The sequence below is a fragment of the Mesoplodon bidens genome (assembly GCF_964165515.1).
Source record: "Mesoplodon bidens genome assembly, chromosome: 5".
In the NCBI taxonomy this organism is placed as follows: Eukaryota; Metazoa; Chordata; class Mammalia; order Artiodactyla; family Ziphiidae; genus Mesoplodon; species Mesoplodon bidens.
The window spans coordinates 109,921,715-110,165,463 of record NC_138161.1 but is presented as its reverse complement, the minus strand read 5'-3'; the positions used below and the strand labels follow the sequence as shown (position 1 = coordinate 110,165,463).

Sequence of the window (243,749 nt, the reverse complement as noted above, 5' to 3'; positions counted from 1 at the left end):
CCTTTTTTGCTGTAGCTCTAATTTTTTTCTATTATGATTGAGATATCTGTTGAAGTTTCTAATCTAGGCAACACATTTACACTCAATCCTTTTAGTAAACAAACAAAAACATGTTTTTGCATGAAATGAGATTGAAGGAATAGAGGCTTGAAAGAACAGACCTGGAAGTGAATTGCCTGCTTTTGCCTTTCCTTTAAAAGTTAGTTGAAAGCAGACACTTAAAACTTTTCTATGTAATTTGCTTTATTCCACTTCATTTCATTTTCATAATAGTTCTTTGACAAAGAGGATCCAAACTGACAGTAAATGTTTTAAATGAAAACAGCCTACTTTTCGTTATTACAAAACAGTGCTTTTTCATTGTAGAAGAATGTTTAAGTAATGATAAGTAAAAAGAATTCCATCCTAATTCCGTCATCTGCCTGTGATGTTCATGTGTGGCTAGTAGATGGTAGCTACTAGCTACATGTGGCTATTGAAATTTAATTAAAATTAGAAGAGTTCAGTTCATCTGTGGAATTGCCACGTTTAAGAGCTGACTAGCCATGTGCCCAGTGACTACTGTTTTGAACAGGGCAGATTATAGAGCATATTCATCCTAGGAAGTTCTATTTGACAGTTACCGAGTACGGGGCAAGCTGTTACTTCTTTGGTATATACCCTTCTAGACCTTTGGGTGTGTGTATTATATTTATATACATTGGGATCATACTGTTTTGTCAACTGCTTCTTTCACTTAATAAATGAGGAACAAGTTTCTAAGTCCTTAAGTAATCTGCATCACTTTGGGAAGGATTTCTTTAAATGTTTTTATTATGGAAAATTTCAAACATATACAAAAGTAGAGACAATAACTTCAGTAGCTGTTAGCTCATGGCTAACATTGTTTTATCTATACTCCCACCCATTTTTCCTCTTACCCATTTTTTTTAAACCAAATGCCAGACATTTCAACAAATCGTTGAGTATGTCTCTAAATATCGTATGATAGCGCTTATTATGCAGAATCTAAAAAAAAAATGATACAAATGAACATTTACAAAACAGAGAACAAACTTAGGGTTACCAAAGGGGAAGGGTGGTGGGGGGTTGGCGTTAATTAGGGAGTTTGGGACTGACTTGTACACGCGGCTATATTTAAAACAGATCACCAGCAGGGACCTACTGTGTAACTGCAGGGAACACTGCTCAATATTAGGTAACAAGCTAAATGGGAAAAGAATCTGAAAAAGAATAGATACATGTATATGTATAACTGAATCACTTTGCTGTACACCTGAAACTGACACAACATTGTTAATCAACTCTCCAATATAAAATAAAAATTAAAAACATAAAGGGGGAAAAAGGACTGTTTAAAAAAATCATATCACCCTCCTTAAAATATGAAACTATATAGTCAATATTCAAATTTTCCCAATGTCTTAGGTGTGTTCTTTAAAAAAAGATTTTTCAAATCAGAATTCATGTAAGTTCCATTCATTGCAATTGGCTAATATATCTCTTGAATCTCTATAGGTTCTTCTATTTATCACTTTAAAAAATTTCCCTTATAGTTTGTTGAATACATCACTTTTAATGACAGCATCTTTATTTTAGTTTCACTTTACTGATGAACATTTGATTTCAATATCTTGTCATCATAAACCTAGTTCTTCATTACCCTTATGGCTAAATATTTGAGTACATTCTTCCTTATTTCCTTAGGATGAATTCCTAGATGTGAAAATGCTGGTTCACAATGGGTGGATATATTTTTGAGGCTCATTCAAGAGTCAGGCACTGTGTTAGGTACTGGGGATATTACGGTAAAAAAAAAAAAAAGACACACTACCTGTTCTCTTGAAGTCTTGCCTTCTTGCAGGGGAGAAAGTTCATAGGTGGCCCTCATGGGATCCCTGAGGATGGTGCCTCCTCTGGACACTGGACGCGTTGGTGTTTAGAGACCATTCCTTGAGGCAGTGACATCTAAGCCAAGGTCTGAAGCCAGAGAGGTTGGCTCGGTGAAGAGCTAGGGCAGTACTTCTCAAACTGTGGCTCGTAGAAGAGTCACCGTCGAGGCCCAGGCTCATTGAAGGTAATAGGGCCTGAGCCCTTGTGTTTTTACCAAGCTCCCCGTTGTTCCCAATGCCAATCAAAATTTGAGACCCTTGTCTCAGGAAGAAACATTCATCTGGATAGGAGAGAGAACTGAAAGTCCTCTTAGATTTTAGTATTGCCAGAGTGCCCTCCAGGAAAGTTGTGTCAATATACACACCCCCATCTACTGTAGAGGAGTGTCTGTTTCTCTGTATCTTTGACAATATTGGGTAGTGGTCAATAAAGAAAAAAGGCTGCTAAACTATCAGATTTCTACGTTACATTACAGATGTAGAAATCATACAACAGGAAAAACCATCTCCCCTGGCTAGAAGTCAGAGAACTTGACCACAGTTAAAGTTAGAACTGAAGGGTCACTTGCCGATCAAGTTCTTGTCTATTTAGTCATATTGTTATACACCCAGATGTCTATTTTAAGCTGAGAAAATAGCGTGTAACGTCTGACAACACCACATACTTTTTGTTTAAAAAGACTTCATTTTTGATAAGGGAAAGGACAATCTCAATGTCAACTTGTCATCTAATCATAAATTTGAATTTACAGGATTCACTGCCCTAAAGACACTGTATCTACTGACTGACAACATAACTTAAAATGAAAATCTCCTTTTTGTTCCCTAATGTTGCATGTTGAAAGAATTGAACAGTCCCTTGCAATGGTCAACATTGGTACTTGGCCTAGGTGTAAGATCAAATAGCAAAACAGGAGCAAAAGAAGGCCAAAAGCATAACTTGATTGCCCAGCAAGTACAAAGATCATTGGAACAAAGAAAGTTGCAGGCACCAGATAAAAAAAGGCAGGTTCATTAGCATAAAAAGTTTACACTTGGTTGAAGGTGAGGTCAGCTATTCTACACGTTAACATGTATGCCAATCCTAATGGCTAACACGGAACCACAAAAACAAAAACAGACCTTAAATTCAGTAACTACACAATGTAAAATTCAAAACTGGAATTTACCCAGGTCATCCTCCAAAATCTATAGCTAAAACTGTTTTTCTTTTTAATGCACCAGGAAGATCTGTTGTAATGACATGAGTTGGTCACACTTAGATTTGCATTTATATAAGATTTAAGGGATACATTTCCCCACTATTCCTTCTTATGTCTGAATATGGATATGCTTAACTACCCAGCTCATGCACTAACTGCACTAAAAATGATGAAGCTTACTACCATGACTTTTTCTAAGAACTCAAACCACATAATAGCTAACACCCAATATAGCTTCCTAAAAATGCCCCAACAGAAAACATTTTGTTCAGTTTGGTGCTTGCTGTGACATAATACCAACAGAATAGTGTACAACTAATTTAGTTACTCAGCCACTACTTCAAATATTTTAATCTAACTTTTGTTCAGACTTTAATAACTTCATACCTATTTGCCAAAATCCTTGTGTTAAATGTAACTATATCTGATATTCTTAAACTGTAGCTCCTGTAACACAGTTCAAGTTTTTTTTCCCCTGGGTATATCTAGACATTTTAATCAAGAAAACAAAGTTATGGTATTATGATTAGCCAAAGCTCTTTCCAGCAGACCACTGAATACAGTAAGTCATAACAAATGCCTTCCCAGAGACAAGAACAAAGCAAACTATTTTCTATTCATAAAAGGAGCTACCAGCATGCTTTGTGCCATTAAAAGGCTACTTTTCAAAATATAACCAGAAGACTTACGGTCTACTAGAAAGCTTCCATTAATCACAACACTATAACTAAGCCACAGAAACTTTCATGACAAAGCCTCCAGATATACAGAGAGAAAACTTTACTTAAAGTTACGTGGAAGCCTCAGTTAACAGGGAAATGAAGCCTTAGAAGATAGAATACGTCTAACAAAAAAGGGGAACAGAGTAGACACTGTAGCTGGCTATTAGTAAAGGACCACAGTTTCTCCCTATGGATCAACACTCCCTACAAAATAAACTGTACCTTAATTATCGCTTATTTAAAATTACACTTTTACAGAGCTATTTAGTACCTGATTCAGAAAAACAATCGCATTTATTTGAGGTTTAACATGAAATCATACAAATAAAATTTGTATAAACACAAATCCACATCGAGTCATAACAGATAGCAAAAGACAAAAACAAAGAAAACGAATTGGCGGCTACATACAGTTGGACACAGTTGTGTCTTGTACACTAGAAAGTTTTAGAAAATAATCATCTTAGATCAACAGAAGACCAAACTTCAGTGTTGTCCTTGCAAGATGGGTTGCTTTAGCAATCTCTTCCTGTTTTCTCCAACATCCCTTTTTAATATGGCTGGTAATTATTTTGGTGATTGCCACCCCCTCGAGATGCCTTGCCATAAGTGCTTTGTTGGCCACTGTAGTCTGCATATCCGTCCATATCCATAGTTCCCATAGTTATACCCAGTATAACCATAGCCGCCATAGCCACTATAGTTTTGATCACCACCATAAGCACTATTGTAATTTCCATATCCTTGATCATAATAGTTACTAAATCCTTGGTTCCAGTTTTGGCCCTGACCTTGGCCACGACCCTTAGTACCTCCTCGTCCACCAGCTGCAGCACCTCTTCCTCCTTTTTGTTGTTGCTGTTGCTGCCTATATACCTCTTTGGTTTGTGCAACTTGGATTTCACACTTCCCAGAACCAATTTGATGATATCTGCTTTCTACCAATTTCTTTACTGGCTCTCCATCTGTATATGTAATAAAACAAAATCCTCTTCTTTCATTTGTTTTTGTATCCATGGGAAGTTCAATATTTTCAATCTCTCCGAAGGCTCCAAAATATTCTTTAGTTTGTTCTTCCGAAGTATCTGGGCTCAATCCATCCACAAAAACCTTTTTGGGGGGTTCCTTCCCCAAGCTTTGGCCCTTTTAGGGTCTATCAATTTGCCATCCAGCTTGTGTTCTTTCAGTTTCAAAACCTTATCAACACTAGCAGCATCTTTGAAATGCACAAATCCAAATACTCTTGATCTTTCAGTGACTGGATCTGTTTTAATTGTGCAGTCTACAACTTCCCCAAATCGAGACAAATATTCAGTCAGATCTTTCTTGCTTGTATCCCAGCTCAAGCCTCCAATAAACATTTTACCGTCATCCTGCTGATTCACATAACACATTAATTTTTCTTTATGGTCAAAGAATTGAGGATGAAGTAGCTTGGAGAAAAGACCAGTCTCCTGAGTATTTTCCTGTGTCTACTGACTTCTTATGTAAAATTTAAATTATCTTGTTCTTCATTTGTTATCCATAAATTCCAGGAGTAGTGATCTTATAAGGTCTGAAAAAATATATTTGTTGAATAAATTCCAGGAGTAGTGATCTTATAAAGGTCTGAAAAAATATATTTGTTGAATAAATTCCAGAACAAATGGCAGAGGAAAAATCCACCTTATTGATGGTGTAGTTGGGTGGACTAAAAGGTACAATTCCAGAATTATTTCCCCCTTATTAATGAACAATAATTAGAATGTAATAATACAATGGTAGCACACAGTGGTGGAGATTCTGTGGTACATGTAATAAAGTCTTAGTGGATATTTGGGGTTTAGAATTTGTAAATACTCTAGAAAAGCTATGGTTGCTAAACTGTATTTTGTACTTGTTGGATATTTAGACTTTGTTTTAGAGTTTGGTGTTTCTAGCATAGTTTATATTTATTGTTTACTAAGTGTCAGGCACTATTCTAACTGCTTTTTATCTATTATCTCTCATAACCCTATGAGGCATAAGTACTAATATTAGCCCCATGTTACATAGGGGTATGATTGCGGCTCAGAGAGATTAAGTACCTCCCCTGAAGTCTAACAACTCCTAGTTAGCTGTAAATCCAGCTCTCTGGTGCCTGTGGGAGCAGCTGTGATCAGGGTCTTCCTACTCTGCCATCTTGCTCCCGCCCGCACACACCCAAATCCAGCTCTCTTAACCACAATGTCATCTGCTGAAGCTTGTGGTAAAATACACACAACTCAGAGTCTGAGTTACCACTCTCAGTGCTAATCTTGGCTGGAAGTTTGGGTTTTGGAAGTGGTATGGCTTGAGTGGGGATCCATTATTTACTAGCCAACTAGATTTGGGCAGTTCACTTCTCTAAATCTCAATTTCCTCAATTGTAAAGTGCAAATAAGCAAATAATACCTCTACCTCTTAGAGCTGTGTGGATTAAATGAACTAAAGTAATACCTGTTACTAAAGTGAGATAATTCTGCTATTGTTCCCCGCCTCCCAAGGTGAGTAGCATGTATTGAACTTGCTGCTAAGCGTTCTTTAGAGGTCCAAGGTTTTTCAGAGAAGTGTTGCTCCAACTGAAAAGAAGAAGAGTTAAAAACGAGATGAATTGTGGTTCTGGGGACCACAACTTTGAGAAATAATGGCATGGCACAGTAAACGGGTGAGAGAATTTGTGATTGCATTTGTGCCTGCGTTTTCACCTGCACCTCTTTCAAGCATGCACACCACTTGTACATGTTTACGTAAACACTGTAGTGTGTCATTGGTCCTCAGAAGACTCAAGTTAATGGGTTTTTATGTAGTTGGCAGTGTCCAACTATATCGTCAAACCTGCCACTGTGTGACCCTGGGCAAGTGACCTCAGTTATGCCTCAGTTAAGAATTTGCAAAACTACCGAGTACATATTAAGCCTCTTTTAAAGTGTTAAAGTTAAAAAAAAAAAAAAAGTATCCTTTAGGTTGCCTCTGGTCGCCTCAGAGGTGCCAAGTGAGGTGAGCAGGCCATTTACACCTCGGGTGTCAATCCTACTTCACCGAGAATAGGGAGGGAGTTGCTAGTTTAAATTCTTTAGCCCCAGATAGTCTCCAAGGTGTGAAAGGAGTCGGTGAGAGGGCTTAAAGCCTTCAAGAAATTAGGGTGGAAAAGGTATACAGAGAAATTTTTTCTTTGTGAGTCCAGTTTAGTCTTTTTGCTACCGAAGTCTTAGCTTCGGTTTCTAGCGTCTGGGGCTGGGCACTTAACAGGGCCATTTTTCACGGACGGTACAGCCAGCTGGCCTGTATGTCCAAGTCCTCACCGGCTTCTCTGACCATTCTGGGTCGGCTCCTGCGGACCCGCGGCGCAACCCCGATGTAATCCTTCTGAGCCTAGGACCCAGCGGCTGCCGGGCAGCCCTGGTCCCGCCTCTCGGCGCATCAGCGCCCGCGAATTGGCAGCGCGGCTCCGCCTCCGCCATGGCTGCCGCCCGCCGCCGGAGCTACTAAGTAGGTGCAGGGGTACTGTTCTCCGCTGTGGCTCCCCGGCCGCCCTGTCCGCGGGCGGGTGGCGCATGGGTCTCCTCCGAGGCGCGCCCCCATGCGCTCGGGCCATGGCGCGTCTGGGCGCTGTGCGCTCCCACTACTGCGCGCTGCTGCTGGCCGCGGCGCTTGCCGTCTGTGCCTTCTACTACCTCGGCTCCGGCCGGGAGACCTTCTCCAGCGCCACCAAGAGGCTGAAGGAGGCCCGCGCCGGAGCCCCCGCCGTGCCCTCGCCGCTGGTGTCGGAGCTGGCGCAGGGCTCCGTGGCGCCGGCCCCGGGCGCTAAGGCCAAGAGCCTGGAGGGCGGCGGGGCCGGGCCGGTGGACTACCACCTGCTGATGATGTTCACCAAGGCGGAACACAATGCCGTGCTGCAGGCCAAGGCCCGCGTCGCGATCCGCTCCCTGTTGCGCCTCGCTAAGTTCGAGGCGCACGAGGTGCTTAACCTGCACTTCGTGAGCGAGGAGGCCAGCCGCGAGGTGGCCAAGGCCCTGCTGCGGGAGCTGCTACCGCCCGCCGCCGGCTTCAAGTGCAAGGTGAGCGGGGCCTCAGCCGGAGGTTCTGGGCGGGTGGCTCGGTCAGCGCGCGCGCCCGGCCAGGCTCCAGGGGTCAGGAGGGAGGTGTCTTCGTTGTACTGCCCACTGCCAACGCCAGTAGAAGCCTAACCTCTCAATCCTATCCCCCTGGCTGAAGTGTGCATTCACAGTACGCTGGAGGCATCGTCCGGGGGCGTGTCCGGGAGCCTCGGTGTTAGCCGACTACCCTGACCACGTCTCCTCCTTTAACTGCGGCCTCCTTGAGAATTGGCTCTCCCCCTCTTTGCTAGCGTTACAGGATTCAGCAGTCAGTGCCTTCAGAGCCTGCCCCTCTTTTTATTCTTCTCAGTCTTTGACTTTTTTAAAAAATACATTTATTTTATTTTATTTACTTTATTTTTGGCTGCGATGGGTCTTCGTTGCTGCGCGCGGGCTTTTCTCTGGTTGTGGCGAGCGGGGGCTATTCTTCCTTGTGGTGCGCAGGCTTCTCATTGTGGTGGTTTCTCTTGTTGGGAACACGGGCTCCAGGCGCAGGCTTCAGTAGTTGTGGCTCACGGGCTTAGTTGCTCCGCGGCATGTGGGATGTTCCCGGACCAGGGCTCGAACCCGTGTCTCCTGCATTGGCAGGTGGATTCTTAACCACTGCGTCACCAGCGAAGCCCCTCAGTCTTTGACTTTTGAGGATGGAGCAGGTCATTTGAACGTACCAATATGCTTCTGGTGCAGAGTCTGCTGGACAGGGTCTAAGGCTGCTTGAATTGTTCAAGTTACAGTGACATTTCTCATAGCTCATTTCTCCAAGGTATTTCAGTCAGAACTAGTCAAGCCCAAACCCAGCCAGTGTGAACCATCTCATCTCCTCTGTGTGCCCCCTTCTCCCCTACCCTCAAGGGTCCTGAACCCATTTAGAGAAGCATCGGGTTCCTCCCAGGAGGTACAGATAAGATCTGGGGAGAGCAGAGCTAGTCACCTTGTCCCAGGCTGGACCCACCTGCATCCCCATCATCTCGCTTCACCTCCTGGCTCTGCTTGTCAGAGATTGGATTCCTAACTTAGAGTTAATGGTCTCAGTTAAATTGCTTGCCTCGTTTTGACCTAACAGTTGCACAGAGGGGATCCAAGGTCTGATTTTGGGATAGCAATAGTAGGTGATCTTAAAGGATGGAGCCTGATGGTGGGGGGACGGGCGGTGAGGCAAGAGGAGTGTCCCATGTGTTTGTGCCCAGTGAGTGACTAAGGGGAGCTGATGCCAGGATCCTGCAGGGTTCAGGGGTCTGTTGTTTGTTGTCTTCAGAATCAAGTTCTAATTTCTTGGTAGGGCTGTCTATGTTGTGGCCCTGGCTCTCCTCTTCAGCCTACCTTCTTGTCCTTCCCCTAAGTGCACCTTAGGTCTTAACTGTATTGAATGTGCCTTTACATAAGCTATACTTTCCACCCAGAATGTCCTTCCTTCCTTCCTGGGCCCTTGGCCACTCTTTACTTAGTTTTCACCTTCCCCCAGGAATGTCCATAGACTTGGGGACAATCTGTGCCCAGCCCTCCACAGCTCTCTTTCCAGCTTCTCCCCCCAACCCCCTGAGCATCAAAAGTTTGTCCTCTTCCCAGAATAAATGAGCCCATCAGGAACACCCACCATAGTCAGGGAGAGGTACCTGGGCCTGGATTCCGTGGTACAGGAGGCCAAGAATCCAGGTCCTGGAGCTTGTGGCTGGCCAGGCCCTTGGCACCCACTGTCTGACCTGGGGTTTTTCAGCCTGGGCCCATCGCATTTGCCCTATTTACAGTCTCTGGAAGTAGGGCCTGGCAACCTGTTCCAGGTGGTCCTTGGGACTTTAATGTTTGAGAAATTCTGTGCCAGTCCAAGGGAGAAAACCAAGGGCCCTTGATCATAGGGCCAGTCTGGGCAGAGCTGGGATTTGACCGGCTCTCCAGACACCGCCTTGAAGACCAGCATGTCATCTCTTCACTTTCTGAGTCAGAGGTCACAACTCAGGCCTGTCTCCTCCATTGCTAGGGCTCTACTGTCCCCTTCTCGAGCTCCAGCCACAGTATCTAGTTGCAAACTCAGTGCTTTCCAGCCTACATGCCTCTGCTTCTTTCATTCCACTGTCAGGATACCCTTTCTGTGTGTGTCGCTGAGTCTTGCCCATCTTTGGATACCATCCCCTCCTTGGAGCCGTCCAAGGAATCCCCATTCAAAAGGCACATCTTCCTCTTCCTCGTGTACCTCCCTGGTGCTGTAGACTCTACGACGTCTTATCTCCCATCCCTATGCCTGGCACATAGTGGGCACCAGAAATACTTGTCCAGGGCAGGTCCAGTCTCAGGGCCAGCTTCCCTTCTTGGAGTCTGTGTTTCATGCTTTGACTCCTTCCCTCTGCTGGGCCCAGTTCTGACAGCCATAGCCATCACCCAAGGCCTGAGACAGCTGCAGATGACCTGAGGGAATTGACACCACCCCTACTGAGGCATGAGGAATGAGGGTCTGGGGGCTTTCAGCCAGATGGCTGTGTTCAGGTAAGTGTTTATCAGTTCTTGCTAAAATTGCTCCTGTTCCTTTTGAATGATTTTTTTGTGAATCTGTTTTCTGTTTGTGACACAAGGTGCTCTTTTTGTTTTACTTTTTTCTTTAAATATGTAGTCCTAAAAGGTTTGCCTCATTTTAGTTGTCATTTAATTCTTCCTCAGGTTTGGAATGTGTCTTCTGGTACCACTTCACACATACCCTTCCCTCTACCTGGAGTACCTCCCCACCCCCCCAGCCCCCCTCCTTCCTTAACTGGTGCTTTCAGGTCTCAGCATAAATGTTATTTCCTTGGTAAACCTTTCCTGAGCCCCCACTGTACATTCTCATCACACCAAGGACTTTTCCTTAGTAACATTTCTCACAGTTGTCATTATGTAATTATTGAATGAGTTATTTGTTTGCCTTGCTAGACTGTAAACTCCTTAAGGGCTTGGACCCTGACCTCTCTTAGGTGTATCCCTAGCAGCGAGCATCATGTCTTACATATGGGAGTGCATCTTATATGAGAATTATTTTTTCAGTATTAATTAGGAAGAATGACACTAGGAATTCTCACCTCAGTTGCATCAGAGCTGGAAGGGAACTTCAAGAGCGTATAGCAGCCCAGGTGAGGAAACTTGCCTAAGGCCTCTTGGGGAGTTACTGACAAGGCTGGGGCTAGACTCAAGTCCTAGGCCAATGTTTTTCTCTTTGTACCATGTTCCCCCTTTAAGGAGCACCTCTCTCTTGTAAGATAAGGTAAAAGAACAGTCCACTCCCAGGGAGAGTTGCCCTAAAGTGTGTAAGAACACCTTGGGAAGAGGAAGGCAGCTCCTGGCCCACCCGGCTGTCTGGAGACAGTCTGAAAGCTCTTCCTCCCTCAGGGTGGGATCTGGGACTCCGCCAGGTGTGCAGGATGCAGGGCAGGGCTGCAGTGAGCCAGCCTAGGACTCGTGCTCACACTCAGAGGTCTCTTCTCAGGCCATTTTCAAGTGACACAGAAACGGTTGAGCCGAAATGGTTGCAGAAATTGATCATAGAATATTACTAGTGACTTTAGATTACATCTTGGTTAATTAAATACTAGCTAAAAAGCTATTCACTTAACCAGAAAAATCTTGTTTTGAATTATTATTGAAAGTCTTTCAAAATCCACTGGTTTGTTATCTCCTAACAGTATGGAAATACATTATTTGTTCACTTATTTAATAAACACCCAAACCTGTTATGTTCGAGGTACCAGGATAGGAGCTGCTTCTAGCTCATTTAATAAGTCTGTGGACTAGCTGCATCAGAATCTCCTGGGGACAGTTATTCAAAATACAGACTCATGGACCCTGCCCCAGCCTGTGGGTCAGAGTCTCCTCATGGGGCCTGGAAATCTGAATTTGTATGAGGCTGTGGCAGCAGGCATGGAAGTCCCTGCTGTAAAAGGGATACAGGAGGGCCTGGTGCTTTCCTGCCCACCTTCAGACCCAGCTCGGGCATCCTTGCCTCTGTGCAGCCTGCCCTGTGAGCACAATGCCTGACACATAGTAGACCTTCAGGGAGCATTTGCCTTTCATTCAGGCTATCCTGGCTCTGCTGGCTTGGGGAAGGCTCATTCATCTTGTTAAAATGGGGCTTTTATCACACCACTGAGAACCCCCTGGCTCCCGGCTCACTGTCATCCAGGTCATTCCAACATTCTAGCCCCACAGCAGCTGGCTTCAGCTTCCTGGTCCAGCCTTTCCCCACTCAGCTGCAGGAGACACTGTCCCTTCTCCTGGAGCTTTGCTCGCTTTGCTTCCGAGCCCTCTATTGTCTCATTCCGTCTGTCCAGTGGGATCTCACCCTTCTAAAACTTAGGTCCAGACTTGTGTTCCATAAGGCTTCCTTTTGCATTAAGTTTGACAGGATATGCCATGGGAATCCCACATAGTGGTAGCTTAAGCAAGATGGAGCTTTATTTCTCATCTAAATGGAGTCCAGAGGTAGGAGGTGTTCCGGGCTGGCACAGGAGCTTCATGACGTCATCAGGGTCCTAGGCCCCTCCAGCTCTGTTTTACCATCCTCACAGAGTGGCCCTTGTCCTCCTGGGCCAGAATGGCTGCTAGAGCTTTAGGCATTACATCTGTGTTGCAGCCGCAGGATGGAGGAAGAATCAAAGCCGAGTTCCAGTTAAAAACAGCGAATAAGAAGAGGAGGGGAAGCTGTGGGGTAGGCAACCAGTCGTCTCCCTCAGGAGCCTACCGTGCATGTCGAAGCCCTGTGAATGACTAAGCACCTGTTGTGTGTTGGACCCTGAGTGCACAAATGCAGGGGACACGGAGGGGGGACAGGCACAGCCCCCTGCCACCCAGGTACCTGTGTCGCTTAGCATCACCTCCACGTACAGCGTGTCCTGTTGCTAAACCTGCTGGATTGGGCACATCATGGTCCTGAGGGAGGGAGGGAGACAGCACTGAGTTTAACCCCCAGTGGCCAGTTACTAGCTGGTGACTGTGGGTCACCCCCCTCGCCTCTCAGGGCCTCCCGGGCCTCCTGTAAAATGAGGATTAAACACCCATCCCCCACGGGGTGGTAAGGATTAAATGCAGCCTTGCTGTACTGTGCAGGGAGTCCAGTGCTGCTGCGTCCGTTGTTGTGTGTCCAGCCTCACAGCACGGTTCTACTCTGCCCACTTCTGGGGACTCAGCACTGACGGGACCCTGTAGCCATCTCCTCTCTCCTTTTCGGGGTGGCCAGCCCCTCGCAGAGGCCTGGGGGAGCTTACCCAGCACCGTGGGGACACCCTCAGGGGTACAGCAGGATTGCTTCTCGTGCTGTTTCTCTTGTGCCGTCACTGTGTTACCACTCAGATGGTAACGACTCAGAAAGGCCTTCCCCGAACCCCTTTTCTAAAGCAGCAGCCACCCTAGCCCTCGTTATCTTCCCCGTCACCTTGTTTGTAGCACGTACTCATGTGCTCATTCATTCAGCAGATGTTCTTGGGTGCTTCCCTGACCAGGCTCTGTTTTAGGTGCCTGTGCCTGTAGGAAGAGAACCAGTCCCTGCCCTCATGGAGCTTCTTCTGGGGCTCTGGTGGGGCTCTGTCCACGTAGAGTGAGTCAGATCGTGATCCATTGTATAGAGAAAAGTAAAGGTGGATAAGGACACAGGGAGCGTTCCTGTGTTGGGGTGCAGAGTTGTGGGCTGTTTTGTACAGCTGGTCAGGGAAGGCCCCATGGATTTGGAGACATCTGAGCAGGGGCTGAAGGAAGTGAGAGCGAGAGCTCTTTGGACATCAGGAAGCAAGTTTGGAAAGTCACTACCTTGTTTCCTAGTTTGCATTCTGCTGCTCCCTACTAGAGTATCATCTCCATGGGGGGCGGAGCATTACTTACCTTCATCTGCTGAAGTGGACAGGCACCCCGTAAGCGTCACCCCTGTTTCTGGCCTGAGTTGGCAGTGACAGACAGACAGACACAGGGACAGGCGCCTCCCAACCCGGGGTACAGACCAGACAGACTTCTGAAAGGACAGGCAGCTCTGGACGGCCGCTGGCCACCTTGCAGGGAGGGCAATCTCTCGGAGGCTAATTCCAGAGGAGAGGAGAGGAGAGGAGGGTGGGGCAGCCTGCCTCCCAAACTCGCCCAGCACAGCAGTTTCTCTTCCTTCCCTAAGGGAGGCGGTAGTGTGCACAGGTCGGGAAGGAGGGCTGAGGAGGGGGCAGGAGGTGGGGAGTGCTGGTCAAGTTGGGGGGGGTCCTCCATATGGATGGCGCGAAACAATGGAAACAGGTGTTCCCTCTTCCTCCATCACCATTATATTTTTAGCACGGTTCCTGGCACTTTCTAGGCTCTCAGTAGTATTTTATAGTAGACTGATTGATAGCTATATTAATTCAACCCAAGAAATCATAGAAGAGTCCTGGGGGATCTGCCCCTCGTACATCAAATTTCAGCCTCCTCAGAGCACGAGGCTGGGTTGCTTTGTCTCCAGATGACACGTAGGAACAAGAAGGAGGCCTTGTGCTTTCTGCACTTAAAAGAGACTGTTGGATTTCAGGAGGAGCGTGTGCTGAGGACTGGGCTAACAAGAAAAGTGTTAAAGATCTTTGCACACCTCTTCTGAATTTGCAGAGTTTCTTTTACTGCAAGAGCAAAACTGTGAGTGGCTTTGAAAAACCTCAGCTCATAGTTGGGGCTTGAAAGAAGCCTGAGGGTAAAGACCTCGATGTTGGCTGTCTCAATTAAGCTAATGACAAACAGGTGACATTGCTGTGCAGCTTCTCCGGCATGTCACAGCAGCAGGAACCTTGACCAGAAAGAACCTTTTGACTAAGTTATGACCGTTTGGGAAAGAGGTGATCAAAGAAATGTATCCTGAAGTGAGAGGCTCTTTGAAAAGATTGACCGACATTTTATACTATAGAATTTGGAGAATTTACCAAATGCAATGGAACTCTTTTAAATTATAATACGTTCATGATACAACTGTAGTCGTTCATGTACCAGTGCATGTTTCTCATGGAAAGCTTTAGTCATGGATCTGTAGGGAAGAACTTTGTATAGCATTATTGTATCATGTACACTATACTCTGGATCATTTCACAGGTATTTGTTGAAATTATAAGGCAAAGCCCATAACATAAGACCAGCGATCATCATGTAGACGAAATACACTGACACCTGGGTGATTTTGCTGTGGGGCTTCAGTGTATGTATGAAGTGTTCCAGCTTTGGGTAACAGTCATTGTTTATGATTACTTGACTGTTCTCTGTTCCAATAGGTCATTTTTTTGAAAGACAGATGATTACATTTTCTTGCGGTTAAAAAAACCTGAGATGTAATTCAAATCCCATGAAATTCACCCTTTTAAAATATACAGTTCAACAAAACTGGAAAAATTTGAGATCTCCCTTACTATAACATTGTCACAGATCATTGAAATACAGTTCTTTCATGATGTCATTAGAATCAGAAATATATCTTATTATTGGCTTTGTAGACAGATTGCTTAATATCAAAAAATATACAATTCAGTGGTTTTTAATATATTCACAAGGTTGTTCAATTATTCCAGAACATTTCATCACCCCAAAAAGAAACTCCATACGCATCAGCAGTCATTCCCATTCCCCCTTTTCTCTCAGCCCTGGCAGCCACTAACCTGCTTTCTGTAAATTTGCCTATTCTGAACATTTCATATAAACGGACCTTTTTTGTCTGGCTTCTTTTGCTTAGCGTAATGTTTTTAAGGTTCACGTTGCAGCGTGTGTCAGTACTTCATGCCTTTATATGGTTGAATAATATTCCATTGTATGGCTATACCACATTTTGTTTATTCATTCATTAGCTGATGGACATTTGAGTTTCCACTTTTTGGCTATTGTGAATAATTTGCTGTGAACATGGAATAGCTCAGTCATATAGTAAGTGTGAGGAACTGCCAGACTTCTCCAGAGTAGCTGTATTATTATTTTACATTCTCATCAGCAATGTGTGAGGGTTCCGATTTCTCCACATCTTTGCCAGCACTTGTTGTCTGTCTTGATTCTAGCCATCCTAGTGGGTGTGAGGTAGCATCTCATTGTGTTTTTTTAAATATAAATTTATTTATTTATTTTATTTTTGGCTGGGTAGGACCTTTGTTGCTGCACCTGCACTTTCTCTAGTTGCGGTGCGTGGGCTTCTCATTGCGGTGGCTTCTCTTGTTGTGGAGCACGGGCTCTAGGCACATGAGCTTCAGTAGTTGTGGCATGTGGGCTCAGTAGTTGTGGCACGCGGGCTCTAGAGCGCAGGCTCAGTAGTTGTGGCACATGTGCTTAGGTGCTCCGCGGCATGTGGGATCTTCCTGGACCAGGGGTCGAACCCATGTCCCCTGCATTGGCAGGCGGATTCTTAACCACTGCGCCACCAGGGAAGTCCTCATTGTGGTTTTGATTTGCATTTCCCTAATGACTAAAGGTGAGATGATTAGGTACTGATAAGGACAGCCAACTAAATGTATTTGGTATATTTCTTACATATTTACCAAAATACATTTTACAAGAAAAACCAGGTATCTTGACTCCCCTCCCCATCCTGAAAGATGTTGTAACATCTCTGGAAACACTTGTTTCTGAAGAACACGGTTTGGAGATTTCTGATGTGTACAGTAATGTTATGCCTAAAATCAATGAGGAGGTGTTATTAGTTTGAAGACTGGATTAGGAGAATAGTAACAATATTTGTTCAGCACTTAGAGCTTATGAAAGTGCTTGCAGAAACGTCTCACTTGAGCGTCACTGCGACCCGTGAAGGAGCCTTCAAGGCTGAGAGATCCGGTGACATACTTGAGCTCCCACACTAAGCCGTGGGGCTGGACTGTATCACATGCTTTGGGGAGTAGGAGGGCAGGACAAGACAGGGAGCCATTGAGGTGTGCAGTCTGTATCATCCTCCTGCCCGGATGCCCCCAATAAACATTCACTCTGAATAAAGACTGTGCTTGCTGCCAGAGCCTTGCAGAATCACCAAGCGTTGGAGCGGGAAGGACACTCGGAACCTCTGGGTGCAGCGTCCTCCCGGTGAGCTGATAGACCCTGGGCGGCAAGGCAGTGATTTATGCAGTGCGCACAGCGCTGGGGTTAGACGCAGCCCAAGCCCTTCCCTCTTCTGTTTGTCAGTGTCTTCAGCAGCCTCTGGCCCTTTAGGGAGGGTGGGTGAGAGCCAGCTCACCCTAAACCCTACAGCAGAGTGGACAGGATGCAGGGCCGCTTTCACCCATCCCAGCGGAGCCTCTTCCTGTGTCTCCAAGTATCCCTCTGGCTTGGGAAGGGGAGGGGAGATACCGCCCTGATCTCTACAGGGCCAAACCTCTGCTGTTCCCTGGGGCCAGCTTTCCAGGTGTCCAGTGCCTGGGACGACCAGGGAGTTAGTATTGGGGGAGCTGTATTCCTCCGAGGGAAACCACGTGGTTTGTCCTCTGCTTGGGGCTGCGCGCTGGAGGGAGCTCCAGGGCTAGAATCCGCGCGCGGTCCTCCCAGGCCGATGGAGGAGGAGCTGCAGGAGTGCAGCCCACACTGGGCCTCCCCTCCTTGGTGGTCACCGCATCCTCGCTGACACCCAGTAGGGGGAGAGCTTGCCCTGCTGCTCCCAGGCGGGGTCACGTCCCCTGCGCATCGAGTCGCGTGCGGCGCTCCGCGACGCCAGTGGAGGGCGCCGCTGCACCGCGTTTGCTCGGCTGGAGCCCGCTCTGCCTCTCTCTCCACGGAAGCCTGGGGCGCAAGCAGAGCTGTTTTTGTTCATTCTCCACGAGCGTTCCCCTTTCTCACTGACCACCACCCCCCGCCCCCCGCCCCGGGTTTTAGAAAGGAAGACTGAAATGAAAGGGAATCTGCCTGGCGATTATGGGCGGTCATTTCCTTCCTGCACGGGGCGGGGGTGGGGGGTGGGGGCGTGTAAACCTGTTTTGATGAGGCCCTTAGAAAAATGTGGATGGAAAACAAGCCGGGATGGTTGGATCCTGGATGGAGAAGGCTTCAGTGCTTCTCTGCAGCACAGCCGGAGAGAAGAGCGTGGATGGGGTGCGGGGTGGGTCTCTGCGCATCCCGATCCTCCTCGCCCCTCCTTGGTTCCTGCCCTATGACCCCAGCTGGGCTCTGCCCACGGTCCTCAAAGCTCCCCAGGGCACACCCTTTACTGTGGGGTCCCCATCACACCTAGCACGGGCCCTCTGGTAAAAGGAGGCACGCTTCCGCTTAACAAGGGGAACTGTGCCTCTTGGAGCAGCTTGAAGGTGGAGCCCCTCACCTACAGTGAGTTTGCCAGAGTCGCAGGGTTTGCGTTCTGTCAGTGGTCCCGGGTATCCTGGCTCTTGGTGGGGACTTGGGCGAGAGGACAGCATGGTGGGGAGGGTGCTGTGACCTGGGTGCTGGGCCTGGAAGGCCCCTTGTTGCCTAACTGCCTGGAGCCTCTGCGCCCTCAGCAGTCAGATGGGCTCGGATCCCCACCTCCAGCCATGTCCCCATGGTGAGTGGCAGCTTCCCCAGTCTGTCTCTGGCTGAGTGAGACCGCCAGCGGAGAGGAGGAGCCCAGCTGTGACTGGAGGGGCCAAAGGGAAGCCTCTTCCTGTCCCCGCGGCAGCAGGTAGGCTCTCAGGGTACCTGGCAGGGCAGGAGAACTCCCTGCTTCCCCTCCTCACACCCTTCCTGGTCCAGGCCTCTTGCCTTTGGCCTTGGGGCCGCTCACAATGGCCTGTGGGTTGCTCAGGGCAGTCAGGATGGCTGGTCAGGATGGTCAGGCCTGGCCCCAAGAGGCAGCTCTGTGTGCTCCCATTCCTGTTTCAGGTGCCTGTTCTGAGCAGCTGAGCCAGGCCCTGTTGGCTGGCACAAAGCCTGCTGTTAATGTAATGTCTTTTAAATTAAAGCCATTTGTTTTCTTTATTGGGGTAATTACTGTTAAGCAGCCGTGATTAAGTGATCCGCCTGCTGGTGGGACAGTGTGTCCGAGAGGCTGGCCTCTGTTGGCCTGCACTGGTCCCTGGCGGGCACACACTGTTCTCCCTCGGCCTCCTCTTCTCTCCTCAATGGGGCTCACCACCCTTCCCGCACCAGAGGAGTCTGTCCTGTTCCTGCCACGGAGAGGCCCCAGGGCAGGAGCGTGTGGCTTGGAGCCTGAGACCTGGGCCCAAATGCAGTCTGTGGCATTTGGGAACTGGGGAACCCTGGATGTAAGCCCTCTGAGCCTCTGACCCTTCACCCAGGACCTTACCAGAGTGGCTGTCAGGCAAAAATGAGGCACCACCGGGGCCCTGGAACATGGCAGGTGGCTAATTAGTGGTGACTGCTACAAATGGTGCCTGAGTAGGTGTTGGGGGGAGGACCTTTTTCTCATCATTTCGGAAGGCACGACACCTTTGATTCAACTGGAGAGCAGTGAATTGAGCTCGAAAATCACCGTTATGCCCAGGTTTATTTCAGGGTGTCTTAGTCTGTTCAGGTTGTTATAACAAAATACCACAGACTGGGTGGCTTATAAACAATAGAAATTTATTTCTCACAAGCACTGGAGGCTGGAAGCCCAAGATTGGGTGCCAGCATGGTTGGGCTCTGCCAAAGGCCCTCTTACTGTTTGCAGACTGCCGACTTCTCACTGTGTCCTCATATGGTGGAAGGGGCTAGGATGCTCTCTGGAGCCTCATTAATAAGAGCACAAATTCCACTCATGAGGGTTCCACCCTCATGACCTAAGCACCTCCCAAAGGCCTCACCTCCTCGTACCATCCCATTGGGGGTTCGTATGTCAAGATATGAATTTTGGGGGGGACACAAACAATCAGACCATAGCACAGGGTGTTCTCATGTTCTTTCAAGTCTTCCTCAGTTCCCCAAACTACAGTGTTCTCTCCTTCTCTGACCATCCCTCCGTCCCCCGTTTCCCTTAACAATGCACTTTGTCTCTCTCTGAAAGCACCCCAGGCTGTGGCCTCATTTGGTGCTCACGTGTCCATGCTTCATGCTTTCTCTCTTCTGCTAGAAGGAAGAGGGCCTGATCACCAGCTCACCCTTGCCCACTGTGCCTAACGTGCGCCTTACTCTGGGCAGAGGCTCAGCAAATGCTAGCTTGCTTTGGCCTGTGGTCTGGAGCAGGTGCCACTGTTTCTTATCAGTATGGGGAAGCTGGACTGTGCTTTGCTGCATCTTCTTTGTGAATGTTCCTTTCTAGAAGTTCCAATTCTAGAAGTTTCTAGAAGGTTCCAGTTCAAACTTGTTGCTAGTAAAGTGAGAATGTTTCCTGTTTTGCTTACCTCTTCTTAATGGTGTTTGTTTTCTTGGTCTCATTGCACACAGCAGTTGTTCATAATCTTTTTGGGAATTCAGCAAAGTATAACCTGTAAGCGATTTTAAAAAGCCAGGCTACAGGGGAGACCCACATCCCCCAGAGCTTGCTCATTTCCCTTTCCCACCCATCCCTCTGAGTGGGGTCTTGGGCCTCACCCTCTGTGGCTCATACCCCACCAACTGCTGTGAGGGGGCCCGGTTCTTACCAGATCAGCATGGCAGTCCAGGACACGGGCTCTGTGAGACCTGCCCGGACGGTCGGGCTCCTTGAGTCCTGGTCACTGTAGGATTCTGGAGGGGCTTCACCAGCTCTGGCAGGTGGACAGGTGGATTAGTTGATATTGTTTGATAACCCGTACAGGATCAGGTAGTGTGCAAGCTTTGCTCCGGGCGCCCCTGGCTACCACTGTCTGGGGGGCAGGAAGACACAAGGCGGGGGATTCCAGGTGGACTGGGGCTGGCTTTGTGAGCGTGGAGGAGGGGCTGTAGGAGTCAGGGAGCTTTGGGGATGTGCATCCATTGTAAGTTGGGGTGGGACTCTCCCAATCTTGCAGAGGGAACGGAGGCAGCTTGGGCAACAGACCGGCTTTGTCTCCTGTACCTGGTAGGAGAGTCATGACCAGAAGATGGGGGAGGAGAGCGCGGGACGGAGGGGCCATCTGGCTGGTGGGCCATTAGGGCTCCAGAACAGGCGGAGGGAGCTGCAGCGCCTGTGAGGCTGGCCATCTCGGGGAGTGGCTGGCTGTCCTGTGTCTCTGCTTACCGAGCTGCCCGTAATTGTGGGAGCCTTTCCATGCCTCTGGGACTTTGCTCAGGTGCTTCCTCTCCTGAAAACCCAGCCCTCCTTTATCTGGTTAATTCTTTTTGCCCTTCAAGATTAGGCTCTGGTGGGTGCCAACTACGTGAGGAGGCCGTCCTTGACCACCTCTCCCTGCATTAGCCCTTCTCTTCTGAGTCCCGCTGTGCTGAAGTTGGCCCCTGTGCAAGCTCCTGGGGCCAGGGCTGTCTTGTTTCCTTCTGTGTCTCAGGACATGGTGTACTACAGGGCCTGGCGTAGAGTCAGACCCAGCACGAGTTTGTGGAGCTGGCGCAGGTGGGCTGCTCAGCACCCGGCTCCATCAGATGTTCTGTGAGCGCGCTCTCACACCTTAGGGTGTGGATGGCAACATTGGGAGTCCTTGCCCTCTAGAGAGGCCTCTTGATTTAAATGAAGTCTTCCTTGCACCTTTTAACGCAAAACCTCCAGACAGGAAGTTGTCCAGTCTGAAACCAGCCGGGAAGATCCAGGTGCGTGTTTGGAGACTTCTTCTGGGTTTCAAAACTACCCCCCGCCCCACTCCCCCGTGTATTACTATGCAGAGATACTGATGGGGATCTGGAGGAGGTAGGAGGGGCTTGGCTTTTCTCTCTCACCTTATGCAAATAGGGAAGATGGGGCTGCAGTGGCCACTGATCTGCCCAAAGCCCCCAGCTGGTGAGCAGTGCCTGGGGCTGCTTTTCAGCCTGTCCCGAAAGCAGCCCAGCCCCTGCCCCTGCCCATCCGCTCACTCTCGGAGTCCTGCCCAGGTACTGTGATCCTGGGTCCTGGGGCTCTCCCTGACCTTGGCTTCCACTGGCAAGGCTTTCAGTGTCTCTGAGCCTCAGTTTCTCATCTGTAAGATGGGCAGGGACATTCTAGCCTGAGTGATACTCCATAGCTCTCTTACTGGCATGCTGAAACTGGCCTTGGCAAGTTGAAAACACGTGTCCTTTCCAGACTTTTCCAGAGTGGGAGGGTAGGAGATTGGGGGGTCTTGAAGCCATTGTTCATCTCTTCCTGGGATAGCCTCCCAAGTCCTGCTTGCCGGCTCTGCTTTGCCCCTGTGGGAGATGTTGGTTCATTTCCCGGCCTCTGCCCCAAGCCAGGCTGCACCTCAGGATTAGGGGGCTGGGTGTGGAAGCGCCCAGACTCTCTCAGGTGTCTCGCAGCATCAGAGTTGTTATCGCACAGTTGCTGCCATTTAAGTGATGGGCCCCCTGCTGGATTCCACCTTTGTTCTCTTATTAACCTTAGAGTGATCAGTCCTGTGAGGAGGGAGGGATTTTTCCCCCCACCCCGGAAGAGGTTTCCCAGATGAGGATCTTAAGCCCAAAGCACGTTCAGAGCTTGGGCTCTGAAGCGGTGGAGCCTGGATGGGAGCCGATCTTGCGGACTTGTAAGCTCTGTGCCCTAATGCCTGTGATGTCTGTTTGTTTTGGTGGTTCGTTCCAGGCCGTCCAAGCAGGGGGTACTCTGGGAGAGCTGGGGTTCCCCCAGGAGGGCTCCCACAGTGCCCTGGTGCCTGCCGCTCCCTGGGGCCTCACACACGTGTCCTCTTTCCCTTGTCACCGGGTGGTGTGAGAAGAGCAGGGGAACTTCAGCCTGCTCAGAGTGGCTCTCTCATTTCTTCTCCGAGTTCTGCCCTGAGAACCAGCTGGGAGCCTCTGTGGAGGATGTGGGATCTTAGAGGACCGTGGTGTTTGGAGCCCTACTTCCCTCATATGGCAGCAGGTACAAGAGGTCAGGCCTGGCAGGGGAAACTGGAAAGGCCATGTAGCCCTGTCCCCTCATGTTACCCGTGAGGAAACGGGCCCAGAGACGCCAAATGACTCGCTCAAGGCTACACAGCTAGTCAGCGGACAGGGGCCTGGGACCAGGTCTCCTGCCCACACTGCCTCCCTGCCTGCTGTCCGTTGCGTTTGTTCTGAAGCCAGTTCTGGGCTGTGCTGGTCTCTGTGGGCTTGTTTGTCTTCTGGTTTTGTCCCTAGCCTGACACAATTTTCAGATCTCACCCACCTGTGACTGCCCTGCAGTCTCCTGTGTTTTGTGTACATCGAATGGCCTTGCTTACTTCCTGCCCGCTGAGCAGCTGCTCCAGAATCCAGCTGATTGGGCTCCTCAGGTGCAGGCCCCGGAGCCTTCTGAAAGGCTCAGCGCACGCGGGGCTGGAGGGGGGCTGAGCCTGTGTGTGTGTGGGGGGGTGGCGGTATAAGGACCCTGCTGCTGTCCTGCCTTGGTCTGCACCCCATCAAACCCAGTCCTGCTCTATCACAAGGATCTCCGGGTGCCGGGGAGTGGGCTCCCCATTATGTGAGGTGATGCACATGACGCAGGAGGCTCTCAGGTACCTTTTTCTGATTTACCATCCCACTCGCCCTACCTGGAGAGTCCACGCTCTCTGGAGACCTGTTGCCTGAGTCCGTCTTCTGATGCCTCTTTTCTCCCCTGCACTGTCTGCAGTGATGGTGAAGCTGCCAGATGGGAGGTCTTGGGGCTGGGCTCCATGTTGGCTTTCTGTCCCTCTCGGTGTGGCCTGGCTCAGGGGTGGGCAGGAGCTTCTCGAATGAGCATGGTGTTGGCTACAGATGGACCTGGGCAGATTCCAGGTCCACCTCATCCCTCTGGGAGGCGGTGGGTAGTTGTTTGCCTTCTCTGATCTCCTTCCTCATCTGCACAAGGGGCACAATACCATCACCCACCTCAAGATGTTGGCATGGGGATGAAATGAAATGATGCAATGTGTCTAAAGGACCTGTTTGTGCCCAGCACATACGAGGGGTCTGCTGTGGACCTGAGGCATGGTGGCCCCATCCTCAGTGAAGGCTGTCCAGGTGTGCCTTCTGCTTCCCAGCGGCAGTACCCTGTCTGGGTACACCCTGAGAATACCACCTCATGGCCCTGCCCTGCTGGTCTGCACCTGCTCACCCTGTGTCCCAGGTCACATCCTGGTGCAGGTGGCCACCCCCCAGCCTGGGCTGTGCGAGCCGGCCGCTTGAATGCTCAGGTTTGTCTTATAAAAGAGCAAGTTTGGGGGTTCCCTGGTGGCGCAGTGGTTGAGAGTCCGCCTGCCGATGCAGGGGACACGGGTTCGTGCCCCGGTCCAGGAAGATCCCACATGCCGTGGAGTGGCTGGGCCTGTGAGCCATGGCCGCTGAGCCTGCGCGTCCGGAACCTGTGCTCCGCAACGGGAGAGGCCACAACAGTGAGAGGCCCGCGTACTGCAAAAAAAAAAAAAAAAAAAAAAAGAGCAAGTTTGGCACAGAGGTGGCCCGGTCTGCACACTTTATTACAGTTGGTGTATGTGCTGAGTAAGAGTGAGAGGGTGACTGAGGCCTGGGGTCCGCTGAGCAGCATTACAGCCTATGGTCCCCAGCTCTCACAGTGGGGAAGGAGCAGGCTTTTTGCTTGGGAGAACGGCTCCTGGGGAGGAGACCTTGATATGGGAATACCCCTGGAGGGAGATGGAGCTGCGCGCCTGCGGTTGGCAGGGCGAGATGCTTGCGATTTTAGCTGCTGACTGTCTGTTTTTCAAGGTGATTTTAACCTGTGGTCCGTGTAGGGTGAGACTTCGGTCCTGGGTCCCTGGGATTCGGCACTGCTGACGCCTGAGTCTTGGCCAAAGTCTCAGATCCCTGATCGCCCGCCCACTCGGGGTCTGGCTGTGCTGTGGCTCACTCACCCAGGAGCAGGTGATGGATGGGGTGCCCAGCTACATGCTGCCCAGCCTCAGGGGCACCAGTCACCTGCAGTCTCTAGTGGAAGGGGCTCCCTGGTGTGAGCTTGTCTGCGAGCCTCACTTCTTCCACGTGTTCCTGCCTAAGACCCAACCTGGCTAGTGACTTCCTTCAGCTGTGGAGACTGGCCTGTTAGATAGCTCAGTGAATGTGGAGACCAGTGTTTGCAGGGGAAGTGGGGCTGTTGGGGGTCAGCTGCGGTTCCTTCTCTGTTCTTCTGGCTCCCCGAGCAGCTTTTGCTTTGATCAGAAACATGAGCAACTGAAGTTAGTCACCCGTGTGGCTCTCACAGAGCTGTAACGCTTTGAGGGCAAATGCAAACTGAAAGCATTTCTCTTTACTCAGGGGAAAGCTCCGTCTCAAGCCCCTGGCTCTGGGAGGTGAGGTAGGACCTTGCTGTCTCTGGAGCTGTTGACTTGGAGCCCTGTTCTGTGACGTGCCCAGCATCTGGAATGGATTTCTGGAAATCTTTGGGGGATCTTTTAGGGCCTGGAAAAAATGTGAGGGAGTTCTTGCTGCCCCACGAGTCTTCAGCTGTGAGGAATCAGAGTCCTGGACCTTGGGAGGGGTGTGAGGAGGAAGGGCTTAGAGAAAGGTGGGCAGGCGGGAGCAGTGACAGCGGCCCCTTTGGGCCCGGCTTCTACCAAGAGTATAAAACTGTAGATCGGATGTACCGTCTTCATTTGTCCAGGTTCCCTTCGAGCCTTGTCCACTGGCCGGGTACCTTTTTTGTAGCCGGAGAAGGGGTTGTCTGCTCATTTCACTTAATACGGGACCCACACGTGGTGGTGCATCTCGTAAACATCTTCCCATCTTTCTGTCTCATCTTGCCCTTTTTGTTTGTGTGGGTATAGTATAAGTTACTGTCCTATTTCTTTTGTAAGCAGTTCTGTAAGTTCCTGATTTTTCACACCATAAATAAAACCACAGAGAACATCTCTGTATGTGTTTTGTTTGTTTGTTTTCTTACTTCTTTTGAATTGCTCCCAGGAACGCTTTCTTGACTCCTTACAAGGAACACTTTACAATCCTAAATGGTCCTGTGTCTACAAATTAATACTAGAAAGTCAGGACCCAGCAGTGATGCTGCTCAAGCTCACTCTCTTGGCTTTCTATAATAAAGGGTTTGCCAGATAATTTACATGGCACAGCCTTGCTTTCTCTCCTCTTATGTGGTCTTTTATTAAAAAAATTTTTCTTAAGCAACAAGGATTTACTGTATAACACAGGGAGCTATATTCAATAGCTTGTAATAACCTACAATGGAAAATAATCTGAAAAAACATATATATAACGGAATCACTTTGCTGTCCACCTGAAACTAACACAATATTGTAAATCAACTATACTTCAATAAAAATTTTTTTAAACATTTTATCCTTATACGTTAAATTATGAAGTATCAAAATATAGAAAAATTGAGAAACAAGATACCTATTTTCCTACTATATAAGTTAAATAGGGGCTAACAGTTTGCTCTGTTTGCTTAGATTGTTTTTTTAAAGAAATAACATATTATAGATCTAGCTAAAGCCCACCCCTATTTCTCCCTGATGCCTCAGCGGTGTTCACTATCACACAAAAGGAGGTGGTCTGCTTTGTGGAATTTGTTTTTACACTTTTACCACATACGTATGTGTTCATGCACACACACATACGTAAAAAATATATATTGCTTTGTATATCTTAAACAGTTATATAAATGCTCCTATTCTATACTATATCCTCTTGCTATTTCTTTTTTCACTCGACATTATGGTTTTGAGATGTATTCATGTTGATACAGGCAGGTCTTGTTTGGCCATTTTAACTGCCATATAGGATTTCATTATGGGGAGACGTCAGTTTATCCATTTCCCCGCTGGTTGCCCCTACTTTTTGTCTTCACAGTCATTGCTGCAGTGAACATCTGGGTGCACATCTGCATACGCATATGTGCTTGAGTTTCTCCAGACTCCACATCTGGAAGGGCTTTTCCTGGTCCAGGTGCATCTTTCCCAGATCCTGCCAAGCTCTTCTCCAGGGCAGCCGTCTCCCTGCCCACCCCGAGTTCTGTCGAGCACTTGGCGTAGCCTCCCTTTTCCTGGTGTGAGTCCGGCTGCCTTTGTGACAGGAGGTGGAAGCTTGAGGACAACTTTGGGAACAGGGAAGGAGGGAAGTTTTGAGGGCAGACTCGCGTGTTCCTTAGCGCCACTGCAAGCTCTCTGGCTGCGTGGAGACTTGACCCAGTCTTCCCCAGCGTCTCCCGAACCTCTGTAGAGGAGGGTGCCTCCAGCTGCAGGTGGAGCGCTTTTGTCTGGGAGGCGCAGGGCCTGGCTTTGGGGCTGGCTCGCCCCGTGACTGGCCGTGTAACCTGGGGAGAGCCCTGCCTCCCTCACTGGCCCTCACTTTCCCTCCCTGAGACATGAGGGGTCGAATCAGTGACTTGTACACATGGCCTCTTCTTGGCTCTGCCCGTGTTGCTCACCCACTTTGGCTTTTGCAGCTAGCAGAGGGGTCTCCACGATCCTAGCCACAGCTGCTGGGCCTGAGCCGTGGGCAGCTGGCAGGTCAGGGTGGAGGCTGGGCGGCTGCTTTGCAGGCCAGCAGGGGCCTGGCGCTCACCAGTGACCTGGCTGTCCCCTCAGTAGAATGGTCTGTGCTCTCATACAACTTGAGGGAAGGGCCTCAGATCCCAGGGCTGAAGGCCAAAGCAGATGAATGCTGACAGAGGGGAAGGCAGGGGTCGCTGCTGACCCTCGGGGACCTCACAGAAGCCAGAGGCAGAGGAGTGCTGCTTTCTTTCTAAGGCCCGTGTGAGCCCCTGCAGCATTGCTGCCGTGTGAAACCTCCATAGAACCAGAATTTACTGTGTGCTTGAGAGGTGGCCACACTGTCCCAGGACACTGATACACACTGGGTGTGTCAGTGAACAGAGGAATAGCCGAAACCCCTGCCCTTGTGGAGCTCACCTTCTGGCAGGAAGAGGAGTAAATGAGCCAATGATACTTGTCTGCTTTGCTGCCTGGGACACGGTGTAGTAAGGGCTCACAAAGGGCTGGGGTTCATTTCATCTTTTTGTTGTTCCTTGAGAAGGAGATGAGTAAACTGTACCGCGTCCTCTGAGGTGAGTTAGGATGTTAGCAGGATGAGGGGTGCAGGGCTGTCACGATCTTTAGTTGGACAGGCAGGGGCTCCGTCACTGAGAAGGTGGCATTGGAGCAGTGGCCTGGAGGAGTGAGGGTGCTGGCCAGGCAGCTACTGAGGAAGAGCGTTCGGGTGGCAGGATGGGTGGCAGGTGCCTGGCATGTGTGAGGAGCAGCAGGGGGGCCGTGGGCTGCAGCCGTGGGAGTCACGGGAGGGCGTGGTAGGACGGGGGCAGGCTTAGCGGGAGGAGGGCAGGTCCAGGCCGGTCCCAGTGAGGGTTCTGGCTTTGTTGGAGTAATGGGAGGGGCCGCTTCTGGGTTTTGAGCAGAGAAGGGTCACCCTGGACAGAATGAAGTGGAGACCGTTAGGAGGCCAGTGTCCTAGCCCAGGGGAGCAGGTGGAAGCTGGGGGTCTGGGGAGAGGTGGGGGGATGCTGGGCCCATCCAGGGGAAGAGTTTATTCGGACATGGGCTTGTGGCCTCGAGAGGACTGTAAACGACGTGTACCTCTTTGACAGGGCTGGGCTTGTAGTGTGCACACTCAGCGGGGCTCTGCCCGTCGGCGAGGGGATAAAATAAGAAAAGTGGCGTGAGGGCAGGCCATGGAGGTTGTTCACATTCTGGAATCAGAAAGGCCTGGCCTCAGATCTGGGCCTCGACCATCCACCAGGTCACCTGGGGCAGGTGGCTCCGCCTCTCTGGGGGCCATGGCTACCTTCTTCATGAAGGGCATGGTATTGGTGAGGGTCACATGGACTCCTGGCTGTCCACGTTGCTGCCTGACCCTTGTTTCCTTTTGTTTCTTTGTGGCCCCTCGGTGAGCAGGTGCCAGTACCTCGTGTGGCAGGGCCCAGAGCAGTGCTGGGAATGGGATGTGGCCGGGGGAGAGACAGTCTCAGCTTGAAGTGAAGGCGGGGACTTAGTGGACAGGCTGCAGACGGGGCGTCAGGAGATCCAGTCCTGACGTCAGCATGTGTGACCTTGGGGAATGCAGGGACTCAGCCTGTGGACGCCTCCTGGCTGCCCGTGCTGCGCTCAGCATTTTAAACGCATCATCTCACCCTCAAAAGGAAGCGATGGAATGAGCAGTGTCCCCAGAATCGGGCCATTGATTGTTTCCTTCTCTGTTTTTACCAGTATCCTAGAACTGCCTGCAGCGTTAGCTGCTTAATATGTATTTTAAACTGACTCACTTTTTTTTTTCCTTAGCCTCTCCTTAGGTAATATCTGTGAAATCATAGTTCTAAAGTGTTTTTTAAATTAATTTTTCTAGTGTTTTACATATCAAAATAAGTCTGTGAGCATTAAAGTGGTTGGTCTCTTTGCCTCTTTAGAAGTCCCTTTTGTACCCCTCCAGAGGTGTGTACCACATCTCGGGGGGCATGGGACGAGGGGGTTTCAGGAAACCTAGAACAGGCAGCCTCAGAAGACGATGGACGCTGTCCTGACTGGCTAGTCTGAGCTTGGCAGGGTGCTCCGCGGGGCACAGATCCCCTGCTTGGGCGCCCGCTGTGTCCCCATCCCAGAGAGCCAGGAAGGGAGGGGGGAGATAGTGTGGACCGAGGAGGGAGTGTGGGAGGCTTGGCTGAGGCCACCTTCCCACCTGCCCAGTGGAAGCAGGAAGCTGGCTAAGTGCATCCTTTTGGATGGCGCTCGTGTACAATGGCAGTGTTCCTTGGGAGGTCATAGGTCATGGGAGATGACCACACAAAAAAGAACAAATCAAGGAATCTGGTGAAGAAGACCCGACAGCCCAACTCCTTGGTGGGTGGGCGGGCTGGGACACTTACCCTAAGATTTCACAATAAAGTCTGCAGGGTCACTACTCTCCTTTCATCTCTTCTCCCTTCCCTACTTTCTTTCTCTTTCATATCTTTTCTTTTCTTTTGGGGTGGAAAACATTATTCTGTAGAAAACTGACTCCAACTGTCAGGAAAATTCAGTATTAAATCTAAACAATCCAAACCTCATAATTTATAAAAGAAGTGAATTAAGGAATGTTTATACCCACTATGTACAGATTATTTGAGATCACTAAACAGATTCTTCAGTGAGTGCTGGAAAAGGTAGGGGGCGACTGGGTGCATTTAAGAATGACTGCTCAGTGCTGAGAGACTGGCCCTGGGAGTGGGAGGCGGGACAGCGGGTGGTGGGGACGACCGTGGGGCTGTGGGAGTTGGATGGACTGTGCTGTAGAAATTATAGATTTATGCTCATGGAACCCCAGAGCCGTGTCACGAATCTCAGCAAGGGCTTGTGGCCCGTCCGATGACACTGTTTGTCAGCTGGTCACGGACACGTGCAGACCCCGGAAAGATAGCACGCACCTTTTTTTTTTTTCCCCCCCACTTTTCCTTTGGAGTCGCCTTATCGTTCATTTGTAGTCAGCCCTGGAGGGGCGTCTGGGCCCATTCCTCTGTCTCTCCTACTCCTCTCGGCGTGTTTGTTTTTTCTTGGATCCTTGCTCACCCTCCGTCCCAGTGATTTGCCATAGTTCCTGGTGGTCATCCTGGAAATCCACTGGGAAGGCCCAGGTGTTTCAAGGTCTAAGAGTGGAGCACCTGCAAGACAGACCAACCTTTTTCTTGCTTGTTTTTGTATATATAACGTTTATACCTTGCTGTGCAAACAAGGTCTTCATCTCTTTATCTGCTTGCCCAAGACCGTCGCACCACTGGAGGTGAGGTGGACGAGCCCTGGATAAGGGGGAAGCAAAGTTGGTGCAGCCAGCTGGACACACAGAGGGCACGGGTCCAGTTCCTGAGCCTGGGGCCTCCTCTCCTCCAGACGTGATGGCCTGCTCTTCCTTGATTCCTTGTTAGGGCTCCTGAGTCAACAGACAGTTGACGTCTCAAAGGGGGATGGGGTTAATCGTTGCCATTTATCATGACTCCATTACAGGCAAGAAAATGAAACATGGTGGAAGCATGAGCGGGCATAGAGGGCGGGGCTGGAGAGAACGACTTGGCACGTGTGTGAGATTATATAAGTCCCCCCACCCTCGCCCCTGGGCAGACACCCACAGGTCCTTCAGCTGCCCCTCACCCTTTTGCCACCGTGGTCTTCTCCTTTGGACAGACTCTGGAGGTTGCCCAGGGCCATGCTGCATGTGTATCCAGAGCTGAACCCATCCAGTTCCCTGAGGCAGGCTGACTGGCACTGAGTCGAGTGGGGCCCTCTGTCACCCCCCTTCTCAAATCGCCTAGGGGCCGCCTGCAGTAGAATTACTTGGGGTGGCTTTTAAATGAAGAGTCCAGACCCTGACTCAATGTCTGGGGTCAGGACCTAGGAGTCTGCCTTTTTACCAGATGCCCCAGCGAGGGCCTGCACGCACTGAAGATGCGGGACCTCGGGTCCAGACCACCCTCATGGCAGTACGGCTGGAGCTCACAGCCTTGCTGGACACACCCGCCCTGGTGAGGTTGTTCTGCTGTCAGTCACCCACCGTCCAGGGGGCCTTCTCTACGGGTGCCAGGGCTTCCCGTCTTATGTTCTGCTTCTTCCTCGTCCTATCCTACCTCGGTCATACCGAGGTTTTGGAGAACTGGAACGCGGCCCATCTCTGCTGCAACGTTGGGAATCTTGTAGGGGTCCCAGAACATTAACTGTACACCTGGTTATCCAGACACTGCTGATGGCGCAGTAAGTGTGAGGTGGACGTGGGGGCGGGGAAGGAACTGGACAAGGACGCCCTGTAGTGAGGGTAGCGGGAGGGGTGGTAGCTTTTGCGCTGTTAGTAAACTGGGTCATGAGAATGGTGTTAGAAATTACTTTGGAAATTAGGTGGGATGGCTTCTTTATTCCGCTTCAGCTGCTTGTGGTTCTGCCTGACACAATCGAATTATATCTAGGACATCTTGCAGAAGATGAACAGCAGGACAGGTGGCATGGAGGGGGGGAACCTGTGGCTTTACTTTTTTCTTATGAAAACTGCTCATCAATAATAAGTTTTGGTTTTTTCATTTAAAACTAACAAATTTACGGTGTTTTTCACTTATCCTGGGAGATCTTTGTTTTCAAAGGGAGCTAAAGGTATTGGAGGGGGGCAACATGCAGCCACTGATAACTGATAGTGTTTTTAAGACTTGCTAGTGATTTGAAAAAAAGAAAGCAGTATATCTCTCCGTTGCTCTACCCATCTTTCAGTCATCTCTCTATAGCTCCTTTGTCCAGGACGTTCATTCATTTAAGGAGATACCTTTGATATCATTTCTGACGTAAAATTAAAAGCTAGGGCATAGTTATTCTGAAGCAGCTTGCAGGTTGGGTACAGAATGTATTGGGCAACAGCTCTACTTCTGACAAAGTGAGATATTGCAGCCCAGGCCTGCCTGGCATTCTAACCAGCAGGCTAAAGGTGCAAAGAAGACCCATATTCCTGATGGTTTAGAATAAGTCCCATGGGGAAGAAACTCCTCTCCTTTGGGAGAAGAGCCAGGATGGAAGTGGGGAAGCACGTGACAGGCCCGGGAGAGATCCTGGGGTTAGGAAGGAGCTTCCAAGTTCTCCAGGCCTGCAGGGCCACTGCTTTGTGTCCTGGGGCAGGTTGTCATTGTCACCCCTCCTCTCTGGATGCCTTTATCTCTGCTCATCCATTTGCTCATTCCTTCCTACAACAAGCAGTTGCTCAACTTCTGCTCGGCATGAAGCAGTTTGCTAAGAGCCGGGTGCATAGCGATGAGCAGGAAAGACGAGGTCCCCGCTTCATGGTGCCTCATAGGCTGGTTGGGGCCTGGGGAGAGACAGCAAAAAATGACTAAATACTTAAAAATTAACATGTCAGGTGGTGATACATGCTCTGGAGAAAAGAAATCTGATAATTGAATAGCCAGGACTGGTTGTGTGTTGGGGGCATGGCGGGGTGGGGAGAGTAGCTCCTTATTTGGTCGGGGAAGCTCTCAGGGGGTGACATTTGAACCAGCACCAGAAGAGCTAGAAGGACCTAGGCATGCGATGATTCTGGGGGAGAGCGTTCTGAACAGAGGGAACAGCTGGTGCAAAGGCCCTGAGGTGTAATAAATGTCTTTGGCATGTTTGTAGGATGGAAAGACTGCCAGTCTGTTAGCAGGTTTTTCTTAACATTGTAAAAATATGCCTTCACGTTCATAGTGCACATCAATGAGAAAACACATTTTTTTCCCCAGGAAATCATTTCCCCTCCAGCTCTTGTTGAAATTGATTACTCAGATTACACAAAGGAGGCATGTGCTTGTGGGAGCTGACCAGCCTGTGGTGGGGTCCACTCGGTAACCCCCCCGACACCCCATGCCGGCCGAGTGCTGCAGAGCCAGGCAGCTCCGATTATTGCCGTATCGTATCTTGGGCTGTTGATTACAGAGTGTATTCTTTTATCAAATCTAGGTATTCTTGCATGGGAAAGGCATTCTAGCTATAGTGGAAGGAAGGGGGGGATAGTGTCAACCCTCCTTTATTGAGCTCCTCCTACATTCCTCACCAAAGCCTGTGAGACCACCGCCATGATTCTCTCCCATTTTGTAGACGAGGTAATTTCGGTATTTTGACCAGGGTTGCCAGGTGATGAAGTGGTGGAGTTCGCATCTGAACCCAGAACTGCCCGCTCCAGCCCCGACTGGACTGCCCAGCATAGGTGTGATTCCACCCAAAACTGGTGCCCACAGAGCAGGGTGATAGCCCTGTGGGCGGCGACTTTGCCAACCCCCTGGAGGACGTTGCCGTCGGCACTTTCCTGCCGAGTCCAGAGGTTGGCACCGCAGCCCTCCTGCCCAGTGCCCCGGCAGCCCCTCGGGAGAAGCGGACGCCTGTTTGCTGTTCCTGCAGTGCGTGGGCCCCCGCGATTTGACCAGGCTTCCAGAGCGCTGCGCTGGCACTCTGCCCTTCAACAGCTCCTCCAGGGACGGCCGAGCACGGGGAGGTGCTGTGGCCGCCCCGTGGCCCTGTGCCTGCCGCTGGAGGAGCCGCTGCTCTTCAGGCAGACCTTGGCGTTTCCTGGAAGCCTGGCGTCTCCCTTTGTGCAGGGCCGGCCCCACTGCCCCCCTCCTTGGCTCCAAGAGCTCAGTGTGTCCTGATAGTGGGCACACCAAGTGCTACATGAGTTTTCTCTACCACGTTCAGCTGCGGCTTGGCATGGCTTATGTCCCCAGTGGCTGTTCAGCGGAGCAGTGGTCTGGCTCTTTAGGCCTGTCTGTGCCAACGAGACCAGGGCCTAGACCTCTGCCCCTGCCTGGCACCAGGCTCTGCCGTTCTGGGGGCTCTGGCCTCCCGTGTAGGAAGTGTTGAGAAGGTGCTGTGCGTGGTGGTTGTGAGGCAAGCTTCACCTCTCCGCCCATCCCCAGACTGTCCTTCGCAAGAGAGATGAGTCTTTCCAGTCTCTTATTTTACACGGCACTCTCTGAACTACATGCTTTATTTCGAACAACAAAGTACAGCTTGAGACCACCTTAGCCTGAAGCAGCTTCAGTCATTATTGAATGGGGGCGCTTCTAGGATTTACTTGACAGCATTCATTAAAGGTAAAAGGAGGCAAAGCAACTTAACACACATTTAGCCACTGTTTCTGGGATTTTGATCTCATAATTATAAATGTGGAATATTGATCAGAGCAAGCCTTTTGAAGTGCTCACAAAAACATTTATAAGGGGCTGTATCCAAAACATCTTGAATGGATGCTGAGGATGACGTGCTCTGAAAAACTGCTCTGAATGACTCAGCTTGACTCTGGGATTGATGAAGGCATTCATGTTGAGGAGGCACATGAAGCGTTTGAAAAAAATCAGTTTGTAAGCGGGGTGGGGGGTGGAAATAATAATGGATAGGATTTTTAATTTAAAATATGTATAAATTTATTAATAAAAGTTACAAGTAATGATTTGGCTTTTAAATCTACATCCCTAAAAAAATACACTCAGTGGGTGTAAACCGTTGTCTTGGATCTTCTCTTTGGTCAGTTGCCTTCAATATGGGTGTCACCTTGTGGTCCTGGGTTTCTAGGTTATGTGGTGCTTCTTCCTACAGCCTCTGAAGTGGGGGATTTGAAAAGGAGGAGGAGCAGAGGGAGGGGTGCCATGTTCTCTCCCCCCTCCTTCTTTTTTTCCTCTCTTTCCATCACTCTTGCTTCGCTTCCCCCTGCCAGGCACCAGCCCCTGGCTGGGCTGGGGGCTTCAGAGAGCGCCAGACTCCATCCCTGCCCTTAGGAGACCACAGTTTGCAAACCTGTTTTAGACACTGGCAGGCCTGGGTGTTTTGATTCACACTTGCAGTGTCTGTGGTTTGCTTCTTGCTGCAGAAAGTGTATTCCATGGAACATATTAATTTATCTTTAAGTAGATCTATTCTCTGAAATATTCATTGGAGCGGGCTCTACCGCACAGTGTTTGGAACAACGTACCTAGTACAGTTTGTCCTCATAAATCTATTAATGCTGATGGGATGTAATTGTCTCTTGTGAAGCTCTGGGGTGAGATGGGGGCCCAGGTAGGGGAGGAAGCTGGCTGCTTCTCTCTCTCCCTCGTAGCTTAGCTGTGGCAGGCCCTGCTCAGTGTGTGTGTGTGTGTGTGTGTGCGTGTGCGTGCATGCGTGTGTGTGTGTGTTTGTACATATCCATTATTTCTCTTCCTTTTTAATGAATACAGAGGCTCCCATTTCTGAAGGCCCTCTTGTCAGCTTCCAACTTCTTGTCAAATTCCAGCTTCCAGCAGTGGTTGGAGGTATAATGAGGCTCAGAGGGAAAAGCTGGCTCATGAGTGAAGACTGATCTGTGAACTGAGGGAATTCAGGGGACTGAGGAGGGGGTGAGGGTGGGCACAGGATGCTAACACTTAGGAATAAGTGCAGCGTGGCAACCCCTGGGCTAGGTTTTTTTTTTTTTTTTTATGGTTATCTCCTTTTTTTTTTTTAGCATCTTTATTGGAGTATAATTGCTTTACAATGGTGTGTTAGTTTCTGCTTTATAACAAAGAGAATCAGCTATACATATACGTATATCACCATATCCCCTCCCTTTTGCGTCTCCCTCCCACCCTCCCTATCCCACCCCTCTAGGTGGTCACAAAGCACCGAGCTGATCTCCCTGTGCTATGCGGCTGCTTCCCACTAGCTATCTGTTTTACATTTGGTAGTGTATATATGTCCATGCCTCTCTCTTTGTCCCAGCTTACCCTTCCCCCTCCCCGTGTCCTCAAGTCTGTTCTCTATGTCTGCGTCTTTATTCCTGTTCTGCCCCTAGGTTCTTCATGACCATTTTTTAAAAAATTAGGTTCCGTATATATGTGTTAGCATATGGCATTTGTTTTTCTCTTTCTGACTTACTTCACTCTGTATGACAGACTCTAGGTCCATCCACCTCACTACAAATAACTCAAATCCGTTTCCTTTTATGGCTGAGTAATATTCCATTGTATATATGTGCCACATCTTCTTTATCCATTCATCTGTCGATGGACACTTAGGTTGCTTCCATGTCCTGGCTATTGTAAATAGAACTACAATGAACATTGTGGTACGACTTTTTTTGAATTATGGTTTTCTCAGGGTATATGCCCAGTAATGGGATTGCTGGGTTGTATGGTGGTTCTATTTTTAGTTTTTTAAAGAAACTCCATACTGTTCTCCATAGTGGCGCTATCAATTTACATTCCCACCAACAGTGCAAGAGGGTTCCCTTTTCTCCACACCCTCTCCAGCATTTATTGTTTGTAGAGGTTTTTTTTTGTGTGTGTGTGGTACGCGGGCCTCTCACTGTTGTGGCCTCTCCCGTTGCAGAGCACAGGCTTCGGACGCGCAGGCTCAGTGGCCATGGCTCATGGGCCCAGCCGCTCCGCGGCATGTGGGATCCTCCCAGATTGGGGCACGAACCCGTATCCCCTGCATCGGCAGGCGGACTCCCAACCACTGCGCCACCAGGGAAGCCCATTTGTAGAGTTTTTGATGATGACCATTCTGACTGGTATGAGGTGATACCTCACTGTAGTTTTGATTTGAATTTCTGTCATGAGTAGTGATGTTGAGCATTCTTTCATGTGTTTGTTGGAAATCTGTATATCTTCTTTGGAGAAATGTCTGTCTAGGTCTTCTGCCCATTTTTGGATTGGACTGTTTGTATTTTTGATATTGAGCTGCATGAGCGCTTGTAAATTTTGGAGATTAATCCTTTGTCAGTTGCTTCGTTTGCAAATATTTTCTCCCATTCAGAGGTTTGTCTTTTCGTCTTGTTTATGGTTTCCTTTGCCATGCAAAAGCTTTTAAGTTTCATTAGGTCCCATTTGTTTATTTTTGTTTTTATTTCCATTTCCCTAGGAGGTGGGTCAAAAAGGATCTTGCTGTGATTTATGTTATAGAGTGTTCTGCCTATGTTTTCCTCTAAGAGTTTGATAGTTTTATAGTGTCTTACGTTTAGGTCTTTAATCCATTTTGAGTTTATTTTTGTGTATGGTGTTAGGGAGTGTTCATTCATCCTTTTACATGTAGCTGTCCAGTTTTCCCAGCACCACTTACTGAAGAGGGTGTGGGCTAGGTGTTTTACCTGCTTGTCGCAGGTGGTCCTAACAGCCACCTGGGAGGGAGGTGTCATCATTACTGTGTTATCCATGAAGAAATTGAGTCTCCGAGAGGTCTAGTAACTTGTGCAAAAATGCAGCTTATTTAGTTCAGCGAGCCTGTCCTGATGGCTTGGGGTTGGGCCCAGGGCAAAGAGCAGTCACAGCCCCTGGCCTCCAGGTGTGCCCCATCCTGCTGATGCAGAAACAGGACCTGCAGAGGAGACGGACGAGGAAATGGCGCCTTCCTCCCTATGACACAGGGCGTGCAGGGCAGCAGGACGAATTGTGGGAGGCCACGGGGAGGCCGGAGTGGGTGTCTGAGCAAGGCTGGAAGACTGGATGGGAGTTCACCCGGCAGCTGGTGGCTGGGAGAATGAGTTCCAGACAGTGCGAAGAGCAGGTGCAACATGTAAGGACAAAGGACACTAAGGTGTGGTGGGCAGGGTAAGGACTGCCTGGTTCAGTTCTGCTCAGTCCCCAGGGGAGGGAGAGCTGAGGGGTAGCCAGAGCCACTAGTGCAGGGCCTTGCTGGGGCATTTGGACTGTAACCCAGGGCACTGAGGAGCCATATGAAGTTTTGAAGCCCAGGAGAGAGAGAAATGAATTTGTATGTTTGGAAAATTACTCAAGGGGCACAACAGAGTCTGGCTTGGAGGGGGGCAAGGAAGGAGGTGGCAAAGCTTGTGGGGTTTGTGATTCCCGTGCAGCCAGGATGTCAGGTGAGCGAAGCGTGTGAGGTGTACGAGGCCAAAGCCATAGTTTGGTACCTGTGTTGAGAAACAGCAGAACAGGTCTGGAGTCCCCATCCCAGGCTGAGAGGTCACAAAAAAGGGAAAAGTCAAAGTAAAAGAAAAAAAGCAGTCAGTAAAAGGATAAAGGAAAATAGTGTATTAGAAGAGAAATTTCAAGAAGTTGTAAAAAGACTTTTATGAAGAGATAAAAAATTTAGAGTTCCAGCTAGGGAATGATAAGGACTAACAGAATATAAAAGATTTCTTTTTTTTTGTGTGGTACGCGGGCCTCTCACTGTTGTGGCCTCTCCTGCTGCGGAGTACAGGCTCCGGACGCGCAGGCTCAGCGGCCATGGCTCACGGGCCCAGCCGCTCCGCGGCATGTGGGATCTTCCCAGACCGGAGCACGAACCCACATCCCCTGCATTGGCAGGCGGACTCTCAAACACTGTGCCACCAGGGAAGCCCTAAAAGATTTCTTTTTTAAGTTTTCAAAACACTTTTCTAAAACACTTTTCTAAGTGTTTTAGAAATTTAAGTGGATCTGAGGATAAAAAGCAAACACTTAAGTGAGTTAAGACAAAAACAGATTTCTGGCCAAAAGCAGAACCTAAAGTAGGAAGAAGCAGACAGGGCAGCTGGCTGCTGCAGGGCCTTCAGAGGTGCTTATTCCAACCGTCTGATCACTGACGGCTCTGGGACTGTGGGCTGGGTGGGTGGCACCGCGGGCTGGCCCGGGCAGAGTCGAGGGAAAGGGCAGAGATAAGTGACAGAATGGAGCCTACCTGCTTTGGGGACTTCTCGGGCACCACCCACACCTGTCTTTTCTCCTGCGGGCAGGGCCACTGAGAGCATAGGCTAGCCAGACGGGGTCTCGCACGGCCCCTCCTTTCACCGTCGGCGCCCTGTTCAGGCAGGTTCTTGGCCCTGGAGTCTGGGTGGTGGTGGCCGAGCAGCTCACGGCCATTTCGCAGGCTCGTCCTATCCTGTTAGCCACCAGGAAAGAGGGAGGTGGAAGGTCATCAGCAGATGTCTGTGAGCGTTGAAGAAGGAGGAGGAGGAACACGTGGGCTGTGGCCTGGGTGCGTGTATTGTGCACCTCTTGCGTGCAGTGGAGCGTGCTTTAACCTGGTTTCCAGTCACTGGGCACAGAGCTTCCTCCAGGGTGGCCCAGTTTGTAGTTCAGAAGCTGGTCCCATTCCCCATCCAGGCTCCTAGTCCTCTTCCACTACACCCCACGTGCCCGCCTGCACATGCTCACCCTTGGCATCCCCGTCCCCGTAGCCAGCCTCTGTGCACTCCCCACTGCTCCCCGTTTCGTTAGCTCTTAGGGATTCCAAGTCCTATGCTCGTGGGCCCCCTGCTCGTGGGTCCTGGAGAGGTCTGTCCCCTCCTCAGCCGGCGCGTGTGCCGGGTGCCCAGGTAGGATACTCACTTCCGCCATTTCCCGTGCCTTCCTGCAGGTTGTCTTCCATGATGTCGGTGTGCTGACGGACAGGCTCTTCCCCGTCGTGGAGGCCATGCAGAAGCACTTCAGTGCCGGCTCCGGGACCTACTACAGCGACTCCATCTTCTTCCTTTCAGTGGCCATGCATCAGATCATGCCCAAAGGTAACCTGAGCTGCGGGGCAGTAGCCCCTGGGGTGTGACTTTGCATCTGTTTTCCTGGCTCCAATACTACTGGTGTCCCGTATCGGAGAGAAGAGCTCCACTCCAACACGAGGGAGAGGGCAAGGGGGCCAGCCAAGCCCTCTATGTGCAGAGTTTCCTGCACAGAGACTCCAGGGCAGGGCCCTGGGCTGCACAGCTCCTGGAATCCATTCACAAGTTCACAGTGTGAGTTGTGCAGTGTGGAGTCCCTGGATCGGGGCATCTGGGCTCCAGCTCGGATTCTGCTCCTTACACGCAGCCCCCTCTGGGACTCAGTTTGCTTATCTGTAAAATGGCAGGTTGGACCAGATAACCCTCCGTCCCAGTCTGTGATGCTGCTTTTTCTGGTTTGAACCTGTACTTATCTGACTTTAAAATATCAAATCTATAGATGTTAGAGGTGCAAATTATGACTTAGTAGGACTCTTTCTGAAACGCTGATGCATGATTAAAGTATTTTCTGGGCTTCAGTCCCTCCAGGGCAGAAGAGATGTGATTGTCTGCTCTGTGGGAGGTTGGCCTTGTGTGGAAGTGCTGGTAGGTTATCCCTGGACTAGAAGACTTGAAGGGGGTGGGGGCCTTGTTCATGGGGTGTTCCAGACTTCTGGGTTCATTTCCTCCGCATTGTCCATGATTGATTCTGGAGCCCTGGGTATTGCCCCCAGCCCCCATTTCTGGCTGCAGTGAACCATGAGCTGAGCATTTCAGGGGTGAGGAGGGGAGTTCTGGGGTCTTGGGGTAGCAGCTGTCCAAACTGTGACTAGTTGAGTTTTCTGCGGTTCCCAGACCAGGCGGGACCCGACAGCTGAGGGGACAGCCCGGCCGCTTGGTGGAGGCCCGCTGCTCCAGCCCAGCAGCCCGGGGTGGGAGAGGAGTTGGGAGCACCGCCGTTTGAATTCCTGGTGAAGCAGGAACTCAGGAGTCAGAGGATGAGGCTGGGCTCCTTTTGGCAGGTTGTCATAGCACAGGAAGATCTAGCCCGCCATTTTGGCTGGGACGTTGTCTCCATAGGGCAAGTTCCTGCACCACAGAGGCCTCTGAATGTTCTCCTAGCTCTAAGGCCAAGAGCTCAGGGAGCTTCAGTGAGCTCAGGTCTGAAGGAGATAGGGGACAAACTCACCTAAAGGGCACGGGGAGGAGAGCTGGCATTTGTGATTCTGTGAGGAGACCAGGTGCAGCTCGGTCAGCTCCCCAAGTCCCCCCCACCCCGACCCCCCCCACCATAGCCCTGGAGGTTACACATGAGAGCTGACCGAGGAGTTGAGTGACGAGCAGTTATTTCTCTCCCCTCAGGTGGGCAGGTGTGACCTCTCCAGGCAGGCCCTGTGCAGGTGCCGTGGGCATCTCAGGCTGGAGGAAGGTGTGGCTCCTCCTCTCCTGGATTCCAGGGGAGAAGACAGACGTACGTGGGTGCTGGTCCCAGCTCTCCCTCTAACCCCTGTGTGTCTTTGCTGAGGCCTCAGTTTCCCCACCTAGAAATGAGGAGTCTGAGCTAGTGAAGAGTCCAGGGTTATGGGAATCTCCTATGGGCTTCTGTAGTTCTGGGGAGAGAAGGAAGAGGGGTTCTACCCTTTCCCTGCCTCTCTCTCCCATCCGCACCTCACGCCTAGCAGTCCATCTTGATCGCCCTGTAGATCAGGCTTGGGAGCAGGATTCTATTTGGGCAAAAGGTTTCGTGGTTAAACTTGCACTTTGAAATGTCTTGACTAGATGGGCCTTAGGGGCCTGCCCAGTCCTGTTGTCTTGCATGCACGATTGGCCTTGAATGAAGCTCTGTGACAGAAGAACTGGCAAAGGACTGGGAGATCTGGAAGGAGGCGTGCCTGACCTTCCTTTCCCTCTTTCTCCCTCCCTTCCTCATCAGCTGGTAGGTCTCTGCCCATCATGTGCGAAACTCTAGGCCAGGTTTTGCTTTGGGGCACCCAGAGGGAGAGGGTTGTCAGGACAGAGAAGAAACTTCTGCCTCACAGCCCTGGCCTGGACCAGGCTGTGAACTGTAAGTGCAGATGACAAGAGTTAGGGACCCAGCTCGCCGCCCCTCTGCCGCGCTGACTCTGCCCTGCCCCAGAGCCTGGCCTTGCCTCCGGGGCCATGTCTGCGGAGAAGAGGCTTTGCCTGGAGCTTTGCTGTCCATGCAGTAGATCAGATCATAGGTGTCCCTCCAGGTGATCTGTGGGCTCTGAGGGGCCGATGTCAGGGGGTGGGGAAGGAGCTGTGTGAGATGTGCCGACCCAAACGCGGACTTTTTTCTTGGGTTCTTTAGGCAAATGATTCACTGCCAGAGGTTCATTTGTTCATCCACTCAAGGTCCACTTCCTAAGAAGCACGTTATTAGGAGTTAACTAAAGTTTGATAATCATAAAACGCACAGTCCTGGAGTCCCCCTCGGAGTTTGGGTGTTTCCACCGAGCAGTCTGGCTGCTGCACAACACTTGGCAGTGTTGCAAAGCTCCTACCAGGCAGATCTTTTGGAATTCCTGCAATTTTCGGAAGGATGCTTTGTTTTCCAGCACCATTAGTGCTGTCTTGAGTGTGTCATGGCTCTTTATTGCTGCCTTTTTTGTATTCATTGTTTTCAATCATAGAAATTGCTGCTGTTTTGTGCTTTTTTTTCTAAATTAATTTATTTGTTTTTATTTTTGGCTGTGTTGGGTCTTCGTTGCGGGCTAGAGCGCGCGGGCTCTCTCTAGTTGTGGTGAGCAGGGGCTACTCTTTGTTGCGGTGCACGGGCTTCCTATTGCAGTGGCTGCTCTCGTTGTGGAGCATGGGCTCCAGGCGCACGGTCTTCAGCAGTTGCAGCATACGGACTCAGTAGTTGTGGCTTGCGGGCTCTAGAGCACAGGCTCAATAGTTGTGGCTCGTGGGCTCTAGAGCGCAGGCTCAGTAGTTGTGGCACATGGGCTTAATTGCCCCACGGCATGTGGGATCTTCCCGGATCAGGGCTCAAACCTGTGTCCCCTGAATTGGCAGGCGGATTCTTAACCACTGCGCCACCAGGGAAGCCCCTGTTTTGTGCTTTGTTGATCGTTTTGTTCTCGTGTAATTGCTGCATTCTTGCTATTTTGGTTTATTTTGTTTCTTTCACAGTGTTCTTTTTCCTCTGGGAAAGTGAGAATGGGATGTGGGTGGATCATAAACCCTTGGTCTTGCCCAGGAGAGCTGGGTCAGAAAAGCTTGTGTTCCCCTGAGTCATGTCTCGGGAGGTCCTGTCAGGTGTTTGCCCCCAAACTCCAGGTTGTTTCTTTCTGTGCATTGAAGCCTCTTTCTCTTCCCCTTTCTGAAGCATAAGTGTTACCCTTCTGTACTCAAACTGCCGTTACAGTACGTTTACTTATTTTTCTATTTTTAAAGTAATCTGAAAACTACATTAAAAGAGAAAAGAAGTTATCCCTTTATTACTACATAAATATCATTACTGTTAATTCTCTGATTATCTTCTAATATCTTCCCAGCACGTAGCTTTTTTAAAATTTAGGCAAAGTAGGAGTTATACTATATATGTAAAGCATTTTGAGTGAGTCTTTTTTATATATCAGCCTATGAAATCGAACCTTCATTTCAGCTTAAGCTCAAAAATGAAGGAAGTAGTACAAGTAAATCTGTATTATGACTTTTTCAGTTAATGTCACTCATTTTCTGTGTAATCACAGTGTTTGAAAATTTTCTGAATGATTCCATTGAGTAGATGAACCTTAGTTCATCTTATCGTTTCTGTGTTCTCAGCTACCTAGACGCTTTCTGTTTTTTCCTACAATCATACATTACACTGTGATGACTATCCTCATGCATAAAGCTTCTTTTCTTTACTTAGGGTTATTTCCTTAGGCTAGCTCCCCTCAGGTGGAATTCGTGGGCCAAAGGTGAGCCTCACAGAGCCAGCCTGTGTCAACTGCCCCAGCCCCACTGTCCCAGCCTGCACGTGCCAGGTTCTGTACAGCTTGCTAAGCCCATTGATGTCTGGCCTCTCAGGGGGACCTGAGGCAGCTGTATTCGAGCTTCCGTTGCTGTCCCCACGTGACAGGAGAGGAAGCTAGGAGCCGAGGGCAGGCCACTTCTCCGAGTTCTAGGGTGAGCTGGGCCTCCCCGTAGGTGTCTGAGGCCTTGACCAACCGCGCTCGTTCTGACGGCGAGACCTGCGTGCCAGCCTCTCATACCCGCGCAGCCCCTTGAGGCTTCCAAAGCGTGGCCTCCTCTCCTCTTCTGGGCCCCTTGCTGCAGCCCTGCGGAGGGGGCCTGGCTGGGCTGGGTGGGCGTTGGTTAACCCCTTGTGTTTTGCCCCGACTGTCCCCTTCGGCTCAGACCACATCCTCAGAGACAAATGAAGGGGCCTTGCTGGTGGAACGCACTGGCTCTGATTTAATCACATCTTGTTTTTCCTTCCATTGCTTTTTGGAGGAGCCACGTGTGGCTGGCTGGCCCTGCCGCTCACACTTGCCTGCCCATGTACCCTACACAGACACGCAGCCTCTCTCTCTCCTCACTCACACCCACAGGGCTTTTATCTCCTGTCAGTGGTGTTGGGTTTGTCGCCATTGGAAGCATTATGCAATGGAAAAGAAAATATTTTTTTTCCCAACTGGAGCTGGAGGGTGCAAAGAGCAGCTTCCCTCTCCTTGTCACACGGCTCCAAGGAGCTGTTGGCCCCGGCTTAGAGACACGGACCATAAAAACAGCCCTTACCCAGATTGAGCCATGATGCCTGGTCCATGGTTGAGCTGGGGATCCCCTGGGCAGGGAACGCAGGTGCCCAGACAGTCAGCAGTGGGTAGGGTTGGCCACAGGCCCCGGGAGACTTTCTTGGAAGGCTCTCCTGTCCTGTGGTCAATGCTTCGCCAGTAGACATCCTTTGCCAAGGGTCTGATGTTTGCACGACGTGATGCTGGGCACTCCGGGTGTCCCAGAGATGTTTGCTAGGTTGCCGCTTGGTGGGCTCCTGGTGGTGGGGTGGGTGGCATGGTCCAACAATTAGGCAGGACATCATGAAGACCACCAGGGAGATCCACACTGTGCTGAGCATTCAGGAGAGGATGAGTCCCAGGCATTTGGCAGGAAGTAGGAGGACTTCATAGGGGAGGTGGTACTTGAGGTAGGCTTTGAAGGGTGGGTAAGATGTCATTGTGGAAACAGGTAGTGAGCAGTTCAGGCAGGTGGGAAGAGTGTGGTGAGTGTTTGGGAGACAGCACGCCACCTCTTTTGACAAACACATTAGGGCACGTGTTGGGAAGCAGTGATGGAAGAGATGGGCGAAGGAGGTTTGTATGTGTATGGGGGCTTGGATGCCAGGCGGGGGGCTTGCTCCGAACACAGGGGACAGAGCCTTTGTGAACATTCCGGCAGGGAGGAACTTGACCAGATCCATGCTTTACGATGGGTCTAAGGCTGGGGCGTGGATTACCGGGGGAGCTGTTGGTGTCCAGCTGCATATCTTTTCTGGGTGTCCATTGGCTGGACAGGCTGTGAGAGACCCACAGGTGGACTCCCTGGCCTCAAGCAGCAGCTCATCTGGAGTGTGTGTGTATGTGCACGTGCACGTGTGTACCAAGCATGTCACGTCCAGAAGGTGAACTGCAGTGCCGGGTGAGACCTGACAGGCATCCCAGCTTTTGCACCGCCTCCCTCTTTTCATGAGAGGGGCTGCAGATGTTGTTACACTGGCTGCTGTGGGAACAGTTACGAACTAACTTCAGCTTTTAGCAGCTCTGTGGGTTAAGAACGAAAGGAAGTGAAGAGTTTATGAGAGTAGGCAGAGCAGACAGTCTTCCACTCTGAGCTCATAAACCCCTGTGAAACCAAGGCAGATATTTCTGCCATGGAACCTCTTGCCCATCAGTCCTTTGCAAGTGCTAACTAAACTTGGTGTGAATTAGCCTCCAGTCTGATTGCTTTCCTCTGACACTGAATGGAGATAGATGACCCAAGGGAATGAGATGAATATGTTAAATAATGACAAATGAGGTTGAGGGAAAAGTGGAAGGAAGGAGGAAAAAAGGATTTTGGAGCCTGGTGCACTCCTGGGGTCTTTTGGAGGTAGGCTCAGGCATGTCTTGAGAAACCCCTGAATCTAGGCAGAAGGAGTTGGGAGGAAGGAGGCCAACTGCCTGATTAGACCTTGATGAGGTCTCAGTCCTGGAAAGGTCGAGGAGACCCTCCTCTCCTCTTCTAGTACTTTCCTTCCTAGAGCCCATGAGTCTGGCTCCTGGGCCCTGGAACCCAGGCCTGGGCCATAGAGCTCGGCTTTAGCTGTGTATCTACTTGGCTTCTGTAGGCTAGCCTGGGCACTTGACCGTTTTTACCCTGGTGTCTGTTGAGGTAGGGGTATAGAAACTTCCAAGCAAAAACTTCCGGCTTCTTGATGAGCCTTGGGCAAAACCAGCTCCATGGGAGATTGGCATTTATAGACCTTGGACCCCAGTGGAGCCTGGGCAGCTGCCTGCTCTGGTTTGTGCACGTTAGAGGGTCATGTTTCCAGGTGCCTTGTGTTTCTCTTGGTTTCCCGGCCTACAGTTGAGGACTAAAGTTCTGTACAATCCTGTGTCTACACAGAGGAGGGGTGGGTTCGAGTGTGGCAGCCTCTCCTGACTTGGCCTGTGGTCAGGGCATTCTGAGAATTAATGAGATGATACCTCCGATAGCCCTCAGTAGTGTGCCTGGCACATGGTGAGTGCCCAGTAGTTGTGGCAGTATGAGATGTGCCTCCAAACGCAGCACCAAAGGGTGTGGGGCTGGAGTTATTCTCAGACTTAGGCCACCCACTTTTGCCTTTTGGAAAGAGCCTCTGATAGGGGAGAAGGAGATTTTCTGGATGATCCTGGGCAAGTCATGTGACCTCTTGTCTCCCAGGTGAGGATTGCCATCTCTGACCTGCCTTCCCCTCAGGGTTACTGTGAGCTGGAAATAGAGTAATGCAGCTTAAAATGCTTCTCCCCCCCACCTCCCAAGACCGGCTCCCAGAATCAGAGTACTTGAAATCTGTTCAATCATAGCACATTATTATTACCAACACGGTCAGCCCCATCCTGCTCATGCTTCCTAAGGAGATTTGTGAGTAAAAAGATCAGGCAAATGCAAAACGTTGTAAACTCCCTGAAAATGTAGGACTTGGGCCCTGAGTGTCCTCTGCCCCAGAGTCACATTCTTGAAGCCTCGTGTGATGCTTGCTGTTGTAGAACAGAATGAAAAGGCAACTGGTGATGAGTAGAGGGTGGCTCAGTCCTGCTCCCAGCACCCTTTCTCCTGGCATCATGGGTGCCATCACCCCTGAGCATCCTTCCTTCAGCGATCTGTCCCTGGGGCCTTGGTGTCCTGAGGCCAGAGGCAGACGATCCGACTCTTGTGAGGGCATTCTTGGATCCACTTTGGGTTGGTGGCGCTGGATGGAAAAAGCTGGTGTGAATCTCAGGTAATTTGTGCACGGGTGCATCTCAGCCCAGGTTTACAGGCCCACGTGAGAAAGAATGGAGTCAGGGCTAGGAAGCCTGCAGGCTGGAGATAAAACCAAAATGGGAAAATCCACACGGGCAGCTCTCGTTCATTCATTCCTGCTTTGAAACACTGAATCAGTGTGCAGTCTTTTGCAGAAAGCCTTTAAAATTCCATCTTCTTTTTTTCTTTTTTCCTTAGGTGAAATTTGACAAATGTAGTAAAAGCTATATTCGGTGTGGACTACTTTGTTCTGTGCTTTTTGTGCTTTTACTCACTACCGTGGGGGGTCATTAATATTCTCCACTGTTGTCTCATAGCAGTTTTATAAAACAGAGAAGGCTTTTAAGGCTGGGTTTTGGAACTTTATAATTTCGCTCAGTTAGAACCCAAATCAGGAAGCTAGTCGATAACCAATGTTTAATCATCCCTCAGTGAGGCAGACATGTGTCTGGTAGGAGGGGTCCTGCAGCAGGATGTACATACATTCTGGAACCTGGGGTGCAGTGGAGAAGGGGTGGGGATCCTGGGGGTGGCCTCTTCTCTTTCCCTACCCCATCAGGCTTTCTATCTCAAGAAAGCAGAAGCAAGGGGCCTCCTAAACCCATTGATGCTGTTTTAACTAGTTTGCCAGTTCCTGAAATCCTTAATGGGAAAGGCGGCAGCTGTACCCACAGTTAGTCCCACGGCCTCTGCTTACTCCAGGGATGAAGGGACCTGAGGGGTGGTTTAGTGTGGATGTGGAATCGGCTGTGGTGAGGGGGGCTCTCTCCGTTCCCCGATTCCTCTCCAGAGGACAGTGATGTAGACTGGCTCGAGGACCCAGTTTACTAGTGGGCACGGTCACTGCGTAAGAGGTCTCGTGCATGAGTGTGGCTTCCCTTCTCTCTGGAGTTTTCTGCTGGCTCCTGAGACAGGAGACGTGGTGGGAACAGGGCTGCCTCAGCAGGGCGGGGTGGGGAGCACCGTTGCCCTCTCTCTCTCGCACCCCTCAGGCTTACCTGTGTGGGAGGAGAGTGAGGTCCTGCTGGTCTCTTTGGGCCTCAGCCACATTCTCCAGCCTGGTTTGCCAGGGAGTCCTGCATCGCAGCCCAGCTGATAACAAGGTGGTACTTGACTTTCCCACCCGCCATGACTGCTGGGGTGCCTAGATGTCTCAGAAGCCTCCTCAGGAGGGCTCACTGGGCTTCTCCGAGTTCTCTGGAGAAGATAACATCTCGGACTGCCTAACCCCCTCCCGACTCCTAACAGAGGCTCTGGGCGAACAGCCTCGCTTCTCCGTACCGCTGACTCTTTGTTTAGAAAACGGGGATAAATGACTGTACAGACGTCATAGGGTTGGATGGGGACTGAGATGGCATCTGCAGAGTCATAGTCCCTGGGACTAATAACATGTCACTAGTGCTTCTCCTCTCGGAGGGTCTGGTGCGTAGCAGCACCTCAAAAGCTCTGGTAGGGCTTCCCTGGTGGAGCAGTGGTTGAGAGTCCTCCTGCCAATGCAGGGGACACGGGTTTGTGACCCGGTCCGGGAGGATCCCACTTGCCGCAGGGCAGCTGGGCCCGTGAGCCATGGCCCCTGAGCCTGCGCGTCCGGAGCCTGTGCTCCGCAACGGGAGAGGCCACAACAGTGAGAGGCCCGCGTACAGCAAAAAAAAAAAAAAAAGCTCTGGTAAGTGCTGAAGTTGAAAAAAAAAAAAGTTTAACTTAGTTTCACCCAGTATTTCTCAAATGTAACTTATCACAGAACCCCTTTCTGAGGAATCCTTATTCACATTCTGAGGCGGGGCTGTTTCATGGGACTCACTTAAAGAAATGCTGCCCTCGAACTAGAGTAGTAAACACACCACGCTGGCGTAGCTCTCTCTGGGGGGTGGGCAAGGGGCGCAGGACGCCTCAGCCCGCAGGGAAAGGCACTTCCTGTCAGGCTTTCCTCTTCTCCCTGCAGCGCAGCCCCGGGGAGCCTCCGGCCGGGATGGCACTTTAATTACTCGCTTCTTTGTTGCTTATACCACAGCTACTTCCTGAGCAGGTCTGAAGTAGCTTTGGGGCTGCCCAAAGTCTGCCTCAGACCTAGAAGCGTGAGGAAAACTTTCTCTGGATCACGAAACGTGGTGGAGCCATGGGGAACAGAGTCCTTTTTTTTTTTTTTTTTTTGGTAAATATTATTATTTTTTATTAGTTTCTGCTTTATAACAAAGTGAATCAGTCATACATATACATCTGTTCCCACATCCCTTCCCTCATGCATCTCCCTCCCTCCCACCCTCCCCATCCCACCCCTCCAGGCGGTCACAAAGCACCGAGCTGATCTCCCTGTGCTCTGTGGCTGCTTCCCACTATCTATCTACCTTACGTTTGGTAGTGTATATATGTCCATGCCTCTCTTTCGCTTTGTCACAGCTTACCCTTCCCCCTCCCCATATCCACAAGTCCATTCTCAAGTAGGTCTGTGTCTTTATTCCCGTTTTACCCCTAGGTTCTTCATGACATTTTTTTTTAATTCCGTATATATGTGTTAGCATACGGTATTTGTCTTTCTCTTTCTGACTTACTTCACTCTGTATGACAGACTCTAGGTCTATCCACCTCATTACAAATAGCTCAGTTTCGTCTCTTTTTATGGCTGAGTAATATTCCATTGTATATATGTGCCACATCTTCTTTATCCATTCATCCGATGATGGACACTTAGGTTGTTTCCAGCTCCGGGCTATTGTGAATAGAGCTGCAATGAACATTTTGGTACATGTCTCTTTTGGAATTATGGTTTTCTCAGGGTATATGCCTAGTAGTGGGATTGCTGGGTCATATGGTAGTTCTATTTTTAGTTTTTTAAGGAACCTCCATACCGTTCTCCATAGTGGCTGTACCAATTCACATTCCCACCAGCAGTGCAAGAGTGTTCCCTTTTCTCCACACCCTCTCCAGCATTTATTGTTTCTAGATTTCTTGATGATGGCCATTCTGACTGGTGTGAGATGATATCTCATTGTAGTTTTGATTTGCATTTCTCTAATGATTAATGATGTTGAGCATTCTTTCATGTGTTTGTTGGCAGTCTGTATATCTTCTTTGGAGAAATGCCTATTTAAAAGTCTTCTGCCCATTTTTGGATCGGGTTGTTTGTTTTTTTGCTATTGAGCTGCATGAGCTGTTTATAAATTTTGGAGATTAATCCTTTGTCAGTTGCTTCATTTGCAAATATTTTCTCCCATTCTGAGGGTTGTCTTTTGGTCTTCTTTATGGTTTCCTTTGCTGTGCAAAAGCTTTGAAGTTTCATTAGGTCCCATTTGTTTATCTTTGTTTTTATTTCCATTTCTCTAGGAGGTGGGTCCAAAAGGATCTTGCTGTGATTTATGTCATAGAGTGTTCTACCTATGTTTTCCTCTAAGAGTTTGATAGTTTCTGGCCTTACATTTAAGTCTTTCATCCATTTTGAGCTTATTTTTGTGTATGGTGTTAGGGAATGATCTAATCTCAAAATTTTACATGTCCCTGTCCAGTTTTCCCAGCACCACTTATTGAAGAGGCTGTCCTTTCTCCACTGTACATTCCTGCCTCCTTGATCAAAGATAAGTTGGCCATATGTGCGTGGGTTTATCTCTGGGCTTTCTATCCTGATCCACTGATCTATCTTTCTGTTTTTATGCCAGTACCACACTGTCTTGATGACTGTAGCTTTGTAGTATAGTCTGAAGTCAGGGAGCCTGATTCCTCCAGCTCCGTTTTTCGTTCTCAAGATTGCTTTGGCTATTCGGGGTCTTTTGTTTTTCCAAACAAATTTTGAAATTTTTTGTTCTAGTTCTGCGAAAAATGCCAGTGGTAGTTTGATAGGGATTGCATTGAATCTGTAGATTGCTTTGGGTAGTAGAGTCATTTTCACAATATTGATTCTTCCAATCCAGGAGCATGGTATATCTCTCCATCTATTTGTATCATCTTTAATTTCTTTCATCAGTGTCTTATAATTTTCTGCATACAGGTCTTTTGTCTCCTTAGGTAGGTTTATTCCTAGATATTTTATTCTTTTTGTTGCAGTGGTAAATGGGAGTGTTTTCTTGATTTCATTTTCAGATTTTTCATCATTAGTGTACAGGAATGCCAGAGATTTCTGTACATTAATTTTGTATCCTGCTACTTTACCAAATTCATTGATTAGCTCTAGTAGTTTTTCGGTAGCATCTTTAGGATTCTCTATGTATAGTATCATGTCATCTGCAAACAGTGACAGCTTTACTTCTTCTTTTCCAATTTGGATTCCTTTTATTTCCTTTTCTTCTCTGATTGCTGTGGCTAAAACTTCCAAAACTAGGTTGAATAAGAGTGGTGAGAGTGGGCAGCCTTGTCTTGTTCCTGATCTTAGTGGAAATGGTTTCAGTTTTTCACCATTGAGGACAATGTTGGCTGTGGGTTTGTCATATATGGCCTTTATGATGTTGAGGAAAGTTCCCTCTATGCCTACTTTCTGCAGGGTTTTTATCATAAATGGGTGTTGAATTTTGTCGAAAGCTTTCTCTGCATCTATTGAGATGATCATATGGTTTTTCTCCTTCAATTTGTTAATATGGTGTATCACATTGATTGATTTGCGTATATTGAAGAATCCTTGCATTCCTGGAATAAACCCCACTTGATCATGGTGTATGATCCTTTTAATGTGCTGTTGGATTCTGTTTGCTAGTATTTTGTTGAGGATTTTTGCATCTATGTTCATCAGTGATATTGGCCTGTAGTTTTCTTTCTTTGTGACATCCTTGCCTGATTTTGGTATCAAGGTGATGGTGGCCTCGTAGAATGAGTTTGGGAGTGTTCCTTCCTCTGATATTGTTTGGAAGAGTTTGAGAAGGATGGGTGTTAGCTCTTCTCTAAATGTTTGATAGAATTCGCCTGTGAAGCCATCTGGTCCTGGGCTTTTGTTTGATGGAAGATTTTTAATCACAGTTTCAATTTCAGTGCTTGTGATAGGTCTATTCATATTTTCTATTTCTTCCTGAGTCAGTCTTGGCAGGTTGTGCATTTCTAAGAATTTGTCCATCTCTTCCAGGTTGTCCATTTTATGGGCATAGAGTTGCTTATAGTAATCTCTCATGATCTTTTGTATTTCTGCAGTGTCAGTTGTTATTTCTCCTTTTTCATTTCTAATTCTATTGATTTGAATCTTCTCCCTTCTTTTCTTGATGAGTCTGCCTAATGGTTTATCAATTTTGTTTATCTTCTCAAAGAACCAGCTTTTAGTTTTATTGATCTTTGCTATCGTTTCCTTCATTTCTTTTTCATTTATTTCTGATCTGATTTTTATGATTTCTTTCCTTCTGCTAACTTTGGGATGTTTTTGTTCTTCTTTCTCTAATTGCTTTAGGTGCAAGGTTAGGTTGTTTATTCGAGATGTTTCCTGTTTCTTAAGGTGGGATTGTATTGCTATAAACCTCCCTCTTAGAACTGCTTTTGCTGCATCCCATAGGTTTTGGGTCGTCGTGTCTCCATTGTCATTTGTTTCTAGGTATTTTTTAATTTCCTCTTTGATTTCTTCAGTAATCACTTCGTTATTAAGTAGTGTATTGTTTAGACTCCATGTGTTTGTATTTTTTACAGCTCTTTTCCTGTAATTGATATCTAGTCTCATAGCATTGTGGTCAGAAAAGATACTTGATACAATTTCAATTTTCTTAAATTTACCAAGGCTTGATTTGTGACCCAAGATATGATCTATCCTGGAGAATGTTCCATGAGCACTTGAGAAAAATGTGTATTCTGTTGTTTTTGGATGGAATGTCCTATAAATATCAATTAAGTCCATCTTGTTTAATGTATCATTTAAAGCTTGTGTTTCCTTATTTATTTTCATTTTGGAAGATCTGTCCATTGGTGAAAGTGGGGTGTTAAAGTCCCCTACTATGATTGTGTTAGTGTCGATTTCTCCTTTTATGGCTGTTAGTATTTGCCTTATGTATTGAGGTGCTCCTATGTTGGGTGCATAAATATTTAAAATTGTTATATCTTCTTCTTGGATCGATCCCTTGATCATTATGTAGTGTCCTTCTTTGTCTCTTCTAATAGTCTTTATTTTAAAGTCTATTTTGTCTGATATGAGAATTGCTACTCCAGCTTTCTTTTTTTTTTTCCATTTGCATGGAATGTCTTTTTCCATCCCCTTACTTTCAGTCTGTATGTGTCTCTAGGTCTGAAGTGGGTCTCTTGTAGACAGCATATATATGGGTCTTGTTTTTGTATCCATTCAGCCAATCTGTGTCTTTTGGTGGGAGCATTTAGTCCATTTACATTTAAGGTAATTATCGATATGTATGTTCCTATTCCCATTTTCTTAATTGTTTTGGGTTCGTTATTGTAGGTGTTTTCCTTCTGTTGTGTTTCTTGCCTAGAGAAGTTCCTTTAGCATTTGTTGTAAAGCTGGTTTGGTGGTGCTGAACTCTCTCAGCTTTTGCTTGTCTGTAAACGTTTTAATTTCTCCATCAAATCTGAATGAGATCCTTGCTGGCTAGAGTAATCTTGGTTGCAGGTTTTTCTCCTTCATCACTTTAAGTATGTCCTGCCACTCCCTTCTGGCTTGTAGAGTTTCTGCTGAGAGATCAGCTGTTATCCTGATGGGGATTCCCTTGTGTGTTATTTGTTGTTTTTGCCTTGCTGCTTTTAATATGATTTCTTTGTGTTTAATTTTTGACAGTTTGATTAATATGTGTCTGGGCGTATTTCTCCTTGGATTTATTCTGTATGGGACTCTCTGTGCCTCCTGGACTTGATTAACTATTTCCTTTCCCATATTAGGGAAGTTTTCAACTATAATCTCTTCAAATATTTTCTCAGTCCCTTTCTTTTTCTCTTCTTCTTCTGGAACCCCTATAATTCGAATGTTGGTGCGTTTAATGTTGTCCCAGAGGTCTCTGAGACTGTCCTCTGTTCTTTTCATTCTTTTTTCTTTATTTTGCTCTGCAGCAGTTATTTCCACTATTTTATCTTCCACCTCACTTATCCGTTCTTCTGCCTCAGTTATTCTGCTATTGATCCCATCTAGAGTATTTTTCATTTCATTTATTGTGTTTTTAATCGATGCGTGATTCATCTTTAGTTCTTCTAGGTCCTTGTTAACTGTTTCTTGCATTTTGTCTATTCTATTTCCAAGATTTTGGATCTGGGAAATAGAATCTTGGATCATCTTTACCATCATTATTCTGAATTCTTTTTCAGGTAGGCTGCCTATTACCTCTTCATTTGTTAGGTCTGGTGGGTTTTTATCTTGCTCCTTCTCCTGCTGTGTGTTTTTCTGTCTTCTCATTTTGCTTATGTTACTGTGTTTGGGGTCTCCTTTTTGCAGGCTGCAGGTTCGTAGTTCCCGTTGTTTTTGGTGTCTGTCCCCAGTGGCTAAGGTTGGTTTAGTGGGTTGTGTAGGCTTCCTGGTGGAGGGGACTAGTGCCTGTGTTCTGGTGGATGAGGCTGGATCTTGTCTTTCTGGTGGGGAGGTCCACGTCTGGTGGTGTGTTTTGGGGTGTCTGTGGACTTTTTATGATTTTAGGCCGCCTCTCTGCTAATGGGTGGCGTTGTGTTCCTGTCTTGCTAGTTGTTTGGCATAGGGTGTCCAGCACTGTAGCTTGCTGGTCGTTGAGTGAAGCTGGGTGCTGGTGTTGAGATGGAGATCTCTGGAAGATTTTCGCCGTTTGATAATATGTGGAGCTGGGAGGTCTCTTGAGGACCAGTGTCCTGAAGTTGGCTCTCCCACCTCAGGCACAGCACTGACTCCTGGCTCCTCAATTTGGGATGATTTGTTGTCTATTCATGTATTCCACAGATGCAGGGTACATCAAGTTGATTGTGGAGCTTTAATCCGCTGCTTCTGAGGCTGCTGGGAGAGGTTTCCCTTTCTCTTCTTTGTTCTCACAGCTCCTGGGTCTCAGCTTTGGATTTGGCCCCGCCTCTGCGTGTAGGTCGCCGGAGGGCGTCTGTTCTTCGCTCAGACAGGACAGGGTTAAAGGAGCAGCCGCTTCGGGGACTCTGGCTCACTCAGGCCGGGCGGGAGGGAGGGGCACGGAGTGCGGGGCGAGCCTGCAGCGGCAGAGGTCGGCGTGACGTTGCACCAGCCCGAGGCGCGCCGTGCGTTCTCCCAGGGAAGCCGCCCCTGGATCCCGGGACCCCGGCAGTGGCGGGCTGCACAGGCTCCCGGAAGGGCGGTGTGGACAGTGACCTGCGCTCGCACACAGGCCTCTTGGCGGCCGCAGCAGCAGCCCCAGCGTCCCACGCCCGTCACTGGGCTCCGCGCTTTCAGTCGTGACTCGCGCCCGTCTGTGGAGCCCCTTTAAGCAGCGCTCTTAATCCCCTCTCCTCGCGCACCAGGAAATCAAGAGGGAAGAAAAAGTCTCTTGCCTCTTCGGCAGCTCCAGAGTTTTCCTGGACTCCCTCCCGGCTAGCTGTGGCACATTAGCCCCCTTCAGGCTGAGTTCTCGCCGCCAGCCCCAGTCCTTTCCCTGCGCTCTGACCGAAGCCCGAGCCTCAGCTTCCAGCGCCGCCCGCCCTGGTGGGCGAGCAGACAAGCCTCTCGGGCTGGTGAGTGCCGCTCGGCACCGATCCTCTGTGCGGGAATCTCTCCGCTTTGCCCTACCCAGGTATGTGGGGAGTTTCTTGCCTTTTGGGAGGTCTGGGGTCTTCTGCCAGCATTCAGTAGGTGTTCTGTAGGAGTTGTTCCACGTGTAGCTGTATTTCTGGTGTATCCGTGGGGAGGAAGGTGATCTCCGCGTCTTACTCTTCCGCCATCTTACCCGGAAGTCCCGAACAGAGTCTTTTAGAAGGAGGGCGATGTATGTCTGGTGCCCCTCCGCAAGCAGGGCACCCTTTGTGGCAGTGACGAGCTGGAGTGGTTTCAGAGCAGGGCGACCCAGAGGGCGGCCGTGCCATCTCGAAATGGACCCTTGAGGGAACCGGACCTGCGCAGCGGAGAAGACTTGCTGCCTTCTTCTTTATTGAAGTAGAGTCGATTCACAACGTTGTGTTAGTTTCTGCTGTACAGCAAAGTGATTCACTTACACACATATACACAATATTCTTTTTCATATTTTTTTTCCATTATGGTTTATCACAGGATATTGAATATAGTTCCCCGTGCTAGACAGTAGGTCCTTGTTTATCCATTCTATATGTAATACTTTGCTTCTGCTGACCCCAAACTCCCCCTCCATCCCTCCCCCTTGGCAACCATAAGTCTGTTCTCTAAGTCTGTGAAGACTCGATGCCTTCTGAAGGGCCGTCCTGGGAAAGAGGAAGCCGGCCCGTTCTGTGTGGCCCTGAAGGCCACCCCAGGTTCAGCTGACTGCAATTTCTAACTCTGTTGCCACCTTTCTGTGAGCCCCGTGGGCAAGGCCTTTCCCTGGCCAGGGGGCAGGTCCTCACCTACAGCCTGAGGGGTTGGATCAGATCCAGAGTGTAGACTGGCCACTTATGGCTACGGACCACAATCTGGTCATTTTAGCATCCTCGCAGGGGCTTTCAGTGGCATCGTAGCTGGAAACCAGCCGTTCGAGCCTCACCGCCCTTGGTTCCCTGTCTTTATGTTGCCTATGATGCCTGTGGGTGAAGTCCTGTTTAAAGGTCTGCCGGTCAGCTCCACCCCGCTCCTCTCCTGAGCTCTCCTTTGTTCATCCTCCTGCAGCCGCAGCAGCTTCCCTGCCCCCTCTGCCTGGACCAGCCTCCCCAGGGATCCTCAGGGCGTGCTCCCTCACCTCCTTCAGATCTTTGTCCAGTTGTCACCTCCTCGGTGAGGCATCCCTGAGCCACCCTGTGTTAACAGTGTACTCACCGCCTCTGGAGCACCCTGCTGTGGCCCCTCCATGGCTTTATTTCTCTTCATAGTCCTTATCCCATCTGACAGAGGATGTATTCTACTTTCTTCTTTGATCGTCTGTCTCCCATACCCAAATGTAGGTTCCACAAGGACAGGGAGTCTTATGTGTTTTGTTCATTGCTGTGCTCCGGGCGCCTAGAATAATACCACACACATAGTGGGCATTCAGGAAATCTCTGTCAAGTGAATTAAATGAATACGTTTCTGTTAGCCATGTATCTTTTTTTAAAATTAATCAATTAATTAATTATTTATTTTTGGCTGCGTTGGGTCTTCGTTGCGGTGCGCGGGCTTCTTATTGTGGTGGCTTTTCTTGTGGAGCATGGGCTCTAGGTGCGCAGGCTCAGTAGCTGTGGCTCGCGGGCTCTAGAGCGCAGGCTCAGTAGTTGTGGCTCACGGGCTTAGCTGCTCCACGGCATGTGGGATCTTCCCGGAGCAGTGCTTGAACCCATGTCCCCTGCATTGGCAGGTGGATTCTTAACCACTGCACCACCAGGGAAGCCCCTAAGCGTGTATCTTGAATTAGCCTATTTTGTGGGTCACCTTCGTAGGCCAGAGCCGACTCACTGCCTCAGCACTTTTTCTTAAGCCCGTTTGGAACTGCCTGGGGATGAAGTCCAGCAGCTTCTGATAAATTGCAGAGAAACTGGATGTTCTTTGTGAGTTAGTCACAACCACGAGCTTGGGTTTTCTGGACGACCACTTCTTGATGGGTCCCCTCAAGCCTTGAGGAAGCACGGTGGGTCCTGATTTCCTGCTGCAGCCTATGATGCCCTGACTGCCAGTGTTCAGTGTGGCATGAGGGGCAGGAGTTCTCCTGTGGAAGGAAGCAAAAGGAAAAACAGATACTCAGGAGCTTGCCTGGCTGAAAACATCTGAGTAAATACTGAACAAAGCTTATAAACATGTGTCCAGTGGTTGCAGTGAAAACCGTTTTCTGGCAGATCCTATGGAACAAATTTGAGGCATTTCAGTCTTCTTATTCTGAAAGGGGAAGACTGAGCAGATTTCTCATAAAATGCCAGAAGTAATAAGGTGACACAGACCACTTTCTATTAACTTAATGCCAGGGGCTCTTTGTAAGCTAATGAAGACAGTTGCCAAATTGAACAGTAATACCTTCCATTTTGGTCCCCCCATTAGATTCTGTCTTTTGACTTTTCAAGATCCTCTTTTAAATTCTTGGCTACCAGTCAAAGGTATCAGCCAACATTTTTTTTTTTACATCTTTATTGGAGTATAATTGCTTTACAATGGTGTGTTAGTTTCTGCTTTGTAACAAAGTGAATCAGTTATATATATACATATGTTCCCATGTCTCTTCCCTCTTGCGTCTCCCTCCCTCCCACCCTCCCTATCCCACCCCTCTAGGTGGTCACAAAGCACCGAGCTGATCTCCCTGTGCTCTGTGGCTGCTTCCCACTAGCTATCTATTTTATGTTCAGCCAACATTTATTGACGTCAAGAGGTGAAGCAGCATTTATTCTCAGCAACTTGTCACCCGTGAAGGGGCGGCTGTCTCTTGCCCTACACTGGGCGCTGAGTGGGTGCAGCTGCCCTGCCCTCCGGGTGCTCGCCTTCTGGTTGGGGGAGAGCCCAAGCGAGTGGGTGCTCGCAGAGCCAGAGGTTGGCGGTCAGCAGCCCTGGGCCTGGTCTGGGGAGATGGTGTCGGATTATTTGCATGGAGAATGGACCAGATACCATCAGTTCTGCCAGCGTTCAGAGGGGATGCTTCGTTGAGGAGGATGAGGTGGGTTTCTGCCAGGCCTTGAAGGCTGCGGGGTTGAGGGTGAGGGCGGAGAAGGGCAGGTATTCTGGGCGAGGGCGGTGCTGGGCAGCCTGCCTCTCAGCCTGGGCGGAGGCCATCGTGCTCTAGGGGTGCCGTCTCTTCAGGTGGCAGCAGATCCCAAATCCATCAGTCCAGCGTGTCCAGCAAGCGCCTCTGGGGTTGACATTAAGGACATTAACGAGCATCTTCTCCTTGTCCCTGTCTTTGTGCATCGTCCCCTGGCAGGAGAAGACTCTATTTCTCTACGCAAGCCGTGTGTGTAATTGCCGATGACCAGGTCCTCTTGGTTAAACATCTTGGAATGAATCTCAGGCCTGCTCTTCCTTCCTTTTCCCCACCCACTTACTCTGGCTCCGGATGTCCTTTGGAATGTGCCTGGCTGTGCCTGGGCCTCCAGAGAGAGAGAGCGCTGCAGGGATTGAAGCCTCGCTGCCCCTGTTAGCCCCCTTACACACTCCCTTCAGCAGAGTTTCTGGCTGCTCCCCCATAGCCATGCTGTTTTCCAGCCCGAGTGGCTGCCTGAAATAGTTTGTGGTCAAACATGCACTCGGCTTTCCTACTTCCTGGCCTTGCTCAGCTCTTCCTTTGGCGCGTAATGCCTCCCCACATAACCCCCCAGTCACCGCGCTGCCTAGCAGAAGGGCCTCCAGAGGGCAGGCTCTGCAAGCACACAGGGTGTCCGCAGGGCAGCCTCTGGACCTGGACCTTTGGGGGGTGAAAACCTCTTGAGAGTCCTAAGTCAAGCAGATGGGACATGACGTGAACCTGAACTTTTTTGTAAAATCTGAAAGCCCTTGGTGGATGGGTGGGGCTGATTCCATCACATATGGATAAGAGCTCTCAGCAGGCAAGGGATTCCACTAAGTGAATAGAATCAGCCACATGGGTGTGGAGTTCTGGTGATAAAATACTGTTTTAGAGCTGCTTGTCGCTCAGGGAGCTATCACAGGTAGCTCTAAAGGTGGCCTTAAACCTTGGCTTTGTGGCTTCTCTCCCTCACACCGGCTTCTTGCCTTAGTTCAGGACTGACTTCTTAATCAGGCTTGCTGGTCTCTGCCCTAATCTTAGGCTCTGGGACATAACTTCTCTGAGAAGAGAAGGTGAGTGAGCGTGTGGGGTGCAGTGAGAGGTGAGTGGGTCCAGTGGGTGATGGTTTTCCCTCTGCATTGAACTGGGGTAGTCAGGTTCAACGTTGGTATATTTTTTAAAAGCATCATTTATCACATAATAAGGTTTGTCTATTATAGTTGTTAATCACAGAACTGTGGAATTTGGGGAACTAACAGTGCTTAGGATAGGAGTGAGCTTTTGACTGTGAGCTGATTTGGTGGCTAACCTCAAGTGAGCTCCCTCTTGCAAGCCTTCTGACGGGGTGTTGTGGCCCTCGTCTGATGGCCTTCCAGGAACCCTAGATGCTCTTCTTCCTCCTCCCTCTCTTCTTCCTCTCTTCTAAGAAAGTGAGACTCGTGCAAATTAACACAAGAAGAGGGATTATTACAGGAGAGAGCTTGTAATTTGGGGCAGCTCTGGGGACCCGTCTGTTCTGGTGATCGTTCTCTTTCCCTCTCTCTAATGGTACCTCTGTTTCTGTCTATACTTCTCCATTTTCTTCTCTCTGTACTGCTTTTATTTATTTTTTTTTGTCGGTACGCGGGCCTCTCACTGTTGTGGCCTCTCCCGCCGCGGAGCACAGGCTCCAGACGCGCAGGCTCAGTGGCCATGGCTCACGGGCCCAGCCGCTCCGCGGCATGTGGGATCTTCCCGGACCGGGGCACGATCCCGTGTCCCCTGCATCAGCAGGCGGACTCTCAACCACTACGCCACCAGGGAAGCCCTATACTGCTTTTTTAAAACGTGTTTTTTTCTGTTCCTACAGAACTGAAGCTTGCGTGGGGCTTTGGTTTGTTATAACTTCCCCATAACAGGTATCATCTCTTGGTACTTTCCATTTCAGAGCCTGCAAGAGAATCTTCTGGCCAGCCTGCAGGCCATGAACTGTTGACGTTTTCTGTCCTTGATCCAGTCAGCTGGGACCAGTGCAGGTGGGCCCATGTGGTCCCAGACCTGGCCACCGGTGCCTACCCCTTCAGCAAGAGCGTGGCAGGGGACAGGTGTGTGATTGCTGCTCTCAAGACACAGAGCAGCTGTCTGAGGTGGCCTTGGAGGGGAGGGGAAGGGAAAAGGCGTGCATCAGATGTGGGTCTTGCCCTCATGACTTTTCTAGTGAAGGAATTTAAAATTCCTGTCATACAGAGGCATGGACTTTGGGGGGTGTCGTAGGCAGCCTCTAAGCTGCCTCCCCCTGATCCCCACCTCCTGGTGTTCATGCCCTTCACTTGAGTGTGAGCTGGACTTACTGACTCCTAGTGTATAGAATATGGCAAAGATTCTGAGATCATGTTACTACAGACTGTGGCCTCCATCTTGGAGATCTTTTTTCTCTCTGAGCCCTTGCCCTGGAGGAAGCCAGCTGCCATGTTATGAGCTGCCCTGTGGAGTGGCTTGCATGATAAGGAATGGATGTCTCTGGCGAGCAGCCCAGAGGACCTGAGGCCCACCAACAGCCACATGCGTGAACTCTGAGACGGTTGCTGCCTGTGCATCTAGCTAAGCTGTGGCTGAAGTGTCTCAAGAGCTGTGAGATCATAAATGTTTACCGTTTTCAGCTGCAGAGTCTGGGATTAGCCTGTTACACGGCAACAGGTAACTAACTGATCGGGGGTGTAAGCACAGAGCTGTGAGAGGATAAAGGAGGGCGCACCTTTGGCCAAGGAATTTGGGCAAGGCTTTGAGAAGAATGTGGCCTTTGAGCGTGGCCTGCCTTTTCTCCCTGGAGTGGTCTCTTGTACAGGGTGGGCCATCTGTACATACAGAGGGCAAGGAGGGCCGATCTGGCCATTTTCCAAGGTGGATCAGACGAACACACGGTTTTTCTGTTGCGTGGCCTCTGAGAACGTCTATATCTTCTGTTGAAGAAGGGCAGGATAGGCTCGAGCCTCCCGCCTAGCCTGACACGTGGCATCTCTGATGAAGGTTGGGTCTCCTGGGCCCCTGGGGCCTCCATCATTGCGCTGCCGGGCTGCTGAGTGCCCGACACTGAGTAGAGAGCCACAGCTCTGAGCTCACAGCTTAGCTGGGTGCCTCTGGCATCTATTTCTCTTTCTTGCTGATGGTGTGGCCTTAGGCAAGGCAGTGAGTGTCCTCTCTTGGACTTTTCCTGCACCTTTTATTATGAAAAATTCAAATATATACAAAAGTAGAATAACATAATGAACTGTCTCATACCCATCACCCAGCTTCACTAGTTATCAACTCATGGCCTATCTTATTTTATCTCTACTCCCACCCACTGCCTTCTCCCTCAACCCTGGGTTATTTCAAAGTACACACCAGATATCATATTACTTTATTCTTAAATACTTTGATAAGTATCTCTGACAGATAAATACCTTTTTTTAAACATAAACACAGTATCTTTATTACATTTAACAAAATTAACAATTCCTTATTATCGTCTAATATCCAAGCAGTGTTCACATTCTTCAGTTGTCTTAGAAATGTGTTTTTATAGGTTTGTTCAAATCGGGATTCAGACAAGGGCTACATGTCTCTTAAGTCTTCCTGTCTCTCTTTTTGTAAACTAAACTTTTAAATTTGAGATATTTGTAGATGAATATGTAGTTGTAAGAAAGAATATAGAGATCCTTTACCAACTTTCACCCAGTGGTACCATCTTGCAAGACTACAGTACATGACAACTACGATACTGACATTGTTGTAGTCAAGATACAGAGCATTCCATCATCACAAGGCTCCTTCTTCATGTTGCCCTTTTATAGCCACATCCACTCCTCACACTCCCCACCCCACCCCTGGCAACCACTCATCTGTTTTCCATTTTCTATACTTTTGTCATTTCAAGAATGCTATATAAATGGAATCATAAAGTATGTAACCTTTTAAGACTGACTTTTTTTTCACTCAACATAATTCTCTGGAGACTCTTTCAAGTTGTTGCATGTATCAAAATCCATTCCTTTTTATTGCTGAGTAGAATTCAATAGTATAGATATGCCCCAGTGTGTTTCACCATTCACACATTTAAGGACATCTGGGTTGTTTCTAGTTTGGGGTTATTATGAAAAAAGCTGCTAGGACATTTGCATACAAGTTTTTGTGTGAACATAAATTGTTATTTCTCTGGAATAAGTGCCTGAAAGAACAGTAGCTTGGTCTTATAGTAGTTCCATGCTTAGTTTTATAAGAAATTGCCAAGCTTTTCCAGAGTGGCCGTACCATTTTACATGCCTACCAGCAATATGTGAGTGTTGCTTGAGTCTTAGTCTATAGGTCTTCTCTCCTTCTTCCTCTCTTTTCTGCCCTACCAACTTGGCATAGAAACCCATGTCCTGATTGTCTTGGATGATTGAGATGGTACATGTGAAACTGCTTTATAAACTCTCCCTAACTGAGATTATTGGTGCTTCTCTTTTGTGGGATATCTGAAAATGGCATCACAGCACCTTCGGGAAGTATGGTAGATGCTTCCTGACTATCCGCGCCTGCGTTTCCCAGCCTGGCTAGATTCTGCAGGGCAGCTGGATCACTAGGGTAGCCGCACATCAAGCATGTTTTTAGTACAGCTTGGTTTTTAAAGAACATGGGTGGGGGTGGGGTGGGAATGAGATACTCAGGTTGCCTGAATGACCCATGAGACTGTAGTCCCCGCCCACCACCCTGCCTGCTAGGATGGGTCGTCCAGTCACCTTTCGTCTTTCTTGACCTGGCTGGCAGTTCTGCTGACCGGAAGGTGGAGATGCCAGCGTGTGAGTGTATATGTATGTGCATGCTGCATGTGCATGCTGCCCTTTTGGCCACAGGTTCGCACCAGATTTGCTTAAGATGATGACAGTTTTCTAGAACACTGTGTGCAGCAAATTCCAGGTTCTATTAGAAATAAAAATGTGAGGCTTTTCAAAGCACTTTCCTCGTCTCCTCCCTTGTGCTGTGTCTGCCACACATGTAACTTCCTCAGGGTCGTAATCCTCCATCACTTGCTGAGCTGTTGACCGATGTCCCTGATGTTAGTGGCAGCTTCTGTTCCAGGGGCTGACCTGACTAAATGTCCCAGGTTCCTGGGTGACTTCAGACAAGAAGCACAGCAGTTACCTGGCCTCCAGCCCCTTCAGCATCAAGAATGACAGTCCCAGCATTCCGCAGTGGGGGGCTGTGAAGAATCAGTAATAGATTTATGGAAAAACACTGCGCAGAGGAATTGTGTTGAAGACACACTAATAGCAGAGAGGATGGTTTTGTCAGGCTGTTTGCACCTTACTTTAAATGCCAAGGGATTGCCAGATCTCTGTTCCTTGTGTTCTAGAAAATAAGATTTCAGTGTTGTTAGACTCGCTTCTTTTGTGGGTTTTCTCTAATGCCAGCATGCTCCCCTTTTGTATTGCTATCTATCCCAGGCCTGGGGTTGGAGTTGCATCTGCTGCTCTCTTGAGGGATATGTGGACCCAAAAGGGTTTTCAGTGAGCTGCAGTGGTGGGTACAAGTCATTGAATTAACAAATAATGGTCGTGAAGGTCTGGGAGTGGAGGACCCTGGTGTGAACGTTCACATCCAAGCAGCACAGAGGTGTGAGCAGGAATTGCAGCCAGAGGGCAGTTAGAGTTTCTTTGGGGCTGCTCTGCACGGAACCTGCTGTCTGTTCCTGTCTCATTGTCCCTGACACGTCGTCCCTCTTTGGGGGCGGGGGCTCTAGGAGCCAGGATGTTGCCTTGGTGGCACTCTGCCCCTCTTCTTTGGGCCTCTGTGACTTCCAAGTGGCCTTTCTGTGGGCGATCACTCTCTGGGTAGCAAGCTTGAAGGACCTGAGGGCTCAGGGGGCACACTGTTTATCACACAGTCCCTTTCACACGCGTCTTACTTTCTATAACACTTTTGTTAACACCTGCTGTGGACTAGGTGGCCTGTGAGAAGTGCTGAGTTGCAGCCTGCATGGCTCTTGGTCCCGCAAAGCCTACAGGCTCTTTAGGGAGAGACCCCATTCCCAGTTGTTCCCTCCCAGCTGCCCTCCCCTTCTCCATATTCTTGCTGCCATCTCCTTGGGTCAGATCCTTGTTGTACAATGTTACAGTAATGATAGATGCCATGATTTAGAGAAGCCTCACCTTGTGCCAGGTATGTGCTGAGTGCCTTACTACATTGTATTATCTCCCATTAGCTCAGAGGGAGGTACAGTTCCCTACTTTACAGGTGAGAAGACTGGGCCCAGAGGGATCAGGTAAATTGTCCCAAGACACCGCACTGATGGGAGAGCTGGACAGAACATGGACTGCCTGACTCCAGGGCCTGCTTTTTACAACTAAAAGGGGGTTTGGATGATCCATAAACCTGGCAGGACCTTAGTTGAATGTTGCCCTGGCCACCTACTTTCTCACAAATAACTTTCAAGGATGATGAACAGTGCCCAGCTCAAAAGAACCAAACACAAAGAAAATAAGGTACAATGAGTGAGAACCAGCAAAAACAAGAAACAGCAGAAGTAGACCCTTTAAGACTTCAGATGTTGGAATTATCAGATTCGGATCATAAAAAATGTATGCTAACCGTGTTTAAAGAAACAAAAGACAAGCCTGAGAATACCTGAAGGGAACTTTAAAAAAATGACCTAACATATTTGAAAAACAACCAAATAGAACTTTAGAAATAAAGAATACAGTAATCAAAACAAAAAGTTATGGGTGGTCAATTAGAAAAATCTTTAAAATGCAGATTTTTAAAGGTAACCAGTGCACAGATTCCTTGGTTCCCTCTTTCCTACCCCAATTCTACTCCCCTCCTCAAGGGTGAGCCCTGTAAATAGATTGTATGTTTCATTTTAAGCCTTTTTTTATGCACTTATGAACACACATATGTCAACACACAACAAAGGAGGTTTTTTTAATATAAACAAGATGTACTTTTTCCCCCCACTTAATAATATGATAGATATCTAGATATCAATGCGTATAGATTTACTACATTGATGAAACTCATTTTAAATTTTTGTTGTCTTATTTTCAAGCACTGCCACATGGTAGAAAATTCAGAAAACACAAAAGGGTATACAGAGAAAATAAGTTTTCTTATCCTCATCCCTGCCACCAAGTTCTCAACTCCCTGGAAAGGTTCTGCACCTTATTTTTTTTTCACTTAATGTCTTGTTGATATTTTCAAATCAGTATTTTTAGGGGTGCCTCATTCTTTTTATAGCTACAGAGTATTTTATTTTTAAAAATTTATTTTATTGAAGTAGAGTTGATTTACAATGTTGTGTTAATTTCTTCTATACAGCAAAGAGATTCAGTTATACGTGTATATACATTCTTTTTCATATTTTTTCTCATTATGGTTTATCACAGGATATTGAATATAATTCCCTGTGCTATACAGTAGGACCTTGTTGTTTATCCATTCTATATATAACAGTTTGCACCTGCTAATCCCAAACTCCCAATCCATCCCTCCCCCACCCTACAGAGTATTTTACTGTATGGAATTTAATTTACTTAACTAGTCCCTTGTTGATGTACCTTTAGATCATTTCCAAATTTTATAATTAAAAACAATGCTGCAGTTACTACCTTGTTCACCAGTGATTTTACACATATGCAGGATTTTGTTGGATGAATCCTTAAAAGTGAAATTGCTGAGTCAAAGGTGTGTGCATTTAAGATTTTGATAGATGTTGCCAAATTGCCCTCCATCATGTTTATATCAATTTCTAAATCCACCAGCGTGAATAAGATTGTCTGTTTCCCCATACCCAGCTCAGAATTTAAGCACACTATTTGATCTTTGCCCATTTTATAGGTGAAAAATTGTATTTAATGGAATATTAATTTTTCTTTCTCTTATTTTGAGTGAAATTGGATCTACTTGAATATGGTAAGAACCACTGCATTTACTTTTCTTGGAACTATTTATATCCTTAGCCCATTCTTCTGTTGAGTTGTTGACTTTTTCTTACTGATTTCAAGGAGCTCTTTATTTGTTAAGGAAATTAGGGTTTTTTTCTTTATCCCTGATGTACATTGAAAATATTTTTTTTTATAGTTCATTACCTTTTGACTCTTTTTTCTCCCATGAAGGCTAAAAATAATTGTTCTCAGATGTGTCAGTCCTTTGTGACTTTTAGATTTTGTGTCCCACCTAGAAAAGTCTTCTTCACTTCAAGATTATAAAAAACATTATTTCATGATTTCTGATGAAGCAGTCTGTAAATTGTAGTGTTAATAGAGAAGTGAACTGTTGTCATCCTTAAGAATTGTTCTGGCCTACTTTCTTCTCTGAATTCATCTAAAGCAAGTCTTCTTTCGCGGTGACTCAAGTGAGTGACTCTGGATACAGAAGTTTAGAAGCTAGGGAGCTGACAGTCTGAGGATATCCTTTTAGCTGGGCTTGTGGACGCCAAATCGACAGTGTTCTCAGGATTCCTGGATTTTCATCTTCGGGGCTGCCGGCAGACATGTCAGGCTATACATACGGGAGTGTGTATATAGAAATTTAAGGGAAGATGGATGGGATGGTGGGCAGTGAAACCATGTGCTCTAAAGCCCATGCCTGTGGTTTCCTCCTCCCAAAACAGGGCTCAGATGGGTGCTGTCACATGCACTTCTGAGAGTCTCAGTCTTTTCATTGACAGCTTATATTTTAAGACTTATTAAGGTATTCTATCCGGTTACTGCCAATTTTCTGGGCCAGGGACCTAGTTGGTCTCCTTAAGGTTACATTGCAACCTCTGCTCTATTCCATTGTGTGTTGATTTTAGGATTAGTTCTAAACACTTACATTTATTTCTTTGGTTTTCACGTTATAATGTCTCTCTATAGCCCTTTGTGCTGACAACTGGAACAGAGTGAGATTCAACACTCCAGAAACTTGTTCCAAGTATGAAATTGGCCTCATCCAATTCCTTTGTACTCTTGGCTCTTAGTCAGCACTCAGTTACCTGTGCGGATGGAGGAGAAGGGCAGAGAGGTGGCTAAGGCCCAAACTCAGAATTAAACCGAATGCCAAGGCTTTGGGGTCCCTCTGGGCCTCAGGTTATGATGCCTTTATCCCTTGGCCAGTCAGGTTCTGTGAGCTTTAGTTGGTCCCTGGGATGTGTATGGGGCCAGCCAGGATAGGTGTTCTACCTGAGATAGCCCAAAGTGTGACAAGCCAGTGGAGTGAACCCAAGCAAGGGGTCCTTGTGGAAGGGAAGCCTGAGACTCCAGTACAGATTCGGAGTCCAGAAGGGCAGAAATGGGATCATCAACAAGGAATAGCACCAAGAAAAGACTTGGGATGAAGTGAGTATAGAATTGGGGAGGAGGATCTGGGATAGTTGGTGCTTGATTTTTTTGGCACATGGTTTGAGAGAGTGTTAGGATGGCTTAAAGGCAGAGGGTTGAGCTGGACTTGCAGAGATAGGTAGCTGTATGGAATGTCCCAGAAGCAGCTGGGTAAAAGTGTGTGCTGGGCTTCCCAGGATATACAGAGTACCTCTCTCTGCAGGAATTGAGGGCCCTTCCCAACAATCCTGACCTCGTCCAGCCAATGATTTGAAAGGCAGTATGTTCGACACCTTCTTCATAGAGGAACCCAGAAGTCGGGTGGCCTTTTATAAGATGCTGGAAGGGATGCTTGTGATCATCCAGGCAAGTTTTTTGGATCGGAATCACCCAGGGAGTTTTTTCAAAATACTTTGCCTGGGTTCCAGCACTCAAGAGATTTTTTTTTTTTTTAATTGAGGTGATTTTTTTTTTTTTTGCGGTACACGGGCCTCTCACTGTTGTGGCCTCTCCCGTTGTGAAGCACAGGCTCCGGACACGCAGGCTCAGCGGCCATGGCTCACGGACCCAGCCGCTCCGCGGCATGTGGAATCTTCCTGGACCAGGGCACGAACCCGTGTCCCCTGCATCGGCAGGTGGACTCTCAACCACTGTGCCACCAGGGAAGCCTGAGGTGATTTTTATATGCAGTGAAAATAGAGATTTTTGACTCAGTAGGTCTGGGGTTGGGTCTAGACAGGATTATTTCCAGAGAATGCCCTGAATAAGTCTAATGTTCATCTCCAATTGAGCACCTATGTTCACTTCATCCCTAAATATTACTGATGGGGAGACTGAGGTCCAGAGAGGTGGCTAGTGGTGGAGCACAAGAGCACATTAGACCCTGGGGCTCATATTGGACCAGGGATGGGAACCCAGATATCCTTCTTGTGGTCCAGGGCTCTTTCCACCAAGTGACTTTTATCCTTAAACGAGTGGCTGATGAAGTCAGAATAGGACAAGGTTGTTTGACCCCCTCTTCCCAGCAGTCTAAACAGATATTTCCAGGTTTACTGCATGTCACAGTGTAGTCATGGATCTGCCCTACAGAGTCCAGGAGAGGGTTCACGTGAGTCAGTTGACTGTAGGTCGGTGAGCACTGGTCACCAAAGCTCTTACGTGAGGAACTGTGATTAAAAATCTTCCAGCAAACAAAAGCGCAGGACCAGATGGCTTCACAGGCGAATTCTATCAAACATTTAGAGAAGAGCTAACACCTATCCTTCTCAAACTCTTCCAAAATATAACAGAGGGAGGAACACTCCCAAACTCATTCTATGAGGCCACCATCACCCTGATACCAAAACCAGACAGAGATGTCACAAAAAAAGAAAACTACAGGCCAATATCACTGATGAACATAGATGCAAAAATCCTCAACAAAATACTAGCAAACAGAATCCAACAGCACATTGAAAGGATCATACACCATGATCAAGTGGGGTTTATCCCAGGAATGCAAGGATTCTTCAATATACGCAAATCAATCAATGTGATATACCATATAACAAACTGAAGGATAAAATACAGAAAATGCTTTCGACAAAATTCAACACCCAGTCTGCCTGCCAATGAAGGGGAAACAGGTTCGAGACCTGGTCTGGGAAGATCCCACGTGCCACAGGGCAACTGGGCCCGTGAGCCACAACTACTGAGCCTGCGTGTCTGGAGCCTGTGCTCCACGACAAGAAAGGCTGCGACAGTGAGAGGCCCGCGCACTGCGATGAAGAGTGGCCCCCGCTCACCGCAACTAGAGAAAGCCCTCGGACAGAAACGAAGACCCAACACAGCCAAAAAAAAAAAATTCAACACCCATTTATGATAAAAACCCTCCAGAAAGTAGGCGTAGAGGGAACTTACCTCAACATAATAAAGGCCATATATGACAAACCCACAGCCAACATTGTTCTCAGTGGTGAAAAACTGAAACCATTTCTTCTAAAATCAGGAACAAGACAAGGTTGCCCACTCTCACCACTGTTATTCAACATAGTTTTGGAAGTTTAAGCCACAGCAATCAGAGAAGAAAAAGAAATAAAAGGAATCTAAATCGGAAAAGAAGAAGTAAAACTGTCACTGTTTGCAGATGACAGGATACTATACCTGTACATAGAGAATCCTAAAGATGCTACCAGAAAACTACTAGAGCTAATCAATGAATTTGGTAGAGTAGCAGGATACAAAATTAATGCACAGAAATCTCTTGCATTCCTATACACTAACGATGAAAAATCTGAAATAGAAGTTAAGGAAACACTCCCATTTACCATTGCAACAAAAAGAATAAAATACCTAGGAATAAACCTACCTCAGGAGACAAAAGACCTGTATGCAGAAAACCATAAGATGCTGATGAAAGAATTTAAAGATGATACAAACAGATGGAGAGATAAACCATTTTCTTGGATTGGAAGAATCAACATTGTGAAAATGACTATACTACCCAAAGCAATCTACAGATTCAGTGCAATCCCTATCAAACTACCAATGGCATTTTTCACAGAACTAGAACAAAAAATTTCACAATTTGTATGGAAACACAAAAGACCCCGAATAGCCAAAGCAATCTTGAGAAAGAAAAATGGAGCTGGAGGAATCAGGCTCCCTGACTTCAGACTATATACTACAAAGCTACAGGAATCAAGACAGTATGGTACTGGCACACAAAGAGAAATATAGATCAATGGAACAGGATAGGAAGCCCAGAGATAAACCCATGCACCTATGGTCACCTTATCTTTCATAAAGGAGGCAAGAATATACAATGGAGAAAAAACCAGCCGCCTCAATAAGCTGGGAAAACTGGACAGCTACATGTAAAAGAATGAAATTAGAACATTTCCTAACACCATACACAAAAATAAACTCAAAATGGATTAAAGACCTAAGTGTAAGACACTATAAAACTCTTAGAGGAAAACATAGGAAGAACACTCTTTGACATAAATAACAGCAAGATCCTTTTTGATTCACCTCCTAGTGAAATGGAAATAAAAACAAAAATAAACAAGTGGGACCTAATGAAACTTGAAAGCTTTTGCACAGCAAAGGAAACCATAAAGAAGACGAAAGGCAGCCCTCAGAATGGGAGAAAATATTTGCAAACGAAGCAACTGACAAAGGCTTAATCTCCAAAATATACAAGGAGCTCATGCAGCTCAGTATCAAAAAAAACAAACAACCCAAACCAAAAAAGGGAAGAAGATCTAAATAGACATTTCTCCAAAGAAAGATATACAGATTGCCAACAAACACATGAAAGGATGCTCAGTCTCACTAACTATTAGAGGAATGCAAATCAAAGCTACAATGAGGTATCACCTCACACGGGTCAGAATGGCCATCATAAAAAAATCTACAAACAATAAATGCTAGAGAGGGTGTGGAGAAAAGGGAACCCTCTTGCACTGTTGTTGGAAATGTAAATTGATACAATCACTATGGAAAACAGTATGGAGGTTCCTTAAAAAACTAAAAATAGAACTACCGTGTGACCCAGCAATCCCACTACTGGGCATATACCCTGAGAAAACCATAATTCAAAAAGAGACATGTACCACAGTGTTCACTGCAGCACTAGTTACAGTAGCCAGGACATGGAAGCAACCTAAGTGTCCATCGACAGATGATGGATAAAGAAGATATGGCACATATATACAATGGAATATTACTCAGCCATAAAAAGAAACGAAATTGAGTTATTTGTAGTGAGGTGGACGGACCTAGAGTTTGTCATACAGAGTGAAGTAAGTCAGAAAGAGAAAAACAAATACCGTATACTAACATATATATGGAATCTAAAAAAAAATGGTTCTGATGAACCTAGGGGCAGGACAGGAATAAAGGCACAGATGTAGAGAATGGACTTGAAGACACAGGGAGGGGGAATGGTAAACCGGGATGAGGTGAGAGAGTAGTGTTGACATATATACACTACCAAATGTAAAATAGCTAGTGGGAAGCAGCTGCGTCGCATGGGGAGATCAGCTCGGTGCTTTGTGACCACCTAGAGGGGTGGGATAGGGAGGTGGGAGGGAAAGGTGAGAGGGAGGCGTTATGGGGATATATGTATACATACAGATGATTCACTTTGTTATACAGCAGAAACTAATAGAACATTGTAAAGCAATTATACTCCAATAAAGATGTTAAAAACAAAAAACTCTTACTTGGCAGGAGCCAAGTTGTAAGGACAAAAGGCAAGTCCTGTGTCCTGGTGCACGTCTCTTGGTAAGCACTGGGAAAAGCATTTTCCAGGCTTGATTCCAAAGGAGTTAATGGAATTCCACTACCAATGTTTCCACTGCTGCTTACAGTGAACCGTGCTATGCACTTTGATGAATTATCTCATGTGGCTCACCCTTGGGAATGGGTCATTTATCCCATTTTACGGCTAAGGAAGCAGGTTAAGTAACATGGCCAGTGTTACCCAGCTGGCTGGGTTGGAGCTGGAGTTCAAGGCCAGGCATAATGACTCCAGCCCTGGGCTGCTACCCTGGCTACTCACTCCATGGTCTTCCAGAGCACTGGATCTGAAAAAAATCTTGTAGAGCAGCATTCCCTAAACTGCATGCTCTAGGGAAGACCATTACAGGAAATGTGAAAAGCAGTGATGGAAAAATATGTGGAAACACAGCATTCAGTCCCTCCTTGGAGATTGATATTGTGCTTCATCATACTGGAGACTTGGAGAACAGCAACAAGGAAATCTGTTTAACTTTGATTAAGCAGCAGTTCCCAGCTTGATGCATTCATGGAACACTTCTTTCCACATCATCCTAAATGGCTTTCAGGCTACTGTTCCTCAAACACTAGTTCGGGAAACACCTTCATGGTTGATAAGTCCAATTCTCTCATTTTCAGTGAACACAGAAGGGCAAGGACTTATCTAACATCCAACATGAGTGTGTCATGGGGCTGGGGATGTCTGCAGCCTGAGCTTTGCCAGGATGTCCATCTTCAAGGGGACACCTTGAGTCCTGGAGGGAGACAGGTGGATGATAACCCCTAGAGAGGCCCTTTAACTCGGACCTTTATGAAGGTGGCAACAAGATCTGTTGGAAATGATTAGTTCTATCCATAGGTATACAGAGCCACAGAGGTTATATTTTGAGGGGCTTTGGATAAAATCCCACTTCCTCTCTCCCAAGGTCGTGATGGGACCCCTGAGCCAGTGGCTAAGGGAACAGACTGTGGATGTTTGATCTGGATTCCACCTCTGTTCCCGCCAATAGGGCCTCTTCGTGGGCCCTTGTTCTGCTCCCACACTGGTGCCCGGGCCCGAGGGCAGCATCCACATATCCCAACTCTTCATTCACGTTGAAGATTAATTTCCATCCCTGGTAATGCAATTGATCAAAATTTATTTCCGGGACTTCCCTGGTGGCTCAGTGGTTAAGAATCCACCTGCCAATGCAGGGGACACGGGTTTGAGCCCTGGTCTGGGAAGATCCCCCACGCTGCGGAGCAACTAAGCCCGCGCACCACAACTACTGAGCCTGCGCTCTAGAGCCCGTGAGCCACAGCTACTGAGCCCACGTGCCACAACTACTGAAGCCCGCATGCCTAGAGCCCATGTTCCACAACAAAAGAAGCCACCGCAATGAGAAGCCCGCGCACTGCAACGAAGAGTAGCCCCCGCTCACCGCAACTAGAGAAAGCCTGCGCGCATCAATGAAGACCCAACGCAACCATAAATAAATAAATAAACAAACAAATCTGTTTTAAAAAATGTATTTCCAAGCAGCAGCCTCTATCAGTTGATTTTTATAGAGATTTATTTTTTCCAGTGTGCTTGGCAAAATGCCTATCAATATTTACTTATTAACTCGAGAACTGAAGTTTGTGCTCCCATCTGAGGACTCTGCGACTTCTATCTGAATTTTCTGTAGTGATCAATGTTCTCTGTGGGGAGTGGAGGGAGTGTTTTGCTCCCTGTGACAGAAGAGTCACTTCCGATATTGGGTATCAAGTACTGTGGGTGCCCTGACCTTGCGAACACTATGGAACTTTTCTCTCATGACTGGGGTGTTTGTGTTAAAGGTTTTGTTATGTGTTACATAATAGTTAAGAGCACTGGAGCAACACTGCCTGGATTTAAAGGCAGCTCTGCCACTTAGTTTTGAAAATAATAGTATCTGCTTTGTAGATGATTGAGTTAATATATTTACCGTGCTTGGATGATACGGGGCGCACAACAAGTGTTATATGGGTGCTCACTGTTCCTGCTCTTGTTCGCGTGGCTTCACTTGGGACATCCCTACAGCCTGGCTCTCCTGATACCCAGGCCCTGGAGTTGCTGTACTTGATAACCTTTACTTACTATGGAGTAAGTAACGGTTATCGAGGAGTCCTAGAACTCCTTCTTCAGGCACTTGGCCTTCCCCAGCATGAAACACCTGGGCAGCTTGCTCCTGATTGGCTCTTTTCTAAAACTCTGGGGGGAGTGAGAGGAGATGTTGTACATTGCATGACTCCTCTCTAGGAGCCTATTTCCTACCTAGAGTTACTCATCCTTTATGTGAATCAGCTGTGCCAATTATGACCTCCTTAGTTTGCAGCCCTCCCTTGTGAAGCATACTTCTGGGATGTTTTCCCCAATAGTTACTCCACAGTCAGGAAATGCAACTTAGTTTTTATAATCCAAGTCAGACAGAATGGGGTGAACCTGACATAACGCTTTCTATCTTCAAGCCCCAGTTGAACAGTTATTGGATTACCTGCTGTTATGAATTCGTCTCAGTTTGGCTAGTGTGATCTTAACGGATAAGGGAGAGCTGAGGTGAAGCCTGTGATTAACACTGGAGCCAGGTGCAGCCCAGGTTGGCTTCTGTCTCCAACTTGAATGGAAGGTAATGAGTGGGTGGGGCCAGTGTTAGGCTTCCCCCCAATTTTGAGCCTGCAGGTCCTTGCAGGGAAGCCTCTGGGTTTGCTTTTCTATAAGCTCCTGGTCTGGATTAGGGAAATGTGTGAGTCCAAATGAGCAGAGCATTTCTAGAGAGGGAGAGTGATCACTTGTGTCGAATGCTGATGACTGGTTAGTATGATGAGGGCTGCATTTAGCAACGTGGATGTCATCTGTGACCTTGATGAGCAGTCTCACTGGATCACGGACAAGTGTGAGCCTGAGTGAAGTGGATATTTAATCATTTTCCTTTTTATAGGACATTTAATTTATTTAGATTGTTTCAGTTTTTGCCATTTTAGATTATGATGCTTGTGAACATCTTCAGGTATATAGTTTTTCTTTTCGAATATTATTTCATAAATCATCACAGTAAAATTACTGAACCAAAGGATTAAAACATTTTAATATTATACCACTAATAATTTGACTCTCAGTCTGTCTTTTCCCTAAAACAATTTGTAATAGCATTCCATTTTTGCTGTAAATATCTCAGCTAGAAATAGAGACTGGCTGCTATTGTTTTAAGCTAAAAACTAATTGAGCCATGAAAACTCATTGCCAGTTCAGTAGCAGGAGGTGCAGAAAATAATTGCCTCGATGCATATTGAGTTTTTTCAATCCAAGGTGGTTATGCTGTGAGATAATTGACCAACACTGGCTTTTTAAAAGGACATATCACTCGTGAAACAAAGGATTTTCCTTCTGCTAGTTACTCTGCCTATCTTGAAACCTCCTACTTTTTAAAAAATTTGCATGAAAAGACAATTAAGGGCTTGAAATTATAGTTGACTTAGTCTTATCTCATTCTAATATTGTTCATTACGTTGGTATTTTAGTTCCTGCAATGCATTTTATAATAATCTCTTTTTCCTGTCTGATGTGACTCTTAAGTTTTGTTTTACATAATCTGGGCCCCAACTCTTAGTATAATAGTGAAATTATGACAAAATTCCAGGCACATTATTTATTCAGATTTCAAAAGAGAAAGCAGGGACCTCATCCATCCTTCATGTTTGCATCACGGGTCTGACTCATTTGTGTGGTCTCTCCCTCTGTGTGTGTGTTTTTTCCCCTAAGATGTTTTGCTGAAATAATAAAGGAACAGTTCTCAGACCCCCGTGAGCACACCTGTTGCCCCGGGGGAGTATCTATATATGTCTGGGTTGCTGGTCCTGTGATAATGCTGGAAGGGATGCAGAGAAAGCCAGGGTCCATGTGTGCTGGGGGGGAATGGGACAAGGTCAGTGGATGAGGTTAGGGAGCACCCACGGGAATTGCTAGGCCAGTGTTCAGTATCTAGAGCTGTGCTGTCTGAATCAGTAGCCACTGGACACATGTGGCTATTTAAATTTAAATTAATTAAAAGTAAATGAAGTTAAAAATTCAGTTCCTTGTCACACTAGTCATATTTGATGTGCTTAATAGCCAACTGTGATTAGTAGGTACTGCATTGAACAGCACAGATATGGAACATTTCCATCACTGTAGAAATTTCTATTAGACAGCACTGCTCTAGAGGGCATGGCAACCTACCGGGTGTTTTGAGAGGCCGACGTTTAGGGTACTTGTTGGCCAAGGCCCTTGTACAGGGGATGGGGTTCAGCTTTCTGAAGAAGGGAGGTTGTAGATGATCTAGGAAAGCAGGCTGTGGCCTCGGGCCAGGAGGAACAGCAGTGCTAGGCAAGGAAACTGAGACAGAATCCCAGACACACACTGGGTCACCTCCAGTGAGGAGGAAAAGGGACTGTGACTTGGAGGTCAGGGCAAGTCTTAGGCTCACTGAAGCACCCTGGATGGCTTACCGAGCCGAAAGCCTGCAGCTGTGGCTGGGATTGCTGAAATCCTGCCCTCCGGAGGGGCTGGGCCTGCCAGGAGGGGCTCAGCTGGGGTGCATGGAAGGCAGGGCTCCCAGTACAGCACTGCCCTGCCCCTCAGAGCTGTTCCAGAGAGCTCTGTGAGCCAAGTTGGTGGGGTGGGCAGAAGGGGGTGCTTTAAGAGCTGAGCAAATGGGACACAAAGGCTTGTCATTCCTGAATCTTTTCCTTTTACAATACACTAGGAGTGGCCTTTCCTCAGGCATCTGAATGGTTCCAAGAACAAAGGAACAAATAAGAAACAGATGGCTTTTTTTTTTTTTTCTTTTTTAAAGCTAAAAGAGGCTCTATTCAATGGAAGAAATGTGGCCACTTTTCAGTGGGACTCCTTTTAGGAACAATTCTGGCTGCCCTAGAGCCTCTGGGGAAGGAGTCCACAACGGCCACCCCTGGAGGGCTCAGGATCACCTTCTCAGAGCACTTCAAGGTATGCCTGTCACATTAATAATAAGGACATTGAGGATGATAATAATAATAATGATAATATAGTTGACCCTTGACTAATGCAGAGGTTAGGGGCGCCAACCCTCCAAGCAGTTGAAAATCTGCTATAACTTTATAGTCAGCTCGCCATATCTGTGGTTCTACTTCTGTGGATTCAACCAACCTCAGATCATGTAGTGCTGTAGTACGTATTTATTGAAAAACTGCATGTAAGTGCAATTGCACAGTTCAAACCTGTGTTGTTCAAGGGTAAACTGTAGTGAATATAGACCTAACTTGTTTTATTGCACTTTGCTTTATTGTGCTTTGCAGATGCGGCATTTTTTTTGGGGGGGGGGCGGGCATACGCGGGCCTCTCACTGTTGCGGCCTCTCCCGTTGGCGGAGCACAGGCTCCGGACGCGCAGGCTCAGCGGCCATGGCTCACGGACCCAGCCGCTCCACGGCATGTGGGATCTTCCTGGGCTGGGGCACGAACCCATGTCCCCTGCATTGGCAGGTGGACTCTCAAACACTGCGCCACCAGGGAAGCCCCCCCCCCTTTTTTTTTTTTGCTGTTTTCTGCTTTTTGTTTTTTTACAAATTGAAGGCCTGTGGCAACCCTACATCCTACAGGTCTATTGGCACCATTTTTCCAACAGCATTTGCTCACTTCATGTCTCTGTGTCACATTTTGGTATGGTGATCTGTGATCAGCGATCTTCCATGTTACTATTGTAGTTGTTTTGGGGCACCATGAACTGCACCCGTATAAGATGGTGAACTTGATAAATGTTGTATGCATTTTGACTGTGCCACCGACCGTTTCCCTGTCTCTCTCCCTCTCCTTGGGCCTCTCTGTCCCTGAGACAACGATATTGAATTCAGGCCAAATAATAACCCTACAGTGGCCTCTAAGTGTTCAGGTGAAAGGAAGAGTCACACATTTTACTTTCAATCAAAGCTAGAAATGATTAAATTTAGTGAAGAAGACATGGTGAAAGCCAGGATAGGATGAAAGCTAGGCCTCTTACACCAGTTAGTCAAGTTGTGATTACAAAGGAAACGCTCTTAAAGGAAACTAAAAGTGCTGCACCAGTGAACACAAGAATGATAAGAAAGTAAAACAGCCTTATTGCTGATATGGAGAAAGTTTTAGTGGTCTGGATAGAAGATCAAATCAGCCACATATTCCAAGCCAAAGCATAATCCAGAGCAAGGCTTGAACTCTCTTCAGTTCTATAAAGGCTGAGAGAGGTGACGAAGCTGCAGAAAAGAAGTTCGAAGCTAGCAGAGGTTGGTTCATGAGGTTTTTGGAAAGAAGACATCTCTGTAACACAGCAAGTGCTGAGGTAGAAGCTGCAGCAAGTTATCCAGAAGATCTAGCCAAGATAACTAATGAAGGTGGCTATACTAAACAACAGATTTTCCACGTAGATGAAACAGCCTTATAATGGAAGTAGATGCCATCTAGCACTTTCATAGCTGGAGAGGAGAAATCAATGCCTGGCTACAAAGCTTCAGAAGACAGGCTGACTTCCTTGTTAGGGGCTCATGCAGCTGGTGACTTTAAATTGAAGACAATGCTTGTTTAATGTTGAAAATTCTAGGGCCCTTAAGAATTATGCTAAATCTACTCTGCCTGTGTTCTAGAAATGGAACAACAAAGCCTCAGTGACAGCACATCTGTTTATAACATGGTTTACAGAACATTTTAAGCACACCATGGAGACCTACTCCTCAGACAAAAGGATCCCTTTCAAAATATTGCTGCTGGGCTTCCATGGTGGTGCAGTGGTTGAATCTGCCTGCCAAGGCAGGGGACACAGGTTTGAGCCCTGGTCCGGGAAGATCCCACATGATGCAGGGCAACTAAGCCCGTGGGCCACAACTACTGAGCCTGTGCTGCAGAGCCCATGAGCCACAACTACTGAGCCACATGCCACAACTACTGAAGCCTGCACGCCTAGAGCCCGTGCTCAATAAGAAAAGCCCGCCATGAGAAGACCACACACTGCAACGAAGACCCAACACAGCCAAAAATAAATAAATAAATAAATCTATATATTAAAAAAAACATATTACTGCTCCTTGAAAATGCACCTGTTCATCGAAGAAGGTTGATGGAGATGTACAATGAGACTAATGTTGTTTTCATGCCTGCTAACACAACATCTGCTCTGTAGCCCATGGATCAGGAGTAATTTTGACCTTCAAGTCTTATTATTTAAGAAAGACTTAAGAGCTTTTGCACAGCAAAGGAAACCATAAACAAGGCAAAAAGACAATCCTCAGAATGGGGGAAAATATTTGCAAATGAAGCAACTGACAGAGGATTAATCTCTAAAATTTACAAGCAGCTCATGCAGCTCAATATCAAAAAAACAAACAACCCAATCCAAAAATGGGCAGAATGCCTAAATAGACATTTCTCCAAAGAAGATATACAGATTGCCAACAAACACATGAAAGAATGCTCAACATCATTAATCATTAGAGAAATGCAAATCAAAACTACAATGAGATATCATCTCACACCAGTCAGAATGGCCATCATCAAAAAATCTACAAACAATAAATGCTAGAGAGGGTGTGGAGAAAAGGGAACCCTCTTGCACTGTTGGTGGGAATGTAAACTGATACAGCCACTATGGAGAACAGTATGGAGGTTCCTTAAAAAACTACAAATAGAACTACCATATGACTCAGCAATCCCACTACTGGGCATATACCCTGAGAAAACCATAATTCAAAAAGAGTCATGTACCGCAATGTTCATTGTAGTTCTATTTACAATAGCCAGGACATGGAAGCAACCTAAGTGTCCATCGACAGATAAATGGATAAAGAAGATGTGGCACATATATACAATGGAATATTACTCAGCCATAGAAAGAAACGAAATTGAGTTACTTGTAGTGAGGTGGATGGACCTAGAGTCTGTCATACAGAGTGAAGTAAGTCAGAAAGGGAAAAACAAATACTGTATGCTAACACATATATATGGAATCTAAAAAAAAAATGGTCATGAAGAACCTAGGGGCAAGACGGGAATAAAGATGCAGACCTACTAGAGAATGGACTTGAGGACATGGGGAGGGGCAAGGGTAAGCTGGGACAAAGTGAGAGAGTGCCATGGACATATATACACTACCCAATGTGAAATAGATAGCTAGTGGGAAGCAGCCGCATAGCACAGGGAGATCAGCTCGGTGCTTTATGACCACCTAGAGGGGTGGGATAGGGAGGGTGGGAGGGAGGGAGACGCAAGAGGGAAGAGATATGGGGATATATGTATATGTATAAGTGATTTACTTTGTTATAAAGCGGAAACTAACACACCATTGTAAAGCAATTATACTCCAATAAAGATGTTTAAAAAAAAAGACTTAAGATAGAAATTATCATACTAAGTGAAGTAAGTCAGACAGAGAACGACAAATATCATATGATATCACTTATATGTGGAATTAAAACATGACACAAATGAACTTATGTACGAAATAGGAACAGACTCACACACATAGAAAACAAACTTATGGTTACCAAAGGGTAAAGGGGGAGGGATAAATAAGGAGTTTGGGATTAACATATACATACTGCTATATATAAAATAGATAACCAACAAGGACCTACTATATAGCACAGGGAACTATACTCGATATCTTATAATAACCTATAAGGGAAAAGACTCTGAAAAAGAATAGATAGATAGATAGATAGATAGATATAGATAGATATACATCTAGATACATATATATATATAGATTTGTATCACTTCGCTGTACACTTGCAACTAACACAACATTGTCAATCAACTATACTTCAATTTTTAAAAAAAGGAAAGACATTTTGTAAGGCTATAGCTGCCATAGATAGTGATTCCTTTGATGGATCGGGGAAAAGTCAACTGAAAACCTTCCAGAAAGGATTTACCATTCTAGATGTAATTAAGAACATTCATGAATCATGGGAAGAGGTCAAAATATCAACATTAACAGGAGTTGGGAAGAAGTTGATTCAAACCCTTGTGGATGACTTTGAGGGGTTCAAGACTTCAGTGGAGGAAGTAACTGCACATGTGGTAGAAATAGCCAGAGAACTAGAATTAGAAGTGGAACCTAAAGATGTGAGTGAATTGCTGCAATCTTATGATAAAACTTGAAGAGATGAGGAGTTGCTTCTTCTAGATGAGAAAGTTGTTTCTTGAGATGGAATCTACTCCTGGTAAAGAAGCTGTGAAGATTGTCGAAATAACAACAAAAGTTGTAGAATACCACATCAACTTAGTAGATGAAGCAGCAGTAGGGTTTGAGAGGATTGACTCTTATTTTGAAAGAAATACTACTGTGGGTAAAATGCTGTCAAATGGCATTGCATGCTCCAGAGAAATTGTTCATGAAAGGAAGAGTCAGTCAATGTGGGAAACTTCATTGTTGTCTTATTTTAAGAAATTGCCTCAGCCACCCTGATCAGTCTGCAGCTATCTAGACCCTCCACCAACAAAAAGATTATGACTCGTGGAAGGCTCAGATTTTTTTTAGCAATAAAGTATTTTTTAACTAAAGTATGTATACTTTTAAGACATAATTCTATTGCATACTTAATAAACTGCAGTATAGTGTAAACATAACTTTTATATGTGCTGGAAAACCAAAAAACGCATGTGGCTTGCTTTTCTGTGATATTTGCTTTATTGCACTGGCCTGGAAGAGAACCCACAATATCGCCGAGATATGCCTGTATTTACATAATGCTTACTAAGACCAGGCACTGTTCTAAGTGATTTATTTAAATTCATTTAAGAGGACATTCATGGGACAGTAGCAAAGTTTATCACTGGAGGGCTTCCACTTGAAAAGGCCCACCACCACAGCATTTAATAGCATCAGTAACCATTGTAATAGCAGCTGCTATAGTTTAAGGTTAAAAAACTTGTTAAAACATACATTGTCTTTGTTTCCTCCCAGTTTTGTTGAGATACAATTTACATACCATAAATTTTACCCATTGTAAATGCAGAGTTCAATGATTTTGGTAAATTTTTAGAGTTATGCAGCTATTACTGCAATTCAGTTTTAGAACCTTTCCATCACTCCAAAAAGTTACCTTGTGCTTGTTTGTAACTAGTTAATCCCTGCTCCCACCCTTAGCCATAGGTAATCACTGATCTTCTTTCTTTCTCTATAAATTTACATTTTTTGAAAATTTCATATGAATGGAATCATACAATATGTTATCTTTTGCATCTGGGTTCTTAGCAAAATCTTTTTGAGGTTCATTCATGTTGTAGTATGTATTGGTAGTTCATTCCTTTTAATTGTTGAGTAGTATTCCATTGTGTTGATATACTACATTTTGTTCATGTATTCACAAGTTGATAGACATTTGGTTTCCATTTTGTGTTATTATGAATAATGCTATTATGAACATTCATGTGTGTGTTTTGTGTGAACATATGTTTTCATTTTTGTCGGGTAGATTCTTAGGTGCAGTGGACTGAATATTTATGTCTGCCCACAATTCATATGTTGAAATTCTAATCCCCAAATGTGGTAGCATTTGGAGGTTGGACCTCTGGGGGGTGATCAATTCTAGTAGTTTTTCTGTATGGATTCCTTGGGGTTTTTAACAGGCAGGATAATGTCATCTGTGAATAAAGACAGTTTTAATTCTTCCTTTCCAATCTGGATGCCTTTAATTAATTAGATGATGATGACGATTAGAATTTTTAATATTATCTTTTTGCCTTATTGCACTAGCTAGAACCTCCGGTACAGCGTTGTATAGAAGTGGCAAAAGCAGGCATCCTTGCCCTGTTCCCAATCCTAGGAGGAAAGCATTCAGTCTCTCACCATTTATGTATTATGGTTACCTATAGGTTTTTAAAAAAAAACTGATAGATGCCCTTTATCAGGTTGAAGAAATTCCCTATTTTCCCAGTTTATTGAGAGTTTTAATCTTATCTTTTGAGATAATCAGTGGTCTTGTCCTTTATTCTATCAGTATGATGTATTGCATTAATTAATTTTGGATTTATACTAACCTTGCATTCCTGGGGTAAATCCCCACCTGGTTATCCTATATAATCTTTTTTATATGTTGGTAGGTAGGGTTTACTAATATTTTGTTAATTAAAATTTTCTTCCCTTGTGATGTTTTTGGTCTCATAGAATGAGTTGGGAAGTGTCTCTTTCTCCTATTTTCTGAAAGATTTTGCAAAGGGTTCGTATTATTTCTTCTTTAAATATTTAATAGGATTCACCTGTGAAATCATCTGGGCTTGTGCTTTTTTTGTGGGAAGATTTTAAGTTATGAAATAAGTTTCTTATTATAGACCTATTCATATCATCTATTTCTTCTTGAGTCAGTTTTGGTAATTTATGTCTTTCTATAGATTTCTCTTTTATCTAAGCTGTCTCATTTGTTGGCATAAAGTTGTTCTGTAGGATTGATAATGGTATCCCTTCTTTCATTCATCTTGTAATATTTTTTTTTTTTTTTTTTTTTTTTTTTGCGGTAGGCGGGCCTCTCACTGTTGTGGCCTCTCCCCTTGCGGAGCACAGGCTCCGGACGCGCAGGCTCAGCAGCCATGGCTCACGGGCCTAGCCTCTCTGCGGCATGTGGGATCTTCCCAGACCGGGGCACGAACCCGTGTCCCCTGCATCGGCAGGCGGACTCTCAACCACTGTGCCACCAGGGAAGCCCTCATCTTGTAATATTTATCTCCTTTCTCTCTCTTTCATTTTTTCTCTCTCCCTCATCAGTCGAGTCAAGGATTTGTCAATTTTTTAGATCTTTAGAAAGAACCAGCTTTTTCTTGTTTTCTCTAGAGTTTTTCTGTTTTCTCTTTAGTTGATTTCTGCTCTACTCTTTTTTTTTTTTTTTTTGTGGTACGCGGGCCTCTCACGGTTGTGGCCTCTCCCATTGCGGAGCAACAGGCTCTGGACACGCAGGCTCAGCGGCCATGGCTCACAGGCCTAGCTGCTCCGCGGCATGTGGGATCTTCCCGGACCGGGGCAAGAACCCGTGTCCCCTGCATTGGCAGGCGGACTCCCAACCACTGCACCACCAGGGAAGCCCTCTGCTCTACTCTTTTTGATTTACTTTCCTCTGATTGCTTTGGTTTTTAGTTTGTTCTTCTGTTTCTTGTTTCTTAAGGTGAAGATTAGATTATTTGTTTGAGATCCTTCTTTTCTGATACAGGCATTTAAAGCTATACATTTTCCTCTAAGCATTGCTTTAGCTGTATCCCACATATTTTTTTAAAATTAATTAAGTTATTTAATTTTGGCTGCGTTGGGTCTTTGTTGCTGCACGCAGGCTTTCTCTAGTTGCAGTGAGCGGGGGCTACTCTTCGTTGTGGTGCACAGGCTTCTCATTGAGGTGGCTTCTCTTGTTGCGGAGCATGGTCTCTAGGCGTGCGGGCTTCAGTAGTTGTGGCTTGCGGGCTCTAGAGTTCAGGCTCAGTAGTTGTGGCACACGGGCTTAGTTGCTCCGCGGCATGTGGGATCTTCCCGGACCAGAGCTTGAACCCATGTCCCCTGCATTGGTAGGCGGATTCTTAATCACTGCGCCACCAGGGAAGTCCAGTATCTCACATATTTTGACAGGCTGTGTTTTCATTTTCACTGAGTTGAAAATGTTTTCTGATTTCTTTTGTCATTTCTTTTTTGACCAGTGGGTTATTTAGAAGTGCGTAATTTCTAAACATTTGGAGATTTCCCAGGTTCTTTCTGTTGTTGATTTCTACTTGTAAACAGAGAACATACTTGATAGAATTTCAAACCTTTTAAATTTATTAAGACTTGTTTTATGGACTAGCGTATAATCTATCCCATGGAATCTTCCATGTGTACTTCAGCGTGCTGAATCTGTGCATTGTATATTCTGCAATCACTGGATGGAGTGTTCTATATATATCAATTAGGTGAAGTTGATTGATTGTATTATTCAAGGCTTCTATATCCTTGCTAATATTCTGTGTAGTTTTTCTATCAGTTAGCAAGAATGGAGTATTTAAATTTCCAACTACAGTTGTTGAATCCTCTATTTCTCCTTTCAGTTCTGTCAGTTGTTGCTTCATGTATTTTGGGGATCTGTTTTTAGGTGCATATGCATGTATAATCATTACATCTTCCTGATGTGTTGACCCTTTTATCATTTTGGAATGTTCCTCCTTATCTCTGATAATAATGCTTGTGTTAAAGTCTATTTTGTCTCTTATTAACTTGGCCACTCCAGCTTTCTTATGGTTATTGTTTGCATGGTATAGCTCATCCCATTTTACTTTTAACCAATTTGTGTCTTTGAATCTAACAAGTGTCATTTATTGACAACACATCCTTTGTTTAGGATGTTTATACTATTATATTCAATATAATTGATTGATATGGTTGGATTTACATTTACTATTTTGCTATTTGTTTTCTGTATGTCTTCTGTCTTTTTTTGTACCTGTGTTCTTCTGTGATTGCCTTCTTTTTATGTTAAATAAAAATATTTTAGTGTAACATTTCAATTCTGTTGATATTTTTACTGTATTTTTTGAGTTATTTTCTTAGTGGTTGCTCTAGGGCTTACAATGTGCATCTTAACTTATCATTATCTACTTCAAATTAATAGGAACTTAATTCCTGTAAAATCAAACTTTGCTCCAGTGAAGCTGCATTCTCTTTCCCTCCTTTTGTGCTACTATTGCCATATTAATTATATGTATATATGTTATAATTCCAACAATACAATGTTATCATTTTGCTTCATACAATTTTATGTTTTTCAAGTTAAGAAAAGAAATGAGAAAAAATTTTATATATTTTATATTAACACGTCTTTAATATGGTGCTCTTCATTTCTTCCTGTGGATTCAGATTACCATCTGACATAATTTCCTTTTAGCCTGAAGGACTTCTTTTAGTATTTCTTACTTACATGGCTAGTCTGAATGATGAGTTTCTGTGTTGTTATTTATCTGGCAGTGCTTTATCTTGTTTTCACTTTTGCTAGATATTTTTCTTTTACTGCTTTCAAGATTTTCTCTTTCTCTTTGTCTTTGAACAGTTTGATTATGCTTTGTCTAGTTATAGAATTCCTAGTATTTATCCTTCTTGGTGTTCGTTGAGCTTCTTGCATGTGTAGATTGATGTTTTTCATCAAGTTTAGGAAATTTTCAGTCATTATTTCTACAAATAGTTTTTCTTCTATCTCCCCTTGCCCCCTCCTTCTGAGACTCTCATTACATGTATATGGTATATTTGATGTTGTCCCACAAGTCCCTGAGACTCTGGTTCATTTTTCTATAATATTTTCTGTCTATTCTTCAGATTGGATAATTTCAGTTTCTTTATATCCAAGTTCACTGATTCTGTCTTTTGCCATCTTGAATCTTATGTTGAGCCCCTCTAGTACCTTTTCATTTCAGTTATTGAACTCTTTAACTCCAGAATTTTCATTTGGTTCTTAAAAATTTTTTTATCTTTATTAAAAATCTTTATTTGTTGATTCATTCTTATCATATTTTCTTATAATTCTTCAAACATGTTTTCATTTAGTTCTTTGGACATATTTATAATATATGCTTTGAATTTTTTGTCTGGTAAATCCAACATCTGGGTACATTAAAAAATAGTTTCTATTAACTGTTATATTTCCTTAGTATGGGCCACACTTTTCTGTTTCTTTGCATGTCTCATGATTTTTGTTGAAAACTTAACATTTTGATAATATATGGTAGCAACTCTGGTTTCTGATATTTTCCCCCAATGGTTGTTGTTTCTATTTATTTGTTCTTTTCTTTGTTTAGTAGTTGCCTGAAGTAAATCTGTGAAATCTGTCTCGTCTCCAGTGTGTGGCCTCTGATGTCTTTCCTCTGTATATATTCTTTTAATTTAATTTTTTAATTTTTAAGCTTGGATCACTAGAGGTTGCCCCTCTGTCTGTGTAGCATAGTGGGCAAGTCACCTATGTTTTAGATCTTGGTTTCTTACTTAAAATGGGAATAACATAGTACTCAACTCATAAGGTTCTCGGGTGGTTTGAATTACCTAATCAGTGTAAAGTACTTAGCACAGTGACTAGTACATAGTAAGTGCTCAATGGATGTGAGCATAATTATTGCTGACTGTTATTGTGTGAGGACAGTAAGGCTCGGAGATGAAGTGACTCAAGATCACACATCTGGTGAGAGCTAGAGCAGAGCTTGAACTCAGGCCAGTCTGATGCTGTTCTTGCAGGCTGCACCTCCTGGCTCTGAGATGTCTCCATGAAGTTAAGTCACAAAATGTTTGAGTAAGCACTTGTGGAGTAAAAGGATTGGAAGAAATTCTGACCCTCCAACCCCAAGATTCTGTGGTTCTGAGATAGTGCACTATGGACAGAAATGGGAGCAAGCAGGTTTGGATGTTGAACCTTGAGCTGGATAGGCCACTATGATCACCCAATGCTGGCTGGTGATTGGGGCCTCAGACTCCTGAGGGTCTAAGGTTGGAAAGACCACGTGCACCCGGGAGGCATCTTTGGCCCTTAGTCTGGAAAGTGCCTGGCAGAGCTCACCTCACTGGGGCCTTTGCAGGAATCTGGATTTCTGGAGAGTTCCCTGGGGCCAGCATACCTTACCTCACTGCCTGCCCAGCTTGGGAAATGAGAGGAAACTGCAGAAGAAAGTTTGCAGATCAGATATAGCAGTTGCTGGAATGCACGTCCCTGTGGTCCTGCCGCCCCACAGTCTTCTCCAGCCAGCACAAAGGATTGTTTCAGTCTCGCTTCCTGGATTTCCTTCCCCAGAGAGTAAAGGGCAAGTCCTACATTTGTGGCTAGCTAGCTAGAGACTATTTCTATTAACTATACCTTTGGGAGGTATGCTAATTTCATTCTGTCCTTTAGACTTTTTTCCTGTCTAGAGGTGGTGTCTCTGGGATCGAACCTTTCCTAAGGACAGGGGTTTATTCTTACATCTAAATTTAGAGCCAAGGAAACTAGTTGAGGCGTTAGTTGAACTCGTGTCCTTTGGATGCATTTAATATCACAGTGAATTTCTTTAGTAGGGCCTTTGTCAGAGAGAAAGAATTTGCCCTTTCTTTTTTTAATTGGGGGGTAAAAGGTTGACAGTAAAAAAGGACGTATCTTTGAAGTGTTTAGTACGATAGGGAAGTTTTAAATATTTCCTGGCATTCATCGAATTTACAAGTACACAACTTTGTTAATCATGTCCAGGCATGTCCTTAGCCTCAAGTCTTCCCGTAATACTAAGAGTGTGTTCACTGGAATGCAGCCTGCATTATTCACTTCTGGCTACAAATGAAAAGTTCCAGGCAACTGGGATTCTACCTCAGTTTGCGCGCAATGCAATTACAATCTCAGAAGCTTAGTGGAATAGTTTCCAGAGGCGGAATCCCATTTCTTTCACCTTCTATATGCCGCAGCTCTTGAGTTAAGTCACACCAGTAAATATTAGGTCAAGATATTGGGGGAGATTTCCTCTCTGATTGATTGACTGTCTTCTTATGGTTCCTCACAGTGCTACATAGATAATTTGAAATTTCCTGAAAAAATAGGATGGGGTAATGCCTGTGGAGAAGATATCGAAAGAAGGAGCACAGTAGAGGAATTTGGGGGAATCAGAAGCAAATCTTCGGCCAATATTGCCAGTAAGCGGACTCAGGTAGATGGAGGAGCTATCACCAGACTTCATTCCCTCATTCATTCAGCAAAGATTTATTGAATTCCAGCTGTGAGCCAAATCCTGCCCTAAGTGCTTGGGATACAGGGTTTAGAAAAGCAGATGTGACCTCTGTCCTCATGGAGCGCACAGTGCAGATAGACATTAATCAGATAATTGAGCAGGTGGTTAATGAATTGCAGTTGTGAGAAGGGCAGTGAGGGGAGCTGCAGGTGCTGTGTTAGTGGGGATTCGGGGTTTGTGTGTGTGGGGTGCTAGAAAGGCTTCCTTGAGAGGGTGACATTTAAGGTGAGACTGACGGATGGGGGGGATTTAGCTGGGCCAGAAAGCAGAGCAGGAGGGGTACAGCCTGAGAGTATAGGGGAAATAGAGTCTTTGGGGATGGAAGGTGTTTGATGTGCCCTAAACACGGAGGCCTAACCAGTGTTGCTGGAGCCCAGGGCACTGCAGACCAGGGCTAGAGGGGTGGGTGGGGCCGGGCCATGCAGGATTGAGAGCTGGGGACTTTATCCTGGGGACAGTGGGATTTGTAACCATTGATGGAGTTTTCAGCAAGGCATGGTTTGCATTTTCAACTAGTGACTTAAGTGCTTTTTCATGCATTCTTCAGTGGGATGGACTGGAGAGTGGCCTGGATTTGAGGATCCCCATGGAGCACACCAAAGCCCAAAGAAGAGTTCTGTTTGTGGCATGTGGTCAAGGAGCCAGCTTTGGAAGGTTTTGAAGAGGAGGATGACATAGGCTGGGGAGCAGCTCTGCGGTGGCTTTCAAGTTCAGGGAAACATAGTGTGTACCAGAAGGCAGCTGAAGAAGCCAGCCCAGGCATTTAGGAGGGAAGTGGCTTGGAATTTTTAAGTAAGGGGGAAGTTTAGCCCTCAGGGCAGGTGTCAGAGGGATGGTGGAGCTGGAAAAGCTCTAGTCTGAAGTCTTCAGATGCTAAGGGAGGAGAAGGCCTTCACAGGAAAATAAAGAGGTTACAGATCTGAGTGAAAGCGACTGAGGAGAGGAGAGAAGAGGGGCTGGAGGGGCTTCTGGGCTTGTTGTGAAAGAGAGGTGGGTATCCAGGTGCAGAGTAGGGATATGAGCCCCCTGTGAGAGGAATAAGAGTCAGGGCTCATTTTCAACATTCAGGAGGGCCCTGAAAGAAGATAGTGAAGCCACTGTCCCCACTGTGTTCCTCAGCATCCAGCGGGTGGGTGGACCTGCCTCTCCGGCCAGGTCAGCCTATCCCGGTAACTCCACGACCTCAGAGCAGAGGGCTAGAGTCATTTGTGCCACAGCTCTAAAGTCAGAAAGCTGCTTTTTATAAATTAGCACAAATTGACCTCATTACCCATGGTCATTAAGGGACTTCAGAGATCAAAGTGAAAAAACAAAAACAGTTCAAAAACTCCTCCAGACCACAGCTTTCCGCAGGACCCAAACAAAGATACCAGCGGCTGGCTTTCTGCTCAGGTGTGTCTCTCCTCCCGGTGTGCTGGTTCTGGGGAAGGTCCCTTCCAGGCTGTTATTCCTCCCCGTTCCCTGTAGGTGTGCTTAGAGTTTCGTGTTCTACTAGTCACATTATCATGATGGAACATTCCCCACCCAAGCTGCTTTTTCCATTCTTTAGTCTTCTAAGTTCTGAGACCATGAGCCTTCCAAAACCCGGCTTATTCTGTATTTCTCAGAACAGTCTTTCTTCTCAATACTCCAGGACTCCCTGTCCTTTCATTCCTTCCCCCCTTTTTTCTTCCCTTTTCCCTTCTCTCTTCTTTTTCTTTAGCTGGAGTGAGGTCATTTGCGGAGCTGTTGCTGCTTTGTGGAAGGGTAGCCAGAAGGGACACCAAGCCTTCCTTGCTATGACTTCTGATGTGTACAGCCTGTAAAGTGAGCCAAATAAAATACCCAGCATTTGAGAAAATGAAACTGAAGGGATTGTTTAAGATACAGGAATATATAAAACTCTTCTTTTTAATGTAGTCCATTTTCTTGGTGAAGATAAGAGTGATTTGACATGAGGGGAGAACTTCAGATTTTTTCCTTAACTGAATTTACAGACACTTCCTTCAGGACTGGTAATTTCCCCAGAATATTTTCTCAGCCCACAACATCTGTGCTAATTTGAATATTTGAAATTTTACAAGCTGTGTGGGAGTTGGAGGGGTTGTGTTCATTGTCCAGTGAGACCTGAAGAGGGATGACATTGTTTCTGGGTAAAGAGACCTGAGTCAGATAGACTCATCAGGTGTCTTGGGGGGAGGGGTTCTTCTGAATCATACTGAGGATTTTCTTTTTTTTTCCCTAACATCTTTATTGGAGTATAATTGCTTTACAATGTTGTGCCAGTCTCCGCTGCACAACAAAGTGAACTAGCCTTATGCATACGTATATCCTCATATCCCCTCCCTCTTGCGTCTCCCTCCCACCTTCTCTATCCCACCCCTCTAACTGATCTCCCTGTGCTATGCAGCTGCTTCCCACTAGCTATCTGTTTCACATTTGGTAGTGTATATATGTCAGTGTTACTCTCTCACTTTCGTCCCAGTTTACCCTTCCCTTCCCCATGTCCTCAAGTCCATTCTCTACATCTGTGTCGTTATTCCTGTCCTGCCCCTAGGTTCATCAGAACCATTTTTTTTTTTTTAGATTCCATATATATGTGTTAGCATACGGTATTTGTTTTTCTCTTTCTGACTTACTTCACTCTGTATGACAGACTCTAGGTCTACCCACCTCACTACAAATAACTCAGTTTCGTTTCTTTTTATGGCTGAGTAATATTCCATTGTATATATGTGCCACATCTTCTTTATCCATTCATCTGTCGATGGACACTTAGGTTGCTTCCATGTCCTGGCTATTGTAAATAGTGCTGCAATGAACATTGTGGTATATGTCTCTTTTTGAATTATAGTTTTCTCAGGGTATATGCCCAGTAGTGGGATTGCTGGGTCATATGGTAATTCTATTTTTACTTCTTTAAGCAACCTCCATACTGTTCTCCATAGTGGCTGTATCAATTTACACACCCACCAACAGTGCAAGAGGGTTCCCTTTTCTCCACACCCTCTCCAGCATTTGTTGTTTCTAGATTTTTTGATGATGGTCATTCTGACTGGTGTGAGGTGATACCTCATTGTAGTTTTGATTTGCATTTCTCTAATGATTAGTGATGTTGAGCATCCTTTTATGTGTTTGTTGGCAATCTATATATCTTCTTTGGAGAAATGTCTATTTAGGTCTTCTGCCCATTTTTGGATTGGGTTGTTTGGTTTTTTCATATTGAGCTGCATGAGCTGCTTGTAAATTTTGGAGATTAGTCCTTTGTCAGTTGCTTAGTTGGCAAATATTTTCTCCCATTCTGAGGGTTGTCTTTTCGTCTGTTTATGGTTTCTCTTGCTGTGCAAAAGCTTTTAAATTTCATTAGGTCCAATTTGTTTATTTTTGTTTTTATTTCCATTTCTCTAGGAGTTGGGTCAAAAAGGATCTTGCTGTGATTTATGTCATAGAGTGTTCTGCCTATGTTTTCCTCTAAGAGTTTTATAGTGTCTGGCCTTACATTTAGGTCTTTAATCCATTTTGAGTTTATTTTTGTGTATGGTATTAGGAAGTGTTCTAATTTCATTCTTTTACATTTAGCTGTCCAGTTTTCCCAACACCACTTATTGAAGAGGCTGTCTCTCCTCCATTGTATACTCTTGCCTCCTTTATCAAAGGTAAGGTGACCATGTGTGCATGGGTTTATCTCTGGGCTTTCTATCCTGTTCCATTGATCTATCTTTCTGTTTTTGTGCCAGTACCATACTGTCTTGATTCCTGTAGCTTTGTAGTATAGTCTGAAGTCAGGGAGCCTGATTCCTCCAGCTCCATTTTTCTTTCTCAAGATTGCTTTGGCTTTTGGGGGTCTTTTGTGTTTCCATACAAATTGTGAAATTTTTTGTTCTAGTTCTGTGAAAAATGCCATTGGTATTTTGATAGGGATTGCACTGAATCTGTAGATTGCTTTGGGTAGTATAGTCATTTTCACAATGTTGATTCTTCCAATCCAAGAACATGATATATCTCTCCATCTGTTTGTATCTTCTTTAAATTCTTTCATCAGTGTCATATGGTTTTCTGCATACAGGTGTTCTGTCTCCCGAGGTAGGTTTATTCCTAGGTATTTTATTCTTTTTGTTCTAATGGTAAATGGGAGTGTTTCTTTCATTTCTTTTTCAGATTTTTCATCGTTAGTGTATAGGAATGCAAGTGATTTCTGTGCATTCATTTTGTATCCTTCTACTCTACCAAATTCATTGATTAGCTCTAGTAGTTTTCTGGTAGCATCTTTAGGATTCTCTATGTATAGTATCCTGTCATCTGCAAACAATGACAGTTTTACTTCTTCTTTTCCGATTTGGATTCCTTTTATTTCTTTTTCTTCTCTGATTGCTGTGGTTAAAACTTCCAAGCCTATGTTGAATAATAGTGGTGAGAGTGGGCAACCTTGTCTTGTTCCTGATCTAAGAGGAAATGGTTTCAGTTTTTCACCATTGAGAACGATGTTGGCTGTGGGTTTGTCATATATGGCCTTTATTATGTTAAGGAAAGTTCCCTCTATGCCTACTTTCTGGAGGGTTTTTATCATAAATGGGTGTTGAATTTTGTCAAAAGCATTTTCTGCATCTATTGAGATGATTATATGGTTTTTTTCCTTCAGTTTGTTAATATGGTATATCACATTGATTGATTTGCATATATTGAAGAATCCTTGCATTCCTGGGATAAACCCCACTTGATCATGGTGTATGATCCTTTTAATGTGCTGTTGGATTCTGTTTGCTAGTATTTTGTTGAGAAATTTTGCATCTGTGATCATCAGAGATATTGGCCTGTAGTTTTCTTTTTTTGTGACATCTCTGTCTGGTTTTGGTATCAGGGTGATGGTGGCCTCATAAAATGAGTTTGGGAGTGTTTCTCCCTCTGCTATATTTTGGAAGAGTTTCAGAAGGATATGTGTTAGCTCTTCTCTAAATGTTTGATAGAATTCACCTGTGAAGCTATCTGGTCCTGGGCTTTTGTTTGTTGGAAGATTTTTAATCACAGTTTCAATTTCAGTGCTTGTAATTGGTCTGTTTATATTTTCTATTTCTTCCTGGTTCAGTCTGGGAAGGTTGTGCTTTTCTAAGAATTTGTCCATTTCTTCCAGGTTGTCCATTTCATTGGCATAGTTGCTTGTAGTAATCTCTCATGATCCTTTGTATTTCTTCAGTGTCAGTTGTTACTTCTCCTTTTTAATTTCTAATTCTGTTGATTTGAGTCTTGTCCCTTTTTTTCTTCATGAGTCTGGCTAATAGTTTTTCAGTTTTGTTTATCTTCTCAAAGAAACAGCTTTTAGTTTTATTGATGTTTGCTATTGTTTCCTTCATTTCTTTTTCATTTATTTCTGATTTGATCTTTATGATTTCTTTCCTTCTGCTAACTTTGGGTTTTTTCTCTTCTTCTTTCTCTAATTACTTTAGGTGTAAGGTTAGGTTGTTTATTTGAGATTTTTCTTGTTTTTTGAGGTAGGATTGTATTGCTATAAACTTCCCTCTTAGAACTGCTTTTGCTGCATCCCATAGGTTTGGGGTCCTTGTGTTTTCATTGTCATTTGTTTCTAGGTATTTTTTAATTTCCTCTTTGATTTCTTCAGTGATCTCTTGGTTATTTAGTAGTGTATTGTTTAGCCCCCATGTGTTTGTATTTTTTACAGGTTTTTCCTGTAATTGATATCTAGTCTCATAGCATTGTGGTCAGAAAAGATACTTGATATGATTTCAGTTTTCTTAAATTTACCAAGGCTAGATTTGTGACACGAGATATGGTCTGTCCTGGAGAATGTTCCATGAACAGTTGAGAAGAAAGTGTATTCTGTTGTTTTTGGTTGGAATGTCCTATAAATATCAATTAAGTCTATCTTCTTTAATGTGTCATTTAAAGCTTGTGTTTCCTTATTTATTTTCATTTTGGATGATCTGTCCATTGGTGAAAGTGGGGTTTTAAAGTCCCCTACTATTAGCGTGTTACTGTTTATTTCCTCTTTTATGGCCGTTTGCATTTGTCTTATGTATTGAGGTGCTCCTATGTTGGGTGCATAAATATTTACAATTGTTATATCTTCTTCTTGGATCGATCCCTTGATCATTATGTAGTTTCCTTCTTTTTCTCTTGTAATAGTCTTTATTTTAAAGTCTGTTTTGTTTGATATGAGGATTGCTACTCCAGCTTTCTTTTGATTTCCATTTGTATGGAATATTTTTTTCCATCCCCTCACTTTCATTCTGTATGTGTCCCTAGGTCTGAAGTGGGTCTCTTGTAGACAGCATATATATGGGTCTTGTTTGTGTATGCATTCATCCAGTCTGTGTCTTTTGGTTGGATTATTTAATCCATTTACATTTAAGGTAATTATCAATATATATGTTCCTATTACCATTTTCTTAATTGTTTTGGGTTTGTTTTTGTAGGTCTTTTCCTTCTCTCGTGTTTCCTGCCTAGAGAAGTTCCTTTGGCAGTTGTTGTAAAGCTGGTTTGGTGGTGCTGAATTCTGTTAACTTTTGCTTGTCTGTAAAGGTTTTAATTTCTCCATCGAATCTGAATGAGATCCTTTCTGGGTAGAGTAATGTTGGTTGCATTTTCTTCCCTTTCATCACTTTAAATATGTCCTGCCACTCCCTTCTGGCCTGCAGAGTTTTTGCTGAAAGAGGAATCCCTTGTATGTTATTTGTTGCTTTTCCCTTGCTGCTTTTAATATTTTTTTCTTTGTATTTAATTTTTGATAATTTGATTATTATGTGTCTTGGCGTGTTTCTCTTTGGGTTTATCCTGTATGGTACTCTCTGCACTTCCTGGACTTATTTCCTTTCCCATGTTAGGGAAGTTTTCAATGATAATCTCTTCAAATATTTTCTCAGACCCTTTCTTTTTCTCTTTTTCTTCTGAGACCCCTGTAACTTGAATGTTCATGCATTTAATGTTGTCCCAGAGGTCTCTGAGACTGTCCTCAATGCTTTCCATTCTTTTTTCTTTATTCTGCTCCCTGGCAGTTATCTCCACCATTTTATCTTCCAGCTCACTTACTAGTTCTTCTGCCTCAGTTATTCTGCTATTGCTGCCTTCTGGAGTGTTTTCCATTTCAGTTATTGTGTTGTTCATCACTGTTTGTTTGCTCTTTAGTTCCTCTAGATCCTTGTTAAATGTTTTTTCTGTTTCCGAGATTTTGGATCATCTTTTCTATCATTACTGCGAATTCTTTTTTAGGTAGGTTGCCTATTTCATCTTCATTTATTTGGTCTTGTAGGTTTTTACCTTGCTCCTTCGTCTGTATCATATTTTTTGTTGTTTCTATTTTTTTTTTTTTTTGATGGGTGGTGCTGTATTCCTGTCTTACTGGTTGCTTGGCCTGAGACCTCCAGCACTGAAGTTTGCAGGCAGTTGGATAGAGCTGGGTCTTGGTGCTGAGAGGAGGACCTCCGGGAGGTCTCACTCTGATTAATATTATACCCTGGGTTCCATGGTTGTGTGTTAGTCCAGCAGTTTGGACTCGGAGCTCCTGCCACAGGAGCTTGGGCCTGACCTCTGGCCTGGGAACCAAGATCCCGCAAGCTGTGATTGCTTCCCTTGAACCAGTGGTTCCTCAGCTCTTCCCAGCTTGGAGCCTCCAGAGGGAAAAGACACATTCACTCAGGGTACCCACCAATGGAGGGGTGGGGATGGGTGGGTGGGGTGCACTGGGATGGTGGAGAGATTCTGTGGAAGTCCTCTTGAGAGAGACGTTTTCACCTTGAAAGACCTTATGCTAAATGGAAGAAGCTGCTCACAAAAGTCCACGTATCATACGATCCAACTCGTGAAAGTGCAGAGCAGGGAAATCTTTTTTCCCCTTCTCTTTTCCTTTGTGCTTAGTCTGGTGTCACTTGCTCAAAGGGTGCCTCAAGTAGAGGCCTCACACCCGGCACTTCAGACAGAGTCCCCAGAGCCAGTGGCTGCACCTGACACCTCAGCTCGGTGGGCCATGTGCAGATGCTGCACACGACACTCAATCCAAGATTGAGGATTTTGTTAAACTTCCAGAATTAGGAGGACATTTCTTTTTTTTTTTTATTTTGCGGTATGTGGGCCTCTCACTGTTGTGGCCTCTCCCGTTGTGGAGCACAGGCTCCGGACGCGCAGGCTCAGCGGCCATGGTCCACAGGCCCAGCCGCTCCGCGGCACGTGGGATCCTCCCAGGCCAGGGCACGAACTCATGTCCCCTGCATCGGCAGGCGGACTCTCAACCACTGCGCCACCAGGGAAGCCCTAGGAGGACATTTCTTTTAAGCTGGTATGGGGATATAGTGATAGCCACTGAGGGGAGGTGGGATTTCAGTCGTGTTTTCAGTTTAAAGGCAAAGACAGGGAAGATGGATGCTGTTCTGTTAGCCCCTTGTTATGATCAAATGGCATTTGACAGTTTGAAATACAAAAGGAAATCAGCTGAAGTGTGGAGGGCTCCACACGCTGTGTTAAGGACCAGTCTGCATCCTACACCTAGCATTTTTTGGAAGGTGTTATCTGAAAAATTCATGTAGTGTCATTGTAGGAGTGAAGCAATCACCAAGCTTGTCCTTTGTTCCTTTGCACTGAATTAACTCACTGTTAATAAAAGATGGGGTTCTCCATAGGTGGCCTCGGTGCAGGGCTCATCTGTGTATCTTGCTCCGACTGTCTCCGGTGGACCTCACAGGGCCATCATGAAGATTAAATGCATTTATATATGCCAGGAAGTGTTGCACAAAGTAGGCCATTAATTTTTATCTTTGTTTTTTTTCCTTCTCCCCCTCTGTAGATGTTAAACTCAGCCTGTCTTCTAACAGAGGATTTTTATTCCAGAATGTAGGATGGTGCTTCTCTCTTAAAATGAGATGCCTCACAGATGACCTAGGTCCACCAAGTGGGTCATGGAACTCTTTGACTCTGGGAAGTCTCAGGCCTTCAACCTTTTTCTGGCTATTCAACCCTCACACTAGTTCCCTTCAACTCTTGTGGTTTTGAGGGCTGGAATCTGAGTTGCTTCCAAATTACCCCTTTCCTGTGGACTGAGGTAACTATTGGGTTCTGGGCAATTTCACTTCCTTCTTGTTCACAAACACAGCAGAGTCCTGGTCCCCATGTGGAGAGGCTTGAGTCCTCTGGATTCCTGGAAATGACTTGACCTTCTTCTATGGCTACAACAGTTGAAACTGGTTTCTCAGAGAGCCCCAGAGCAGGCCAATCCCAGTCGGAATCCAAGAGTTCAGTGGGAGGCAGACGGTAGGGGGAACAGAGTGATGAGTTTAGAGTACCCAAACCTGAACCTCAGCCTCGCTTTGCTGCCCACTGGTTGTGTGAACGTCTTCATTTATTTATCATGTCTGAGCCTCGGTTTCTTTATTTGTAAATGAGGAGGATCATATGTACCTCACAGGGTTTTATAGAAAATAAAGGAGATGAAGTAAATGAAAACATGATTTAAGCTTTAGTAACATAGTTAATTTTTTCTACTTGATCTCTAGGTTGGGAAGTTCTTTTATCCTCAGTACACGCTTTAGCACCAAGCACACTAGAAATTCTCAGTAAAGCTTTTTGTGTTTATGGAGCTGTTTTGGCAGCCCCAACTTAATGGTTTAAATTCTGACCTTCTATAGGGAGGTAGTTATTATTGTTGGGAGAAAAAAAAATAGGTTTCACATAAAGGGATGAAAAATGTACGGTCTTTTGTTCTTTTTTTTAATTTCCTTCCTTCCACCAAGACTTTTCATATTATCTTTACCTCTTCATGGTGAAAGCCGTCCTTGGCTTATTGCTAGGTTTCCAGGAGGAGGAAGGAGAATGAAACACCAGCAGGATGTTTTTCTCCTCTGCAGAGCTGTTTACAAGTTTTGGCCTTCGGAGTGACACACTCTGCTCATCTAGTGGGTCTGGCTCTCTGGCCTGAGGCTTGACCACTTGCATACAGGGCTGGCTGATTTATTTGGAGAGTTATTTGAGACTTAGAACTTTTAGAATGAAGATGCTGCGTTCCAGTCCCTTGTCGAGTGAAAGCTACTATTATCGCTTTGATAGATAAACAGGTTGCTTTATGTAGGTGCTCATCATCAGGTAATAGCGGCAGCAGCAGCAGCAGCAAGTGCTGACATTAACTGAGCGATTACCAGATGCTAGCCACTGCTCTAAGTGCCTTATGGGTGCTAACCCCTAATCCACACAGCCACCGTGTGAGATCAGAAAGTAGGTACTGTAGTTTTCCCATCTTAAACATGAAAAAGTCCAGCACGGAGAGGTTAGGTGACTTGCCCATGAGCACATACCTGGTTTAGTGGCTGGCACAGTATTTGGGAACCTGATGACTAAGAATCAGGGGATTTGGATTAATTAATTAATGTGCTCTTCACAGTATCTGGCACAAGGCAGGACCTCAGCATATGGCAGTTTTTAGTCATACTGGTCTAGAATCGGCCTGGAGAAGTGGGGTGTCCCTTGAGATAGAAAGTGTAGTAGCTCATTTCACTGGAGATCTTGGGGGACCAGGGCCATGAAGAAAAATACTGCAGCTCATTTGGAACTAATTTCAGAATTTAGCCTGAGAGCTTAACCATTGTCTGTGAGTTAATTATTACAATTCATTCACCTCCCCCTCATATTTCCAATGTATAGCACATTGCATAGGGGTATGGCCCGTGGAGGAAAACTTCAATGGTTCAAACCCTAGCTTTGCCAGATACTGCATGTGGGCACATAACCACTCCAGGCCCAGATTTCCTCCTTTGCGAAGGGAGGATAATAATAATATACCTATCTCCAGGGTTGCTGTGACAACCAAACGAGTGTATATAACAGGAAGACTTTAAAACAGTATCTGGCACATGATAAGCATACAAACAATGATAATGTACTATTATCGTTAATATCTATTACCATCTTCTTACTTAATCCCTTATTCCTCAGAGCATTTGAGGTGCTCACTAAAATAACAAAGTTAAAAAGATAAAAGCAAATAGAGATCCAGGGCCAGCGAGCAAATATATAGAAAATGAAAGCTTAGGTCTCATAGAAAAAGATGTAAAGACATGCGTAGCTGCAGAAGCAGCTCTTCAGCCTGGTGGCCAGTGCGAAGAGGGAAATAGTTTTCATTCATATAGGTGTCCTCATCAGAGAGGAGGAAGCAAAGCTTTACCAAGCATTGACTTCTGAAATAAATGAACACTTCTATGTCTTTTGTTAGAGAAAATGGACTCTAAGTTCTAAACACCTGGCCCATTTCTGTTCACTGCCCATCGGACACATGGGAAACCTTCACCCCAAGTCTTTTGTCTAAACTTAATTCTTTGGAGTCAACTGGGCATTTTATATTTTGGTTTGTGGTCAACCCTCATTAGCCAAGCGGGGATGAACCATGTCACTTGCTTTTTTCATACAGCTAAAGGTCTTATACCACTTTGTCTTTGAAAACTTCTTATGAACAAAGTCCTGTGATAGCAGTAGAGTTCTTGTGGTTTCTCCTAAGGGGTGCCGGTACCGCTGTTGGTCTTAGACAGTAGATGTGCCATTGTGGGGTGGAGGAGCAGCAGATGCCTTTCTGATCTGTCTTTGGGGTGTGTGGAGCGGGGGTAGGGTGGGGTGCCATGAGCTTGGTCACGTTTGCAGTGGCGCTGGCTGCTCCGGCCACCACTGCCGCCTGGTCCTCTTGGCCAGATGGGGCCACATCATGCTCTGGGGGGCCACTGGGACTGTCCCCAGAGGCTGACCCTTATCTGTTTGTTTGCTTGTTTCCAAGGGCTACAGAGCCAGGAAGAGGAATACAGCCCCCATAGAGAGAAAAAGGAACAGGAAATTGTTCAGAAGGGAATGATGAAATGAGAAAAGCAACAGGAAATGGCTTGGGAATCAGGGGAGGCATCAGCCAAAGGAAATAAGTTTTGAGGACCAGGCGGGCCAGAGGAATAAATCATCCCCAAACCTTTGAGACTCCTTCCTTGTTGGCCCTGACCAGCCAGGTCTCCAGGATGGAAGTGACCTCTCTGATTACTGAGGGGCTGTCTGTGCCACCCCCTCCCCCAGCATCAGCACAGGTCTGGGGATCTGGAGTTACAGGAATGCATCTGCCCACCTGAGTCAAACCCTCCAGATGTGCTGCATGTCTACCTCCCCTCCGTGCTCCTCTTCTGCGCCCCTCCTTTCTCTGCAAGGTCAAGAGTGCTTTCCCAGGGACCCCAGAGCCCCATCTCTCCATGGTGCTGCTCACCAGCAGCTCCGTCTCTCCACTTCACCCCCGTCCTGTTCTGTCCTGGCCTGGGGCTGCCCACGTATGAGGGAGACAAAGTGGGAGGGAGGGGAAACAAGATGCCGCGTGGGGAGCACAGCGTTCTCAGAGGTGCCTGCCAGTCACACAGCACGCACAGGGCTTCCCGGGACAGAAGCCACACTTAGGAAATCATTTGGTAATCATGGCTTGCTTTAAAATTTGTGCCACATGTTTCTTACGTACTCTGAGTGAAATTTGGGAAATCACCTTTTAGTGTTTTGCTCCCAGGAAGGATGAAATTGAGTTCCCCTTTAGAAACTGCTTTCCTCCGGGTATATCAGGCTAGTTTGTTTCTGTTTCTTGGGATTGATTATCCATTTGTAACCTGAGAGTGTCCACTCTGGAGTTTGTATGTCATCACCATTTCTCCCTACCCCCCACCTGTTTCTATGAGCACGTGCACGTGGGCACGCACATACACAGACACACACACACATCTCTTTAGCTTACTGATTCTTTGGCTGAGATTCAGGTTCGGTTTAAATAGGACGTGACTACAAACCAGTCCTTGAACTTCCCTATCCTTTTTCTGGTCAGACGATTGAACCATTGCAGTTTTTAATGGGGATACGGGAGTAGCTACGTTGGGTCAGAGAATTTCAAGGGTGGAAAAAACTGGAAGGTTGGATTCTTTCGTCAGTTCTTGAATTACCCCCGTGGCATCCTGAAGCACGAGGTTGTGCAGCACAACCTGCTTGGACTCCTAATGACAGGGAACTGCCGCCGCCAGAAGCAGCCTCTTTCATCTTCAGACATGTTTTGGTTTTAGAAAGTTCTTTTTTACATTGTCCAAAACCTTTTATATGTTGACGCTTATAGCAACTCTTGACCTCGGTGAAGAAGCCTAGTTCCTTTCTTTTAGAAAATCAAAGGCAACTTTCAATCAGGGGAAACAGCCCCGGTTTCCTCGTGTGTTCCCCAAAGGAAGTATCTCTAGACTGCTCACAGTCCAGATGCCTGCTTCTGGGGATGCTTCAGTTGGTCTCTGCCCCCCTTCAAATATGGGGTCCATATTGGAACACAGTACTTCAGAGGTGGGCACTGTGAGAGGGACGGATGCAAACTGGAGGACAGAGCAAGGTGGTGTTCTCGAATGCCTCTGTTGACGGAGCTGCACGGGAGTTCTTAGTTGATGGCTGCATCCTGCTGGAGATGCAGTGCTTGCAGACACAGCAAATCCCTGTGTATCCCCTTTTTTGTGGCCACCCGCGTATACCAGAATAGAACCCCCCCCCCCCCAGATTTGAGAGCACATAATGAGACTTCCTGGGGAGAGCAGGACAGGCTTCCCAAACTGGTCTGAGACGACTTGCAAGAGTAGGGAAAGGAGACCGGCGTCGGGTTTTTTTTTTTTTTTTTTTTTTTTTTTTTTGCGGTAGGCGGGCCTCTCACTGTTGTGGCCTCTCCCCTTGCAGAGCACAGGCTCCGGATGCGCAGGCTCAGCAGCCATGGCTCACGGGCCTAGCCGCTCTGCGGCATGTGGGATCTTCCCAGACCGGGGCACGAACCCGTGTCCCCTGCATCGGCAGGCGGACTCTCAACCACTGCGCCACCAGGGAAGCCCCGGCGTCGGGTTTTTATGGTGGTTGTGGGGTGCGGTTGGGGTGAAGTTTCTGCACAGGCCAGGGCTGGTGTGGTTTGAACATCCCACCAGCATCAAAGGAGGGATCCCCCAGTCTTTCTTGTCAGCTTGCCCAGGTGTGGGGCAGAAGGGGAAGAGGAGGCATGAGGCTTGAAAGCTGTCAGCAGTGAAATCTCAAAAACTGGAGTCACACGACCATTCTGTGTCTCTGCTTCCTGACCTTGAGTCTGATGGGTCTGCTTCTCCACCTTCTAACAAGTCCTTGGTGGAAATATTTAACAGAGTAAGTCTGAAGAGAGTGTCCTGAATTCATGCACTTGAGGTCATCTTGCAGTCGAGGGCCTCCTTCAGATCCTGTTCCCTGGGCTGGGGATAAAAGGAGGGTGAGACACAGCACATACCATACAGACACACGAATGCCTAATTAATACCATGAGCAGACAGGAGAACTGTATAGACAAATACTGTCAGGGAACAGGTATTTCTGCACGGATACGAGGGTGAGGAGATTGGCAGGAGGACACCTGCGCCAGCCTGAGGAAAGGGCAGAGCTGCTGCAAGCAGGGTCTCCTGGCTGGTTGTGCTAGTGTGAAGGCCCAGAGAGAGGATGTAGTACGTGGTCACTGATGTGCTGGAGAGGGGACGTCAGCTGTGAGGGATTTGAGAGTTCCTTCCCTTTGGTTCTGAGTAATTGACCATGTCCTACGTCTAAAATCACATTTTCAGCAGACACTGTAGGCATGTGTTCTGTGAGGTCAGGAGTGTTGCTATGGGAACAGTGACTTGCATCTTCTTACTGAGCTATTCACATGGTCAGTTCCAGCCCCAGACTTCTGCCTTTTGCATGTTGAGTCCCTAGGTGGGCAAAAGGGAGGTAGCGCATGCAGGCTGTACTGGGAGATACAAACTAATGTCACTCTCCTCCACTTCTCCTGCCTCCTCCACGTCAGTGCTTCTCCAGATGTGAGGGGCTGGGGAAGCCGAGGGAGCTTAATAGACGTGATAAATTAATCAAGTTATACTGGCATGTCAGAGAGGTGGTGCACACTGATGGTTCACAAGCATGGATTGTTGTGTTGAGACTGAGGCCCAGAACTGGGGTTCATATTCCCAAGATCTGCTTCTCTCCTCATTATATCCAGTTATGCTCAGATTATGGGGGTGGAGGATGAATGCAAATATCAGAGTTGCCTGGAGGGGATTTAGACCGTCTGTATAGCCCCCTTCCACCCAAGATTATGATCTGTACCCCAGAGTGGGGCAGGGGTGCCTCTTCTCCCTTCAGGTGTGTGGGCACATGAAAGATTGTGCACGCTTACCTGGTCCATGGCTTGACCTCAGCTGCTGCCTGTACACTGAACACTGATGACTCTTGCAGTAGTAAGGCTAGGCTAGACTGGGCTGCAGTAACAAACACGCCCTGGAATCTCAGTACCTTAATATATATTTGTTTTTTTCCCAAGAAAATTTCACTCTGGGTGTAGCCACTCTCTAGGGCAACTTCCTTTCAAGCAACAATCCAGGGATTCAGACTACTTCCATCCTGTAGCCACGCCCCCCTGGAACACAGGCTTGCAAAGGGAGAGTGGATAGGGCGGTGCAGTGGCTTTCACTGTTACTGTTTAGAAGTAACACCCATCACCTCTGCTCATAGTCCATCAGCCAGGTACTAGTCATAGGGCCACCCAACTGCAAGGAGCCAGGAGAACAGTGTGTGGGTGAGCACTGGTAATGTTCTTACCACCATGTCCACTGGATATGTGTTTTAAAAAGTCTCAGTTAGCACTGGCCCTGGAAATCCCCATCTGAATACCCATAGGTACAGCAAAATCAACAGGTAACCCAGAACTGACTGTCTTCCTTTCCCCAGATTTGCCGTTTCGTATCCTGGCGAATGATAGGTTGCCTGAGCCAGAAGCAAGGGACTCATCTTAGATTCCCTTCCTTCCTCCTTCCCCCTTACATTGTCACAAAGTCTCACCAGTTCTCCCTTATACCCCGACCTCTACTTTTAGATATTAAATGATTTTATTTGTTTGGTAGTAGGCAAAATTATATGTACAATTTTCTTTTTTTCTCTTCCAGTTTTATTGAGATATAATTGATACACAACCCTGTATAAGTTTAACGTGTACAGCATGATGATTTAACTTACATGCATCATGAAGTGCCTCATACATATGCCTTGATGACTTCTGCCCCCTGTTCCTGTCCACAGGGCTGGGGCTTAGTGCGTACTACATGACCATCCGGCTGTAAAAAATCTGAAATACTTACATTCTGGTTGGTGAATTGTTATCCCCCCCAGTGCCCAGTGACACTGGCCTGCGGGCCTTCAGGATCCTACTCCAGTGCTCTAGGCGGCTTCCTTTCCCGTCGGTCAGCTTTGCCTTGTGCTCTGTCCACCTGAGGCCCCTCCTGTTCCCTGTGAGGTCTTGCCACTTGTCCTCTAAGAAGGTGGGTTGAGCCTTACCTCCTGGGTGTCTTTCTCTGACCTTCCTCCCCAGCAGAATTTGCTGTCCATCTCTGTGACCCTTAGGGCCCAGCCCTGCTGGCTCTGAGGAATGACTGTTTTATAGTCGCCTACACCAGACACTGAGCTTCTTAAGTGGGTAGCTCCCTCCCAAGTGAGTCTGGTTCTAGGAACATCTTGTATTTCCTCTTTTTCAAAACAGCAGTTGTTGAATGTGTCAAGTGCTGTGCTCGGTGCTAACATTATGAATCCTCATGGAGCATACAGTCTCCCTGGAGGGGCCGATACTAAATAAGTAAACAATTAAATGTATAATTGCAAATGGTACAGAAGTCCTAAGAGGGTGAAGAAGGGGGTGCCTAGAGCAAGAGAGTCCAGGCAAGTCCTTGGACTGGGTCCATGGGGTTCCTCGTCCAGGATCCTTCTTCTCAGCCCTTCATAGGTGAAAGGCTTATCCTTTTTTTTTTTTTTTTTGCGGTACGCGGGCCTCTCACTGTTGTGGCCTCTCCCGTTGTGGAGCACAGGCTCCGGACGCACAGGCTCAGCGGCCATGGCTCACGGGCCCAGCCGCTCTGCGGCATGTGGGATCTTCCCGGACCGGGGCATGAACCTGTGTCCCCTGCATCGGCAGGTGGACTCTCAACCACTGCGCCACCAGGGAAGCCCAAGGCTTATCCTTTTTTGAAGGGCTGGGGACTTGAGACAGAAATGGGGTAGGGAGAATGAGCTTTTCCTGACTGTCAGTGGCAAGGCTGTTTCCTGGCTACTCTGAATCTTGGTTTTTTAAAGTTTTTTTTTTTTAATTTATTTATTTTATTTTATTTTATTTATTTTTGGCTGTGTTGGGTCTTTGTTGCTGCGTGCGGGTTTTCTCTAGTTGCGGTGAGTGGGGGCTGCTCTTCGTTGCGGTGCGCAGGCTTCTCTTGTTGCGGAGCATGGGCTCTAGGCACGTGGGCTTCAGTAGTTGTGGCACGTGGGCTCAGTAGTTGTGGCTCGCAGACTTAGTTGCTCCGTGGCATGTGGGATCTCCCCAGACCAGGGATTGAACCCGTGTCCCCTGCATTGGCAGGCGGATTCTTAACCACTGGACTACCAGGGAGGCCCTGCAACTTGGTTTTTAAGAAGCTGATGGATGGGATCATCCTCAGTCTGCATTAAAAAAAAAAAGATCACCAGAGCAGCATCCATGTGACTTGGGTCCTCTTTGTGCCATGGGTTTCCTGTCTTTCTGCCAAGCTAGGTGACTCTGCCCCCTGCAAAGTGAGAAAGCCAAAGGCTGTGTCCACAGCATCCCTGCTGACACAGGTTCTGTGATCTACTCGCCACCTGTGGAAGACCCCCCCAGAGTGCCACGTGGTCCCTTTCCTTCAGGGAGGGGTGGTCGTGGCCTCTGATAGACAATAAGAATGGCTCTGTGGCGGGAGCTGGTGCCCCCCCCACCGGATGGCAAGCAGGTGCTGAGTGGGGAGGGGCAGTTCCTGCATCCTTTAAAATATGATTCCCTTTAGCCTGAGTTGTTTGACTGCTGTAGCAGGGATGGTGGGGGAAGGTAACTGGGAGAAATAGGAAACTCACTGGATATTTGAAAACCAGACAGGAAAATGAAAGAGCTTTGAAATGATGCTTTTAATCATTGAGAAAATAGGATCCAGTTAATGCAGTGCAGTTCCATGCCAGTTTTTAGGTGCATAGTGAGGGCGCCCTGGGAGATGTTCTTCTGCCAGGTCTCATGAAACTCAGAATGTTGTTTGGCGTCTGGAGCCGCCTAGGTCGGCTGCCTCCGTGGTGTGTGTGTGCTGTGATGGTGGTCGTAAGGTTAGAACCCGCAGGGGTCTGAGGGACCACCTAGGCCCAGCCCCTTGTTCTGCAGATGAGCAAGTGGACTCAGGGGCCACAGCGAGGCAGACCACGTGTGACTGGCACCTTGTGAGTGACGCCGGCTTCCTAGCCTCACCAGGAAACCACAGGTTCTTATCTGTGCTGTCAGGACTACCGCCCGTGGCTCACAGGGTATGTCTAGCTCCCTGGAACCTCTGGAGGCCCCTCTTCCTTCCTTCCACCAGTGGGCCCTGTGGAGGGCAGGCCAGTGGGTGGCTCGGGCAGCTCTGGTTCTGTTCTTGCAGTTTCCCTATCTCCAGAGTCAGCCCGGAAGGGCACAGGGAAGTTTGATCAGGTGAGAAGCAGCTGACTTCAGCCTAACTGGAGAGAGCCCCCACTTTTTACTTCCCTTTGGAATGCTCCCTTTGGAGCCCAGTCCTCTGTGGCCACAAGTAGCTGTGCGTGGCCCTGCCTCCTAGCTGGCCGTGCCATACTGTGCTGTGCCAGTGCTCCCCACTGGGCAGCTTGAGAGAAGAGACGTGTTTCTGTCAAGGGACTTGTGCGGTTTCTTGCTGCCCAGAGGGGAGTTTGGGGTACGCAGCCCCAGGTATAGGGACCTCAGCTTTGCTCCCCACCACCCTGGGTGGGCTCCAGTTGGCCAGTCCCAGAAGAGCTCGAGCTCACATGTCCGCAGCAGCATACCATTCTGAGCCTCTGCTTCAAAGCAGAGACCTCTCGTCTTGCCTACTGCAGCTGCCTTTTAACTGTCCCCCTCCCCAGCTTGGATTGGGAGAGCCATGCAGTCTGCAGGCCTGATCCTCTCAGTCTTATGATCAGTAACTTCCCTGGTTCCCTGCCAAGATGTGGCACTGGAATCCTCCATAGCACGCCCCCAGACTGTCTTTCCGGCCTCATCTCCCCCTGTGCCCCTCACATATCCTTTACTCCAGCCAAACTGGCTTGCTTTCTGCTCTCTCCAGAAGTCTTCCAGGCTCTCATGTCTCTGCTTTTGCTTTTCCGTAATGCCATTTCCCACATAGACAGACTCTGGTTCATATGTGTCTTTCAAAGCCTATTATGGACTGGATTGTATCCCCCCAAATTCCTATGTTGAAGCTTAGCTTCCAGGGTGCTGGTATTTGGAGATGGAGCCTTTGGGATTTATTAGGGTTGAATGAGGTCATAAGGGTGGGGCTCTGGCCCAGCGGGATTGCTGTCCTTAGCGAAGAGGGAGCAACAGCACAGTACTGTCTCTGAGTGAGCACAGATGGAAGGCCGTGTGAGGACACAGCAGGAAGGTGGCCTCTGCAAGTTAGGACGAGAGCTCTTGTCAGAAACCAAATTTGCCAGCACCTTGATCATGGACTCCAGCCTCCAGAACTGAGAGAAAATCAGTGCGGTTTAAGCCACCCAGATTGTGACCTTTTGTTAAGGCAGCTGGAGCAGGCTAAGACGAGGCCCCACTGAATCCCATCTCTTCTCCTCACTGTCCCCTCACTGTCCCTGCAGCACTGCCCCTCCCTTCCTGAGCACTTATCACAGGCTTCCTGAGATGATTATTTTTGTTAGTTAATTTCCATCACCAGCCTATCAGCAGTTTGAGGGCAGGGACCTTGTTTTGCTATCCTAATCAGAGTGCCAGGTATTATATGTTTATTCAACTAATAATTGAATGAATTAAGTACACAGATACTCACCCCCTACTCCTTGCCAGTTGGCTGTTAGGCTGCGGAGAGTCCTTTTATGGCTGCTTTTCAGTTATTTCTGCTCTTGGTCATCACTTAACCTGATCTCTCCCAGGTATTAATACGTGGAAGGGGTAAAGGACCCACGGTGTTATTTTTCCACCCTCATTATGCCTTGGTTTGCCTGAATGTGCAGCTTTCCCCAGCTCCGTTGGTGAGAGGAAAGGACTTGTTTTGGTAATAGCACAGAAGAGAGCCGAGGCCAGGACCAGACCCAGCCCATAGTGACAAGGAAAGAGAGAGCACACGTGCCCCTAAGTCTTCCTGGTATTGTCTGCTTCCAGGAATAGCCTCCAAGCCTCCGTCTTTGGACCCCAGCCTCCTAAAGGTTATGTGATGGAGAGAAGCAGCTCCCTAAGTGGGTGACGGTGGGGGGATTACATCTCTCAAGTTGAGCTGCTAGGAGCATAGCCCAGACAGCCAGGGTGCCAAGGGGCACGTCCAGTTAGGCACCAGGACAGCTGGGCGGGGACGGAGGCACAGAGAGGTGCCGAGTCTACGGAGCAGGGACGTTGCCAAATCAGGCTGCTTCCCTGCCCTGCAGGTCTGATGCCTGCCTTGCTCTCTAGCCACGACTTTCATACCTCTCTCTCCTTTTTTCACTCAAATGCACTAAAGATGTTCCCTGATTTTTCACTAGTGGCTCCCTTTGCCTTTGCTTCCCCCAGGTCTTTGCATTTCTGTTTCCCCATCTTGCAGGTCTCAGCTTAAGTGCTGCTTGTTCCAAAGACCCTGTCTGTTTCCCCAACTTTTGTAGCCCTTCACAGTGCCATGTTGCCCCCGTCACTGTTTCTCTTCTCCACAGCACCTGCTGCTGTCTGAAGTCCTCCTGTGCAGACAGAGAGTGACACAGAAGCAGAGCCCTTGCCTGTCGCTTCCCTGATATATCTGCAGCGGTGAGAACAGTGCCTGGCATACAGTTGGGGGGTAATAAATATTTTTTGAATGATCGAAAGAATGCAGAGTTGTTCGTCACGAACAGGGAGGCATCTGGTGTCTTAGAACTCTGTGCAGTGCACGCCGGCCGCGTGTGCTGCTGGTGGGATGGTCCCTCGGAGGGGCTGGCGTGGCGCTTCTCCTGGGCGGGAATGCAGGGCCGTGCTCATGCCAGGCAGTGCCTAGAGATCAGCTTCCTGGGGCAGCACTTTTCCTCCTGAGTGCTTGATTTATTTCTAGCAGTATCGAGTTTCCATTTTTATTACAGCATCTGAAGCCTCTCATTAGATGCAGAAGGAAAATTTGGTGCGGTTCCAGATTTTTCTTTCGAAAAGGAGAAAGCTCTATCCTTGAATAGAAACTCATAGCTTTGCCTGAGCTAGAAGTGTTTTTGTCAGTCCGGAAGACCCTGAAGTTGTAGAAACCTTGTTTATATTCAAGGAATTAAAGTTACCAAGCATCACGACTGTACTTCAGATATTAAGTGAAAGTGGAAGTATTTTAAAAAGAAAATAAGACTCGTCCTGGCTTCCACAGAAAAGAAACATTCTGGTTTTTTTGGAACGTGTTCGTTGTTTCTGTGACCACACAGTCACGCCTGGTTTTATAATTGAAATCGTTTGGGAATAGTTTTAAGATTGTTCAACTCTTCCATCCCTGGCAGTTACCAAGCTCTTGTACCTGGATGTTTATCACCAAGGACTCTAATGATGTCACAATTAACTGTTATATGAATTGCACAGAGGCAACTTCATCTCCTAATGTTGGAGTGGAATATTCGTAAGGCAGATTTGCCCTGACCTAGCATTCCAGGAGCCAGACCATAAACACTAACCTGTGGGACTCCACCTGCCTGGGTAGAGGAGAGAAAGGGCAGGCCATGGCCTCCCTGCTTAATCAGAGCAGTGTAGGTTTAGAGAGCAGGCAAGACACCAATCACCCGACACCCTCCTGCCAAGAAAAGGTTAAAACATCATATGTTTCCATAGGAATGCTGAAGTTTTTCCTTCATGCAGGCATTCAGGAAATGAAACCACAAGAAAGGCCAAGTCGAATTTCTTAATCTACCCCAAACAATGAAATCTGAAGTGTGGGTTTATGATTGGAAAGTGACTGGGTAAAAATAGCACTGACTGACTCAACAAATCAGCGTCCTCAGGCTCCCAGAGCCGCTGATGCATGCGGACTCTGCTCACAGATGCCCGTGCTTGGCTGGTCAGAGCCTGCCCTCCTTTGGGAAGGCGGGCCGGCAGGAGAATTCAGTCCCACTTTTGTTATCTCCTGCCTGGGTTCCCTGCTCTCTCCATACTCAATTTCAGAAGTTTCCAGTCCAGGCTCAGCAGTGTCCTTTGGCAGACGTGATTCGGAGGGAGGCCCCCTGGCTGCTTGGGTGTTGGGTTTAGAGGGTCTCTACATCTGGGGCAGTGACAGCTTTATTGTCTTCAGCCATCATTGTCCACGTGAGGTTTACACAGTCACTCACCTGGCAGGAGGGGGATTGCCCTGCCTCAGGCTACCTTCCTTGCCACAGAGAGTTGACTGAACCTTCCCGTTGGTGATCTTGCGTCCTCATGTATCTCTAAGGCTGATCTTTCTTTTGGGGATTCCTTTAGGCCTGGAGCTCTGAGAATGCAACTTGGCCTCTGAGAGACTCATCCCAGTAGACTTGAGGGTCTTTCTAAGCTGCTCAGGTACCCAAAGCACCTGCCATTTGCCTTGAACTTCCAAGATTTACTTGGCAGGAGGAGATGGGGAAAACGTAGCACAAATACAATTAGATAAATTACAGGAAAAAGAAACCAGTTGAGAGTAACTCCCAGCTTACTGTTTGCTTTTTCTTTAAAAAATGCATTTGGAAACCCAGAAAACCACCTTGTGGTGAACTAGGAGGAAGGCAGAAGTTTCTAGATGGACTTGCCTTAGGAAAAAGATTATAAAAATGGGTAACTGGCCACCTTGAGAAGAATCTTTAAGAAACTTGAGGGCATGGCAAAATGCCTTAAATCTGATCGACTTTGCCAGAAAATGGGTATTTTCTGTGAGGTAGTTAATTAATCCCTTTAGAAATGTTTTTAATTTAAAAGCAATACATGTCCTTTTTGAAAAGATGGACAAGTATTTTAAAAATACACATTTTCTTCTAGTTGCATATGTGTGTGTATATACACACACATAAATATATAATACATTAGTGTATATTTTGACATACTGATAACATTATAATTACAATATTATATGTTTTAATATATTTATTTTTGTCATTACAAAAATACATACATATATGTGGTAGGATATTTGGAATAGCATAAAGAAGAAATTGAAAATAATCTGTAATTCCACTGTGGGGTGAGGGAATGTGGTGGCTGGTCCCCAAAGACAACCTCCTAAGGAACCACACCTCCCAGCATTCACACCTGTATGCAGTCGCCTCTCCTGGAATTTGGGTAGGCTCTGTAGCTTGTTTTTGGTGGATAAGACCCAGTGGAAGCGATGCAGCCTGACTTCTAAGCTCTGTGCAGTTTCAGCCTGGGTCTCTTGGAACACTTGTTCTTGGCAAGCTCCCTTTTGGAATCCAGCTGCCCTGCTGGGAGAAGCCAAGACCCCAGGGGGAGCCCACATGAAAGTGCTCTGGTTGACAGCCCCTGCTGGGCTCTTTGCCAACAGCCAGCATCAACCGCAAGCAAAATGTGTGATGTGGCCATCCAGCCTTGCTGAGTCTTTGGAAGACTGTAGCCTCGACCACCATCTCCCGGTGTCCATATGGGAGACCCCAGCTGAGGACAGCCCAGCTGAGCCTACGTGACCCACAGAACTGTAAGGGATAATCGTACACTGTTTTTGTTTGTTTGTTTGTTTTTGTTTTTTAATTAATTAATTAATTTATTTTGGGCTGTGTTGGGTCTTCGTTTCTGTGCGAGGGCTTTCTCTAGTTGTGGCAAGTGGGGGCCACTCCTCATCGTGGTGCACGGGCCTCTCACTATCGCGGCCTCTCTTGTTGGAGCACAGGCTCCAGACACGCAGGCTCAGTAGTTGTGGCTCATGGGCCTAGTTGCTCCGTGGCATGTGGGATCTTCCCAGACCAGGGCTCGAACCCGTGTTGCAGGCAGATTCTCAACCACTGCGCCACCAGGGAAGCCCCTCGTACACTGTTTTAAACCACTAAGTTTTGGGGTGGTTTTTTACGCAGCTACAGGTAACTGGCACAGGGTGTGGGACAGTTTCAAAGTAAACACATTTAAAGGGAGTATGATGTGGCCAAAGAGCTCAGACTGTAGGGCCAGAAAGGCCTGATGTGCATTCCTGCTCTGTCACTCTCTAGCTGTGTGACCTTAGGTAAGTTATTTCCATCTGTTAAATGGAAATTGGGAGATTTAAAAGTATTCCAGCGTCTGGCACTTAGTAGGTACTAAGTAAGTGTTAGTTTCCATATGGTTATGTTGAATAGTCATGGAGCATGGTGATAAGGAAACATTGGAAACAGCAGTGGCAGCAATAGAGAATATATAATGAAAATGCTATGTGGATATTTGGCGGCTATGAACAGTGTCATTCATTTCTGAACCTCCCCCACACTTAACATAGTACTGGGCACACAGTAGGGACTGTGGCTTGCTTGGCTTGGCATGGCTAAGGTCAACACAGTGAGGAGTATCTTCTGTGCCTAATATATCTGTGCTATTCTGAGGACAAGCAGCTGGGCTATGAGTGAGGGGAAAAGGCCACCTCTATTCAGAGTCACAAGGATGCAGGGCTGGGAGGGGTTGGGAGAGCATCTGCTCCAGTGCCCTTGTCTTTACAGTCTGGGAAAACTGATGTTCAGAGAAGTGGCTTGTCCAAGGCCAGACACAGTGGCAGAGTCAGGCCTGTGAGTCAGGGCTGTAACCTAGTACCCTGCCTACTCACACTTGCCCAGAGGTCCTAAGTCCACATTTCATTAAATAAGGCAGAGCACATTTCATTACTTGTTTTAAAAAAACAGGGGATCAAAACTAACATCACCAGTAATGGGACAAATTGACATGTTGTGCCTCCTGATAAGATGGAGTGAGAAGAACCCAGCATCACTTCTGTGCTGTTCCTGACAAAGATGCATAACCTGAATCTAATCAGAAGGAAACGTTAGCAAACCCAAATTTAGGGAGATTTTACTAAATCATTGGCCTGTGCTCCTCAAATTGTCCCAGGTCCCAGAAGACAAGGAAAGACTGAGGAACTATTTCATATTGAAGATACATGACAACCATATGCCATCCTGGACCATAAATTTTGTTTTTCTTTTTGGACAATCGACAAATTTTGAATGGGGCTGTAGATTAAGTGGTAGTGATGTATTAATGTTAATTTCCTGGGTTTGATGGTTGTGCTGTTATGATGAGAGTGTCCTTGTTTGGTAGGAAGTACCTACTAAAATATTTAGAGGTTAAATTTTTTTTCTTTTTTTTTCTTTCATCTGCAGTGATGTCAATTTGGCATTATATTTTATGTCTTTAATTTAAAAATTAAAACAAATAATTTTATTTAATTAAAAGCCAGAAACTAAATTAATTAAAAGAAATTAAAATTAAAACAAGTGAATGAATCAATCAGTGCATAAGTACAATTTGGTAGAATCTTTTCAATTGTTGCGTCTGTGATGGGAACAAGTTATAAAAAGGATTTTGAATGAAAATTGGAATCTGGACTCCCAGCATAGGGGCCAGTCTTTTGACTACTCCACATTCTTGGGTAATTCTTCTTAGATTCATAGTAGGAGGGGCTCGTCTTAACCTTGGTAAACAGGGATGAAAGCAATGAAACATAGACTGTATTTTGGATGGGAGAAAACTATAAAATGGGGACAATAAACCCTACTTGTAAGGATTAAATTAGGTAAAATATGTAAAAATGAGCTAGCCCAGTACCTTGTTCCCAGGCATATGGGAACCTCATCATTTTATAGATGATGATAGATAGTTCATTTTTTTTCTTATGGAAGTATGTATGGTTGATTTACGGTTTTATATTAGTTTCTGATGTATAGCAAAGTGATTGAGTTATATATATGTGTGTGTATATATATGTGTGTGTGTATTCTTTTTCATATTCTTTTCCATTATGGTTTATTACAGGATATTAAATATAGTTCCCTGTGCTATACAATAGGTCCTTGTTGGTTATCTGTTTTATATACAGTAGTGTGTATCTGTTAATCCCAAACATCTAATTTATCTCTCCCTTCCCCCTTACCATTTGGTAACCATAGGTGTGTTTTCTATGTCTGTGAGTTTTGGAAGTAAGTTCATTTGTATCATATTTTACATTGCACATATAAGTGATATCATATAATATTTGTCTTTCTCTTTCTGATTTACTTCACTTAGTATGATAATCTCTAGGTCTGTCCATGTTGCTGCAAATGGCATTATTTCATTCTTTTTTATGGCTGAGTAATATGCCATTGTATATATATACCACATCTTCTTTATCCATTCATCTGTTGATGGACATTTAGGTTGTTTCCATGTCTTGGCTATTGTAAATAGTGCTGCTATGAACATTGGGGTGCATGTATCTTTTCGAATTAGAGTTTTCTCCAGATATATGCTCAGGAGTGGGATTGCTGGATCATATGGCAACTCTATTTTAGTTTTTTAAGGCACCTCCATACTGTTCTCCATATTGGCTGCACAAATTTATATTCCCACCAACAGTGTAGGAGTGTAAATTTTTCCTTTGCTTTTCTCCCTCTGCAGCATTTATTATTTGTAGACTTTTTGATGATGGGCATTCTGACAGGTGTGAGGTGGTACCTCACTGTAGTTTTGATTTGCATTTCTCTGATAATTAGTAATGTTGAGCATCGTTTCATGTACCTTTTGGCCATCTGTATGTCTTCTTTGGAGAAATGTCTATTTAGGTCTTCTGCCCATTTTTTTTTATTGGGTTGTGTGGTTTTTTTGTTATTGAGTTGTATGAGCTGTTTGCATATTTTGGAAATTAAACCCTTGTCGGTAGCATCATTTGCAAATATTTTCTCCCAGTCTGTAGGTTGTCTATTCATTTTGCTATGGTTTCCATCTTTCTTTTTGTAATGTAGCATAAAAGTCAAAATAATGTAACATTTTCTCAGGAGGCCTGGCTCAGGAGGCAGGGAACCTGGAGAGCCATTTGCCCATAGCCAAGTCAGTTTGCAAACCATCACAAGTTTTCCTCCTGAAAAGACTAAAACCTTTTAATGTTTTAGAAAGAAAAACAGATTTTTTTCTCCTGCTTCAAAAGGTAAGGGAATGGGTGGATCTTCACCTGTCTCAGAGAGGTATTTTCTGGGTTCATAAAGTGGAGAAACTGGTTTTTCTCCTTGCAAGTTGCCATAATGTGGATTTCTGGGCACAAGGAATGATATGGGGCCTCTCTTTCCTCAACTCCTCCATGGTGCCAGGGAGAAGTCAGGCGTGTGCCCGAGGGCAGGCTTTCTCCCCTTGGGGAGAAGTTGGCTGTTCTCTGCCTGATCCACTTCCCTCCTGGTGTAAGCATCTCGGTGGTGCCCATCCCTCTCTTGCAGATCCTCCCGCTGTATCAGCTAGAGAGGATGCTGAAGGAGATCCGCAGCCTTGAGTCTGAGGGTGGTGGTGAGCTGTAAGCCCCATTGGAGAAGGATGAGTCTGCTGGGTGAAAGGGACTCAGGGAGTTCAGCCCCAGGAAAGAGGGACGGATCCATTGTTCATACCAGGAAGAACTGCTGCCAAAATCAGAAGCCTTTGTTTTTTGTGAAGTGAAAGAAGTGGCCAGGGTGCTAGGACCTTGAAAGCAAAACTGCCTGTGCTTGCTCAGGTGTTGTTGTCAGAGACCTGAAGGTCAGCATCCTGCTCTAGCGCACAGCCACGCAGCATGCAGGAAATGCGATTTCAGTGTCAGAATGGAACAAGGCGCCGGCCACGCAAGAGGTTCACCACCAGAAACAGTGTTAGGAGATGTCAGCGATCCTTGTGGGGCAGGGCCCAGGTGAGGCACCCTTCTCACAGAACTCCACGGGCATTACAGAGTTTTGGGGTGTGCTCCAGCTCGCTGGGGTCTGGGTTGGCGCTGGCTTGGCTCATCTTACTAGTGACCATGCCCAGATTTGAAGACACATGTTGGGGCACAGGGCAAGGAGCCAGGCAGGGAGGGAAGTGAGAGGCAGGCAGTGAAGGACAGGCATCCTTCACGATGGCATCCAGGACTGGCAGGCGCAGATCTCAGTAGGTAGGTAGGTAGGTGATGGTAGGCCGTCACGGAACAGGTGAGGGCTGAGCAACGGTCTGGAAGGTGAGCAGACAGGAGTCCAGGCAGGAACACGCTAGTGGCTCCACTGCGGCACAGGGACTTTGTGAACGAGGAAAGAGAGTCTGGACATGGGTCAGATGATGTGGACTTAGTTCCTGTGTTGCCGTTATTGACCATGTGACCTTAGCAAAACCTAATCTCTTTGGGCCCCTACTTCTTCATGTGCAGAGTGAGTGGAATGAATACTTGCTTGCTGTGGAACTGCTAGTTGCTGCTCTATTCTGTCCTTTTTCATTTTTAACTGAATCCCATTTATTTGGGAGCAGCATTGTGCCCAGTAAAAGAATATATTCCACAGCTTCCCTTGCAGCTAGGTGTGGCCATGTGACTAAATTTTGTCTGGTGTGATATAAGAAGAACTGTTAAGGACTTCCAGGAAGGTTGCCTAAAAGGTCTGCCTTATTGCAGGGGGCAAAGAAGAGGGAGGGCCTTTTCTCCTTCCTCCTTTCTGTTGCCTGGAATGCAGCCAGGTTGGCTGGAGCATCAGTAGCCATCTTGAACCATGAGGTGACCTTGAGGATGGAAACCAGACCTAGGATAGCAGAATGAAAAGGTAGAAGGAGCCTGGACCCTTGATAACTTCACAAAGCAGCCATCCCATCCCTGGATGGCTTAGCTATGGTCTTATGTGTGTTTAAACCATTGTTACTTTAGGTCTTCTGCTATGTGCAGTTGGACCCAACCCACAGAGATGCACCTGCCCCCTAGGGTTGTTGTAAAGATTAAATGAGCCAAAGCATGGGAAAGAGTTTTGTGATCTGGGAATGCACTTTGAACATCGCTATGTGCTGTACAATATAAGGAACCAGTCCTGTTATTGTCATTGTCATCTGAGTGAACTGAAGGGGGCGGGGGGTGCTGGCCAGGCCCAGGGACAGGAGCGTGTGTCAGGGCAGAGCTTGGGGATGAGGAACTGCAAGGCAATGGGACAAAACCTTTGTTAGTTTCCCTAATTCTGAATGGAATCTGTGTGTCTGGGGTAGGTTCAAATGCCATTGCAGAGGAAGCAAGTGGCTGGAAGATGGAAAGAGAGAGGGCAGATGGGATTAGAAGCAAGAACCATATACTTCCAGTAAAAAACCTCAGAATGAGGAATTGGCAAAGTCCTGCTTTGACCGTTTGGGCAGACCCATGGTAACTGCTGGCTGTATCGCTATTTCCAGAAAATACCTATTAATTCTGCCCGGAGAGGACTGCTTTCTACAGCTGCCATCCCTAGGGGTCCGTGAAAAAAGCCTGCTGATGAAGAGCAGAGACCAGGCATAGACTCAGTGTTGGTGAACAAAGTCGCAGTGTGGTCCTGCCCCCAACAGGAAGGAGAGTTTACACGTTTGGAGACAAGAAATAAAGTCTATAGCAGACATCAGAGAGCTGTAAGCTGTGGAGAGGCCAGCAGGAACCATGGACATCCATTCCATAGAAATGAAAGAAAGTGGGATATTCTGCTGTTCAAATCTAAAATTCAATTTCCCCTGCATATTGAACTTCACAGAGAAGTACATGAGCTGTAATTTCATATTGGCCTTATAAGTGAGAGGAAAATTGAGGCTGGGTGTTTTATGTGTTGTCTTCTTATATATGTTCCTAAAGTTTTTCAGCCAAGTTCAAAATAAATTCTGTCCTATCCTAAAGGATATGATTTATACCAAGTCACAGAAGGTGCTAAGGATGAGGGAGGAGACTCCCGTTGCACTGTTGCTGAAGCGAAAACCGTGTCTTTTCGTAATGCTTTGTTTTGTCCACAAAACAGGAGCCAATAGTTGTAAAAACTGTTAAGGCTGAGCCATAGCTAACACTCCACGCTTCATTTTGAGAGGGCTGAGTAGGGCTAGAAGAAAGAATTTGCTTTGTAGTTAATACATAAAACTGACTCTGGTCATTAATTTCAACCTCTTGGCCCCAAAGCCTTTCACCAGAGCTGCTAACAGGTTGTATTAATCACTCTTGTGAACTCAGTTTCCTTTCCCTTCCCCTCCTCCCTCAGGGGAGGGGGCCGGCTGCTGATGTGGAAAGCATAGATTAGCCTGGGGGACTTCCTGGCTGCGCTGAGCCTGCAGACCCGAGCACGGCTGTATCCTGGCCATCCAGGGACCTGCAAGGCAGGGAAACGCGGGGCTTCAGAGCAAGTGTGGGGCTTCAGAACTTCCTTTCTACTTAATTTTGTGGCATGAAACTTCTTTTTCCTGAAACTTCTCCATTGGCCCTTGTTCAATGAAAGAGTACCCCAATAGTCTTCAAGTTCCTTGAGGGTGGGGGCCTTGAGTGAAGTGGCTTGCTCTCAACTCTGACGCTTCCTTGCCAGGTTGTCCAAGGTGAGTCGCCAAAACTCTCTGAGCCTCAACTTCCTCATTTGAAGATGGGGGGTCCTGATACCCACCCAGCAGAGCAGAGTGGAGGTTCGTGCGCTGGGTCAGTAGTTGTAAAGCCCCAGCAATGGGCCTGGCACAGACACACTCTCCCTGCTCCGAGGGAGGGAGCGTTTAGCTGACCAGGCTGGAGGAGCCCCTTGGACGCTTGGCATGTTCCACTGTGTTCCTTCGTGCCAGCTATTCCCACAGTTAACCAGCTGTCCCGCAGCTGGGCCTTGCACGGGGAAGGGAATGGCGAAGCCCAGCTGGGAGGTGACCCAAGTTCCCTGTCGGATGTGAGAACCGCCCCGGCGCATTCCAGCCTCGGACCCCCTCGGGGACACAGCTTGGGTCTGTGGAGCGCAATGGCGGGCCCTCCGTCACACACAGCCTGAAACCCTCTAGCAGGAAATGCCGGGCTGGTGTGGCTGGTGTGGCACGTCGGGACTGTCTCCTCCCCGGTCAGGAGCCTCTTACCCTTAGAGGAAGTCTCCACCCCTTTCAGGTGCCCTTTGGGTCCTGCAGGCCAGAGGTGCTGCTGAGCAGCAATTAACAAGCTCCAGATGATGATAAAGCAGGTGGCAAATTGCTGCAATCTTGCCAAGCAGACAATGAGAAAGTGAGCTCCCTTTCTAAGCAGCTGCTTCCAGGTCCTCAGCCTCATGATGCCCCGCATTGCTTGGAGTTGTCATAATTTCCCTTCCTCCCCAAGCCCCCTCCGGGTTAGTGGAAAGCTTGGGCTGATGTTCAGAGGTGAGGGCCCTCTAATGTGTTATAAATATTTATCTCTGGGAAGCTCTGATGCTCTTTCAAAACACAGAGGGAGAGAAGGTGCTTACATGGTTCATCTGCCCCTGGAGAAGGCCCGTCTGCTGCCCAGGATGGGGGGCTCAGTGCTCCCCCAAGGGAGTCTTTACCTTCTCATCATTTCCTGACCTATTATGTTTTGTGTTGTTTTGTGTGTGTTAAGATGTGTCTGTTGTTTCTGGGGATAGGAGAAGGGAGGGGAGAGGAAAGGAGGTTTTTTAAAATCCTTTTGTTTGTTTGGGGGTATCCTTAATTACTCACTCCGGGTTGTAATTCCATCCATGGTCAGATGACATGCCTTGTGGCTGATTTAATTGGAGGCTGATGATGAGCTGTCTCAAGCCTGTTTCCATCGGGGAATGTTGACTTGGGAACCTCCCAGCTGGTTTTAAGGCCATAGACATTGCCTTCTGCAGTGTACTTGTGCAGAGGCATCAACCCTACAGCCCAGCCAGGCTGGTGCTCAGGGCCTCAGACACAGCAGTGGGGGTGGGCTTTCTGAACCCCAAGAACAATCACCTGGGCAGTTGGAACCTCCTCAGTGCCATCCAGGGTCAGGGTGGTGATGATGGTAATGGGGATTTGAAGGTCTTGAAAGCGCATTTTGAGCCAGCACTTGGGATCTTGTCTTTCCTTTTCCAACTTGTTAGAACCGAGTGGCACCATGTTGTTGGCCTAAAACTGGAGCATGAGAGGACGAGGCGAGCCGACCTCCTCTTGTGAAGACGGCACCACATTTTTTACTTTATCCCATGGAGTTGAAGCTCAAGAGGAACTATGTCTTAGACCAGAAAGCCCACCTAGGTCCTGAGCATCTTTTCCCAGTTTGAGTTGACATACTTCAGTGGATCCTATCTTGTAATCACACATTCACCACTCCTGTGTGACCCCTGAACCACCTTCTATATCTTGTAGGCAGCAATTCTTCCATTTCCTGAAATATCCCAGGTCAGCTTTTCTGAGCTCTTGCCGAACTATTGTCCTCCGTGGAAACCAGCGTTTAAAGCTCCAGCTGCTGAGCCATGAGGTGGGAATGCCAGAAGCTTTTCCAGGTTCCATCATTTACCAAGAGGCTTGGGCAACCAGCATCAGGGAGTTGAACTCACCTGAGGAGGATGACCAGCCACAAGTGTGTTCCTCAAACACCAGGTGCACACACAGGTCTCTTCCTAACACGTGAGCCAAGCTTCCTTCTACCTGAGAACATGACCTAGGCACACACTGATACTTCAGTTCTTGTTTTTGTGATTTAAACATGTATGTGAGAAGATTTTAAGTCTGAGGGGCTGGTCGGAATGCCCCTCACCCAACTGATTGAACGTAGCAGCAGACACATTCCCAGGAATGCACAGGTCTGCCTAGAACAGAGGATGGTGGGCGCGGGGCGGACAGTGCTTGACTGCTGGTTGCGTGGCTCTCACACGGAGTGCTGAGCTTGAGTCTCCATGGGTGGCTCTGAGATGCTAAGTCAGGTTCCTGCCTCCCTTTGAATTTAGCACAGCTCAAGGTATGTTCTTAGAGGAATGTAAAGATTTGTTTGTTTTTTTAACATCTGTGCCTGAGGTTAATGTGAGAATATGGAGAGCCATTTTCCCATTTCCAAAAGTTGACTACAAACTGTGTGGGTCACGAAAGTCTTTCTTTTCTTTGGCTACTACTTATTAATCTTCAGGTTTACATTTTCATGGGTCATTTGCAGATCCTCCATGAGCTAGTTGTGTTGGGTGCCTGGCAAGTCTTGTGCACAACCCTCTGGGCCATTACACAATATCTTCTGCTCCCTAGGAGTTCATGGTCCATGCTGGGAGTGGGTGGTGGCAGGGGGGCTAGTTAACATGAGACCATTGGCTAGGGAGTCAGAAGACCTGGGTTCTGGGATCAGCTTGGCCACTTAGCTGGACTGTGTAATCCCTGGCAAGTCCTTCTGCTTCTTTGGTCCTCGGTTTCCCAATCTTGTAAATGGGTATATTGGCCTCAGTTATTATCAGGTTCCCTTTTCAAATGCATTATCCTAGATTATTCTGTCCACTACCTTTTTTGCTTTCTTTTCATGGGATTCTGACATGGCAGACATTCAACCAGCCTGAGATGCAAGACATTTTTTTGCGTTTTGTAGACTACTATTCCTCCTTTTGCTCAAACATTCTCCCCAGTGCTTTATAGATTTCATCTCCTCTTTGCTTTGGGAGCAGTTATCTCATTCATTTATTCCTTACATTTCAGTGGTCTTACTGCTGGCATTACAGCTGTCCTGCAACCAGCATCTTCTCTGGGCCATCACTGTGGCTGCTACTTCCACATATCAACCTTGTTTCATCCTCAAAACAGTCTTTCAGCATTATGTATAAAACGCTCCGGATGTAGTTCCCACAGAGGTGACTATATCAAGGACCAGAGGAACAGGGCCCTTTGAAAAATCTCATCCTAGGGCTTCCCTGGTGGCGCAGTGGTTGAGAGTCCGCCTGCCGATGCAGGGAACGCGGGTTCTTGCCCCGGTCCGGGAAGATCCCACATGCCACTGAGCGGCTGGGCCCGTGAGCCATGGCCACTGAGCCTGCGCGTCCGGAGCCTGTGCTCCGCAACGGGAGAGGCCACAACAGTGAGAGGCCCGCGTACCGCAAAAAAAAAAAAAAAAAAAAAAAAAACTCATCCTAATGAATTCCAGCCTTCCTGGTAAGCATCTTCCTCTTTTCAGCAGCGACATTTACAACTTGGCATCTTCTTTCACAATTACATAAAAGGATAACTGTCTGGACAGATGCCTGCATGTTAGTGCAGGCTGTGCTGGGAGCTGTCGGCCTCCCTGAATAGAAGGGAGGGTCCTCCTGCCTCAGCCTGAAAGTTGACGGCTGGGTCAGTCCTTTCACATTGGTGTGAGGGGGTCACTTCATGCCGGAGCTCCTGCCTCTTTCCTTTCCGATCAGTTAACCTTGTGTGGTGAAGGCCCTCCTGAAAGAAGTCTTCCCAAGCTTAAGCAAATCCTTCCTGAAAGGTGCTTTACCAAGGAGGCGTTATAAAAAATATTAAAGCAGCTCAAATTCCTGTGTCTTAGGGTTGCACGTGACCTACCCAAGTTCACTCCCAGCCAGTCCCTAAAGGTCCGGGAAAGGGTTCAGATTTACTGAGGGGCGTATTAAGACAAGGCCAGGCTCTGCCCAAATGCAGGAACTGGGTCTCCTCAAGAGAATCTGATGTCCTTGAGCTCGGCCCTCTGCCCAGGTCCTGTCCAGGCAGGCCAGGGAAGGAGGTATTCGGGTTGCTTCAGGCAGATTAAGTAGGATTTAGATGATCTTGAAAGACCCGAGAGTACACATAGCACATGGTAAGCTTTCAAGGAAGAATGACTGATTGACAGACCAAATGGCCCCTCGATCAGGAATTTCTCTAATTATAGTGAAATTACCGCTATTATATAGAGGACTTCCTCATAATTCTCAGTTGCCCAGGCTGTCGCTCTGCTTTTTGTCTATCAAGGTCTTTGGCACTTCTCCGTGCTCCCAGGCCTCCTGTGTGGGTAGCAGTGGAGCTAAAACTTACCTCCCAGGAGCTCCTCTCCCGTCACAAGCAGAATCAGGGTCTACTAGGAAGAGCATGCTGGGCTTTCAAGTCAAGCAGACCTGGGTTCAGATCCCAGCTCCGAGACTTGTTGGTTGTGGGACCTTGGGCTATTGTTTTTAACCTTTCTAAGCCTCTGGTTCTTCATTTAAACATGGGAATAACTCCACTTAACATGTCGGGTGGTTATGAGAAATAAAACTGTTGCCTGTGTAATAATACCAGACACTTACAAACCACTCGGAGAAAGGGTGCTTCTTATGTAGCGTTCGCTGATATTATTGGAAGTACTCCCAGGGCCGTGAGGATGAGAGTTCTCTTTCTTTCATAGCCCTGATGGTGCCACAGAACTACCACCATACTTCCTTGAGGCCTCCCATCTCCAGGTCAAACACCCTATTGTCCTCTCACCATCCCCACCCCTGGCGATGATGGGATCTCTCTGTTTGGGATGATGGTGCCATCCTGTCCCTGTCTCATGAGGGCTCTGCTCTACCTTGTGTAAGAGCTGCCTGAAACCCTGGATTTGGGAGCTCGGGATGCAGGAGATGGACTGAAAGAAAGGAGAGAAATGGCTGAAGGGGTGTATGTGGTGGGGCCTCCCCATCATGACTTCTTGATGGCTGCAACTCATGCCTGGACATTCTCTCCTGGGACACAGTGTCCTTCCCTCAGGTCACCATCAGGTTCCTTACCTCTGTTCCCCAGGGCCACCTCTGAGAGCAGCAGGTGCCCAGAGACTCCACCTTGTGGCCTGTTTCTCTTCTCCTTCCCGGTTTACGGCAGCTTCTAGGAGGCAGCCACGTCACCACATGGGCTTGCTGACCTCCAGTCTCCTGGGTCATCACCCTTCCTAGTTTCTAGGTAGTTGTGATTATTGTCTTTAGTGCAGGAGGGAAAGTGGCAGTTTTGCTCACATTTACGTGTGGGGTGGGCAGTGTGAAGGCAGGCAGGCCGCCGGGTCCGAACTGGCCTGGGGCCCATTCTCATCTACCCCCTTCCCGCAGGGGCCCAAGAAGCAGCCTGCTCCCCTCTGGCCCGGGCAGCTGGATTCTCACCTACTGGCACTTATTTTTTTTCCAGAAAACTCATATGGGATATCAATTACTGATGTGTTTCTGCATCATAAAGGAAAGTAGAACAGAGACAAATGAATCAGTTTTCTTGAATCATGAGCTGTGATTTCTTCATAAACTAATCTAGAGAGTGACTGTTGAATTCCACAAACGTTCCTGAGTATTTACTGAATGCCAAGCCCCGCACTATGAGTGGACAGAGGCCAAGATGTCAAAGATGGGGTCCCTGCCTTCAGGGGGCCTCCATGGGCAGTGGGTCCTGACAGCGCCATGCTCTGGAGCTGGGCCACTGGGAGAGGGTGGTGGAGAGTTGAGGGGGAGCCCGGCACTCTGGGTAGGTGGTGCTGTTTCCTCACTGCTCCTCGCCTGCCCAAGTCTCCTTCTTCTGTTCAGTCTTCCTCAACTGCCTCAGGCTCTAGTGAGTTCCCTACTCTCCAGACCCTGGGTTCCTGTGGAGCCTACAGCCTGGATGATGTTTCTCACCTGTTATCTCGTCTTCTCGGCATCACAGCCTCCCGAGGCACACTGTATCATCTGCACTAACAAATGAAAAAGCTGAGGTTTAGAGAAGTGAAATAATTTCCCCAGGGTCACAGAATTAATCAACAGCAGGACTGGAATCTGCTCCCTTGTGGTCTGATTCCCAGGCCAGGCCTTCTCTTAGTACTACTCTTTCTCCTTCATCACTTAACCCCGAGTGGCCCCTCTTCCACCTCACATCACTAGGTCCCCCCTTACTGTTTTCAGTCACCTGAGTGTCCCTCCCTGAGGGCAGGGCCCAGTCAGCTTGGTGTCTGGTCCCCTGCTGGCAGCACCAGCCCAGGAGCTCAGACAGTCCTGTTGGATGAAGGATGGAGAATGAACTCAACGCCTCTCTCCTCCCTTCTCGCCCCTGAGTCATCTGGGGGCAACGGAAGCAAACAGCTCTTAAGAGCCAGGTGATTGTGAGAGTCAGTCTGTCTAATTATAGCTCAGTTAGTCTTTCAGACAGTGGATTAAAAACATAACAGTAGGCCTGGTGCAGCCCGAAGGCCCGCAGTTTGGCCTGCCATGTTCCTCTCTGCGGTGCTCTGGGCCCACGCGGCTGGCTTCGCTGCCCAGTGGGGAAGACATATAAGGAATTTGCATAAGACAGCTGTGCAGAATGGAGCTGGAGGAGCCTTACTTGTGCAGAGAGATACTCCTGAGAATAACCCAGATGCTCCATTTGATTTCACACCGGAAAACTATAAGAGGATAGAGGCAATTGTAAAAAACTACCCAGAAGGGCATAAAGCAGCAGCTGTGCTTCCAGTCCTGGATTTAGCCCAAAGACAGAATGGATGGCTGCCCATCTCTGCTATGAACAAGGTTGCAGAAGTTTTACAAGTACCTCCAATGAGAGTATATGAAGTAGCAACTTTTTATACAATGTATAACCAAAAGCCAGTTGGAAAACATGTTCAAGTCTGCACTACTACGCCTTGCGTGCTTCCCTTGTGTGCTTCGTAACTCCGACAGCATACTGGAGGCCATTCAGAAAAAGCTTGGAATAAAGGTTGGAGAGGCTACACCAGACAAACTTTTCACTCTTACAGAAGTGGAATGTTCAGGGGCCTGTGTAAACACACCAGTGGTTCAAATAAATGACAACTACTTTGAGGATCTGACACCTAAGGATACTGAAAAAATTATTGATGAACTCAAGGCTGGCAGAATCCCAAAACCTGGGCCAAGGAGTGGATGCTTCTCATGTGAGCCAGCCGGAGGTCTTACCTCTTTGACTGAACCACCTAAAGGACCTGGCTTTGGTGTGCAAGCAGGCCTTTAATTTATATTCAACGGTAAATATGTCACTGAAGAAATAAAATATGAATCTCCTATCTACATAGACTTTTTATATTATCTGTTCCTTTCCATCTATGTACACCTTGCTTGTAACCTAGCAACTTGCAGCTGTAAGTGCCATGTCAGAACTTCAGAGCACCATTTTAGTCGTCTGCTATCTTTGGCTGACTATGAACACATTATTCCATAAGCTAGCTAACAGTTATTTCAATATTACCCATTTTCAACTGCCCCTTCACTTTTATCAGTAATATTAGGTTATTGTGAAGTAAAAATTCTGTCAAATTTCAAATACATTTTGCTCTCCCATCTTTAGCCATAGCCAAGTCTTAAGTTAATATGATATTTCTATAAACCTTATTTGTCAGTGTTCTCTTTAAACATTTTTATATTTACAGCACACAGTTGTTACTGTAATTTCAACTGGTAAGTGACATATCAAGCAGACTGTAGGTGTAACGAGGATAGGGTAGTTGTCTCTAGAAGTACTATTTATCATTTTTAAAGAAGGAAGGTACAAAACAAAATGTGACCCTGCAAGTATACAAAAACTAATTGGGGGAGGAAACTGGAAGTGTAACTTGAGTTGGAAAGTTCAGTGGATATGGGAAATACACTCCTCAGCTGAATGCATATTACAAGTTAGAAGAAAGAATAAAACCCTTTGTGTACAATATCCAGTTCAAGAAACTAGATATGAGTTTTGCAAGCTGGAATAAAAAATTAATAGCCAGCTTTAATTCAGGGATAGATCTAAACTAATCCAGTTGTTCAGGATTTCTCAAAGTCACTGTTTGGCCTTGATCTTATACCAGACTATTAACTATGATGCATATAAATATGATTATTTTTAAGACTGTCTTTAAAAACTAGTTTTTGAGAAATGAAATTGAGTAATTTGTACTGAGGTGGATGGATCTAGAGTCTGTCATACAGAGTGAAGTAAGTCAGAAAGAGAAAAACAAATACCGTATGCTAACACATATATATGGAACCTAAAAAAAAAAATGGTTCTTATGATCCTAGGGGCAGGACAGGAATAAAGACACAGACGTAGAGAATGGACTTGAAGACATGGGGAGGGGGAAGGGTAAGCTGGGACGAAGTGAGAGAGTGGCATGGACATATATACACTACCAGATGTAAAATAGCTAGCTAGTGGAAAGCAGCTGCATGGCACAGGGAGATCAGCTCCCTGCTTTGTGACCACCTAGAGAGGTGTGATAGGGAGGGTGGGAGGGAGACGCAAGAGGGGAGGGGATATGGGGATATATGTATACATACAGCTGATTCACTTTGTTATAAAGCAGAAACTAACACAACACTGTAAAGCAATTATACTCCAATAAAGATGTTAAAAAAAAAAAAACCCCAAAAACAGTATCTGAGGTCTTTTAGCTGTTTCTCTCTGGGTCAGCATTCTAACTCCACCCATACCTAGGTTTGCAGAAATATATAGGAATAAGAACCTGAAGCAATAATGACTTCTGTGGGTCACTTACTACCTGTACCCCAAAGAGAAACACCTGTATGTTTTGAGTTTTCAGTAGGGTGTCCATGTACTGTATCATCTAAATCAGATACTTTTGAGAATGAAATGGTGCTCTGTTGCCAATTACACCAGGACAGTGGCCTAAACTGGAGGATCTGGTTGCCTAGTTTTACAGAAACTGTATGTCTGCAATTGGAAGGAAATCCACAGGGCCACTGTTTTTTATGAAGGCTTCTAGTGAGTGGGGGCTTGCTGGTAGATGAAGGGCCTTTGTTTCAAGCAGTGTCTTTGCATTATTCAGTGACAGCAAGAATAATCCAGTACCCTTTTCTGCACCTTCCACTTCATTTTCTGTCAGTGGCTGAGCCTCCCAGGATGTGTGTCTGTCTCATTATTGTATTGTTCTCTCCTCCAGAGATCCTGCGGATAATTCAGCTGGACCTAGACCTAAAGTACAAGACCAACATCCGGGAATTGTTTGAGGAGTTCGATAACTTCCTGCCCGGCGCCGTCATTGGCATAGCAAGGGAGATGCAGCCAGTGTACAGGTATGTGGCAGCAGCTGGTGGGCGGCCTCCAGGACCCCTCCTCACTCCCCCTCCACCCTCGGCAGATTGGGATTGATCGGTCTGCGGTCTTTCTGTGCTGAATATCTCAGGGACACGTTTGTACTTATTGCTTATATTTAGTAGTATGGGCAGGTGGGTCTGCACCGAATCCATAGATGTTACTTCATTCATTTGGCAGAGTTTGTGACATTTTTTCTTGTGGAAAGCCCAGCCATTTGGATTGCTGGTTCTGGCTCAGCTCAGAATTTTAAAATCTTGGGCTTTGTCTTACAGAGGAGGTATCAAGATGCAGCTTTAACTTGCCAGTCTGGTGATGAACTAGGTTTTCTTGGCCTCGAGCCGCCGTGACCCCTCCTCTGTGTAAGTGGAGTGGGTTTATCAGTGTCTTTCAGGGAGGGAGAGGCAGCATAATTTTGGAACACAGATTGGCATCTCCTAGTGAAACGCGCATTCTCGTGCTGCAGTGTTTCCCTGTCAGGTGTGCAGCATAAAGAAACTCCAGCACCTGAGGACCAGGAGACACATTCAAGAGTGTTCGTCGTGGCATTATTTGTAGTAGCCCCAACTGAAAGCAGCCTAAATGCTCATAGACAGCAGAATGGATAAATATAATATATTCATCTAACTGAGTATTATATAAAGATAAAACGAGCAGACGGGGAGCTAGCTATGTGCATTGATAGGCAAAATGGAAATGTAATCTTTAGGGATATATACGCAAGTGGTGAACATCATAAGGAAAACCAAGGAAATGATGGTTCCCAAAGCCAGCATGACCCTTGCCTCTGGAGGGAGCGGAGGAGTGGTGGGGACGCAGACACGGGTGGGGATTGCCGCTGGAGGGCTGCATTGCTTTTGTGCTCCACTTGAGGGAGTGTGCCTGTGTTTGCATGTACTCCTTTGTACGTAATATATGTCTCAAAATTTAAAAAAATTAGGGCTTCCCTGGTGGCGCAGTGGTTGAGAGTCCGCCTGCCGATGCAGGGGACACGGGTTTGTGCCCTGGTCTGGGAAGATCCCACATGCCACGGAGCAGCTGGGCCTGTGAGCCGTGGCCGCTGAGCCTGCGCGACCAGAGCCTGTGCTCCGCAACGGGAGAGGCCACGGCGTTGGGAGGCCCGCATACCGCAAAAAAAAAAGAAAAAAAAATTTTTTTTTAATTAAAAAAGGAAAGGAAAAGCAGAAACACATGTAGGTTTTTGTTTAAAAACTAGGCCCACGGCCCTGGATACAGAGAGCTCCATGTTGCTGACTCTTCCTCCTCTGGCCAGAGCCATAGCTCACCCAGAGCCTGCAGCTGGGATTTCACTGCCCCCTGGGCTGGCCGACCCTTCGTTCTCAGTGCACACCCTCCTGCTGGCTCCCTGTGGCCATTCTCAGAGCTAGGCCCAGTCTTTGGAGAGCTGCAGGGCACTGGCAACTGGTGACTCAAGGACACACATTTCCTCTAAGAGAGAGGAGAGTGACAGCCTTGGCTTGGTTGTAGTTATTTGCAAGACCCAGATCACACAACAGGAAATTCCTGCAAGGCCTCTGAATGAGTCGATAACTCCTGGGCCTGGTGGGCTGTTCTCCCTTACATAATCCTCTTGCAGGTTGCCCCAGAGTGACAAAGTGGAGCCATTTACTCTGCTGTGTGTGGGGGAGGGGGGAGGTTTGGGCAAACATCTGCCTTGGTACTCATAGCAGCCTCCCTACCTCATTCCCTCACCTCCATACAAGGTGTATATTATGTCTGGGGGTCTTGATTTAACAGAGAGAGGAGGGACTTCCTTGGCAGTCCAGTGGTTAAGACTCCACGCTTCCACTGCAAGGGGACACGGGTTAGATCTCTGGTCAGGGAACGAAGATCCTGGGAAGAGATGGAAGGAGCGCTCAGAGTCTGATATCCTATGTGCTGGTGCCTGCTCAGCCACCACGCTTGGGCTCCTCCATCTGGGAATGGGAGCAGGTGGGCTCTGAGACCTCCCTCTTTCAGCCCTGGCATTTGTGATCCCAGCCCTTCCAACCCTCACCATTTCCACATCGTCTTTCCTTGACCTGAGGTTGCTTGTCAGCTGGTGAGCTCCTCACTGCTCCATAGGGCCAGTGCCCCAGGGATCCTTAAACCAGGCTAACTATTAAGTGCAGTTAGAGCCCTGAGGCCTCCAAGCCTTGGTTTGGAATCTTCTCATGTAATATAAATGGAAAGCTGATCACACTTAATTCAAATGGTGTTGGCCAGAATTTATGTTTTCTGTACCTTGAGGATTTTAAAAACAGTGAAACTTAAATCAGTTTAATTGGCTTTTTCAAAAGAAATCTTGGAAAGATTTTAGATCCAAAATGAAGTTGAGTTTTTCTCACCTTCAGAATCTTTAATTATCATTCTGTACGATGAGACAGAAGAGACCTCTGCGTCAGGGCAGCTGGTAGAGTCCAAAAAAACGCCTTGTTTGTAGGGTTTGCGCCCTCAGAATCAATAGAAATTAAAAGTCCGTCAATGTTTTCCCCCCCTTCCACCCCCCTCCAGCTGAAATGTTTCTAAAGACCTCTGATAATTAAGTCTGCAAATGACTGCCCTGAGCTAATCTGCGCCAGCAGGTTCTGGGTAATTGCCTTTGGGTATTTGGCGTCTGTTTCAGGCTGAGAATGTTTGGTGCTGGCTGGGGCGGAAACGGAGTGTGGTTTTTTGCCATCTTCCACAAAAAAACGGGAGGCTCCAGTGGCCCCAAAGATCAAGTGTTAGTTGTCTGCCACTTTGGAGTCTGTGCCTGTGTGTGTTTGTAGGGAGGGGTGGGAGAAGCAAGAGTGGGGATGAAGGCAGGGGAGTAAACAGGGCCTGAGCAAGGGCAGGCAGAGCCGAGCCCTTGTGAACAGGCTCAGCCCCATGTCCATGGACTTGGCCATCGTAGCTGGTGGGGAAGCCCTGCGGCTGTCTGCCCACCTCTGTGGGCACCGCCCTCCCCCAGGAGCTGGCAGTGGGGCCTGACTGCCACGTGGTCTCCCTGAGTGTGGACTGTGAGCTGGGCACGATTTTATCATAAACAGAAGCTGCTAGCATCTGTGAAAAGAAAGGAAAATTTAGAAACCAAACAGCACAGAAGCAAAACAACTGATGAACAGAGCACATTCTGATCTGGAAATTCACTAAGCAGAAATAAATCTAGACCTTCTCAGCTGTGTTCTTTTTATAGTCACTTGTCCGACAGTTACTGTACTTCAAAAAAGGCGCATATTAAGTCATTTTTATGGCTGTTTCCCTTCGATTGTGTGCCACAAATGTTAGAGGCTTGGGGGGCTGGCGGAGAAAGTATTTCCCACTGTCCTTTAGACAGATAGCTTTTTAAAAAGCAATTTCCCCCCCAGAACATAACACCAAATCAGCTGTGTTGTCGGGAAAATGACGGCTCGTGGGATAGCATAGGGGTGGAGGAGCCTTTTCCTCTTGGGTCCCTGTAAGAGTTTGTCGAGTCAAATATCTCATGACCGTCCTCATCTGAAAGTGGGGAGCAGTGGTCCTCTTGGGTGGAACATTGTCCTTCCTGTCTTGACTCTTTCTCTGCCTCTTTGTCAGGGAACTATGGTTAGCTGGGCAGTGTGGTTAGTTGAGATAAGTGGCCCAAAGGAGAGAAGGGTCTAGTGCTTTCTCTGTAAATAGAATGATCTCTCTAAATAGACGACTGTATTTGGCAAATATGTGTTAGTCCAGGATGCCGTTTAGAATTTACTTCCTTATGAACATATTGGAAAAGTAAAGAAAACTGTTGGATCTGCTTTGTGTACAACCTATAAAAATTATAAGGGCACGGGGCTTCCCTGGTGGCACAGTGGTTGAGAGTCCGCCTGCCGATTCAGGGGACACGGGTTCATGCCCCAGTCCGGGAAGATCCCACATGCCGCGGAGCAGCTGGGCCCGTGAGCCATGGCCGCTGAGCCTGCGCGTCCGGAGCCTGTGCTCCGCAACGGGAGAGGCCATAACAGTGAGAGGCCCGCGTACCACACACGCACAAAAATAAATAAATAAAATTATAAGGATGTATCAGCAGGCAAAGCAGCCATATGTAGAAGAAATAGCGCTCAGATTATACTCAGAAGCCGTGGATTATAGTCCTGCCTTTCACGAATTACCCATGTGACACTTTGATTCTCTGAACTTCTGTGTTTTCATCTGTAAGTGGGGATAAATATGTCTAATACACAGAATTACTGGAACACTCAAGTGAAATAATGCGTATGCAAGTTTCTGGTGTGAAAGAGACTCTCAGTAAAGGCGTTGTCTCCCTCGCTCCTTAATCATTACAACTGCATTTGTGTTTTCCTTTCCAGCTGATGTGTTTTTCTGTATACCTCCTCTTCTACCCCACTCCCAACCATATAGGATTGCCAGTTAAAAGGCAGGATACCCAGTTAAATCAAATTTCAGATAAACAACGAATACTTGTTTTATGTAAGTATATCCCAAATATTGTATAGGGATATACTTACACAAGTATTTGTTGTTTACCTGAAATTTAAATTTAACTGGGTATCCTGTTGGGTTCCCTTCCTCCCTCTCTCCCTCTCTCCCTTCCCTTTCTTCCCTTCTTTCTTTGCTAAATCTGGCAGTTCTACCCCTACCAAAGTGTTAAACCCTCCCTTTTTAGCAGAGGACAGTGATCTGGCTTTTTTATAAGATAGATCCTTGAGTGTGCAGGAACAAAGGGTGTGGAACTGGAGCTTATGAGGGAAACGGGTGGGAGGGAGGGAGGGTGTGAGGGTGGGAGGCTGGGAATGAGGGAGGCTAGGAGGGTGGGAGGCTGGGAGGGAGGGAGGGTGGGAGGCTGGGAAGGAGGGAGCCTGGGAGGGTGCAAGGCTGGGAGGGAGGGAGGGAGGCTGGGAGGGAGGGAGGCTGGAGGCTGGGAGGGAGGGAGGCTGGGAGGGTGGGAGGCAGCCCTCAAAGTCTCCGTGAGGCACCAGGCCTGAGGTCCACCACCCACCTCCTGCAGGAGCCGGGGCCCAGACTGTGGCCTGGGTCATCAGGGGAGGCCCCTGGGGCTAGGAAGCCTGGCAGTGGCTTAGCCAGGTCACAGGGCTCCTGCTGAGCCTGGAATGAGTGAGTGTGCGAATGTGTGTGTGTGTCTGTCTGTGTTTTGAGGAGCTGGGGTCACAGCCATTGGTCATGGTCACTCTGTCTTGAAGCTGCTGCCTGAGGAGCTGCTGAATGGCAGCTTTGTTGGTGGGGGCCATGGGCTTCCGGCTCATTCTCTCTTGGCTCCACAGGCTGGCTGTGTGCTGGTTTGACCCAAACCCACCATGAGGTGGAAGCAGCAGGCTAATCCTGTCAGCTGCTGATAACCCCACCAGGCAGGAATTTGCTTTTGTGGTAAATATTTGAATAGTGTCCACTCTTTTACCTTTTTAGGTCATGTGGTTTTTATTGATAGCATTTGTGCCAGCCTAACCTCTTTCCAGATGCCTGGAATGAAAATGTCCAGCCAATTTGCAGGCTGCTTTATCCCACTTCTGGGACTGGAGAAGGGCTCTCAGGGACATTGGGAAGGAAGTGAGGACTAGCACAGAAGTAGGAGAGGAGGAAGTGGACTGATACCACCTCTGCCACTCAAGGCTCTGTGACCTTGGGGAAGTTTCTTGATCTCTTTGAGCTTCAGTTTCTTTAGCTGAGACCTGGAGATTATAACACTGTACAGTACTGTATATGGTGGAGTTGACTGGAGGCTAAATTAAACAGTGTGCCTGGCACAGAGTAGCACTTCGTACTGGTGGTAGCAATTTTATCCAGTCCCACTCAGCCACTTGGTTCTGTGACCTTAGGGAAGTCACTTAACCTCTGAGGTTCAGTTTCCTCATGGTATGTGAAACTGGAGCAGCTGATACTTTAGCATAATTAGTGCTGATATTTTGGCTTCTCAGCCTCTGAACCCCCTTCCCATGTTTGAGGAAATGTCCTGCCATAGAAGCCTGCCTCCCTTTATGGAAGACAAAAAGGCTGGAGACTCTCTTTCCTGGACTCCTTGCAGCTAGGGTGTTGTTGGTCTGTTCCCCTTCTTCCCTCCCTCCCCTGAGGAAAGCACCATCAGCAATTTAGCATCTATGCAGGCTTGTTTTATACTTTTACTATATACCCTAAGCAATGTAAGGTACTTGCAGAACAGAAACTGACAGTATTACAAGGAGAAAACAATGAGTCCACAATGATGGAGTGACATTTTAACATGCTCTATCAGAAACCAGGAGCTCAAAGAGGAGGAAGGTATGCATACAGAAGATCGCAGCAAAGGAGGAAGGAAAAGGGGGGGGGGTGGGGGGGGGTGGGGGGGCTGGGGACGTGAGGAGGACAGACTGTGCCTGAGGCAGGCACCGGTCCCCTGTTTCACACTGTGAGCCTGGCTGGGGGCCTGTGGTATTTCAGTGCCCTCCAGAGCGTGACCTTCCGGTCACTACCTGCTTCTGGACTCCAGCCCTTGGCTCTAGTGGTTTCTGGTTCATGGAGATGTTCATCTCATTTTTCACCCCTATTATTTCCCTTCCCCTGCTACATTCCTTGAATTTAAAAAATTATTATATAAGAGTAATACATTTTCATTAAAAAGTCAAACAGTATACGAGGATTATTATTTTTCCAGAAATTTTCTACAGATTTATCAGTTTGTGTGTGTGTGTGTGCATGGTGTGTATAAGTGGACTCATACTTTATATACCCTTGTGCATCTTTTTTTATTCGCTAAACAGTGTATCTTGGCCATCCTTATACCTAACTCAGTATTCCTTTATTAAACATTGCTGGTCTCCCAATATAATTTTCTTTTTTTACGTCTTATTTTGGAAAACTTCCAACATAGACAGAGGTAGGCAGAATCATGTATTCTGTCTAGAATCTAGTATTCTGGGTGCTTCCGTATTATAATACTCATGGAGCTTCAGTAATTATCAACTCTGAGCCAACCTTGTTTCATCTTTACCCCCATCCACTTTTCCTGTTCCCTCCTCCCCAGCCACCCCCATTATTTTGAAGCAAACCCAGACAGCATACCATTTCATCAGTAAATGTCATTTAAAATCCATTATTTTTAAAAAAAAACAATTCTATGTGCTTTTTTCTGGGTTTGGAGCTGAGAGGTTGTGTGAACTCATGGTGTCATTTTGTCTTCAAGTTTCTCGGTCTGAAATCAGTTTGTATGAGGGAGGAAAACAGACAGACACGGCTCTAACATCTAGCCAAGCAACATCTTCCATCCCTCTCCAGATTGTCTTATGTCAGGATGTTAATGTAGCAGTAGTGTCTTGAAGATTCTATGACCAATATAAATTCAGGTCCATTGCTCACTAGGCATGAAGCTCTGCTTTTAAGAGAACCTGTCCCCGCCGTTGTTTCAGGATGAGTCAGCATGGGGCTTGGAGGTGAAAGGTAGTAGATTTTCTTCTTCCCGCTGACATCTGAGGATCAACTTCTTGGCTCTTGTTTTTGTGTTTTTTAAAAAAATTAACCAAGATTGAACCTGTCAGTTTCTATTAGAGCTAAATCTGAGTAAAGAGAAAAAAGCTTGCCAGCTTTTAAACTAGTGACTGATAAAGAAGCCCCGTATTCCTTCTTCCCTGGGATTTAGAAGACAGGGCTGACTGCTTTTGCGGAGCCCGTGTAACCTGCAGGCAGTGGTGTAGCCCCTCCAGGAATCACTAGTAAAAGGGGAGAGAAATATCTGCCCTGCGGTGGAGATAAAAATATCTATTAGAAGATTATTATTTTTTAATGAGACCACTGGGAAAATGTATTTTAAAAGGAAAAAGCTGCATACAGAAAACCTGAGTGGAATTGTGTTACTGTTAATGTAATTATTTCCTCTCTGATGGCTGTGCCCCCCAGGGAAGCTGTGAACATCTGCTGTCATCTGAAGGCCATGGGAGTCAGGGAGGCTCCCAAAGGCCGAGTGCTCAGGCTGAGATGAGGTCCTGGTGGGGACCATGTGAGGGGCTTCCCTCCTCTGAAAACGCTACTCATTTCAGCTCTTCTGTCATCTGTGCATTATGAGTCCTCTGGCACTACTGAATCAGTAAGTAAGATCCATGGCATGGTACCTGACTGACACAGATGTCATTGGAAGAATGAGTGAGGAAATGAAGGAGCGGATGGGGTGAGGCCAGGTTGCATGCTAACTTTAGGGTGTGCAGACCGAGTGCCAGGCACGTAGTAGCTGTTGATTGAACACACGAAGGAACCATTGTTTAATCAGAGGATGCTTCCTCAACAGTGTGTCGGCCAGCCATTAAGTAAGGGTCCATAGTCCATCACTGGTGTGTTTATAGAAATTGCTTTCACATTTTTCCTTTTAAAGACAATCCATAGGAAACATTGTTATTCTTAATTTTTATTGGGTTCATCGCGTGTGAACCGTAAGATTAGGTGCTTTGAGGAATTACGAGGTAGAACACATGGTTCCTGCTTTTAAGGAGATTATAATGTGAGGGAGATAGGGCAGATGAAATTCAGTAAAGACACAGATGCCAGAGATGCAAACACCAAGTCACTGCTGCTGTTTAGAGGTTTCCCTTGGATGAGCCACAAATACGTGGGACCGAGAACTTCACTGTGTGGCCAACGTTATCCTCAGTTTAATATTCTGCCTTCAGAATTCTAAGGAAGGGGTGTGTGTGTGTGTGTGTGTGTGTGCGCGTGCGCGCGCGCACGCGTGCGTGCGTGTGTGTGTGTGTGTGATGCTTCTTTCTTCTGAAAGGTCTCTTGGAAGGGCGCTTGGATATGCTGTGTGGGTATAGCCTCCAAGAAGCGTGCTTAGGACGGACCTGGCCCTGTGCACAAATAGAAGACTCATCCAGTGGGCTTTTACTGTGAGCCTGGCTGAGCAGGAGAGAGAAACTATACCCTGTCCTCCGGGAGCTGGCAGCCTGGCTGGCGGGACTGCCGCCCTGGATGGCTCCAGTTGTGGGGTGGGCCTGGGCAGGTGCTCCAACGGAGGCCCAGCAAAGGATGACAGGCCCGGGAGGACTATCCTTTTTTTGCATTACAACTTGTTTCTTTTGCCAAATAAACACCTTGTTGAGAGAACCTCATTTGTAATCTAGGCAGCAAAAAAGACTTATCTGTAAGCATCTTCCTGGGGAAAAGAGGCAAAATAGCAGAGTTGAATCACAGTGACATAGGTACAAGAGGGACTTTCTGTGACAAACAGTGTATGAAAAGGGCTAAGTTAGGCATGACTGGCTCCACGTGAGGAGAATTTCAATATGGCTCCATGGCTACGTCGGGTACACATTTCAGCCACATGACTGCATTTCTGCAGGTGATTAAGTGTAATGGATATTCAGTCCCCAGGCCTCTGCCACTAGGTTAGCTGCAGAATTGATATTGCAGAAATACCAAGCTTTTAAACTGGACTTGAGTTTGAACTGAACGCCTTACCTCCGACTCCTGCGTTGAGTGACTTCTTTAAACAAGCCATTTGCTGTTGATCATAGGGCGTTCCCATGATCTTCTGTTTGGAGGGGGCAGAACTGACCCCCACATCAAGGAGCTGCCCGAAGGAGCACGTTGATCCAGGCACCTAGCCGTCCCTGGCGTGCTTATCTTCAAGACTTTTCTATCACTGTTTGTAAAAGGAGATGCATATTTAGGAACCAGAATTGCTTCCTATATAATAATCTGCCTGTCCCCGCCTCTGTAGATGAACACTCATTATGAGGCTTGCTGCTCCTGATGGGTTTTCAGAAATGTGAGGTCATGGAGATGGCTTGTGGGGCCTCATTACTGCCAGGCAGCGTGGAGTGCGTGCCAGTGCATTTGGATGCTTCTCTGGTTCTCCTTGACCGCTTGGCCCTGTAAGGAAACACTGTCTCCCTTAATAACATGAAGCCCAGTGTCTATACAGAGTATAAGCAAGGGCAACCCTTTCCCTAACTGCTAGGACCATCTTATCTTGTTGGACCCCAGGATCATGAGCTTGGAACTGTAAAGAAGACAGTATAATTCTAGTGCTCTAACTTGGCTCAGCAACGAACAAGATTTTCATGTTCCTAATAATGTAACTGTAGTTCATTGGTATTCAGCTCTCAGCCTGGAAGTTGGTGTGTAAGCGAGGTAAAAGCATAAAGGTGAATCATGTGTTTAGAAGGAATGACTAGAGGAGAGGAGAGGCATCTGCATTTCTTCTGCGTCCTCTCTCCTGCCAAGATGTCAGCAGGCTTTGGGAAGAATACGGCGTGACCTTGGTCCTTCAGGCCCCCTTTCCACTGACACCTCACATCCTTTCAGCTGCTGTCAAAGGTTAAATGCATCAGGTAGATGATCAAGCAATACATTGTGTATAAAAGGGGTAGAGAGAGCCTTTGAGGCCTTGTTGGTGCAGAGGGGGCTGAAACAGCCAGCTGGAACGTAGGAGAGATGTGTGGGTAAATGGAGTATCTGTGAGGATAGGTGCCCACCAGCCACCTGCACAGACCAGAGCACAGGAGCCCCGGGCTCCAGTCCACATGCCACGTCACATTCAGGATCAGATACTGCGTGGCTTTCTGTTTTAAAAAGTGTAAAATGAGAGAATGTCTGGTTAGGCTCTCAAAAGAAAAGAGGATCATCCAGTGAATATAACATCTTGTAACCGGCACAAGAATCATTTGTGGTTCAGGAACTCAGGATCCGGCCTGTAGCAGTTTAGTTTCAGGTAAATGCCTCCAGGAAGTAATACAAGTTTTTGAAGGTTTAAAAATGGATTGTGACACAGAAGGAAGGGGAGCCGTTGATTGAAAACCCATCTATGCCCTGGTTCTTAACTGGTGTTTTTGATTATCTTGTTTATTTTGCATGAATATGGGCCCAGTGTTGCCAGGTGTTGTGATTTTTTTTTCCCCAAGAGAAGCCAGAAATATGTGTTATTAATGTAAAAGCTCCTGATTTTAAAATAGTGGCAATTAAGCAAACAGTCTGCTGGCCAAACAAAACAAAATGGTGCACCAGATTCAGCCCAAGAACTGCCAGTTTGAGACTCTGGGTCTGAAAGTTCATTGAGGCAAAAAATTGACCAAATGCCTCCTCCAGTTGGCCTGGACCTTCCGAAGGCTTTGGTTGCTCGTTGGCTGGTCCTTGGAGGCTGATGGCAAAAGTTTTTGGGTGCTCAAACTTTTTCTCAAATGTTTTCTCCCTGTACTTGAAATAGTTGATTTTTATTGGTAATTTAAAATTCCATCAAATGATTTTTCTAATTGACCTCACACTTACCTAATCATAAAATGCCAAGGCCAATCATAATTCTCGTCCAGAAGTGTAATTTGGGAAGAAAATAAAAAGATCCCCAGACTTACCATTTATCAGAGTGGGCAACTACTTTAATGTGTATGCGAACGTCTTTGAACTGCTCTCAGTGTCTGAAGGTGCTTTGAGGAGCTTGAAGGTCTAGACGGGGAGGAGAGGAGGAGAGAAACCCAAGGCAAGAGGGAAGGGGGAGAGGCCTGGAGTCATGCGGCCGTTGTACATTCACTGCTTCTCATCCACCCTCCTGTCTGTTCGGTGCTACCTCGTGAACAAGCCAGGGAAGTGATGGCCCACGGAGACTCCAGCCCCCGGGCCTTGCTGTCTGCACAGGCATGGAAGTGAGGATGTTGGGATGTTGTCAATACACACAGAGTGGCCTCCTTGACGGCCCAGCTGGAGACTCTTCTCCCTGGTCTTAGAGTCACGAATAGTCCTATTTCTCCTGGATAATGAATTGGTTTCCCCTTCTGTACAACTGTTTAGATGTCCTTTGCTTTCAGTTGACTAACAGAAATCTTAGAGCCAAACTTGGGTACACCTGTAGTAAGCTTGTGGCTCTCTATAGGATGCCTGCTGGCATCTTTGCTAGCTAAGATAAATCCTTTTGGAACAAAATGGGGGGGGGTAAAATTTAAAGGAAAGGAGAGAAGGAGGGAAGGAAGCTGGATGTAGTCTGGATTAGGCTCCACTTTCTAGATCTGGCTGACTGTTGTAATTAAAGATAAACATTGTGAGAAATAGTCCTGGAGGAAGTGCAGCATGGGTGGGGTGACCATTTAATTTCACCATTAATTTATTGTTTAAACTAGAATACTTTGAGAGTGAAAAGGGGATGCTATTAAAAATCACCCCAGGACTTCAAGGGCAAACCAAGTCTGTCCTGGGCCACCAGAGGATGTGTTATCACTCTAAGCTCGAGGCGGCAGAGCAGGGAAGGATGGAAGGAAAAAGACTGGGCCGGACGGGCTTCCCTGGTGGCGCAGTGGTTGAGAGTCCGCCTGCCGATGCAGGGGACACGGGTTCGTGCCCCGGTCTGGGAAGATCCCACGTGCCGCGGAGCGGCTGGGCCTGTGAGCCGTGGCCGCTGAGCCTGCGCGTCCAGAGCCTGTGATCCGCAACGGGAGAGGCCACAATAGTGAGAGGCCCGTGTACCGCAAAAAAAAAAAAAAAAGACTGGGCCGGGAATGAGGCAGGGGGAGGAAGCTGTGAGAGGCTGAGGTAGTTAGGGTCAGAAATACTGCTGAGGTTGGCAGTGTATCTGGATTCACCATCTGTTAGAACCAGGAAGGGGATGTTGGGCCATTCTTGGGCTGGAATTTGGCTATTGACTGGACTTCCGAGGTGAAGGGTAAAAGCAGCCCATCTCTATGAATGCGTCTTACCAGGCCTGCCCCCCACTTCTCCTGGTTTTCCGTGTCAGTGCGGGAGTTGTGATTGGCCCTGGCTTGAATGGGAAGATTGAGCTTCCCTTTTGGGTAGTGCTCAAACTATGTAGATACTAACTTGGGAACTAACCACTGGGATTTGGCCATAATTCCATGTGGAAGGAATCAGAGGAAAGAAGTGAAGGTGAGACGACTGCCTCTCAAAAGTGTAAATGCTTTGTTTTCGCTATTGATTCTTAGCTGGTCTCAAAAATTCCCAAGAGCTTTTAGTGTGCACTCGCCACATGTCAGAATTTCGCCAGGGCTGCACTCTTTCAGCCTGTGACTGGGAAAGGCTGACCCTGTGCTTCTGTGCACTCCCAGGTGCGGGAGGAGGGCTCAGGAAATGTCGCCTCTGCCTCCTGCTTGGGCTTGTATTACATCTGGAGCAGAATCTCCAGAAGCTGGGAGGGGTCCTCGTCTGGGAGCAACCAGCTGGGGCTGTAGGTGAGGGCAGCCCAGCCCAGCACAGCCCAACTCCAGGAGGGGAATGGAATGGAAACTCAGACTCTGCGGATTTCATGGGGCTGGCCCTGGATTCACCCAAGATGAAGACCTTAGGCAATTAACGAGAGCTGGACATTTCGGTCTTGGGTGCATTTTGGAGTGGTGGCCCTTGTCCTCTCATCCCAGGACATCTGAGCTTATCCATGCTCACTTGGTGACTAGTAGCTTAGCTGCTAAGGATTCCACAGGTATCTGTTGAGGGCCTTCTCTACACCAAGCTCAGTGAACAAGCCACAGGCCCCACCCTCAAGAGTATACAGTCTGGACAGCTGGCCCCGCCTGCAGCCGAGGGGCTGAGCACCCTGTAAAATTCTCAGTGGTCGCATTCCCGTAACTCAGAGGTACCTCCGGACCTTGCTTCCTTCCTGCTGCTCTTTCGGACGCTGAAGGCCCTGGTTCCCTCTGCATCACTTCACACCATTATCTGCTGCCTAGAAGCTCCTTAGCCAGAGTGTCCACTTGACTTTCAGTTTCATTTCATGCTGGACGCCGTGTCTTGGCTCACTGACAGCTGCGTGTTTTGCAGCCAAGGGGCAGCCTACCCCATCCCTGTCCTCCCTGGCCCCAAATTAACTGATGACTTAACTCTCACACACTCTCTTGACCACCTACTGTATGCTAGGCGTTGTGCTCATTCTAAAGTCCACACGCCTTAGCCCACCACTCGGGGACCTTTTCAGTCTGCTTTTCCCCACATCCCCACCTTCCCCCCTCCCACCAGCTCCCTGTACCTTTTGTACAGGAACCCTGAACCCCTGCTATCTCCCAAACAGGTGCTCACCCACATGTGTGCCCTTTGGGGATGACCTTCCCTCTGCCTAGGATGCTCTCCCTCCATCCTGCTCTTTGCCCCAGTCGTCCTCAAGGCCCACGTGGGAAGCCCCCACTTCCAGAGAGCCCACCGAGGGCCTCCTTGCTCCCAGCTGTAAGCCCCACTCCTCAGCGCTAACTGCCCTGAGATCGTTCAACAGGTCATAACTTGGAGGCCAGTTGCTTTGTGTGTGTGTGTATGTGTGTGTCTCCCCCGACAAAGGTATGAACTCTTTGCAGACGGGGCCCTTGGCTGATAAAACATTACCATTCTCTCTCCCAGTCTCACAAGTACAATTTGGAAGCCTTGAACTGAAACCATTCCTGTAGCCGTCGTCCAACTCTGGTCCTCTAAGAACATCTTGGAGTTTTAAGGCTTGGTTATTATTTTCAAATAATGGCATGAAGGATCAAGGAAGTAGAGGGGACTGAACTTTAGCCATAGGGATAAAACCAAATCACTTGGTTTTCTGGGATTATATTGTACATGCTCTCGTTGCATTGTGAAGATAGACTAGAATGTCGGGAAATTATCCGACCTTGAAGTCAGACAGAGCTGGGTAGACTCCTGGTTCCACCACTTGCTAGTCATATTACTTTGCATAATATATCGAAACCTTTTAAAGACTCAGTTTCCTCATCTGTGAAATGGGGATATGCCCAGCATATTGGTTATAAAGTGATTTCTGCTCCCTGCGCCATGGTATATTTGAGATATGTGACTCACGTGTTGCAATGCAGGTGAAAGGATGTGTTTGGAAAAGCCTTCTTGGTGATTCTGATGTTGGAGTTTCTGCCTTCACTTTCCCCTGTTTGAGCATCACTGGCTTAGTCCCGTGGGTGCTCAATGAACAGTTGAGAATGAAGTGATGTCATATATACATCACACAACATCAGGCACAGAGGTGCTCAGTGAGCAACGTGGCCCCCCGCCCCACTGCCGTACTACACAATCCACATCTTCCCTTGGTGCTGGTCAGTAGTGGACAATGTCCCCAGAGGGGATACTGCAGAGCAGGAGGTGGGGCCTCCTTTTGAAGCCAGGAGGACTTTGTCCGGGCTTGGAAAGGCAGCGTGCTGTGCAGGAAGAAGCTGCATCCTGCATTACACGAAGCTGCCGCTGGCCCTTTTCTTTTCACAGTCTTTGGGGTTCCAGGCCAGTTGCATGCCCTTGGCCATGATCAAAAATATGACTTTGCAGGGCCTCCCTGGTGGCGCAGTGGTTGAGAGTCCGCCTGCCGATGCAGGGGATACAGGTTCGTGCCCCGGTCTGGGAGGATCCCATATGCCGCGGAGCGGCTGGGCCCGTGAGCCATGGCCGCTGGGCCTGCGCATCCGGAGCCTGTGCTCCGCAACGGGAGAGGCCACAACAGTGAGAGGCCCGCATACCGCAAAAAAAAAAAAAAAAAAAAAAAAAAATATGACTTTGCTTTTCTGTTCCGTGGTCCAGAGACCAGTGTGGAAAGCCCAATGGCAAAGGTGCAGAAACTGGCCAAATTGGAGCTGACAGTGAGTAGCCATCTGTGTTTTGGAAATTACAGACTGAAAACAGCTCACAGCATACGGTGTCAAGGGTTTTCGAAGTACCAGTATTAAAGCATTTCAAGCTTCTCCTTATAATGTGACCATCCCTGCGTGCCACTCCACCCCCATACCCCAGAGGAGTGTCACACTCCACTCTCTCTCTCTCACTCCACTATCTCAGGGCCCCTTCTCTGCCCCGGCTTCTCCAAGCTGGCTGATACGAGCACGGTCTCTGAGGTGCATGGGCACCATGGCCTGGCATAACTGTGTGGGGTGACCAGGGCTGCCCACAGCTAAGCCTGAGCTTATGGACAGCCTCCTGGTACTTGACCAAGTTGAAGTCTGTCCACCTCCTTCTAGACACTTGTTCCCTGGGGTCATGTCTCAGTTTGAGAACCTGTCTTCTGCATCTAGACTCATGTGATGAAGGCTTTTGTTCAGAGGCAAAGAATAAGCTATTTGCTTCCTCAGACCTCTGTTTGATCCTTCCTTGTCCAGGTCCTTGGACAGCCATGTAGTCTCCTTGCTGGCAGCTCAGGTGCGTGCTGTGAGCTGTGAGCTTCCCGCTGCAGCTTCTTGGTTCCTGCCAGTGGTTGGAACAGCACTGCAGTCCCTTAGGCTTGAGCAGGGCTCAACTGTTTCCAGGTTGGTTTCACATCTGCTCCTCATACTAACTCAGCAAAGTGGGAAGGCAGATAGTTTTATCCCTGTTTTGTAGAAGAGACTGATTTGGGCGTGGGTTAGATTTGCCCAGGGTCACTCAGTCACATGGTCAGGACTAGAACTCGGGTCCCTGTCTTCTCTGTGCCTGAGGTCTCAGGGGGATCGTTCCTGGCCCCTGCCCTCTATTTCCTGAATTATGAGTCAGCAGATCTGGAGAGGTTTTGCAGCCTCACGCCCAGCCATCTCCCAGCCTGAGTCCCCTTTTTTGGGATTTACAGCATATACAGTTGCACCCCTCCAACTACTATTCCCAGGTTCCACATCCGTGATTCAATCAAACACAGGTCAAAAAAAAAAATCCAGAAAATTCCAAAAAGCAAAACTTGAATTTGCCACACACTGGCAACTATTAACATAGAATTTTATTGTATTTACAACCATTTACATTGTGTTAGGTATGATAAGTAATCTAGAGATGATTTAAAGTATATGGGAGGATGTATGTAGTTTATATGCAAGTACTACTCCATTTTATATAAAGAACTTGAGCATCCACGGATCTTGGTATTCCTGGGGGGGTCCTGGCACCAATGCCCCAGACATACCCAGGAAAGACTGTACTTACTTGCATGTTAAAGACACACAGTCTTTCCATTAAAAACTTTAAGAGCACTCAAGTTCCTCCTTAGTGTTTGAGCCCCGTGCAAACTGCTCTCCTACCTCTGTTCACAGTTATATTTGGTAAAGGCTGGATTTCTGCTCTGACCTGTACAGGTTCCTCTGGCAAAAATAGTTTTACCACTTTTCCTCACAGCACAGTGATGTCCCTGGTGGTGGATACTGTGATGAGTGTGTAATTAAAGAGACTTGTGGATGGCTATTCTCAGTCTGTTTCTTGGGATTTTGGGTTTTGGGGGAATCTCAGTGGTGTAGGTTTTAGTGTGAATTGTGCCAGTCAGGCCACTCATAGCTTTTATACCAAAGAGGGAATGTTTTTAGTTATTAGAGGGCATGGGCTTCATTTTTGTGTTGGTCTGCAGCTTGACTTGGATTAAATATCTCTTACTGTTAGGGAAGCATTAGAACATTTTCCTTTCTTCTTTCCTTCCCTCCATCCATCCATCCATGACCCATCTAAGATGATAGGAAAGATTTACTGTGGGTGTCTTTGAATCTGATGAGTTTCAGTACCTACCCCTTAATTTACAGAAATCCCATCCTGCTCTTTACTGCAAGAGCAGCCTGCTTCTACTGTAGTATCTTTCCTGTGGTCTCAGCCTCCTGGTGCTGAGGCCTGGGGACTGTGTGCAGAGCCAGCCTGGGGTCTCCAGGGTGGTGTGAAGGTGCTCAGAGTGTCACCAGCTCTTGGAAATTTAATCCACTTGTACTTTACCTCCTTCCTTCCCATCTCCTTGCTGCCTCTTTGCTCTCACGGACATGCTTAACAAGCCTGCCTCATCCTGCTGAATGACTGCGGGATGAGGGGATGGAGAGACAGCCTTGGGTGGCTCCAGTCAAGTCACTTCCTCTCTACCTACCCTGGGTTCCTCTTTTATAACCTGAGAACGATGAATTGAAATGTCTTTCCTAACTCAAACAGACAATTATAGATTCTGTTAAAATAATTACAGAATCCCAGGAATAGGAGAAACAGCTGAGGGCATCTCTTCTTGTGTTTAAATTCTCCCTAAAGCGTCCCTGACTTATTAGGTCTCAGCTTGATTACCTCCCGTGATGGGGAACTTGCCACTTCCAAAGCAGCCCATTATTTTATTGTTGGTCAAGTTCATTGGAATGTTTCTCTGTAGATAAAGTTAAATAAAAATTGCTTCTCTGTGGTTTCTACCCATTGTCCTCACTTCGGTACTCTGGGGCCACAGAAAGATGTGTGTGTGTGTGTGTGTGTGTGTGTGTGTGTGTACACACTCTTCCCCACAAAAGTTCTTTGGATATTCAGATGTGCAGAGAAGCTCTCATTTCCTCTGAGTGATCCTTTTTGTGGCTAATAGCCCTTCCCTCACACAAACCCCTCTCCCTTCCCCAAGGAAGGTCATTCCACTTCTGATCATCAGCAAGTTGAAAATACGGACGGAAAAACCTTCCATCTTGGCCCAGGCACCAAGCAGCAGGAAGGAGGCCGCTCTGGAGCAAGGCTCTGTGGGCACGCTTTTCTTACCTGGGAAACCAGGGCCCCCGCTTGTAGCTTTCCCTGAGTCCCACCCAGCCTCCAAGGGTTGACTGACTGCTGCAGGGATACAAATGTGTGTGCCGACTCCCTGCAGGACCCCATTCCCGGGCCTTGCACGCAGCCCAGGGGCATAATGATCAGCAGGGGTCATGCTCATGTTCTGAGCACAGGGACCAGCAAGGTTTTCAGGATGTCTGGAGCTATTCAAAGAAGAAAGGGACAAAGAAGAAAGCTTTGGGACAGCCAGGGTCTGGAAGAAGTGTTTCAGTTTGTTGGGAGTCGCCTGGAAGGACTTCAGGGCCTGCAGGGACTTCCCCACATGTGGCTGCGCAGACCACTTTCTCTTGCTTTCCCCTCTTCACTTATAGTCTCCCGTCTCCATTTTAAGGATAAAATAGATTCTCTGTGTTTGTGTCATTTCTCCTGACGGGTGGGCTGACTTGGCCGTCTCAGGCCAGAGAACCAGGGTGAGATGGATGTTAGCAGCTTCAAGCAGGGACGAGCACAGTCTGTCACTCTTTTCCAAGCCATGCTGTCCTAAAGACCTGCTTTTTCTTCCTGCCGTCTGGGTGGGGCCTGCACCTTCTGGTGTTCCCGCCAGGTGAGGACAGTACCTTCTGACAGCTGTTAGCTCCAAGGACCTCTGCTCCCTGGAGCTTCCTGACAGCTGGATTTCATGGCCATGGGGCGTTAGTCACAGCTTTGGGGGATTTCTCTAAGGCAGCTTTGAGACCGTACTGTTTCTATCATCACCTAAAAATCAGCTTAAATTTTATATGGGGATAAAAGTGCCCCGAACCCCTAGATGTCTCTGGTATACATCTGGGCTGATCTCTAGGGGTTTTGAAAAGCTTAAGCTTCGCACGCAGGGGATTCTGGTGTGCAGCTGTTGTTCTGCGCTGGCATTCAGGGCTCTGACTGTCTAGCCGGCCAGGAGGTTCTGGGCAGCAGGGGGTCCCAGCATTTGCAGAGAGGAAGGTTCGGGAAGCTGGGTCACTTCATTCCTCTCTCTCAGAACTGGGCTGAGGGTGATGCTCACGAGGCAGCATAGTGGAGAGGTTAAGGGCACAGGCCGGACTGGGTTTGAATTCTGGCTCTGCCACTCACTGCCTGAGTGACCTTGAACTGGCCCCTTGACCTCACTATGCCTGGGGGCATCATCTGTAAAACAGTACCTTCCTCGTGGGTAGGGATGGAACTGTGAGGATTGAACAAGTTAATGTTTGTCCAGTGCCTAGAACAACGCCTGGTACAAGTGCTGTGTGAGTATTTGTAAAATAAGTAAAGCAGTTGTGTTAAATATGCAATGCAGGGTTTCCCTGGTGGCGCAGTGGTTGAGAGTCCGCCTGCCGATGCAGGAGACACGGGTTCGTGCCCTGGTCCGGGAAGATCCCGCATGCCGCGGAGCGGCTGGGCCCGTGAACCATGGCCGCTGAGCCTGCGCGTCCGGAGCCTGTGCTCCGCAACGGGAGGGGCCACAACAGTGAGAGGCCCGCGTACAGCAAAAAAAAAAAAAAAAAAAAAATGCAATGCAGCACATGGTGACTGTTCGCAAAGAAAACGCATCCGAGAGGTTTAAACAGCAGATCCTCTCCTTGTGGTGGTTCTTCCGGCAGAGGTGATTAAAATATGGAACGTTATCATTTGAGAGGCTGAACATCTGGTTTTCTGGGTGTCGACACATTCTTTTAGGGCCCGGTAGATGGTGTCACTTATGGGACAGTTTCTCTGGGCGGTCTTTGGTCACGTGTTTGCCTGCAGTCCTTCTAGAACCGTTGGCCACCTATTGGACGTGCCAACATTCTTTCTTCTTCCTACTTTGGGAGAAAGGCCCCTCCCTTCTTCTCCCTCCACAGAGCTGGCAAAGCTGTCTACCTGCAGATGTAGCTGCTGTGACTCCGATGTCATTCAGGAAGCGTTAACTTTCCGCCGCTCGTCACAGCCTGGCAGCCACCTTCCCGTGTAGCAGGAGTTGCATTTCAAGCTTCAGCTGCCTCTCTCTCTCCCCATTTCATGCTCCTTGATCTGCCTGATTCCTTGTCTGCACTGTCCTCATTCCATGGCCCCTGAGACCATCACCACCTCCACCCCAAAAAAGGTCTTTCTGGATAAGATGCTGGAAGATTCTATTTCCCTGGAACTCCATTAACCGGAAGATTCAGTTTACAGAATGTAAACTTCTGCCTTTGTTAAACTAGACTAGAAAATCCAGTTTGTCAGAATATACAGTTTTGATAGAGGATTATGTGTGAAATTAAGCAAACTGAATTGTCTTCTACACTTTCTTCAGTGGTAAAATGAGAGTCATATTGTGTGTCTCACAGAGTTAGAAAATCTGCAGAAACCTTACAGTGCTACATACGTCTCTGAAAGATTAATTTATTGTTAGACTCTAAGCATCCAGCTTCATCGGGGTCTCCTCCATGTAAATGAAGAATAAAAATGTGGCATCACTCCTTGGCTCTTCAGCTCTGACTTGGTGCATCAAGAAGGCTATACATCCTCTCCCCAGCGAGGCCGATGTCATTGGCGCCTCCGAAGCTCTTTTTTCCTTTGTTGCAGTTTAAATTAAGGGGGAACAGAAGTAGACTGTGTAATAACAATAATAATTCATAATTAGTGAACGTGGGTCATGTGTCAAGCACCGTTCAAAGTGCTTGGATGTTTAATTATCCCAGCTCCATGAGGTCAATACTGTTTGTATCCCCATTTTACAGGTGACGGAATAGAGGCCCAGAAAGGCAAAACTCACGCCCAGGGTGTTACGGCCTGTAAATGTGGAGACTGGGTTCAGACCTTGACACCGCCCCTGATCCCTGTGCTGCTCTTGTTCCCTGGGTGTGCAGGTTGGCCCTGATGGGCCCCAGGGGTGCCCCTTTGTGGTTGTCCAGCCCCCAAAGAAGGAACGCTCTCCTGAGATGACTTGCTATGCTTAGCTGCCTGCGAGGATCTCAGTCTGTTTCCTGCTTGGGGGGCGGGGGGACGGTGGTGGTGGTCTGTGTTTCGGAGAGGACGCGAAGGCAGCACTGTGTCCCGTGCCGTTGGGTCTGTTTAGACAGGAGTTGAGGGCAGGCGCTGACAATGTGAGACTCTGCATCCGGGCTTTGCGGCTGCTCCCTCACTAACCTGTGGCGGAGGCCATCCCCTTCCCTGGGGCCCCAGTGTCGAGCCCTGGGCTCAGGCTGACGCTCTGACCGTGGAGTATGTGGTCACCTGGAGGTGCCAAGGACCCATGTGGTTCGTTTGGTACCTTTTGAAGCTTATCGCTGGTGTTTGGGGCCTGCTCTGTCGAGGCAGCCACGGGCGCTGGGGACACAGAAAGGAGTCAGACGTGGGCCAGCTGCCCTCGCGGTACTGGGGTTGAGGACCCTGAAGGTGGGGGAGAGCTCCTGAGGCTGAATGTGTACGGTGCAGACATGGCCCAGCGACAGCACCAGGCAGGCCCTGGGCCCGCAGCCTCCGGCTCAGCAGCCAGGCTCCAGCCTCAGGCCCCATCCTGAGTTCCTCCTGCCTCGGCCCTGTTGGGTTCCTTAGTTCTTTAGGAGGGAGGCCCTGCTTGGCTCTCTGCAGTCTTGCTGGCTGGCTGGCTTCTGGCATCTTCCTGTTGGCCCTCCCAGATGTGGACCACCTGCCCAGACTTCTTTATTGCCACATCTAGTTGCTGAGCCCCTTAGGGGAGAACCAGGAGAGTTAGTGTCCCCATTTTACAGAATTTACCCAAAGTCATAAAACTAGAAAATGGAGGCACCAGGCCTCACGCGTAATCCGGCATCCTTTTTACTGTATCGTAACATTGCATCCTGTGTGGTGAGATAGCCTGCTATGCCAGGCCACTGATAAACACTTACCGTAGCATTTTGTCACCTGCTGGCTCTGCCAGCCCAGCCCTACCCAGCTCATGCTCAGAGAACAGTCTTCTCAGAAGGAGATTCTCACCTCTCAGTTTGGAGCGTCACTGCGTCATTGACTTGTAACCACCGTGGAGGAAAGAGAGTAGAAAAAGTGTCTTACAAGTGGAGTGGGGCTTTCTGTAGATGCGTTTTCCTGCTGCAGCAGATTCCAAGCCATCCTTCATGACTGCTGACGTGTGCATTTTGCTGCAGTAGCAGAAATAGCCATGTGATAGCAAGCCAAATGCTATATATCTCGTTTGCTCCAGGACAGGTAGCTGCAAAGCCAGGGCCTGCCCTTGCTTGCATGGTGCACATGAGAATGTGGAGCTAGGACTGAAAAACCCACCTGCATTGTGGAAGACCAAGTCAGAGCACGTGTTGTGCTGGCAGTGGCCTGCATGGCCCTTTCATGGGTGATGACTGTATGTGTTTAGAAATGAGTGGGGATGGGGAAGGGGGTGAGAAAAGAGACCTTCTCCAGCTGGTTCGGGTTCTGATTCTAGGGTGACTGAGCCACATGGGGGTCAGAGCTTTGGCAGTTAGGATACTTGTGCCAGAGAGAGGCTGCTGCAGTGGTGGAGCAGTGGTGGAGGAACAGGTCAGCAAGAGGGAGAGCACTTTTGTGATTCATTTCTGAGGGCAGGCTGCAGGGGAGGGGGCTGCATGGCATCATGGAGGGAGGCCTGAATGTTGCCACTTGCAGGTCTTGGCTGTGGCGTTGCATTTGCAGGTCCTGAGCTGCGCAGACCCTTGGGGATCCTGCCACCATGGGACCCTGTCGGCCTCCCTTCCTTGTGGCTTGCAGGACAAAGCCACATACAGTACGGTGTGAAGGCCCTTTTGATCTGGCTTCAACCTGATCTTTCAGACCCACTTCCATCCATTCCCCTCCCCCTGCCCTGAAGCTGTATGCACAGTGAGCTGTGTGTGGGTCTGGGTGCATCTGTTTAGATTCTCAAAGGTGCTGGCCTGAGTCCAGCCCCTCAAGATCACCCGTTGCCTCTGTTCTCCTTTCCCTCCAAGGCTTTGCGCATGCCTGTCCTCGGCGTGGCATGCCCTTCCCCAACTCCAGCTGTTGAAATCCTTCTTGTTTTGTAAGCTGAGCTCAAGCATAGCTACTTGCACGAAGCCTTCCCTGATCTACACATCACCCGTAAGGTGGAAGCACATCTCCCTTTCCCTTTGCTTCTGAAGCTCCTTGCTTATGGCTATGGTGTCACCACAGCTCAACTGTAAAGTTTTTGAAAGCAAGCAAGTTCTATCCTCACTCATATCTGAACCTTTCACTCCCAGCCAAGCCCGTCCTAGTAGTTTCTAGAAGACATCAGGCTGCACGGTCCCCTGTCTATTGAGTTGAATCATTGTCACTTCAAAGTCAGCTCCAGAGTCATCTCTAAAGGGCTAGTGAGTGAGTCCTTTCCACTGGGGAGCTGCAGGAGCTGTACCCAGTGTTCCTCAGAGAGGGACCCAGAGATCTACCAGGAAGTCCTGGGAAAAGTGCATTAGACTGAGTATTTGCTGAGCCTGGAAAGAAAGCAGGAGAGATATACAAATGGCCAAAAAGCACAAGAGAAGATGCTTGGCATCAGTAGTCATCAGAGAAATGGAAATTAGAACCACAGTGAGATACCACTACACACCTACTGGGATGACTGTAATAAAAAAGACAGACAGTAACAAGTGTTGGTGAGGATATGGAGAAACTGGAACCCTCACGCACTGCTGATGGGAACATAAAATGGTGCAGTCACTTTGGAAAACAGCCTGGCTGTTCCTCAAAAAGTTAAACATAGTTAACCACGTAACTCAGCCATTCTCCTCCTATGTATATATGCCCAAGAAATTGAAAATATATGTCCACTCAAAAACTTGTACATGAGTGCTCACAGCAGCATTATTCATGAGAGGCACAAGGTGGAAACATCCCAAATGTCCACCAGCTGATGATGTATAAATAAAATGTGGTATATCCATATAAGGGAATATTATTTGGCCATAAAAAGGAATGAAGTGTTGACACATGCTGCAACATGGATGAAATGAAAACATTATGCTTAATGAAAGAAGCCAGTCACAAAAGACCATATATTCTATGCTTTCATTTGTATGAAATGTCCTGAGTAGGCCAAAATGGTTGCTTAGGGCTGGGGCAGTTGGGTTTGGATAGTTCGTGGGCGTGATAGCTTAAGGGTACTGGCTTTCTTTTTGAGGTGATGAAAATGGTCTAAAATTGATTGTGGTGATAGCTGCACAGCTCTGTAAATATACTAAAGACCATTGAATTTTATACTTTAAATGGATGATTTGTATGGTGTGTGAATTATGTGTCCATAAAAGTGTTATCAAAAAAAATAAGTGTGGGAGTAGATATACTGCTGCAATTTAAGTGTAGACGTCAATGTACGTGCTAAACTTTGTTTTTCACGGAAGGAGACATCTTTTAACACTCTCCCTGTCTATTTGTAGCCTATCACCTTTCCCCCACGCAATATTTTTTCCAGAATGGAACACACATAAGTAGCTGACAAATCTGTATAAAGTCACTTTTTTAAAGATGAAAAATTCTTTTCATTTTTATGATCAAGCTGCCCTTTTACTTTCCAAGAGAATTAAAATGACTCAGCTTGCATTTGGATTCCTTTCTTGGCCACTGGGACAAGACAGCTTGACTAATCTTTCGGTGTTGGTGGCTGCTTTCACTCATTCGTTCATTCATTCATTCTTTCACTGCAAACATTTGTTGTGTGCCAGTGTTTTAGTACCTGAAGAGACAGAAATAAAAGTTTCCCCCATCAAGAAGCTTACAGTACAGTGGGGGAGACATTCACGTAAGCAAATAATGAATGGATATCCGTATTGTGATGGGGGCTCTGTAAACACATCGAGAGGCTCCTGAACTCAACTAGGTAATCAGGGAAGGCATCAGAAAAAGGTGACTTACTGGAAGACAAGTAGGAATTGGCCAAGAAGAAAGGACAGTTTAGGTAAAGAGAGTTTTACTGCTGCACTGGCAGCGGCCAGGGGGCTTCAGGGAACTGTGAGAGTTCAGTCCCGGGTGCCAAGGTCGGCAGGGTAAAGGTCAGACATGGAGTGAGTGCCTCAGAAACCACACAAAGGCATTTGTTCTTTGTCCCGTGGGGGTATGGGGAGGCCTGATTTCATTTCATTTTAGGAAGGTCAGGTTGGCTGCATGATGGAGATTAGTCTGGAGAGGAGTGAGAGCATGAATGCCTGGGACGGGGGTGAGATTTAGGGGGGCAGAGTTGGGTAGGAGGGCAAGGGCACCATGGGGTCAAGGATGCTACTCAGAGTTCTGGCTTAGACATTCTGGTGGGTGATGGTGTCTGTTTGTGAGGTTGGAGGCACTGGGGGACATGCAGGCTTTGGTTGGTCATTTGCCTCTTGGGGGCTGGCACTGCGTCTAAACCATCCATGTTGGCATTAGCAGGCCTGGAACACATGTGTCCCTGAGTCAGCCAGCAGCCAGCGGTGTGCCCACGTGCAGTTACAGGTCATGATCCCCGTGGGGTCTGGGCTCCTGGCACGCCAGGCTCTTTCGCTTCTCTGGACTCTGCGTTCACTAGTGGTCTGTACAACGGGAGGTGGATTTACTGATCTTTACGCTCCCTTCCAGTTCTGACAGTGTATCATTCTATGTGATGGGAGATTATACGTTTGCACAACCACCTCTTTTGATGATTTACATAATCATTTCAGAGACACTTCAGATTCCTTTCTGATCATCTGTCCACTCGGAGAGAACTCCAAAAGCTTAGATTTCAGTTTTTCTGTTCCTGCCTTCCCAAGGCCTCTCTTTCAAGCACTAATCTCTGAACATTCGGATTTACTTGGGAGCTGAGTCTTTTCCCAAGGACTCTTCCAAAAGACGATTCCCCTCCCAGGTAGCCCAAGTTCTTCTCACCCTTACCCCTCAGACCCTCTTCTTTCAATTTCTTAGCCTAGTCCTGAAAATCCACAAGGAGAACATTCTGTAAAATGGACCAGGTGTTGGTTGCTGTCCTCGAGTTGCAGAAGGGTACAGACGAAGATGAAAGGACTCTTTCTTTCTGTTTCCCTCTGAGAGTGTTTTGGCCCCTCTGCTTTATAGCATTATAATTGCATCACAACCAGGCAAGAAAATCAAATCACCTCCCACCAGATTTCCAGTGTTTTTCCACTAGGCGACCAGGGCAGAACGAGGGCTTCTGAGAGGCGGAGACCCCGCCCCCCGCCCCCGCCCAGCTGACAGACACGTGGCCTTGTTGTTCACTGTCTGTTTTCTCTGGGTTGGGGCCTGGGGGGTGGGATCAGGTTGAGGGAAGGAGGAGGAGCCCTTCAGGACTGTCTGTTTTCCTGTATCACCTCTTTCTCAAGAATGGACGTTCTGTTCCTGCATGTTTCTTTCCCTGGAAGTCCCTTGTCCTGTGGGGTCTTTGTCAAGACTGAACAGGATTGAGGAATGTCAGAGTTGGAAGGTCCAGTCTAAATCCGTGAGCTCCTTCCTAGAGGACAGGACTTGTGTCTTCATCACCTCTGTGTCTCCAGTACTTGACACAGTGCTCGGCATGCAGGGTCTCTGAGAACATTCGCTAAGTGAATGAAGGAACTGCAGAATGACATCTCAGTTACCAATGAGGGGGCAACTCTGACCTTCCTCCACCAGGGGGCATGTGATTCTGTTAGCGCCTATTGGACTGTGCGTTCTCAAGCATAGGTGGTGTCTCGGCCTCATCTGCACCCATGGGCCAGCCCAGCACCGGGAGGGTGGGTGGATGAATAAATACCTCCCCCTGCCCCCCATTGCTATGGTGCTGGTGCAGCTTCTTCAGACGGGGTCTGCTGGCCTTTGGGCGGGGCCTTACCCTGCCTCAGGCTGACAGTGGGAGTGGGTTTCCACCTCCGTGAATTAGGAGTGGAACGCAACTCATTAAAAAATAAAAGGAAAGAAAAAGAAGACTGCATCAGCTTGCTCAAGGAAGGTCTACGACAAAAGAGAAATTTAAAAATAACCTTACAGAGTGTGTATGTGGTGTGGCCGTTTGTCAGTGTTGACATTTTTCATTTTCTGACTGCAGAGCAGTAATTCCTAGATGTGGTTTTATAGTCCTCCCTGCTATCTTGCTCTGTGATCTCAAGGGTTTTCATGAACTTGCCAAAAAGTTGCTTGAATCAAAATTTTAATTCACGTATTTTTATTGATTTATTTAGACCTCAGACCCCCATCTACTTGCAAAGATTTTTAAGGTGGCATCTAATAAAGGAGATATTATAGGTAATGTTAAAATAGAAAAATAAAAGATTTTTTTAAATCTAGGAAGAGGAAGTAAAAAGTAAGATATTTTAATTGCTTTGATTGAGGATTCAGTCAGCACTTAGCTTCTTGGAGACCAAGAAAAAAAATAGATATGGTGAAATATGTGATACATTTTGCAGCAGAAGCCTGTGGAGTCACATGCCCTCGGCCAGCTCAGATTTCAGCTCCAGTTGTAGTGAGTGGTCTCATGAGAGCTCAGACACGCCCTGGGGCATCTGTAGGGCATGGGAACTGGGGGCAAAGGCGCCAACCTCCTGGCCATTTGGAGAGCAGTTCTGAGAGGCCCCTGTACGTTCGTCTGGGTCCTGGCTAGACCGAGCATCAATGCCTCCAGCTGCAGTCTAGATAACGCACCCTCATGTTGGTTTCACAGTGTCCCTTGTCTGCCTGGCCCCTCTCAGGCCCCACTACCTTGATTCCTGGGCAGCACTGTTTTCCTCTGCGTCTCTCCCATTCAGGGAGGCTCAGTGGGCATATGCATATTAAGGCCACCCTTAGTTGAGCTCAGGGGCCCCCTCAAGGAACAGCAGCCCCCATATTTCCATTTCCATCTCCAGACATCCTCTCTCCTGTTTTCACCGTCACTTTTCAGAGGACACCGTTTCGTGACAAGGACGAAGGAAAGGACTCACGGACAGGCCTCTCCTTTGTCTGTCTTGCCCAGAACTGCCCTCTGCCCACTTTCCCTGATAGCGGACGCTGTCGTCTGATCGAGCTCCGCTGTTGTGGAAGATGGGTGTGTGTGGACTGAAAGCCCCTGACTCCTGGGGTTGTCCCCATGCAGGGCTCAGCCCCTGCTTCCAGACTGGCGCCATCAGGGCCTTGCAGTCTGACCCCACTCCTGGCGGCAGATCCTGATTGTGGACATTTCAACTTATTTCAGACAGGATTTCGGTTGAAAAACAATGTGGTTTCTTGATGTTGTTGGGATAATTTGTATTTGGAAGCCTGGGGGCCACCCAGTACTACCAGGAAATTCACTGAGCTTAGATTCTCACTGGGAACCACTCCCCGCCCCAAGAGGTTTGAAGCAGGTGGCCAGCCTGGAGGATGGCTGTCACAGCCCTCCCCTGCTCACCCTGGGCTCTGCTACTCCCCCCCTCCTGGAAGCTCCCTCCCACACCCCTCCTGGTTAGGACCCTGCTGGCTAGGACCCTGCTGTTTCATGGCACTTCCTAAGGAGGCCTGCCCTGGGCTACGTCCTAACTCCTGAGGCCTCCAGAGGAAGGGGATGGGAATGAAAGGAATCCGGGCCCCAGGCTTTCCCCACCTTCACCTCATCCCTTACATTTTTGGGACTCTTGTAGTCAAAGGGAGGAGTGGAGGCTACAAGCATTATTTTTCAGGCCCCAAATTTAATATCACTGCAGCTTTCTGTCAAAATCAGACTCTTTGTCCTATTCTTAGGGAAAGAGTTTCTCTGTGTATCTCTGGTAACTGTTGTCTTTGTTCTGTGGTTACTTCTACACACATCTTTTCTCTTGTTCTAGGCCATAAGCTTCTTGAGGGCGGAGACCAAGCCTTTCATTTCTTTCTTTTTCCTCATGAGTAACTGGTCAGTAAATATGTAATAAATGAATGGATCCTGGGTTGGCTTGAAAGAAGTTGGGATACCGTATATTCCTACTGCATCTGCTTTCTCCCACATATTTCAGATAACTCGTGGCTACCTTGCTCATCCTGCATCATTGTTAGGAAATACAGATGCCTCTTGCATCCGTGAAGATGGTTGCAATGCTGGCTCTGACTCCAGCCTTTCCGGAGTCAAGCCCTTTCCGTACTCTGGTCGGCTTTAGTGGGAGCTTGGCTGACCACGTCCCCAAGCAGCAGGGGCAGGCCCATGGTACTGAGGAACAGTCTGTATTCATTTCTCCATGGGTCTCTTGCATCTGGAAGCAAGAGGGCTCATCGTCAAGGTGTCTTGAGTCCTTGGAAGTAGATATTAAGGCACGTGTTCATTAGTCCATCGGTCAGCAAATATTTACCGAGTGCTGTCTGCTTGCCAGGCCCTGTGCCAGGGGTAGGGGCTGCATTCATGAATAAAATAGGCATGGTCCCTACCCCTTGGAGCTCACAGTCTAGCAGGGCAGACATAGAAACATTAAGCAAATTATTAACAGGGAAGGAAGTGTTCTTCTGTACCAAGCCAGACGGTCTCAGAGCTCTCTCACACTGTTGATACAAACCATTTCCCTCCAGGTTGGTCCTAGGGCTTAGATTCACACCCATTGTTTTTTCAGAAGCATTTCAGCCCCCAGCTCTCTTGTCAGCTCCTAGAGAAAGCCTTGACGTTTACCCTAAAGCAGCTGCCAAGCACCTGGAACATGACCATTTAGCATGAAGCGCTCTGCTTAGGCTCCGGCTCACTGTGACTACTCTGGTCCTCAGTCTTTTCTTCTGTAAAATGAGAGCTGTGTGGTCTAGGGTTACATTTCTCAAGGTGAGCTCCGTGGAAAACCAATCTCAGAACATGTCCTGGAGAAAAGGATTTCATGATGAGATAAGTTTGGGAAACTGAGTATTTTATGTAAATATATATACATATATATGTATATATATATATATATATTCCCCTTTTCTCAATTCACAGAGCACATTAAAGGCTCTGAGAAGCTCTAGAGTATGCAATCTGGCCTGGCTTTGTTGAGTACAACCTTTTTTAAACTTTTGGACCCAGATTCCTTTTTTCTTTTTGGACCCAGATTCCTTTTTTCCCATGGCATCTATTTTCCCGAGGCTTTGGTACTCCACAGAGCCTGCTTATCCAGAGACCTCTGAAGGCCCCTTCTGCTCTAGCACTCTGTAACTAGGGCTCTGGTGATGCTCTGTGCTGTAGGACAGGAGTTGGTGTGGGGCAGTGGTCCCAGAGCCCATAGCATCCGGCACCCCTTCCTCCTTTGCGATTATCGTGTCTGTGTTCAAGGAGACGGCTGACCAAATTTCCTGCAGCCGATTCTGGAGACATTTGAAGACACTCACTGTCGGGGGCACTGCCTCGGAATCCACAGTCGTTCTTAATTGGCCTCAGAACCATCAGCTTGCAAAACCATCTGTCATGGGAAACTTGAGCAGTCTTCAGGCTTTCATTAATAATTCAGTGGACGAGCTTCTTCAGAACCAGGCCTTCTAACCCTTGGGACTCACTTGTCTTCTGCCTCCAGAGATGTTTCAGGGAGAGTTCTCTGTTATGTTACAGATGTTAATGCCTCAGACAGTAGTACTTCGATGCCGTACCAGAGTCCCCAAAGCCTCATCAGTCGGAAGAGGGAAGATTGATACAGGTTAATCCCACTCTAATTATATCAGCCGGCCCAGAGGGTTGGGTGGGCTTGTGGACAGTGAGGCTCTAGGGAGTAGATGCCCACAGCAGGCTTCAGGCAAGCCTCTTGTGCTGGGGTGGTGGGGGGCTCATATCCACTGCGATAGATTCCTTCTTCTGCCTGTAGCATCCCCAGCCATTCAGAAAAAAATTATGTAGGATCTTTTTTTTTTTTGCAAGTTAGAGATACCTAAAAATATTGGTTGAATTCATTCTAGCTGATTAGATCTGATTCTCATTCCCATTTAGTAGACTTATAGAATGTCACAGCTGAATGGGAACATAGAAATCATCTCATCCAGCTCCTTCATTTTTCAGTGCAGGAAAATGAGACCAGAGGAAAGTGACTGTCAAGGTTACCCAGCTGGTTCGTGCAGAGCCTGCCTGGTACCCGGGCCTCCTGGCTTACAGCCCCGTGTCCTTTCCAGCGTGTCACACGCCCTGCTCTGAGCACAGTGAGCAGAGCGTTCTTCTTGGAGTGCTGCAAGCAGTCCCAGGCACAGTGATGTTGGGACACCAGATGCTCTTTGCCTTCTCAGGCGCTGTGATGCCAAGGGTAGCACATCCATCCTGGCTGTCACGCTGATGGGGCTGTGAGGCAGGTTTATGTGCCATCAATAAGGTTAAAAAAGAAGATGGGCTCTCCTCCCTCCTTCTCTCAGCTTCCCTGCTAATGTGTGGTCATTAGTGCTGGTTGTCACCTCTTCAAGTTCCTTCTCCCCTTGGAGAGACTTGCCTCCAGGGGAGTTGAGCCTGGCTGCTCAGGGGAAGCAGGACTTGGGGGCCAGCCCTTCTCATCCTCTTGTGGAGACTGCTGGGCCTGGCTGCCCGGTGCTCAGCCATGGGCTACTTCCTGGCTAGACACTGAGCTGGTTTTTCCACCTTCCCCTGGAGCCTGGAGAGGAGGGGCGGGAAGGGGGAGATCAGAGAGCCTACCTCCCCTGTCTGCATGGGGGGGAAGGATGACGAACAGGGGCCCTGGAGTCTTGAGTTTCTCATGGAGTCTCAGTGCCAGAAGTACCTTTGGAGATGACTGGGTCCTGTACCTGCTATCTATATTAAGGACCCCGAGGCCTGGAGAGGGGTCAGCCTCGTTTAAGGTTGTAGGGCCCGTTGATGGCAGAACTGGGGTGCACCTTAGATTTCTACCCTGTTTTTCCTGGAGTCTCAGCTACAGGCCTTCCGCCTTTCTAGTTTGGGGCGTCATTTTCCAGTGTACAACCAGCGTGTCTCAGCCCCAAACCCCAGTGGTTAGAAAGGACAGAGCAGGTTTAGGGGGGAGAGAACACTCTGCCGTGGTCCATGGGAGTCTGATAGTGAGGTGTAGAGACAGATAGAAGAGTTGGCTGGGCCGGGCAGCCAAGGGGCCTTCAGGGGCTGTTCAGTCGAGGAGCGAATGCCCAGGGAATCTGTGCTCTGAGGGCTCTCAGGAGGGCGTGGGGGCCAGTAGGAGGTAAAGGGGCAGAGCTGGGCCAAGCCAGGGGGTCCCGGGTGCCTCTCTGCACCAGTTCTGACACAGGGACCCAGACTTCCTTCACGTCCTCTCTGCACTAGAGGGACCCCCTTCTCTCCTAACCTGTCTGTTTTGAATTTTAAGCTGGGGCAGTACTTGGCTAAGCTTCTGCCTGGAAGTCGTGGTCAGCTGCAGCCAGACAGGGCCCAGGCTGGCCTGAGGGGAGGGTTGACCACGTCCTCAGGTGGAAAGACAGACAGCTGGCTGGCCCGGCAGCCTCAGACCTGCTGGTGACTCCAAGGCCTCCACGTAGCTCAGTGAGACTTTCAGTAAGTGTAGTGTCTCCAAGGGCAGCGTGTCAGCTGAACTGAGGATGCCATGGACGTAGGTATGTGGGTTCAGGTTTTGGGGCCGCAGGGGAGAGGCTCAAGAAGGAGGTGGCAGCGGACAGACATAGCTCATGGGCCCCCCCGTGCCCCCCGACTCCAACCTTGGCCACCCTCAACCCGTGACTTGCACAGCCCTGCCTGTGACTGTGGAGCAGGGAGCACTGCCCAGGCCCTGTGGCAGGTGAGGGTTCCGGGAAACAAGTCCTGGAGCCCTGGCTCTGCGGAAGCTCAGGTGCGGGGCAGGGCACGGGGTGCAGGAGCTGTACTGCCCAGGGCCTCACCCCCACGCCGTTCTTCCAGTAAGCACCCTAAGGGCCGGCATGGGGCTCACCTTGTCCTCCCCTCCAGTGACTGAGCCACAGAGAAGGGATATCTTGAGTGAAATCAGAAACAGGTGGAAACAGGTGCTGAGCTTTTGCTTTTTAGCAATTACTAAGCACTCTTCACGGACCCCAACTCCTCTGAGGAGAACACTGAAGAAGTAATACTAATGCTAGTGACGCTAATAGGAATACAGAGATGCTTGTACTTATTACTGTTACTGCTGATGGGAATGATAAAGTTAATGTTTATTGGTGCACACCCTGTGCCAGGCACTGTGCTAAGCACTTTATATAGAATGTTATTTAATCCTCCCAGCAGTTCTGTAAAATCATTATTACCCCCATTTTCCAGATGAGACCACTGAGGCACAGATCGTTGACTTGCACATTCAAGGTCAGCCTCAGAGCCAAGAAATAGTGGAGCCATGATTCCACGCACAGTCTGAGGCTCTTTACTAAGCTGTCCTTCTCCGTGGTCTGTGTGGGGGCATTTGGGCAGCGAGGGGCGACAGTGGTGTTTGAAGGGAGGACACCCCAAGAGGATGGGACAGCTACAGCAGCAGAGTGGCAGCGGGGAGGCCCTCCGCTGGACGTCTAGGCTCTTTACTTCTTTGAGCAGATCATCCCCTTCCTGGGTCCTTGATGGAGACCTTAGACAGAAAACAGGGTAGAAACCTAAGCTTTTCATTTTCAGAGAGCAGAGAGACCATGTGAGTTTTGACTGGAATCTGATCCTGGAGAAATGCAGCAAGTGCCCCAGTTATCCCACAGGAATCCTGCAGACCCAGTGAGAACTTCCCGTTCCAGGGGGAGCACAGGGACAGGGCTGCACCCCACTGGCCCAGCCTGGACCCTTCTGCCAGCCTTCCCTTCTTCAGCCAGAAACCCTCAGCTTTGTTGTTTCAACTGCACAGAGCAGGTTACTAGCTATTGTTCTTGGAAGCCTTTCTGTGATCTTAGGACCTTTGAGAAAAGAACAAACAGCTACAAAAACACAGGATAGTTAAAAAATATTTGTGATTTTTGTGCTGTGTGGAACAAAAGAGGCATTCAGGAGACTCAGCATTGTTCCGGGGGAGTGGGATGAAACTGTCCCCTCTCTCCCTTGGGAGCATCCATCCGATGGCTGTGGAATGTCCTTAGACCATCTCCCAGTGGCAGCCTCCTCCTCTGTGCGGGGCCTGAGCTAGGGACACATTTATGCTTGTAATCAGCTTTAATGCTCACTCAGTTTCTATCTAGTCCATTTTTTTCATCTTGTTAGGAAAAGCGGCTCAAAGATACCACCTGGTCACCATAGTTTCATACTAGTTACTAGCTACCCTCTCTCTTACTGGATACCTTTAACTGCCAGTCATATAGCGATCCAGTGTACATAGTTATTTTCCTTATTGGATCTTTATTTCTGTTTCATCGTCTGGAAGTGATATCTATTTTATCAAAGGCAGGACTGAGGTTCGAAGCAGGGAAGTGACCTGCCTGACGTTGCTCAGCTAATACCACAGATCCCTGATGAACACAGTGCTCTTAGAACCCTACTAAGATTCCTTCTTCAAGGAACTAAATTTTGAAAGCTTACTGCCTCCGCTTCTTGGGAAGTTCTAAAACACTGTGGACCCACTGTTGTCTTTATCCTTGAAAGCTCTTTCTAGGATTGAGGCTCTAAAATCCCAGGCCCAGGTCTCTCTAATTCTGAATTGGTTTATTTCTCCTGCGGTGGCCCAGGCGCCCACAGCCAGCCAATGAGCCTGGTGTGCCCAGTGCCCTCGCTGCAGCCCACAGCCCTTCAGCAGGCAGTTGTAAGGGAGCCAAGATGCTCATTGCCTTCTCGAGGACACACAGCTTAATTGCCTCTCCCCGTTCCTCCTGTCCATGCCTGGTTTAATCTGTGCAGCCTTCCCTGTGTAAGTCAAGGCCAGACAAGCTCAGCGGGATGCACTTGGGACTGAGCGTGGAAGCTGGGTTGCAGTGATTTGTGTTGGAACACCAGTGGTGGCTTCTTTCACGTTCTTCAGATGAGGGCTCTTGGGGAATTAGAAGGGCCTTTGGAACTGCCTTCCTCCCCAGCCTGCTCCGTATCTCCTTCACATTTCTTCTGCTAGAGATGGTGCCGGGTTGTTCCTTTGGAGGGCTTGGACACTTGGCGTCTTTGCTCGTATCCTATCAAAATCCCTGGGCTTCACTGGAGGAGTAACAACTTGACCTGCCATCAGGAAATTCCTGAGATGTATGCTCAGCACCAGTCTGAGGAACTGGGGATGTTTAGTCAAGATAAGAGAGAGCCCATGGGGATATGATCCCTGTCTTCATGTGAGAGAGGAAATACTTGTTCCTTATGTCTCCGGGGGTGGGGGGAGGGGCAGGACTTAGACCAGAGAGTGGAAGCTTGGACGGGGTGACATTCAGCGCAGTGTGAAAAGGAACTCACTAAAAAGCAGAGTTTTCAGAAAATAGAATATGTTGTCCAGAGCAGAGTGAATTTCCTCTCCCTGGAAATTTGTGTTCCTCTGATGAGGAGGCTGTGACATGGGGTTTAGGGAATGGCAACTCCAGCCCTGAGTGGAGAATGAGATGGCCATTTACCTCTACACCTATTGGCCTGTGATGGCGCCCTCCACGGTGGCCTTAGGGACAGCTGCCCACAAGGACTGAGCCAGTCCAGGCTCGGGCTCCGGGAGGCACCCCAAAGGATGAAGAGGATCAGGGAAAGAGGAGGCCACTGGCCTCTCTCCCCACGTGCGGCCCATGCTTTTGGTCTTAGCCTTCATTTCTCTGGGTGAGCAGGATGGTGATGGTGGTAGCGGTAGCAGCAAGAGCCTATCAGTGAAAAGGTGGGTCTTTTCTATAGAAAAAAGAGCTTAGTTTGCATGCAGCTGGGCTGTCGTGACTGCTGGCATGACACCTTCCAGATTCACACCTTGCAGGCGATGGAAGAAATCTGCTGGAAACAGCAGTGTGGCAGAGTGGCAGGTCTACCCTTCCAGCAGCCTTGTAAGTTGGCAGCGTGGATGGAGGAGAGCAAGGACTCCACAGGTTGTGACCTTTTCATACTTCGTCATTCTTCCATGCAGGAACATGTGTGTGTGTGTGTGTGTGTGTGAGAGAGAGAGAGAGGGAGAGAGAGAGAGAGAGGGAGAAACACACACACACACACACACACACACACACACAGCAGAATGACATAGGGAGAGATGCACTGGTTTTGTTTTCGTTGTTCCCCTTGTTTCCCTGTGCGAGCTCCACACTAAATAACTCATTTAAATAACTTGGCATCTTTCCATACTTTTAACTATGCTTATAAAAATTATACAGTTAAACACACATAAACATATACATATGTCTACAAGATTTTTAAAAGTAATTTCTTTACAAAATTAATCACATTCATTGCATACTGCTTTTCTTACTCATCAATAATTCATAGAAAAATCCCTCCAAGCCAGCTGGTATACCTCTTACTTCATTCTTTTTATTCCCTGGAAGGGATGGTCTTTATTTTATTCAACCATTCTTATATTGATGGGTATTCACTTTGTCTCCAGTTTTTGTTTTGTTTGTTTGTTTTTTTAACAAATAACTACCTCCATAGACATCCATAAACTGCTTCCATAAACATCCTTGTATATGTGTGTGTATCCTTATGAACTACTGCTTTTATTTCCCAGGGGTAGATTCCCAAGAGTAGGAGTGCTGAGCTGAAGGGTATAGTATTTTTATATTATTTATTTTTATAAATTTATTTTATTTATTTAGTTTTGGCTGTGTTGGGTCTTTGCTGCGCGCAGGCTTTCTCTAGTTGTGGCGAGTGGGGGCTACTCTTCGTTGTGGTGCACGGGCTTCTCATTGCAGTGGCTTCTCTTGTTGCGGAGCACGGGCTCTAGGCGCGCAGGCTTCAGTAGTTGTGGCGCACGGGCTCAGTTACCCCGCGGCATGTGGGATCTTCCTGGACCAGGGCTCGAACCTGTGTCCCCTGCATTGGCAGGCAGATTCTCAATCACTGCGCTACTAGGGAACCCAGTATTTTTATTTTTGATAGACGTTTCCAAACTGTGTTCCCCAAAACTACAACATTTCCATTAGCAGTTGGTGAGAGTACCTGTTTCCCCATCCCCACAGCATGGTTACTTCCTTGTTAGTGTTAGCCTTCTGATGGGTAAACAGTAATATCTCATTGTTACTTTGATTTTCATTTCTCTGACTCCTGTCGAGTCTGAGCATCCTTCATACGATTATTTGCCATTGGCATTGGTCTGCCATGAATTGCCTCCTAGGATCCCAGGGGAAGGGACCAACAAGACTCTGGGTCAACTGGCAAGAAACGGTGTGAACAGCCTTCACCTGGTCCTGGGTGACAGTCGGCTCTCAGTGCCCTTCACCCTCCCCTCCCCCTCCCTCCTCCATCTCTGTCTCCCTCCCCTCCCCCTCCCTTCTCTTCCCCACCTCTCTCCCCCTGGCACAGGTTTTAGAGTCCACAGAAATGAGAAATTAAATCACATTCTCCCAAGGGCCCAGGGTAGGGTAAGGGAAAGCAGAAAACAGAGCTGTAAGCAGGTGAGAGCTGGCAGGCTGGTGTGTGGGTTAGTTGCTCCTTATCCCTTGAGAGGTCCTGGGCTAGTTCCTTAACTTTTTGCTGATGTGAAATCTGCATCTGTGAAATAGGGAACAGACACTTGGCACTTGGTAATGCATCTGTAAGTAGTTCACATGTTGACTGATGCTTACCAAGCTTCAAGTCTGGCTATTCATAGTGTGGTCTGGACCAGAAATACAGAATCTTGGACTGCACCCAGACCCACTGAATCAGACCCTGCATTTTCAAAAGACACCCCCACCACCCCCCGCAAGTGATTCGGATGCACATTAAAGGTTGAGAAGCACTGGCTTAAAGCACATTGATTAAAGCTGTGAGAAAAAAAATAGTAGAACTTGCCCAGAAATGTTGCTGCAATTGCACACTTTTGAGATGCACCAGTAGATCCAGTATAGTATGGACTAGACGGCTCACAGTAGCACAAGTTCTTGCCTCTTGACCGTGAGGTCTCTTAGTAATGTCACCTAACAGAATGCAGCACCCCTCTCCCTTGGTGACAGGGATACCTCAGTTTAAGAAAACTCAACACACCCAAATGCAATTGGTTCTCCCTGTCGTTGAGCCTTATGGGAGCCCCGGGCTCACACTAATCAACAGCCTGCTCCAGCACCCCAGCTCCCTGCCGGGCAGACACTGGATGCTTCAGCTGCCTTGACTGTCAGTCCTGTGCAAACTTCTGTGTTCCCAGCTGCTTACCACTGGCTCTGTCACCCAGCTTCAGCCTTTCTCCTTTGAGCCTGGCTACTGGCTCCACTTCTCCAGTTTTCACACTGAGTTCAGACCTCGTCAGCCTCTAGGTAACGGAGCCCTGGTCCTGGCACTGACACACTTGGCCTGCACTTTCTGCCATCTACCTCCACACAGACATGCCCCCCATTCCCCCTTGCCCTCCATCTCAGCTCCAAGGTGAGAATACCTAGGCCCTGGGGACTGACTAGTCCACCCCTTGAGTCTTATGGTGCTCCTTTAAATAGCGGTGCTCCCAGGAGCATTTCTACTGTGGTTCCGTGGCATTCGAACTTGCTTGGTTTATCCAGGTGGTTTATCCACCAAGGGTCAGCGCTGGAAACAGAATCCACTCCAGCTATTATAAGCAGAAGGGGTTTAGTATTGGGAATTCGGTGCTTATAGCATTGGTGAAGGGGCTGGTTCTAGACTGGGCCTTTTGAATGACCCCTAGATTGTACAGCTGCCAGCCCCACAGCTGTTTCTGGACTCTCCAGGAAGCTGAAGGATCTCAACCCTAAGGTGAGGTCCAGAGATTAGAGTTTGGACAAGAAGCTGCCTCCACTGCCCTGCTTCTTGGATACCTGGAAGCGGCAGCAGGATACCTGGTTTCGGGGTGACCAGCAGTGACAGCCAGGAGCTCCATTCCCTCCCTCCACATCGCGTGGACTTTTGCTCAGCAGACCCTGACTTACATGCAGAGCTCCAGCTGCCTGGGAGTCTGCGAAACATAGTTTCCCTAGGTCTGATCTCCTGAGAGGAGAGTGAGAAGGAGGTCTGGGGAGAACCAACTGCATGTCTACCTCAGACAGGTAGGATTTTGACCGGTGGGGATGGGTGGGGGCATTCTGCACTCACACTCCAGAATTCAGCCTCCACCCAGCCCCAGGGAATGACGGCACAGAGGCCAGACCCCGGGTTCTTCCCAGACTGGGCTGCAGCGCCTTCTGCAGGTGGTGGCCCCCTCTGTGGGTAGGTTCTTCTCTCCCCAGGGACGTGGTTCCACTGCGCCGACAGGGAGAGTTCCTTCACGTCTCTCTGCCGTTCTATGCACATAAAGCATTGCTGCCTTCCTGAGTGCTCCAAAAGCTTTATATTTTTATTTTTACCTAGTTTTGCCTGATTCCAGAGTGACAAGCTTGATAGAGGTGCAGGAAATATGACTGAACTAAGTCATGCCAGCTTCAGCATGAGATGGTGTTTGTTGTGGGTCATTAGGATTTCATGTCCAATCCTGGTCCTCATTATTAAACATGTAAAGGGATGTTCTCCCAGCCCTGTAATTAGCAAGCACTTTTTCCTGCTCATGACATGGTTGTGGAACATGACTGCCTGTGGGCCTTGCGGGGGCGGGGGAGGGGGGATGTGTTTTAGGTGTCAGAGAAATGACAATGATTTGGGTCTCAAAGGGGCCTGTGGGAGAGTTCTGAGTTTGGGGGTGTGAAAGCTGAAAGCAACTTGTGGCTACAAAACTGGCAGGGTGTTTAGTGCCTGGAGGCAAGGGGTGATTGGAAATAGGGGCGAAATGGAATTCAGGAGCTATCTTGTGCCCTGGGCAGAAGCCTCTTGGCCTCCTCTCAGATCCTGACACAGCACCTTATGCAGAGGAGGTGCTCAAAACGGTTTATTTATTACATGCAAGAAAATAAAAAGAGATTCAATGTGGGTAGGAGTTAGGAGGCTCATGATTCTCGGCTTCTCCCAGCTCTGCAGGCAGTAATCATCCCTCAGGCCCCCTGTTTTGGGGGGACAAATCAGGGCAGCTGTATTCAGGGCTCCAGGTTGAGGAGAGAGAAGGTGGCCCCCTGTAGCTTTCCTGGAGAGTGTTTGGAATGAGGCACAGTTTCTGCAGGAGGATGGGTTACCAGCCTTATGGAGCAGAATCCAGAGGGAGTTCTACAGCAGATCCTCACCCTGCTTCCATAACTGAGTGCTGGGATGCACTGTGAATTTTAGTCCCTGGGGGGCCTAGCATCCAAGGCCTTTGTGACTGGCCCGGTGTGCTCCGGCCAGATTGGACGCTCATGCTCCCTTAACTGCTGTGCCAGGCGCTCACCTTCTTATCTTTGCTTGAGCCCCGCCCTGCCTCCTGGGGGGCTTCTCTTCACTTGTCTCCCCCTTGCGAAACCCTCTCTGTCTTTCACGGCCAGCTCGATTACACCTTCTCCATAGCATCCTGTGACCATCAGCCACAGGAGCCCACTCTCGCCCTATCTGAACACCCAGAGCGCTTTTCTCTCCTCCTCTCCTGGCCCTCGCCCCTTTCTGCCCATTCATTAGGCCTGTGGATGCCCTACACGCCTCCCTCCCAGCCCAGCTGTGTCTTCCCAGCTTCTGGCTCAGAGTCAGTGTCAACAATCGTTTGTGGAGTGAATGATTAAAAAGTGAAGGGAATGTGTAACTGATTCACTTTGTTACAAAGCAGAAACTAACACACCACTGTAAAGCAATTATACTCCAATAAAGATGTTAAAAAAAAAAGTGAAGGGAAAATTAATACAGCATTGTAAATCACCCTATACTTCAATAAAAAATTATATCTAGCTCCAACAACAACAACAGCAAAAAGTGGAGCAAAACATCCATTAAACTGAGGGGGATATCCCAAACCAGCTGCAGAGAAAGGATTCTGACAAGAAAGGGCAGCATAGTAGTGTGGTTAAGCTCATGGGTGCTAGGTCCACGCTGCCTGGGTTTGATCCTGACTCCACCACTTATTCTGTGACCTTAGGCAAGCCACTTAACCTCTCTGTGCCTCAGTTTCCTCATCTGTTAAGTAAGGATAAGGATAAAACCTACCTCACAGGGCTGTTGTGAGAATTCAGCTATTATAAAGTATATACAGTTCTTAGAATAGTGCCTGGCACGTAAGAAGTGTTCATGTATGTTAGCACACCCCTCTTCCCCAAATACACTTTCAACACTTTCTTACTTGCTTGTCAGAAGACAGTGCCAGATGTTGGGGGTCTTCGGAGCTCCCGCTGGATCTCCACCTCTGTTTAAATCTATACTTGCAGTCCAGTCAGATGGAGATTGTTCCCTGAGAGGGCTCCATCCTTCTCATGGAAGGGAGGAAGGGCAGAAAGTTCCACTGACCGAGGACTGGCTATGGCCAGGCTCTGTGCGACGGCTCCTGGTACAAAATGCTGTTTAATCTTTACAACAACCTCTAGACGTGTAATAATATTCCCATCTTACAGGAAGCTGAAGCTCAAAGAGCTCAGCTAGTGAGTGGCATGGCTTGCAGCTGAAAAGCAGATCAGGCTCCAAAACCTGCGTTCTCTTGGCTGCCTTGTGTGGTTCCCCCACCTCCTGGGGCTTGGCGATGAGTAGGTGTGTGGTCCCAGCGGGGGCAGGGTGGGCAGGGTGGGCGTATCGGCACTGCCCCGTGCTGCCCCACAGGGGAGCAGTACAGGTGCCGGGAGTGGGAAGAGTGGATGGTGTGTGCAGATCTTCCCGGGCCTGGAAAACCCACAGGCATCCATTAAACCGGTGTTTATCAGTTGCCCCGTGTTGAGCTGTAATAGTTCACAGAATCTGACCTGGATTCCTGTAGCCTTTTGCCAAAATGTCACTGAGGTGTCAGCAAGCCTTGTTTCGGTTTCCTAGTCTATGGATTCTCTTTGTTAGAAAAGGTCCTGGTGGTTCTAAGAATAATTACAACCATTTTTTCTCACTTCAGCTGAGGTGGTATACCAATTTGCTGATTGATACTAGCACCAGCATCATTTGCACAACATTTATGCAGCGACAGTAATGCCAAGTAAACCAGAAGAAATGAGTTCCTACGGCGTTTACAGCCCATCTTAATGTACACTTTGCATATTTAGCATGCATGCTCTATTTGAAGCAAGCTTTCACCATTGGGGTGAGCAAATGATGTCTTATATTTACGTATTTTTTTCCCTGCAGGAGGCATGGGATAAGGACACCTTACCTCTATTTTAAATCTTTAAGTTGAGTTTGTATTTTTGAAAATTTGATTCTGTTTTGACAAGTAAGTTCACCCCAAGGTTCTCTGAGGCAGCAAATATTCAGAGCCCATCTGTCAGCCTTACCAGCTTGAAGGCAGCAGAATTCTGTGGGACAATATATGATTCAAGAGTCACTACCAGTGGTGGACAGTGGGTGGGCCAGAGATGGCACAGTAGTATTCAAACTTGGTCACAATTATCATGTCCCTTACCTACTGCTTACAGCTGTTCACAATGACAGGGCCACCCCTTTCATAAGAAACACCAACACCATCCCACACCCGCCCTGGGGACGTGTCCTGGCCAGAGGGAGTGCACACAGCCCAGCCCCGGTCAGCCCAGCCCCCTCCTCTCGTTTCCCACTCTCCCTGCCTCTCCCTCCCCTCCTCCCTCTCTCACTCTCTCCCTTCATCCCTCCCTTCCATCCTCTGCCTCCCTGCCCCATATATTTCTCTCTTTCTCACTCACTGTTATGGGTTGAATTGTGTCCCCCGACAAATTCATATGTTGGAGTCCTAACCCCCAGTGCCTCAGAATGTGACCTTATTTAGAAATAGGGTCATTACAGAGATAATTAGTTAAGGTGGGCTCATGAGGGTGCGTCCTAATACAATATGATTGATGTCCTTATTAAAAGGGGAAATTGGGACACAGGCATACTTACACAGGGAGAGTACCATGTGGAAATGAAGGCAGAGATCGGGCTTTGCTTCTATAAGCGAAGGACACCAAAGATCAGTAACAAACCACCAGAAGCTAGGGGAGAGGCAGGCAGCAGATGGGTTCTCACAGCCCCCAGGAGGAACAACCCTGCTGACACCTTGGTCTGAGACTCCTAGCCTCTAAAACTGTGGGCCAATAAATTTCTGTTGTTTAGCTACCCAGTTTGTGGTACTTTGTTACAGCAGTCTCCCTCCCCTCCCCTCCCCTCCCCTCCCCTCCCCTCTCCTCTCCCCCCCACCCCACACACAGGAACTTCTTAGTTGTAATGAAGGTGGCTGTGGAGGTGTTGGCCTCTCATGTGGAAGCACCATGCATGTGCCTTCCTTTTTAAAACTGCTCTTGCTCAAGAGTGGAGGTCTGTAAAAACAAACAGAAAACATCTGGTGTGATGCAGAGAGCATGCGTTTTGAGGGTAGATGGACTGCGGTGATTTAAAATCCCAGCTGTGCCATTTTCTAGTTTATTTCACTTCCCTGAGACTTTGCTACCTTGTTGATATATTGGAAATAATACTACTACCTTTGGGGTTGTTTTGAGAACTAAAGAAAACGCAGGTAAAACTCTGAGCGTGATGCTTGATTTACAAGATGATAGCTGCCTTACTTATTATTGATAAACACTTTGTGGGAAATGACTGTAACAGTAGCATGTGGTAGAGGGCAATCCTGGGGTTTGCTTTGCTGAAACACCCTGCATTCTAGCTTCGGGTCTCTGTGCGTGTGTATGAGAGAGAGATTGTTGTGTGTGTTATTCTTTCTTTATGGTTTATAGAGTTTTCCAGCTTTTTTATTTTGAACATGTATTTTACAAACAAGAAATTGATTTTTTTTAAAGGAGAAAGATTTTACTAAGTCTCAAATGAGTAAAACAAGAGTTAAATTCAGCGATTCGATAACAGTTGAAGGTTTTTGAGAAAGGTTCCACTTATACCTAGTTCTTAGGCTTTTTTTATGTCTTGCTCAGATGGCATGTTTTTGTATGTAGTGACTTGCACTTCTAATTAATGTTTATGCCTGGTTGGTTGAATATGCAGTTATATTTAGTAAAGAAAAAACAAGAGTGGGGGGGAGGGGCGTTAGGCTGTGGTTGATGCGGCCCAGAACTGGAAGTCCGAGCCGGCGACCCAGGGCGCCCCCTGCAGGCCGGTGAGATGAGAGGCTCGGCTCCCCCGTGCGGGCGGTGAGGACAGAGGGCTGCTGAAGCCGGGTCAGTGGAGGAGGGATGTTGTCACCATACTTCAAATGGGACAGAGCTCGATTTTGTGATAGCTGAATGGCGTTAGAGCTGTGTCACCGCGACAGGACTGTTTTTGTTTGTTGTGTCGTGTCAGGCAGCCGGCGTGGAAGAAGGGTCCTGCTGCCCAGGAGGCCGTGGCTGGAGGGCGACGTGTCCCTTTAAGGTGTGAGGTGGCCTTCTCCACCGCGCCTGCCTCCTGAGGCCCGGAGGGTTAAAGCCCTGACCGAGCTTGATCATCAGATCCACTCCAAGTGGGAAACACTGGGAAGGGGTTAACGGTGGGGAGAGTACAGATTGCTGTTGTCAATTTTGCCCCCTGGCACCTTGTGGCCCCCTTGCTTCTTTTTGAAAGGGGTTTGGAGGCAGCTTTTAATCGTTGAAGGGAAGCTGTCATCGGAAGGTGGAAGGTCGTTCTAGGCAGAACAGAACAAATGTTCTCTCTCCACAAGGCAGAGGCGGCGTGCCTCTGTGTGTTTGGGATTTATTTTTATTTTCTAATCCTGTTAGCAACAGAAGAAGACTCCGAGGAGCCCCTGATTTTATTCCCATCGGGAGCAGGCAGTTTGTCTGTCATGTGTGGGCACCCTGGCCAGATATCCGGGGCTCCAAGTGTGTTCTCCCCTCCGCGCCCCCGTCCTTCTAGGGGGTGGTCTGGGAATTCAGCTGAGGCCCAGGAGGGGTAAGTGCTGATGGTCGGGTTCTGTCGCCTGTCTGGGGAGTGGGCTGTCCAGCGTCACGGTATAGGAGGGGGAGTGGATTATATCCTGAGTCAGAGGAGACAGTGGTGAAAGAAAGCTGGAAAGAGCATGCAGCACCCTCAGAGCTTCCTTGCTGGGAGGCCCCCCTCCCCTCCGTGTGGGTGCAGGGTCACGCCTCGCCAGCAGGGGTCTCACCTGTGCCACTCCCGGGGCTGCATGCAGGTGGGAGAACCTTCTCGAGGCTCCTCCTTCACAACAGCTTAGAAGCACTGAGCTCTGGAACGTTCCAGCTGAGGGGACTTAGACACCATTTTGAGGCTCCTAGAGAGGAAGTGGCTGATCCCTTGAGAGAAGGGGGGTTTGGGTCCCAGCTGGGGCAGAACTTTCTTGGGGGTGAGGTGAGGGTGAGAATAAAGCCAGAGCATCGTGAACATGAGTGACTGAGGGAGTGACAGTGTATATTTGGCTTCCACAAAGAGCTTTTATCACTTTCCTTAGTGTAATAATATGAAGTAACTTTATTGATTGTGTGATTATCACTTTATTCATGACAACAAGTTGGGGACTGTGACATAAAGAGCCCACATTTAATTTAAAGCATCTTTTCCATAGGAATCAACACCTGGGGCATTCAGATCAATAGTTAAGTGCTACACAGCAGTGAAATGCTGCCCGAAATTAATCAGGAATTCTCACACTTAGTAAAATGTAGTATCTCCAGGGAACCTAGCTTTAAGCTTACTAAGAAGTAATGATCTTAGGGTAAGAGAAAGTAGGAAAACAGGAGGTGTGACTTTAAATGCTGGTGGCAGTTGGCGATGTCACCAAGAAAGGAAAAGTTAAGCCCAGCAGGAATACCTTGGTTTCCTTGCAGCCTCACAATGCAGACAATGGCAGAATGCCTGAAGGGGCTCTGCTGCCTGTAGATAGCACTCAGGTCCCTCTGACCCCAGGGGGTGGCTGAAACAGGTCTGCAGGCCATTGCTCTGGGGCCTGTGTGTAGACAGGAGGTATATACACGTGGCTGGAGCTTCCAGGATGGATTGTTATTTCCGAAGGAGTCTGAGCTGCCCACACCACAAAGCCGCACAGTGAGCAAATCCTCCAAAAGTGCCCCTCGCTGCCCAGATGAGCAGGGCCTTTAGAGCAGTTTAAGCACTTAATTTCCTTTGACTGCTTCTTTTTATTAAAAAAAAAAAAGTAAATAAACCACTTTTAAGCCATTAACCTTTGAAAACTGTATGTTGTTGAAGGATGATTTCTTGTTATTATGTCATCATTTTCTCCCCCATCTAACACATTTCTAACACACACACATGCCTTTTTTTGGAGCAGAAATTTAAATAGAAGTCTTAATAGAAGCCAAATAATTTTGCATGTAGCCTCCCACCTGTGGACTTCATGTGGCATTTTGCCAGTGGGCCTAGATTAAATGAAATAGTATGGATCTAGATATGTGTGTGCTTCTCAAACTTTGGTAAATATCCTGGGACACTTGTGCTGGGGGAATTCTTGGGGGCCCTCCAAATCACAGGATAAATGTACTGCATCTTCCTCCAGAGTCAGTTTTTCTCAAAGATTTGGTAGGGGGAAAATTGGTATATTAAAATATATATGGGTATATTATAGAGTAGAATATTAAAGTTTTATAAAGCTTTTAGAGAAGACACAATTTTACACAGTCGGCAACAGCTATGTCCCAGGTCTCCCATACGCTGGCCTCTGTCCTTTCCCTGGAGAGAAGTTTTAGAAGCCTTGGTCAGTATTTTTTGTGGTGTTGTCATTTTATTATTCTTATAATATTTTCTCATTATGAACTAGAGGTATGAGACAAAAGTGAGGGTTTGGTTATACCTATGAAGCCAAGGAAAGTAACACGAACGTGTCAGGGGTTCCTCAGAGTCAGTGCGGCCACGTCATAATCACAACCTCAAGATACAGGTTCCTAGGTTTCTCCCAGAGGGATTCAGATTCAGTTGGTCTAGGGTGGGTCTCTAAATCTGCATTTTGGACCTACACCCTAAGTGATTCTGGTCTGTAACTAGCTTTGGGAACCGAAGAACCAAACAGTTTATTCTGACTATAGGCACTGGGAAAGGGGCTGCAAACTAGTATCCCACAAACCAGGCAGAAGAGTGTTGTTTTTTGTTTTTTTTTTTCCTGTGGCATTTTTTTCTTAATATGTATTAGTTGCCACCATTTAAAATCAGGATATTTTATACTTTTATTTAAAACTCAGAAGGCAGGACAGTCCTGTGTCTGCCTTCTCTCCAGGTCCCATGGCCAGGACTGAGGCGTGGCGGCTGTGTTGATGGCCCATACTCTCCAGCCCTCCCCAGCACCTCCGCCACACACGCTGCCCCAGCCTCACTCGCTCACGTCACCGTCTGGCCCTATGGGCGCTGGAGGTCTTGACCCTGCTCGGTGAACACGTGGTCCTGCATAATGTTCCTTAATCATAGCGAACAGCTGAGTTACGGGCATCCTGGTCCAGCAAACAGCGGGAGTCTATTGCTGCCCCCACTCCCCCCTCCTGGCCTCAGCGAAACAGCTCACCTTTGTTCCCACCTGGGAAGTGAGTCCTTTTAGAGAGAAAGACTTCAACCGAGGAGTTACTGGGACTCAGAATCCTCACCTCTGCTTGGTACTTCTCCTTGTCTTTCAGTTCCTTCCCTGAGCTTCTGTTTCTGTTTCTGGAGCCCCATGTTTCTCTCACAGACGTGCTCTCCCACAAAACACACACTTGCGCACACACACGTGGATCCCTCCTGGCCATCATTATGGGAATGTTGCCCCAGAGTGCCCCTGCTGACCAGTCAGTTTCATGGCCATGAACGCCCCTTTTCCCTTCACCATTGGTCCTCCCATTCTAAACTCTAGGTCATTCTGTGTTTTGTGTATAAGAAGGAGCCCAAACACCATGAGGAGATAGTTTTTATAGGAAGTCGTGTTCAGAATTCCAAACAACAGACTTGAAGCTATATGCCTTTAGAGTGTGGTATTTCTGTACCCTTGTTGGATGGCCGTGTCTGAACACACGGCTTGGCAGGAAAAGGGGTACCGTCGGCCTGTGCTGGCCCTGCTCAGCAGTCAGAGGCATGACCCCTGCTCCTGTTTTCTTCTGAGATAGTACAGGGGCTCTCTTTTATTCCATGAGGTCAAAGGATGCCATTCAGATTGGCTACTTGACAGGACTGCATCGTTTCTCTTAGTTTTTATTCTAGTGGCCCAAGCCCTGAATCACAGTCTTGCCTAGCAACTTACCCCTTGATGGATTCCAGAGGTGTCACAGAGCATCGCCTCTTCCCTCATTTATCTGAGTAGGTAAAAGCACAGAGATGGTGAATGTCAGTAACCCTTGAAAGGCTTTGAAAGGCAAAGAACATTTTCCTTTTAAAATCTAACCCCTCTCTCGCCTTACCTAGATTGATTCTCTTTGGGCCCTGACAGCGTGTATGCCTTACTATTCCAGAAATGATGAATATAGGCTGCTGGGTGGAATTGCCTTTCTTGCAACCAAACCACCGGATGGCTGGCATTGAGAAACGAGGTCCACCCTCATGGCCCCAAATCCCAGTCTCTTGTCCTGAGCAAATCGCCATTTCCGTGTAAGATTCTAAGCCTCACCTTCCATCTGCTGCCTGGAGCACTGATGGTCACTAGCTTTAGCCCCCGTTGTCCCCATCAGGTACTGGCTTTTCATTCCTTAGAGATGTAAAAAGTAGCCAAATCAGAAAACATTCAGTCTAACTTCACTGTTCGAAAAATGTAGCATCAGAACCAGACCTGCAGGCATGTTTTCTGACACATCCCAATTTCATATATTTCATCTTAATTAAGGGCCAGGTGCTCTCATTTTCATTCAAAACATATGCTAATCAGAGATACATGTATGACCACCATATTTTGCCCAAATCTCACTGAAATGTATAGTGTACAAAGGGAGTATCCCTGGGGCTAATTAACGTTTGCAAACATTTACTTAAAGCAGATGAAAGTTGTATACATTTCTAGAAAAATTAATAAGAGGGAAGGGAGAGGTTTTGCAAAAGGGGGTGTGTTTACCAGTTTCACCATGGCGATGCCCTGGGAGTGTTGGTGCTAACCTGCCAGGGAGACACTGTGGGTTTTTTCCAGTGTGATTTGAGCAGCTTGAATGAGGGCAGCACTGGGGGTACAGTGTTTATTCTGTGCTGTAAATTTAATAAGTAGATTACGTTCAGTCTGGTGGTGCATGTCCAGGCTCTAAAAGGGTAGCACGGCCCTGGTAAGTGGCCCAGCAGGCTCTGAAGCTAATGAGGTATTTATTGGTTGCGGCCTCATTGTCTTATGCTGTGAAGTGCTCTGTGGCTACCCCACTGAGGCTGGGTGTGGCTTCAGTTGCTCCCAAAGTCCTTCATAGACACTGGCCACGGCCTTGGCTGGGTGGTCACAATGTGGAGTCTAGCCATTGCGGAAAAGGCATGTTTTGTCCTTACTGTTTGGTGGTAAGAGTGTGCCTGTCTAGAAAAATTCACTTTAATAAATATAGACTGAGTCCCTACTTCCTGCCAGGCACTGGGCTAGGCAGCAGGGATTCAGATGTAAAGAGACACAGGCCCTGTCCTCCAAGAACTCACAGCTTGATAGGTCAGAGAGGCACACAGGATGATTACAGACACCGTAACCACAGACGTGTCCAAGGCCCGGAGGAAGGAACTACCCAGAGGCTGTGGCCTCTGAGCTGGGATTTAATGAAGAGGAGGGATAAGGACACTGCGGCCGAGAGGAGCAGCAGCACAGAGGCCTTGGCAGGTGGCACGTGCAGGGACTCCAGCTGCTCCGGACTGGATGAGCACAAGGGGAAGGGCTGGGGGGCAGCTGAGGATATGGTCAGACACAGGCAGGGGCTGGGTCGTGGGGGTCTCGTGTTTGTGCTAAGGAGTTGCAGTTAATTCCAAAGGCAGTGAGGAGCATGACGTCACCCCGGGTCAGCACAGAAGACTCTGTAGACATCTGCCTTCTGCCAGAGGGGTCGAACCCCGACGCCATCCTAGCTAAATCATGACATCTTGTTCTTTTGGCAGTCAAAATGCTGAGTTGTAACTCACTTCCATGTATGGGTATAGGCCACACTTTCTGAGCAAGATCCCAAGCTAGTTGCAGACCAGAGATTCAGAGATGAATAGGAAACTAGCCCTGTCCACCTGTCTGTCAGAGGTCCACAGGCCACGGGGGGAGAGGGGGACGGACATGGCTGGACCACTTGTTGTGAGCAGTCATATAGCAGTGATATGAAGCAGTGGCAAAGATTCATTTCAAAGGCAGGCTCTCGGAAGATTTTATATAGGAGTTAGAAATTCCAGATTCCACCAAACTTTTCTTCTGGAGAATTACTTATGGTACTTTATTTAATCTGGCTTCCTTTTTTTTTTTTTTTTTTTTTTTAAGTATAGATAAGTGAGACTTTTTTTTCTTCCCTCTCCTTTTTGTGCCCGGCAATAAACAGATCCCAATATCACCAAAGCTACACTTGAAAAACAGAAACTTTTCTCAAGAACCTCTATACTGAACAGGATTTCAAATACAGTTAGTGCATTTATTTCTCTATTCAATAGTTCCGTCTTTGCTCACTTTCACAGGAAAAGGGGCTTATGAACTCGTTTATTATATTTTAAAAAGTGGACTTTGCTTCTAGTGACTTGACTGCCTGCAGACTGACAGTGCAGGCCCCCTAGGGCCTTGCTGGGTTGATGGGAGCTTCGATGGTGTATGTTTGTAGGTGTGTCTCTGTGGTCAGGAGGCCCAGGTGGTGAGTGAGGCAGAACACCGTCTGTCCAACTGTCGCCCCGAATGCGGGTCCCCACACCTGCACCAGGGCCTGCTTTGTACGCGTGAAGCAGGACAGGTTTATTTCTTTGTCTCCCAGAGGTTTATTGTTTTGACATCCCGGGAAGGGAGAAGGAGAGGAGAAAACAGTCCTCTTGTAGCAGAAAACGTTGCTGTTTGAGAGCCTGACCTCTGTCCCACATGTCCTCGGCTCCCTCGGAACATTCCACGTTAATTACAGTCTGCCGCTGCCACGGCTTTGGAAAACAGATTGTGATTGCAGAACTTGAAGCAGTGAGAAAAGGAAAGGCACAGCCTGCGGGACCGAGGGCCCTGAGGCGGCTTGGAGACTGGCAGCCTGAGGGCAGAGAGGCCCCGGGTGGGGTCCAGTGAGCAGCTGGCCTTAGGGACGCAGGCAAAGAGCAAGGCTGTCAGGCCGTCGGATTCTATCGCCGGGCACCAGGGCTCCAGCTCTCAGATCCCGAAGGGAAGGAATGGTAGCCCTGGCACCTGGGCTCAGCAGCAGGGCAGCGCAGTGACGTGGTGGTTCCCGGGACCTTGACAGTCTGGGCCCACTGGCTGCTGCTCCTCAGCTTGTGTGTGTGTGTGTGTGTGTGTGTTAAAATATATATAACATAAAATTTGCCATTGTAACTGTTTTTAAGTGTTCCATCATTGGCATTAATTCCATTCACAGTGTTGTGCAACCATCATCACTATTTCCGAAATATTTTCATAACCCCCAAACAGAAGCTCTGTACCTGTTAAGCAACAGCTCCGTATCCCCCTGCCCTCCGCCTCTAGTACCCTCTAGTCTCCTTTCTGTGCCTGTGAACTTACCTATTCTAGGTGGTTCATACGCGTGGACTCACAATATTTGTCTCCTCCGCCACTCTGTCGCCTCCAGGCCCCTGGAGCACTCACCCCTCCACCCCCAACACCGGGCCTCTGTCAGTCCTTCCTCCTCATTCACTGCTGAGGCTGTACTCTCCATGGGCCTTTCTTTCTTTGTTTTTAAATTAATTATAGTTGATTTACAAGATTATATTATTTAGTTTCAGGTGTACAGCATAGTGATTTAGTATTTTTGCTGATTATACTCCATTATAGGTTATTAGAAGATAGTGGCTATAATTCTCTATATATATGTACATATGAATGTATAATTATTAATCACCTCTGTCTTTGAGAAAGTCTTGAATGAATAGAGAATTTACTCCACTGAAATATTTGATTGTATAGACGCACACTGTTTCATCAACAGAAGAAGTGGAAAGGCTGTGTATGAGTTTTTGGTACTATGTACCACCTCTGTTATTCTTCTCAAGCGAAGTATTCATGTACTTAAACCATATTCTATTTAATTGTGTTTGATTTTTAAAAATATATATGAATTAAAAACAAAACAAAACAAGGATATACAGTATATCCTTGTTGCTTATCTCATTTTCCATGGGACTTTCTTGATTCCCCTCCACTAGTCTGATCTTTCTCTGTCTGGAACATTTGGTTTGAAGAGGTCTTTCAGCCCAGCTGACTGCTCTGTGTGAAGCTCTATGTGTAAAGGTCTTTAATGCACCCGCACTCCCTTGCTGAACAAGGAGCCCCTGGAGGGAGCAGCAGGACTGCACAGCGTAGCTGCTCGGGGCTGTGCCTGTCTAGATGGAATGATCCCAGGGCGCTCCTGTCCACTGAGGGGCGGTGAGGATGGAATTGTTAGAGGGGCGTTGGGGCCTGGCTGCCTGTGTTTGAACCCAGGCTTCACCACTTATTAGGTGAGTGGCTTCGGCTAAATTTCTCAACCTCTGTAAGCCTCAGGTTCCTCATCTATGAAGTGAGGATAATAATAGCGCCTACCTTACAAGCTTGTGAAGAGTGAATGAACGTGTCAAGTATGTGAAGCACTTAGAATGTGCTTACCTGTGCTGACACGTGCTGCTTTATAAGTGTTTGCCATTATCATTGCCATTGTTGTAACCTGCGCCACAAAGTTGTGAGGATGAAATAAGTCATGTAAGTTGTTTTTAAAGTGGCTGGCATGTAATAAGCATTTAGTAAATGTCAGCTACCAGTATATATGCGTGTGTGTGTGTGCGTGCACGCGCGCATGCATGTGAGCGTATGTATGTATGTATTTTTACAACAAAACCAGGTCAGCTCTGAAACTAGTCCCAGGGGCTGCCTCTAACTTGAAGTTGCTACTGTTCTGATAAAAGGGACGGGAGCACCCCAGGGGCAGAGAAAAACAAACCTGCTGGCATTTCCTGTTCTTTTGAAGACAAGAACAGAGAAAGAGGAAGCCTCAGAAGCTGGATGCCAAGGGAAGGTCTTCCTTAGGAGTGTGGCCAGGTAAAAATCAGTACAGCCTGCACTTGGAGGTGTCATCTGAGTTCACAGCAGTCTTACTAGCATTTTTACCTTTTTTAAAAATTTGGAAACAAAGCATATGAATTTGCATTCCTTTTAACCTCAGGGAAAAGATCCTCACATTCTGTCTGCATTTGGAAGACTGAGTGGGCTTTACTGTTTATGTGGCTGCCTACAGTTTCAATCAAGATTCTCATTTTTTTAAACCCGCAGAAGAAAAGTTATCCTCTGTGGAAACCAAGCTTTACAAAACTTGTCTCTGTGCTCTGATTTTAATAGCCAGTTAAAAGAAACCTTAACCCTGCTTGTTAAGTAGCTGTGTGAAATGTTATCAGGGCATGGAGAAGGGCTGGGGCTGGAGAAGGAATGGCCTCCTGGCAAATTTGTACCTCTTTCTGAAGAAAGCAGAACTCAGACCTAGCTGGGAAGTTGAACCTCAGCTTCCCGAAGGCAGAGGAAATACATGTGTGTATGTGTGTGCATGTGCACGTGTGTGTATGTATATTAGGAATGCACTCTGGGAGCAGAGCATGGTTTCTGGGGCTCACATGTCATCTCTCCTACTCAGAGCCCTTGACCTCTGTGTTTGCACCACCATCACTTTCAGTGCTCCCTCTCTGGCCACATGTGTCCCTCTGCACTGGATGTGGGCTGGTACCATGCCAGAGGGATCCCCCAGTCTCAGCAGGTCCCCTCTACAAGTATGATGAAACAGCATTATTTTTTTTTAAATTATAGTTGATTTACAGTATCATGTTAGTTTCAGGTATACAGCAAAGTGATTCATTTATATTTATGTATTTTTCAGATTATTTTCCATTATAGGTTATTACAAGATATTGAATATAGCTCCCTGTGCTATACAGTATCCCTGTTGCCTATCCATTTTATGCATAGTAGTTTGTATCTGTTAATCCCATACTCCTAATTTATCCCTGTTTCCCGCCCTTTCCCTTTTGGTAAACGTAAGTTTGTTTTCTATGTCTGTGAGTCTCTTTCTGTTTTGTATATAGATTCATTGGTATTATTTTTTAGATTCCACATATACGTGATATCTACAAGATTTATCTTTTTCTGTCTGACTGACTTCACTTAATATGATATTGTCTAGGTCCATCCATGTTGTTGCAAATGGCAATATTTCATTCTTTTTATGGCTGAGTGGTATTCCATTGTGCATATGTACTACATCTTCTTAAGCCAATCATCTGTTGATGGGCATTTGGGTTGTTTCCATGTCTTGGCTATTGTAAATAATGCTGTTATGAACATTGGGGTGCATATATCTCTTCAAATTAGACTTTTCATCTTTTCCACATAAATACCCAGGAGTGGGATTGCAGGATTATATGGTAGCTTTATTTTTAGTTTTTTAAGGAACCTCCATACTATTCTCCATAGTGGTTGTATGAAATTACATTCCTACCAACAGTGTAGGAGGATTCCCTTTTCTCCACATCCTCTCCAGCATTTATTATTTGTAGACTTTTTGATGATAGCCATTCTGACCGGTGTGAGGTGATGTTTCTTTGTGGTTTTGATTTGCAGTTCTCTAATAATTAGCAATGTTGAGTATCTTTTCAAGTGCCTGTTGGCTATTTGCATGTCTTCTTTGGACAAATGTCTATTTAGGTCTTCTGCCCATTTTCGATTGGGTTGTTTGTTCTTTTGATATTGAGTTGTATGAGCTGAAACAGCATAATTTTCCGATTAAGATCAAAGGGGTTTGCTTTTGATCTTAATCAGAAAAGATTAAGTATATGTGTGGGGGGCAGGGGAGACTACGATGCAGACTGGCTGTCAGTAAATGCTTACTGAAGATGAATTGGCCATCAGTCTAATTTCTCCTCTTGCATTTGCCTTAAACCTTAGAAGCAACACTGCTATATATCACATATTCAGCTTGGTTCCCTGAGCCCCTAGCCTTTCCCTGGAAACAAGCAAGATCTCTGAAGCAGCTTGAGTACCCATAGGCCAGGAAAAAGGAGGGGTTCTGATGAATGGTCCTTTCCCCAGCCAGACTGGTTAATGCAGATTCTAAAAGCACCTACCTTTCTTCTATTGAGCTGCTGACCTGCAGCGAGAATCAGACTAAGTGGGGACGCACGGTCCTCCCCAGTGGTCTCTGCCCCGACCAAGAGACGGCAGGGCTTGGGGCCTTACCCAGGGCTCTCCAGGCTGGCTGCCATCTGTAGGTCCTTGCTCTGTATGACCCCTCCCACGTGTTAGCAGGAGTTCTTGCTCATGCACATGTATCCAAGTAACACAATCACTTGAGGAATCACCCTTCAGCATGACCTGAACAACCCACTTCTCCAGTACCACACGCACAGGCACTCAGAGCTGGATGTGGAGACCCTTAGTCTAAGAGACAGGCCTTCGGGCCCTCCCAGCCCCCTCCCTGATCATATGGGACACAGGTTATGTGCCAGACACAGGACTAACAGCAGAAGGAAAGGAGGGAGAACTCTCATCATCTGTCACCTGCTGTGCACCACGGTCTTCAGATGTTATTTCATTTAATTCTCTGGCAATACCTCTCGCGAGGTCTCTCGTTCCTACCATTACGGGGAGAAAACTGAAGCAAAAGGAAAAGAACTTGCATTTGTGGGCACCCGCACCTTCAGGGGCTCTCGGTTCTGCATTACCTCATGTAATGCAGGAACATTGCAGACATCCCAAGGCTCTTTCCTCTACTTTCTCACTCCCCAAAGTGTTGCCTGTGGGCCACAGCAGCATCACCTGGGAGCTTGTCAGAAATGGAGGATCCCACTCCTCTCACCTGCTGAACCCCAGCTACATTTAACTGGATCTCCAGACAGACATTTTGTGTGCACAGTAAGGTTTGCACAGCCGTGCCATTCACCACACAGCTCTTAGGGAAGAGAAGCCTGAGCTGGGAAGAGGAAGAGCGGACTTAGCTGAGAAAACCTTCCTAGGGGTAGACTTGAGCCGAGTCACACGGGAGTGCCACGGAGGAGAGGCGGCACTGCCTGCTCAGAATGGCATCAGCAAATACCTGCCCGGCCCATGCAAGAGGGGCCCCTGACTGTGCAGCCTCGCGGTTCCTGCCCATGTGGACGAGCAGACGGCGTGAAGAGGGAAGAATCGGCACCTTCACAGGCCTCGTGGCCCCATGCATCTGCATCCGGAGACGGGGGCTGCTGGGAGAGGCGGGCAACTCGGAGCTGGCTCCGTGAGACATCTGCACCTGGACGGCCTCTGAGGAGGAGGGCAGAAGCTAGAAGGGCTTCGTTTGGTAAAAGTTTCCTGAGATCCCACGAGGAGTCCGGCTCTGAGCGAGGAGGGGGAGCAGCCTGTGTCAGCAGCCCTGCGCACGTGTGTCTGGGCGGAATGAATGGCAGGAGACCTGGTTGGGCCCCTGTGGGCTCTGTGCGTGTGGGCAGGTGTCTAGGTCTTGGGCGAGGAGCCAGGCGGCTCTGGGGAGGGGAAGGAGGAGGGTCCGGCAGGGAAGGGGAGTGTTGAAGATGCAGGCCCACCCGTGGTATGGTGCAGGTGTGGGCAGGGTGCTGGCGCTGGGCGCCGTGGGGCTTGGCCCGGCTCTGCTGCGTGGGTTCATTCCTTGTCTTCTTTGCCTCCTTCCCAAGGTATGTCCGCAGCCCAGGTTTCTTCTTGCTTTTTCTCAGGCTGGGAACTAGTTGGGAACTTGGGGCCTCCCCAGCAAGACGGCCCTGCAGGTTCCACACAGGGCGGAAAGCAGAGCAGCTCAGCACCCCCCTGACCCTTGGCAGTACCAGAATTTTCAGGATGAAGGCCCCCGCGGGGTGCAGGGGTGGAAATAAGCACCTGATTCTTTTGGCTGTGGTTCTAGTCAGGACGCTGCTTCTTCAGTCAGCAACTGGGCAGCCTGAATGGCCATGGGGAGAAAGGCAGGGAGAGGGCGGCCAGGAGCCCTGGGGGAGGAAGAGCTGCCCCCTGAACAGCCAGAGAGTTCCAGAAGAACAGCTCCAGGAGTGGTGTCCGGCAGCCTGCTGTCGTTGCAGAGGATTCTAATCACTCTCCGCAGGTAGTGGCTTGGACTAGCGTCTAATTTTAAGGCCAATTTTGATCTTTTTTTAATTCCCCTCTTCATGTGCACTCAAATCCCAGTTGGCGGTTCTGGTTCAGGCTAGGCCCCGGCCCTCCACCGCAGAGAGAGCTGAGAAGTCCCAGGCCCTGGGTGCTGTGGGGCTGCAGTTCCTCTCCACAGCGCTCTTCCAGCCCCAGGAGCCCCAGGCGTGCCTGTGGGCACCCGAGTAGAGAGCTGGGTGGGGACAGAGGGCCAGGGTAGTTCCCATCCTTCTCTGCCTTTAGAGGGAGCCCGCCAGGCTCGGCAGAGATTCCGGTGATCCATCTAGAAGGCATGGAGAAGAGACTTGAGCAGATCAGATCCGAGGAGGCAGCTAAGGGGCATGCTTCCAGATTGGAGGGGAGAATATCTCCCTAGGAAATCGGCCCCATGTGGCAGGGAAGCAGGGGACGCTCACCAGCCCTGGACGAGGTGAGGGTGACTATGGTCCGAAAGGAGCAGGGGAAAAGCAGGTTTGCTCTACGTCATCTGCAAAGAAGTCGGCATTTAATGGGCCACACCAGCCAGCGTCTCACAGCGGTCCTTGTCCGCGTCCTCCTGGCCTGGTCCTGTGTTTGGAGAAGTGCACAAAGGTGGGAGGAGTGACCATGTGCCGGCACTCAGGCGGTTGTTGAGGGTGGCACAGAGACACACAGGTCTGAGCTGGGCGCGTCTCCTTGCTGTACAGGCGGGAGAACGAGCCTCAGACAGGGCAGTGACCTGGCCCGTGTCCCTGAGCCAGTCGGTGATCACGGTTACATAGCTGTTGCCATTTACGCCACGCCCAGAGTGCTCAGGACAGAAACCCGGGCTCAGAGCTCCTACCCTCCCTCAGTCCCTCTATCCACCCGTCAGTCCTCAGGTCCTGTCCCACATCTGCTGACCATCTCCTGAATCCTCCTCTTCCCTCCTGCCCCGACACCACCGCCATGCTCCCCTGGGTCACTGCAGCAGCCCCCAGCCGTGTGGCTGCTTTCAGCCCTGCCTTCTCCAGGCCATCCCTCGCCCAGCCGGTGACCTTCCTCATACATAGGCTGCCTTGCTTTAACCCTTTGTTATCCTCGGCATCAAGGTCAGCCTCCCTGACCTTCCTCACAGGACCCTTCCTAGTCTGGCCCCTGCCCGCCGCCCATCTCATGTCCACCTCCAGCGCGGGCTGGACTGTGCTCAGTTCCCCAGGCCAGGTGTGCTGTGGCCCACCTCTGCTCTTCACCTGCCTGAGTCTTCACATCGGGGCTCACATACCAGTTTCTCCAGGAAGGCTTCCTTGAACCCCTCAAGACTGGGTGAGGAGCCTCTCTTTGGGGGTCTTAAAACTCCCCATTGCTGTGCCATCCTGTCTCTTATCGCCCAGAATTGTGATTGCCTGTTGGCTGGTCTGCATCCTTCCCAGACACTAAGCTCCACGAGGGTAGGAATCATAGTTGTCTTTCCTGTTTATTGTTGTATCCCAGGGCCTAGAATGGTGTCTAGCACATAGTAGGTTTTCAGTAAGTATTTCTTCAATTAATAAATGTGCCAGGCTCTCCCCTGGCACTTCAACTTAAGCCTCAAAGAGATCTCATTCTCTCAGGTTTACAGATGCCCACACTCAGAGAGTTAAATAACTGGCTGGAGGCCCTACCTCTGGGAAAGGGCAGCCCTGAGACTGCAGCCCAGGCCTGACTCCACAGCCCCTGCTCTGTATCCCTGTGCTTGTTGAATGGAACTGCAGGTCTGCGGTCTCTGCTGGACGCCCTGGCATGTTTAGAGACCGGGAGGGGCCTCAGTCCCAGCAACCCATGCACAGGGAGCTGCCGAGATTCCAGGCCATCTTTGAGGAGTTGTTTATTTTCTGAGCCAGACAGTTCTGATAACCCCCTGGTAATGTTGCTCTTTGATTCAGCCTAGCTCAACTGCGATCTGAGCTGGCCTGTCAGGAGGACAGCTTGTTTTGTGGAATTTCTTCTTTCCTTCTTTGAAAGAAAGAAAACAGCGAAGACAGCGCAGTGGAGTGCCAAGCCGCGGGGCTTCGGGGCACAGAGGGCAGCCAGCTGTGAGGGGACGCTGGCAGGCCAGGAACAAGCTGGGTGTTTGGGTGGGCTGGAGGCCAGGCCTGTGTGGCTCAGGTGTGCTCTTTACAGATGACCTCTAATGCTGCCGCCCCGCCCCGCCCTGCATACGGCCCCCATGCTGCCCTTGTGTGAGGAGAGGCTTAAAGAGCCCCAGACTCTTTCTGCATCTGGGCCACCACGGAGTTGCAGGAGGCCCACACAGCACAGAAGGCAGAGGTGAAGGCATGGCTGCCTCCGGGCAGCCCTGGGGTAAAGGAGGAGGCTGGCCCAGCCCGCCATCCAGGGCCTCTTTCCTGTGCTGAGCACATTGGTTGTGCCATCACCACCCCCAAAGGGCGAGGCTCTGAGGGGCCCAAGAGCGTGAACTAAACCAGGTCAGCCGCGGGGGGAATAGTCAGAATGAGCCCAGGATGGGGGTGGTCTCCCTTCATCCGTCCTGGACTCTGTCAGCTTGTCACCATACACAGATGGTGGCTCATAAACGCCCACCACAGCCCACAGGCAGGGCAGGGCTCTTGGGATGTGAGGGGCACAGGGAGGTGAACGCCTGCTCCCTTTCTCTCTGACTTCACTGCAGGGCCAGGGTTGGGGATGGGACTCTCTGACACTGGTCCCAAGTCACTGTCCCTTGCAGAGAGGCTGGAAAGGGGTGGAGCCTTGGGGGCAAACCTAGATATTCTCTCTCCAGAGCACACACCCCTTCTCTGAACCATCCTGCAGGGACCCCATTGAGCCTCCTTCTGTTCTCAACCTGAACTTCCAAATGACAATAGTTTCTTTGCCTACTTGACCTCATGCAGGAGGATTTAGAATGCTTGAATAATTTAAGTCTCATGGGGATGGCCCTTTGTCCACATGAAGACATTGCGGCCACACAGATGAAGCATGGACTCTGGAGGGTTTCAGTGTTTTGAGAGAATTTGGGAGTGGCTGCCTTTGTGGCCTCCCTTTCTTACCCTGAGCTCCTTTGGCTGGCAGGATGCCCGTCTCCGGCATTGCCAGAGAGACTTCCCTGCCAAGAGCCAAGGTGAGCCGTCCCCAGTGTGGTGACTACTCGTCCCATCCTCAATGGTTCCTGCGGGACAGAGGTCTCTGTGTGATTCACCTTTGTGTCCTCAGTTTCCTGCACACTCTAGGCCGCTGGGATGGGTCCCTGCGGTTGGGTTCCAAAGACTGATGGGGTCCTGGGATTGTGTGCAGGGGTGGGGGGTTTGCAGAGAGCATCCTTGGGTGGTTAAACTTACTAGATGACAGCAAGTGAAGAACAGGCAGCAAGGGCTGACCTAAGTATTTTAGGGAAAGAACTGATGTACTATGACCCTAAAAAAGCGTGTGTTTTTCCTTGGTCCGAATCTGGAAAAGCATGAGACAAAAGCTGAGGCTGCCGTCTTGCTGGTGTGGGAGAGGGCCCTCAGGCAGCTTTGTGGTGCCCGGGCATGTGAACTGTTATGTCTCATCTGGGTGATCTTGTGCAAGTTGCTTCCACTCTCTATGTGCCTGGGTGATCTCTAGAGGTTTTTTCACCTACGGGATTTTGGTTCCAGGGCCAGAGCCACGACTGGAACCAGGCTTCCTGCCTCTAAGTGCACCTGGGGCAGGGAGCACGCCGGCTCACTCCTGCTTTCCTTCTACCCTCACAGAGCCTGCTCCACGGTTGGGACTGGCCTGATGAAATTCAGACCCCGCCCCCAGTCTTGGTGTGTGAAATCCCCTGTCCTGTCTTCTGCTCCACCAACCAGACCTCCCCTGAGAACCCATTCTCTGAGTTCTTTCTCACTCCAGCTCTGAACTTGGTGAGAGCACAGGAGATTGAGAGCCCACCCTGTAGGCTCCACACCTTCATGGGCCCCTCTGGGAGCGCAGCACTAAGCAGGGAGGGCACTTCCTCCTGCCCCCGCAGCCTCACCTCTGGGCTTAGCCTCGCAGGAGGGCTGTGTGACCATAAGCACATTGCTTAACCTCTCTGAGCCTTCACTTCCTCATCCGTACTGACTAGATGTTGTCGTGAGGGATTGAGAGAATGTATGTAAAGCTGAGTAAGGGCTGCTGAGTGGTGGCAGCTCCTCTTCCTCCTCCTCATTATTTCAGGTGCGGCGCTTGGTCTGTACCAGGCTTTGAACAGATATTTACTGAAGACTTAGGGATATGGGTGAGAAGGAGTTGATGAGGGCAGAGGCCTCTGGTGCTGGGGAAACTGGAGGAGAGACTCCAGGGGTCATCTCCATGGGGCAGGGGTGGGAACTGAGCCACAGAGAATCCACACTGCTTCCCACTGAAGGTGACGTGTGTCTTTGGCTTCCATCATCTCGTCTGATGGGATTGTTGTACCTGCGTTATCTCATAAAATCCTCACAACCCTGTTTCCATATGGGAAGACTGAAGCACAAAGCACTTTAGCACCTTGTGCAGGGTAGTGAGCAGCACACCAGGATGTGAACGCGGACTGTCTGCCTCAGAACCTCTTAACCCCGTCATGCACCGGCACTTTTTTTCAAGTCAGTGGACAGCTAATACATACCTGCCTCCCCCTCCACCCCAGACTGACTGCTAATCCCTGGGGATGGAAGGCGGCAGACCTGGGCCCTCCCTCCTGGCACCATAAGAGCCCTGCTTCCAGGAAGCATCTCCCCAGCAGGCCCCCAGGACTGTGCAACGTGAGAAGGCTCAGCACATACTAGCATAAAAATTTGCAAGTGGCCGTGCCACCTATTTCATGGCCATTTTCATGATAAAATATCACTGCTACTCATGTGGTTTTCATTTCTTTATAAAATTATTAAAAATACCTTTCTTTTCCCCTCTGAGTATGATCGTCAGGCCAGCAGCATCAGCATTACCTGGGAGCTTGTCAGAAATGCAGCATCTGAATGAGAATCTGCATTTTAACAAGATCCCAGGTGAGTCCCTGGCATGGTGACATCTGAGAAGTGCTGCTGCCCGTGATAGGCTCCTGTGGGGCAGGGCCTGTGTCTGGCTGGTTGCTGTCCCCCCACGGTGCTTTGCCGTGTGCCTGACAGGTGAGAGGAGATCCCCAGTGTTTGTGTCAACATGCCGATCACTTGTTTCACCCTTGACCGAGACCCATGCCACAATGTGTGGGACAGCGAGCAGGGGCAGGCAAAGGCAGGGGTCAGCTGAGATGAAGTGGGACAGCTCACAGACTGCTTCTGGGCTTGCGAAGTAACACATTTTCCTGGAGCTCGGTTGCCTTTGTGCCCGGCTCAGCCACACCAGGGTGAAGGACACCGGGCTGGACTGGTGTTGAGCTTAATTCGGGCACAAGGTTAAATTCCACCCGTGGTCCTCCCCATCACTCTTACTGCACACGCCTATGCTCTGCTCACTGCCCCGGAAAACACCCGGCATGTGTCCTGGGCACTTCTCTCCCGTGTCCGCTAGTGCCACGGGGCTGTTGGGAGCAGTGAGCCGGTTCTGAAGGTGACTCTCTCTGGCTTTGTCTTCACCCTGATGAAAGTCCCTCCCTCAGCCCGACTTCTGGGAAAGGGCAGGATTGTGGAGCTGAGCTGGGGCCCCCTGCACGTGGGTTGTGACCAGCCCAGCCTGCTGGCTGCAGGCCCTGCAGTCTCCTGGTTGGTCCCAGGGCTCACACCAGATCTGAGCTGCTCCCTAGCAGTGATGTACAAGCCCCGCTACTTGGAAGCTAGGGGCTCTTTCAGAGCCAGCGCTGGGAAGGGCATTGTCCACAGGGCTGTGGGCACCACTGGGTCAGGTTACATCTGCGGCTCTTCATGGCTCACCTTTGTCACACCCGCATCTCATCACAGGTGTGGATTCTAGAGCTCAAGGGACCACCTTTTCACCCTTGCCTTCTCTATCCTCACGCTGGAGGAGACCTGGCTCCCCCAGATGAAGACCCGCATGGCCCCAGCTCACAGGGTCCAGGGCGCACTGTCTCCCAACTGCCTTTCTGAACTGTTGTTCCACCACCTTCATCAATATTCTCCTCTTTTAAATTTCTGCTATCTGATCTTACAGTCCCTTATTCTTTTGTTCATTCTTTTTTTTTTTACATCTTTATTGGAGTACAATTGCTTCACAATAGTGTGTTAGTTTCTGCTTTATAACAAAGTGAATCAGTTATACATATGTTCCCGTATCTCCTCCCTCTTGTGTCTCCCTCCCTCCCACTCTCCCTATCCCACCCATCCAGGTGGTCACAAAGCACCGAGCTGACCTCTCTGTGCTGAGGCTGCTTCCCACTAGCTACCTGTTTTACGTTTGGTAGTGTATATATGTCCATGCCACTCTCTCACTTTGTCACAGCTTACCCTTCCCCCTCCCCATATCCTCAAGTCCATTCTCTAGTAGGTCTGTGTCTTTATTCCTGTCTTACCCCTAGGTTCTTCATGACATTTTTTTCTTATATTCCATATATATGTGTTAGCATACAGTATTTGTCTTTCTCTTTCTGACTTACTTCACTCTGTATGACAGACTCTAGGTCCATCCACCTCACTACAAATAACTCAATTTCGTTTCTTTTTATGGCTAATATTCCATTGTATATATGTGCCACATCTTCTTTATCCATTCATCCAATGATGGACACTTAGGTTGTTTCCATCTCCCGGCTATTGTAAATAGAGCTGCAATGAACATTTTGGTACATGACTCTTTTTGAATTATGGTTTTCTCAGGGTATATGCCCAGTAGTGGGGTTGCTGGGTCATATGGTAGTTCTATTTGTAGTTTTTTAAGGAACCTCCATATTGTTCTCTATAGTGGCTGTACGAATTCACATTCCCACCAGCAGTGCAAGAGTGTTCCCTTTGCTCCACACCCTCTCCAGCATTTATTGTTTCTAGATTTTTTGATGATGGCCATTCTGACTGGTGTGAGATGATATCTCATTGTAGTTTTGATTTGCATTTCTTTAATGATGTTGAGCATTCTTTCATGTGTTTGTTGGCAATCTGTGTATCTTCTTTGGAGAAATGTCTATTTAGGTCTTCTGGCCATTTTGGGATTGGATTGTTTGTTTTTTTGTTATTGAGCTGCATGAGCTGCTTATAAATTTTGGAGGTTAATCCTTTGTCAGTTGCTTCATTTGGAAATATTTTCTCCCACTCTGAGGTTTGTCTTTTGGTCTTGTTTCCTTTGCTGTGCAAAAGCTTTGTAGTTTCATTAGGTCCCATTTGTTTATTTTTGTTTTTATTTCCATTTCTCTAGGAGGTGGGTCCAAAAGGATCTTGCTGTGATTTAAGTCATAGAGTGTTCTGCCTATGTTTTCCTCTAAGAGTTTGGTGGTTTCTGGCCTTACATTTAGGTCTTTAATCCATTTTGAGCTTATTTTTGTGTATGGTGTTAGGGAGTGTTCTAATCTAATACTTTTATATGTACCTGTCCAGTTTTCCCAGCACCACTTATTGAAGAGGCTGTCCTTTCTCCACTGTACATTCCTGCCTCCTTTATCAAAGATAAGGTGACCATATGTGCATGGGTTTATCTCTGGGCTTTCTATCCTGTTCCATTGATCTATATTTCTGTTTTTGTGCCAGTACCATACTGTCTTGATTCCTGTAGCTTTGTAGTATAGTCTGAAGTCAGGGAGCCTGATTCCTCCAGCTCCGTTTTTCATTCTCAATATTGCATTGGCGGGCTTCCCTGGTGGCGCAGTGGTTGGGAGTCCGCCTGCCGATGTGGGGGGCGTGGGTTCGTGCCCCAGTCCGGGAGGATCCCACGTGCCATGGAGCGGCTGGGCCCGTGAGCCATGGCCGCTGAGCCTGCGTGGCTGGAGCCTGTGCTCTGCAGCGGGAGAGGCCGCAGCGGTGAGAGGCCCGCCTACAGCAAAAAAAAAAAAAAGATTGCATTGGCTATTCAGGGTCTTTTGTGTTTCCATACAAATTGTGAAATTTTTTGTTCTACTTCTGTGAAAAATGCCAGTGGTAGTTTGATAGGGATTGTATTGAATCTGTAGATTGATTTGGGTAGTAGAGTCATTTTCACAATGTTGATTCTTCCAAACCAAGAACATGGTATCTCTCTCCATCTCTTTGTATCATCTTTAATTTCTTTCATCAATGTCTTATAATTTTCTGCATACAGGTCTTTTGTCGGCTTAGGTAGGTTTATTCCTAGATATTTTATTCTTTTTGTTGCAATGGTAAATGGGAGTGTTTTCTTAATTTCACTTTCAGATTTTTCATAATTAGTGTGTAAGAATGCCAGAGATTTCTGTGCATTAATTTTGTATCCTGCTACTTTACCAGATTCACTGATAAGCTCTAGTAGTTTTCTGGTAGCATCTTTCGGATTCTGTATGTATAGTATCATGTCATCTGCAAACAGTGACAGCTTTACTTCTTTTCCAATCTGGATTCCTTTTATTTCCTTTTCTTCTCTCATTGCTGTGGCTAGAACTTTTAAAACTATGTTGAATAAGAGTGGTGAGAGTGGGCAACCTTGTCTTGTTCCTGATCTTAGTGGAAATGCTTTCAGTTTTTCACCATTGAGGACGATGTTGGCTGTGGTTTTGTCACATATGGCCTTAATTATGTTGAGGAAAGTTCCCTCTATGCCTACTTTCTGCAGGGTTTTTATCATAAATGGGTGTTGAATTTTGTCAAAAGCTTTCTCTGCATCTATTGAGATGATCATATGGTTTTTCTCCTTCAATTTGTTAATATGGTGTATCACATTGATTGATTTGTGTATATTGAAGAATCCTTGCATTCCTGTAATAAACCACACTTGATTATGGTGTATGATCCTTTTAATGTGCTGTTGGATTCTGTTTGCCAGTATTTTGTTGAGGATTTTTGCATCTACGTTCATCAGTGATATTGGCCTGTAGTTTTCTTTCTTTGTGACATCCTTGTCTGGTTTTGGTATCAGGGTGATGGTGGCCTTGTAGAATGAGTTTGGGAGTGTTCCTCCCTCTGATATATTTTGGAAGAGTTTCAGAAGGATAGGTGTTAGCTCTTCTGTAAATGTTTGATAGAATTCACCTGTGAAGCCATCTGGTCCTGGGCTTTTGTTTGTTGGAAGATTTTTAATCACATTCTTGATTTCAGTGCTTGTGATTGGTCTGTTCATATTTTCTATTTCTTCCTGATTCAGTCTCGGCAGGTTGTGCATTTCTAAGAATTTGTCCATTTCTTCCAGGTTGTCCATTTTATTGGCATAGAGTTTCTTGTAGTAATCTCTCATGGTCTTTTGTATTTCTGCAGTGTCAGTTGTTACTTCTCCTTTTTCATTTCTAATTCTATTGATTTGAGTCTTCTCCCTTTTTTTCTTGATGAGTCTGGCTAATGGTTTATCAATTTTGTTTATCTTCTCAAAGAACCAGCTTTTAGTTTTACTGATCTTTGCTATCGTTTCCTTCCTTTCTTTCTGATCACATCTTTATGATTTCTTTCCTTCTGCTAACTTTGGGGTTTTTAAATTCTTCTTTCTCTAATTGCTTTAGGTGCAAGGTTAGGTTGTTTATTCGAGATGTTTCCTGTTTCTTAAGGTAGGATTGTATTGCTATAAACTTCCCTCTTAGAACTGCTTTTGCTGCATCCCATAGGTTTTGGGTCGTCGTGTCTCCATTGTCATTTGTTTCTAGGTATTTCTTTATTTCCTGTTTGATTTCTTCAGTGATCACTTCGTTATTAAGTAGTGTATTGTTTAGCCTCCATGTGTGTGTATTTTTTACAGATATTTTCCTATAACTGATATCTAGTCTCATAGCGTTGTGGTCGGAAAAGATACTTGATACAATTTCAATTTTCTTAAATTTACAAGGCTTGATTTGTGACCCAAGATATGATCTATCCTGGAGAATGTTCCATGAGCACTTGAAAAAAATGTGTATTCTGTTGTTTTAGGATGAAATGTCCTACCAATTAAGTCCATCTTGTTTAATGTATCATTTAAAGCTTGTGTTTCCTTATTTATTTTCATTTTGGATGATCTGTCCATTGGTGAAATTGGGGTGTTAAAGTCCCCTGCTATGAATGTGTTACTGTCGATTTCCCCTTTTATGGCTGTTAGTATTTGCCTTATGTATTGAGGTGCTCCTCTGTTGGGTGCATAAATATTTACAATTGTTCTATGTTCTTCTTGAATTGATCCTTTGATCATTATGTAGTGTTCTTCTTTGTCTCTTCTAATAGTCTTTATTTTAAAGTCTATTTTGTCTGATATGAGAATTGCTACTCAGCTTTCTTTTGGTTTCCATTTGCATGGAATATCTTTTTCCATCCCCTTACTTTCAGTCTGTATGTGTCTCTAGGTCTGAAGTGGGTCTCTTGTAGACAGCATATATATGGGTCTTGTTTTTGTATCCATTCAGCCAATCTGTTTCTTTTGGTGGGAGCATTTAGTCCATTTACATTTAAGGTAATTATGGATATGTATGTTCCTATTCCCATTGTCTTAACTGTTTTGGGTTTGTTATTGTAGGTCTTTTCCTTCTCTTGTATTTCTTGCCTAGAGAAGTTCCTTTAGCATTTGTTGTAAAGCTGGTTTGGTGGTGCTGAACTCTCTCAGCTTTTGCTTGTCTGTAAAGGTTTTAATTTCTCCATCAAATCTGAATGAGATCCTTGCTGGGTAGAGTAATCTTGGTTGTAGGTTTTTCCTCCTTCATCACTTTAAATATATCCTGCCACTCCCTTCTGGCTTGCAGAGTTTCTGCTGAAATTTCAGCTGTTAACCTTTTGGGGACTCCCCTGTGTGTTATTTGTTGTTTTTCCCTTGCTGCTTTTAATATTTTTTCTTTGTATTTAATTTTTGATAGTTTGATTAATATGTGTCTTGGCATGTTTCTCCTTTGATTTATCCTGTATGGGACTCTCTGTGCTTCCTGGACTTGATTAACTATTTCCTTTCCCATATTAGGGAAGTTGTCAACTATAATCTCTTCAGATATTTTCTCAGTCCCTTTCTTCTTCTCTTCTTCTTCTGGAACCCCTATAATTCGAATGTTGGTGCATTTAATGTTGTCCCAGAGGTCTCTGAAACTGTCCTCTGTTCTTTTCATTCTTTTTTCTTTATTTTGCTCTGCATCACTTATTTCCACTATTTTATCTTCCACCTCACTTATCCGTTCTTCTGCCTCAGTTATTCTGCTATTGATCCCATCTAGAGTATTTTTCATTTCATTTATTGTGTTTTTAATCGATGCTTGATTCATCTTTAGTTCTTCTAGGTCCTTGTTAACTGTTTCTTGCATTTTGTCTATTCTATTTCCAAGATTTTGGATCTTGGAAATAGAATCTTGGATCATCTTTACCATCATTATTCTGAATTCTTTTTCAGGTAGACTGCCTATTACCTCTTCATTTGTTAGGTCTGGTAGGTTTTTATCTTGCTCCTTCACCTGCTGTGTGTTTTTCTGTCTTCTCATTTTGCTTATGTTACTGTGTTTGGGGTCTCCTTTTTTTCAGGCTGCAGGTTTGTAGTTCCCGTTGTTTTTGGTGTCTGTCCCCAGTGGCTAAAGTTGGTTCAGTGAGTTGTGTAGGTTTCCTGGTGGATGGGACCAGTGCCTGTGTTCTGGTGGATGAGGCTGGATCTTGTCTTTCTGGTGGGCAGGTCCACGTCTGGTGGTGTGTTTTGGGGTGTCTGTGGCCTTATTATGATTTTAGGCAGCCTCTCTGCTAATGGGTAGGGCTGTGTTCCTGTCTTGCTAGTTTTTTGGCATAAGGTGTCCAGCACTGTAGCTTGCTGGTCGTTGAGTGAAGCTGGGTGTTGGTGTTGAGATGGAGATCTCTGGGAGATTTTCACCGTTTTTTATTATTTGGAGCTGGGAGGTCTCTTGTGGACCAGTGTCCTGAAGTTGGCTCTCCCACCTCAGAGGCACAGCACTGACTCCTGGCTGCAGCACCAAGAGCCTTTCATCCACATGGCTCAGAATAAAAGGGAGAACAGAAAGAAAGAAAGAAAGAGAGAGAGAGAGAGAGAGAGAGAAAGAAAGGAAGGAAAGAAGGAAAGAGAAAGAGGATAAAATAAAGTATGATAAAATAAAGTTATTAAAATAAAAAATAATTACGAAAAAAAATTTTTTTAAGAAAAAAGAAAAGGACGGATAGAACCCTAGGACAAATGGTGGAAGCAAAGCTATACAGACACAGTCTCACACAGAAGCATACACATACACACTCACAAAAAGAGGAAAAGGGAAAAAAATAATAAATCTTGCTCTCAAATTCCACCTCCTCAATTTGGGATGATTCGTTGTCTATTCATGTATTCCAGAGATGCAGCATACATCCAGTTGATTGTGGACATTTAATCCACTGCTTCTGAGGCTGCTTGGAGAGATTTCCCTTTCTCTTCTTTGTTCGCACAGCTTCCGGGGCTCAGCTTTGGATTTGGCCCCGCCTCTGCGTGTAGGTCTCCAGAGGGCGTCTGTTCTTCACTCAGATAGGACGTGGTTATAGGAGCAGCTGCTTCGGGGGCTCTGGCTCACTCGGGCCGGGGGGAGGGAGGGGTGAGGATGTGGGGTGAGCGTGCAGCGGCAGAGGCCAGCGGGACGTTGCCCCAGCCTGAGGCGCGCTGTGCATTCTCCCGGGGAAGTTGTCCCTGGATCCCGGGACCCTGGCAGTGGCGGGCTGCACAGGCTCCCCGGAAGGGAGGTGTGGACAGTGACCTGTGCTCGCACACAGGCTTCTTGGTGGCGGCAGCAGCAGCAGCCTTAGCGTCTCATTCCCGTCTCTGGGGTCCACGCTGTTAGCCGTGGCTCACACCCGTCTCTGGAGCTCCTTTAAGCAGCGCTCTTAATCTCCTCTCCTCGCGCACCAGGAAACAAAGAGGGAAGGAAAAGTCTCTTGTCTCTTCGGTAGGTCCAGACTTTTCCCCGGACTCCCTCCCGGCTAGCTGTGGTGCACTAACCTCCTGCAGGCTGTGTTCACGCCGCCAACCCCAGTCCTCTCCCTGCGCTCCGACCGAAGCCCGAGCCTCAGCTCCCAGCCCCCGCGCACCCTGGCGGGTGAGCAGACAAGCCTCTCGGGCTGGTGAGTGCCGGTCGGCACCGATCCTCTGTGCGGGAATCTCTCCGCTTTGCCCTCCGCACCCGTTGCGGCGCTCTCCTCCGCGGCTCCGAAGCTCCCCCCCTCTGCCACCCGCAGTCTCCACCCGCGAAGGGGCTCCTAGTGTGTGGAAAATTTTCCTCCTTCACAGCTCCCTCCTGCTGGTGCAGATCCCGTCCCTACTCTTTTGTCTCTGTTTTTCTTTTGCCCTACCCAGGTACGTGGGGAGTTTCTTGCCTTTTGGGAAGTCTGAGGTCTTCTGCCAGCGTTCAGTAGGTGTTCTGTAGGAGTTGTTTCACGTGTAGATGTATTTCTGGTGTATCTGTGGGGAGGAAGGTGATCTCCGTGTCTTACTCTTCCGCCGTCTTCCCCCTCTCTCAAAATGTTTAACTTCTAAGCTTCAGTTTTCTACTGGTAGTGTTGGAGGGTCTTTTGCAGAGGTGGGGGGTGGCTGTGCCTCACCGTAAGGACAAGGACACTGGCAGCAGAAGTTCTGGGAAGTCCTCCTTGGCGTGAGCCTTCCCAGAGTCCGCCATTAGCTCCATCAAAGAGCCCAGCTAGACTCCAGTGTTGTTCATTCATTCTTTAATCCATTCATCCATTCATTCATTTGAAACTTAGCCGTTCTCACGGGTGTGCTGGGAATCAAATGCCCATGCTAGGCTCTCAAGACATAAAGGTGAATAAGGCATACCCTGCTTATCAATCCAGAGCTTCCTCACGCCCTCCCTACTCCAGCAAATTCTTTCATTCATCTTTTATTGATTCCTTATCGCATTTCCAAGGGGCCCTCACAGACGATTTCTCTTTCTCAGGTCCTTCTTGCACCCCAGCTCCTCTATCTCCAGAGATGACTTCACCTCTTATCTTCCCAAGATTTAGAGTTGACCAAAAATGAGCTTTTAAAATATCCCTTGCTCGAACCTCAGGGCCACTGCACCTTCTGACTTCTGTCCCTCCTTCAGGCTCAGATGCATCCCAGGATTTCCCTCTTCTTGGCAAACTCTTCTGCTTGGCTCCTCTGACCTTGGGCAAATGTTTTATGTCTTCCTATCACACTTATCTATAAAATGGAGATAATAGTTCTTACCTCATGGGTTTGTTACAAACATTAAATGAACTTAAAACGGCCTGGCACATAGTACTCACTAAATATTAGCCATTATCATGATTATCGTTCCTCAGAGTGCCACCCTGCCATTCATCCTGTTTCCTTTCTCTTCAGCCTGGCACACGCATCCCTTTCCCTTGGCATGTGGCTTCGCGTCCCTCTCTGTAAATACGCTTCCCTCTGCCCTCTCTTTGCTGCCGGTGTATCTGTCTGCCCTGCCTCTGCTCCCCCTGCTCTTGTGTCCCCAGGGCCAAGTGTCTGGCCTCTTAGGCTCCATCACTCACCTCCCAAAGGTCTCGGGCACCTCCTGCAGCATTTCTGGGTCTTCATTCTCTATGGCTTTCAACACTGTCACGTTCCAGGCATGTGGTGAGGTGCTGAGGGGCAGTTTAGATTGGGGGGGTGAACCAGGGGAGCTAGGAAAGACTGACAATCTAGAAAATGAGAGGTGGGCCCCAGAGACTCCCAAGGGGCCGACTGGCAGCTTCCATGGGGATGTGGTCAGAGGGGCTCTATCTCAGCTCCCTGTCCCTGGAGGAGAGTGCCTTTTTAAAAAAAATTTTATTAAGTATAGTTGATAAACAGTGATGTGTTAATTTCTGCTGCACAGCAAAATGATTCAGTTATACATATATATACATTCTTTTTCATATTCTTTTCCATTATGGTCTATCACAGGATATTGAACAGTTCCCTGTGCTATACAGTAGTTGAATATAGTTCCCTGTGCTATACAGTAGGACCTTATTGTTTTATCCATCCTATGTATAATAGTTTGCGTTTGCTAATCCCAAACTCCCAGTCCATCTCTCCCCATCTCCTCCTCCCCCTTGGCAACAAGAAGTCTGTTCTCTATGTCTGTGAGTCTATTTCTGTTTCATAGATAAATTTGTTTGTGTCATATTTTAGATTCCACACGTAAGTGATATATGGTATTTGTCTTTCTCTTTCTGACTTCACTTAGTATGATAATCTCTAGGTTCACCCATGTTTCTGCAAATGGCATTACTTCATTCTTTTTTATGGCTAAGTAGTAGTCCATTGTATATATGTACCACATCTTTATCCATTCATCTGTTGATGGACATTTAGGTTGTTTCCGTGTCTTGGCTGTTGTGAATAGTACTGCTGTGAACATAGAGGTGCATGTATCTTTTTGAATTATAGTTTTGTCTGGATGTATACCCAGGAGTGGAATTGCTGGATCATATGGCAACTCTATTTTTAATTTTTTGAGGAACCTCCATACTGTTTTCCATAGTGGCTGCACCTACTTACATTCCCACCAGCAGTGTGGGAGGGTTCCCTTTTCTCCATACCCTCTCTAGCATTTGTTATTTGTAGATTTTTTAATGATGGCCATTCTGACCGGTATGAGGTGATACATCATTGTTATTTTTATTTGCGTTTATCTAATAATTAGCTACGTTGAGCATCTTTTCATGTGCCTGTTGGCCCTCTGTATGTCTTCTTTGGAGAAATGTCTGTCTGGGTCTTTTGCCCATTTTTTGATTGGGTTGTTTTTCTGTTATTGAGCTGTATGAGCTGTTTGTATATTTTGGAAATTAAACCCTTGTTGGTTGCATCACTTGCAAATATTTTCTCCCAGTCCATAGGTTCTCTTTTCGTTTTGCTTATGGTTTCCTTTGCCGTACAAAAGCTTGTAAGTTTGATTAGGTCCCATTTGTTTGTTTTTGCTTTTATTTCTGTTGCCTTGGGAGACTGACCTAAGAAAACATTGGTATGATTATATCAGAGAATGTTTTGCCTGTGTTCTTTTCTAAGAGTTTTATGGTGTCATGTCTTATAATTCTTTATGCCATTTTGAGTTTATTTTTGTGTATGGTGTGAGGGTGTGTTCTAACTTCATTGATTTACATCCGGCTCTCCAACTATCCCAACACTACTTGTTGAAGAGACTGGTTTTGTTTCCATTGTATATTCTTGCCACCCTTGTCGAAGATTAATTGACCTTAGGTGTGTGAGTTTATTTCTGGGCCCTCTATTCTGTTCCATTGATCCATATGTCTGTTTTTGTGCCAGTACCATGCTGTTTTGATTACTGTAGCTTTGTAGTATTGTCTGAAGTCTGGGAGCCTTATGCCTCCTGCTTTGTTCTTTTTCCTCAGGATTGCTTTGGCAATTCTGGTCTTTTATGGTTTCATATAAATTTTAGGATTGCCTGTTCTAGTTCTGTGAAAAAAAAAAGTCATGGGTAATTTGATAAGAATCACATTAAATCTGGAGCAAAGTGCCTTCTGGTGGCAAGGTGCACAGAATGGGGAGCCAAGTGGCTAGCTCAAGTAGGGCTTGAAGAACCCTGAGGCCAAGGTGAAGCTCTTATTGTGGCTGTTGAAATTATTGAGGGTGCCCTAGGGATGGAGCAGAGAAGAAGAGGGTATGGGTGGTGGGCAGAGATGACGAGCAGGGAGGCGAGGAGGCAGCTAGACTGATGGTGGCTGCGGTGCATGGTGGGGGGACAGCTCTGGAAGGGTGTGTCGGGGCAGGCAGTGTGCATCCCTGCAGTCTGGGGGAGTGGCAGCAGGATTGGCTTCTACTTGGGGAGGGAAGGCTGGAGATACTTAGTGCTGTCTGGGGTGTCATTCTGTCCTGATCAGTGTTTGTTCAAATGGGAGGCAGAGAATGGGCAGTCGCTGTCAGTAAGAGGGTTTGGAGGGCAGCATCTGGGGAGAGAAGGCCTGGAGGCCCACTGGATTGGATGGGGGATGTGGGGTTAAAGTGCACACAGTGGGCCTGCAGGTCCAGCTGGAGGTCGGTGCAGCTCCTCAGGGGGCCCCACGGCCCGCGTCAGTGTGGGGGACAGGCGGCTCGGCTACTCAGAGGTCCTACCTGTGTCCAGCTCCCTGCTGGGCATCTGTTCGAGACTGAACAGGGTCACTCCCCTCTGCATCCTCACAGCCCCGCCGTGCTGTGGGCGGCTCCGCCACCCCTGTAGTAGCCTAGGCCTGAAGCCCCTCTGAGCTCCGTCTGCCTGGCTGAACCCTGCAATGCCTCTTCCCCCATCATCTCTGTCCCTTGTGCCTCCCCCAGTTCCTCGCCATGCAGCCCTCCAGGGCCCAGCCCAGTGCCGGCACCTCAGTGCTCTAGAGCCACTTGTCAGATGGAGTGGTGATGGGTTCCCCAGCCCCACCCACCTGTTCACAGCTCTAGGACAGCAGGTGTGGGGGGAAAGCCGAGACGTCCGGTGGGCCGGGGAATGGTGGGAGGGACAGGGACAGATGCTTTAGGGAGGGGCATCCCACCCCTCCTGAGGGCACGGGGGAGCAGCCGGCGCCCTGGTGTTGCTGTGCCAGGGGAGGCCTCAGGCCCACTGAAACCACCCATAGGGCTCCAGAGCAAAGGAGGACTGAGGGCGTTCAGAAGGCTGTCCTGGAGCAGGTCAGAGCCTTGCCGACAGGGGTGTTCACGCTCCATGATTCCAATGCTCTGCCAGGTTTTAGAGTTCCACAGAGGTGGACGGATCATAGCCGGTGCTGCTTTGGTAATGAGACAGTCATTCCAGACTCCCTGGAGCAGGAAGCCGTGTCAAAACAAAAACCTGCAGATGCCTGGCTGGTGGACGAGGGCTGACCCCTGAGATACTACCACACCCTGAGAAGAGCCTGGGCAGGGAGGGTGTCTGCCTTCAGTGTCTGAGCACCCATGGTGACGGCCAGGACCACTCCTAGGGGCCTGGCGCTGGGCAGGGTCTGGCATGTGTTTGCTCCTGGAGTCCAGGATGGCCCTAAGGGGTGTCTCATCCCCACATCCCTATGTGATCGCTGAGCAAACCAAGGCCCTGAGAGGCCCAGGGGCTCACCCCACTGGTCCCTAGCCCAGGCGCAGCCCCCCAGCCCCACCCCAGGACCACCACCGCTGGTGTGTTCACACCCAGGTCTCAGCTCCTTGCTGCACTGCCTGTTTCCTGAGGGCAGGGATGTTCCACTCACCTCGGTATGGGTTGGGTCTGTTAAATATCTGAGTGATCGGCGATTGATCTTCTCAGTTCAGTGTGCTCTCTGTTGTTCCTGTTCATCTCATGAAGTACTAGGAGACATGGAAGAGTGGACTTCTGGGCATCTCTCTGCTGACTGACCAGTGCCGATGAGGGGCCCCTGTCAGTCCTACCACCGATAACCTGTGTGACTTTGGGAACATTTCTTACCCTCTCTGACCAGCGGAGTCAGAGACCTCCCTGCTTCAGGCCTTGCCAGCAGGAGATCCTAACAAGGGTCAGCTGTGACTCTCGGTGGTAAGAAATGCCCTAGGGAAACAGGCAGTTTAAAGCTTCACAGGGCCCACAGCCCTGGTCCATGCCCTCTCCAGTTTGATACCAAAAGACAGTGGCTGGGCTTCCCTGGTGGCGCAGTGGTTGAGAGTCCGCCTGCCAGTGCGGGGGACACGGGTTCGTGCCCTGGTCTGGGAGGATCCCACGTGCCGCGGAGCGGCTGGGCCCGTGGTCCATGGCCGCTGGGCCTGCGCGTCCGGAGCCTGTGCTCCGTGACGGGAGAGGCCACAGCAGTGAGAGGCCCGCGTACCACCAAAAAAAAAAAAAAGCGGGAGAGAAAAGCCCTGTACCTAAGGTGACACATAACTTGTAGTCTGAACCCAAACATTTCAATGGATGACCAACCGTCCTGGTTTGCCTGAGACTAGGACAGTTTCTCAGGACATGGGACAGCTGGTCACCTGCTTTTGAAAATGAAAGGGTACATGACTTGCAATACTTTGATTTTCCTTATGATTTCTTCTTTGGCCAGTGGATTGTTTTAAAGGTATGTTGCTTAATTTCCAAATATTTAGAAATTTTCTCTATCTATCTAGTTTATTTCAAGTGCAGTTCCATTTTGGTTAGGGAGCATTCTTTATATGATTTTTAACTTTTTTCCATGTACTGAGACTTGTTTTGTCCTCCAGCATATGGTCTATCTTGGTGAATGTTCCATTTGCAGGAGAAAAGAATGTGTGTTCTGCTGTTGTTGAGTAGAGAGTTCCACAGATGTCGACTAGGTCAAGTTGGTTGATAGCTTTGTTCAGATCTTCCACATCCTTTGTCTAGTTGCTCTATCAGTTACTGAGAGTGGGGCAATAAAATTTCCAACTAGAATAGTAAAAACAAAAACAAAAACAAAAAAACCTCGCCTGGTTTGAGGGTCCCTCCTCCACCATGCCGTGGTAGCCCAGTTCTATTTGGTAGAATTTTAGCTGGTTTGCAACCTGTTCCTGAAATTAACCATTTGGAAGAAATACGGTAAAATGAACTAACAGTTGTCAAACTGCATTCTAACCCTGCTATGATCCCATCACTGCAGGCTTTAGTGGCTAGAAAGATCTAGCGTCTCTGTTTGCTTTGGAAGCTTATTTTTGCCAAGGTTGTTATCACCAAGTAGGCACCAGAGCTCTGTTCCACTCACAGTCCAATTATGGTGAAATTCAGACAATGAACCTGTGTATTCCACTTGTAAGAATGTCCAAATGGAATGCTTTACCCTGGCCAGGAGCAAACTCTCGGCCCCCTTGCGATATGTGAGACCTCAAGGAAGCTTTCTCTATTCCCAGACCCAGAGAAATGTGTTGAACTGGAAAATGCATCGGGGTGGCCCACCCCGGGTCAGGCCTCTTTCCCCTGCGCTGCCCACTTCACTGCACAGCTCCTCCCTGTCGTTGGTCAGGAAGCTGCTCTGTGGGAGGCCAGAGGGTGGCATTTCCAGGCCGGGGGCAGAGCTGGTTTTGGTATGCTGCACCCCCCATCCTACGGACTCTAGGGAAGAGGCGAAGCTGGTAAAACAGGCGGGATGGAGCCTGATGCAGGACACGCCCCAGCTCACTCCTGCCCTTGCCCACGACAAAGGGCCCTCCGTCTTTCCTCCTTCCTCCAAGTTGAAGGCCCCTCTGCTGTGACGGCATCTCTGCAGGAATGGAGCCTGGGTCTCTCTTTGCCCCTTCCTGTGCCCATTCTGTGCAGGAACTTGCTGTTAAAGAGGCTAGAGAACAGAGTGGCTCATGCTCTAACCTTGTCACCCAAGGGAGGTTTCTGGATCTGACTTCCTGTCTCCAGATGGAAACATTTGGATAAAGGACCTAGGAGGGGCCCCTTGGCTGTAACATCCAGTGGGCTTAGAGCAGATTTCTAAATCTGCCTAGAGAGAAACTAAAATTGAGTGGACCTGCTTTCTAAAATTGCTATAATTCTACTTGGCTGTCCCATAGCCACTTTCACTTGACCCATGGGTGGACCTGAGCTGTTTCAGAAATGCTAGGCATGGGGTTTTAATGAATGAGACTTATTCTGAAGCAAAAAATGATTTTGATTCAGCCTGTGTTTAGCTCCCTATGTCTTTACCTGATCACCATTCAGAACTGTTTCCCAACTTTTCTCTCTCCTCTCCTTTTCAAGATCACAGACAAAGACAAGGGTTGGAAAGCTCCACCTAGATTGTTACTAACCTCAGAAGTGGACGCGGGAGCCAGATGCCTGGGTTGAGTCCCTGCTTGTGCTATTTGCTGATTGTGTGACTTTGGGGAAGTCTCTGAACCTCTCTGTGCAGTTTCCTCAGGCGTGAGGTGACATATTGCCTCTGAGAACACCCGTCTCATAGGATGCAGTGCCTGGTGCTGACGAAGTCTGTACAGCTGTGACTGATGGAGATGATGGTGTCATCCTGAGGGTGGTGGGAAGAACGTGAGGCTTGGACTTGGGAGACTCAGACCGGCTCTGCCTGTTGCTGGCGGTGTGGTACAGATTCTGAACCTCAGAATGTCTCAGTTCTCGCAGCTGTAAAATGAGTGAAAATGGAACCTCCCTCCTGGGTGGTTGTGAGGACCCGGGGGAACAGGACTGGCAGACTATTCCCACACACACATCAGGCTAAATCTGTTCTCTTTCCCCTTCCCAGGCACACATTCTGGCAGTTCCGTCATGAGAACCCCAAGACCCGGGTCGGGGGCCCTCCCCCTGAGGGGCTCCCCGGCTTCAACAGCGGGGTGATGCTGCTCAACCTGGAGGCCATGCGCCAGTCCCCACTGTACGGCCGCCTGCTGGAGCCAGCACAGGTGCAGCAGCTGGCCGACAAGTACCACTTCCGGGGTCACCTCGGGGACCAGGACTTCTTCACCATGATCGGCATGGAGCACCCAGAGCTCTTCCATGTGCTGGACTGTACCTGGAACCGGCAGCTTTGCACCTGGTGGAGGGACCATGGCTACAGCGACGTCTTCGATGCCTACTTCCAGTGTGAGGGCCACGTCAGGATCTACCACGGGAACTGCAACACCCCTATCCCAGAGGCCTAGGCACCTCTCGGACAGGCCCGGGGCAGTGTCTGAACTCCTAGAGAGACACTGCAGGGACGTCCTTGTGACCAGGTGCTGCAGCTCTCCCAGCACGTGTCGCTGTCCTGAAGCCATCCAATGACGACTGGACCCTTTGCCCCCACTGGTGCTATGGACCCTCTGCCTCCAGGGGCCAGGCGTCATGAAGGACAAACACGTAGACCTCTTCCGGTGGGCTAGGAAGCAAGCATTTGAAAAGAAGGAAGAAAAACAAAACGGTGCCCCTTGCCTTCAGCCCCCAAAGAATGGAAATCCTTTTAAGAACTGGGCTTTCTTAGACCAAATATAAACTTATTTTAAATCGACAGGCGAGACAGCAAACAGTACTGCTGTGGCTCCCAGTGGGCGCTAAATGCGTGAGCCGGGGTTCTAACAACCAGCCCAGAGTTTAAGCATCCAAAGGAATGCTGGCCTTCCACACGCGCATCCTAGGAGGCTGCGTGGTTAGTCTCACGAGGCTCGTGGCGCCTGGTGGAGATGTAAAGATCCCACACCTCTTTGGGGAGGGCCCTCAGCAGCACCTGTGGCCCACATAAGAAAACTGGTCTCATTATTTTAACCTTCACAGCATTTACCTCCCAACTGCATCACAGAACCTCATTATCCCTTATTCATCTGATCCAGCTCCAGGTGACCAGACTCTGCTCTGAAATCAAATCTGCCATCAAAGAAGAGATTGGCCACCCGCAAGGACAGGTGATGGAATTGTCTGGATTGGGAAGACTCATTCCAAAGAGGAGCCCAGCAGTGCCCTAGTGTAACCGTGCAGCTTGGAAGGGGTGTCGCTCTTAGACTTATAAGCATTCTAGTCTCTTTATTTGGAAGAATCGTCCTTGTGACTTTATTGCACCAGGTCAGACCCTATACCTTACAAGAAATTAGGCTGTCATTACTTGATTTCTGCTTTAATGAGTTCTCCTGTAAGTGAGCTACAAACACGAAGCCTCTATTGGTCCATTTTGTATCATCCGCCTGAGGTCCTTGGGGAAGAAGTGTTGTTGGATTTTCATCTTATTTCAATTTCATTTATTTTTTTCCACCATGAGTGAGAATAGCTAATAAATAATCTTTGAGAACACAATGATTTATGCTGTTTGCTCTCTGATCACAGTTTCCCACTACCTGAAGGACCTGAATCAAGAGTGTGATCGATGTCATTCAGAGTTTCCCTCCCCACGTGATTAAGCTAATAAGTGTGCTCACAGTGGGTCTTTGGGGCCTAAGGGGGACCACGTCTGAGAAGGTTATATTGGGCTCAAAATGGAGAATCATTTCATTTCAGGTACTGACAGGCCAGTCTAATTCTGGGAGCAAAACCCACCACCGCATCCCTTCTCATCTGCTTACCCCAAGTGTCCGCCTACATCATCCCCTGATGAAACGGAACACATGTCTCTCCTCTCAGCTCTGACAGAACAGGTCTGTCCTCTTAGGGACCTGATTTCCTATTTATTGCTACCAATCATTTTTTTTTTTTTAGTGGTTTTTGAGAGATGGCAATCTTATTTATTTACTACTTTATTTATTTATTTATTGGCTGTGTTGGGTCTTTGTTGCTGCGTGCAGGCTTTCTCTGGTTGCAGCGAGTGAGGGGCTACTGTTTGTTGCAGTGCGTGGGCCTCTCACTGCGGTGGCTTCTCTTGTTGCGGAGCATGGGCTCTGGGTGCACGGGCTTCAGTAGTTGTGGCTCGCGGGATCTAGAGCACAGGCTCGGTAGTTGTGGCGCACGGGCTTAGTTGCTCCGTGGCATGTGGGACCTTCCCGGACCAGGGATTGAACCTGTGTCCCCTGCACTGGCAGGCGGATTCTTAACCACTGCACCACCAGGGAAGTCCAATTGCTACCAATTATTGAATGTCTGCTGTGTGCCAAGCATTGTATTATGTGTGACAGTGACACACTATCACTGATACTTGTGAAAACCTCATTAAGGTAATTCAGCTTCTAAAATTTATTGTAATAAAATAAGAGATGTGGGCAGAGTCACTGTTGATCACAGCCTTTTTATAATAGAAAAAAATTGGGAGCAACAAAATGTTGAATAGGGGAGTGGATAAATAATGTGTGTTACAGCCATATAATGGAATACTTTAGGCATTAAAAATCATACTTTTGAAAAATGCCTTGGAAAATGCTTATAATATGCTATTAAGTAACGAATGCAAAATACAATATTATATGCATAGTATGGTCCTAATTTTATTTTTTAAATTATGTATATGTGTATGTAAATATATAAAGAGACAGAGAGCCTGCCTGTTCCGCTGTATTTCATTAGTTCAACTCCTAAAAAAAACACGTGTTTCAAATACCACATTAAAAAACCCAATTATCGGGGCTTCCCTGGTGGCGCAGTGGTTGGGAGTCTGCCTGCCGATGCAGGGGACACGGGTTCGTGCCCCGGTCCGGGAAGATCCCACATGCGGCAGATCGGCTAGGCCCGTGAGCCATGGCCGCTGAGCCTGCGCGTCCGGAGCCTGTGCTCCGCAACGGGAGAGGCCACAACAGTGAGAGGCCCGCGTACCGCAAAAAAAAAAAAAAAAAAAAAAAAAAAACATTTTAATGGGGAAAAAAGTGAGTGAAACACTGGAGCATTTTAGAGTCACAATAGCAAAGGTATTTTTCCTGCACAAATTTCAATAGTTACAGTGTTTCTATAGCTATGAATGTATTTTGTCATTACAAGGAAAAAGCAATAAACTGACTGATCAAAATGGGCAAAAGCCAAACAGAATCTTGTTTACCTTTGAGATCACCTACTCAGGAGTTTCCCCCTTCTCTGTCACAGTAACCTTGACCTTACAACTCCATGGTGAACAGCAAAATAACTCAACAGGAAACCCAGCCAGACTAACAAAGCCATCATGTGCTCCTGTGCTTTTCCACAAGCAACTTTTTGACAAATCCTGGAAGGCTGGTTCCTGATTGGGATCCTGTTATAATCAATGCAATGCAAACATAATTAATTGTGCTGTGTGAGTGGAACATATGCCTGTAGTATGAATTGAACAGAAGTCCAAAAAGAGAACCTTTCTGGGTAGTAGGATTAAGTGCTTTTTAATTTTCATCTGTATTTACTTCTATATTTTCCATAGTGAAAACTACTTTTAAAGATAAACAATAGAGGCTATAAAATTCTAACCAACCCGCTTTCCCTCCGATTACAGGTAAGCATCATCCTAGCCACTTTACAGCTCACAGTTGGCCATGGTACCACCATCCATAAGAAAACATAATCTTGGTTAAATAGGCTCTGGGTTTTCAACATTCCCTATGGATGCCCTAGTTCTCCAAATAAAAAGGACCTAATAATAGCATCTCTAGACTGCTTTCATTTCTGATACCATCATCTTTTGTGTGTACACAAATGACAATGGCCTTTGGAAGGCTTGCGGCCTGAAGAGATTTATTCTTGTATATGTGTCAAAACCAAACTACAGCATCCCCCTTTCCATAACATCTCATCAAGCTAAGGAGTGACATGCTGGTTCCGTGGGCCCAACTTAGGATACCCCGGGGGCTCATGGGCTAAGGGGGCAAGTGCAGCCGTGACTTGGCACATTTTAACCAAAGGCCAAACCTCTACTTATCCTAAGACCTGATCTCAGCATGGAGCCCCGAGGTTGGGCTGAACATGGAGTTTGGCAGGGCGAGCAGAGATTTCTGAGCAAGCAAGGTGGTACCATAGAGAGGACCTCTCACCTGAGACAGGCCTGGCTTTGAGTCCACGTTCTGCCCTCACTACCTGGGCAATCCTGGACAAGCAAGATCACCTCTTTCGTCATTTCTAGATGCAAGAAATGAGAATTCCTTCAAAGCAGTGTTGTTGGAAGCAAAGAGTTGTGTAAGGGCTTGGTAGGCTGAGAAATAATACACAGATGCAAGGGAATTCTTAGAGGTACTACTGAAAACACTGTTTTAAAATAATAAATGAGCCATTTGGGGCACATTAAATGTCACCCCTAAACTCACTGGATGACCATACGCTCGCCTGTAGGCTGTCTGATTTTTGTTAGCTATGCCACTCTGCAGAGGCCTGGGTGTGCCCAGGAGGTTGGGGGTCTCTGGGCAAACCCTCTCCCCTCTCTAGGATCAGTTTCTTCATCTGTGAAAACAAGGGGATAAGTGGACTGGCCTAGATCTCCAAGCAGCCCCCCGCCCTGACTCTGTTGGAAGTAACATGTTTTTCTGCATCCATTGGGGTGCACATGGCAGGGAGTTGAAATCAAATGCAGAACCTTTAGACTTTCACTCACCGGTCACCAACTTGGAATTTATGACCATTCAAATGGAAACTCACTCAGAGTGTACTGTTAGCCCACTCCCTTCCCCTCAAACAGGATAGGCAAAGTGAGGAATACAGACAAACTGGGGGGCTGGGAGTGGTATTTAAAATCGAGAGAGAACCAAAAATCTTGTCTGAGCTTTCAGCTTATGTGACCAGCCCGAGTGCCTCCCAGGAAGAGCTGCTTGATAGATGGACCCACACCACCATGGGTCTCACCCTGGGGAGGCCTGAGCCTTGAGTCCCCCAGCCCATAGAGATGCCCTGCAGGATACATTGAGTGGACTGGCCAGTCACTCCCTAAGGTGCTTGTAAAGATCAAAGACACTTCCGGCGTGAAGGCTTCTTTAACTGGGGCTGGCTCAGCTCCCAGGGTGTCTCCAGGTGTACCCGCATTCTGAGGGAGACCTGTCTGCTCCATGCAGACCCTACAGCCTCGCGAGCACCCCACATTCTCAGCGCCTTAGAGGCCAGCTGCTATCTCCAGCCCCCCTTCCCTGATGGGAGGACTGGGGCAAATCCTCTGAACCCCGCTCCCTGTACACAGGCCTGAGCAGGACCATGCAACACAGAGCAGAGCCTGGGGTGTTTCTGGCCCTGGTGTGGAGTCCTTCTGGGTGCCAAAACTGAGTCAAGAAGAAAGATAACATGAACAGACTGATCACTAGAAGTGAAATCGAATCTGTAATTAAAAAAAAAAAAACAAAAAAAAAACCCGAACTCCCTGCAAACAGAAGTCCAAGACCAGATGGCTTCACTGGGGAATTACACGAAACATACAAAGAACTTATACTGATCCTTCTCAAACTCCTCCAAAAGACTGAGGAGGAGGGAACGTTCCCAAAGTTATTCTATGAATCTACTATTGCCCTGATACAAAACCAGACAGAGACACTACAAAAAAATGAAATTATAGGCCAATATCTTTGATGAATATAGATGCAAAAACCCTCAACAAAATATGAGCAAACTGAAGCCAACCATACGTGGAAAGGATCATACACCATGATCTAGTTGGATTCATTCCAGGGTTGCAAGGATGGTTCAATATGTTCAAATCAATCAATATGATAGACCCCACCAACAAGAGGAAAGACAAGAACCACAGCCAAGCTGCCCAGGTAGAACCCAGTGCTCCCCCATTATGTCATCCTGCCCTCTCTCAGGAAGGCCTCCTCTGTCACATCCCAGGCAGCCAGGAAGCTGTAACGCTCTAGCCCTCACCCAACCTGGGCCTGGCACTTCCCAAAGCACAGAATGCTTCTACCCGAAGCACGAAGCTGGGCTAAGACCTCCCGCTAGATGTGTGTAGAGTTTCTGTGCTTGAAGACGTGCTGTCAGAGATGTAAGTAATCCTCTTTTGTTAGCAGTAATCTGAGCCATAAAGTGGCAGGGATGTCGATAATCTTCCAAGGCTAAGTGAACACATGCTTTGAAAACTGTAAGTCCTCGTTCACAGTCACAGGCAGCTTCAGTGTAAACTTGGGTCCATCTCATCCTGTCCCACCTTTCAGGGAAACTAACCTTATCTCTAATCCAGGAAGCCATGACAACCCTCCTCCCCTGCAGCATCTTCCTGGGAGCCCTGTGGCCTCTCCTCTCCCGCCTGCCTTCCCTGGCCCAGCCTCCTTCCCCAGGAGTCCCCAGGATCCCCTACCACCACCCCACATGCTTTGAAACTTCCCAGCTGGGGCCCCCACCATCTCACCCTGTGTCCAAACCACTGTGTGCTATGATCTCACACCACTCCCCACCTCTCCTTACAGGGCTTATGCTGCCCCCACAGGAAGCAGGCTCTGAGGTGACTTATGTGCAAGAGGCTTCCTGGGGAGGGTTCTGTCTGAGAGGAGGGGAGCAGGACTGGGCAGGGAGAAGCTGAGCTGTGAGGCAGTCATGACGAAGGCCTCAGCCAGTCTCGTACAGAACTCCGGAGCTGGGGCAGCCTCGCACAGGAGCCCTGGATGGAGCCTGGCAGCAGGGCCTTCAACCCTGTCCTGTCCAGTCATGACACAGGCTGCTCCAGGGGGAGTCTGGGTAGCACACCAGTGTCCACTCCGGAAGCCCTGGCCCTGCAGCCCAGCTGCCCACAGCCCTCCTCCTGCATCTTCCTCCTTGGCTTTCCTCTGAACTACTCTTTGCTCTTTCAAAGTCCTTCCGCTGTGGGCATTTCCTGCTTCAGCTCTGCCCTCTTCTGGGTTTCCTGGCCCCTTCTTTGAGCAGGAGTCCAGCCCCAGGCTCCCTGGTGACCCTGTCCTGTTCTTACAGCCAGCATACCCCAGGGTGCCAGGCCAGTCCTACTGGCAACACAAGGGAAGGTCATCTGATGTTTCTAGAGAGCAAGGCCTTATCTGCTATCCCTTCCCTCCAGACTTGGATCCTACCTGCCTCTGCACTTTCCAAGATCTGTGTGTGGCCCAGGGCACACAGACAGGCTGTAGGGATTCCACTTGGCAGGAAGAGCAAGACCTTGGCCAACTTGACAGGTGGGGTTCTCTCCAAAGGTCAGGAACCCCACCAAACACAAGGGAGCATCTGCCGTTGCCAGGGCTGATGTTAAAGTTGTGAGCCTCTATTGGGGTTACCTCCTGTGTACTGTAGGGAAAAGGACAGAGGAATAACTCTGTGCAGAGAGCACAGGCTTTGGAGGAGGGGGACCCAAGCTGATAACCCAGCCGTGACACTGTCCATCTGTGTGTGTCATAGATATTTACCAAGACCCCGCTGTGGCTTAGATTCTGGGGTCACAGTGGTGAAGAGTGTGAGCCAATCCCTACTCCAGCAGAAGTTCTCACAGAGTGAGGTAGTCTCACTACCATGGGTGCTCTGAGAGGGGGCTATGGGTGCATATAGAGGGGGTACCCTAGGACCTGGACTAGGGGTGAGCGATGTGTCCTGGAGTATGCGACAAGAACCCCAACCCCTGGTGAGAGACAGCATGGCTGTGTGGCCTTAAGGAACATACTTGACCTCTCTTGAGTCTCCCAGTTATACCCACCTGCTGGCCATTGTGAGGACTAAGTGAAATAACGTAAGTATCATAGTCTCTGGTCCCAACTCATGGACCAGAGTTCCAACACATGGTGGCTATTACTATGAAAGATTAAAGGGAGCTACCATTTTCTGGGAATGAGGTAATTCCCTGAGCTCTGTGGATAAGTCTGAGCTAAGGACTTTGTTCTATCCAGGGTCTGGGTGGGACTTGGGCTGCTAGGGTTCTCAGTCTTGCTCTGCTACAGCCACCAACTTGCCATGTGACCCCGAGCACCTTACATCCCATCTCTAACCTTACCTGCATCCTTTGTAACAGAAAGGAGTTGGACCAGAGTCTGTACTTCAAGGCCTAGCTGGAAATAAACATTTAAAATCCACGTTGGGGAGGAGGGATCAAGATGGTAGAGGAGGATGAAGTGGAGCTCACTTCCCCCCACAAACACATCCAAAAAAATGTACGTGTGGAACAATTCTCAGAGAAAACAAACTGGAAACTGGCAGAAGAACTCTTATACAAACAAAGCTGCAAGAAAGATCTCCACATAACCAGGTAGGACCAAAAAAAAAAAGAAAAGAAAAGACAGGGCGGAGCCAGCACCCCTGGGAGGGATCTATAAAAGATAGAAGGTCCAGGGCTTCCCTGGTGGCACAGTGGTTGAGAATCTGCCTGCCAATGCAGGGGACACAGGTTTGAGCCCTGGTCTGGGAAGATCCCACATACCACGGAGCAACAGGGCCCGTGAGCCACAACTACTGAGCCTGCACGTCTGGAGCCCGTGCTCCGCAACAAGAGAGGCCGTGACAGTGAGAGGCCCACGCACCGTGATGAAGAGTGGCCCCCGCTCACCACAACTAGAGAAAGCCCTCGCACAGAAACAAAGACCCAACACAGCCAAAAAAAAAAAAACTAAAATAAATAAAAAAGATAGAAGGTCCACAGGGGCGGGCCCTTGACTGGGGGGGCCCCTTCATCTGCTGGGAGGTCCACTGGGACAGATCGAGGGGCTGGAGGGGCCTGGACTCTGCCCTCGAGGAGTGTGGTCCAGTCTGAACCTCAGAGCCCACTGTCAGCACGTGCACAGCAGGGCAGGTCCTCTGGGCAGACTTTGTTGGCATGCACGGTGGAGGCGGGTCAGGCCACATCCGACATTGTCAGAGCAAACACCAGGTGGTGCCACAGAAACTCACGTCTCGGGTGGACAGCCCTTGGGGAGGAGTACACAGTGGTTCAGAGCGCTCCAGCTCTGCCCACCCCACACCTCAGCTTGGAGCCAGATCTGGGGCTCACAAGTCCTGGGACAAGCCTGCCAAAGAGGCAACCCAGGTCCCAGGCAGTAGCACAACCACTTCAATTCCTGTAGCCACAGTGCCCTGGCCCCCAGCGCTGACCCACGCACACCACAGCCTAGCACTAGGTTTGGGACAAACACAACAGAGAAACGGACATGACCTTGGGCAGCTTCTGGGCAGAACCACATGTGCCACCTGTGCTAGCATCTAGGTTCTCTGTGACCACACAAGCCTCACTTGCTTCAGTGATCACCTCCTTTGGGACAGAGCATGCACTCAAGGGCAATGGAGGCTTATGAAACCTGACCCTCAAGGCTTCTACTCCAACAACTGGGGAGCAGACCCCACTCCTGACAGCGCTATGACAGCCCCAAAGCACAGAGGAGGCCCTGCCAAACATCCAGTACAGGCTCTGGTCACCACAACACTAATCACACCCCCTATTAAGGGGATAATGGCCAACACACTCTAAGGAAAGATCTAGATGGCATCCATACCGAAAACAGCCCTTGCACCAAAAATACTGGACTCACACCATCTACACAGGGATGCCCTCACATAAAGAGCCCTTCAAGACCACGGTAGATAACAGTTTCTCCTAAATTCATAGAGACAGAGAAAGCTAAGTAAAATGAAAAAGTACAGGAACTACTCCCAATTAAAAGAGCAAGAGAAATCCTTTGAAAGAACAATGAAACAGACCTCCCCAGTCTACTAGACCCCAAGTTGAAACAGGAGGCAGTAAAAATACTGATGGAATTAAGAAAGATGACTGATACAGATGCAGATCACTGCAACAAGGAACTAGAAACTATAAAGAACCAATCACAATTAGTTAATTGCCAAGATAAAAACCAATCTAGAAGCAATGAATAGCAGACTAAATGCAGAAGAACAAATAAGTTATCTGGAAGATAGAATATTAGAAATCATCCAATCAGAAGAGCAGACAGAAAGACAAATGGAAAAAAAAACAAAAGCAACATACGAGATCTATGGGATAATATAAACAGTGCCAACCTACATATAATAGGGGTTCCAGAAGGGGAAAAAAGAGAGAAAGAGGGATCAAAAATGTATTTGAAGAAATTATGGCTGAAAATTCCCCAAAGCTAAAGAAGGAAACAGATATCAAGGAAGCACAGAGGGTCCCAAACAAGATGAAACCAAACAGACCCACACCAGGACACTTAAAATGGCAAAAATTAAAGAGGGGATTCTAAAGCCAGCAAGAGAAAACCAAAGAGTCAGTTACAAGGGAACCTCCAAAAAACTACCAGATGACTTCTCTACAAAACTTTGCAGGCCAGAAGGGAGTGGCACCGTATATCCAAAATCTTGAAAGGGAAAAAGGCAACCTGGGATACTCTACCCAGCAAGATTATCATTTAGAATAGTCAGAGAGATAAAGAATTTCTCAGACAAGCAAAAACTAAAAGAATACAGTAATACTAAACCTACCCTAGAAGAAATATTGAAAGATATTTTCTAAATAGAAAAGAAATAAGAATCTATAGGAAAGGGAAAATCACAATAGGAAAGGCAAATAAATAAAAGGATTGAAGATCACTTAAATAAGCCAGTACATATGTTAAAGGAACAATCAAAAAACTGTAAAAGCTATGATAACTACTACATTAGTAGCAAAGGGATAAACGTGAAGATGTAAAATAGGACATCAAAAGCACAGAATGGGGGTGGGGCGGGGGAGTAACAAAATGTAGACCTCTTATAATGTGTTTGAGCCTATATAACTACCACTCTAAAGCAGGTAGATTTAGTTATGGGTTAACATACATGAAAACCTAATTATTGGGACCTAATTAAACTTAAAACTTTTTGCACAGCAAAGGAAACCATAAACACAACAAAAAGAACACCTATGGGAGAAAATCTTTGCAAATGGTGGAGCCAACAGGGGATTAATCTCCAAAATATACAAACAGCTCATGCAGCTCAATATCAAAAAGACAAACAACCCACTCAAAAAATGGGCAGATCTAGATAGACATTTCTACAAAGAAGACAAACAGATGGCCAAAAGGCCCTTGAAAAAAATGCTCAATATCACTAATTATTAGAGAAATAGATGGAAATCAAAACTACAATGAGGTATCACCTCACACCGGTCAGAATGGCCATCATAAAAAAGTTGACAAATAATAAATACTGGAGAGGGTGTAGAGAAAAAGGAACCCTCCTACAATGCTGGTGGGAATATAAATTGATACAGTCACTATGGAGAACAGTATGAAGGCTCCTTAGAAAACTAAAAATAGAATTACCATATGATCCAGCAGTCCCACTACTGGGCATATATCTGGAGAACACCATAATTCAAAAAGATACATGCACCCTAATGTTCATAGCAGCAATATTTACAATAGCCAAGACATGGAAGCAACACAGATGTCCAATAGCAGATGGATAAAGATGTAAAAATGTGGTATATGTATATACACATACATATATACACACACAACGGAATATTACTCAGCCATAAAAAAGAATGAAATACTGCCATTCGCAGCAACATGGATGAACCTAGAGATTATCATACTAAGTGAAGTAAGCCAGACAACGAGAAATATATGATATCACTTATACATGGAATCAAAAAAACAATGATAGAAAGGAACTTATATACAAAACAGAAATAGACACAACACAGAAAACAAACTTATGGTTACCAAAGGAGAAAGGAGGGGGGAGGAATAAATTGGGAGTTTGGGATTAACATATACACTATTATATATAAAGTAGATCACCAACAAGGACCTCCTGTATACCACAGGGAACTATGCTCAATATTTTGTAATAACCTAGAAGTGAAAAGAATCTGAAAAAAATGGATATATATGTGTGTGTATAACGGAATCACTTTGCCATACACCTGAAACTAACACAACTGAAACTAACATTGTAAATCAACTATAATTTTTTGAAAAATGGGAAAAAAGATGTGAAATAGGACACCAAAATCAGAAAATGTAGGGGAGGGGGGTAAAATAATGTAGACCTCTTAGAATGAGTTTGAAGCTATATGACTACCAGTCTAAAGCAAGTAGATACAGTTATCGGTTAATAGACTTGAAAACCAGGGTAACCACAAATCAAAAACATACAATAGATTCACAGAAACCGGAAAAACAAAAAGGTACACAAGCATAATACCAAAAAGACTCCCATTTAACCATAGAAGGAAAAACAAAAAGAAAGAGAAAGGAACAAAGAAGAACTACAAAGTCAACTAGAAAAAAAAGGTTTAAAATGACAATAAGTACATACTTATCAGTAATTACTTTAAATGTCAATGGCCTACATGCCCCAATCAAACGACATGGAGTGGCAGACTGCATAAAAAAAAAATGGACCTTCAATATACAACCTATAAGAGACCCACTTTATGGTGAAAGACACACATAGATTGAAAGGGAGGGGATGGAAAAAGGTATTTCATGCAAATGGAAATGAAAAGAAAGCAAGGGGAGGCAATACTCATATCAGACACAATAGACTCTAAAACAAAGTCCATAAACAAACACAAAAAGGACACTATATAATGATACAGGGATCAGTACAACGGGATATTACACTGGTTAACATATACGCACCCAATATAGGAACACTTGAATACATAGAACAAATACAAGCAGATATAAAGGGAGAAATTAACAGAAATACAATTATAACAGGAGACTTTAATATCCCTGTGACGTCAATGGACATATCTTCCAGACAGAAAAATCAATAAGACAACAGAGATCATAAATGACATAAGAGAACAGTTGGACTTACTTGTATCTACAGGACACTACATCCAAAAAAACCAAGAATACACATTCGGTCCAAGTGCACATGGAACATTCTCTAGGACCACATAGCAGGAAGAAAACACTCCTCAACAGATTGAAGAGGACTGCAATCATTTCAAACATCTTTTCTGAGCAGAAAGGTATAAGAGTAGACATCAACCACAAGGAGAAAAACAGGAATAAAATGATCACATGGAGACTAAACAGCATGCATCTAAAAAAACAAGGGGATCAACAATAAAATCAAACGGGAAATAAGAAAATACCTCGAGACAAACAACAATGAACCTCACAGCATTTATGGGATGCAGCAAAAGGGGTTCTAAGAGGGAAGTCCATAGAGATACATGCCTTCCTCAAAACACAAGAAAAATCTCAAACAACCCAACCTGCCACCTAAAATAATTATAAAAAGAAGAACAAATAAAACTCAAACTCAGCAGAGAGGAAGAAATAAGATCAGAGAGGAAATACATAGAAGAGAGATCAAAAAAAAGGAAACATCAATAAAACCAAGAGCTGTCATTTTTGAAAATTTAACAAAATTGATATAACTCTAGCTAGGCTCACAAGAAAAGAAAGAAAACACAAACAAAATAAAAAGTGAAACGAGAAATAACAATCAGTACCGCAGAAATACAAAAAACCATAAAAAAACACTACGAAAAGTTATGTACCAGCAAATCGGACAACCTAGAAGAAACAGACAAATTTCTCGAAATATAAAGTCTTGCAAAACTGAGTCAGGAAAAAACAGGTAATTTGAACAGACCAATCACTAGAAGTGAATAGAATCTAGAAAAAAAAAAATTCCTGCAAACAAATGACCGGGACCAGATGGCTTCACTGGGGAATTCTATGAAACATACAAAAAATTTATACTGATCCTTCTCAAACACTTCCAAAAGATTGAAGAGGAGGAAACACTCCCAAAGTCCTTCTATGAAGCCACCATCACCCTGATACAAAACCAGAGACACTACAAAAGAAACAAAATTACAGGCCAATATCTTTGATGAATATAGATGCAAAAATCCTCAACAAAATATGAGGAAACCAAATCCGACAATATATAAAAAGGATCATACACCATGATAAAGTTGGATTCATTCCAGTGTTGCAAGGATTATTCATCATATACAAATCAATCAATTTGATACACCACAGCAACAAAAGGAAAGACAAAACAATATGATCAATGCAGAAAAAGCATTTGATGAAATGTATTCATGATAAAAATTCTCACCAAAGTGGGTATACATGGAACATATATCAACATAATAAAGGCCATTTATGATGAACCCATAGCCAACATAGTACTCAGTGGTGAAAAGCTAAAAGCCATTCTGCTAAATTCAGGATTCCAAGACAAGGATCCCACTCTCACCACTTCTATCCCACATAGTATTGGAAGTCCAAGCCACAGCAATCAGACAATAAAAAGAAATAAAAAGTTATTCAAATTGAAAGGGAAGAGGTAAAACAGTCACTATTTGCAGATGACATGATACTCCTCTATACATAGAAAACCCTAAAGGTGCCACACAAAAACTATTAGAAGAAATAAGTGAATTCAGCAAGGTGGCAGGATACAAGGTTAATATAGAGAAATCGGTTGCATTTCTTTATGCTAACAATGAAATATCAGAAAGAGAAATTTTTAAAAATCCCATTCAAAATCATGTCAGAAAAAACAATAAAATTTCTAGGAATAAATTTAACCAAGGAAGTGAAAGATCTGTCTGTTGAAAACTACAAAATATCGATAAAGGAAACTGAAGATGATGAAAAGTAATGGAGAGATATCCTTTGGTCTTGGATTAGAAGAATTCATATTGTTAAAATGTCCATACTACCCAAAGCAATCTATAGATTTAATGTGATCCCTATCAAAATACCCGTGACATTTTTCACAGAACTAGAACAAATAATCCTAAAGTTTATATGGAACCACAAAAAGACCTCGAATTGCTAAGGCAATCCTGAGGAAAGAGAAAAAAGCTGGAGGCATATTCCTCCCAGACTTCAGACAATACTACGAAGCTACAGTAATCGAAACAGCATGGTACTGGCACAAAAACAGACATACAGAACAATGACATAGAATAGACAGCCCAGATAAAACCCACACACCCTTGGTCAATTAATCTTTGACAAACAGGCAAGAATATACAATGGAGAAAAGAGTCCCTTTAGCAAGTGGTGTCGGGAAACCTGGACACTTACATGTAAATCAATGAAATTAGAACACGCCCTCACACCATATACAAAAATAAACTCAAAGTTTAGGTTTAAGGACCTAATATAAGACATGACACCAGAAAACTCCTAGAAGAGAACATAGGCAAAATATTCTCAGACAAAAATTGTAGCAATATTTTCATAGATCAGTGTCCCAAGACAAAAAGAGTTAAAAGCAAATATAAACAAATGGGACCGAATTAAACTTACAAGCTTTGGCACAGTAAAGAAAACCATCAACAAAACGAAAAGACCACTTATGGAATGGGAGAAAATATTTGTAAACGATATGACCAACAAGGGGTTAATACCCAAGCTATACAGGGACTTTTCGGGTGTTCCAGTGGTTAAGACTCCAGGCTTCCAATGCAGGGGGCTCAGGTTCTATCCCTAGTTGGGGAGCTAAGATCCCACATGCAGTGTGGCATGGCCAAAAAAAAAAAAAAGGTGTATACATACATATGCACACACACACACCTCATACAACTCAGTAACAACAACAAAAAACAGTCAAAAATGGGCAGAAGACTCAAATAGATATTTCTTCAAAGGCATACAGGTGGCCAACAGGCACATGAAGAGTTGTTTCACATCACTAAGTATTAGAGAAATGCAAATAAAAACCACAATGAAGCATCATCTCACACCAGTCAGAATGGCCATTGTCAAAAACTCTACAAATAATAAATGCTGGAGAGTGAGTGGAGAAAAGGAAACCCTCCTACAGTGTTGGTGGGAATGTACATTGGTGCAGCCACTATGGAAAACAGGCTAGAGGTTCCTTAAAAAGCTAAAAATTGAACGACCACATTATCCAGCAATCCCACTTCTAGACATATGTCTGGCAAAGACGAAAACTCTAATTTGAAAAGATACATACACCCCAATGTTCACAGCAGCACTATTTACAATAGTCAACACATGGAAGCAACTCAGATGTCCATCAGCAGATGAATAAAGAGGTGGTATGCACATATACACACTCACACACACACACACACTGAAACACAGACACAATGGAATATTAGTCAGCCATAAAAAGGAATGAAATACTGCCACTGGCAGCAACATGGATGAACCAAGAGCTTATCATACTAAGTGAAGTAAGCAAGACAACAACAAATATATGATATCACTTATACGTGGAATCCAAAAACAATGATAGAAATGAACTTATATACAGAACAGAAACAGACACACAGACACAGAAAAGAAACATGGTTACCAAAGGGGAAAGGAGGGGGGAGGAGTAAATTAGGAGTTTGGGATTAACATATACACTATTATATATAAAGTGGATCACCAACAAGGACCTCCTGTATAGCACAGGGAACTATACTCAATATTTTGTAAGAACCTAGAAGGGAAAAGTATCTGAAAAATATGTATGTGTGTGTATAACGGAATCACTTCGCTATACACCTGAACCTAACACAACTGAAACTAACACAACAGTTTAAATCAACTATAATCTTTTTTTAAATGGGAAAAAAAAGTAAAATAGGACACCAAAATCACAGAATGTGGGGCAGGGGGGTAAAATAACGTAGACCTCTTAGAATGAGTTTGAACCTATATGACTACCAGTCTAAAGCAAGTAGATACAGTTATCGGTTAATGGACATGAAAACCAGGGTAACCACAAATCAAAAACTTACAATAGATTCACAGGAATTGGGGGAAAAAAACAGGGACTCAAGCATAATACCAAAAAAACTCCCATCAAACCATAGAAGGAAAAACAAAAAGAAGGAGAAAGGAGCAAAGAAGAACTACAAAGTCAACTGGAAAAAAAAGGTTTAAAATGACAATAAATACATACTTATCAGTAATTACTTTAAATGTCAATGGCCAACATGCCCCAATCAAAAGACATTGAGTGGCAGATGGGAGAAAAAAAATGGACCTTCAATATGCAGCCTATAAGAGACCCACTTTATGGTGAAAGACACACATAGATTGAAAGGGAGGGGATGGAAAAAGGTATTTCATGCAAATGGAAATGAAAAGAAAGCGAGGGGAGGCAATACTCATATCAGACACAATAGACTCTAAACCAAAGTCCATAAAGAAAGACAAAGAAGGACACTATATAGTGATACAGGGATCAGTACAAGAGGATATTACACTGGTTAACATATATGCACCCAATATAGGAACACTTAAATACATAGAATAAATACAAGCAGATATAAAGGGAGAAATTAACAGGAACACGATTATACCAGGAGATTTTAATATCCCTTTGACATCAATGGACATATCTTCCAGACAGAAAAATCAGTAAGACAACAGAGATCATAAGTGACATAATAGAACAGTTGGACTTAAGTGTATCTACAGGACACTACATCCAAAAAAACCCAAAACACACATTCTGTTCAAGTGCCTATGGAACATTCTCTAGGACCACATACTCAGACACAAAACAGTCCTCAACAGGTTTAAGAGGACTGAAATTATTTCAAACATCTTTTGTGACCACAAATGTATGAGAGTAGACATCAACCACAGAGAGAAAAACAGGAATAAAGTGATCACATGGAGACTAAACAGCATGCTTCTAAAAAAACAAGTGGGTCAACAATAAAATCAAAGGGGAAATCAGAAAATACCTCGAGACAAATAACAATGAACCTCACAGCATCTATGGGATGCAGAAAAAGCGGTTCTAACAGGGAAGTTCATAGTGATACATGCCTTCCTCAAAACACAAGAAAAATCTCAAACAACCTAACTTACCACCTAAAATAATTATAAAAAGAAGAACTAATAGAACTCAAAGTCAGCAGAAAGAAAGAAATAAGATCAGAGAGGAAATATATAAAAGAGAGATAAAAAAAATAGGAAAGATCAAGAAAACCAAGAGCTGTCATTTTTGAAAATTTAAACAAAATTGATAAAACTCTAGCTAGGCTCACTAAGAAGAAAAGAAAGAGAACACAAATAAACAAAATGAGAGATGAAAGAGGAGAAATGACAATCAGTACCACAGAAATACAGAAAACCATAAGAAAATACTACAGTTATGTTCCAACATACTGGAAAACCTAGAAGAACTGGACAAGTTTCTAGAAATATACAGTCTTCCAAAACTGAGTCAGGAAGAAACAGGTTATTTGAACAGACCAATCACTAGAAGCGAATAGAATCTGTTAAAAAAAAAAAAACAAAAAACAATCCCTGCAAACAAAACTCCAGGACCAGATGGCTTCACTGGGGAATTCTATCAAACATACAAAAATTTATACTGATCCTTCTCAAACACTTCCAAAAGATTGAAGAGGAGGAAACCCTCTAAAAGTCTTTCTATGAAGCCACCATCACCCTGATACAAAACCAGAGACACTACAAAAGAAACAAAATTACAGGCCAATATCTTTGATGAATACAGATGAAAAAATCCTCAACAAAATATGAGCAAAGCAAATCTGACAATATATAAAAAGGATCATACACCATGATAAAGTTGGATTCATTCCAGTGTTGCAAGGATTGTTCATCATATACAAATCAATCAATTTGATACACCACAGCAACAAAAGGAAAGACAAAACAATATGATCAATGCAGAAAAAGCATTTGATGAAATGTATTCATGATAAAAACTCTCACCAAAGTGGATATACATGGAACATATATCAACATAATAAAGGCCATTTATGATGAACCCGTAGCCAACATAGTACTCAGTGGTGAAAAGCTAAAAGCCATTCTGCTAAATTCAGGATTCCAAGACAAGGATCCCACTCTCACCACTTCTATCCCACATAGTATTGGAAGTCCTAGCCACAGCAATCAGACAATAAAAAGAAATAAAAAGTTATTCAAATTGAAAGGGAAGAGGTAAAACAGTCACTATTTGCAGATGACATGATACTCCTCTATACATAGAAAACCCTAAAGGTGCCACACAAAAACTATTAGAAGAAATAAGTGAATTCAGCAAGGTGGCAGGATACAAGGTTAATATAGAGAAATCGGTTGCATTTCTTTATGCTAACAATGAAATATCAGAAAGAGAAATTTTTAAAAATCCCATTCAAAATCATGTCAGAAAAAACAATAAAATTTCTAGGAATAAATTTAACCAAGGAAGTGAAAGACCTGTCTGTTGAAAACTACAAAATATCGATAAAGGAAACTGAAGATGATGAAAAGAAATGGAGAGATATCCTTTGGTCTTGGATTAGAAGAATTCATATTGTTAAAATATCCATACTACCCAAAGCAATCTATAGATTTAATGTGATCCCTATCAAAATACCCGTGACATTTTTCACAGAACTAGAACAAATAATCCTAAAGTTTATATGGAACCACAAAAAGACCTCGAATTGCTAAGGCAATCCTGAGGAAAGAGAAAAAAGCTGGAGGCATATTCCTCCCAGACTTCAGACAATACTACGAAGCTACAGTAATCGAAACAGCATGGTACTGGCACAAAAACAGACATACAGAACAATGACATAGAATAGACAGCCCAGATAAAACCCACACACCCTTGGTCAATTAATCTTTGACAAACAGGCAAGAATATACAATGGAGAAAAGAGTCTCTTTAGCAAGTGGTGTCGGGAAACCTGGACACTTACATGTAAATCAATGAAATTAGAACACGCCCTCACACCATATACAAAAATAAACTCAAAGTTTAGGTTTAAGGACCTAATATAAGACATGACACCAGAAAACTCCTAGAAGAGAACATAGGCAAAATATTCTCAGACAAAAATTGTAGCAATATTTTCATAGATCAGTGTCCCAAGACAAAAAGAGTTAAAAGCAAATATAAACAAATGGGACTGAATTAAACTTACAAGCTTTGGCACAGTAAAGAAAACCATCAACAAAACGAAAAGACCACTTATGGAATGGGAGAAAATATTTGTAAACGATATGACCAACAAGGGGTTAATACCCAAGCTATACAGGGACTTTTCGGGTGTTCCAGTGGTTAAGACTCCAGGCTTCCAATGCAGGGGGCTCAGGTTCTATCCCTAGTTGGGGAGCTAAGATCCCACATGCAGTGTGGCATGGCCAAAAAAAAAAAAAAGGTGTATACATACATATGCACACACACACACCTCATACAACTCAGTAACAACAACAAAAAACAGTCAAAAATGGGCAGAAGACTCAAATAGATATTTCTTCAAAGGCATACAGGTGGCCAACAGGCACATGAAGAGTTGTTTCACATCACTAAGTATTAGAGAAATGCAAATAAAAACCACAATGAAGCATCATCTCACACCAGTCAGAATGGCCATTGTCAAAAACTCTACAAATAATAAATGCTGGAGAGTGAGTGGAGAAAAGGAAACCCTCCTACAGTGTTGGTGGGAATGTACATTGGTGCAGCCACTATGGAAAACAGGCTAGAGGTTCCTTAAAAAGCTAAAAATTGAACGACCACATTATCCAGCAATCCCACTTCTAGACATATGTCTGGCAAAGACGAAAACTCTAATTTGAAAAGATACATACACCCCAATGTTCACAGCAGCACTATTTACAATAGTCAACACATGGAAGCAACTCAGATGTCCATCAGCAGATGAATAAAGAGGTGGTATGCACATATACACACTCACACACACACACACACTGAAACACAGACACAATGGAATATTAGTCAGCCATAAAAAGGAATGAAATACTGCCACTGGCAGCAACATGGATGAACCAAGAGCTTATCATACTAAGTGAAGTAAGCAAGACAACAACAAATATATGATATCACTTATACGTGGAATCCAAAAACAATGATAGAAATGAACTTATATACAGAACAGAAACAGACACACAGACACAGAAAAGAAACATGGTTACCAAAGGGGAAAGGAGGGGGGAGGAGTAAATTAGGAGTTTGGGATTAACATATACACTATTATATATAAAGTGGATCACCAACAAGGACCTCCTGTATAGCACAGGGAACTATACTCAATATTTTGTAAGAACCTAGAAGGGAAAAGTATCTGAAAAATATGTATGTGTGTGTATAACGGAATCACTTCGCTATACACCTGAACCTAACACAACTGAAACTAACACAACAGTTTAAATCAACTATAATCTTTTTTTAAATGGGAAAAAAAAGTAAAATAGGACACCAAAATCACAGAATGTGGGGCAGGGGGGTAAAATAACGTAGACCTCTTAGAATGAGTTTGAACCTATATGACTACCAGTCTAAAGCAAGTAGATACAGTTATCGGTTAATGGACATGAAAACCAGGGTAACCACAAATCAAAAACTTACAATAGATTCACAGGAATTGGGGGAAAAAAACAGGGACTCAAGCATAATACCAAAAAAACTCCCATCAAACCATAGAAGGAAAAACAAAAAGAAGGAGAAAGGAGCAAAGAAGAACTACAAAGTCAACTGGAAAAAAAAGGTTTAAAATGACAATAAATACATACTTATCAGTAATTACTTTAAATGTCAATGGCCAACATGCCCCAATCAAAAGACATTGAGTGGCAGATGGGAGAAAAAAAATGGACCTTCAATATGCAGCCTATAAGAGACCCACTTTATGGTGAAAGACACACATAGATTGAAAGGGAGGGGATGGAAAAAGGTATTTCTTGCAAATGGAAATGAAAAGAAAGCGAGGGGAGGCAATACTCATATCAGACACAATAGACTCTAAACCAAAGTCCATAAAGAAAGACAAAGAAGGACACTATATAGTGATACAGGGATCAGTACAAGAGGATATTACACTGGTTAACATATATGCACCCAATATAGGAACACTTAAATACATAGAATAAATACAAGCAGATATAAAGGGAGAAATTAACAGGAACACGATTATACCAGGAGATTTTAATATCCCTTTGACATCAATGGACATATCTTCCAGACAGAAAAATCAGTAAGACAACAGAGATCATAAGTGACATAATAGAACAGTTGGACTTAAGTGTATCTACAGGACACTACATCCAAAAAAACCCAAAACACACATTCTGTTCAAGTGCCTATGGAACATTCTCTAGGACCACATACTCAGACACAAAACAGTCCTCAACAGGTTTAAGAGGACTGAAATTATTTCAAACATCTTTTGTGACCACAAATGTATAAGAGTAGACATCAACCACAGAGAGAAAAACAGGAATAAAGTGATCACATGGAGACTAAACAGCATGCTTCTAAAAAAACAAGTGGGTCAACAATAAAATCAAAGGGGAAATCAGAAAATACCTCGAGACAAATAACAATGAACCTCACAGCATCTATGGGATGCAGAAAAAGCGGTTCTAACAGGGAAGTTCATAGTGATACATGCCTTCCTCAAAACACAAGAAAAATCTCAAACAACCTAACTTACCACCTAAAATAATTATAAAAAGAAGAACTAATGGAACTCAAAGTCAGCAGAAAGAAAGAAATAAGATCAGAGAGGAAATATATAAAAGAGAGATAAAAAAAATAGGAAAGATCAAGAAAACCAAGAGCTGTCATTTTTGAAAATTTAAACAAAATTGATAAAACTCTAGCTAGGCTCACTAAGAAGAAAAGAAAGAGAACACAAATAAACAAAATGAGAGATGAAAGAGGAGAAATGACAATCAGTACCACAGAAATACAGAAAACCATAAGAAAATACTACAGTTATGTTCCAACATACTGGAAAACCTAGAAGAACTGGACAAGTTTCTAGAAATATACAGTCTTCCAAAACTGAGTCAGGAAGAAACAGGTTATTTGAACAGACCAATCACTAGAAGCGAATAGAATCTGTTAAAAAAAAAAAAACAAAAAACAATCCCTGCAAACAAAACTCCAGGACCAGATGGCTTCACTGGGGAATTCTATCAAACATACAAAAATTTATACTGATCCTTCTCAAACACTTCCAAAAGATTGAAGAGGAGGAAACCCTCTAAAAGTCTTTCTATGAAGCCACCATCACCCTGATACAAAACCAGAGACACTACAAAAGAAACAAAATTACAGGCCAATATCTTTGATGAATACAGATGAAAAAATCCTCAACAAAATATGAGCAAAGCAAATCTGACAATATATAAAAAGGATCATACACCATGATAAAGTTGGATTCATTCCAGTGTTGCAAGGATTGTTCATCATATACAAATCAATCAATTTGATACACCACAGCAACAAAAGGAAAGACAAAACAATATGATCAATGCAGAAAAAGCATTTGATGAAATGTATTCATGATAAAAACTCTCACCAAAGTGGGTATACATGGAACATATATCAACATAATAAAGGCCATTTATGATGAACCCGTAGCCAACATAGTACTCAGTGGTGAAAAGCTAAAAGCCATTCTGCTAAATTCAGGATTCCAAGACAAGGATCCCACTCTCACCACTTCTATCCCACATAGTATTGGAAGTCCTAGCCACAGCAATCAGACAATAAAAAGAAATAAAAAGTTATTCAAATTGAAAGGGAAGAGGTAAAACAGTCACTATTTGCAGATGACATGATACTCCTCTATACATAGAAAACCCTAAAGGTGCCACACAAAAACTATTAGAAGAAATAAGTGAATTCAGCAAGGTGGCAGGATACAAGGTTAATATAGAGAAATCGGTTGCATTTCTTTATGCTAACAATGAAATATCAGAAAGAGAAATTTTTAAAAATCCCATTCAAAATCATGTCAGAAAAAACAATAAAATTTCTAGGAATAAATTTAACCAAGGAAGTGAAAGACCTGTCTGTTGAAAACTACAAAATATCGATAAAGGAAACTGAAGATGATGAAAAGTAATGGAGAGATATCCTTTGGTCTTGGATTAGAAGAATTCATATTGTTAAAATGTCCATACTACCCAAAGCAATCTATAGATTTAATGTGATCCCTATCAAAATACCCGTGACATTTTTCACAGAACTAGAACAAATAATCCTAAAGTTTATATGGAACCACAAAAAGACCTCGAATTGCTAAGGCAATCCTGAGGAAAGAGAAAAAAGCTGGAGGCATATTCCTCCCAGACTTCAGACAATACTACGAAGCTACAGTAATCGAAACAGCATGGTACTGGCACAAAAACAGACATACAGAACAATGACATAGAATAGACAGCCCAGATAAAACCCACACACCCTTGGTCAATTAATCTTTGACAAACAGGCAAGAATATACAATGGAGAAAAGAGTCTCTTTAGCAAGTGGTGTCGGGAAACCTGGACACTTACATGTAAATCAATGAAATTAGAACACGCCCTCACACCATATACAAAAATAAACTCAAAGTTTAGGTTTAAGGACCTAATATAAGACATGACACCAGAAAACTCCTAGAAGAGAACATAGGCAAAATATTCTCAGACAAAAATTGTAGCAATATTTTCATAGATCAGTGTCCCAAGACAAAAAGAGTTAAAAGCAAATATAAACAAATGGGACCTAATTAAACTTACAAGCTTTGGCACAGTAAAGAAAACTATCAACAAAACGAAAAGACCACTTATGGAATGGGAGAAAATATTTGTAAACGATATGACCAACAAGGGGTTAATACCCAAGCTATACAGGGACTTTTCGGGTGTTCCAGTGGTTAAGACTCCAGGCTTCCAATGCAGGGGGCTCAGGTTCTATCCCTAGTTGGGGAGCTAAGATCCCACATGCAGTGTGGCATGGCCAAAAAAAAAAAAGGTGTATACATACATATGCACACACACACACCTCATACAACTCAGTAACAGCAACAGAAAACGGTCAAAAATGGGCAGAAGACTCAAATAGATATTTCTTCAAAGGCATACAGGTGGCCAACAGGCACATGAAGAGTTGTTTCACATCACTAAGTATTAGAGAAATGCAAATAAAAACCACAATGAAGCATCATCTCACACCAGTCAGAATGGCCATTGTCAAAAACTCTACAAATAATAAATGCTGGAGAGTGAGTGGAGAAAAGGAAACCCTCCTACAGTGTTGGTGGGAATGTACATTGGTGCAGCCACTATGGAAAACAGGCTAGAGGTTCCTTAAAAAGCTAAAAATTGAACGACCACATTATCCAGCAATCCCACTTCTAGACATATGTCTGGCAAAGACGAAAACTCTAATTTGAAAAGATACATACACCCCAATGTTCACAGCAGCACTATTTACAATAGTCAACACATGGAAGCAACTCAGATGTCCATCAGCAGATGAATAAAGAGGTGGTATGCACATATACACACTCACACACACACACACACTGAAACACAGACACAATGGAATATTAGTCAGCCATAAAAAGGAATGAAATACTGCCACTGGCAGCAACATGGATGAACCAAGAGCTTATCATACTAAGTGAAGTAAGCAAGACAACAACAAATATATGATATCACTTATACGTGGAATCCAAAAACAATGATAGAAATGAACTTATATACAGAACAGAAACAGACACACAGACACAGAAAAGAAACATGGTTACCAAAGGGGAAAGGAGGGGGGAGGAGTAAATTAGGAGTTTGGGATTAACATATACACTATTATATATAAAGTGGATCACCAACAAGGACCTCCTGTATAGCACAGGGAACTATACTCAATATTTTGTAAGAACCTAGAAGGGAAAAGTATCTGAAAAATATGTATGTGTGTGTATAACGGAATCACTTCGCTATACACCTGAACCTAACACAACTGAAACTAACACAACAGTTTAAATCAACTATAATCTTTTTTTAAATGGGAAAAAAAAGTAAAATAGGACACCAAAATCACAGAATGTGGGGCAGGGGGGTAAAATAACGTAGACCTCTTAGAATGAGTTTGAACCTATATGACTACCAGTCTAAAGCAAGTAGATACAGTTATCGGTTAATGGACATGAAAACCAGGGTAACCACAAATCAAAAACTTACAATAGATTCACAGGAATTGGGGGAAAAAAACAGGGACTCAAGCATAATACCAAAAAAACTCCCATCAAACCATAGAAGGAAAAACAAAAAGAAGGAGAAAGGAGCAAAGAAGAACTACAAAGTCAACTGGAAAAAAAAGGTTTAAAATGACAATAAATACATACTTATCAGTAATTACTTTAAATGTCAATGGCCAACATGCCCCAATCAAAAGACATTGAGTGGCAGATGGGAGAAAAAAAATGGACCTTCAATATGCAGCCTATAAGAGACCCACTTTATGGTGAAAGACACACATAGATTGAAAGGGAGGGGATGGAAAAAGGTATTTCTTGCAAATGGAAATGAAAAGAAAGCGAGGGGAGGCAATACTCATATCAGACACAATAGACTCTAAACCAAAGTCCATAAAGAAAGACAAAGAAGGACACTATATAGTGATACAGGGATCAGTACAAGAGGATATTACACTGGTTAACATATATGCACCCAATATAGGAACACTTAAATACATAGAATAAATACAAGCAGATATAAAGGGAGAAATTAACAGGAACACGATTATACCAGGAGATTTTAATATCCCTTTGACATCAATGGACATATCTTCCAGACAGAAAAATCAGTAAGACAACAGAGATCATAAGTGACATAATAGAACAGTTGGACTTAAGTGTATCTACAGGACACTACATCCAAAAAAACCCAAAACACACATTCTGTTCAAGTGCCTATGGAACATTCTCTAGGACCACATACTCAGACACAAAACAGTCCTCAACAGGTTTAAGAGGACTGAAATTATTTCAAACATCTTTTGTGACCACAAATGTATAAGAGTAGACATCAACCACAGAGAGAAAAACAGGAATAAAGTGATCACATGGAGACTAAACAGCATGCTTCTAAAAAAACAAGTGGGTCAACAATAAAATCAAAGGGGAAATCAGAAAATACCTCGAGACAAATAACAATGAACCTCACAGCATCTATGGGATGCAGAAAAAGCGGTTCTAACAGGGAAGTTCATAGTGATACATGCCTTCCTCAAAACACAAGAAAAATCTCAAACAACCTAACTTACCACCTAAAATAATTATAAAAAGAAGAACTAATAGAACTCAAAGTCAGCAGAAAGAAAGAAATAAGATCAGAGAGGAAATATATAAAAGAGAGATAAAAAAATAGGAAAGATCAAGAAAACCAAGAGCTGTCATTTTTGAAAATTTAAACAAAATTGATAAAACTCTAGCTAGGCTCACTAAGAAGAAAAGAAAGAGAACACAAATAAACAAAATGAGAGATGAAAGAGGAGAAATGACAATCAGTACCACAGAAATACAAAAAACCATAAGAAAATACTACAGTTATGTTCCAACATACTGGAAAACCTAGAAGAACTGGACAAGTTTCTAGAAATATACAGTCTTCCAAAACTGAGTCAGGAAGAAACAGGTTATTTGAACAGACCAATCACTAGAAGCGAATAGAATCTGTTTAAAAAAAAAAAAATACAATCCCTGCAAACAAAACTCCAGGACCAGATGGCTTCACTGGGGAATTCTATCAAACATACAAAAACTTATACTGATCCTTCTCAAACACTTCCAAAAGATTGAAGAGGAGGAAACCCTCTAAAAGGCTTTCTATGAAGCCACCATCACCCTGATACAAAACCAGAGACACTACAAAAGAAACAAAATTACAGGCCAATATCTTTGATGAATACAGATGCAAAAATCCTCAACAAAATATGAGCAAAGCAAATCTGACAATATATAAAAAGGATCATACACCATGATAAAGTTGGATTCATTCCAGTGTTGCAAGGATTGTTCATCATATACAAATCAATCAATTTGATACACCACAGCAACAAAAGGAAAGACAAAACAATATGATCAATGCAGAAAAAGCATTTGATGAAATGTATTCATGATAAAAACTCTCACCAAAGTGGGTATACATGGAACATATATCAACATAATAAAGGCCATTTATGATGAACCCGTAGCCAACATAGTACTCAGTGGTGAAAAGCTAAAAGCCATTCTGCTAAATTCAGGATTCCAAGACAAGGATCCCACTCTCACCACTTCTATCCCACATAGTATTGGAAGTCCTAGCCACAGCAATCAGACAATAAAAAGAAATAAAAAGTTATTCAAATTGAAAGGGAAGAGGTAAAACAGTCACTATTTGCAGATGACATGATACTCCTCTATACATAGAAAACCCTAAAGGTGCCACACAAAAACTATTAGAAGAAATAAGTGAATTCAGCAAGGTGGCAGGATACAAGGTTAATATAGAGAAATCGGTTGCATTTCTTTATGCTAACAATGAAATATCAGAAAGAGAAATTTTTAAAAATCCCATTCAAAATCATGTCAGAAAAAACAATAAAATTTCTAGGAATAAATTTAACCAAGGAAGTGAAAGACCTGTCTGTTGAAAACTACAAAATATCGATAAAGGAAACTGAAGATGATGAAAAGTAATGGAGAGATATCCTTTGGTCTTGGATTAGAAGAATTCATATTGTTAAAATGTCCATACTACCCAAAGCAATCTATAGATTTAATGTGATCCCTATCAAAATACCCGTGACATTTTTCACAGAACTAGAACAAATAATCCTAAAGTTCATATGGAACCACAAAAAGACCTCGAATTGCTAAGGCAATCCTGAGGAAAGAGAAAAAAGCTGGAGGCATATTCCTCCCAGACTTCAGACAATACTACGAAGCTACAGTAATCGAAACAGCATGGTACTGGCACAAAAACAGACATACAGAACAATGACATAGAATAGACAGCCCAGATAAAACCCACACACCCTTGGTCAATTAATCTTTGACAAACAGGCAAGAATATACAATGGAGAAAAGAGTCTCTTTAGCAAGTGGTGTCGGGAAACCTGGACACTTACATGTAAATCAATGAAATTAGAACACGCCCTCACACCATATACAAAAATAAACTCAAAGTTTAGGTTTAAGGACCTAATATAAGACATGACACCAGAAAACTCCTAGAAGAGAACATAGGCAAAATATTCTCAGACAAAAATTGTAGCAATATTTTCATAGATCAGTGTCCCAAGACAAAAAGAGTTAAAAGCAAATATAAACAAATGGGACCTAATTAAACTTACAAGCTTTGGCACAGTAAAGAAAACCATCAACAAAACGAAAAGACCACTTATGGAATGGGAGAAAATATTTGTAAACGATATGACCAACAAGGGGTTAATACCCAAGCTATACAGGGACTTTTCGGGTGTTCCAGTGGTTAAGACTCCAGGCTTCCAATGCAGGGGGCTCAGGTTCTATCCCTAGTTGGGGAGCTAAGATCCCACATGCAGTGTGGCATGGCCAAAAAAAAAAAAAAAGGTGTATACATACATATGCACACACACACACACCTCATACAACTCAGTAACAACAACAAAAAACAGTCAAAAATGGGCAGAAGACTCAAATAGATATTTCTTCAAAGGCATACAGGTGGCCAACAGGCACATGAAGAGTTGTTTCACATCACTAAGTATTAGAGAAATGCAAATAAAAACCACAATGAAGCATCATCTCACACCAGTCAGAATGGCCATTGTCAAAAACTCTACAAATAATAAATGCTGGAGAGTGAGTGGAGAAAAGGAAACCCTCCTACAGTGTTGGTGGGAATGTACATTGGTGCAGCCACTATGGAAAACAGGCTAGAGGTTCCTTAAAAAGCTAAAAATTGAACGACCACATTATCCAGCAATCCCACTTCTAGACATATGTCTGGCAAAGACGAAAACTCTAATTTGAAAAGATACATACACCCCAATGTTCACAGCAGCACTATTTACAATAGTCAACACATGGAAGCAACTCAGATGTCCATCAGCAGATGAATAAAGAGGTGGTATGCACATATACACACTCACACACACACACACACTGAAACACAGACACAATGGGATATTAGTCAGCCATAAAAAGGAATGAAATACTGCCACTGGCAGCAACATGGATGAACCAAGAGCTTATCATACTAAGTGAAGTAAGCAAGACAACAACAAATATATGATATCACTTATACGTGGAATCCAAAAACAATGATAGAAATGAACTTATATACAGAACAGAAACAGACACACAGACACAGAAAAGAAACATGGTTACCAAAGGGGAAAGGAGGGGGGAGGAGTAAATTAGGAGTTTGGGATTAACATATACACTATTATATATAAAGTGGATCACCAACAAGGACCTCCTGTATAGCACAGGGAACTATACTCAATATTTTGTAAGAACCTAGAAGGGAAAAGTATCTGAAAAATATGTATGTGTGTGTATAACGGAATCACTTCGCTATACACCTGAACCTAACACAACTGAAACTAACACAACAGTTTAAATCAACTATAATCTTTTTTTAAATGGGAAAAAAAAGTAAAATAGGACACCAAAATCACAGAATGTGGGGCAGGGGGGTAAAATAACGTAGACCTCTTAGAATGAGTTTGAACCTATATGACTACCAGTCTAAAGCAAGTAGATACAGTTATCGGTTAATGGACATGAAAACCAGGGTAACCACAAATCAAAAACTTACAATAGATTCACAGGAATTGGGGGAAAAAAACAGGGACTCAAGCATAATACCAAAAAAACTCCCATCAAACCATAGAAGGAAAAACAAAAAGAAGGAGAAAGGAGCAAAGAAGAACTACAAAGTCAACTGGAAAAAAAAGGTTTAAAATGACAATAAATACATACTTATCAGTAATTACTTTAAATGTCAATGGCCAACATGCCCCAATCAAAAGACATTGAGTGGCAGATGGGAGAAAAAAAATGGACCTTCAATATGCAGCCTATAAGAGACCCACTTTATGGTGAAAGACACACATAGATTGAAAGGGAGGGGATGGAAAAAGGTATTTCTTGCAAATGGAAATGAAAAGAAAGCGAGGGGAGGCAATACTCATATCAGACACAATAGACTCTAAACCAAAGTCCATAAAGAAAGACAAAGAAGGACACTATATAGTGATACAGGGATCAGTACAAGAGGATATTACACTGGTTAACATATATGCACCCAATATAGGAACACTTAAATACATAGAATAAATACAAGCAGATATAAAGGGAGAAATTAACAGGAACACGATTATACCAGGAGATTTTAATATCCCTTTGACATCAATGGACATATCTTCCAGACAGAAAAATCAGTAAGACAACAGAGATCATAAGTGACATAATAGAACAGTTGGACTTAAGTGTATCTACAGGACACTACATCCAAAAAAACCCAAAACACACATTCTGTTCAAGTGCCTATGGAACATTCTCTAGGACCACATACTCAGACACAAAACAGTCCTCAACAGGTTTAAGAGGACTGAAATTATTTCAAACATCTTTTGTGACCACAAATGTATAAGAGTAGACATCAACCACAGAGAGAAAAACAGGAATAAAGTGATCACATGGAGACTAAACAGCATGCTTCTAAAAAAACAAGTGGGTCAACAATAAAATCAAAGGGGAAATCAGAAAATACCTCGAGACAAATAACAATGAACCTCACAGCATCTATGGGATGCAGAAAAAGCGGTTCTAACAGGGAAGTTCATAGTGATACATGCCTTCCTCAAAACACAAGAAAAATCTCAAACAACCTAACTTACCACCTAAAATAATTATAAAAAGAAGAACTAATAGAACTCAAAGTCAGCAGAAAGAAAGAAATAAGATCAGAGAGGAAATATATAAAAGAGAGATAAAAAAATAGGAAAGATCAAGAAAACCAAGAGCTGTCATTTTTGAAAATTTAAACAAAATTGATAAAACTCTAGCTAGGCTCACTAAGAAGAAAAGAAAGAGAACACAAATAAACAAAATGAGAGATGAAAGAGGAGAAATGACAATCAGTACCACAGAAATACAAAAAACCATAAGAAAATACTACAGTTATGTTCCAACATACTGGAAAACCTAGAAGAACTGGACAAGTTTCTAGAAATATACAGTCTTCCAAAACTGAGTCAGGAAGAAACAGGTTATTTGAACAGACCAATCACTAGAAGCGAATAGAATCTGTTTAAAAAAAAAAAAATACAATCCCTGCAAACAAAACTCCAGGACCAGATGGCTTCACTGGGGAATTCTATCAAACATACAAAAACTTATACTGATCCTTCTCAAACACTTCCAAAAGATTGAAGAGGAGGAAACCCTCTAAAAGGCTTTCTATGAAGCCACCATCACCCTGATACAAAACCAGAGACACTACAAAAGAAACAAAATTACAGGCCAATATCTTTGATGAATACAGATGCAAAAATCCTCAACAAAATATGAGCAAAGCAAATCTGACAATATATAAAAAGGATCATACACCATGATAAAGTTGGATTCATTCCAGTGTTGCAAGGATTGTTCATCATATACAAATCAATCAATTTGATACACCACAGCAACAAAAGGAAAGACAAAACAATATGATCAATGCAGAAAAAGCATTTGATGAAATGTATTCATGATAAAAACTCTCACCAAAGTGGGTATACATGGAACATATATCAACATAATAAAGGCCATTTATGATGAACCCGTAGCCAACATAGTACTCAGTGGTGAAAAGCTAAAAGCCATTCTGCTAAATTCAGGATTCCAAGACAAGGATCCCACTCTCACCACTTCTATCCCACATAGTATTGGAAGTCCTAGCCACAGCAATCAGACAATAAAAAGAAATAAAAAGTTATTCAAATTGAAAGGGAAGAGGTAAAACAGTCACTATTTGCAGATGACATGATACTCCTCTATACATAGAAAACCCTAAAGGTGCCACACAAAAACTATTAGAAGAAATAAGTGAATTCAGCAAGGTGGCAGGATACAAGGTTAATATAGAGAAATCGGTTGCATTTCTTTATGCTAACAATGAAATATCAGAAAGAGAAATTTTTAAAAATCCCATTCAAAATCATGTCAGAAAAAACAATAAAATTTCTAGGAATAAATTTAACCAAGGAAGTGAAAGACCTGTCTGTTGAAAACTACAAAATATCGATAAAGGAAACTGAAGATGATGAAAAGTAATGGAGAGATATCCTTTGGTCTTGGATTAGAAGAATTCATATTGTTAAAATGTCCATACTACCCAAAGCAATCTATAGATTTAATGTGATCCCTATCAAAATACCCGTGACATTTTTCACAGAACTAGAACAAATAATCCTAAAGTTTATATGGAACCACAAAAAGACCTCGAATTGCTAAGGCAATCCTGAGGAAAGAGAAAAAAGCTGGAGGCATATTCCTCCCAGACTTCAGACAATACTACGAAGCTACAGTAATCGAAACAGCATGGTACTGGCACAAAAACAGACATACAGAACAATGACATAGAATAGACAGCCCAGATAAAACCCACACACCCTTGGTCAATTAATCTTTGACAAACAGGCAAGAATATACAATGGAGAAAAGAGTCTCTTTAGCAAGTGGTGTCGGGAAACCTGGACACTTACATGTAAATCAATGAAATTAGAACACGCCCTCACAGCATATACAAAAATAAACTCAAAGTTTAGGTTTAAGGACCTAATATAAGACATGACACCAGAAAACTCCTAGAAGAGAACATAGGCAAAATATTCTCAGACAAAAATTGTAGCAATATTTTCATAGATCAGTGTCCCAAGACAAAAAGAGTTAAAAGCAAATATAAACAAATGGGACCTAATTAAACTTACAAGCTTTGGCACAGTAAAGAAAACCATCAACAAAACGAAAAGACCACTTATGGAATGGGAGAAAATATTTGTAAACGATATGACCAACAAGGGGTTAATACCCAAGCTATACAGGGACTTTTCGGGTGTTCCAGTGGTTAAGACTCCAGGCTTCCAATGCAGGGGGCTCAGGTTCTATCCCTAGTTGGGGAGCTAAGATCTCACATGGAGTGTGGCATGGCCAAAAAAAAAAAAAAGGTGTATACATACATATGCACACACACACACCTCATACAACTCAGTAACAACAACAAAAAACAGTCAAAAATGGGCAGAAGACTCAAATAGATATTTCTTCAAAGGCATACAGGTGGCCAACAGGCACATGAAGAGTTGTTTCACATCACTAAGTATTAGAGAAATGCAAATAAAAACCACAATGAAGCATCATCTCACACCAGTCAGAATGGCCATTGTCAAAAACTCTACAAATAATAAATGCTGGAGAGTGAGTGGAGAAAAGGAAACCCTCCTACAGTGTTGGTGGGAATGTACATTGGTGCAGCCACTATGGAAAACAGGCTAGAGGTTCCTTAAAAAGCTAAAAATTGAACGACCACATTATCCAGCAATCCCACTTCTAGACATATGTCTGGCAAAGACGAAAACTCTAATTTGAAAAGATACATACACCCCAATGTTCACAGCAGCACTATTTACAATAGTCAACACATGGAAGCAACTCAGATGTCCATCAGCAGATGAATAAAGAGGTGGTATGCACATATACACACTCACACACACACACACACTGAAACACAGACACAATGGAATATTAGTCAGCCATAAAAAGGAATGAAATACTGCCACTGGCAGCAACATGGATGAACCAAGAGCTTATCATACTAAGTGAAGTAAGCAAGACAACAACAAATATATGATATCACTTATACGTGGAATCCAAAAACAATGATAGAAATGAACTTATATACAGAACAGAAACAGACACACAGACACAGAAAAGAAACATGGTTACCAAAGGGGAAAGGAGGGGGGAGGAGTAAATTAGGAGTTTGGGATTAACATATACACTATTATATATAAAGTGGATCACCAACAAGGACCTCCTGTATAGCACAGGGAACTATACTCAATATTTTGTAAGAACCTAGAAGGGAAAAGTATCTGAAAAATATGTATGTGTGTGTATAACGGAATCACTTCGCTATACACCTGAACCTAACACAACTGAAACTAACACAACAGTTTAAATCAACTATAATCTTTTTTTAAATGGGAAAAAAAAGTAAAATAGGACACCAAAATCACAGAATGTGGGGCAGGGGGGTAAAATAACGTAGACCTCTTAGAATGAGTTTGAACCTATATGACTACCAGTCTAAAGCAAGTAGATACAGTTATCGGTTAATGGACATGAAAACCAGGGTAACCACAAATCAAAAACTTACAATAGATTCACAGGAATTGGGGGAAAAAAACAGGGACTCAAGCATAATACCAAAAAAACTCCCATCAAACCATAGAAGGAAAAACAAAAAGAAGGAGAAAGGAGCAAAGAAGAACTACAAAGTCAACTGGAAAAAAAAGGTTTAAAATGACAATAAATACATACTTATCAGTAATTACTTTAAATGTCAATGGCCAACATGCCCCAATCAAAAGACATTGAGTGGCAGATGGGAGAAAAAAAATGGACCTTCAATATGCAGCCTATAAGAGACCCACTTTATGGTGAAAGACACACATAGATTGAAAGGGAGGGGATGGAAAAAGGTATTTCATGCAAATGGAAATGAAAAGAAAGCGAGGGGAGGCAATACTCATATCAGACACAATAGACTCTAAACCAAAGTCCATAAAGAAAGACAAAGAAGGACACTATATAGTGATACAGGGATCAGTACAAGAGGATATTACACTGGTTAACATATATGCACCCAATATAGGAACACTTAAATACATAGAATAAATACAAGCAGATATAAAGGGAGAAATTAACAGGAACACGATTATACCAGGAGATTTTAATATCCCTTTGACATCAATGGACATATCTTCCAGACAGAAAAATCAGTGAGACAACAGAGATCATAAGTGACATAATAGAACAGTTGGACTTAAGTGTATCTACAGGACACTACATCCAAAAAAACCCAAAACACACATTCTGTTCAAGTGCCTATGGAACATTCTCTAGGACCACATACTCAGACACAAAACAGTCCTCAACAGGTTTAAGAGGACTGAAATTATTTCAAACATCTTTTGTGACCACAAATGTATAAGAGTAGACATCAACCACAGAGAGAAAAACAGGAATAAAGTGATCACATGGAGACTAAACAGCATGCTTCTAAAAAAACAAGTGGGTCAACAATAAAATCAAAGGGGAAATCAGAAAATACCTCGAGACAAATAACAATGAACCTCACAGCATCTATGGGATGCAGAAAAAGCGGTTCTAACAGGGAAGTTCATAGTGATACATGCCTTCCTCAAAACACAAGAAAAATCTCAAACAACCTAACTTACCACCTAAAATAATTATAAAAAGAAGAACTAATAGAACTCAAAGTCAGCAGAAAGAAAGAAATAAGATCAGAGAGGAAATATATAAAAGAGAGATAAAAAAATAGGAAAGATCAAGAAAACCAAGAGCTGTCATTTTTGAAAATTTAAACAAAATTGATAAAACTCTAGCTAGGCTCACTAAGAAGAAAAGAAAGAGAACACAAATAAACAAAATGAGAGATGAAAGAGGAGAAATGACAATCAGTACCACAGAAATACAAAAAACCATAAGAAAATACTACAGTTATGTTCCAACATACTGGAAAACCTAGAAGAACTGGACAAGTTTCTAGAAATATACAGTCTTCCAAAACTGAGTCAGGAAGAAACAGGTTATTT

General features: G+C 46.2%; 1 protein-coding gene and 2 pseudogenes across 3 annotated transcripts; 2 read left to right on the top strand and 1 right to left on the bottom strand.

The window, feature by feature from the left end:
- Positions 1-4,321: 4,321 nt before the first annotated feature.
- LOC308617657 (heterogeneous nuclear ribonucleoprotein D-like) lies at positions 4,322-5,228 on the bottom strand (annotated as a pseudogene). Its single transcript has one exon. The product of its transcript is annotated as a heterogeneous nuclear ribonucleoprotein D-like (transcript).
- Positions 5,229-7,272: 2,044 nt separating this feature from the next.
- On the top strand, positions 7,273-210,714 carry XXYLT1 (xyloside xylosyltransferase 1). The gene is made up of 4 exons (XM_081235934.1): positions 7,273-7,874; positions 39,536-39,683; positions 128,718-128,850; positions 207,141-210,714. Exons 1-4 carry the CDS (start codon positions 7,371-7,373, stop codon positions 207,535-207,537), a joined length of 1,182 nt encoding a protein of 393 aa, XP_081092060.1. The 5' UTR covers positions 7,273-7,370; the 3' UTR covers positions 207,538-210,714.
- LOC308617819 (NADH dehydrogenase [ubiquinone] flavoprotein 2, mitochondrial-like) lies at positions 126,017-126,819 on the top strand (annotated as a pseudogene). The gene has a single exon. The product of its transcript is annotated as an NADH dehydrogenase [ubiquinone] flavoprotein 2, mitochondrial-like (transcript).
- Positions 210,715-243,749: the final 33,035 nt, after the last annotated feature.

Bases quoted from the DNA above. Each gene is read 5' to 3' on its own strand.
- XXYLT1 (XM_081235934.1), top strand. From the start codon at position 7,371: ATGGGTCTCCTCCGAGGCGCGCCCCCATGCGCTCGGGCCATGGCGCGT. The intron at 7,875-39,535 runs GTGAGCGGGGCC...GCCTTCCTGCAG, and splicing joins CCGCCGGCTTCAAGTGCAAG to GTTGTCTTCCATGATGTCGG. The intron at 128,851-207,140 runs GTATGTGGCAGC...TCCCCTTCCCAG, and splicing joins GAGATGCAGCCAGTGTACAG to GCACACATTCTGGCAGTTCC.